This window comes from Podarcis filfolensis, assembly GCF_964270895.1.
Source record: "Podarcis filfolensis genome assembly, chromosome: 13".
Taxonomy (NCBI): Eukaryota; Metazoa; Chordata; class Lepidosauria; order Squamata; family Lacertidae; genus Podarcis; species Podarcis filfolensis.
The window spans coordinates 28,355,362-28,598,881 of NC_139615.1; the positions used below are offsets into that span (position 1 = coordinate 28,355,362).

Here is a 243,520-nt window from a genome sequence, read left to right on the forward strand (position 1 = left end):
CCTTTCATCTCCACCATGTGAGGTCTCCCGAGGAAAGGTCCTTCACAGTGGTGGCACCCTGGTTATGGTCAGACAGCCTTCCCCAACCTGGTGCCTTCCCAATATTGGGCTGCAACTCCCGCTGGCCCAGGCCATTGGCTAGACTAGCTAGACTGATGGAAGTTGTAGGTCAAAACAGCTGGTGGAGCCAAGGTTTGACAAGTCTGTGGTGCATGCTCCCCAAAGAGAGACATGCTAGGCATTACATTTGTAGTCTTTTTAGCACCCAGTGAATACCTTTCCCCCTTCCTCCACCTGCCCACACTTACAAATTTTGTGCAGGCAACTTTCCCACTTCAGCGAGAATTATATTCCTAGGTACCACCCATGTCAGTGAAATTGTGTATATTCGAAACACCATTGGAAAAGCCTGCAAACACCTGGTTCTGCCCTGTTCCATGATGTTTTGGGGTCACTTCTGTGTTTGGTGCGATGCACGTGTGTGCAATCACACACATATTGAGCATTCGTAAATGGGGGAGGGCGTTGCCTGTAATTTTGAATCCACTGATTTTTTTTGTGGGGGCTGTTCTGTACCTTAAAGCTTGCTTTATATTATCTGTGTATCTGTGATGGCCAACTTGGTGCCTTCCTGTTGTAGTTGGGACTACAACTCCCATGTTGGTCAGGGGCTGATGGGAATTGGAGTTCAGGAGCAACTGGAGGGCAGCGTATTGGTTACCCCTGCACTATAGAGTCTTATACTCTGCTGCTGGCGAAAGGTGTGTGCTGTTTTTATTCTGGGATTTGTAAGCCACCTATTTATAAGAGGGTGAGAGAAATGGCTCCAGGGTAAGAGACTGGAGCAGGAAAGGGAATCTAGGGAATTTTTAATCTTTGTTGGAAGCCGCCCAGAGTGGCTGGGGGAACCCAGCCAGGTGGGCGGGGTACAAATAATAAATTATTATATTATTATAGGGTGAGAGACTGATCAGCCTCGTTTCTCCCCTGGGTGTGGCACCGGAGGTATCATTTGAGGCAACCTGGGATGAGAGTTTGGGCAAGTGAGTATGGAGTATTGGTCACTGTGCCTGATGGGAGCAGGAGTCGCAGAGTAATATGTGCCTATTTTAAGAGCTGCTGGTCCTATGCATTTTATTTGTCTCCAGATTACAGTGGTACCTCAGGTTAAGTACTTAATTCATTCCAGAGGTCCGTACTTAACCTGAAACTGTTCTTAAACTGAAGCACCACTTTAGCTAATGGGGCCTCCAGCTGCTGCTGCGCCGCCGGAGCCCGATTTCTGTTCTCATCCTGAAGCAAAGTTCTTAACCTGAAGCACTATTTCTGGATTAGCGGAGTCTGTAACCTGAAGCGTATGTAACCTGAAGCGTATGTAACCTGAGGTACCACTGTATTGCACTCCTAGTCGGACACAGAACGTCCCTTGACTGCTGTCTCTTTTTCTTTTATCACTATGTGCCCTGGTGGGAGAGGGAAGAGGATTTAGGGATGCCTTAATTCCAGCTGTTACAGGCAGGAGAAGAGCTGAGGGGGGCAGGCAAAGAGAAGCGGTAGAAACTGGATGGGATGATGTCAGCTTCACCCATCCTTCTACCTCTTGCCATGGTCCAGGTTGCTCTGTCACCTAGCCTTTCTCTCACTGCAGTGCCCATAGCTCTCCTGACACACCTGGGATTCAGAAGGTGGCTTCTGCACAAATTGGGGGCCCACCACCCTCTCCTTTATTGTTGTTGTTAATTAAAACTTGCCAGTTGAAATCCTGCATGTTGAATTTCATCCCAGAAGTGAATTCTGAGCCAACGTAAGGAAGATGTCGGGAATACCTCTGGGGGGGGGTGTGCGTTAAGGGAGAGGAGCAATGCGATCTTTCCCCAGAGATACCAAACTTAAACTCTCTCACCTCATTTCAAGTCAGAGTTCAAACGCAAAAAAACAGCAACCTTTTTTAGAAAAAATAATCCATCTGCCAGACATTAAAAAAAAGAAAGGAGCTGAATCTGATTACTAAAAGCCCAGAGGGGGAGAACGGGCTGAATCCTTCCTTTAACAAGAAGTGCCGAGGGTGTGGTTGCACGGGGCTCTTGGTGGTTGTTTTTCTTGCATCTGTGTCCAATTGCTGCAAGACCTTCAGTCCCTGAACTGGATCCACGCTGGACCTTCAGCGCAATCATGCGGAGATCGGAGCATGATACACGAGGCCCCCCGACGGCTTGACCAGAGGTACGTTGATGGGAAGTTCTGACCCTGAAGGAACTTTTCTCGTCTTGGTATTCTTTTCTAGAACGCTGCCAACATGGTTGCATGCGGTGCTTTGCACAATAAACGAAAGGGGGGAATGGAAACGGTCCCGCTTCATGGAGCTTGCACTCCAATTTGGGCTGGGAGATAGATGAAAGGAAGAAGAAAGAATGGAGGAAAGGAAGAAAACGGATAGAGAGGACTCTTCCACAACTGGAATATTTTCTTATCAACCCACTGTACCAGACTAGTTGAAGGGATATTCATAGACATAGAATTATACCCTGTGGCAGTAAATTCCAAAAGTTAATTCCTGAACTTGCTAACAATACATTTCAGTGAATTGTCACCTGCCTTTTGGTAGTGTGAGATAGTCTCCCTCCCCACCCTCACAACCCACCCACTTCCATTATTCATTTATTTCTACACATAGCCTTCCTTTCCTCCAGAACTCAAGGTGGCAATCATGCCCCCCCATTTTATCCTTACAACAACCCTGTGAGGTAGGTTGGGCTGAGAGATGGTGACTGGTCCCAAGCTCACCCGGTGAGTGCTGATTTCAGCCCTGGTTACCCAGGTCCTAGTCCTGCGCTCCAACCACTGCACCAATATTACCTTCTTTGCATCATTTCACTGATGTAAACCTCTGCCTTCCTGTCTCACCCCAGTAATATTTCTCTGAATCCTAGATCTTAATTGGGAAAGTGCCTGCCCTTCCTAATAATTTCAACTGCCCCTTTAACAAAAATTTGGAGAATTGTTGTGTTTGCCCTGCATGAGAATATATCCTGGGTTGGTTCGCCGTAAGCTGTACCAGCTATTCTAATTCCCTGGGGGAATCTATCCCAAGGAAAAAAAACAGGTTTGCATGGATGTAGAAGGGTGGCTTTCAAGCTTCCTGCACCTGCTGCAGAGGAATCTGCATATTGCAACGATTCTGGATGCATGCAGGGGACAGACACAACATCAATTGGGATGAAGCGTAGGCCAGACTCGTTTGGTCTCCTCATTGTCTCACATGAAGCAAGCAACTGCCTCTAGAGCAAGCCCCACTTCTATGACTGTGAACTGGAGCCAGAGATGTGTTGGGGAAGAGTTGTAGCTCAGCCGTAGAGCGTCAACTTTGCATGCAGAGAGTCCCAGGTTTGATCCCTGGTGTCTCCAGGTAGGGCTCCAAGGGTCTCTTGACTGAAACAACAACAGCAAAAGACCCTGGAGACTTGCTACCAGTTTGTGTTGTCAGTACTAAGCTGAATGGACCAACTTAGAACAAGAGAGATTCCTATGTTCCTAAAGTAACCGCTTTTTCACGTTGAGGAGTTTCAGAGGAACTCTCAGGTTTCACCGGAATACAGTACGAAAGTCATTGCTGTGAGATCATATGTAGAACGAAACTTGGGAGGGAAAGCCCTAGGATTCTCAATCATCAATGGAGCCCTGCATAAAGTGATTCATAATTAAGCCCCTGTTTTGCCCAATGAAGAATGCGCTGAGCAACTCTGGAATTTGCAACAGTCCTAGAGGGCGAATCTAATAAAATAGGTGGAGCTGTGCATAGAACAAGATACAATGGAAAGATGTTGTACTGAAGATGCCGGAGCCGGAAAGGAAAAGGCGTAAAATGCAGAAAGTTCTACAGCTGGAGCTTTAATAGACAACCATCATCTCACGCTTCATCCGTTTCGCAGAACAGGATAGACAAAAGAGTATTTTCCCATGTGCACCTTGGTTGCTTGATGTCTGCAGCAGCAAGTGGGAACCCCATGGGTGAAAGGAGCCGTCCCAGAGGGAACTTCCATATTGCAGTGAATGCAGCATTTCTCACCCAAAGGGTGTTGTTAATAATAATAATAATAAATTTATTTATACCCTGCCCATCTGGCGGAGTTTCCCCAGCCACTCTGGGCGGCTTCCAACAAAAGATTAAAAATACATTAAAACAAAAGTCATAAAAAACTTCTCTAAACAGGGCTGCCTTCAGATGTATTCTAAACGCCAGGTAGTTTTTTATTTCTTTGACACCTGATGGGAGGGCGTTCCACAGGGCGGGCGCCACTACCAAGAAGGCCCTCTGCCTGTAATTTCGCTTCTCTCAGTGAGAGAAGGCCCTCAGGGCTGAACGATGGGGTGGAGATGCTCCTTCAGGTATACTGGACTGAGGCAGGTATTAATTAATTAAGGGGCAAGTAGTCCACGTTGCTGGGATTTTGTGTAGTGACTAAGCAACCAAGAGGTTTTTGGTTTTGTTTTTTCCAAACAGCCCCCCCTTCCTTAAATCTCTGTCATAAACTCCTTTTACAGGTAGGTAGCTGTGTTGGTCTGCCGTAGTCGAAACAAAATAATAATAAAAAATTCCTTCCAGTAGCACCTTAGGGACCAACTAAGTTTGTTATTGGCATGAGCTTTCATGTGCATGCACACTTCTTCAGATACACTGATAAACTCCTTTTGTTTGTAACATTATTTCTCAGCTGCTTTGCAGCCCTAAAAACCATCACACGCCCCTCCCAACTGTCTCATGTAAACACAGAAAAAAGTAGAACAAAAGCTACTTTAAAATGCAATAAAACTGACAACAGCATAAAACACCAGTTTGCCTTAGGCAACTTGTGCTCTTTCTTAGGCCCCCACTCCATGTGAAATAGGATGGTAAAGCTGACCAATATTGCAGGGTTTTTAAAAGAGAGTATATTATGGAAAGACAAATTGGACACGGACCTGTGTAAACCTCAGTATATTGGTAACTGTAACTGAATGATATACATGCACGGGTGAACCAGTTCCAGGTTCAACTTACCGTATTTTTTGCTCTATAAGACTCACTTTTTCCCTCCTAAAAAGTAAGGGAAAATGTGTGTGCGTCTTATGGAGCGAATGCAGGCTGCTCAGCTATCCCAGAAGCCAGAACAGCAAGAGGGATTGCTGCTTTCACTGCGTAGCAATCCTTCTTGCTCTTCTGGCTTCTGAGATTCAGATTTTTTTTGCTTTCCTCCTCCAAAAACTAGGTGCGTCTTGTGGTCTGGGGCGTCTTATAGAGCGAAAAATACGGTACGTGCTAAGTTAAAATACAGACGTATGTAGAACTAGCCGCCGTAGCTCAAGCTACCAGCTCGCGAAATACGAAGTTAATAGGGCTGCAGTGAACTCTGGTAAAGAAGCACTTAAAACAATTGCTTTCTAGTTTGAACTTAGAGATGTAGGAAGTTGCCTTATACCTTTGGTCCAGCTAGCTTAATATTACCTACACAAACAGGCAGCGGAAGGTTGGGGTTTCAGGCAAGGGACATTCCCGCCATACCTGCAGATTGAACGTGAGCCCTTCTGCATGCAAAGCAGGTGTTCTCCAACACAGCCCTTCCTGCTTGCTTAGAAAAAGCTGAATTGTGATTCTCCTTCAACGTGGCCCAGTTTTCCCACCACTGGTGAACAGGGGTGCTAGAAAAGGGGACAAACTGCCCCCGCAAGGCAACACAAGGTGGGACAGGATTCTTAATTAAGACCAGTCCAAGGGGGTGATCCTAACTGTCAGCTTCCTCCTCCTCTGTTTCAGTGTAGAATTCAGCAGGAGTGAAACTAGAATGAGTTTGCTCTGCCTGCTGTTAGCTTGGGCTCCACCTATTGCCCTAGCTACCCGTCTTCCAGTCCCAATGGGCAACTGGGCACCACTGCACTTAACTGCTTCTGCTCTTGATTTTGGCGTTCCCAAATAATGTTTATAGAAGTTGTGGCAATTAACACGGCGCTGTGGGTTAAACCACAGAGCCTAGGACTTGCCGATCAGAAGGTCGGCGGTTCGAATCCCCGCGACGGGGTGAGCTCCCGTTGCTCGGTCCCTGCTCCTGCCCACCTAGCAGTTCGAAAGTACGTCAAAGTGCAAGTAGATAAATAGGTACCGCTCCGGCGGGAAGGTAAACGGTGTTTCCGTGCGCTGCTCTGGTTTGCCAAAAGCGGCTTTGTCATGCTGGCCACATGACCCAGAAGCTGTACACCGGTTCCCTCGGCCAATAAAGCGAGATGAGCGCCGCAACCCCAGAGTCGGCCACGATTGGACCTAATGGTCAGGGGTCCCTTTACCTTTACCTCTTCCCAGGGAATTCTGGGAACTGTAGGTTTGTGTCATGGGCTGCCTGGACACAGAGGAATGGTGGAAGGAACCAGTTGGGGAACCACCAAGGGAAGAAGGCTCAGAGTCCAGGGAGCTGTGGTGGGACAATTATGAGGGGTCAGAGGGAGAAGAGAAGGAAGTGTCGGAAGCTGAGGAGGTGACCGGGCTTAATGAGAGGGGAGAGTTTGTGGCAGAAGAGTGGGATGAGGCAGACCAAGAGTCAGGCTGGTGAAAAACCTTGGGTGTCTCTCTCCTGCTGCGACAAGCTCCCCTTGACCCTTGACCCTTGTCTCCCAGAACCAGAAGAGGGTGAAGGAGAGGTTGGCTGCACGCAGGTCCATTCTCCAATTGCTTGGGGAAAGCCCTGGTGAGGAGGTGGGGACTGGCAGGTTTGGCAAGTGATTTTCGTAGAGGAAGACCACCAGGAATGAGCTGCTCTGCTTATTAGGCCTGACAACCAACCAACCCTCCAGAGAATGAGTCTCCCCCACCCAATAAAAGAGTAGAGTACTCCTTTGAACTGTGTGATTACTGATGCTCCTGTGACAAGGAGTCTCCGAACAAATCTCAGCACCTGGGGGGAAAGTCATGATTGCTTCAGGTGGTACAATGCTGCTCTGCTCTGCTCTGCTCTGCTCTACAGACGGGGCCAGTTAGAAAGCCCAGCAACCTCTAACAAATGACAGTGCCCCGAATTCTTTTGAGGAGGAGAATGTGCTTTGGAGATAAAAGTGTGTACATGGCTTAAGATGATGGCCCCAGTGACTCCTGCGTGCACCCTAGGGCGAAGAAAGTGTGTGTTTTCTTCAAAACTGCTGTTCTTCCTTGTATGCAAATTTATCAAATTTCGGTTAAATCTCACATTGACTAATCCATATGTTTTAAATGGGTATCTGGCAGTGGAGGGCTGGCGCCCATTGAGACTTGTAGGGCCAAGGGCATGGAGCCAGAGCCAAGGGGAGCCCACTAAGTATTCTGCCTCCAGTATTCTGTAATGGTGGGGCAGAGCCCCATTTGCCATATTGGACTGTAATGGTGGGGCAGGGCCCCATTTGCAATAGCTTTCCACTGACAGTGCTAAATTAAATTTATTACTACTACTACTACTACTACTGCTACTACTGGAAACCAGGCAGAGGGCCTTCTTGGTGGTGGCACCCACCCTATAGAGCGCCCTCCCATCAGATGTCAAAGAGATAAGTAACTATACAACCTTTAGAAGACACCTGAAGGCAGCCCTGTTTTAGGGAAGTTTAATTCTGTTTTTATATATGCTGGAAGCTGCCCAGAGTGGCTAGGACGACCCAGTCAGATGGGCAGGGTACAAATATATTATTATTGTTTTGGGTTTTTTTATTATAAACCATCATGCCAATATGAATTTCATTTAAAAAGCGTTTTTAAACCATTGGAGGCAACCAATAAATGCTGAAATGGTGCTTTGCTTCGAATTTGTGTGAGCTCCGCTCAGCCTAACTTATTTCACGGGGTTGTCGTGCGGGTAAAATGAGGAGCAGAAGAACTATGTGCGCCGCCTCGAGCCCCCTGGAGGAAAGGCGGCGTCCACATGCAATTGAATAAGCAAGTAAGCCTTCGGATTCGCTCCAAGGGGCGAATAATGCGCGGAGCGGCGGCGGCGGCCCTTCCGAGGTGGATCCCGCCCAGAGGAAACGCCGCTTGCTCCGCTTGCCTCCTAAGCCAGCCTGCAAAATCGGTTGCAGCTGCAGCAGCACCTCCTGTCGATTTCCGACTCCGGCTTGTGGCAGCGAACTTTGGACTCGCCCTCGCCCTGCCCCGCCGCGTCTCTTCCCGAGCGACCTTTGGCGCCGAATTGGAAGTTTCCAAACAAACCCGGCGCGGCGTCGTCGCAGCTGCTGTGGGGAGCGCAGAGGGGCCTGGGCGAGGGGGAAGGAGGGTGTTAGGACCCAGTGGGAGCGGACTTCGCCTTGCAGCGTGTGCAGACAGTCCATGCGCTGAGCGAGACGGAGGGGGAATCCTGCCCGCCACCAAAGGAGGGCTTCCCCCAGGACCTGAGGAGACCCGGCTCCCTCGGCAGCCCCCCTGGACCTGGACAAGGTAAAAAGAAAGCTCAGCTCTGTGCCTCTCGCTCCCCTCACATGCCAGCCCTCCCCGCTAAAAGAATATAACCCTCGCTGCATTAAAGGTACAAAGAGAATGCTTTGCCATTAAAAAAAAATGTTTTAAACCTTGCTTTCCCCCCCTTTTTTCCTGTTGTCTGATATTAGCTTCCACAGCCCCCCAGTCCGCAGATGCTGGCCATGCAGAGACCTCTTCCCACTTAAAAGTTGTGCACGGGAGGTAAGTAGCTGAATCTGTGACTGTTCCACTTTTGCACCAATTCCCTCTCCTCTTCCTCCTCCTCCTCCTCCCTCAGCGCTCGAAGTGCTCCCCTTTAAATTCAGCCATGGAATCCCCTTTCAGCAGGGAATCCAGATCATCCTTGGTTTAGTTGGGATAATGTTTTTGGGGTTTCCCCTCCTGGGAACTCAGGTGTGTTTGGTGTTGAGAACTTTGCTTAGCACCTATAGCTTGTCCTAGGGTTGGTGCTGAGAAAAACAAGTGACCAGGCTGGTGGCGTTATGGTGGAGAGTTGACCTTAGAACTGGGTTCAAATGCTGCTCGTCCATTCATGGTGCCTTGGGGTAGCTCATGGTCTCTTAACAGACTGGGGGTAGAAACCTCATGCGCACACTTGAGAGGTATAGCAAGATCGGTGTTCGAAACTCCCATTGTTCAGACGCATTTTGCGACGTGGAATTTCATTAGCGCAAGCAGTTTCTGAGCTTTGGGCGCAGTACTGCGCCTAAAATTTCAGATTAAAACTGCAGAATGGAAGGAAAGGAGGTCCTTTTTCTGCCTCCCCACTTCCAGCTACTCTGTGAAGACTGGAGAAGAGACCCTCTTAAGAATATTAGGGGGGTGGGCAGGGGAAGGACTAGACCGTGTGAAAAATGAACATATTTTAGCTGCAGTTCATTCGTTTTCAATAATGTAACCGGCTGTACTTTTGAATAAGTAAGGTATACTATTCATTGTATCAAATTGTAGATTTCAACGGGAGTCTCATAAAGTTCAACGAAAAAAGCAGAAGACCCAGTGGATCAGTTCATTCTCTAGTCAGTTCATTCATGAGGTCCATACATGTAAAAGTATCTATTCCACCTGTCTGTTAAAAGAGTAAAATAATCCACATGAAGGGTTATTACAGTTCCACAGAATCCTTTCGCAGAGTCTAAGACAAGGGTTTCCGGAATATTAGCCTTGTTTTGCCATCCTAGGCTTCATCAGTAGAACAGGCTCATATGTAATATTGCAACCACTACTATGCAATAAGATCCACTATCCTGTAATATTATGGACCTTATGCATGAACTGATCCACTGGGTCTTCTGCTTTTTCCGTTGAACTTTATGAGACTTCCGTTGAAATCTACAATTTGATACAATGAATAGTATACCTTATTTATTCAAAAGTACAACCGGTTACGTCTTGTGTGTTTATTGGGTATGTTTCACGTAACCATAGGTTTGTTGTTGTTGTTTTGGTTCATTCATTTTCAGCTTTGTATTCTTGCTATAAAAAGCGTGCCTAGACATTCTGTTGTTGCTTCCATAACCCAGGTTTAAGGTGCCATTTACCTCCAAGCTTTTATATATCAAGTTTCTAAACACTGGAAAAGAAGTCCATTTTTTAAAAAAAAACCATAAGAGTGGCTAGCCTGTAGCCTTCTAGGTGTTGCTGAACTACAGCTCCCGTGAGTCCTAGCTAGCATGGCCAGGGTTGATGGGAGTTGCAGTTCAACCGTGTCTGTAGGGTGACAGATTAGTTGCCCCATTTCAGATGGGGAGCTTGAGGCCAGTGTCCCACACGGCAAGTTAGTAGCTGTTGATCAAGCTCCCATGATCAACTCCTTAGCTGCTTAGGCCTCCCTCGGGCCCATAGCTGTCAACGTTTTCCTTTTTTTAAGGGAAATTCCCTTATTCCGAATAGGAATCCTTGCAAGAAAAGGGAAAAGTTGACAGCTATGCTCAGGCCCCATTTGCCCTATATGTTTTAAAACAGTATCATACCATTTTAAACAGTTGTGGATCTTCTCCCAGAGAACCTTAAGGGAGCTGAGAGTGGTCAGGAGACGCCTATTCCCCTCATGGAGCTACAGTTCCCAGAGTTCCCTGGGAAGAGGGATTGGCTACTAAAACCACTTTGGAAACTGTTGTTCTGTCAGGGGAATAACAGTCTCCTTTCATCCTTCAGGTAGCTTAACAAACTACAGTTCCCAATATTCTTTTTTTGGGGGGGTGGGGTGGGGGGCTGGAGAAGATCCATGACTGCTTAAAATTGTATCACGCTGCTTTAAATGTGTAGTACAGATGGGGGCCTGTGTATTTTTCTTGGCTGTGTTGAACAGATGTGTGGGTTCAAATCCATTTCTCATCATAGATTGCTGATGCCATTGGGCAGGTCCCCTCTGCTGCCCTCAGTCAGGGCCAGCCCTGCCATTAGACAGAATAAGGTAGCTGGCTCAGGTGGCAGACGTGGTGGGGGCAGAGAGCAGCATTGAGGGATTGTAGGAAAGCGCTGCTGTGCCGCACCCCGCTAAGCTAGCCTGCATCCCTTAGGGTGCTCCCCATCACCAGTGTTAGAAGATTCAGCTGCTAGTTGAGTTGGCTACTGTATATAGATATGTAGGGGGGAAGTGGTGCTGCCATCTTTACCTTTGCCTCAGGCAGCAAAATGGGTTGGCTCCAGTTACCTCATCTGCGAAATGCCCGATTAGTTATGCCCCAATCTTTGTAGGGATTTTGCAAGGCAACTCAAGATAGAGGTGCTTAAGCACATTGCACAATAAAAGTGATTTGTGTAAATGACTCAGCCTCGTGAGATGGGGAGGCGAGACACACAACGTCTGCAAGAAGTGCTGACTTATACAATGGCCTGGTTTGTGCTCAGTGTACTTCAATTTCCACCCACACATCCTGGCTTCATACTCTGCCCCCCACATACAACCCCCCCAAAACTTACGCCGTCTTATTTGTGATGTTTCCGAGACAAACTCACAAATTTGTACTAGGGTCTTCCGTCTTCCTAGCAGGAGAGGAAAATCAAAACAATCCCCAGGAGTCAATAAAGCTTATAGAGAATTATTGTTATTGTTATTGTTAATTCCACCCATCTGGGTTGCCCCAGACACACTGGGTGGCTTTCAGCAAAATAAAAGAACACCATAGGGGTTACTCTCTGGTAGTGCTGGTTGGGGTTGATGGAAATTGTATTCTAATGCATCTAGAAGGGACCAGGCTGCTATAGAAATGGCTAAATATTTTGGGACTTTTGGAGTTCTGGGGTTAGGGAGAGGCAACAGCAAATAATATAAAGGGAGAACAAGATGGAATATGAGGGAGAGAGAAAAAAGAAAGAAAGAAAGAGAGGCCTTGCGCTGGGTGCCTTCAGCAAGTAAAGTGAGATGGGTGGCTACAAGGGAGAAAGGGCCTTTTCCGTGGTGGCACCTCTTCTCTGGCTTTGAAAATATCACAGAAATGTAGTAATGTGAATCCTTCTTCAATTCAGATCTTGCATTCTCTAGGAAATGTCATCTGACATTTGCGGTTTATAACAGCTACTATAAACCAAAGTCCATGATTGTAATATTTTGTAGTTTGCTGTTATGTAAAATATCAAAACACAGAATGTTGGCTCCTGCCCACAGAGGCATATCTGGTGTCTTCTTTATGATCATTCTGGTGCCAGACTCCCCCCCCCTTTATTCTCCCAGGTCTTACTTAATCAAAGACAATGAACTATGATTTTACTGTTTTGAACCACTGTTTATGTGCTGTGTAGAATTTTCTTTGACCTTCTGGTTTTATTCTCTCTTCTGGATTTATTTATTTTTAAAAAATTCTGCGAGCAATTTTATGATATGGTTATTTTGCTATGTATTTCCATAGTATTTTATACTTCTAGGTTTGTGAGCTATACAGAAAGCAGTGTTATTGGGTAAGCGTATGCAAATTATAGTAAATGGATCAATTTTCTCTCCCTCGTAATTCAAGAATTCAAGGTCACCCAATGAAGCTGTTGTTTCTCCCCCAGGATTGCTAAAGTGAAGTTTTTCTTTCTGTAACTTATATTCTTATCAACAACTACCATGAGAGATGGTGAAGGCCCTGCTTAAGATACTCTTTCTAAAGGATAATTTAAAATTGTATCAGTGGCTATTTGCTATGGCAGCTAAATGGAGATTCCATGTTCAGGAACATCATGTCTCTGAAGCCAAGATGTTAAGGGCAGATAGTTTTTTGTGGGGAAGGAAGAAAGTCAGTAGCTGAGAATACATTACTGAAAAACTTCAGCTGTTTGGGGTGGGGGGTGTTGGTTGAATGGTGATGTTGAGAGTTGGCTCTTGGCTTCACCTATCTTCTCTTTCCATATTTTTTTTTGCAACGTCTGCTGAAGTCCATGTTATGATCTCTGCCTGTGTGATGTGTAGATAAACCTGAAATAGTGACATGAGCTTGTGGTTCTGATCAGAACATCTGGTGCATGTCTTTCCCCTAAATTGTTATGATCAAAAGCCTCCATCTTCTTCTTACCTCCTGCTTCTATCGTATTTGGTGTCTTGGTTGTGGGGATGGGGGAGATGGTAATGGCTTCTTAGAGAGGTGGGGAGAAACTACAAATCGGAGCGTCTCCAACTTCCACTCTTTAATCATAGGTCACTTCTAGGCAATCTGTTTATCGAGCAGTCAACCCGGTTCGTTTGCATAAAGTTTGCAGGAAGGCTAGACAACACTGGCTATTTATTGAACCTCCGGGGTGGTTAAGCAATTGTTATCTCACACTTTCCAGTGCAGTTTTCCCATCACTTGACATATTGCAGAAAAAGGAAGGTTAGAGATTTCTTTGCGGGGGAGTGAGAGTGGGCTTGTTGCGCAAGGATGCCAAATCAGTTTTAATTGCTCAACCCAGATTTGCTGGAATCCGACCCCCAAAGTAGTAGCAACCTGGAAGCGCACTGATTCACTTCTACATGAAAAATCACTGGATTTCTCATAGCTTTGCCTTGCCAAGCAAGGTGTGTCGGCCTTCGTCACTATGTGGTTTTGGGTGGCTGGTGAAGACATGTTTGCTGGAAAAGACTTTTCAATTATTATTTTGTGTGTGTGTGTGCTTGGTTGTGTTTGAATTATTAGTGTGGATGATTTTGAGGTGCTTCTTAATATATAACTGGGTGTCATTTGTAAATTGCTTCACATTTGAAAAATTGTCTTTGGTGCTTTGACTTGCCAGCCGTCTTGGAAAGGAGGCAGGATATAGGTTTTTTTATTTTTAAGTATTTGATGCTTGACTAATCACAGTTGTCTGTGTGTTTGTGAAGGGACTCTACAGAAAGCCAGAACTGCGAGTGGTGGCCTCTTTTGACCCTGTTTCTTCATTCTGCCAAATGACCTGTGGTTTCATCAGCTTACACAAACAGCAAGTCCACTTCCCAGCATCTCTGTATTGTGGTGGTTGCCGCTGTCAGGAGCTCATCCTACACTCGAGTAGGACCCTGGTAGAGACACATGCCTGACTGGCATGTTCTCTCCCCCCTGGTCGATTGTTCTGGAGCTTCAAAAGCTTTCTTCAGCCCGAACATCACAGCGACCGATGCCAACAGACATCGGCACACTTAGGGATCCACAGAGTCTTCGCAGCTTATGTGACAGACCTCAGCAACTCAGCATTTTGGCTAATCTACTTTATTTACGTATAAACACACACGGAGCACTGCAACATGGCTCCCTCTCTCTCTATCATCAGGCAGCAAAGAGAAAAAGAACAAAGGACAATAGTCCCACTTCACAGAACACAGTAACACAAACATTCTGTCTTTGTCACTTCCCACTTTGTGGAGTCAAAACATATACCGTCATGTGATGGACAACAATCCCATGACTGCAATCATGGAGCAGGAATTCTAACAGCCGCATGTGTGCATGAAGGGCCTTACCTGTGCGCCTCCCCCCTCCAGTCCCTCCACCTTTGCAAAGTGGACTAGCTACAGCCAGCTCCAAACTGTTGTTTTGTGGATAGGTGTTGCCCAGTGGCCTATGAAATCTATGGCATTCTCTGTGGCAGCCTCTTTAATTGTGGGACTTCCTCTCCACGTAAGTGTGTCTGGCACCTTCACTGTGCAGCTTTTGGCAAGTGCTGAAGATGCACCTCTTTTACCCTGGCTTTTTGACCCTTGAAGTGTATATTTTTGGAGCCCACCTTATTTATGTGATTGTAAAGTTTCTTTACACTGTTTTGAATATTGTGTTTAAATTGTTGTAACTTTCCTTTGGACTTTAGAGTGAAAGGCAGGTAAATAATGATGATGACGATGACAACAACAACACAAGGTCCAGTGGCTCGTGTAAATGGCTATTAATGGGCAAAAGCTAAGTCTGTGTGTGTTTGCAAGCTTTTCGTGCTACGTAGAATTCTCCCTTGACAGTGCGATGGTGTCTGTGTCCTGCCCCAGCGGGCTGGGAGGGTGCTCCTGTGCATTTATTTATCCCTCTGCTGACAGCGGCAGAAGCTTCCTCTCTTACTCCTCCTCCTCCTCCGTGTTGTCATCATCATCCTGCGAAGCCACAAGCTGCTAGCGGCAAATCTGGGTCATGAAGATGGGGGAAAGCAAAGAGGCCCGGCTGCTTTTGTCAGTGGAATATAGAGAAAACATAAGCGATAGGGATGGCTGAGAGTGGGGAGCCTGGAAGGGCAGCTGTTCTCATAGAGGCACCGGACCTGTGGCCGTCCACATGTTGTGGACTACAACTCCCATCATGCCTGACCGTTGGAGATTCTGAATAGGGCTGCCTTGAGCTGTAATTTAAACAAACCCCTGTGTTGCAAAATATGAGTCAGCAATATCAAAAGCAACACGATGGCCAGAAACAATTACAATATGAAAAACTTTATGGAATAATTCAAAACATCAAAACTAACAAACTGAAGTCTCTGAAAATCCTTAAATGAATCACGGTGCCAGACTTTACCCAGCGGAGAACAAGCTGTGAAGCTTTGTATAATCCGCAAATGTCCAGTTCTGATGCCCAACTCTGAAATCTGCTGAACAGTGTTTCCGGATAACAACTACTGTTTCGTTGACTTCTTCATCTGCCAATTAGTTCAACACTCGTAAGTAGAAAGGTATGTAATTTCTTCATTAACCAATCTTTTTTCGAATAGATATAATATACTTGAGAATGAAAAATACACTGGAACATCGCATGAGTGTTGAACTAATTGGCTGATGAAGAATTCAGAGAATTCAACTTTTATTGCATCCGTAACCACCTGTTGGAAGACTCAGAAAAGACAAAGGAAAGTACTTCTTTCCCCCCACTGTGCAAACTTAAAACCACGGCATTCGCTCCTACGGGACGATGTAAATTGGATGGGTTTAAAAGGGGATTGGAACGAGTTCCTGGATGGCAAGGCTCTCATTGGCTACTAGTGATGATGGCTTGGTCCTATCTCCACTTTCAGAGGCAGCATATCTCTGAATGCCAATTGCTAGGAAAGCGTTCTTGCAGTTAGGTTCTGCATGAGAGCCTCCCATAGGCATCTAGTGGGCCACTGTGAGAACAGGACGCTGGACTAGAGAGGCCTTTGGCCTGACTCCGCAGGGCTTTTTGTACATGTTTTATGTTATTTGGCAGCTCCCGCAGTCCCAGGGATCCACTGCACTTGCCAAATAAGGGGGTCTTTGACTGCCCCCCCAAACCTGCAGTCATTTGTGGGATTTATGGTAGGGGACATCTTCCTCTAAGACCTGAGTTCAAGAACCCCTTTGAAGCCTATTGATTTCCACCTTGGCCTACACCAAGAACATGCAGGGAGACAGCCACAGTGATTATTATTTTTTAACTCCAAACCATTGTCAACCATCCAAACACCTCTCCTTCGCATGTCAACGTGCACATTAATTTTACACCACCTTCCTTAAAACTCCAGTAGACAGGTATGCAAGCCAGTGCAAAGCATCCAGGTTAGGATAACTTGACCTCTTTTAGCAAGGCCTTAGACTGAGTGGCCACATTTCCTCCTCTTGCATTGCTGTTCTCTGCTGCTGTTTTGTTTGTTTTGGCTATTGCTTTGTTTTGTAGTTTCATTCTTTGATTTCAATATAATTTCAACTTGTTTTAATTGCGGGTTGAGTTGTTGTTTTTTTGTAACCTGTCCTGTTGACATTTTGGCAGAGGGTAGGCTTATGAAATGAATAAGTACCATATTTTTCTTTTCTTTTTTTCTGAGTGAATTTTTATTGTTATTGTGCTATTACAATTTGTTGGAAAAGAATATGTAAGGAAAACAATAAGTACCATATTTTTTGCTCTATAAGACGCACCAGACCATAAGACGCACCTAGTTTTTGAAGGAGGAAAACAATAAAAAAAATATTCTGAATCTCAGAAGCCAGAACAGCAAGAGGGATCGCTGTGCGGCAAAAGCAGCGATCCCTCTTGCTGTTCTGGCTTCTGGGACAGCTGCGCAGCCTGCATTCGCTCAATAAGACGCACACACATTTCCCCTTACTTTTTAGGAGGGAAAAAGTAAGTCTTATAGAGCAAAAAAATACGGTAAATAAATGACGTTGGCCTGATGCAGTTGGCCAGTTGTACATTGGCCTTGTGCTGCCATTGGGCACAGAATGCAGCCAGGGTTACCCTCAGAGTGTGTGTGTGTCTGTGTGTGTGTTTATTCTGCCCTAAGTGAATTAAAATCTACCCACCGCTTCCCCTGACATGTCCTGTCATATGTCTGGGGGCCCCTTGGGACTCCCCCCAGAACTCCCCTCTTGCTAGCCCTCCTTCCCACCTTTCCTGAGTGATTTTGCCTAGCTGGAATATGTCCTGGAACACTCAAAATGTATCTTGCTTGCCTGGACAGAGGGAAGTATGTGACTGCGTGCAGCAACTAGCCTACTGTTGTACAAGGGCAATCTGCCCACTTCTGCCTCTGTGCCATCCACCAGTGCTGAAAGCTGACCCAAAGCGAAAGCCCTCAGCGCTGCCGATAGGAAGTACACAGGTACCAGGCGCCATGTCAGCAGGTTCCCCAGACTCTGAGCTCTTCTGTATATTCCTGTTTCCATAGGACAGAGCCGGCATACTGAAGGCTTGTGGGCCATCCCCATCCCCCCTGCACCTGGTTCACCAGCAGCGGCCGACTCAGAGGTGGCCTCTCCCTCGTTGCCACTCCCAAGCATCACGGGTCCACTGCTGTTAAACACAAGGTGCTAGTTTCTGAGCTGGCAGAGTGGGCGTCCATCTTTCAGTCTTCCCAGCTCTGAAGAGGAAGACACCTCTGAGGGCTCTGGACTCTGCAGGAGCCCCAGGGATGTTCCTCCCTTCGGCATCAGGAAGACTGAAGGATGGCTGCATGCCAGCTCACAATCGGTATGTGTGTGTATAGCTATCTGGTTGCGTTGCATGGAGTGTGGGCTGTGCAGTTTCATGAGCATATTCCCCAGAAAGGCTTATAGGTCAGCATTCCCCACCTTGGTCCCCTCCAGGCTTTCTTTTGGACTATGGATCCCAGCAGCCTGAGCTGGCTGATGGGGATGGGAGTTGTAGTCCAAAAACATCTGAACTCTATATGTGAAAGTCTTGATGGAGCTTCTGCTGCTGGTTTTCAAAACCAAATGAATCTTTTTCTGTTGCGCTGCCCATCGCGAGAAAAGCAAGTCAATAAAGTATTAGCAATAGTTTCCGCCAGAAAGTAAGACAAAGTTGATTGTGAAAGAGAGTCTTCTATCTTGAAACCCTTCTCCAGTAACCTCCAGCTCTGCTTCAGTGCCCGCAGCCATGATGTGCCCTGAGTGGAATAAGCTGGGGTTCCTGTTGGGACCACACTCTGAAGATGTGTGCTCAAGATTTCATACGTTTCAGAACTGAATCGTGGTTCTGGCTGTAACCCTCAGCTTGAGCCTGCCTGACCAGGCTCTGTTGAAAAGGCGTTCTGTCCAAGGCGGCAAGGAAAATCCCAGCTGCGGTCCTTGCTCTTCCGTGACTTATTCAGGCATGAAACTCGCTAGGCGATGCCGTAGCATCGAAGGGGTGTGTACGGCTGCAGCGGGGGCTGATCCATTGAGGCAAAGGGGGCCCTGCCCTACCCACCTCACGCTTGATTCCTCCAAGCCCACCTATCTTCATACTTCCAGCGAGTCCAAAAGGTGGTCCTGGCTGCCAGCTTCCCCCCTCCTTAGTCTCGGTTTCGTTGCTGTGGAACTCAACAGGCAGGAAGATGAGGATGGGGACGTAAAGTAGAATTGTTTGTGTCTTGTTCTCATTAGCTCAGGCTCTGTGTTGTTATTGGCTCTGGCTCTCTGGCCTGCCTGTCTCCCTGCCTTCTGCCCCAACATCCCCAAACAGCAGCAACCACTGCTGATGATCAGATCTCAAAGAGTGGTCCAAAGCAGGGAGGGAAGTGGGGCTGAGCTAATGGGAGCTGTGTGGTGGCCCTTTTTTATTTTTGCAGCTCTCCTTTCCCCCTTCCATGACCCACTTTCCCCTCTTTTCTGTGCCTGAGAGTGTTTTGGAGGGGAAAGGGCTTGCAAAGTCTTGGCTCTTTCCACCCCCCCTCCTCCCTTGATGTGGGGCAATCCTCCTCTCGCCACTAGTGCTAAGTGGAGGCTGCGTAGAGGGTGTCCTCTTGGGTGCCAAACTCCCTTCCTTGGAAGGTCAAAGCTCTGCGTCTTCTTGTGATAGAAAGAAAGAATGTGAAGTGGGGAGGGGAGGGATGAGATGCCAGTTATCCTGTCCTCCCCCCCCCCATCCTGCTTGGCTGCCCGCTTCTGTGTCCCTGTGGTTTCAGCCGACCAATTGAATGTCTGTGTGAGCTAATCAGATTTGACAGCTGAGAAAATACTATGTTGGCTTTTAAGGCCAGAAATTGACAGAGAGAGTGGGGAACGGGCCGGGTGGGAGGCATGGTACGAAAGGAAATGTATGTTTTGTGTGCAGACCGATCTTAAAGGGGGGAGGCTTTCCCTGACTACTTGGTTATAGAATGCTATAGAGTCTACCTTTAAGTGCTGAAAATTCAAAGGAGAGGAAACTGGGTTTGGATACTTGCAAGGTGAGGCCCTGCGCTGTTTCTGAGCCCAGGCACCACTGCTTCCTGCAGCAGGGAGTTCCAGTAGTTTGCAAGAGAAGCATCCCTTCTTATGTGGAATGGGTGCTGGGCAGCTGGTGTAGGAAGGTGGGTCGGGCAATAAGTAGAGAGTTGAGGAACAAAGAGGCTGCCGTGGAAAGCACCTCTCCTCTCCTGCGTTCAGGTCACCTCCATACCATACATTTAAAGTTCATGGCTTCCCTCAAAGCATCCTGGGAACTGTAGTGGCAAAGAAACATAGCAATTTGCCTCTGAGGCTTTGCAAGAAACAGGCTTTCTCTTGATCATCAGTCTCTTTTATATCATTTAATTGGCCTTCACCCAGAGGTGGGAAGACTTCAGGCTTGTAGGGTCTACTATTTTTTTACTAGAGCACCAAGATCCACCAACTAGTGCATGTTGGAGAATAAATTCATTTAGAAACAACACATTCTGAGCCCATTGACTTGTTCTGAATATCGGGACGGAGTAGAGTGCTCAGTCTTTTCACGCCAAAGTCAACTCCTGGTTCCCCCTGCATACACACATGCACACATGCTTCATCCATTTCAGTGGTGTTATTTGGGAAATTTGACAAAACATTTTGCATTGGTTCTTCTGGAGCAGGAGCTCTCCTACTGCCTGCTAGAGATGATTTCCGAGGTGTCTTCTTTTGTTGCGCATAAATACACAGGTTATTTATTTCTCCTCCAAGACCCAGAGGAATATACCGTAGTTGTCTACTACCTCTGTTTGCTTGTGTAGCTGGAAGATTAATCAAATCATGGCTTAATTATTCCCGGGCCTTTCTAGTGAACTGACTGGGGAAGTAAGGTCTATCCATACGTTGGGCTTCAAAATTGTGAGACTTGTCAACCGAGGCTGTCTCTATTAAGCTAGAAATACGCAAAAGAGTTGTCTCTGAGCATATATAGAGTGTTCTTCTGTTGACTCGGAACATCAGCCACTTGGACATTGTGGGAAGCTAGAGTTGACTTGCTGATTTTAGGGAATTGAGCTTGATAGCGGGATTTAGCCCTGGCACATTCAACCTAGTAATAAAAGAACATAAAAACGAAAGGGCCGTACTGAGAGACAGCAATATCTGAAGGTGTGGGAGAAAGTGGGTTGATGTTGTGATAAAGCAGAGTTGCCACTGGGTGTCGCCATTACTCAGTATAAGAGAGAACTGTTTTGGGGTAGACACCCTGGGTGTGGACATGGGTGAGAGCGCAGAGTGTGCTGGACACATCAAGCACCTACCAACCAACCAACATGCGGTGCGATGTCCAATTCTTAAAGAGCACACCTCCTCACCCCCTCAGCTTTTCCCTCAAGCCCCCCAAGCTGGCATCTGATCTGGGGTACCATTGCTATGCATCTCGAGAGTGTTGTTTGGGGTTCCATGGCCTCCTCAGGTCACAGTGGACTGAAACCCAGGCCTGGCTCCCCTTGCTTCATGTACCAGGTCCACCCCGCCCCTTCCCGCTGGCAAACAGCTGATGTCTCCCTGACCTTTCGCCAACTTGGCAATGAGCAAAGGTTGTGGCTTGGAGCCTGATTGGAGCGGGGGCACTGGGGAGATTTCCTAGCCAAGGATTAACTAATGGCTGTCCAGGCGGAGGAGGGGGGAGCCCTTTTTTCAAATATGACAATCCGGTATAGTCCCTCTTTCCAGGAATGTGAGGCTTTCTCTTTTACCCATCAGAAGTCCCCCAAATTTCCTGGGTTTTCAGAATAGTTTGCCTTGAGTCACTTGCTCCCCACCCCACCAAAAAAAGCCAGCCCTTGCTCTAGCCCAATAGATCACATTTCCTTTCCAGGGGATTCGGGAAAAGCCCCCTCCGTTTATATTCCCCCAGGATCATGAAGTTCCAGATCTGTTTCTACAACTCCACGTCCTCGGGGGAAGCAGAAGTAATGCCCCCAGAATCCTCCGCTCTGTCCCCCTGGACAGGTATTTCCAAAGGTCCCAAAGGTGACTTTGCTCCCAGGGTCCTTTGCTCTTACCGATTCCACCTACTCCAGAGCACTCCCAAATCCCAGCTCCTGCATGCTTCGCTGTAACCCATTATTCCGCTTCTCTCCCAGAGCTGCCGGGAGAACCCAGGAGGAGTCCTGGCTGCTTCTTCCCTCCCCAGATGAGCTGCGCGCGTTCCCTCCACACCCTCCACGACTAAGCAGATAACACCCCCCCAGTGGCTATTTATAGTCTACGGTCCCTAGTGTGTGTGTGGTACGTGCTCGGCAGCATAAGAGGCTGCCACGGAGGGAGGGAAACGCGCGCCAGGTTCAGATCAGGATTCTGGCCTCTTCAGGGAGCATGGCTTGTGTGCCAGCTGCTTGGCACATCCTCCAATCCTCCATCTCGTTGCTATGGAGACTGGCTCTGCCCTGGGGAGTCCCCGGGCAGCGCAGTGCCTCTTGTGGGGTGAAAATAGAGGTGGGGGTGGAGAGACAGTGGACTGGAGTGGGGGGCGCCGAACACACACTTCCTTTCCTCCAAGACATCCTTAGTGAGACGATCTTCCTGAGGTGTGTTGACAGTGGGCACTAGTTAGGGCGAAGAAGGCCCTTCCTCACCACCCTCGGTCCGCCCCAGACGCCCTCTTCCTTCCTGACGTTCTTGCTTACATCTAGTCCAGGGGGTGGCACTGCCTGGCAGCTTTTAAGCATCAGGGTTGCCCTCTGTGAAACTCAGCAGGAAGGAATGGGATGGGGAAAAGAACTGGAATAAGTTGGCTATGGCTCCGGCCTACTTCTGGCCTCTCTACCTGCTTCCGTACAATTGGGCAACAGCCACCACTGTACCTTGCGGGTAGGTAGATAAATCTATAGATTCCATAGATAGCAGCCTTTTTCTTAGGAATAACAGCTTTACACTGAGTAGGCAGGGGTACCCAGGGCTGGCGAAGGGAGTCGAACCCGAAAGTGCAGCGGCAAGATGGGGAAACCATAGTTTCAGAACCAAAGCAGCTTTAACAGTGCTAGGAGAAAGGGAAGCAAACTGTTGCATTCTCTGGTGGTGGTGGCGGGGGAGAGATTAAAGAACATTTTTCCATCTCACTTCCTGCTTTTAGCCAACAGGTTTAAGGGGTGGGTGAGTGGGGAAACTCAGTGGCAGAGCGCATGGTTTCAATGCACAAGAATCCAGGTTTAGCCCCTGGCATCTCTCGTCAAACAAGGATCTCGGGTAGCAGGGATTTCTTAAAATCCCCTTTCGCTGAGACCACTGCAAAAAGTAGACGCCACTGGATTACGCGAACCAACGGTTTTTCTCGTTCCACTTGTTTCCAAATGCAATGTTGACCCAAAAGGACAGGTTTTCTGGTGTTGTCATAACCTGATAGTTCCAACTCACATGAAGCCATCCTAAAAACAACACTCCTTGAGAGTAGAGGGGGAATCTTGCTACAATTGCACACATTGGAAAGGCCCAGGTCACATTACCACAAGGTTTTGTACATGGATTCAGAAACATCAGCTGGTTCAGCATCTGGTGGTCAAACTTGGGGTGGTTAGATAGACTGAATATATTTTGCCACTACGTAATTACCCTAACTTAGCAACCAGCATGGTTATGGGTGCAAACTGGAAAATGGTAATCCAAAATGGAGTAGGACAAGGGTATCTGAAGGACCATCTTCTATCTTGGATCTGCCTGCCTGCTGGTCATTAGAGGCCCTGATGTAGATTGTGGAACACCTTCTCAAGAGACACTTGCTTGTGGCTTATTCTTTTCTCTTTTAGGTGCCAGATCAAATCTGTTTTATTCCCTCAAGCCTTTGATAGCCATTCTGGTATGTAGTGGTTAAGAATGCTGGACTACGACCTGGAAGATCAGGGTTCAAATCCTCCCTTAGCCATGAAGCTCACTGGGTGACCTTGGGCCAGTCACTTTTTCTCAGCCCAGCCCTACCTCACAGGGTTGTTGTGTGGATAAGATGAGGAAGGGAAGAACCATATATGCCACCTTGGGCTAATTGGAGGAAAGGTAGGGGTATGAATGGGATAATAAATAAATAAATGTAAATTTTGACATCATGCTTTTTTTACTCTGCTGCTAGACTTGCGTTCAACTTCAATTGTTCTTTTTCTTTCTTTCAAATATGTATTTGGGTTAGCTGTTGTTTATTTTGAACTGCCTTTTGGGGAGAACTAGTGGAAAGGTGAGGTGTAAATATTTTAAATAAATAAGTAATAACCAGGGCAGCTTATGTATAAGAAAATAAAATGGAGCCATGAATTAGTGCCATCCTCAGAGTTACTACTACTGCAGCCAAGCTTCTGACCCTGTGCGGCTCTACTTCACTTTGTTCGCATTTCCAGACTATATTGCGGGTGTGGAGAATACCAGGGCCGCATTCATTCCAGGGTAACTTTTCAGGGGCCACATGCCCAGTGCCAGAAGCAAAAATGGGTGGCACAACCAATGTTAATTCATTCACACACCCCTCTCTATCCTCCATCCCTGCAAGTGAGAAGTATTATCAGAATCCAAAGAAACAAAACTCTCAAGGGGGTTGCAAAGCAGGGCTGGTGAGAAATGTGGCCCAGGTAAAGAGGCCTAGAGAGCTGCACTTGGCCCTCACCCCACCCCAGTCCCTATGCCTTCCTACCATGCTGTCTTTACTGCTTTGCTTTCAGGCAGCCCCTCCGCCCTTTTTGCGCAATTGCTGTACCCCCAGAGCTTGCTGTATTCGGAAAGCATGTCTTTGTTTGTTATTGTGGAGTGCTCTTCAGTCTTGTTCTCCCGTCTTGCTTTTCCTTGCAGCTGCTGTGCCCCTTGAGGTGGATTGTTATTTTCTGTTTTAAAGAAAAGTGGGAAAGTGGCTCGGAAGTAGCGGTCTGTGTGCAAGGCGATCCTGAGGATCCATAGCAGAGGAGGGTGGGGTTTGGAGGTTTGTTTGTTTTTAATGCAGATTCTCAGTTCCATCTGACTTACCCGTTATTATTACAGCACACTGCTTCATGTCCACTTTCCCTCGCTCCATCTGCCTCTGTCCTCAATTCTCTGTTTGGTTCACCCAACTAATCTTCTTCCATGTTGGCCAAGGCTGACCGATCCATGTATTTGTTGCAAATTAGGAATGTCTTCACCCCCCAATATTTCCCAACACTGATTGCAACAACAACAACAACAACAACAAAATTCAAGTTCAGACCCCTCCAATTCTCCTGCCACCTTCCTATGTTTAGACAGGGCCTGAGGGGGCCTAGGAAATTCCTCCAAGTCTCTTTTCAGCCAGGCTCGCTCGCTCCAAAACCCATGCTCTTGGGAGATAGCAGGCTGTAAATTTAAAATTAATTAATGAAATGGGCCTAGGTGGGCCTAGGTACCTAGACCCTGCCCCTAGCCCTAGCCTCCTCTTCTGAACTTTAGATCCCGTTCTAGTTGATGATAACACTCTACAACCTTGCCTTGCAGTTATTACTGTGTCTACCCCGTTCTCCTCAGAGCTCCAGCAACGTTAGCATTTAGTTTTAATTTACCCAGTCCTTCCCCCCCACCCCCCTTTAAAATTTCCCCATTAGTATTTCATACAGACCCTCTCCCATCAGCATAGCTCACCAAAGCCCTCCAAATTGTAGTGGCGGTGGGGAGGGACCCAGAATATCTGCTACACGCGCAGCCCTAGTGTGTATATGGTGGAAGGGTGTGTGTTGTGTAGGGGGTTCTCTTTGTGGCCAAGCCTGGTGCAAGCTGGCTGACCGCAGGGGAATTCATCTTCCCGCCATCCCCTCGGCTCCCGTTTCTGCCGCAGTGCGTGAAAAATCGATGGCGCAAATTGATTCACTCCCGCCGGCGGCAAAGCCCTCCCACCCCACTCCCCCCTTCCCACGGGAACTGTTAATCAATTCCCTCACCAGAAGCTCATAAACAACTGTTCCCTGGAGGGGAAATATGTTGGGGGCTGGGGTTGCAGATGGAAGGGGGAGGAGGCTGTGGAGAAAAGACACCCTGCCTTGCCCCACAAATTTGTGTATGGATCAAGAGAGAAATGGGGGCTGGCTGGTTTGGTCTATGAGGCACAAGCCTAAGTGGGGGAGCGGTGCTTGGGCAATTGGGGTGTCATGTGTGTGTCCCTGTGGTGAAATTGATGGATATCTGGACCAATAGCCAAACCACAGTGATAGAGACGGAGAGGCCGCATTCACACCATATATTAAAAGCGCTATGAGACCACTCTAAACAGTCCCAAAGAATTCTGGGACCTGTAGTTCATTAAGGGTGTTGAGAGTTGTTAGGAGGTCCCTATTCTCCCTTCCCAGAGCTAAAATTTCCAGAGTTCCCTGTGAATGCCTCCCTTGTTCTCTTAGGATGGCAATGGCGCCCACCTGAGAGGTGGTGGAACTGAGTTCCAGTGAGTTCCAGCTGCAACCCCCCCCCCCGCTCAGCACCCTTGGCGAACTGCAACTCCCAGAATTCTTTGGGGGAAGGCCATGACTGTTTGGAATGGTATCATCACAGTGAATTGAATATATGTTATTGAAATGATCTTAAGAGACTTCAAACAGCTCAATTGTGGGACCGATTGATTCAAAGGATCATTAGAAAGGGTCCTCAGTGAGCAGCACATGTCAAATAGCAAGGAGTACTTTGTGTGGAAAAGCACTGGGAAAGACGAGAATGTTTGGCTGTTGTACTAAACCGAAGTCAGGGCTAGGAGTTCTGCTGTTCTGCTCCTGTCTTGTGATGTTTGCAAGGCACACTGTTGCCTCTAGCAAGGATTGAGGAGCCTACGAGCCTGAACTTCAGCCTGCCTCTTCTGGGCTGTTTGGTCCCCGATTAAGTGGGCAAGAATCAAGCGCAACCACAGAGAAGCTGCAAATGTGCTGTATTGTACACCGGACTGCCAATATTCCGTATTCTGGGTTTGATTTATGGCACAGTTGCCCCCAAATCTGAGTACCTCTGGGCTACATCATGCAGAACTGTGACTCCCTGCCCACTCCTGGGGCTTCAGCCTAGCAAAAACAACGCTATCTGTAGGGAGAGCCCTCTAGCTGTTGCTAGGCAACACTGAAGTTGTGCCTCTCCCTTCCCCTCTACAACTGGTTGGTAGACCCCCACGGTGATCATGGTCTTCTGTCCCCCTCTAATGGTGGCTACTCACCTGGACAGAGAAACATAGTTCTGCCTCTGTTTCACAGTAGTTTATAAACAGCAAGCTATGGTACCCTGTTTCCCTTGGAACGGCCCTCGCTGTGGCCCCACAAGACAGCTGTGGCCCACTGTCCTTCTGGGTTGCTAGGCCAGACACAGCAATGCTTTCCTTTCTACCTCTAACCGTGGCTTATCTCTGTCTCTCTCTCTTTCTCTGATCTCCCTACAGCCTCCACAAATCCCTTATCTGGACCCGGGCTCCCAACTCCAGCCGCCGCGATGGCATCTGCGTCACGCCAACCTGCGCCCAGCCTCATCGTGTTCCGTGTGAACGCAGAACGTGGCGAGGGTTGTTTCGGGTGGTGTGAAGAGCTCTGGCCCATCTGCCTCGTGGGGGAGGAATCCCCGCGTTCCCCCCCCCAACAAACCACCTCGCAGTTTCCAAGAGTGTCCCCTCATTTCTCTGCGCCTGTGCCAGCCTCTTCCTCTCCATCCTGTCCTCCCCTGCCCTCCCCTTACATAAGCTGCACGTGGCGATGTCACCGGCTTGGCCCAGATTTCTTCTGACAGCAAGCGTTTTCCACACGGCTGGGCTTGTGCTGCTGCTGGAGGAGCGGCGGTGGGGGATGGGGACCCCGAGTAACCCCCTTCAACAAAGGAGAATCTAGCTCCCACCCCTTGCCGTTCTCCAGTGAGGAGTCGATTCCTGGGGCTGCGGTGGTACTTGTATGTGTGCTAAAGCAATGTGTGCTTCTTTCCTTCCTGCGATATTGTGATATACAGTGGTACCTCTGGTTACGTACTTAATTCGTTCCGTTCTTAACCTGAAACTGTTCTTAACCTGAGGTACCACTTTAGCTAATGGGGCCTCCCGCTTCCGCCGCGCGATTTCTGTTCTCATTCTGAGGTAAAGTTCTTAACCCGAGGTATTATTTCTGGGTTAGCGGAGTCTGTAACCTGAAGCGTATGTAACCTGAAGCGTATGTAAGCCAAGGTACTACTGTACCCAGATTTGGGGTGTGGGGGTTCAGGGCAGGCCCATAGGATAGGAACAGGGAGCGTTTAGAAGGATGCGAGTGCTTTCAAACTACCGACTTCTCCTGCTGCCGCTGAGTCTGATGGGTGGCTGCTTTTGGAGCCATCACTCACGACTTCACAGGACGGTAGCAGGAGCAGGTCGGTATCCCTCCCCATATTGCTCCCAGCTGGGCCACGGGCCCCCATGCTGCAAAAGGGGCAGCGGGTGGGCGGGGAGGACTACTGAGGCTCCCCCCCCCCACACTTTTGTGTTCACTCCTTGTCCCTGCAAATCTATTCCAGCTGGTTGAATTGTGTTTGGACTCCAGATGGAACCAGGAGTTGCCAGTTGCTGGCGGAAGTCGGCAGGCTGTGTTCCCTGGCTGGCTGGCTGCAGGAGACTTGACAGATAACGTTCAGGGGCTGATGCAGTCCTGTACCCCCTCCAAGGAGCCTCCCCTGCTAGCTTTGGGTTGGTCTCAAGTTCCCATCAGGAAGCTAGAAGAGGATGAGCTGCTGCGGCCAATCAGATAATTTCAGCTCTCTAAGGGGGGATCACTACTATATTCTGGGCTAATTGTGTCAGCCCAGAATGTGATCCCAGCCCTTAATTTGAGAGGGAGCAGAGTCGGGGAACTTTTGTGAGTGTCAGGGGGTTACCCCCAGGGTATGAGGAATAATTGTAAGGGGAAAGAAGGGCCTCTGAGCATGTGGAGAGTGCAGTTAAGTATTCATAGCCTACTTGGTTGAGTTTAGGAGAAAGGGCCTTCAAGCAGGAGGGAATGACTTTCAGAGAGGCTTGGGCCCCAACAACCCTCTCTTTTCCCTGCCCAGGATTTGGGATTTTTTTCTTCTGCTGGTGGAAGAATTGTGTGTGAGTGAGAGAGAATGAGACAGACACTGATTGGGATCTATTAACTGTCTGCTTACAGTGATCCCCAAGCAAGTAACGTATAGTTTGGCGAGAGTCATCTCGGTCCAGTCGGAGAAAACTGGTTGCTGTGTTCAATCCTTTGTATTACAACTGATGTTTTCTGAGGAAAGACCTTTAAAAAAAACAAAACAAAACACACCCTAATTTAAACCCTTCACCTCCGCCTCTGTCCAATATCTCCTAGATCACAGGGATGTGCTTGCCCTGGGATTATTGCTGGCAGGGTTGGGAAGGGGCAGCAGCACACACATCTGGCAAACATTTGGACCATTCCTAGATGCTGAGCACATGGTGTTGATGGATGGATGGGCCTGGGGAGAGGGGGCTTGCACTGCAGAAGGGGATTTAGTGTATCTGTCTGTCTCTGCTTGTTCATTTGGGATCTCTTTCCCTGCTTCCTGGGAATAAGCCCCATTTCCCCTCCCCCCCAGCTGTTTCTCATCTTGGGAACCCAGTGCAAAAATATGGAGGGTGCAGTCTCTGAGGCAATGGGGTCTTTTCTGTATATTTGTTTCAGTCTCTTAAGATGTACTAAAGCACTCTGTCTTGGTAAGTAAGGCTTCTGGGCTCTTAGAAGGAAACAGAACTCTGTACCAATTTTCGCTACAAAGGGAGAAGACAGCGCTCTGCATTCCTTTACTCTTTCCACTGGCATCCGTCACAAAATGGAAGCTAAGTCTGTCACATACCTAAGATCATATTATTATGCAAATGTTAATTAGTTCGGAATAGCTAGCTCATTTTGACTCTCTGTTTGCAATCAGTATCAGAGTTGGGATGCACAAAAATCCACAATTAAGCCTTGTAAATAGCCACTTGCCTGGTCACCTATTGCCGAGTAAGGTTCTCATATAGCGATGCTACTCAGGACTGGTTACTTTTAGTGCTATCAAGTCGTTGCTCTGTACTTACATGTGGAATTGCAAGTGCGCTTCCATACCTAGGCGGTACATGGTATTTTTGTGTGAAAACTTGCCACTATGTTCCATCCAAACTAGCGAGTATGAGATACCTGTTTGTGGGGAGCAAGTAGCAATGCAATCATGTTAGTTTATCAGGCTGTCCGCTTTAAAATTTGCACTAAAATGCTATTAATTCAAGTGTGCTATTGCAAAAACACCTTAAGATATCTTTAATGTAGGTGAAAAAGCATTTTAGTGCAAATTAAGAGAGATTTAAAACACTACTTAAAAAGTACTTAACCGTTTCCTGAAGTGGCTATAGGCTTAATCACACAAAATGTCACTGCACACGTGAGAAAAGGTTTAAAGCAAAAACAAAAAATGGAGAGTAGCGCTTAGTTTATTTATATCTGCAGATGTCAGGCTACCATTCCATTCTTTTTTAAAGTGACTGGTACAGGTTGTAAAAAGTGTGAGTAAATGAAGAGTGAATATTCCAGAGTAAATGGCTAATGCAAAAGCACCCAAGGAGGTGACCTGGGCAGGGAATCTTTTCTAGAGTGGAAGAGATTTGGTTCCATTCTTCTTCCAGGCAAATCGTGTAGTAGGCAGACTGGCTGGTAAGGTTTGTGGGCTGGGCCAGTAAAGTTTATGGACTTATTTGCAAGTAAAGTCCATCTTGGGCTAGTAAAGTCCATGGCCTTATTTGCAGAACTGCCGTAAACATGCGCAACAGCAGGTCAGCCCTCTTACCTTGCTTCTTGACCACACTGACTGGGAGTAGGAGAGCAATTACAGGGTGGAAGAGGCAAGGGACATGCTAAGTGAGAGCTTCAGTATGAAGGCTTAGGAGGAGTGAGAGCCAGGATGGAAGTGCTTTTGCAGCAGAGGCCAGCGTAGTGTGTTAAAAGGCATGGTGCTGATGGGCATCAGCATTCGCCTTTCCAGAGGCTGATGGTGAGCCAAGAGTCCTCTTCTGCTCCAAGACGGCTCTTTTCCCTCTTGTGGGAGCATGAAGAAGAAGAAGACAAGCCGTTCTTACGGTGGTTGTTCTTCAAAAAAATACTTTTCATTCTTATTGTTTTCGGCAGGGGGTCGGGGTGGTAGTTACTTGAATATAAAACAAGGGCTTTCTGAAGGCAGGAATTCTTTGCGATCTGGATGGGGAGGGTGTGCGGTGGTGGGGGGACGGCGTCAGCGTGGGGGGGGGTGGGTGTGTTCCAGCAGGCTCTGCTCTCCAGCCAGCTGCCCTCTGCCTGGGCCCCTCTGCTGGCTTCAAAGGGTCCCGGAGGCCCCTTGCTTTGTAGGAAAAGATAAATCTGCCACTCTCCCCTGGCTTCGTTGGGGAAGGAACTTGAAGGCTGGGCTCCATCAAGACTGACAACCCAGCTTGTAGGGGTGGGGTGGGTTAGCAGGGTCTTTTAATTGGCTGAGGGAAGAGTGGCCCGTTCTGCTGGGATCCAGTTGCTTGTGGGGCGAGAAACGGATCACGAAACCAAGCAAGAGGGAAGAAGTTGAAGTGGGGTAGATCAGTATTGGGTGCAGTAAGTATGCACCAGGGAGGTTAAATTAACAATAGGGACACTATGCCTTCAGGGAGGAGTAGATTAAGAAATTGTACTCTACAGTCTTAATACTGGATACGATCCTAGAAGGATTTGGAGGGTTGCTAAGAGGATGATTAAAGTACATTTAAAAGGCTAGATTAAAATGGCCCATGCCCCTCTGTTAGATAAGCTGGTGCATCTGCCTCTGAGCGGTGAGAGAGCCATAATTTAAGAGCATGGCTATTGCAGTTGCCGCTGAAGCCATTTGAACCTGTTTGCTGCGATTTCCGGGTTTGGAGAGTTTTGTGCCAAATCTGAAATCTGTTCTAGGATGTGCAGACTTCAGAATTTCACCTGCAGAAAAGTGGAACTGCAGTCCTGATCTCATGCTTATAGAGATGAGTTTGCTCTCAAAGGGGAATCAGACATACTGAGACCCGTGTGGCTACATACCGTGTTTCCTTGTCTGTATGCTCCCTCCACCCTGCACCGCCACACACAAAAGTTTTTCCCCTGTTACACCACTGCTTCTTTACAATAATTAATTTCAGGTTCTGCAAGCATGGTGAGTTAGGTCATGTGAAAGCACACTTTGCATGGTTTGAGAGAAAGCACGTGTTGGTCTGATAAGCGCCTGGTCCCTTTGGAACTGGAGATCTGAACTACAACGCTCATCCTAGATTGCAAAAATAATATTCAGAATATATTAATGCTGTATCTTTAATAGCAAGAGGATGGGCAAGAGGTTTTTTTTTTTAAAAAAAGGTTGCCTTTGGGTTTTAACACGTGACCATTCCTTAGCAAATGACCCACCATTCCTTCCCTTCCCACTGCTCATTTTAAATATACTCTGATCAATATCTCGAAGGGGGAATAGATTTTGAGGAACTCACACTGAGTCAGGTGTCAGAGGGCCAAGTGAACAAGTAAGTGCTGCTTCTTAGCCATGTGCTGCTCAAGCCTTCCTAGTGTCCAGAGTTGTCACAATTTGCCATGGTGAACTTTGCTGGTCAACGAATACTGTCCAAGGTTCTTGCATGTCACCCCTTGAGCTGAATTTGGCCAGCTGTGTGCAGCAGCATGGAACCCTAGAGCAAAGTATGTGGAAAGGCAAGTCAGATAGTGTATTAGCTGCAACCAGAGGAAGGAAAAGCAGCCAACTGCAAGAATCATGGTGGTTGCGTAGCATTCTTCTTGTTCCTGCCTTCGTGGGGCACGAGAGGTAAAGGAGGGCACAGCTGTGTGCTCACCCAAGGGGAAGAGGAAAGAGTGGGGTTGCATGAACACATAGTTTGCTCTGAAGGGTCTTTGTAGAGTAAACAAGTGTTATAAAGGGGAATAGAGGGGTTCCCCCATTAGCTACCCAGCACTAACACGTAGCACAGAGGTTGGAGGGCCTAGCCCCCCACCCCATCTGTCTTGCCTTGAACACAGGGATAAATGGGTTGTCGCTGCCTCCTAGTTGGATCAAGACACACCTTGGCAAGGGTCTTGCGCCTTTCCTGGCAAAGATCTGTGCCTCCCTAGCGACTCCTGTTGTGTGCTCTGAAAAACCATTACGCTAGACCTGAATTCCTTCCCAGAACTGGGGAGGGGGAGCAGGGGGAAATAAAACCTAGGAATCCTAGCTCCCAGACCCCATCCCTGTAATGCAGGCAGACCCACTCCGGTTTGCTGGCCACAGGAGCCAAATGGATCTAGCAAAACGCTCCCCTCCCCAATCTTGGAAAAGCATTGCTGTTCCTCATCAAGATGCAAGATGTCCATTTCAGACCATCTCATCTCTGTTTCCTCTCTCTCCCCCTCTCCCCACCCTCCCCATCTTGACGCCCAGAAACTCCCGCCTGGGACTCCAGGCCATAAATCAGGCCTGGACTGAAGGGGGGGGGGAGAGACTTCCCCCTCCTGCTTCTCCTCCCCCTCAGATCCGTTTCCGGTCCCTTTCTGGCAATTAATATAAATGGACAGCAAGGAGCTTGGCAAAGGAAAATGCAGCCTTTGCCATAGTGTGTGTGTGTGCGTGTGTAACTGGAGTTTTGAGGGGGAGTTGCTCCTTGTGCAGACAGTTTTCTTCTGCTTCTGGCAAGGACAGCCAGACCCACCCCTTAGTGCAAGCTAAGTCTTGGCTTTGGGATAGCTTCAGAGCTAAAGACCCAACAAAATTGATTTCCCATACATACAGTTGTTGGTTTTTTTTTTAAAGGGAAAAACAATGCTTTTGGTTCTGATCCTGGGATTATTCCCATTTTGCGGGACCCTAATTAGGTTACCTTTAGGCCCCAAAAGGTTGGTATCTAAACTTTTTTTAAAATGAGGATATAATTTCGAGCTTAGTTGCGTCAGTGCTCATTCCTGGAACATTGTGCTGGAGGGGGGAAAAGAGAGACTACCTTTGAGAGCAAGTCTTATTTTCTGCCTGGTTCAAGAGATTCTGCTGTTCATTCTGCTCCTGTGTTTATCAGGCCCAACACTGGGTCATTAGGCAAAGCTAGACTCTACCCCAGTGGTAGGGATCCTCAGGCTCCCTCAGGGGCTGAATCCTGTACGGGGGGAACCACCTGAAATCCAGCGCTGATCATCCTCTGTCCCCATAAGCCTCTGTTCTGTGACACGCAACTGCTTTGCTCCCAGGCTCTGTCCCATGAGAGTCTGGCATCAGATGACCTGGCAATCTCAATAATGTAAGCATTTCCACAACTTTGAGAGCTAGGTACAGTTCTCTCCTATATCTGATAAAATTTCCTTTTTAGAGGAGTGGTGAGGAACCCTTTTTTGGCCATATCAGTGACTTGATACAGATGTCCATTGGGCAGCGTTCTGTGAGCTCAGGGAGTTTGGCTCCGTCTACTCATTGCAAATGACCGAACTGATCAATATAGTGCAGATAGATGTGGCAGAATTTCTTGCTCTCAAGTGGAAGCTGATTGGATGGAGTCAACACTAGAGCAATAAATGATGCGGATGCACCAAGCAACATCCTCTGTGTATCATGGAATCATAGAAATGTAGAGTTGGAAGGGACTACGAGGGCCATTTGGTCCAATGCAGGAATCTTTTGTCCAACGTGGGACTTGAACCCACAACTCTGGAATGAATGTTTCAGTTCACAGAAACTTGCAATTAATTGATTAATCAACTTGTGGCATATTGGCAGCTCCCTCACGGCACAGCAGCATCCCTTGACATACAGGTTAGGAATTTTGGGTAAGCAGAGATGGGCATCTCTGACACGTTTCTGGTAGATACCTAGGGACTTGCTGGTTGTTTGGGATTCTGTAAAAAAAAACCCCACACTACGCTGGGCTGAGTGGATTTTCATCTGCAAGACGCTTTTTCTTAAATGTGTGCATAATTCAGGATCATGTTAACACAAATTAATTATGTCTTAAAGTGTGAAGAGATTCTGAGTATGCACTCTTGCTTTGTAAATTAAAAACCAATCTTGGGGATTTTATTTTTTAAAAAACAAAGCATGTGGACAACCTAAGACTGAAGTCTGCTATCTCTAGTATAAGAGCCTTAACTTCTTGGGCTGCAGAGAACTGAATGCTTAATATAAACGGTTGGAGTTCTCTTAGAAAAAGACGCCACGTGGATTTTAAGCCTGGGCACCATGACCTCAACTGGACTTAATTGAATTCATTTTGATGTCCCTGCACGATTGCGAGCCTACAGCTGTTTCCCAGTGAACCGGGGATAGAGAACAGGTACCTGCTCTGCAGACATATGGCTTTAGTAGAGCTGGGCTTTTAGATTCATTGTTCCTTTAACAGAAACTCATTTCAAAGTTCAGCCTTCCCTTCAATTACTACCTTGGACAAAATAACCAATATAGTTGGATCTTTTATTTAAAATTTGTGTGCACTTTGTGGGGGTAATGTTTTGGTTATTTTTACTGCTGGATTTGATTTTTTCCATGCTTTTATTTTATTTTATATTATTATTATTATTATTATTATTATTATTATTATTACACTTATGCCCCACCTTTCCTCCAAAGGAATTCAAGGTGGCATACACAGTCACTCCTTTTTATCCTTTGAGTTAGGTTGGGCTGAGAGATTGTGACTGCCCCAAGGTCACCCAGAAAGCTTCATGGCTGAGTGGGGGATTTGAACCCTGGTCTCCCAGGCCCCAGTCCAACACCCTAACCACTTTTTTCTTTGGCAATTTGATTTTCTTCTTCTACAAATGCATTATCTGTGCTTCTCCCCAAACAGCTCATTCACATGCCATTCACAGGTACCTCGCTTTCCAGGATTGCATATAGTTCAGTTGGTAGAGCCTGAGACTCTTTAATCTCAGGGTTGTGGGTTCGAGTCCCATGTTGGACAAAAGATTCATGGGTTGGACTAGATGACCTTTGGAATCCCTTCCGACTCTATGGTTCCCTTTGCAGCCTAATCCAAAGCAAGGCTCTGCTGTGGAACCTTACAATTTTCCTTTTTAAAGAAAAGCCACCCTCAGGCTGCAATCCTATCCTCATGGAATAAGACCAGTTGAGCTCCATGGGGCTTCCTTTTCATGTAGGCATGTATAGGATTGTGCTGTCAGTATCAGAACATGCAGAAGCAGCGCAAAAAGTGCAGAGAGCATGTGTGCTTCCTTATTACCAGTGCCGCACAGGTGACTTACCTGCGGCACCTCCAGGCACTAAGGATGGCTGGAGCTGGTGGGAGTTTGGAGTCTGGCAACATCTGGAAGGGCACAGGTTAGCCACCTTTGCCAGAGGGCATATACCATGGTGGCTATTTCTCACTTTTATAGCTTGTTTAATGCAATAGAGCAGGGGTCAGCAAACTTTTTCAGCAGGGGGCAGGTCCACTGTCCCTCAGACCTTGTGGGGGGGCCGGACTATATTTTTTTTTGGGGGGGGGGGGGAGAATGAATTCCTATGCCCCACAAATAACCCAGAGATGCATTTTAAATAAAAGGACACATTCTACTCATGTAAAAACAGGCTGATTCCCGGACCATCCGCGGGCCGGATTTAGAAGGCGATTGGGCTGGATCTGGCCCCTGGGCCTTAGTTTGCCTACCCATGCAATAGAGCAACGTTTATTTAATTATTCTTAACATCCCTGGGTGGAAAAGTTGCTCCTTGTTTTACAGGGAGGGGAAATGGATGCTGAAAGAGGGATTTCCTCCAGTCTACACAGGGAGTCCACAGCAGAGATGGGACTCAGTCATAGTCCTTCCACATTCAAATCCATCACTCTTGCCGCCCCATCGTTCAATCACAGCTTGAGTTAAGGGAGACAGCCCAGGTCAGAGGGTGTCTCATACGCAGCCTCCATGCTGGTGATAATAACAGCACGTTTATCTTCCAAAAACGGTCTCATTCATCCTGCAAAGTAAGCCAGGGCTGTTGTAATTCCCACCCCACACCCCATGTTGGGACAGAAAAGCTGGGACAGAGGCGGGAGATGTGAATGGGGCAGTTATCTGGCTCACAGCTTAGCCTCTTAACAGCTGCCCGCCACCTTCCGTGGCACCCCGCTCTTTGGAAATGTTGCGCTTCCTTTCCAGAAGTTGCAACTTCTTCCTTCTGCGCGCTTTCCCTGGGAGTTAAAGGCGCAGTGCCCAGGGCTGCGCTGCGGCGATCCTCGAGAGATCCTATCCATATCTCCTCGCGAATCAGGGCAGCGATTCTGCAAATCCCCACCCACCCACGTTACATGAATTAGCAGACGTGGGCAAGGCTTGCACCGTGCGCCCCAGCTGTGGGCATTCATTGCAGCCTTCGGAAGCCAGTTCCGCGGAAGCCCGCGAGTGTTGCTTCCGAGTAAGCGCCGCCAGTCTCGGCTGAAAGTTCCGCTCCCCCCTCCCTCCCCGTCTCCCAACAAAGCCGGAGACACTTCAAAGGGTTACTTCTCCTGAACCGCCAAGGGCAGCTCTTCCACCCTACCCCGCCCCCCCTGCATTCTCCTCCCTCCCGTCTCCCGCAGCAGCGCCATTGGCTGGGAAAATGGAAATAGGCGTGGCCCGGGCCCCCTCGGTCTCCTCCCCCCTCGGTCTCCTATCCCCCTCCCCTCCCCGCCCCATCCCTCAGCCCCGCGCTCCAGTGTAAAGTTTCACCCAAGCACATGACTGGCTTTAATGGCTGCTGAGCGCCGGGGCGCGCGCCCTGGCCAGCACAACGTTCCATTGCCTCCTCCCCTTCCTCCTCCCCCCGCTGCTCCGTCCCAGTCCCCGCACGAGCAGGGCTAGCAAGCAGCTCGAGCAAGCAGTTCGGTGCGACTTTGCAAAGCTGGACGCGCAGGGTTGCCTGTCTTTCCTGGTCCTCGCGGGAAGGAAGGCTTCGCTTCTGAGTCTATCGCGCGCAAAAGGGGGGGTCGGTGGAGAGTTTCGTGCGCGTCCTAGAAGCCGAGAAGACGAGCGAGGGGAGAAAAAAAAGGGAGACCTGCTTCCAGGTAAGAGATCCAGCGTGAATACCCGCCTCCCTTTCTTTGGCAAACTTTGCTCGGGGTGTGTTTGGGAGACGGTGGGCGTAAAAAGGAGGCTTGCTTGCGTTTTCTTTTATGCGCGTTAAGTTGCGAGAGGGGGCAGGGAGTCTGTCCGTGTCTCTCTTTTCTTTCTTTCTTTCTTTTTGGGCTTGTTTGGTTCCTGCTAGATTCCGATCGAAGTCTAGGATTACACTGCAAAACCCCAGCCGCTTGCCTCCTCCTCCCTCCTCCTTTCCCAAAGTTGTGTTTTGATTCGGAGAGGATCGCCCGTCTTTCTCTCTTTCCCCGTCCCCTGGCACCCCCTCCCTCGCCAATGACATCTCTCATCCTCGCGTCACCCCTCTGAACTGCAGCCGTTGCGCTGAAATCGGATGCGCTCCCCAAAGTAATTTTTAAGGGGCACCCTCCTGGCGCAAGTTGCTAAATCCGGAATTGCTGCCTTAGTTTGGCGAGCAAAGCTGCGGGCCTGATATTTCGGGGTGCCGTTTTGAGGTGTGTGTGTTTGTGTGTGAATTCTTCAATTCCAGTTCCACACACACCCATCCTTCTCTCCATGAGGCTGCTTAATAAAACCAACTGTTGCTTCCAGTAGCTCTGGCCAGCTGTCACTGGGGCTGTCCGCTCCCCCCCCCCAACGCCACCGCCTGCGACAAGGGTGGAAGGGAAGAGGTTTCCCTCTGATCCTATAAAGCCCCACGTTCTTCTGGAAACGCACCCCTATCCCCCCACCCATTTTCTATTTCCGTCTCTCCTACTTTGACTTACTTTCTGGAAGAAACGTTTCATGTGTAAATGGGGGGGGGGGACGGACACCCCATGCTCTGGTCAAAGAGGCATCCCAGGGTTTAGGCTGATGGTTCTTCCTGACTTTCTCATCACTAAGTGCTTTTGCAGCATCTCCCATTTAAGGTTGCTTTTTTTCTTTTTTTAGAGGGGGGAAGAAATCTTTGGACGGGTTGCTGCACATTCATTTTTTAAAAAAATCTGTGAGCCGTGTGGATCTTTCTCTCTTTCCGGAGCTTGGGAGAAAAGGCTGATATGTGCTGTGTGCCACATGTGGGTGTGGTTGGTGCTTCTGGTGCCTTCAGAAGTCAGCTTTGCAGTTCGCTTTATATTATTAGTGGGTGGCGGGGGTTGGGGGTGGCAGCAAACCCAACCACCACTTCAGTTTCGCCGCCGCCCCCTTTTCTTTATTTCAAGATAACTGTCGGAAGAAATGCCACCTCCCTCGGCACGATGGCAGTCCCTGTCCTTTGCAGGGAATCTCGGTGTCCAAATAAAAGACAGCAGAGCTAGCGGCATCCGCCTTGCCAAGCTGCCAGCGGTTGGTCGACCCGTGGGTGGAAAAACAAGACCGTGGCTTAGCTTTCAAGAGGACGTTTCCAACTCGGTCTGTGTTTTTGCAAAGTCTGAGCCGTCTTGTGGGTGTGAAATTGGAGCCGTGGCTCTTGCATTTTTGTGCCCAAGTCTCCATAGCTTGGGAGATCCAGTCTTGCGGTGGTGTTGCTGCTGCTGCTTTGGGACTTGGTGGCCAGTTGGGGAGTAATTTTTGTGTGCATCTAGTGCCCGATGGGTGGCATTGTGCAGGTCTACAAAGAGCGCTTTTGCAAGGTGGCTTTTGCAAAGGGTGTGAAGAATAGCTTCCTTGGTGCCTGGGTGGTGCTTTGTTTTCTTGAGGTGCTCAGCGGTAGGGTGCGAGCCTGAGGCTGGTACCAGTTGGCTGCTTTTCTGTTTTAAAGAAATGAAAGAAACCAGACTCCGGTTGGGTGCTTAGCTGTCACGGAGGAAAAGGTAAACCCTTAAGAAGGGGGGAGCAGCCATCCATTGAGATGAATTATCAGCTGGCAGGACTTCAAAGTCGGGAGGAAAAAGAAAAGCATGCATAGTGTGTGGACATGCCTGTGCCTTTAAAAAATTATTATTTTTTCTGCCAGCCTTGGAACTTTGCTCAACTTGGTTGTCAACTATATAACACATCCTGGTCCCTTGAGAAGTCCAAGTTCTAATCGTGCTGCGTTTCCCTTTCAGCCCTGCGCACTCTTCATTGTTTTTTCTTTTGTTGCATATCTTAATAATGATAAAGCTTAGGACGTAGGCAGTGCTTTGGAACGTTCAAAGTGCTTCAAAGCCATTATCTCCGTGATCCTTGCAGCAGCCCTGTATAAAGTCAGTTTTGTACCTATGTGGCAGATGGGAGGCAGGAAGAACGGGAGCTTGCCTACCAAATTCTGTCTGGAGATCTGAACCAAAGGCACCTTGCATTCCTAACCACTTTCTGAAGAATCCTGAGGTGGAGGGGCTTGCTTTTTGGGGGGGGTGGTGGTTGGGAGCAGAGGGGACGGATCCAGTGGTTGAAGAATCAGTACTTCTATCAGGCATGCCAGCTTGCTCTGTCCAAGGTGGGAGATGGGTTTGGAGAGGATTTTCTCCCTTTTCCTTTCTTCCCTTTTTTTGCTTTTAACCCAGACATAGGCTAACTCTGGCCTTCCAGATGTTTGGGACTACAATTCTCATCAGCCCTAGCTAACAGGACCAGTGGTCAGGGATGATGAGAATTGTAGTCCCAAACAACTGGAGGGCTGGAGTTTGCCTATGCCAGTTTTAACCTCTCCCTCATATTGACATTCATTGGGTTGGGAATCACTGGGTCAGCTCCAGGGTTGATGTGTAAATGGTTTTTTTTTGCCCATTCTGAGGTGCATGTTGGGAATTCAGGGCCTCCCATTGTCTGCTGCCAACACCCAAACCCTATTGTTTGGGCCCGTGAGGTTTTTCCACACAAGCTCTGGATGCGAGTTCTGCTCCGTTGATGGCATTCCTTTCCACATGCTAAGTGGCACTCAAACTGCATCTTTAGGTCCCTCCAAATGTAGCTTTACACTACATTGTACAGACTACATTATAGAGAGCTGTTCTGCTAGTTCCATTCCTCCCCAATCCCATTCTTCTCTTAAAAAAAGAAGAAGAAAGCCTTCTTTTCTATTAGTTTTCAGATAGTTTGATAGGACCCAGAAGATTTTGAAACAATATGTTCTATATTTTTTTATCCCATGTGTGTAGAACAGAGTAAAGCAGTAATCTTCCAGGTTTCAGGGATCTCTTCTCCAGACAGCAATACATTTTGCTTTTTCGTGTTTCGTTCTTTAAATGAATATGGCTGAAGGGGTGTTCGAAATAAAACACGTCCCAATACAGTAGTGCACATTGCACAAAAACCTTCAGAGTCATATTTGGCACCCAATCTCCTAAGGAAGGGCCTGCATTTAGCTGTCTTGAATATGCGAGACCCCAGTGGGGAAGCAAGTGCCTTTCGAATCAGTGGGGCTTACTTCCTCATAATCCCTTCTGAGATTGCAAAAGAAACCAGCTCCTTGTGTGTTGTGCTGTGTGACCTTGCGGGATCATTTGAGTTAAATGCTCTCAGTTTATGCCAGCTATGCACTTGGTTCATACCATAAAGGCAAACAGAGAACATGAGGCCATCAAAACAGCCTTGTGGACTGGTATCAAAGGTCCGTCTAGTGAGTCAAGCACTCTTGTTTCCAATGGTGTGGCTAATAGCCAGATACTCCTCGAGGGAGCTCACGAGGAGGACAAGACTGAGATGGCCATCCCTGTTTGTTCCTGATGCCTTTTGATCAGAGAAATGGTGCTCCTAAAGTTGGATGTTCCATTTTCAGCTTTCACGGGAGGCATAGGAGTAGAGTGTGAAAATACAAGCCTGCCCAGGCTGCGCAGAAACACAAACCAAATTGGGAATGTCCTCTTGAAAAACAGAAGAAGCCACTGTCTTCCATGATTTTGTCTAATCCTCCTTTTTCTAAAGGGCGTGTTAGTTTGTGGCCTTTGTATGTTGAGGCAATAAAATCCATCAGCTAATTAATTATACGCTGTATGAAGAAACACTTCCTATTGCTTGTCTGACAAGTTTGATTGTGTGTAAAGGATATTATTGGGAAGAGAGGTCCACAACTTCTTTCCAGAAGACCCAATGCCAGAAGATCATATAGGCCTGCATATACGCCAAACATTTAAAGTACAGTGGTACCTCTCGTTACAAACTTAATTCATTCTGGAGGTCCGTTCTTAACCTGAAACCGCTCTTAATCTGAGGAATCACTTTAGCTAATGGGGCCTCCTGCTGCCGCTGCGCTGCTAGCGCACAATTTCTGTTCTCATCCTGAGGGAAAAGTTATTCACCCAAGGTACTACTTCTGGGTTAGCAGACTCTATAACCCGAAGTGTTTGTAACCTGAGGTGTTGTAACCTGAGGTACCACTGTACATTGCATCCCCGCAAAGAATCCTGGGAACTGTAGTTTACCCTTCACAGAGCTATGCTTCCCAACTTGTGGGGTTGTTTATGTGCCACCAGCTTCCTGGGTGCAGCATCTCTATCCCTGCTTCTCTTTTTCTAATTTTTATTCAAATAAATAGAAAAAACACCAGGCTAAAGATAATAATGAAGTCATAAAAGCAGGGAGAATAAAATTACAATATCATAATTTAATAATAATTGTACAAAGCTTGAAAAGGAATATGTGGCGTAAAATATATTCCGTGATGAAATGCAAGGTTCACATTTGTACCAAACATACCAAATAATAATGAATGTTGCCAAATAAATTCAAATTCAGTGAGATTTGTTATATAAATCACAAACGGCCCCCAAGCAAAAGCAAAGTCGGAGGGGTCTGCCATCCCCCCTGCTGGCACATGTTTTATTCGTCAGGATTTTTTCAGAAATGGCAATGAACATGACTTTTTTGAAACCATAGATCCATAGACTAACAAGATGTGTCCTCGCACCCTTGAGAGATCACTAGGCAAGCGGCAAACAACAGGTACAGAATTAATTATTGAGAAGTAAAGTCAGGATTGGCACTGTCAAAAATGGGTAAGAGGCACAACTTAGTGTCCAAGGTGACCTGCTTGTCAACAATAATCTCCGTTACAACCTGCTTGCAGAACTTGTGTACAAATTTACATCCCCACCACATATGCAAATATGTTCCTTGTGCTTTACAACCCTGCTAGCTTAAGGGGGGTGGGACCAGATCTTATAATATGAGCTAGTTGGAGCGGGGTTTAAAACCAGTCGTAGACGACCCCCTCTTCTGCTATTTCTCCATGAAGATTGCATTTGTTGGAATTATTTTTGGTGTGTGGGTGTTTAAACCCTGCCCTTACTCCATGAAGCTCAAGGTGATACTCTTATCTTTGTCACAAGGCAGGTTAGGGTGAGACGAGGTGGTTTCCCCCAGGACGGATGTTGTCATGGTATGGAGAGCTGAGTCTTTGATTTCCCATGTCTTGTTCTAAGTCCACCTATAGCCTGGTTGTATTTTGTGATCGCTGTGCTCTGCAGGTGAAGGGCCTCCTTGCGGGTGCCATCTTACCAGGATATCACCTATATCTGTTCCGCACAATATAGGAATCAGGGCTTCAGCGTTGTGGCACCTTCTCTTGGGAATTTGCTCCTGTTCAATATTAGATGAGTGCCATCTCTGTTGTCCTTTCGGCATCTTCTGAAACCCTTCCTCTCCCAACAAGGCTTTTAAGTAGAGATCTTTCCCAGTCTGCATCTGGATTGGAATGGTTTTTGTTTTATGTGTTTTGTTGGCTGTGTGGTTTCTTCCCTGGGCTCCTTTGGAAGGAAGGTCAGGATCTTCATTTAATAAACAATGGTAATAATGAGAATGATGGGTTGCATGGGCAAGTGTCTACAGATTCCCGTGTTAATGCCTTCATATGTGTTTTTGTCATGTGAGAGGTCTTTGTGACATTGTATTAAGTACTACTGGGTTATTATTTGATCCCGCTTGAACAGATGTTCCCGTGTGTGTGTGTGTGTGTAATATCATGATGTGGCTATTGCTGCATTTAAGAATTGAAAGGCAGTGTGGTGTAGTAGTTAGAGCATCTGGCTAGGACCTGGGAGACCAGGGTTCAAATCCCCATTTGGCCACTGGGTGACCTTGGGCCAGCCACTGCCTCTCAGCTGAACTTAAATCACAGGGCTGTTGTGTACACAATACCTTGAGCTCCTTGGAGAAAAGGTGAGATATAAATGTAATAATAAATCAATAGAAGCAAAACAAAATAACACCTGCTCATCTCCGCCTGCCAGTGCAGAACTCCATGTGTCCTGGGAGATGCTGTTTTGCATTCAGAAATCTGACTCTTTCTGGTGGTGCTGTCTGTCGGCCAGAATTCCTATACAGAGGGAATGGGACTGAACCCCTAAGTTCCTCACTGTTTGTAGTTTGTTCCAGAGGCAGCAGCCCTGTCTCTTAGGACCTTTACTACTCTGTTCCCTCCCATATGCAGATCTGAAAGGGGATACCCCATGAATGAGCAGGCAGTGTAAACAGTGAGGCAAGGAAAAGAGCTATGAGGTAGGACCCGTGAGAGGAATAAGCTATGTGTTGGGCTTCCCTGCCTTTAAATAGGGATTTGTGGTGAGGTTCCTCTGGGCGCGTCCATCTGCTTGGGTGTAGTGTAAGGGGAAATAATTCTTCTTTAGCTTTGGGAGGTTCTAGAACAGGGGTACAGAACCTGGTGATGTCCATATGTTGTTGGACTGCAGCTCCTGTCATATCTTGACCGTTGGACCTGCTGGCTGGGCCTGATGGGAACTGGAGTCCAGCAACATCTTCCCTATTCCTGGTTTAGGAGGCACTTTACTCCCATGCCAACCTGCCACTTTCATAAGATTATTTGCTGAAGCCCATCTCAAATTTGAGGTAAGAAACAACAAAGAACAATGAGGGCTTTTTGCGGCGGGGGGGGGGGGGAATGCCCACACCTCTGGAATGCACTTTTCTTAATGAGATTTGCCTAGCATGGCTATCTTTTAGACATCCCTTTTTATTTAAACAGGAATTTTAATATTTTCAGTCAGATTGCTACTAGTCTGTTTTTGGTTTTGTTTTAAAGGTTTGATTGGCTGTTTCTGCTTTGGTTAATGTGTTTTATTGTATTGCTTATTTTTTATGTTTTGTACACCACCCTGAAATCTGATACGGCAAAAGGTGCCATAAAAATAATATTAAAAAAAAATGGCAGAGGGGGGCTTTGCCAGTCTGAGCGGCACACTCAAAACAATGTCTGTGGCTTGGTTCTCGTTGAGACAGGAAACCCGTGTCTAGGAGGGTGGCCACTTAACGCTGCCTCAACAGAGAGGAAATGTGTCACACACACACAAAAAAGAGGACACAGATTTGCCTGGAGTTTGCATGTGCTAATGTGGGTGCAAATTTGTTTGTTCGTGTCATTATACCTTACCTTTTAATAAAAAATCAGCACTAAGGTGGTTCCGGCCCTTAAGTTTGCAGTCTAGTAAATCTAAGCTGTGAATCTAAATCAAATAATGTAGAGATAAGTACCACAATTTAAATACAGATGCAGCGCATCTCACCGCAGAAGCGAAGCCCGTGATGAGCTGATTCGGTCTACTCACTGGTTGCTGACTGTTGATGGGTAACTTCAAGTCCCCTCCTGCTCTCCCTTCTTCAGGCTATTTAACTTTGAAACGGACCTGGACCGGACAACCTTTCACATAGAGAACACATTTACACCAAAGGCCTTACCATGTGAAGAGTGGGCAACATGGCCACCTAGGCTGTTGTTCTTCATTCTGCAAGTGGAGGGGATCATGACACAGTATTCCTTCATGAGGAAGCCAGTGGTGGTTGGTGCCCATTGGGGCAGAATGCCCGGAGGCCAACAGTAGGGGGAGCCAGAGCCAATATCCAGCAGAGCCAGAGAACTCTAGTTTTGTCCCCTTACTCTTCCCTGCAGAGTTCTGCAAGGAAAACACGGAGATTGAGGAGAAGGAAGTAGACAAGCAGAAGTAAGCTGACCCAGGGGACTGGGTGAGGGCAGACTGAGGCTGGTGCGGCTGCCACCACTACTTCTCCTCCTCCTCTTCCTCCTTTTCCTCTTTCTCCTTCTATGGAAAAGAGCATCAATCAAATGAAGACATCTTTGAACTGAAACACATCATGACATCTGCTCCTTCAATGGCTGGGTGCAGTGTTAGAAACTCATAGAAGCTATTCTCCAAAGGGCACCTTAAACCTAGGCTGCTGTTGCCACAACAGAATGTCTGGGCCCTGTCCCCCCCCCATGATATTTATTATTAATTTCATTTCTATGCCGCTTTATATTTTAAAGAAATTCAAAGCGGTTTACAACACATTAAAACATCAAATTAAACAATCTAGAATAAAACAAGTTCAAGCTGTGAGGAAAATATTTCAGATCCTTCTCTAAGTGGCATTTTGCTTTCTCCATATTTATTTACCTACTTAATTTATATAGCTGCCCCATAGCAGAACTACTGTAGGAAGCCAGTGTGGTGTAGTGGTTAGAGTGTCCGACTTGGACCTGAGAGACCAGGGTTCAAATCCCCACGCAGTCATGAAGCTCACTGGGTAACTTTGGGCCAGCCACAGCCTCCTAATCTACCTCACGGTGTTGTTGTACTTTCTGGGAGAAAAAGGTGGGATAAAAATGCAATAAGTAAAGCTCTTCTGCTTAAGAAAGCTGGAGGGCCCAGCCATTTGCCAACCTGCCACCCACAGAACAGAGCTCCACGTTGTCGCAGTTGGACCCTGCCAGGTGCAAAACCACACCTGGCACCTGAGGAATTTATCCAACCATTCACAGCAATCCCCACCCCATAGCCAGTTCTGAATAATGAGGACCCACTGAAACGCTGTTCACATAATTATGTGGGTCGCTACTCGGGGGACAGGCCACATACTGTCTCCTTCCCATTAGCATTGAATTTGTGAGCCAGCTGCTGTGTGGCAACTTCCGCAATTTCTTGAAGCCCTGAAATCTGTGGCTGAGCTCATTGTGGTTGCCAGCTGAGTTCTGCAAGCTTCGGGTCACATGATGCATCACTCACCCAAGCGGAGAAACCCCCTGTGGGTGTGCAAAAATAAATAAATATATGTATGCACATATTAAAAGTGACCCCAGTTTTGTTTACATGGACCAAATTTGAGTTCCCTGAAGGATCCATCCCAATAGGGCAAGGTGACAGATTAGAACAGCCTTCCCCAGCCTGGTGCCCTCTGGCCATGCTGGTCCAAAACGTACAAAGAGCACCAGGTTGGGAAGGCGGGATTAGAGTATGGTCAAAGCATGATGGGCAGCCCCACGGTCCAATAAGGTTGTAATTTTTGATTCAAGCAATTTTCATCTTCGTTTGAACTACAAAGGAAGAAGAAGCCATAATTCATAGGGCATTTCTTTCAGCATGCCCTTTTGTGTTAAAAATATTAAGACAATACATCACACAAGTGTCTGTAATGTGGGCTCAGTTGCATAAGAGCAGCATTGAGCTCCCTTCATTTTTTTGTTTGTTTGTGAAAGGTACAGTGGAACAACATCTCTCCTTGACACAGTTTCCATTTTTTGTTCTAATTTAGCCTGTTTCAAAACAATTCCAGGCATGTGTCAACCAAGTTCTAAATGCAGATTTTAAAAAAAATATAAAAATAGCATTTTTCAAAGCCCTTTTATGTTCTTTGAAACCTGCCATTTTACAGACTGAGGGTGGAAAGAGTGGCATGACTTGCTTGAAACCCAAGAAAGAATATTTAGCAGAGGTGACCCCCTAGGGCAGTGATGGCCAAACTTGGCCCTCCAGCTGTTTTGGGAATATAACTCCCACGATCCCTGACCGCTGGTCCTGTTAGCTAGGGATGATGGGAGTTGTAGTCCCAAAACAGCTGGAGGGCCAAGTTTGGCCATCACTACCCTAGGCCTTCTAGATCCTGCAGCTCCAGGTATACTTTTGTGCATTTTTCGATCCATCCTGAGGGATTTGTTGGAATGAGGTCTCTTCTCTGGGCTGCTCCTGGAAGCCAGTTCTCTTGCTGTCTCCTCTGTTCTGCGGAGCATGGGTTGGTCCTTCTGAGCTTAACTTTCATCTGAGTTGCCCATTCTTCTGTTTGCTTAGATCAAGGGTTGCCAACCTTTTTGGACCACACACAGAGACATCCTGATGCTGTTTCTGTCGATAACAGCAACAGGGAGCATTCCTGCATACCAGGAAATATATACAAGGTGGACACGCCACGCTCATTCTCACTCTCATTTCATTTTGAAGTTACCTGCACATTTTGCCCCATAACTTTCTTTTCATGTGGACTAGAGACTTACTCCCCGCCCCCCAAAAAGAATGCTCAGAGTTTGGGCTGCTTACCAAGGAGCACCAGTGAAAACCTTCTTGGCTTTTAATGGTGGCTGGGGCCAATGGGAGATTGGGAGCCAACAACACCTGCAGTACCAGAGGCTTCCCATCCCTGCTTTTAAACTTGGAGGAGCAGAAAATTAATTCGTTTTGTTTGTATGCTGCTTTCCCAGAAATAAATATGCTCAAAGCGGCTTATGGCAAAGGAAACGGGAATGCATTTCGAAACCCAAGTGGTGCAAAAACAGTTTCGCAATAACAGCAAAATAATGCAATAACAAATATAATAGTATACCAAAAAACAACATTTCAGAATTATAAATATAGCAAGATAGCATAAACAGCATCTAGCACCCAATATCAAACACAACAGGGAAGTTTTACAGTTTCACCTTGGTCCTAGAAAAACCCCTGCCTTGATGTTGTTCACAGTTCCCTCTCCTGCAGCAGCAGCATCTTACAAGGCTTCCAAGGGAAACGTTCATAGAATTGTAGAGTTGGAAGGGACCCGAGGGTCATCTAGTCCAACCCCCTACAGTGCAGGAACCTTTGAGTCTCATGCTCTACCGACTGAGCTATGGCGGTAAGGGGGTGGGGGGGGAGGGAATAACCAGATTGGTCCAAGCCCCTTCAAAGACCCAGACAGGTCCCTGCCTTCCCATTTCGTGGCATTAGACTTCTGCAGCTGTGAATGGAGTCCAAAGTTCTGTGTGCTTTCAGATCAGTTGTATTCTGCTTTTACCCACTTCCCCCGTCTCTGGGATTTTAAAAATAGTAAGCCTAATGCCACACTTGCTTCCACTACATCAGGGATGGGGAGTGTGTCCCCCCCATGTTGTTTTGCTTCAACTCCCATCACCCCTGAGTCAGAGCCTTACAAACATCTGGAGGTTTGCAGTTTCTTCATCCCTAAGCTCACTTCTTTTGCAGAACTGGGGACTTCGGTGATTGCTTTTGAACTACAATAGCCACGGCAACAAGGAAAGCAATTGGTTACTTCCCTTTTTTAAAATAAAAAAAACCCACACCGAAACACATGCGCAAACGCACTCAAAACAGCTATTGCCTTTGCAGCTGTCTGTTGATAGGGTTACAGTGACAACAACGAAAAGGAACACTTGTTGGGTGCCCTTGGGGAGTGTGTGTGCACATGGGCCTTGGGCCTGAGCGGAAGAGAAGGGGCAGGATGACTTGGCGCTCCCTGCTGCATGTAAGCGGGTTGGTGTTTTGCACAATCTCCGGCGTTGTCAACTACCTAGCTGTGCAACGCACCCAGCACAACTCGTTGAGTTCTCAGTGGGTCAGTTGAGGCGACGATGGGCGATCCCCACCTTGTGGTTTTGTGGTCTGCCTTGAAACCATGAGACAGCGAAAGCGAGAATGGATTTGTGGGGAAAGCTTTTGCTGTTGGTTTTTTGCCTTCTTAAATACTGTTCCCGATAAAAGGCACCTAGCCACTGTGAATTTGGCTGGAAAGGGGATGAAAGCCCCTGGCTTGACTCAAGTGGGGTTATGGAGCTCTCTGAACCGGGGCAGTAGAATTCCTGGGTTCTCTTCCCTGTTTAGTTGTGCGGAGGCCACCCAGCTCTTCCATCAGTCTGGGGAAAGTGTCATTCCAAGTCCCTGGATCTGTAGGCAGGCAAGGAAAATGGCTGGCACTGGGAACTGGGACTGAAGGTCAGCGTCTGCGACTCTTTGCACAAGGGGCGAGCTAAGAATAGCGGAGCCCTGACGTCATGGTCTCTTTAGCGGAGGCCTTTCCCAGCCCTTGGCTGGGTACCTGCCTGGCACTTCCAGGCCTGATGGCAACAGGGAGTTGTGACTGTGGTGGTGTAGGAAGTGTTAACTGTTAATAGCTCTGGTCAGTCCTCTCCTTGGACGATCCAAGACAGGGAGAGCGTTAATGCTTTGTTTGGCTGTCTTAAGTGAAAGTGGTTTTGTGCCATTGTTTTAGCATGTGCCACTTTCCAGGAAAAAAGCCCGCACTGACTTTTAGCCGCCTCTGCCCATGGCCAAGCTGATTTTAAGTATGCCCTTGCCCCTTAATTTGACTTTCAAGCACACCACTGCGAGCTAGTGGAGATGTGCTGAAAACCAGACCCAGCCTGGATTCACCCTGCCAACAGCGCTGTCTCCAGCTTGGGGTGGGGTGTTTGGACAACATGGTCTAAAAAGCCCCTACATCTAATAGTGGAGTGGAAGAAATTGCAAGCCAAGAGAGCATCACAAGAGACCTTGGGGGATGCGTTTTAGTCTTCTGCAAGACTGGCAACAGTGTGAGCCTGGTCATGTTGCATTGTGCCCTGAGCAATCTGGTGCCATTGCAAAACTTCAGTAGCTAGCATATTTATTTAATAGATTTATATCCCACCTCTCCACGCAGTGACTGAGGAGGCCATTACCAGTGGCACAGGTCCTGGCTCAGTTGGAGGGAGTTGCTTTGGGTTGCCCTGGGCAAGATAAAGCAACTAACAAATTTAATTACCATATTTTTCCGTGTATAAGACTAGGGTTTTTTTTTTTTACCAAAAAATTAGGTTTAAAATAGGGGGCGTCTTATACATGGGGGCGTCTTATACATGGAAAAATATGGTAATTAATAATGCTTCTGTTCAGGCCAGTCCCCTTGCCAAGTGAGAACCAGGCAGGTGGACCATTTAACAAAGTTTCCTGGCAGATGACTAGATTTTCTGACCTCTGGTGCTGCTGGCGATAGCTGGCTAGGCTTAGGATGGGCTAATGATCTTATTGAGGCCGCTGTTCGTTGAAAATGAGCAAAAGAGTAGGGTTGTGTTTAAGAGGGCCAGATCCCACAGTTCTTAAAAGCCGTTTGTTTCCAGACTTATTTTTTTTTTTATAAGATATTTATTGAGATTTTACAAAAACATAAGTTTACAAAATAGAAAAAAGTCATATAGAAAGAAAAGGATAAAAAAAGAGAACATACAAAGATACATAAAAAAGAAAAAAGAAGAATAAAAATACAAAATACAAAAAACAAATAGATAAAAAAGAATTAAAAACAAATCCGTTTTTTGTAACTTTAAACTCATTAGCTTGTTTCCTTGGCCTCCTCACACCTCCCCTTTTTGTATTCCCATTTAAATAATCAAATCAGCAAATCCTTACCCTCTTTCGTTTATCTTAACTCTATATCTTAACATATTATAACTCTATATTTTCATCCATTATCAATTCATTTTTGCATATTCTTATTAACTTTGTTGCTAATGCCACTTATTTTCAATCCAACATCATTTTAACATTCATTAATTTTACAGTGTTTCTGCAGATAGTCTTTAAATTTCTTCCAGTCTTCTTCCACCAACTCTTCTCCCAGGTCTCGGATTCTGCCAGTCATTTCCGCCAATTCCATATAGTCCATGACCTTCATCTGCCACTGCTCTTCTCAAGTGTGGGCTGCCCAGTTCTAGGGGGAAAGATGACTTCTAGAACAGTTTTGGGGGTTCCAAGCTATGGTCTGTGAATTTCATTTGGGTAGTCCCCATGTGAGAAACACAGAATTTTGAATCCTATCAAATTCAAATGGTAATTCAGCAACATACTTGTGCATATTCAGCTCTAGGCGCTTGGTAATTTTTTATATTTTTTATTTTAAAAAGGTGAAAAGGGGGTGGGCATCTAGGAAAAAAAGACATCGGCAATCTCACCTGCCGTTGCACCCAATGCGTTTTGACAATACACGACTTTGGCTTCAGGTGAAATCCCTGCAACTTAATCCCCACCCCCAAGTTGCAAGCTTTCTGTATAAGAAGCAATAAAAAGGCAATTGGAACTCATGCTGTGCCTAGCACAGTGCATTACAATTGCTACAACAGGTGGTGGTGGGGAATGTAACATAGTCCTCCAAGAGACTCAGGAATGTTCATGTGGACAGTGGAAGGGAATGTTTGGGAACCCCCATCTGAAAATACAGAGCAAAGGGGAACTCTGGGAAATCCCCATATCAGCATCACCGGGTGTCAACACAAGGGTATTCTCCCGTGCCTAAACAAGTGGAGGAGTGAGATATTTGACCTTGAGAAACTCCGGCTAAAATACATAGCGTTGTTTGTATTGCTTTGTGTAAAGTAAACAACAGAAACGGAGGAGGAGGAGTAAAACCCTTGCTCTGCTCCTCAAAAATGATAATTCATTGGTGTGTGAACTGCCTAATTAGTTCTGATTAATTTTTTAACAATCACTGAGTACTCAGTGATTTCTTGATTAGAAATCTTGTTGTATTGTTATGCTCATGCTTTCCTTTCCCCCCCCTGCCTGTATTTTAAATTTCGTTTTCAAATATATTCCGTGTTAAAGGAAGGGAAAAAGCTCGTGAGTGAGCCAAATCATGTTGGTGTCTCTTGATCTAGGAAAGTAGCCAGATCAGCTTGCGTATTCTATCTGCTTTTCTCCTCCCCTGCCTTTTTTTTTTTAATAAAAAGAAAAGACAATGAGAAGGGGAAATATGCATGAGAGACTTTGTGCGCAGGTTTGCTGCTGTTTGCGAACGACTCTCTTCTCCTCCACCCCACCTCCAGTTTATTGGATTCTCAGGAAAGTGGCATCCCTGCCTGTTCCCTGGCATAGGAATTTCGCCTGGAGACTGATACACAAGTGTAATTTACTTCCCAGCTCCCACCCTGTCTTTTCCCCCTGGGACTTTCACAGCTAGGGCTGTGGCTGACACCTGTATGCAGCTCTATTGATCTCTCTCTAGGAATCGGTTGGAGAGGGAACTCAGGCAGGGTGGCGGCTTGACCTGATGGGGAAGCAGTTCTATCTATGTGAGGTGGAGTTGAGAGAGAGATGGAAGAACTCTGTCCTACCCTAACGGCTTGTCAAAACATTAACTTCTGCATGGACCGGGCCTCTTAAATTTGCACCTCTAAAAACTGCAGTCTTGTATCAATGTACAGTCGCACCTCGGAAGTCAAACAGCCTTGTTCTCGAACGTTTTGGCTCCCAAACGATTGAAACCCAGAAATGACTGCTCTGGTTTTCTAATGTTCTTTGGGAAGCCGAATGTCCGACGGGGCTTCTGCGGCTTCTGATTGGCTGCAGGAGCTTCCTGCGCTTTGGTTTTCAAACGTTTTGGAAGTAAAACGGACTTCCAGAACAGATTCCGTTCAACTTCCAAGGTACGACTGTATAGGCCAAGCTTAGGCAAACTCGGCCCTCCAGATGTTTTGAGACTACATTTCCCATCATCCCTGACCTCTGGTCCTGTTAGCTAGGGATGATGAGAGTTGTAGTCCCAAAACATCTGGAGGGCTGAGTTTGCCTATGCCTGGTATAGGCCTCCATTTTAATGAGCAGGAAGGACCTCACTGCAGGGATGTGGTCCTCCAGATGTTGCTGGACTTCTCCTCCCATCTGCCCCAGCCTGTGTGACCAGTGGCAATGGATGATGGGAGTTGTAGTCCAACAACATGGGAGCACTAGGTCCTCCCTACCCCTGCTTTCAAACAGTGTTGACTGCAGAGATGGGCTTTGCTTTGGGAGCAATGCCTGGCGAAACCTCAGAAGCTTTCCATTGATCAGAGGGTGGAGCTTCAACCTACCTTTCTCCTCTAGAGTAAGTGGAATAGCTTAAGCAAAAAGATGAATGGAGTGTGTGTGTGTGTGTGTGTGTGTGTGTGTGTATGTATGTGTATGTATGTATATATATGTGTGTGTGTGTGTGTGTGTGTGTGTGTGTGTGTATATATATATATATATATATATATATATATGGGGGGGGGAGAGAGAGAGATTCTGTGGAACACAGCAATAGCATGGAATGTTGCATTTAACACAAACTTCAATTTCCTGAGAATCTTAGATTTCATTTGTTTAAAAAAGAAAGCAAGTTCCTTGCTGTTACGGTTGCAAATATATACTTTTTGACATATAAGATTGCCAGGGTTTGTGTTTTAAGCATCTTGCATAGTATACTTCCCCTCCCTGTGATTAGGAAAATCAGAGTAAAGTCTTCAGAATAAAGAGATATGTTTCCTTAATCATGTATTCGGGTGAAGTGATCTGCTTGTCATAAATCCAGCATTCAAGCTGAGTTTTTTTTCTTTTTAGATGACTGAAAGCCGCTTAAACAGCGTGTCTAAAATGCCTGCAGCTTTAGACAAAAGATTTTGTTTATTCAGATATAATTTATTTTCTCTACAAAATCGGAATGTATCAACCTTAAATTTGTATTTGTTCCAATCTGTTTTAATTGTTGTTTTTCTATTTTTTGTGAAATTGAAAATTGAAAGAAAAACGTGTGCAATCGGAGCAAATGTACATGTTCACATATGCCACAGATTTTAGCTTTTCTTGGAACAATTTGGAATTGCGGTCTGTAAAATCTTAGAATAACACAGAGGATGCACAGCACTGAGTATGTCCTACCATCAGTGTTTGAAATTAGCCAGGCGCATTTTGCACCGGGCTTTTGACTACTAGTGACCAAGTGAACACGCCTGGGTGCCAGAATGGTGCCTGACAGCTCTGCCATCTGGAGGTGAATGCCTGGGAACCATAGGAATCTGGACTGTTTTCACACACTAATGCCCTATCCTGTAGAATTCTGCCAGTTATATTTTACCTGCACAATCAGAATGAATTACTGGAACCAAAATGCTTTTGCTGTGCAGCCTCAGCAGGAGCAGTCACCATTAAGAAAAAGAGGTCAGAATAGGCCAGTTTATATGTGGACGGTCCCTGGATCAAGCGACTTTTCTTCTTTGTTCTCAAAGCTCTTCACCCAGCTCAAGGTTACCATCTGAACCATACATACAGATGTTTAAACTGAGAATCAATCACAGCCGGTACATCGTTTGAAAAACAAGGCTTCCGAGCCTTCGTGCCCAAAAATGGCAACTTAAGACATTCCATTTGGGCAACTATAACTTTGGTTTAAGCAGCCATTTGGCACCTAGCTTCTGTATCTAAATTTCAAATGCAGCCTACCCGCTGTACACAATGTTGAAAAGTTGCCGGTCTCTGCCCAAGGAAGGAGCTAGTCTGCATTTAAGAAACAGTGTTCAGGGAATGTCATCTGGTAAAGTGGTACCTCTGGTTAAGAACTTAATTTGTTCCGGAGGTCCATTCTTAACCTGAAACTGTTCTTAACCTGAGGTACCACTTTAGCTAATGGGGCCTCCCGCTGTCGCCGTGCCACCGGAGCACGATTTCTGTTCTCATCCTGAGGTAAAGTTCTTAACCTGAGGTCCTACTTCCAGATTAGCGGAGTCTGTAACCGAAGCGTTTGTAACCCGAGGTACCACTGTACTAGGAGCTGGTGGAAATAAAGTCATAGCCAATGTAACAAAGTGAGGCTAGGTTGTGTGTGTATGTGTGCAAGTAGCTGTTGGAAGTCTGCTTGCACATGTATTTCACATGGTTATTCCAGGTGGCCTCTTTGCATTTTCAGCTTTTTATTTCTTTTCTAATGTAAGAAAACCAGAGACTCTTTTTCTTACGGTCATTTGTGCAGCAAATGTGCCGTAAGACACAAACACGCCTTCCTGTATTCTAGCCAATGAAAGCAAAGACACTGGGCAGATTTCCGAACACTCGGGTACTTTTAACAACAGTATTAAAATGTGTGCTTTATTGAGATAATTAACTTTTAAACACATGAGACTTATTTGCATTTACATTTTTCTGTTTCACATTAACTTCTGAGGGTCCCCGGCCTTCGGTATACGTTTGGTTTTAGTACCTCCACTAGTTTCTCCGAGTAGGCCGGGGTCTTTAGTAAGGACTGAGGTTATAGTGGTTTAATAATTAGTGAGGAGTGACATCAATGAGAATTGAATCCTGTTTGGCAGAAGCTGGACTCAGTGAGTGAGATCAGGTCACTAATAAGCCCTCACACTCAATCCCGATATTCCTATTTTTTAGTAATAATTTATTACGAGTCACTTTGTCCATATGTCTTAAAGCAGGTCTAAAAACCATATGAAAATGCATTTAAAAGTTATACAAAATGAACACCTAAGGCAAAGAGCTTTTTACACAGCAGGAAAAGCTTGCTGGAGAAAAAAAAAATTTTTTGCCTCCAATTGTTTCCAGAAAATACAGATACTTGGGTGCCTCTCTTATCTCAACAGGGATGCTGTTCCACAGAACAAGGACAGCCATAGTGAAAACCACCCTATGTCTGATATTTCTGGGACTTGAAGGAGAAACTCTCCAGAATTCAATGGTTGACAGGGTATGTAAGGGATAGGGTGATCTTACTGCATGATTGTGAAACATGGACCACTTATAAACACCATCTCCAACTCCTCGAATGATTCCATCAATGGTGTCTCTGAAAATTTTTACACATCACTTGGGAAGACAGGCAAACTAATGCCAGTGTACTGGAAAAAGCAAAGATCACCATTGTTGAAGCAATGATTCTTCAACATCAACTTTGTTGGACTGGTCATGTTGTGCGGATGCCTGATTCTCATCTTCCAAAGCAACTATTCTATTCCGAACTTAAAAATGGAAAGTGTAATGCTGGTGGTCAACAAAAGAGTTTGAAAGACTCTCTCAAGGCAAATCTAAACAATGTAGTATAAACACTGACAACTGGGAAACACTGGCCTGCGAGCGCTCCAGGTGGAGAACAGCCTTTACCATTTGGAGATGCTCAAACTCAGGACGCAAGGGACAAACGCGCTAAGAGGAAGGCACACTTGGAAAACCCTCACTGTGATCAACTCCCGCCCAGAAACCTATGTCCCCACTATGGAAGAATGTGTGGATCCAGAATTGGCCTCTACAGTCACTTACAGACCCACTGTTAAAAGTTGTGTTTATGGAAGACAATCTTACTCGGCTACGAGTGTTTGCCGAAGAAGAAGAAGAAGAAGAAGAAGAAGAAGAAGGTGATCTCTTAAGTAACCTGGTCCTGAGCTGTTTGGGGCCACATACACTAGTACCCAAACTTTGAACTTGCAGGTTGGCAGCCAGCTTCCCTTTTCTTGTTAGGTATTCACCTCCTCTTGTTGAGAAGCTGCCTACTGCAGCGGTTGGTAAATTGGGTGAGAAGGCAGTGATGTTAAAGTTTCTGTTCTCTCTCTGTTGCTCTCCTAGCCTGGCCCAGCCTGCCTTCCTATAGCTGTTCCTCTTTAGGTGGAATGAAACCACCATGTGGGTGACATCAGGAAATGTTGCGTCAAGGTTGACGGCTGATTCTCGTCACCCGATTCTTTCTTTCTTTTAAAAAGGGAACTTGGGTTTCCCTGGGAAAATTGTGTTACTGGGGTTGGTGTGTGTGAGAGACAGTGAGAGAGAGAGAGAGAGAGAGAGAGAGAGAGAGAGAGAGAGAGAGATTAAATCAGATATTTGTGAGACAAGTAGTGGGGACATTTCTGAGTATCATGCTTTGCCCTCGTAGCTGGCTGGTGAACATGAAAGGTAAATGTTACTTCGAAAATGCCATATTTAATTGAGTTAGGATTTTCTGGAGCCATTTCTTATGCGAGTACACATAAGAAAAGGTACAATGTACCTGTGGAACTCTTCGCTACTAGATGCTGTGATGGTCACTACCATTTTTTTTAAGGATCAGAAAAATACAGGGCTGGAAAATGTCACACAAGACCTTGGGCCAGTCACTGTTTCTCAGTTTAAGCTACATTTCAGGGGTATTGAGAGGATGAAATGAAGAGATGGAGAACCTTGTCCACTGTCTTAAGCTCCTTGGAGCAGTGGTTCTCAACCTGTGGGTCCCCAGATGTTGTTGGACTACAACTCCCATCATCCCTGAACTCTGGCCTTGCTAGCTAGGGGTGATGGGAGTTGTAGTCCAACAAAATCTGGGGACCCACAGGTTGCAAACCGTTGCGAGGGAAGGTGGGATATGAAATGTTGATAATAATATGGTGGTGGTGGTGAAATTGGGGCCTCTCAGAATCTCTTCCTGCTTCTCTGTGCACAGCCACTACCTAGAGGTTTGTTGCTGATTTCTAGGAATTTGAAATATTTTCTCACTGTTAAGAAATGTGTTTTTGTGGGAGAGTGAGAGAGCAACTTTAGCGGCTGCTACAACTAACCACGATCGCCAGAAGTTTTTCAGTGACAAAATGTTTGTAATTATTGCATGATGTGGGACTCTGCGAGGATAGTTCTTGCTGGAGCTCTTTGCTGCTTGTGGATTTCCGTGGCACTTCATTAACTGCTGTTGTAGGCGCAAAAGTCCGACCTGGGTGGATTCTTATCAGTCTAATTGTAGCCATTATTTCACTGTGTCCCTGGTAGACGTGTCATTGCCTTTCCTTCATGCTCTTAATGGCACATTAATTTTTTTACTTTTAGATTTGTACCCTGATTTGGCATAGCTCAGAGTGACTTTCTTTCTTTCTTTCTTTCTTTCTTTCTTTCCCTATTTAAAAAGACCATTATAAATGAAAGAAGCAGCAAAAATACAAGAGTCAAGCAATTTTTGGGGGAGCAGTTACAAAAAAAAGTTATACTCAGAGTAGACCCATCAAAAACAGTAGAACTACCGTATGTAAATCATGCCCACTAATTTCAGTAGCTCTGCTCTGAGTGTGAGTGACCCCATCTGTTCATCTAAAACAGGTGTGGGTAATTTTTGGCTCTCTAGATGTTAATGAACTACAGTTCCCATAATCCTTGGCCATTGGCCATGCTTGCTAGGGCTGGTGAAAGTTGCAATTCAGCAACATCTAGAAGACCAAAGTTTTCCCTCACAGGATCTAAAACAAAAGGCCATCCCCCCATCCTTTCTCTTTTGGATAAAAGTAGGACCAGAATGTTGGGAAAGTATGTTAAAGGGGAAGTATACCTTGATACATAAATTTTGGGTTGATGTTTACCTTTTAAAGTATTCCCTCTCTAATATCCCCTTCTCCCATAAGTAGTCATCTGTAGGTAAAAGGGTTCTACCTACTTACCGCTCTTGGCCTAAAATTATTATAATTGGTCTGATGGCTAAAGGGTGTTAAGAGGCCATTTGTCCTCATTCTGTGACTTTGCACATGCTTTTCCTCCTCCCCTCTAAAGAAGTCATAGCTTTGCAAGAGGGCCTTTGGACTGATTTCCTGTTATTCTAAAATGATGGTTTCTTGGGACTTCTTGCATATGGGTTGCTAGATTGCCACATGAGTGTCACAACCCAGCAAAACAAAAGGGATTTCAGCTCAAGGGTGGTGTAGAACTGAACAGTGGATTCTCATGACCAGAAGCACAATTTCTTGACTAGGTCCTGCTTTGGTGAGGAGGATCTCATGCAAACCATTGACGGATCCTGTCATTGTTGATGCCTGTTGAAGCAAGTGTCCTTTGGTTCAGGGCATTCTGGAGATAACGTTTTGGATATGACTGGTACTTAGATAAGGAACATCTTATTTCCCTGGGAATGATAGATCACTTGGTCTCTTGAGAACATAACAAGATTCCGCTGGATCAGGCCAATGGCTCATCTAACCCAGCATCCTCTTCTCACAGTGGCAGATCAGCAGTGTTTGAAATTAGCCAGGTGCCAGGCGCATTTTGCACCTGCCTCTCGACCACTTGCGACCAAGTGAAGATGCCTGGACACCAGGATGGTGCCTGACATCTGCACAATCTGGAGCTGCATGCCTGGGGATCATTGGATCTGGACTGCTTTCACACACTTAATATCCCACCCTGTAGATTTCTATCTGTTATATTTCATCAGCAAAATCAGAATGAATTTCAGGGACCAAAATGATTTTTCTGTGCAGCCTGAGCAGGAGCAATGAAGAACATTATAGTTAATTGTTGTAGCTTGTCTTCACTTACCCCAGCCCACTGCCCTGCTCACACCTGTGAAGAATATCCCCACATTATGAATGGTCCATGCCACCATTAAGAAAAAGTGGCAGGCACACGGGCCAATATATATGTGGACTGTCTCTGGATCAAGGGACTTTTCTTCTTTAAGTTCTCAGTGTTCTTAACTTGCCACAACTAGCCAGGTGTTTAACTGATAATCGTCCTGTGAATACTGCGGGTTGCTCATTTTCAGGTTACCGACCGTGCAAGTACTGGAACGGGTTACTTTCGTGTTTCGGTGCATGCGCAGAAGCACTAAATCGTGCTTTGCGCATGGGCCGAATCGCATCACGCGCGTGTGCAGATGCGGGGCTGCACTGCAGGTTGCGAACGTGCCTCCTGCACAGATCACGTTCGCAACCCGAGGTATGACTGTAATTATCCTGTGAACTGCCCTGAGACTTGTGGCTATGGGGCAGTATAGAAATTTAATTCATCATCATCATCACAGTCAGTCCATCATTTGAGTAATAAGACTTTAGAGCCGCCTTGCCCGAAAATGGCAACTAGACATTGTTTTGGCGACTGTAACCTTGGTTGAAGGAGCCATTTGGTGCCTAGCTTATATTATTTTGAATGTCCAACACTGGAAACCAGATGCCTATGGGGAGCCAGCATTCAGGACCCGAGCACTGGGGTTCAGAGCATCCTTCCCTCCAACAATGAATGTAGAATCTAGCCGTCATGGCTAGTAGCTTTCTCCTTCACGAACTTGCCTAATCTTTTAAAGCCTTGTGCTACTCCTGTGGGGCAACGGTTGCGTGCCAGCATGTGAGCATGGCAAGCTGGTTGGACAGATCTTTGCCCCCAAGCATGACAGGAGAAGGAGCATACAGGAGTCCAGACAGGTGCCCTCCTTGCTGTTCCTTCTTACCTAGGGGGATGTAGGTTCACTCTTGTAATACAGCTTGACATGGATATGGAGCTGAGCAGCTCTCTTTCCCCCTGCCCCCCCTTTCCCTCCCATCACTTGGCCATTGTGACCTTTAAATGGGAAGGAGTAAAACTCGGCTCCTCACGCACCTGGGGGAGGCCTGAGCCAATGTGGAATGTTGCACGAGTCATACCTGACTTGCACCTTGGTAGCAACCTGAAGGGATGGCAGAGAATCCAAAGGCCATCACGTCTAACCCCTCTTTCTAAGATCACATGTCGGCTCCCATCAGCGTTAAGACACACTGCCTGGGTCACGTTTTGTCACAAGCAAAGAGCTCTTGTCTGTGTGCAGGGATGTGCATGTGTGAACAGAGGGAGGAAACACAACAGATTGTATAGTTCCTGGCGGCTTGTGTGCAAGTGAGCTGAGCGACACCTAATCGGATAGGAAGTAACTAGGATAACAGAAATAGCCCCAACCCTTACTTGCCAGACCGAGACGATAAGATAAACAAACGGCGCTCAACTGTACTTATTGCTTTAACCTACAAAAAGAACCACCCCACCTTCAAGCCCGGGTGCCGATGGTGTAGGGTGTGTGAACCTTTGGGGAAAGGGATTTCTGTAGAAAAATGAATTGGCATTTGAGGCAACAATAATGGTTGTTTGGAATGCAAAACTCTCTGTGGACTCCCAGCCAGCACCGCTATTCTGGGGTTGGTAGCAGTTGTAAACCACTTTGGTACATTTTTGTGATGCTGTGGGGTGTTTGTTTGTGTGTGTGTGTGAAAACATCTGGAAGCCACCAGGTTGGGTGGGATTATTTTTTGCTAGATACATTATTTTGCTTTCTTAAGTTTCCTGCAGAAAGTTGTGGAAATCTTAAAAAGATTTTATTTGTGTTCTCTTTAAAAAAAATATGCTGCGTGTCTTGACTCTTAATATTGTTTTAAAATATCTGACTGCTTTCAAAAGAGGGGGAGTCAAAAGATGGCATTCACAGCTCCACCTAGGCAGACGTTTAAGCAGCGCTCTGTATTGGGGATTTCCCTCTTGTACTATTTACATTTTTCATGTTTCTGGAAGCTGAAGGTATTTCCAGCGAGTGTTAGCGAGCACAGAGGGACAACAGTTTGCTGTAATTAATCATAGCTAATTTCTAAATGCATTCTGGAAAGGGGGAGGGGTACCCTCCCTTCACCCCTGCCATAATTAAGGCCAGTTTGCACCATATGTCACCAGTAAGGAGACTTCCTCAGGTTAGCTGTTCTCTGTCCTTTGCGCAGGGAAATCTTCTCTGCTCAGTTTTGCTGTGATCAGAGAGAGAGAGGGAGAGTGTGTTGGCCTTTCCACAGTACCAGTGAAGCAATACTGGGGCTGGTGTCAGGGATGGGACCGGGAAGAAGTGTGTCTAATCCTTCCTGAAAACCTTCTCCCATGCCCCTAATTCTTTACTGGGTGCCTTCTCTAGGCATAACTTCAGAGCAAACGTTTCCAACATGCCCTTGCCTCCTAACCTCATCTACTTGGTTGCAAGCAGTGCTTTGTTAATCTCTCAATCTGGGGTAGTGGTGGGGAGAGAGAGATTTGCTCTGAGATAAAGTCTTTAAACCTAATGATAGTTAGGGCTGAAGGGTGGGGGTGGGGGGTTTCTTCACCCAGCTGTTTCTTCTTCTTCTTTTTCTTCTTCTCCTCTCCTTAAATGTTTTTGTCCTGCCACTGGCAACAAGCGATGTCTCTATGTCTCTTTGCTTTGCTCTGGTCGATCCAAATAGCACAACAAGAAGAGGTGTTGAACAAGCAAGGTTAGCCTTTGAAGGAATCAGGCAGGGGGTTGTGGGTAAGGATGTGCCAAGCTGGAACTGAGCACTGCAGCACAGTAGCTGCCTTACATTGGGGGTGCATGAGTTACAATATTCAACCTGCTGCCATTCCTGGAAAATACTCATTTTGTGTGTGGAGAAAACTGATCCTTTTCACAGAACACAACAGCTGGAGAGAGCCTTTGGTTATGGCAAAAGCATGTTTCCAGCCTTTAAGGGTGCCCAAGGATACTTGAAAAGCAGCGTTTGAAATTTGCCAGGCGATTTGTGCCCAGGTGCCACAATGGCCCCTGAAGTCTCGACTGTCTGGAGGTAGATGCCTGAGGAGCCTGTTTTCATACACCAACAACACATCCTGTAGAATTCTATCCCATTATATTTTATCTGCACCATTGGAATGAATTTCAGGAACCAAAAAGTTGTATTGAAAAATACAACTTTCAAGCCATCTGGCTCCCAAATGATAACTAGGCATTCTGTTTTGGCGACAGTAACCCTGGTTCAAGGATCCATTTGGTGCCTAGCTTATATATTTGAGTTTCTAACACTGCTTGAAAGTGTAGGGGGAGAATACCTAAGAATGCTAGGAAGTTTGATGGGGAGAGTGGGGTTTCCCAGTGGTCAGGGGGCAGAGTTGCATGTCGCATAGTTTTGTGCAGGTCCCCGTGGTTAGTGGAAGCAAGAATGCATTATGCAAAATAGGGGAACACATGCTAATTTCTCCATCAGTTGAGAATTTTGTACATCGGCTGCAAAATTCAGCTTCTGTGGAGCGGACTTTAGGCTGCCTTGGCACATAGCATGCCCAGCAGTAGCAGAGGAGGAACAAAGAGTTGCCCTTGGGCAACTTTCCCATGCAAGTTCCACATGTTGAAACAGCGATGGGGAACCACCAGGTATTGTTGGACCTTGGCTCCCATCACCCCTGATCACTGGCCAAGCCCCCTTCCCTCACATCACCATGATAATCAAAATGGTCATGCTCAGAAACTTCCCATTTTGATTATCCCTCTGCAACCCCACCTGCAACTTTCCTATAGCCTCATTCTGCTTTGGGTTGCTGACACACACAAAACGTCCCATTTTTATGCAGGGTTGGAATGGGGCTGCAAGCATCCAACAGCTCTGGATTCAGGATGGTGTGGGTATTTCCCCCGCATAGGGTGCCAAGTAGAGGGAACGCAAAACTGAGAAGATCCTTAATTGAGAAGATCATTTGGTGGTGCCAAATTTTGGCCTTGCTCAGACTGCCCCTTCTTTCCCCTTTTTATAGTGGTAGGATGAGGAACAGGAGGGACATGGGGTTGGCAGTCAATGACTTGTGCAAAACTTTCCTGTGAGTCGGAACTCTACTGAATATTACTAGTATCAGGAAGAAGAGGTGCAGTGAGCCTGGGGAAATTGGGTTTCCCCCTTCCCCCTCTGGTTTCTCCTGACCCCCTCCTCAAGTTACAGGTGTACATTTTCCAGTGAATCTGTGGCAGAGAATAGACATTAGAAGTATTTGTGAATTGCCTTTATTCCTGAAGGCTACATACTACAGACACACATTTTTACATATGTCTATACATATGCAAAGAGGAAAAGCACCAATTAAGCCACAACAATGCAATAGATCGATAAAAACACCATTTAAACCGTGACAGTGCAATAGGTCGATGAAAACACTAATGAAACCATAGCTATATATAAAAAAAGTTTCATGCAACTGCACTCTGTCTGAGAGTTGGGCAGGAGAGAGCATTTCGAAGGCGCGGTGTCTTTGCTTATCATCGGAGGATGGCATTTGTCTGCCGCCCTCTCCGCTGCGCGCGGCGGCGCGAGTGGGTTGGCGAGTGCGGAGCCGGGCTGCGCTGCCTTGCCCGGGGAAAGGGCACGGATTCGGAGCGGCGCGCCGGCCGCCGCCTTCCCAGGTGGCCCCGAGCGCTGGTATTTACGGACCTATCTCCCGCTGCCCGCCGCCGCCGCCGCTCGGCGTCTCTATTTATAACCGGGAAGCTGCTGCTGTTGCAATGTCGCTGGTCGGCTCCCAGGCAGATTGCGCCGCCGCGGAGCGCTCCTCTCTCCTCGAGCCTTCTGGCATCTTCCTCCCCAGCCCGTTACTACGGAGGGGGGATGGTTTTCTTCCCGCTCCCTCCCACGCCGAGCGAGCCAGAAAAATGTATATGATATTCCTACCCTTTTGCTTTCTCTCCGCCGCCTCCCCCCCCCCACAACCGACGAAGAACTGGCGGGGGAAGTGTCAGCGGCTCTGATTTAAAGAGGTGGCCGGGCGCCAGGACGCCTGGGTTCTCTTTCCCAGCTATAAGAAGGGGAATTGGGTTTTTAAGTGGGGCGGGGGGCAGTGAGCAGGGGAAGGGACTTGGCAGCCCGGACCCTCTGAATAGCTCCGGGTGTTTTTTTGAGCGGATGTTGGAGCAAAAACCATACATTTCAGGGTGTTTTCCTTCTCTCCAACGCCAAGTCTTTATCACACACATTTACCTCCATAAAAAGGTAAAGCAAAGGACCCCTGACAGTTAAGTCCAGTCGCAAACGATTCTGGGGTTGCATAGGAAGCTCCTATTACCCAATGCCAGTCTCCCCACTTCTAGTTTCTAAATGCAGTGTCTTAAAAAAAAATCTACTAGTATGTTGAAACCTCTTTCACACCCATTGTCCTTGAATGTTTTTCTTCTTCAAAAAAACCAAACCCCTTAAGATTTCATTGTTTGGTAGGTTTGGGGGCTAGCGGCAAACTTTCAGTGACTCATTGGTTCTCACTTGAAGACATGCTATAGGAACCTTCCCCCCGCCCCCATTTTATAGATGAAGGGATGGAGTCTGTTTAGAACTGACTATCCTAGTAAGCTTTGCATCTAAGGTTATCTGAATTTGTGACTCCGCATTCAAAAGCCCAAGACTTAATCCCTCTCCGAAGTATACGGACAGTAGGGTTGCCATATTTCATAAGGTGAAAATCCGGATACAAAAGATGTTGAGTTGCTTTTTTAAACAAAATCTAAAAGAAGAAGAAGACACCGCTATTTTTAAGGAAAATCTAGACTTCTCACATGGGTTGCCGTATGCCTGGATTCTCCTAGCCATTTCAGCGATTCCACCCAGACACTGCTTCCAACTGCTGTATTCCGACTATGTCCAGGAAATTCCGCACATATGGGAACCCTAAATATGCACTTTTCTATAGTAAACTGTGAAACATCCCTCTAAGAAACTGCAGGAGGCTGGTCTAGGATTTGGGGGTGGAGGGTCATCAGAGACCTAGTTTGAGTGAAGCAATTAACCCTTCCATCTGTTCCCTTCCTTGTAACTTTTGTGTCTTGAGCGGAAACTGTTTTTTTTTTTTTTTGGCAGGCCTTTCTCTGTAGCAACAAGGAGTAGAAGCATGGACATTTTAAAGTAGTAAATAAAGCTAAGCTTGTTCTCAGTAGCCCTGTGGTCTTTTGGCTTGCATGTTATAATTCTCAAATGATCTCATAGAACTGAGTTGCTCTTAGAAAATTTGTCAATTTGGGGTCAGTGTGTGTGTGTGTGTGTGTGTGTGTGTCCATGTCCGAGTCTCCAATCTTGTATATGCAGAGTTGAATTGATCCTGCTGCACCTTTCTATTCCCCTAGCTTACAGCCCTTGGCGTCAGAGTGTTTTCTCTGGGTGTGATCTTGAAGTAAATGAGAACTGAGTGAATAAAGTGTCCGCATTAACAAGATGTAGGCAGCACGGCTATCCCCAGAGAGGGAAGGAGTAATTACCTGTCCGTTCCTCCGCTGTGTTCCCCCCTCCCTATTCTCCTCTTTCCCCCTCCCCCCTCCCAACCGGCCACTGCGCACCCACACGGGCAGCAAACTGTAATCACTTTTATGGTGACAAATGTGGTTATTAAAGAAAATGGGTTAATCCGCCTCCCACCGTTGGAGGTGGCTTAGTGGGGATGGAGGAAGGGGGGGTGCTTTCTCCCAATATCAAAGGGGGCAAGCGGAGTGGATGGGGCAGGGGGATCAGTGAGTGGACAGCTTCATTAACCCCCTTGGTATGGCAGGCCAAGCAAAAGGGAGGAGGGGATTGGGTTAGTGCTTCAAAGAAGTTCACCTCTACGGTTTTCCCGCACGGTCCCTTTCTCTTCCCGTGCGATTGCACGCCTGTGTGGCCTAAGTTCTTGCCTGTCTCCTTTGCACATTCTTCAAGAGAAAGAAAAAAATCTTGCCGAAAGGAAGCTCTTTAGAAGGGGGTATTTGGGTGGAGGGCAACCCCCCCTCTCCTCCCAACACATTAACAAAGCCAGCCAGCTGGTTGGGCGATTGCACACAGGCTGTGTGTTTTGGAGGAAGGATGTATGAGTCGGCAAGGGACCTGATAGCCAGGCTTGGACGGAGGTTTCTGTGGTTTGAGGCCTAGGCCCTGCCCCGCTGCTGGATTAGGGGTGGAGGCCAGCCCTGCCTGTTGCGCAATTCAGCTTGGCCTCTTGTTGCAAAGCGCGTCTTTTCCTTCAACAGTTGTGCTGCGCACATCTGGAATTTCTAGCCCAGTGAAGACCAGCTCAGAGGCTTGTGGCCAGTGCCTGGTGATTTACCTTAAGGGGAGGGGGCTGAAGAGGATTTCCAGTGTTCAATGGGGGTGGGGTGTAGCTCTTTCGTCTCCTCCCGCCCTTCTCCTGACTATGAGAAGCAGAATAAATTATGCAAAATGCGAAAACATATGCAACATAGCTTTGCATAATTTATGGCTATGGCCAGATTTGGCTTTTCTTGGCTGTAGTGTCAGTACTTCATCTGGACGCTATCTGGGTCAGCTGCTTTGCTATTTAAAATGTGTTTTGTCCAGGGTTGTAAATAGCCACTCGCTGGGGTCCCTGTTCATGTGTTAGAACCATCCCAATTGTGTCAATTTTAAAATGTTGCTGCTTTTTAAAGTCACAGAGGACTAAAATAGGTGTGTGTGTGTTCAGGTGTTATAGTATACTTGCGCAGATTTGTTTGCAAGTCTACATCAAGAGTGTAGCTTTAAAAAAGCTAGGTCACCCGTTTTATTTACCCTGTCTGCACACATCTATCTTGTGTGTTACTTATATGGAAAGAATTCTCCATTCCTGAGGAACCCTTGTTACGAGATGGGACCAGCTTTTGTTATGGACTATTTGCAAAAGGGTCAGTTTTTGTGGCCATATAGAGTTCTGGTACCCAGACTGCAGTTCCTAAAAAATTAAACTGCCCCTGAAAATCCAAAAGTTGTCCACCCTTGCTTTTTATTTGTTGAACCACATCAGCCTTTGTCAACCTGGTACCCTCCAGATACAGTGGGACCTCCAGTGTTATGTGTAGCCAAGTGACATTCAGAGGGCATCAGTTTAGCAAAGTGCTATATATTGAATGTGTTAATCTCTCTCCTTTCCCCCACCCCAATCCCTGTGCATTTCTGACAGGGTTCCCTGCTCCTCAATGTCTGGTGAGGCTCAAAAAATATATACAAGCATTCTTGGGCATGTCTACACAACAGATATAAACTGGTTTAGCTTCCATGGCATCATTCTGAGAAGGGAACGGCTGCTCTGTTAAAAGGGAGAGGGGATGGCCCGAGATCTCTTTAACTCCTGGCACACTTCCAACATTACAGTCTCCAGGGCTCCCTCGGGAAAGCCAAGCCAGTTTGAAACTGGTTCAGGCTTGGAGTGCAGAAGTGCATGCCGAGTCTCTTAACACAGGGCTTATCCCTTGCAGAAGCTGCACAATATGCCATAAAGCTTGCTTTTTATGGGGTTCTTTTGGGGGGGGTATCAGGCTGCAGTAGGAGAGAGCAAGAAAGCGCAGCAGAACGCACCCCTCAGTGAAAGCTGCTTTCTCCTCACCAGCTGAAATTCCCTTATACAGTGGTACCTCGGGTTAAGAACTTAAATCGTTCTGGAGGTCTGTTCTTAACCTGAAGCTGTTCTTAAACTGAAGCACCACTTTAGCTAATGGGGCCTCCTGCTGCCGCTGCGCCACTGGTGTGCGATTTCTGTTCTCATCCTGAAGCAAAGTTCTTAACCCAAGGTAATATTTATGGGTTAGCAGAGTCTGTAACCTGAAGCGTATGTAACCTGAAGCGTATGTAGCCCAAGGTACCACTGTACTGCTCGGTTGTTGTTTTTTAAGATACAGTGGCACCTCGAGTTACAAACGCCTCAGGTTACAAACTCCGCTAACCTGGAAGAGTTACCTCGAGTTGAGAACTTTGCCCCAGGATGAGAACGGAAATCGTGTGCCGGCGGCGCTTTTTAACGAAAGCACGCCTCTAGTTAAGAACAGCTTCAGGTTAAGAACGGACCTCCGGAACGAATTAAGTTCATAACTAGAGGTACCACTGTATACGCTATTATGACCCCCACCCGTCCAAATAGCCATAGTCTTTTTCTTCCCCCCTCCTCCCAAAGGCATGGAAGGATGGGTGGGGCGCCGCCACCTGTCGCTTGGGCAGGATGGCGCGTCTGGGCCTCCTCTAGGGTAACCGGAGTGGCGCATTCTTAGCGGTAATTTTAGCTGCTTAGGCTGAGCTGCTTCAACAGGTGGAATTTCATTTTGTCGTTGAAAGGCCTGTTGTTGGGAAGAGGGAGTGTGTGTGTGTCTGCCTGTGCCTGCTTGCTTGTATCCTTGGGCGGGGGGGGGGGGCGGGAGAAGGAAGAAATAGATATGCATTTTATTCTGAACATTATGACCCCAGGGTAGGGGTGGGGAGCAGCAGGGTTGCCTCCGCTTCTGTGGCATGTTGGCACCCAACCATCTTCTCTCTCTCTCTCCTGAGTTTCCTAGAAATGCAACAGCTATGGTGTGAGTTGCAGGCTTTTCTATAAGCTGCATAATTTCAAACAAGACCCAAGAAGGGTTTGAATCATGCAGGGGAACATGTACATAATTTCTGTTTGGTTTTTAAATATATTTTGAAATGTATGCAAAAGCACCTTCACATGGGAAGGGCATTTTGCAGCAAGGTTTGCTTGCTTTTAATATAAAAACTGCAAATGCAGGTGGCATCTTGGGAAAGAGGCCTTTATCTCGCACCCGGGACAGAGTTTCTCTTCTTGGATGGGACCTGTTGTGAGTTGTGGGCATCCTTTGTAAAATAAAACTGGGCGTCTTTTCCTTCAGCGCTGTTTTATTCAAACGCAGATTTATGTCTTTCTAACCAATCAACCAAGGCTGCAACTCCTTAAGCAAGTTTGCCCAGTCTTACTGAACTGAGCGGGATTTCTGTGAGTAAACATGTAAGACTTGAGTTGTAACATTTTAACTTTTATTATTATTTTGTCAAAACATTTTTATAGTCTTACAACATTTCAGCAAGCAATAGTCCTTAGCTGCAGTGAAAGTGGGTACATTTTCCCTGTTGTATGTCACTTGCAAATACTATGACTGTTATACATACACACTGCTTTTTTTCTAAAAAAAAATATTTAGGGGTACTCTCATTTTCCTACTCATATTGAAATATTGCCCCTCAATGAGGCCAAACTTAGATTCACAAAATGTTTAGGAGTATGCATACCCCTGCGTCTCCCCAGAAAAAAAGCACTGCATACACACACACACACATTCTTCATTTATAACCTTAAACACATATTTTGAAAATTTCGGTTGTACCCGCAAACATCTTAATCACTTGCTTCAAAGTATTTATATCTCCCTTTCCCACTCCTTTGTCCCCAGTGCAGCTTATTCTGTAAAGCAGTTAACCAGCAATAATTAATTACGTAGTTAATTTAAAATGTTAAAAAAATTAAATAGTTATGAACAATATAAAGTTAATTAATTAATTTTATAATGAATGATTTTAGAGCGTTGTTTGTGTTGTACTTTTGTATTGTTTTATTGTTGTTAGCCGCCCTGAGCCCAGCTTCGGCTGGGGAGGGCGGGATATAAATAAAATTTATTATTATTATTATTATTATTATTAGCAGTATAAAACCCAATACTTAAAAATAACAATAACAAGAAAACTGCAACAAGAAGAAGCCAAATTATTTATCACATTTGGGAAAGTAAGATAATTTCCTAGGGAATTTGAGGATGACAAAGCAGAGCACCTGCCTCCATTCATTTTCTACCTTGTGCTTTTACCAGTCCATACATCCTCACTGCAACATTGCCTTTTAGTTGTGGCTCCCACCTGATTCCTTGTACATCCTTCTTACAGTGGGGCAAGGAGAAGACAGAGGCAGCAGGCACCCTGGTTTCTCCTTTTGGGGTGCTGCTTATCTTTGCAGAATCATAAGCCTACATGGCGCTTTACAGAGTCACTTAAACAATCATTTTCGAACAGGGCAGTTCCTGCTCCTTTTCTCTCCAGATCCGTGCCTGGAGGCTGAGTTTTAACATCTAACACTTCCCTGTAAAACTTGAATAATAAATTAGTAGCTTTGGTATCTACGAATGCCTAAAATCTGCAGGGGTGTGTCTTCCTTGCGCAGGGCCTATGGTTGTTTATCTGCATCAAATTCTGGCATGACTGAAGGGGGGGGAAAGAATAGGAAGGTGTTGCAATTAAAGGTACCTCAGTTGCTGAAGGTGAACCCATGTGACCTTTTTTGGGGGGACGGGAGAATTGGTTGTGGGGAGTGCGAAAGTAATGAAGGAATATGGAAGTCAAAGTGGACAAACTGATTCCTCCTATAGCTCTGTCTCTCTGGCCTAAAGAAAAGCAAGACAAGCCCTGTGTGGTGAGCAAAACAGAAAAGTAGTTCTGTAGTGCAGTTTTGAAAGAGGGAGGTGAGATAGTTCTGTGGCATCTTAAAGATCAGTACACTTATGGCATAAACCTTCAACTGTTATCCGCTGTCCACTTCATCAGTTGTATGAAGTGGTGAGCCTGAATTATAGGTGTACCGGTATTTACACATGGGTTTTTGTTTGTTTTTTTGCTGTGGGGTGGGATGGTTGTGAACAATACAGAAAGCGAAAAGTCCTGGCAGTGATAACTAGAGATTGAAAGTTAACATTTCATATAACTTATTTTACGCTTGTGTGTTACGGTTCACACAGGTATCTTAAAGCATTCCATCATTTTATGTGGGATCTTTTGATTAATTAATTTTTCTCTCCCCCCAAACGTCAAGTTTAGACACACAACACTTGTACAGACAGAGGCACACAACCACACACTTCCTTCTGTGGGCACAACCATCCTGGGTTACTTCATGCCTAGCTTAACATTTTTAATAAGGGATCTGCTTGGTATGCCTGCTGAATGGAGCGAGAGTAGGGGAGGCTTACAGACTTCGCTTTTTTACCCCACTGGGGAAACTGAATCAAGCGAGCTTTCTCACCCCTGTGTGTGTGTGTGTGTGTGTGTGTGTGTGTGTGTCTGTCTGTCTGTCTGTCTGTCTGTCTTCCAGGCAGACGCCAACTTCCTCAGCCCTCTTGAGGTACCCAGCAAAGCCAGGTTCCCCTTCTAATCCTTTTACCCTCCTGTGAGCCACTTGTGAGAGCCATGTGCAGAGGCCTCGCTGGGTGGGGGTGGGCAGAAAATCCGGAGTGATTCATGCCCTATTCTCTCTCTCTCTCTCTTTTGGTCACCTTCCCCCCCCTTCAGGAACATGACTATGACTCAAAGGTTGCCGCTCAAAATGCCACAGAACTGTGGGGCACATGCAATAGTGTCAACTCATTTTCCTGATCTACCGGCTCGTTTTTGCGTTTGGGCGTTGGTGTCCTCTACTCATAAACTCATGGCATTGTGGCCGTGCATCTTTTACCTCTTTCACATTTTGGGGTGTGTGTGTGTGAGCCACGGGTGTGTTTCATTCTTGGGGTCCTTGGATCTGTGGCTCTTCCTCTTCTCCCCTCCCCACACACTGGCGACGGTCGCGTGTGAGCCCAACCCCAAGAGCAAGAAGGAAAACCGCAAAACTGCGACCACACATCAGATTTTCATCATACTTCCTGCCTTGTCCCCAGTTCACACTTAACGGGGAAGTGAGCGGCCAGGAAAAGGGGGGGGGCGGGTATGGCGGCAAAGAGGATGGCACTGTCATAGCAACAAGTTTATAATAATTATTGCGGTGTTAGGCCTACCTTATCTTTTGCCAACTGAATACTCACTTGCCAAATGGCCGCTTCAGCTCCAACTTACATGGGTCCCAGGCTCACAGGCATTAGAGTCAGAACCCATTTATCCAGTGTAAAACAGAGGAAGTGGTGAGAGTGCTTTTGGAAGAGTGCAAAGTGCTTTACCACAGCAGCTGGATGCAGATGCGAAAGGCATGTTGGTTGGAAATCAACCTTAGTCAGGTTTTCAAGGTGTGAGAAAGTAATATCTCTTCCGCCCCACCGTTTACCAGAGTTTGAAGACTAACCCTTGATCTTAGTTTGCTGAAGTGGATTGAGGTTATCAACAACAACAACATTGTTATTTATACCCCACTCATTTGCTTGGGTTGCCCCAGCCACTCTGGGTGGCTTCCAGCACATATAGACACTGCTTTTTTCTGGGGGTACGCAGGGGTACGCATACCCCTAAACATTTTGTGAATCTAAGTTTGGCCTCATTGAGGGGCAATATTTCAATATGAGTAGGAAAATGAGAGTACCCTTAAACATTTTTTTAAGAAAAAAAGCACTGCATGTAGAACATAATAAAACATCAAACATTAAAAACATTCCTGTACAGAGCTGCCATCAGATATCTTCTAAAAGTTGTGTAGTTCTTTATCTCCTTGACATCTGATGGGAGGGTGTTCCACAGGGAGGGCGCCACTGCCGAGAAGGGACCATGGTGGTTGCTAAAGGGATAGACCCCAGGGCTCACGCTTGTCAGGCGTAAAAAGGCACTGTTATAACAGCCCTGCAGAATCCTGGGAACTGTAGTTTGTTAAGGGTGCTGGGAGCTGTAGCTCTGTGTGGTCAGCACCCATCACAAGCAATGGTTCCCAGGATTAGCGGCATAGCTGGCCGTTTGGGTGCCCGGGGTGGCGCCTGCGCCCAGGCCACCCAGGAGGGCAGGGTAAGCCACCCATTGGGCAGAGCACGCTGCATGGAGCTTCACTGCCACCTCCCCTCAGCTGTAGGGCGGCAGAGGGAGAAGTGGCAGACAGATACAAGCCCCATGCTGCTGTTTCTGGCAGCGCAGAGCCTGCAGATGCCCAAGCCACTGTGTCATTCCCAGAAGAGATGCATGGCTTGGGTGCACTGCAGGCCCCACATTAAGTGCCACCCTCCACAGTGTGGCGCCCAGCGCCACCCCACCCGCCTCTGCCCAGGATTTTCCGTGACTGTCAGAAAGGTGTAATCGTGCTTTAGATTTGTGGTGCAGATGTGACTCGAATCCCAGATGCATCAGGCCCCCAGAGTCCTGCAAAAGAAAGAGATGAGGAAGCAGCTGCTGTTGGTGGTAGTAGTGGCACAAAGCGAGGAGCTGATATTGTGAGGGAAACGGATTCTCTGTATGTCAGATGTGCTCTCGTAATCATTGCAGTTCATCCAGGGTTCTGATTGCTGGCATTGGCCAAAAAAGTTCTGGGGCTTGGCGCCTGTGCTGCTTAAGTACCAAAAATTGAGCCAAGTGGCTTCAGGTTGAGATTGATGGGCCTTGTGCGGCTCGAGGTTATATTTTTGCTCTGCGGCCCCAGACCCTATCTTCACCTGGGCTGGTTAATTCTGTCCTCCCACAGGCCATCTTATCAGCCTCTGATAAGCACAGAATCTGGTGGATGTCATCCTTGGAACCAACCTCTCTGCCGGGTTATGAGGAGAACTGAAACTGGGCAACGCTGGGAATCGAAATCAGCAACGGGGAAGTTGCGGGTGGGCACGCTCTGGTTGCAGGCCTGACAGGAAGTCCTTGGTTGGCGTCGTGTTTGGGGTGTGCCAGGGTGGGTGAGGGTGGCAGCTTGTTTGTCCGGCAGCTGCTTTCAGGGCTCACAGGCCTAGGGTATGTTCTGATGTCCCAGTGAGGGGGGCGGGTGTCTTAGAATTTACCCCTGCAGTTCTGAAGTGAACCTCTAACTTCCTGAGCACATGGTCTAGCTTTTACCCTAGTTATTACGAATGCTCCCAATATTTTTAGGCCAGATTTAAAAACAAAACCAAAAAAAATATCCACCTCTTCGCTTTTTAAAAGCCTTGCAGCTGAATTATAAACACACTCTTGGAAGTCAGTCCTCGCTTGAGCTACAATCTCTGTTCTTTTAGTTCTCTGCATGGTGATTAATATAAACTCACTGTCACCACCATTGTCCCTCTCAAAGCCTCCTCCCACCTTGCAGGCCTCTCCAGTCACATATTGTCTGCTTTCCTGCTCCTTGGAAGTGCCACTGTCCCTTGTCAGGCATAGAATCTGACTGTGGGCCAGGCAGCCAGACCAGCTGCACTCTATTTACTTGAGGTTTATACTCTTTTATAGGCGCCAACTCCTTGGGGCCAATGGGTCTTTGCCCCCCCCCCAAATATTTGAGGGTGATGCCCCCCGCCCCCAGTTGATGGGTATTGCATAATGAAGAAGGAGTCCTTTGGTATCCATGCAGCCTGAAAGTATCTAATAATTTCAAGTGTGCTGCTTTGAGTCTTTGTATGGTAGACATATAGTTATTGGGATCCCCCCCATAATAATAATAATATTGGCAATGTGCACCAAGTTACCTCATTTGGTGCCCATGTTCCAGTAGCCCCTGCAACATAGAAGGATTCACAGGTTCCCCCGCTGGTCTCCCCTTGAGGAAAAAAGATTTTTAAAATTGCTGGTTGTTGAAGTCACTCTTGAACATTTTGGAACAGAGATGAGTGCAATATGAAACCAATATTTGCCAGACTGGGAAGTAAATACCAACCATTTTGTCCTTGTGTTTTAATTCCCCTTGCTAGGCCAACACCTGGGAACAAAAACACTGATTTCTCCTTTTTTCCTCCCCTTCCCTTTTCTTCTTTCTTTTCTTCTTTCCTCTTTGGGCATACACAAACCCCACAAGTGAATTATTGCATCCTTCATGCTTGGCTGCAGCTCTGCTCCCATTCTAGTCTCTCATCCATTACCAGGGTGGCAAAAGACTTCCACAGATAGACCTAGGCATTAAGCAGTCAAGCTATTGCCAGTAAGGGGGGGGTGTATGTGTATATTTTTTTTTTCAAGCAATACTTGCGAAAGCACGAGATTTTCCACATGCAGATCTGTCAGCTCCCTGTAGATTTGCTGTCTGGAGGATAAAAGCAGGTGGGGGGGGGAACCCCCTAAAACAACGGTGTCAAATTGCTCGTCCCCACTGGGCTGCATCCGTAATTTTTCACCAAAATGTTGGTTCCACCTGAATTCAAGGCCGGCGTTTCTAAGTTCTAGTTTCTATCTGATTTCTGACCCTTTGGAAACCTGCCTGCTTTTACAAGCAGAGGTTGGATGGGCCTTCTGTCATGGGTGCTTTCGTTGAGATTCCTACGTTTCAGAGGGTTGAACTAGGTGGCCCTTGTTCTATGATTCTGCATATTTGGAACTTGACAAAAAAAGGGCACACACTTGGACCACAGGAGCAGTCATTCCCACTAGGAAAGACTGATATAACTTGGGGCATGAACAGCCCGAGAAACACACAAGGTATGAGAGAAGGTGATTCTGACCACAATTTAGGCAATAGCAAATGAGTCAGCCGCTCTGCCCTACTGAGGGCCTGAGCTTCCTGGCCACGAAGCTGCTTTCTGCCATATTTTTTTTTGTGGAGAGTGCCAACAGGTACCTGATAAAGCCTTCAAACTTTACATATGACTCCCCTCTCCCACCTCTAAAACCATAGCAGTATGTCTGCAAGGGAAGTTTCCAAAGACTACGTAGGTATGACTCACCTGGAAACCACACACACACAGCAATGGAGCATGGGCGAATGTCTGGTTCTGTGATTCCGTCCCCTTTCACTTGGTGATGGGCAAGTTGCTATTTCTTATGAGAGCAGAGGAAACCCGTGGGCAGTTTTCTGTAAAATTCTTAGAATCAGAAGGATGTGAGTCTTCAAATAGTGGCTGCTGTCTTGAAGGTAATACTACGCACTTACTTGCCTGTCTGTCTGCCCCTGCATACCCATGCCATTCATCATTTGTGGCATATGAATAGCCAGATAAAAAGGCAACCCACTCTCATCTCAGACCAGTTCACCAAAGCTTTCCTCACCAGCTTGTGCGGAGGAGACATTTCCTGCTCCTCGCAGGTGCGTATTAATTTAAAAGTCTGAGCCAAAGCATGGTAGAATGCCATGTAATGCAGATCCCAGCCTCATGGACTCATTCCTTCCCTGTGATGGCTCTGAGGTCTCTCTAGACTATTTTCTGACATTCTGCAAAGTCTTGTGCTTTGGGGAGGGAGGGAGAGAACAACTTCAATATTTTGCACACTAGTGTGAAACAAAAATGAGAGTCACTGCATTTGCCAAAATGATTCCAACTGCATTATCTGGAGTTCCTGGGTTGAGAGGGGTGGGTGTGGGTGTAAGTGTGTGTAAAAATGAAGAACTCCACTCCTCAGGAGTGTGAAAATCAAGGCACCCAGTAGCTCCTGGCACCTCAGAAAAATGAGCCCAACAGCTGGCATCTAGGTTGTGGGCAGAGGGCAGGAAGCAGGTTTTTCCTCCTCTTCGGAGGAACATAGAAAATGCTGTTAGCCCCTGCTGCATTCCTGCCCTAATCTGTAGACAAGGGCACCTGTATGCATTGTGGGTACATTGCCTCAACACCAAGCCACCACTTGTAGTTGGTTGCAACTGTGAAAACGTTGGGAGTTCCAGAGGGGTGCTAATATGATTTAATGTTTTCCCATTTTAGTCTGTTGCAGCAAAAACTGCAGAGTTTTGTGGCACCTTCAAGACAAATTTATTATGGGATAAGCTTCTGTGGACCAGAGTCTGCTTCATCAGATGAACGGAGTATTATTCTGGGATGGCAGGCAGATACACACATGATGCAGGGGGGAGGAAGAGAGAGGTTGGGGAAGTGGAATGTAGACAATCGTTGGCATCCGTCTGTCTTGGGGGACAACAGAGGAGTGCACCTTTGGGGCTGAGGTCAAACTGTTGGAAGGTTGCAATGCCTGCTGTGGCTGTAGAAACCGTTGCTGGAGAAACATGTTTTGTTGCAGCTGGGGCAGATGAAGGTGTCCCGTTGTGGTGTTGCAGATGCACCATGGTGTTTCTTTTCTCTGTGCAACGACTTAAATATATGTAAAATGATTACCACCCACAAGGCGGTGTTGATGGTAACGTAAACCCTCCTGGCATTGGTGAGAAATGGGGGCATTTATCTGGGGACCTGTGCCTTTGCCAGGGTCCTAGGACAACGTCTTCGTCCTCGCTCAAGAATTGTGAGGTGTGGATATTTATTTATCCAGAACATCTATAGACACATGCCACACGAACCTGCATGCGTTAAAGCATTCTTCGTGGCAGTTCTGACCACCCAGGCAGCCAGAAGTATGGCCACACTGTGCAACAATGGTGGAGAACCTGTGGCCCTCCAGCAGCTGTTGGGCTCCAGCTCTCACCATCCCTGCCCATGGTGCCATGCTGGCTGGGAGCTGCAGTCGCAACAGCTCCTCGAGAGCTAATGGCTGCCTGCCTCTGACCTGCAACCACATGGAAGCCAAAGGGAGCAGTGATGCTGGAGTAGCAATGTCAGGCTTACTGCTTGGGCAGAGGCCGCAGGCTGGTTGTCCATGCCATTTGATCTGGCACATGGAAAGGTTTTTTAATTAAGCGGCTACCAGCATGTGGAATGGGGCTGTGCATTTCCAGCTTCTCATAGGCATTGTGCCAACATCAACAACTTCATAGAGTTTCCCAGGAGCAGCAGTTTGGGAGTGGTGTATGTGTGCATGCAGTATTTTGAGAGGAATGGTAAAAATATCTTAGGACAATTCATGATTAGGGAAGAGGGGAATATGCCCCCTCCCCCAGTGGTTGCTTCTATGGCATTGTGCCCTGACGAAGCGTCTTCGCAATTACTTGGGCCCTGTTGGGGTGTCTCCTTTCTTCCAGATTGGCCTGCAATCCGCTTTCTAGTGCCAGGCGAAAGACAAACTGCAGCCAACTCTCCTGCTTGGCCAAAGGGAGGAAAAGCCTGTCTTGCAGCAGCCCTCCTGCCCCAGGCCAAAATGTAAACCTTTGACGCCCTGGGAAAGGGGAGAGTTACTCTTATGGAAACAGTTCTTGTCATTTCCAATGTGTGATCCAACCCCATCCCCCTTTAACTGGGAGTACAATCCTACACACCCCTTGGAACGTCTTCATTCACCTAATGAATGATTTTAATTTTTCCCCCACCAACTCTTCTGCAAAATGTTTAATTTCTCCCTTCCTTTTATAGACATAAAAGTGTAAGGCTGTTGTCATGCTGCAGTTTGTGTGGCTGCCAATAGGGGGCCGCACCAACTCCAGTGCAACAACAGAATGGCAGGCCGGTGAGCCAGCCAGCCAGCAAGCAAGCAAGCAAGCAAGCAAGCAGGGAGGGGGGTAGGCTGCCCAAGCAAGCTGCTCAGCAGAAGGGGAAGCACTTTGGAGGGGCTGTGGGAATAAGTGAAGGGGGTGGGTGAAGTGTAAAGGGAGTCAAGTTTAAACAGAGGAGGGGTTGGCAAAGGGGTAGATAGGTAGGTGTGGTTGGCAAATAGAGGCAGCAGAGGTGGCAACCCCTAGCTTACGATGGCATTGGGGCACTTACAAACGATCTCACTTTCAATACGGTCCGTGCCTGCGCATGTTTTGGGACCGGTGCGCTACTTCATTTTCAATCAGTGCATGTCCTGTAATTTCCTGCTGGAGCCTTGTAACTTTTTATACCACAGGTGTTTCGGTTTCTTTTTTCCCTCCCACTTTTATTGCGCTGTAACGCAAGAATGCCCCTCCAGACGGCAATAATGTAGTAATACTGAGAAAGCATCGTGGAAGAATTAAGAAAGTGGAACCCAGTCTTAATCCACCTGTAATGCACTCTTGCTGTGTCAGTGACATGTTGCAAAAGAAACTCAAATAAAAAACCCAGACACCCACCTTGGTGGGTGAATTTTGTTTTTTGTTTAGTTAATTTTTAATTGAAATTTTTCAACATAAGATACAGTTAAAGCTGAACTAATCTAAAGAGAGAGAAGAAACAAACCAAAAAAATTAAAAATAAGAAAGGAAGCAAAGAGAGAAAGACAGAGAGACTGTGTATATACAGTGGTACCTTGGATCTCGAACCTAATCTGTTCTGGGAGTCTGTTCGACTCCCGAAACAGTTTGAAAACCAAGGCGCGGCTTCCGATTGGCTGCAGGAGCTTCCGATTGGCTGCAGGAGACATTCAGCTTCTGAAAAACGTTTGCAAACCACAAACACTTCCAGGTGTTCGCACACACTTCTAGGTGTGCGGTGTTTGGGAGCCAATTTGTTCGGGAACCAAGCTGTTCAAGTACCATGGTACCACTGTAATGCCAAAATCTCTATCACAATTATATCTTAACCCTAATTCCACACACCGAAGAGTGAACCCTCCCAGCTTTCCCCCTCCCAACCCCCCTCCCTGAGGGAGCCCTTCTAGCCTGCTGCTCACGCAAGTCTCTCCATCCTTTGCCCTTCACCTGCCTGTGTGTATCTTCATTTATCCCCAAATATCAATCTTCAAAAGCCAAAACATACATGTAAATAGAGTTAACAGAGAGCTAGCGTTAAAAGTCACAGAAAAGGCAAGATTAGGAGAGAAACAGAATTAAAACGTCAGCCTTGCGATTCTCTGTCTGCCAATTACAATATGTACATAACAATTATTCAAAATATTTAAAGTACGCACTCCAGAAGGAGATTTTAGCTGGGTTAATAAATGTCCTTAGTGGGCAAATTTGTGTTGGGGTTGTACTTGGGACTGTGCAGACGGTGTGAGGTGTGGCTGCCTCTAGCAGAGCTCTTTTGGTACAGCAGAGTTGGGAACTAGGCACGCCCCAGATCCATGGGGCCACAATCTGTTGGGAACTTCTCCTGCATAAGCACCGTTGACATTAACGGGAGCCGTGCAAGATCTCCTGTTCGTTTCAGTGGATCCCGAGAAGGAGAACTTCCCAGCGGAAGCATGCTAAAAATGAATGGCAAGTATGCCCACTGGAAACGACGGGCGCTGTCGGAAGGCCCGTTGCAACAAACATGGCAACTGCAAATGCCCGTTGACATGATGGGTCTTGATTGAAATAAAGGCAAGCTTTAAATAAACCAAGGAATTGATTGCTTTCCTGGTGTGTTGTGCGTTGCCATTTCATATTTTCTGCCTCTGGCACCAGAATGTTGTGGTCCTGCCCCGATGGGGTGTGTATATAAATAACAAAATATTAAGTGTGCAGCAGCATGATAGAGTACGGCTAGGGCAGAGAGGACCCCCCCCTCTATTCAAAGTCTTCCATAGGAATCGGCTTCCTCCATCTGCTTCCTTGGGGAGGAGGGGAAGGTAGGAGACCTTTTATTTTGTTTTTCATTAATCAGCATTTCCCTTAGTGGTCTGCACTCCATTCTCTCTCTCCCCCCCCCTTTTCCCGGTGATTTATGGTTCGGCAGGGGCAGCAGGTAGCCAAACCTCCCGACCTCCAACTCATTTGTCTGGAGGGGCTGGGCCACCTGTCACCTCCTGTCAAGGGAGAGCAATAAATGGTCTCCCGTGGTAATTACCCACGGAGGGGAGGGGTGGAGATTGGGTGGTGGTGGTAGCCGGGGCTGGCTGGGCGGCAGAGACCAAGGAGGAACGGCACCCAAGCTTTGGGGTGCAGGAAGAGTCGTCTGTGTGTGGTGCCCGAGACCAGGGTGCGAAGATCTCTGCCCTCTTCTGGATTTCCCTCTCAGATTTGGCCAGAGCTGTGGTCCTGTTGCTCTTCTGCACCGCCTCCCCATTCCACCTGTCCCCCTTGGACGGGATGACAGAATGAAAGGGGTCTTATTTCTCCTGGTGTGTCTGTGAGGTGGCCTTGATTCTGCAGACGTTGTTGGAGGGGAAGTTCCTGCATGGGCAGGGTATAGGAGGGCAGGGTAATGTTTGCTCACCAAAAGCTCTCCTCTCAGTGCCAGTTTACAGCGCATTGTCTAACACTTATCTTTCTCAGTCTTATGGAATCCAGTGAGGATAGGCTGCTGCCATGTAAAGCCAATGGCAGCACGTATACAGTGGTACCTCGGGTTACAGACGCTTCAGGTTACAGACTCTGCTAACCCAGAAATAGTACCTCGAATTAAGAACTTTGCTTCAGGATGAGAACAGAAATCGTGCGGCGGCAGCGGGAGGCCCCATTAGCTAAAGTAGTAACTCAGGTTAAGAACAGTTTCAGATTAAGAATGGACCTCCAGAACGAATTAAGTTCTTAGCCCGAGGTACCACTGTATTGAGAGAGTGAGTGTGTGTGATCATTATTCTGGACCAAGACAGAGGAAAAGCACAGCAGAGCAGAGAGATACCAAAAAGGCAAATCTGATGTATCAACAAAAATAGCAGTGGGGCTTAAGTTAGACTTAAACACTCGGGCCCCTTAAATTTTATTTATTTTGCACTTAGTGGCATAAGGGGTGTGTGTATAGGAACATCAGAAGCTATCTTTTACTGAGTCACACCAGTCAATTGCTCAATATTGTCCACACTGACAGCCGTGTGTGTGTGTGTGATCCCAAATATTTCTACAAGTAAGGTAACATAGGGTCTATTTTATAGAATCATAGAGTTCGAAGAGGCTTTGTTATGGTTCGTGCCTCAAGTCCTTTCTATATATCTATATAAAGTTTTTAGAAACAAATTCACATGTGTTGGCTTAATTAAAACGCACGGATTAACTATGTTTGCCAGACAACATCTGAACCAATGTAGCATCTTAACAGCAGCTAATCATGAAGGCCATGGACTGCCTCCGTATTGGGGAAGACAGTTGGGAGGGCTACAGCACTCATGCCCGGCTTGGGGGCTGATGGGCAACTGTGGGGTCAGGATGCTGTCCAAGATGTGTCTTTGGATCGGATACCTTCTAAATCATGATGAATTGCAACTCCCATCAGTCCCAACCAGCATTACCAGTGGTTAGGCCGGGTAATGGGAGCTTTGGTCCAGCAGATATCTAGAGGGCTCCAGAATCTGATCTACAGGGAAATGCAATTCAAGATACTTAGAATTGGGTTGCCTTGCATTTATCTTTGAAGTAAAGCAAGAAGGTGATCTCTAGCTGGTGCAAAAAAAAGGGGGGTTCTGGGGGACCATTTCTGCATAATTGCCAGAGGTTCCCACCAGTGTGGCGCAATGTTGGACTAGGGCCTGGGAGAGCAGGGTTCAAATCCCCACACAGCCATGAAGCTGACCTTGGGCCAGTCACCATCTCTCAGCCTAGCCTACCTCACAAGGTTCTTGTGGAAGAAAAGGTAGTTTGTAAATGTAATAAATACGAACATACATGCAACGCCTGTGCCTTGCTCACTTTTCACCCTTCTGTGTTTACAGCTCTGGCTCTGACTTTGGAGTGATCCTGTTTGCCTTCCCCTACATGCCCGCTTTGGAGGGCCTGACTCAAGAGGGAACTGCAGGAAATCACCTTTGAATCCTCCGCGCTTGCTCCTTCTTGCCTGAGTGGTCAACCCGCGGACGGAACGTGCTGCGTGCCCCTGCCTGGCCCCTTGGAAAGGGGAGGCTGCATTGACGCCGAATTGAATCGTTGGCGGTCCTGGATGAATAAGGCTTCGATGGCGATTGCTCCCTACTCAGCCCCTATGTGAATCCCTTTGCCCGAGGATCAGGCCTGCAGAGTGTACCAGCCATGGCGAGCAACAGCAGTTCCTGCTCCACGCCGGGGAGCGGGCATCTCAACAGCTACCCGGTCCCACACTATGCATTCTTCTTTCCACACATGATCGGGGGCCTTTCGCCTCCAGGAGCTCTGCCAGGGATGCAACACCAGCTGCCGGTCAGCGGGTACAGCACGCCATCACCAGCCAGTAAGTACCCTACGGTCAAGAGTCAGGGGCTGGTGGGCGCAATATGTGCAATGTGAGAGAGAGGTGGATTCATTTGGCGCAAAGGCAACAGGTTTAGAGCAGTGGAGGCCAGTTTTGAAAGCTGCCACGCTGCATTTTGCAGAATGCACCTTTCTTTCCCTGTCTTAGTTTGGTGGGGGGGGGGGAAAGCTGGCTGTGTGAGTTTTCTAGGAGGGACAGCTTTAATTTTGGGGTGGGGGTGGCGAAGTAAGCTTATGCCACACTTGCGTCACCAACACGCGCACACATGGGCTGTGCATGCAGAAGGTTCCAGGTTCAATTCGCCAGCATCTCCAGGCAAGATTGACAGGTGTCAGGGTGATGTGAGAAGAGCTCTGCTGGACTCCCTGGCGCATTGCTGCCATTCAGAGTAGGGCAATACTAGCTTAGATGGGCAAATAGTCTGACCGATATAAAGCAGTGAAACTGCGCTCTCTGGCCTCCAGAGCACTTTTGCTACTTTTCTTTTTTTTAATTGTTCATGATTCTGGGGTGAGTGCAGTGTGGGGAAGACAACCAAGAGTAGATCTGTAGCTGAAGAAACGTGTGTTTCTTTAAAACTTTTAAAAAAAGAAGTGGATAGCCCACTTGGCATGTTAGGAGAGAGGCAAGATCAATTCCAGTATTCAACTTACCGGAATGTCGGTCTTCGCAAGGGGAGCCAGTGTGCTGCCCTCCAAATGTTGCGGACTACAACTCCCATCGTCCCTGATCATTGGCAATGCTGGCCAGGTTTGATGGAAGTTGTAGTTCTCTATAATTGGAAGGCTAGAAGTCTATAGTGCAGGTTACGAAACAGATTGCGTGCTGTGTCTTATCTTAAACACTTATTTTTACTCTTCGTAGAATGGTCTCTTCTTGGCCATTTCTTTTGGTTGGTTGTAGCGTTCTTCCCCTTCATCCAGAGACCCCGTGAAGCTGTGTCTTGAGGCTGCCAGGCCTCTACTAAATTTGGCATGAAAACATAACGCAAAGTTTTTGAAGCTTGGCGCACTTTCTAGCTTTTGACAAGAGAACGCTTAACATTTTGGAGTTCTAATCTCTCCCCCCCCGCCCCCCCCCCCCGCTTTAATGTTTACCTAAAAATTGAGATTATAACAGTTGAGCTGTTTCAACATTCGGAAATTAAATAACAGCAAACTTTGCCAACTTGTCTATAAAATCCACAGTCATGTGACTTGACACACGCCCAGGCTCTTCTAACACGTTCAGGAATTTTTTATTTTGACTGCGAAGCGTGTTTGATACTCCATTAAGTTTTGAAAACAAGGTTCTTTTGGGTTCTATCCAAGTTTTAGCACCGAGATACAATAATTGATGTATTATATGCATATGAATATTTGGGCAGGCCTCCCTGCTAAACATCTCGACACTCCCATGATTACATATCTATTTATTACATTTTGCACCCCACCTTTCATCCAAGGAATGCGAACTGATGTTGTGAACTGACAATAATCCTTCCAGGTAGGTTAGACTGAGAGTCAGTGACTTGCCAAGTGAGCTTCATAGCTGAGAGAGGATTTGACCTTGGGTTCCTCCACCTAAACCAGTGCTATAAGACACTGGTTCCCAACTGGTGGTCTGTGGATCCCGGGGGGGAGGGTCTCTGTAACCCACCCAGAGGGTTCTGTGGCACATACCCATCAACTGTATGGGACATCTCATTTTGGAGGCGCTCCAAAATGTGTAAGATCGTAGTGTCCAAAAACGTGGTTTTTGGGGTGCCGTGGTCTCTTGCAGGTCACATGACTTGCACGGGATGCTTGTCCAAAAGGACCCGTCATCAACTGTTGCACAACAACTAGACGCTTTCAAAATGGTTTCCCTCTGTACGTAAGTGAAAGAAAGCCAAATTTGAATTTGTTGTCGTCGTTCTCCACTCTTAGATACTGCTTTCTCCTGGGCTACATATGGAATCCCGAAAACCTGCTACCTTTTATATGGTTTTTCTTTTAAAAACAACAACAAATTCAAACTACTGCACAAAGATAATCCCAAGATCCATACCAAGACAAACTCCGTTCTGAGATCAGTAAATATTGTGCTTGGTAAGGAACCCCCCCCCCCCCAATATTACATGCAGACTTGGAAGCCCTGTTTCCCGACTCCTGGAAATCTTGCTCAAGGATGCATGCATCCTGTCTCCAGTGCATTAAATTTCAAGTGGCATTGTTTCTGTCTCCTATCTTCTGAAGCCCTTAAAACTTAACGCTGAATTTCTTGGGAGACGCTGGTTGCTCCTCTCAATACCAGGCCTCTCACCTGTGCAGTAAAATTATGGAATACACCTCAGAAAAGGGGTGCAGAGCAGGCTTGAGCTCTCCTAGATTGGCTTTGTGGGGTGATAGTGCTGTCAACCCCACCCCGGGACAACCAGGTGAAACGCGCTTGCTTTCTATGTCCTCGCAATTGACTGCACCATCTTGCTTGCTGTGTGTTAGACACAGTGCTCTGCTGCGGAAGGAGGAGTTGGGGTGATCTGAGCAAAAGTGTGGAGGGAGATGGAGATGGAAATGAGGTCGAGAGTGAAGTCTTGAACTTCAGATTCGTTTACCATTCTATAATATTAACAAACGGTGTCTTTTTCAATCTATTTTTTATATATATATATAAAAAAGATCCCTTTAAAATTTAGCTTTTCATTTAATGTTGGGTTGCCTAGCAGGTTCTGTGCTCTTGCGCCCAATTCAAGGCTGACAACTTAATCCTCAAATCGCTATCCTTGAACACGGAAAACTCAAGTCAGCCCTACAAAAAAGTTGGAACTGTGAAAATATTTCTGCTCTCTGCGTAATTGCTTCCTTCTGTCTGATTGCTGTTTTTCCTTGTCTTGTTTCCCACCCACCCCCCAACTTGTCCCTATAACCATCAGAACTAGAAACTTAGATCTCATGCAAGTGTCATGGGAATTATATATATTGTGTGCCCCTGAGCTCTACACCTGTTTTTCTTAACATGGCCGAACGCCCAGTAGACTAGCACCTCCCTCTCCCTCTCCCTCTCCAATCCAAATAGGAGGTAATAGATTTCTTTGGGGTCCTGCCATGAAGACTTGTGAATAACTGAGCTTTGAGGTATCCTTGCGCACCGCATGTGGGTTGAAAACTACTAACAAAACATCTCTTCCCTTCAGTATGATGGTGCACCCACTGAACCTCCCCACCCACCCCTTCCAGCCCTCCAGATTTTGGCACATGCTGCATCTCTCTCAATATAACTGGTGATGCAACTTGGGAGAAGCTGTAGAGCCGGAGGGCAAGGAACATCGTTTTGCAACTAGGCAGGAAATTAAAAAAAACAGGAGTTGAGTGAGCTGCTGCTTTGCCCGCAAATCAAGAGGCAATGAAGGAGCCCCCCCCCCCAGTCTTTGTATGCTTTGAGGCAGCTCCTGAGCTCTGCTCTTGACTCTTGTATCCCCTTCCATATTTTTTCTAACAAACGTTGTGTGGTTCAAAGAATGCAGTGGTTCCCTAGAATTCCTTTGATTGGGGAATCGCTACTCTTAGCATCTTGGATGAAGAAAATGCTTCTAATCCATTTTTGAAGAAGAAAAGTGTGATATTTAGCCAATAACTGAAGCCATTTTTGTTTGCATTTTGGAGGGGTGGGGTTTAGTGCTCCACAAGGTTCTCTGAAATTTTCTGTGATCCTTCCAAGTCCTTGGACCCATTTCCTTGTACATTTGTTGCTCCAAAACTCATTTTTAGCATTAGTAAACTAAAAAAAAATTACACAGCACGAGGCTTTACGTTGTTTCTTGTTCATCCTCATAGCAAACCTGTGAATGGGAGGAGACAGTGGCGGTTCCAATTTACAGATGGAGAAAGATTACGTGCCCAGTGCCACTCTACAGGTTTATAGGAGAGGCTGATGTTTGTGTCCCCAACAATCCATTTTTCAGTCTAAGGGTATATACAGAGAGGTTGTGAATATCTTAGCTACGAAACACTGCAGATTTTGCAGGAAGGAAAGCAGAATCTTGAAACCTGTAAACTTTATAGGTTTTTTTTTATTTGCTTACTTTAAATACTCTCCGCTACTCATTATGGGATGGAGCAAGGAACTATGTGGGATATTGAATTTCAAATTCCTGATGCATGGAAATCTTGCTCAGCCGTCCCCCCCCCAAAAAAAAAGTCTTACTAGGCATTACCTACACCTTTCCAAGCTTATCTTTGCTGTCTTAGGGACTAGAAACATCTATTTTTAAAAAGAAAAAGCTGTCATCATTAGGAGTGAAACTTCATGTTTTTGCAGACACTAGGCTTTAACCACAACTTTCTAAGGAGTATAAAGTTCAAGGCAAGCTTTGTATGGCTGATTTCCTCTGGAGGGGAGCCAGGATGTACTGTGAGCACGTTTGGTGTTCTTGTAAAAATGTTGATTGCAGGCTCCTAAGGAATCTTAAGGATGTACCCAATGCAGAATTGTTGCAAGCCAAGCATCCTACAACCTCAGAGCAAACTTCGCTTGTTTCTTTCAAGCTCTGCAAGCCAGTTGTCCTTATTTTTAAATACTACTATTTTAATCAATATTTTAAGTATGTATTTATTTAAAGCACTTTAAATACTGCCATTAAATTATAAATTTCCAGGGCGGTTTATCATAGATCTTCTAAGACACAATAGAACATCAATCAATATACCGTCCATCAACAGTAAAACAGTGTCAGCAAAATAAGAGATTCATCAGAGGTTGACAGCGGGGGGAGTGAAATGGTCTTTCCTGTATCTAGCTTGAGCTTTGTTTACATTGGCAGGAGTCTTCCCCAGCCCTAGCCAGAGGTGCTGCGGATTAAACCCTTGTATCTTTTGCAAGCAACTGCAAGCAACTGCAGTTGCTGCAACCTGCTGCCTTAAAGACATTAGAAACTAGAAGCCAGCTGAACGTTCCTAGGGGGACAGTTCAACAAGGGGTCCCACCGCAACTGCAAAATCCCTCTTCCCCCACTGCTCTCCACCTCAATTGAGACAGCAGAGGTACCTGGAGGAGCACCTCTCAGGAACAACTTGGTGTCTGCGCAGCTTATTCCATATGGCTAGACAGGACGTATTGCAAGGGTATTTTAGCATCCTTGTAGAAATTAGCCTCCTTGTTTGCTGACTCTAAGGCCAGCCAATATTCTGCCTGCAATATGGGAATGACGCTTCCCTTCCATTATAAGGTTGCACAAGGATTTACTGACTAACTAACGCAGTTGACGTGTTTTGAACATTTAAATTACTATATATAAATGGTAAGAATCCAGTTGTGGTGTTGCCGTGTGTTTGGAGCGTACTGTCTGCTTTGGAGACTGAGGCTTATATATATTGCAGTGATCCTGGGCATGTATAAGAAAACTCTGCATGTCTTCTGCATGCAAACCCACCCATCTTGTGCACACCCCTTTGTGGCATCCACAGTAGGGGGGTTAGGTAGGTTTTGCTCCTAACGCAGTTTTCACCCCAAAGCTCTGTGCTTTTACTCTTCCCCAGTGGGTCATTCATGTTTGTCGGAGGAAAAGATAAAAGGGTGCGCTTGGGGACATTGTGGGGGTGGGAGGTTACATATTCCTTGTGAACCCCACCAGGAAGAATAAAAGGAGAAATCCAGTGTTAATCATGCTTATTGTAGGGGCACATCAGCATCTCTATGCTGAATAGTACCATCCAACAGCTTTTGCCCCTGGAAATCTGCATTTCCCAGAGGAGCACAGGCCGGCTTCATTTTAGAGCTAGGAAGGGAAGTGTGTTTTGGCATATGTCTTGCTTACGGATTTTTTTTTTTTGGGGGGTCCTTTATTATCTGCGTCCATGGCAGCAAGTGGCACAGCATTAAAATTGCCAACACATTCGCAAAGCTAAGCAGGGTCCGGTATGGTTTCAGATTGGATGGGGAACATCGTGTTGAGATTCCTGCATTTCAGGGGGTGGGACTAGATGACCCTCTGGATCCCTTCCAACTCTACAGTTCTTTGACGAATCTCTTGCTAGTCGTCTATTTTCTCTCCCCTTCCTGTTGTTGTTGGGTTGGTGTTGGCGTTGTGTTTTGCTATGCCCTGTGGGGTGAGAGACCCAAATGGCATATCTCCCTGTTCTACAGAATGGGAAGCATGGAGGAGCCTGTATTTTGGATAACCTTGGAAGAATAGCTTGAATAGAATCCATCCCCCCTCCTCCTCCTTTTCTTCTTCTCCTCCTCATCCTCCTCCCCCTCCTCCCCCCACCTCCTTTTTAACATTTCTCTTTCATTCCCTCTTATTTTTCTCTATCTCCTCCCCTCTCCACTTTCCAGGCAAGAGAGCCCTTTTTATAAATAACTTGAATAACAGGAAACAAAGGTTTAAAAGGAATAAACAAACCTCTTGACATATGCTGAGGCCAAGGAGGCGCAGTTTGGGAGGGGGCTGTTTGGTGGGGGCTGCATAGTTCAAGTGAGAGCCTGTGTCGATCACTCACCTCTGTTGCCCTCTGTTTGAGGGTCAAGATCCTTTGGTTCTGTTTCAGCAATTTGCGTGTAGAGTTGGGAAGGCGAGTAGGATAAGGAGCTGGGCCTCCTAGGTTTCACTTCTCCTCATCCATGGGTGCTTTTTCTGTTTTTGATGTTGAATTTTAGTCTGTCCAGTTTGCGGATGGAGTAAGATTTCAGGTCTGCTTGGCGAGCTATGGGACCAAGAAAATTAGCGTGTTTGTGTTTTTGTGTATCTTTAAAAACTCAGCTTTCGTTTAAGTGTTTTGTTTCAAGCACAAGTGCAATTGAAAAATAAACAAAGGCACTGACAAAATAGCCTTGATGACAGTAATAGAGTTTAAAACGTTGAAACTAAAAGCAAAATAATCGTCAAGACAACATCCATGTCAAACCGTATACATTAAAGCAAACTGTAGACCCAGATTGATTTAGTTAACGGAACAGCACGCAGACGGACCGAGAAGGCCAAATCTCAAAATTGGTTAAAGTGCTTTATCAAAAAAACAAAAACAACCCCCCCCCCCCGCTAAATGCAGGTTGTTCTCTGTTTTCCAGGTTGCTACCTATAAAGACCTCTGGCATGGTCAATTAAGAAGTGAATTCACATTCCGTTTTTTAAGTGCATCCCTATGATATTTAAGCATGCACTTGAAAACGTAAAGTGTGACTGTCAAGTGTGGATAAATGTGGGTTTTCAAAACTTCATGTGTTATGTGCATTCTCTTCTTGAGGAAATGCAGCCAGCACTTATATCTGTTGACTGAATCTAGAATTTGGGTTTCTATTCATTCTGTGGGAAATGCTACGTTCTTCTAACCTCATCCACACGTCTGCTTGCCCTGCCTCTTTCCCTCAGGGAAACCCAGTGTTTACCACTGAATTGGATCAAATGTCAATCAGGTTTTCTCCAGGTTGATGTTTGCTCTGATTTAGCAAGAAGAAACGGGTTTTCCAGAGAGGGAGGGTGGCAGGGCAAAGGCAAAACCGCTCTGGTGGATGGCTAGAAGGCACGGGGCAAGCGGAAGGCTGCCCTGACCCTGCTTTCTAGGCACAGGAGAAGCGGAAAGAGCCCTTTCTTGGTCACAGCTGATACTTAAACCCGTTTGCTCTGGTATGAGGTATGGAAGCTAGTAGCTTCTCAGTTCTCTTGGCCGTCTGCTTCCCTCTAGCCCACCTTAGTTTGGACTTTATAGTAGAAGCTACAGACCTACCAAGCAGCTTCTAGGACTGTATCCCAGGGAGAGCCATGTTCAATGAATGAGGAGGCCCAGAGTGGGTGGGTGTGAAATATATTGGCTGATGTGGGTACCCCTAAGTTGGACTGCCTGGGACTTGCGCCATTGGATCTGGGACTCCTGCTGATTCCCAGGGGTTATTCCATCCTGTGTGCAGCAGGACGCCTTGAGAACATGAGCTTCTGCATGTTCTAGGGCTTGGCACTGAATTTTGATGTATCCTGGCTGTGGTTGGTTTTGAGAGGGTTTTTTTTACAAAGAGATAGTGCCTTAATCTGCATATTCTCATTAGAACACATTGCATAGATTTCATGTAGTGCTGGTTCTCAAGTACAATGTGCAACAGGCAAGGGCTCAGATTCTGGAGGACTGTTGAAGCAGCATTAGCCTCTAAGCACTAAATAGCCTCAGGAATTCAGTGCATAACTTTGGGGAAACAGTTCTTAAATTAAGTCCAGTGTGCTGCAGAAGGCCACGATTCACATGCTTCCTAGCTGCTCCCTTTCACCCCGCAAATGCCATTAGACTCCCCTCCTCCCAGCCTGGAATCTCAGGTCAGGGAATTCTCTCTGAATCCTGGCTCCCTGCCCTTCTCTCCACCTACTTGCCTGCTCTGTCTAGCACATTCTTAGCATTTGCTCAGTGGGGCAAAGTTCACCCACGTCAGCTTTCCCAGAGCTGACAAGACTGGTTCCTTTTGCCTCAAGGCTCCAGGTTGCCCTGGGATGGTGCCCACTTCTTCTGGGGCCCAAGATGTACTTGGGGATGTTTTCGCATGTGCAGTTTCACAACCGAAAGGTTGCACAAATAACATCTTCTACCCTGGAAATAGCAATGACTGGTTTAACTAGGTGACATGAAGACACTTTGCACATGCTCAGAGGCTTTGCTTTCCATCTCCATCCCACATCATCACTGAGATCCAGCTCCAAGGGCCTTCTGGCAATTCCCTCATTGCAAGTACAGTAGTACCTCCAGTTATGTAACCCTCTGATTAAGTAAACTTCAGGATGTGAAAGCGGCAAACCCGGAAGTATTTGACCGGGTTTCACTGCGCGTGCATGCGCAGAAGCGGTCCTCAGGTTGCGGAAACCTCGGGATCCAGCCGGACCTCCGGAACGGATTCCGTCTGCAGCCTGTGATACCACTGTAGTGAGGTTACAGGGAACGAGGCAGAGGGGCTTCCCGGTAGTGGCACCTACCCTGTGGAACGCCTTCTCATAAAATGTTGAGTTAAGTAGCTATACAACATTTAGAAGACAACTGAAGGCAGTCCTGTATAGGGAAGCTTTTAGTGTTTAATGCTTTATGATGTTTTTATATATGCTGGAAGCCATCCAGAATGGCTGAGGCAACCTAGTCAGATGGACAGGGTACAAATAATCAAACTGTTGTTGTTGTTTCAGAGCCTTGACGTTAAAAATTGGGTTGCAGGTGGTCTTTATAGCTGCTGCTGCTGCTGCTGCTGCTGCTGCTGCTGCTGCTGCTGCTGCTCCTCCTCCTCCTCCTCCTCCTCCTCCTCTTCTTCTTCTTCTTCTTCTTCTTCTTCTTCTTCTTCTTCTTCTTCTTCTTCTTCTTCTTCTTCTTCCTCCCTTCCCTTCCCTTCCCTTCCCTTCCCTTCCCTTCCCTTCCCTTCCCTTCCCTTCCCTTCCCTTCCCTTCCCTTCCTCCCTCCCTCCCTCCCTCCCTTCCTCCAACAGGTGTGCATTTGAGTTTTGAGGAGCCCTAAATTTCTATACCACTTCCCTCTAATCTCTGAGGGGAATGGTTAATATATGAGCTTTCTGTCCGGTCATTTTGGTCCTCTCATGTCTTCTTCCACAGACTCACTGGTGGAGTCATGAGGTGCTGTCAGTTCAAATCTCAATAGAAACCAGGGCTTCCTCCCAGAACCTCTTATGGATGCCGATGCCCACCTTTAAATGGATGAAGTAACCGTTTAGAAAGCAGGATAGGATGGGGTGCAGTAGAATGTCAGTTCAAAAAATGTCCCTTTCCTCACTTAGGTCATGTCCCCAGTAGTTGGGCACCTGAGCAGGGCCAACCCAAAATATTTTTCCACCTGAGGGTGAAGGACAAGATGTGTCCTCCTGCTCCCAACCCATGCACAGAAGCTGCCAATCTGGACCTTTCATGAGCAGTGGGGACTGGGCAGCATCTTCCAGGGAAATAGCTGGGGGAAGGGTTGAAGGGGACATGTGCCACTGCTCCCCCCCCCCACAAAAAAACCCCAGCATCTGTTGCTTGAGGTAGTTGCCCTGCTTCCTAATAGTAAGCAGGAAATCCTAGTGAGACCTAGGTAAAGGTAAAGGGACCCCTGACCATTAGGTCCAGTCATGATCGACTCTGGGGTTGCAGCGCTCATCTCACTTTATTGGCCGAGGGAGCCGACGTACAGCTTCCGGGTCATGTGGCCAGCATGACTAAGCTGCTTCTGGCGAACCAGAGCAGTGCACAGAAACGCCATTTACCTTCCCGCCAGAGCGGTACCTATTTATACTTGCACTTTGATGTGCTTTTGAACTGCTAGGTGGGCAGGAGCAGAGACTGAGCAACGGGAGCTCACCCCGTCACGGGGATTCAAACCGCCAACCTTCTGATCGGCAAGTCCTAGGCTCTGTGGTTTAACCCACAGCACCACCCTCGTCCCTTAAGGTGAGACCTACCCCCACCTGTTATCAGGCGCACCTAGGCCTCTCCTGCCTAATGGTGAGGGATGCAAATCCAAACACTGCTCATGCCACAATAAAGTATTTCGTTTGTTTACATCTCTTCCCATCCTGTTAATGTCCCCCCACCTCCAAATCACTCTTGGAATCTGGAATCGGCCTGTTTTACAAAACAGTCTGCACAGTCTTCACGTGCGCATGCGCGAACACACACACACACACAATTTTACACACAAAAATTGTGTAAACTCCCTTCCATCTAAGGGAGCTGCACGTTGGAAGTAGCTTTTCCTAACTTGTGTTTATGGCTTGCCATGGAAGAAGGTGGGGTTTTTTTGGTGGGGTGGAAGATAGTAGGGGAAAGTATATGTAATTTCAGTGCAACACCTGATGCAGGCCTTGCGCCTCCCCCCCTTTGCCCGTTCCAAACTGCCTTTATTTGATAATTGCAGTGTTTATGCCTCTGCCACATTAACAGCCCGGCTGGATCCAGTTAATACGGATGTAGTGAAGTAGGCCTTGTTTTAATTAACAGCGAATAAGGCACAATAGCAGGTAGGGGTGGTGGTTGCGGGGGTGGGGTGGGGGGGGAGAAGAAAAAGTCTGGTTTAGCTGGGTGTGGTCACTGGCAGCTAGCAAGCTGTGAGACAGTGGGGCATGGAGGAAGAGGTTTATCACTTCTGGTAAGCAGAGGAGGAAGTCCTTGCAGGACTCCAGCCAGGGCAAAGCAGTTGGCAACCTCACAACAAGCACAAGGGTGAAATGTGGTTGGGTAAGTGAAGCGGGACCTATTTTGCAGACTTGGTTTTGTGTAATTTCCATCATTGGCTGCATGAAAGAATGGAAGATAGAACTTACTGCGCCCTGCCCATTTTAGTAACCAAATTGCAGCAGCCCCCCCCCCCAAACTTCTGCCTCAGGACTGGCATTATGAGTGGCAGGATGTTCTGCCACTGGACTGGGCTCGCGTTATCCATTTAACATGGATAAGAAAATACGGCTTTCTCTCACCCACCCACCCTGTTTTGTCCAAAAGGCCAGCATCGCTAAAAATTGGCAAAGAAGCTCTGGGTTTAAAGGAGGAATTTCTAGTTTTGGGAGTAGTTCAGCAATGGACGAGGCTGATCCTTTCCCTCAGAAACAATAGGTTTTTCTTATAGGGCATTGGTTTTTAGGGGAAGGGGATGAGGCCCCTTTCTATCCCAGACTTCTGTTTGATTTCCTAGGTTCTGTCCTCTTACTTTGAGGCCTACCTGTACTGGGAGAGGTCTGATGGTTAGTGCAGGTTACAGGTAGGTAGCCGTGTTGGTCTTTCATAGTCGAAACAAAATAATAAAAATAAAAAAATTAAAAAATTCCTTCCAGTAGCACCTTAGAGACTAACTAAGTTCGTTATTGGTATGAGCTTTCGTGTGCATGCACACTTCTTCAGATAGGACAGTGCTGGGCATTTTCTGTATTGAGGTCCAGGAAAGCTGGACTTTCAGATTAGGGCGAGCGTGTGTGGAATAAATGGTTCCACACACGCTCACCCTAATCTGAAAGTCCAGCTTTCTTGGACCTCAACACAGAAAGTGCCCAGCACTTATAGGGTTTCGGGATGGAAGAGGATGGAGACTAGAGGCTGGTGCCTTTGAGAAGGGACAGTAGGATCCCAGAGCTTGTGCCTATAGGCCTCTGCCGGAATCTGGACCTGGTAGTATCTCTTTCTCTTAATAAACAACAACAGAAGGGAACCCTCTCTTGTTCTAACTGCTTTGGGTCCTGAAGCAGCACGTGTGTGCACAGAAATGCACCCCCCCCGCCGCTCTCATAAATTTCCACGTCTAGTTCCCCTCCCCCGCCCCCAAATTCCCTTACATACACTCCCTCTGCTTCTACCAAATTTGGCCTTTGATGCAAACTTCTGGGGTCATGGCTTGAACCATAGAGCTGATTAAAAGCACATGGGCTTTATGATGTCTCCTCTCCCACCTCACAAAAATTCCTCAGAGTGATTTCTTCCTCCTCCTCCACATTGTGATTAGCCCGATCCTGTTTTCACCAAAGCACCCCTTTCTTCCACCCGCCACCCCACCCCCCTGCCGCCGCCCATATTAAAGTCTCCTTCATGACCCAGAGCTATGCATTGGTTCTCTCCCTCTCCACCCCCCACCCCAACACTTCACCAGTGGGGGCCCTCCTTGCATTCTGTTACTTGATATATTTTTCCGCTGGGTCCTCTTCCCCCCTACCTACCCGCCCCCCCCCACTCCATGAGGGCAAAGAAAAACTTCCAAGCAGTATGGAGACACTGGCTAAATTCTAAGAAGGAGCACTGCACCTCCTGCCTGTTTTGAAAGCCTTGCACCCTTTCCCATGGCTATGCAGTGGGTGGGAGGGAGGCCCTCTGCCCATGCTCAAATTGCTTCAAATGTAAATTTGAACCCTGCCCCCAAATTCAGGCAAGCAAAAAGCCATTTTTCATAGGAAGGTGATTGGGCCTCCCTTCATTTCCTTATTAAATGAGTGGAAATAATGTCCAGGGTCGGGACCGTGATGAAGGTCCAGCAAAAACAAAAGAGAGACGCCAGAGAAACACACAACAGAAGAATTAAAGAAGATGGGAGGGGTGGGTGGAGAAGCTTTTTTAAAAAAAGCAATATAGAAATCTGGCATCTAGCAATCCAACCGAGTTTTGGACTGAAAGTCTTTGGGAATTAGCAAAACCCAGAAGAGATATAAGCAATATGTGGGCTTTTATTTTTATTTATTTATTTTTAGAAAAAGCTTATATAAGAGGCCCGTCATTCCACAGCATTTTAATATGTACAAGCAGTATGTGGGACATGACATGCTATCTGTGAGTGTATGTCAGTGGAATGGATTGCATGTAAAGGAAAATAAAGGTGGTTTCTCAGTTGCTTTAAAACAGGTGTTGTCAACCTTTCTGGAGTGTGTGGGGTATTAGGGGATGGGTATTACCTCTGGTGGGGGACACGCTGTCCTCCTTCTGGTCCTCACCCTGCACTTAGTTCTCATCTGTGACCCCTAGAAGATATCACCATACAACAGTGACCAGGTGAGGGTAGTAGACAATGGTTCTCAAACGCTTGGTGAATTGGGACTTGCCCCTTCATGCAAAGATAGGTTCCGACGGATTGAGCAGAGACAAGACCAATAGTGGGTCCAATGGTCAAGAAGGCTGTTTCTGTACATGCTGTAGAGGGAAGTGAGAGGCAGATGGGGCTTGTCCTCTTGGGGAGGGAGCCCATCTGGGAAACTCTCATCCTAAACCTCTGCTGTCTTGTGAGAAAGGCGTCGGGAGTAAACATCTCTGGGACGTCTTTGGGAGAACAAACCCTGCACAAATCAAGAGTGGAATCGCTTGTACGCCTCCTTCCTGCAACTCCTGCAGCCAAGCTGGTGCCAAACATACCACTCGGCTTTCCTTTTGGACATTTTCAAGGGAGAAAAAGGTAACCATCTTCACACACACCTGCCATGACGGATGCCAGAAGAAGACCTCAGAGGCAGTGTGATGCCCGTGGGCGCTCTTTTGACTCAGACCCCATTGTCACAAACTTAAGATGGGGTGGTAGATCTGTTCCTTAATTGTAACAGGCAGTAATTAATTGTGCAGTAGAATGTTCTCCATACAAAACCATTCCCTATGCCTATAAAAGTGAGCTGGAACCCTTTTCCTGACACCATAGTTTCCTATGCACAAGGTTTTGCTTCGTTTGTGTTTATATTTAGGAACATTCAACCATGCAAGCCTGCTTACCTGCAGTCTGCAATGCCACAGTCCAGAAATGGGGTTATTTTTGAGGGAGGTTCTGCCTCCCTCTATTTCCAGACAGGAGGGGTGGGCATAGAAAAGGCACTTTATTGTTTCTTCACGTGTTCTGGGCCAGCCCCCCCCCATGCTAAAAAAACAACCTTATACTGTCTGCATATTACCTCAGCTTTTGTTGGTGCGTGCTATGCAGCAGAATATATGTGTGCCATCATCAAATATGTAGGGAAATGCCACGATAAGGAGCCCCGGGGTCTGGTTTTTTGGCCCTGTAGCTTTCTACCACGAGACCTTTGCATAGAGAGGCATTTAAATCAAAGTTATTTAAATGGTCTGGTCAGGTTCTTTTTCTCTCTAAAGAACTGTAATGGGTTATTGTTGTTTTTTAATCTCATCCTTCCTCCAAGGAGCTCAGAAAGGTGGCATAGGTGGTTCTTGTCCCCTGCCTCATGTATCCTCACAACATCCCTGTGAGATTTAGAGAGGTTTGGGGAATTAGAGTACGTTAAACTGTGAGGTAAACTGAGAGAGACTAGCCCAAGGTCACCTCATGATCTTCTTGACTGAGTGGGGATTTGTGCCTGGTCTCCTCCAGCCTAGCCTGACATGTTTTTCTGGTGGGGTTCTTCACTTGGTGGGGTCTGTGCCACGATTGCTTGCTTGACAGCTGACATGGGGCTTTCTCCCTGAGACCCACTTTTTCATGTTGTGACTTAAGCGTTGCTACCACTTTGAGGATGGACCGGAAGCGAGCAAGGCCTGAATGCTCAGGGCCATTTCACACGTTATGGCAAATACTGTGCAGAGTGCACAGCACACATTTAACAGCAAGCCTCACCCTGTCCTGTTGTCTTTCAGGAATATGCATGTTTTCATATAACTATACTAGGAGTCGGCAACCCTTTTCAGCTGTGGGCCGGTCCACCGTCACTCAGACCATGTGGTGGGCCGGACTATATTTAGAAAAAATAATAATGAATGAATTCCTATGCCCCACAAATAACCCAGAGATGCATTTTAAGTAAAAGCACACATTCTACTCATGTAAAAACATGCTGCTTCCCGGACTGTCCGCGGGCCGAATTGAGAAAGCGATCCAGCCCCCGGGCCTTAGGTTGCCTACCCCTGAACTATACAAAGCTGCTGAATACTTCACCCCACAAACACCCTTTTTCTCTCTTCATACTCCACAAACATAGATATATGCTTAAAACAAATGCTAGCTGTCCATATAGAAACCATAACGTATGAAAAGGCTCTCAGTGTGCTGTGGAGATTTGATTGTGGGAAACCGAGGGTTAAAATTGAACTGGCTAGTTATACCTGTGGGTGAGGCCTGGCCACAGTTTTCTGTACTGTATCTGTAAAATGGGAATCGTCCCAGAATTCCTAACAGGAAAAGCAAGACGTTTCTGGCACCTTAAAGGCTGACTTAGCTATTGTGGCATGAATCAGATGCATTACACGACTGCTGTGAGATGAGCAAAAATAGATTTATTAAAGTATTTTGCACAGTTTAAAGGCTTCTAATAAGTGATACTGATGCATACAAATGACGGTGCATGTTTTGAATTCGGAGCTCAGTTTATTGCCTGCATCCTCCCCCCAAAGTTCTGAGGAAGTATTACAGTTTCTGTTTAAAAATAATATCGCTAAATTTCATGAGATATAGGCAGTAGCCTCACACCTGTGGAACTCTATTCCAGTTGAAATACACAAAGCCCCATTACCGCAGGCCTTTAACGGGACTCTAAAGACCCATTATTTACTTACCTTACTGCTTTCTCTTAAATGAGGATTTAAATTACATTGTTGTAGTGTATAATTATTTGTCTGCTTTTCTTATTTTCAGTGGGCTGAATGTTGTTGCTTTCTGCCCCCCCCCCCATTGTTTTCTTACGGTGTTATGTTTGTAAATGTTGTTATTGATTTTCTACTGGGGATTTATATGTTGGAAGATGTCTTTGGGTGGGGGGTGCTAGCCCTAAAAGGTGGTAAAAAAAATTTCTTCATCAAATCCCCATCCCATCTTTTCTCCTTTTTTTGCCCTGTGCTGGCAATTGAGATGGAGGAGGAAAATCCACACAGACTGTTTTCTCCCTTCCCATTGTTGCTTTCCTTATTTAAATTGAAAGATTAGTTTGGCGGGGTGTCCTGAGACGGGGGGGGGCGGTTAGGGGGAAAGAAGAAGAAATAATGCCACCGAGCCTTGTGTGTGTGAAGGAGGGGGAGACCCCCAAGACCTTAATTATGCCTTTAAATCAATGTGTAAAATAAATTTAGCCCAGAGCGAGTAACGCTGGGATGATAAAACTCTTTGATAAAAACTCCACGCTCTGCACAAATGACAGAGATGGACAAAATAGCACACGCTCACACCACCACCACCCCAAATAAATAAGTAAATAAAAATGCGGTGCTCTTTTGCCTTCACTGCTCCCCTCCCTCCCTCCACGATGCCCCAGGACTTTGGTGGTTATTAATGGTGTCTTTTGTTCAACCTATGGTGTTCCCCCCTCACTTAGCACCACTCCCCCCCCCACCCCCATTCCAGCGTCTGCTTGCCTCCGGGCCCCTGGAAGCTGCCCGATCGGTAAAAAGTGATAAATACAATAATCTTGTCTGCTTCTGATTAAATTTATTCCTGACAGCATCGTTTATCACGAGAGGCCGGGATAATCACAAACATGCTGCGAAGGGTCTGCAAAGTGTGTGTGTGTGTGTGTGTGTGTGTGTGTGTGTGTGTGTGTGTGTGTAGGGCAGGAGGATGGGGGGTTTTTTTTTGGCAGACTGGCTTTGCTGGGGGTGTGGTGGGGGTAGAGCAAATGAGAGTGGGAATTGGGGTGAGTAAGATCTGGCAGGGCATTCCGTGCCCTCCAGTGTAGTGGAGACGTGGGTGAAATTAAGAGTCAGTGGAGCAATTGCTGCCAAGGAGAAGAGAGTGAGGGATTTGGGTTGTTAGGTTCCTTAGCTATATGGCTGCCCCTTCCGGATGAGGCCTGGTTTGCAGCTCACATGTACAGTGGTACCTCGGGTTACAGATGCTTCAGATTACAGACTCCGCTAACCCAGAAATAGTACCTCAGGTTAAGAACTTTGCTTCAGGATGAGAACAGAAATCGCGTGGTGGCGGCGGCGCAGTGGCAGCAGCAGGTCCCATTAGCTGAAGTGGTACCTCAGGTTAAGAAGAGTTTCAGGTTAAGAACGGACCTCCGGAGCGAATTAAGTTCTTAACCCGAGGTACCACTGTATTTTCTGTGTGCATACCCGTGTTGGCGATGGAAAGGGGAACCCACATCTCCAAACACTCAGGAGCATGTGTCGATGACCTGGAGTTGTTCTGTGTCTCTGTGTTGTGTGTGTGTGTCCCTTCCCAACTGCTTGGCTATGCCCATTTCTTTGCTTCATGCAAACCCCCTTGTCTTGTCAAGTGTAAATTGGCCATTTGGAGACGGGGAAGAAAAAAGATCCCTCCCCTCTGCCATCCCAGCACTCTCACACAGCGAAAAGAAAAAAAGAAATCTCCTTTCTCCTCGCCCCCCTGCTGGTATCTGTGTGCCACAAACTGAGAGCAGATGTGCTGCTGCACAAAGGTGCCTGCAGAGCAAATAGCTCCAGGGCAAAAGAGAAATGACAGCGGCAGGCCTGCCCCTTTAAATGTGGGCCTGCCCCTTAAAGGTATAAAGCAATAGGGTGTGGGTGTGTATGTTGGGACGACAACAACGACAACGGGGCACCACTGGTGGGACACCACTGCTGTAACTAACCATAACTGCACCCGGTGTGCAGCATAAATTGCTCACTATTTGTATAAACTATAAACAAGCAAAAAAAAAAAAATTGCAATATACAGTCTTGTTTTTTTTATTTTATTGGCAATCATAAACATGCACGAACTCTTAAAATGCATATCGTGCACAATGGAAATCATAACTTTGGTTTTACGTCAATAGCAGCAATCTTCTGCTGGTGTTAAGACACCAGTGGGACACCCTAATATATATATATATATATATATAGAGAGAGAGAGAGAGAGAGAGAGAGAGAGAGAGAGAGAGAAGGCACTGAACTTGGCCCTCCTTGCAGCACCCTCCTCCCTTTTTATATTAGAGCCTGGCTGAAGAGCATCTAGAATGAGAGCCAGGAAGTTATGGACACAGAGTTAGCACACCCCTTTCTCTCTTTAAATCGGGGTATCCTCTTCCTACGTGATGGGGTAGACATGTGTTTAAATGAGATGGGTCTGCTGCCATAAGGTTTGGCAGACCCATCTCATTTAGTTTGGCCTCCAGCTAACCCAAGCAAGTGAGCCAAGCTGTGTTTGGTGGGCGAGGGAGTAAGATTTGCTCCCCTCCTTCAATATAACACTGAACTGGATCACTCAGGGATGCTGATTGTCAGTAGATTTCTTCACACAATGTTCCTGCGTTAGTTAGTTATCCAATGGCATACACTGATGGAAAGTCTGGGGATGATCTGCTAGCATGGATGGCCTTTGGGGTGGGGAAAAAAGGATTAGATGAATTCATGCGGAGATAGGAAGCTGTCTTATGCCAGGTTGGACTGTTTGCTCATCCAGGCCCATAATGTCTACTCTGACTGGTAGTGCCTCTCCAGGAGATCATGCAAAGGTCTTCTGCATCGCCTGTTACTTGAGTCTTTTGACCGAAAATGCTGGACACTCAACCTGGAGCCTTCTATATGCAGAAGGGCTGCTTTACCGCTGAATGGTGGTCCTTTGCCCTTGTCTTCTCAATGGCTAATGAGCATCATACATGGAAGGAGCCTCATAGGCAGTTACACCTCTCAAATACCAGGTGCTAGGACAAGCAAAAGGGACGTGGGTGGCGCTGTGGGTTAAACCACAGAGCCTAGGACTTGCCGATCAGAAGGTCGGCGATTCGAATCCCCGCGACGGGGTGAGCTCCCGTTGCTCGGTCCCTGCTCCTGCCAACCTAGCAGTTCAAAAGCACGTCAAAGTGCAAGTAGATAAATAGGTACTGCTCTGGCGGGAAGGTAAACGGCATTTCCATGCTCTGCTCTGGTTCACCAGAAGTGGCTTAGTCATGCTGGCCACATGACCCGGAAGCTGTACGCCGGCTCTCTCAGCCAATAAAGCGAGATGAGCGCCGCAACCCCAAAGTCAGCCACGACTGGACCTAATGCTCAGGGGTCCCTTTACCTTTACCTAGGACAAGCAACAAAGGAAGTTGCTTGTCATCATGCTTTTTCTGGGCTTTCCTAAGGCACCTGGCTGGCCACTGTGGGCAACAGAATGGTGGAATAGGTGGCCTAATGCAGCTGGCCAGCTTATGTTTGAGGGCAACCTCCTATCTCCCCCCAGACAACTGAATGCAAACAAACTGGGGGGGGGGGGGGTTGGCAAAACTCACAGGGGTCACTAGCCAATCAAACCTATGTGGAAGTGTCTGAGAATTGGTCAGACCCAAAGCCTGAGCAAAATCCCTTGGGGGAAAGATCCCCCCTCCTTCCCATAGCTAGCTAATTTGCTACATGCATGCCTAGTCCAGTTTTCCCCTCTTCCTCACTTGTCATCTCCCCTTTCTTTCCTTTCTCCTCTCTCATCTCAGTCCTTGTCGAAAGGAATTCTAAATCATCTGAAAACCTGAACCTTGGGGGCAGAATAAATTATGCAAAGCTAATCTATGAAGTAGCTGTCGTTTGGATAACGGCTGCGCATTGAATTGGGGTGTTCTGGGGGAGGGGGAAGCAGTTGCACAGTATCAAGGCGGGGCGAGGGGGGAGAAAGAGATTTCAAGTTTCTAGGTGCTGGCTTCAGTTTTCTAGGTGCCTAGGAGTTTTGCTGTTTGCTCTCTATAAAGAGTAATGGCGGAGGGGGTGGGGAGATTATCTTGGTTGATCAGAGTCGGAGGTCTGGAAAATGGCATGACCCATATCTCATATTTAATCAGAACTTTTCATCAAACCCTAAAAGTGAGTTAGCCAGCCTCATGGGTCTGCCTGGGTGTGAGAGGTGTGAAGAATTGGGGATGGGGGAACTAAAGTGAATTTTAGATGTCACATTACAAGATGGGGTGCAAGTGTAAACACACCACCTACCTCTTGGTTTCCACTTTATCACGTATCTCTCAGTATCTCCCAGTCTCTTCCTTCCGTGTTACTGCTGTTTCCCCCCCCCCCCCAAGAACATTTTGTAAAATTTGGAGCATTTGTAGCAGATGTGAGTTAGGAAATTGTGTGACTTAGTTGTTCTGACATCAGTATTGAATTGAGGGGGGAGTGTGTGTGTGCACACACACACACACACACACACATGTGTGCAGGATTCAGGATACAGTATTTTGTTTGGCAAGTTCACCCAATGCTTCAAGAGTAGGGGTGCTTGTAGGTGGAGGGGTGGAGGAGGAGATATTAATTTTCTCCTCTCACCTGCACTGCCGGTCCCTGGTTTGAATCCGGGTCTTTGCACAGTTGCTATTTCCATATTGTAAACAAGCGAGTGCATTTCAGTAATGCGTCATCTGGTCCAATCCCTGGGAACCTGGAAAGTCACATTTTCACCAACCCAGGGATTGTAGCCTTCTAGATATTTGCTGAACTACAACTCCCATCATCCCTGATCATTGGCCATGCTGGCTGGGGCTGAAAGGATTTGGAGTGGACAAGATTTGGAGGGCCCCAGTTTCCCCATCCCTGCTCTTACTCTATCTATTGGGAATTTGCACTGTGGACTCTTTCAGAGAGTACCCATGAGGAGACAGAAAAGGGCATTCTTTAGAGGTGGGGAGAGTGATACATAGTGGGGGAGTTAATTTATTTAAACTCATTACTCTGAAAGCTGTTCCTCCATCAAGGCGCAGTCTCACATGCCAATACAATATTCATGTGCCACTTAGGGAGTCCTGGATATTCAATGCTGGGTTTGTGAACAAGATCCTTTGGCTACGCTGGGGTGGGTGACAGTGGCTATAACCCAGCTGTATACCTTCTGAAGGGTTTGTGGGGGGTTTTTTAGGGGGGAGGGGGGGAGAGATTCCAATCAGCCTGGATAAATCTTTCACCGCATCGTCACCAGTGGTGACGGGTGAGCAAATGATCCCAGCTGTCTCCATGCTGACGGCAACCCTCTTCTCCGCCAGATTCGTTCATTAAGATCCTCAATTATCGATAGGAGCCTGGGATGGAGTGCCTGCCGCACCAACGCTGACATAACGGCCTTTTAATAATCCTCACGGATGCTTGAACTTCGATGGGGGGTTGGAACAGGCTGGATGCTTCCTCCATTTAAAAAAAAATCAAAATAAAAAAACATGGATCAATAAAATCCAGCTCTGGTGGAGTAACACAGTTTTGAAAATTGGGGCAGAGGGATTTTCCCCTCCCCTCCTCACACTCACACCTCGTTTTAACAGCCTCAATTGTATATGAACAAGAAGACCCTCATAGCGCTCTCTGCACACGCAAATGATAGGAAGGTTGGGAACACGGATTTTAAACTCTTGTGTCTTTTAAAATGTATTTATTTCTTAATTTATTTTAACGTGAAATAAACAGTATTGCACAAAGAAAAAGAGAACAACAAAAGACAGCACTGAGCCACAGGGGCAAATAGTCATATTTTGCAGCAGAAGAAAAGTTAGCTCAAGAGTTCCGGCCGGTGTCAGGCGATGTTATAAGTGATGCTCATTTGTGTACGAAATAAAATTAGAAGGCAGCAAAAAAATAAAAAAAATGGTGTATTTGTGCTTTTCACAAAGTATAACCTTTTCCTCAAATAGCATTATTCCAAACGTTCTTGTACTAAAACATAAGGTCCAAGTCCTGTAATGTTTTCTGTTTCGGTGTGATGGACAAGCATGCATGAAAAAAATTCCTAGGTCTTGCAATATAACCCTCTTATTACTGTGTCCAGAAACAGGAGAGCAAAAAGAGGAGACAATTGAATCAGCTTCTTAGTAATTGCAGCTATTACTTTGAAAAGCAAGGGGCCACAAGGTATCTCTACCTGTGGGCACTCCCACCAGAGGTGGATGTACTTGCTCTTAGAACCACAGTCTTACCAAGAGGTGGGAGGCATATTGGGTGTCACTCGTGGTTTTGCACCAGTGGGTCCTATGCTGCTGTGGTTTTCCTGGTATGGGCCAAGACAGATTTTATTGGCCAATCAGACCATATTATGTTCCAAACACCACCATGTACATTGTCACCTGTATCTCCTTCCCAAATAAATTTTAAGCCCAATGTAGATCCTGTGGTGTAGGTTAGCAGTTCTGTAAGCTGCAACTGAATCGTTACCATATCCCATATTAAGGATCAGGATCACAGATTTTGTAAGAGATGTAGTGGCCTGAGCACTAATAAAAGTGCAAACAGCCCATGCTCGGGCCTCTCAGGTCCAGCAGAAGCTGTTCCCGGGTAATAGGTATCTCATTTCTAAAGTCATACATGTGAAAATAGCCCCTATTTCTCCACATTAAAAGAACCTAGTATATGCAATGTCCTTTGCACCAGAATGGGGAGATTAGGGGTGAACATAATGGCTTCTTTCCACTTCTGAAAATTTCAGGAAGTAAAAGAACTATAACTATTCTGCAGCATCATCTTAGTTATATTTTTAAATATTTTTAAAAGGTAAGGCCCAAATGGAGTCATTTTTAAACATTTCATTTTCTAAACCTATTCATTTTTTTTTCCTTATTCTTCATCATTATTTAGCTCATTTGGAATTCCCCAGATTTTTCTCCAATACATCTTTAAAGCATAGTCGCTGTCTTTTACATTGAAAAGCACAATCACTTACTGTCTTTTTGCCACAATTTAGGAGTGATCTGAGGAAGGTGGATAGGGAGAACCTGAAGCAAGTCCAAAATTTGTGGGATAATTTTCATGTTCTTTTGCTTTTATTCAGTTAGTGATTGTGGGAGCTGATTATGGGAATATTAGTTACTGTTGAGAAAGAAATTATTATAGAATTAATAACTGTGTAGCATTGGTGGTTAGGAGCATGTGCTATGAGTTGGCCGGCCTCTCGATTCAACCTCCTCTTGTTTGCAGGATAGTTTTAGACAAGCCACTCTGCCAGTCCTGTTACCCCACATTACAGGTAACAATACCTGCCAACCTTTCTGGGCTATTGTAAGGATTACCGAGACAATATATGCAGAGCATTTAAGAAAAACACAGCAAGTCAATTGTAAGCATTATTAGAAAAGTCTTCCCCACTCCTTGGTCAAATGGGGGTGTTTATGGTTGGACTTGAGATAAGCAGCTCCCTGCTTTGGAGAACTTGACGTGTTGTTCTGGTTTTGTGTCGCTCAATCATGAGCTTCCCTCCTCCCTCCCCCCAAGCACTCCAGCTGTGGCCAGATGAGACTGCAGCTGCTTTTTTGATTCTGCTTGTCTTGGCAAGTGGTTTTGAAAAGCTCTCCCTCCACTTCCATTTATCTGGTGCATGGGGGGGAGGGGGGAGGGAGCAGTGAGGGGAAACAATTCTGTATTGTGAAACCAGGCATTGGCAGGAGGGGCATGTATAATTAATGTTTAAAACAAACAAACAAACAACCATTAAGCCGTAAAGTTATGCCTATTCCGCATCAAGGAGAGGTTGGATTCTGTGATCGGTATAAACCAGGCTTCTTCAACCTCGGCCCTCCAGATGTTTTTGGCCTGCAACTCCCATGATCCCTAGCTAGCAGGACTAGTGGTCAGAGATGATAGGAATTGTAGTCTCAAAACATCTGGAGGGCCGAGGTTGAGGAAGCCTGGTATAAACTTTTGCACGTTTGTATAAGACATCCTAGTTCCGCTAGTGATGGACAAGGGGCCGAGAGCTGTGTAGGTTACTGAAAGCCTGTCCCTGGTAAACCCAGTCATTCCCCCACCCACACGCCTAAGTAGGTTTCATTAGCTGTTCCTTATTCACTGTCAAGACTGTGATTTCAGAATCTTAAGGGCTAGAATCTGGCTTTGGGGAAGGGGAATCCCCTAAAAATCGAGGTTTCGAAGACACTGTGAGTTCTGCATCCGGCACTGAACACTGAGCTTCTGCAATGTAATAGTCCAGGGTTTCCCAAACTTGGGTCTCCAGCTGGTTTTGGACTACAGTTCCCATCATCCCTGACCACTGGTCCTGCTAGCCAGGGATGGTGGGAGTTGTAGTCCCAGCTGGAGACCCAAGTTTGGGAAACCTGGCTTATATAATACACATAGCTCTAATTATGAGAGAACAGCTAATCACAGTATATTGGAAAGATCCACTCTGAAAGAAGGCAATGAAACCATCTAAGAGAGACTAGTCACACACATGCCCAGTTCAGGTGACTTTTCATTACAGAAGGGACTACCAGCCCAAGAATCACCAAGAGAACAGAGAGTTTGAAGCCTGTGCAGCTATCTGCGTTCAACATTTCTGAACAAAAATAGGTGGGGCTTGAACTGTCCTGAGGTTGCTCACAAGTTGCTGTGCCAGCATATTGTTGCAAATATGGAACTGGAAATCAGAAGGTGTTTTTTTGTGGGTGGGAGGGGGGGCAATGCCTGTTGAAATCTAGTTGAACAGGATTTCCAGTGGTACAGCTTAGGTTCTCACCACCTCTAGGAGACGCAGAATGAATTTTGCAAAGCATTCGTGCGTATATGCAAATCTCCTTGCTTTTCGCAATTTATTTGGGTTGTAGAAGTAAACTACACAGCCCAGGGCTGCCACTTACATCCTGAGTGTCTCAAACCAAGCTTGATTTCCCATTCTCCCTATGCTTTTTTATCCCCCCCCCCAAACTTCATTTCAGAGATGTATTTCAGGGAGGCAGGGGGCTGAAGGGCTGATGAGATTGCTTCTCTTTGTCCTTTTGGCTGAGTGATGGAAATTGGATCTCTGCCATATCATTTCCTTGGCTTTCCCCTCCCTCTGCCCCCCACCCCCATTCCCTAGTTGTGCTGGGACTATGTTTCCAAAGAGATCCTGGGAGTGGCTCTACCTTTCTGTCACCTGGTGATGGTTGGGTGGGGAAGCCGCCTTCATCCACCCTCTCCTGCAATACTAATTCCCATTTTATTGGTATTGTAATGAGCTTTCCGCTAAAGACAATTGCACCGTTTGGATTTGGTAATCAGTTTTTCCGCCACCCGTCCCTTTGCAGTTATTGTTGTATTTTCTTTACTCCGTGCGAGGAACACGTTATTTCAGTTCCGCGATGAGCTTAATTTTCATTTCATTTTTTAATTGCTTATGAGATGCGGTCCTTCATTCCAAGAAAAAGAGATGCTGCAGGTCAGAGGTAGCCAGCGTGGTACCCTACAGATTCTCTGGACTACAGCTCCCCATCATCTCTGACCATTGGCCACGCTAGCTGTGGCTGGTGGGAGTTCTGGAGTCCCCCAGTGTCCTTGAGGCCTCCCCATTGCTACAGCTGCTGTAGTTCAAAAGGATACCACTGCCTGCTGATCTGAAAGTCCCTTTCCCTCATGCAAAATCCCTGAAGCACGATGTCTTTGGGCATATCTATACTAATACAAATTTATATCTTTTTTTCTATTTTAACTGGCATGGCTGCCCTAGGATCCTGGGATTTGTAGTTGGGCGTGGGTGCCGAAAATCCTAGTAGCGATAGCTGCTGCATGGCTTCCAGCAGTAACAGGAGGAGAAGTTATGCAGGGAGTGGGAATGGCCTGGATCACATTATCAAATCCTGGCTTAATAAGCCAGGATGTACATGAGCTCTGTGCACCCACACACTGCCTCTTTGCCCAAGCAGGCAAGCCAACCAGGAAAGCCACAGCTTATTCTTAATGTGCAAACTGGGAAACACTGGTTAGAATCATAGAATTGTAGAGTTGGACGGGACCCCAAGGGCCATCTAGTCCAACCCCCTGCAATGCAACACAAGGTTCCCCATCCAATTTGAAACCATACCGGACCCTCCTTAGCTTTGCAAATGTGCTAGCAGTTTTATTGCTGCACTACTAGGTATCCCATCCAAACAAAGGCTTCCAAAACAAGCCAGGATTTGTGAGCCCATTTTAAACGATCGCATCAGATTCCGTCTTGTTTGGAAGCCGTTGGCAATAGTTTCCTGGTGCCTACATAGTGCAAAAGGGATGCAGGTGGCGCTGTGGTCTAAACCACAGAGCCTAGGGCTTGCCAATCAGAAGGTTGGCGGTTCGAATCGCTGCAACGGGGTGAGCTTCCATTGTTCGATCCCAGCTCCTGCCCACCTAGCAGTTCGAAAGCATGTCAAGTGCAAATAGATAAATAGGTACCACTCCGGCGGGAAGGTAAATGGCGTTTCCGTGCGCTGCTCTGGTTCGCCAGAAGTGGCTTAGTCATGCTGGCCACATGACCCGGAAGCTGTACGCCAGCTCCCTCGGCCAATAAAGCGAGATGAGCGCCGCAACCCCAGGGTCGTCCGTGACTGGACCTAATGGTCAGGGGTACCTTTACCTTTACATAGTGCAAAACTGTGGTTAACTGCGACTTCGTATTGCCTTCCTCCGTTTTCACGATGGGAGGAGCAAAGGGGCTGTGCGAAGGTGCCTCTGTAGTGCCTCGGTGGATAATAATATTTATTATTTATAAAGTGCCTCAGAGACTAGGTGCTGTACAATAATTAAATGAGCAAAAAGCAAACCCTGCCTGCAGGCATACAGTCTGAGAAAGACAAGACTGTAATGGAGGGGGAAGGGAGACATAGGGAAGGGGAAAAGGAGGAGGAGGAGGAAAGAGTAGAGGTCACAGTCTCCAGGGAAGAGGTATGCTTTCAAACTCTTGTTTAAACAGTGGAAAGGAGGGAGAGGTGCAGATGTCGGGAGGCAAAAACTAGTTACTTTAACTGCATCCCATCGGGAAACCAAAGCCAATGAAGGGAATCTAATGCAGGAGGAGAAGTGGACTAAATAAGATATTGTGGCGGGGAAAATGCATTCTGGACCTGCTCACGGATCCTTTAAGCCACTCTTTCTTGCTGCGTTCAAAGGTTGAGCTCTGACATTGAAAACAAATGCTGGACCTGTGTCCTGTTCCAAATTAAGCCCGGAAGAAATGCTTTGAACAGATCAGGTTGGATAGAGCTTGTGAGTAGTTTAGTCCTTGCCCTCATTTGCTGAGCCAAACCATGACTTGGCACGAACAGGCAAAAGTATGGACTAACGTACTGGAAAGGAGATTGGGACTGCTTTGCTCCTCTCCAGCTGCCATGGTTTGGCTTAAGGTAAAGGTAAAGGGACCCGTGACCATTAGGTCCAGTCGTGACCGACTCTGGGGTTGCGGCGCTCATCTCGCTTTATTGGCTGAGGGAGCCGGCGTACAGCTTCCGGGTCATGTGGCCAGCATGACTAAGCCGCTTCTGGCGAACCAGAGCAGCACACGGAAACGCTGTTTACCTTCCCGCCGGAGTGGTACCTATTTATCTACTTGCACTTTGATGTGCTTTCGAATTTCTAGGTTGGCAGGAGCAGGGACCGAGCAACGGGAGCTCATCCTGTCACGGGGATTCGAACCACTGACCTTCTGATCGGCAAGTCCTAGGCTCTGTGGTTTAACCTACAGTGCCACCCACGTCCCTATGGTTTGGCTTAGATGTTGCCTAAACCCAGGTTTGCGGTTTTTCTCTCTCCGGATGAACCAATAACTGTAAACTGTAGGACAGACTTCGGTTACAGCTTTGTGTGGGGAGAGCTAAACCATAGGTTGAAGTTCAGACAACACACTAAGCCAAACCATGGATTAGCTCAGCACAGTGCAGCAGCAAAACAATGGGTAGAGAAATCAAGTGGCTGCAATCTCTTCCTGCATGTTGACTCATTCATACCAAGCCATGGTTCAGTAGGGTAACATTATGTACAAACCTGGCCAGTGGGACTTACTTTCTTTATGATGTGTAGAATGAATCTTTGTAAATGGGGTGGGTGGGCAGAGAAAATTTTTCATACTCAATGCCTCCCTTCCCTCAGTCTTAAGGCATCATGCTTAGAGTGTTTTCCATTTTATCATTGTAAGAACCCTGTGAGTTTGGCTTGGCCCCAAGACCAGCCAGTGAGCTAAATGGCTGAATGGGAATTTGATTTCAGTTTCCCCTGTTCAGACTCTACCACTTCATCTATTACTTGAAGGAATGGCCCTCTGTACATTCCCAGATTCTTAACTTTTTTTTTAAAAAAAAGTAATTTAATATATTCCATGTGCATCACGCTTGATGAAGATTGTTGTGTCTCTCAAACAAAAATGATGGAAACATGAAGATAGATCCCTATTTGCAAATTATGGACATTTCTGGGTTTCACACAGTTCAACTAAAGAATGAGCTACTTTTGCTTGTGGTATTAGGTTCAGAAAAAAACTATGATGATAGTCTTAAACAGCTGCAAGAGATATTGCCTTCACCATTTACCTGTAATTAATTGATCAAATAATTGCAAGTTATTTAATTGATTAAGCCTTTAATCACCAGGTCTATCACAACTACTGTGGGCTACTGCACATGTTATAAAATCCCTGCATGGAAGACATATCCACACAGTGGTAACTAGTGTGTATAGATCATTACATCAGAATACCTTGCAGAAGGGTGTTGACAAACATTGAGAAGCCTCAGTTGATTGTGGCTGCCCAGCACATGTAAACTTGAGTAGACAGTGCAATGGAAAAAAACCAAGTGTCAGACTGACCTCTAAGGGCATTTCTACATCACAGTTATAAACTGGTTTAGCAGTCATTCCCTCTCCCCGGAGGAACCTGGAAACTAGGGAGCTAGAGGTCACCAGCAGGCAAATAACTTTGTATGGTATCAATTCTTAGGGTTTAACATTTTTTAAAAAAAACTAAACAAAAACAAAGCGACGTTATGAACAATACTTTCCCAGGAATCTTTGGGAGAAGCCATGGCAATTAAAGTGATCTAAAACAGACATGCATTTGTAGGTTAGATATGTGCTTGGGTGTGAAGTATCTCTGGGTGGTGTGTGTTCGAGAGTTTGTGCATGGGACACACACATAAACACACACTAATCAGAAGGAAATGCAAGGACTTGCACTCCCTGATATCAGACCCATACCAGCTTGTGCCATGGACAGAAACCAGGAGCAAACCTTTACTGCTTTACACTTTAGGTGTCTCCAGGCAAGTCAAGCAGGTGATCCAAGTCAGACAATTGCAGGGAACACGCCCACCCCTTTCCTATCAGCAGCCATTCTCACACAGGATAAAAAAATTCTCACCCTTAAAGACTTTTTAGGACTATCCTATGATTGTACTGAGACGCAGGTGGCTCTGTGGGTTAAACCACAGAGCCTAGGGCTTGCCGATCAGAAGGTTGGCAATTCAAATCCCTGCGACGGGGTGAGCTCCCGTTGCTCGGTCCCTGCTCCTGCCAACCTAGCAGTTCGAAAGCACATCAAAGTGCAAGTAGAAAAACAGGTACCACTCCGGCGGGAAGGTAAATGGCGTTTCCGTGTGCTGGTCTGGTTCGCCAGAAGGGGCTTAGTCATTCTGGCCACATGACTCGGAAGCTGTATGCCGGCTCCCTTGGCCAATAAAGCGAGATGAACGCGGCAACCACAGAGTCTGTCACGACTGGACCTAATGGTCAGGGGTCCCTTTACCTTTTATGATTGTACTATGACACAGGAACAAGCAGCATTTTTAGTCTTTGTTTGTTGATTCCGCTCATGATTTGATTTTTTAAAAAATGTTGGGGGTATACGTGGGTATAAGACGAGCAAACATTTATTCAGGTAGGTAGCCGTGTTGGTCTGACACAGTCGAAATATATGAAAAGTATAGATCTGAAATATATCTGAAGAAGTGTGCATGACCACGAAAGCTTATACCAAGTACAAACTTATGGTAGTTGGTCTCTAAGGTGCTACTAAACATTTATTGTGCATGTGTTCGTCTCTTGTAGATTCCCCTAACGAAGACAAGACACTCGAAACACACAGAAAACGGCTTATTAAATAATTGCCACGACTGTGTCGGCTTCGCCCCCATGCATCTCTTGTGGGGTTTTTGGGTTGGGACAGTGGGTATGAGTGCGGTAGTTGGTGAGGAAGGGGTAGCAGTGTTACTATCCCAGAGAGAACAAGGCTTTGAGAGCAAAGTTGAGGTTATACTCTGACAGACACAGGGTCAAGGCTGTGTGTGTGTGTGTGTGTGTGTGTGTGTGCGCGCGCCTTTCTAATCTGGGGGATTTGAGGCTTAGATGGGAGACGTAAGGGCGGGTGCATGTGATGGAAGTATGAGGCTTTGAGGGGAAGATACCGTGCTGGTGAGACAGCGGTCTCTGGTGTCACCGTGACTCTTCTGTCTGTTTGGGCTGGGGGTGGGTGGGTGGGTGGCATGACCATCTAGGTCGATAGACTCTGCTGGGCGGGGGAACTTTTCAATTTGCAGGAACTTGGCGGAGAAAAACTCAGCCAGCAAATCCTCTCAGCCCTACTCTTTACCCCCTTGCCGTCCCGTCTCCCCCTCCACCCTCTGGGCCTGGAATTGAGTTAGTTCTCTGGTTCCATCCGCCCTTCCAGGTCAGCGACACTTAAAGCGTCGCCAGTTGAACATCTGACGTGATCCAAGCTGTCAGCTGCATTCAGGGGGCGTTATTAGTGAATCCCTTGTGCCGGACAGGCTGTGGGGGCTGTATGGGAATGTGCGGGGGCGGTGGAAAAGCAGGGAGGGGGTGCGTGCGCAGCAGACAGGCGGCAGTATGTATGTGTGGATGGGAAGGGCATTGGCAGCTGGCTCTATTTTTATCTCGCTTCCCCCTGGGCAACAGCCAGAAAAACTGGCCTGTTGGCAGCGTGTGAGTTTCCTAAATGCCCGCAACCTGAATCTCTCTTCTCCCCCCCCCCCCCACTTCTCCATGTGGGGTGGAGGGGTAAATGCAGACAGATCAGAGGGAGCATAAGACTCTCCCCCAGGGCAACGTATTCCTACTCCTCCATCGAGTTACTCAGCATCATTAATGCTGTGCCTGGGACTGGGGGGAATAAGAACATAAGAAGTGACCGAAAGGTTCATTTGGTCTAGCATTCTTCTGAAAACCAGCCTGCTAGCTGCCTCGGGGAAGCTCCTAAGAGGGGTTTGAAAGCAGCAGCCGTCCCCTGCTTGTCTGGTATTCAGACGTATGCTTTCTCTGAACAGGGAGGGCCTATATTGCAGTTAAGAGCTATTTATATACTTGTTCTCTGTGAATTTGTCTAGTCTTGAGGGGGGGGGAGGTGGCTAAGCCATGTAAGCTAGCTGTCATCTTGTGTTAAGGAATTCCACAAGTGATCCATGCTTCATCCAGAGAGCTTATAACCTACGCCAGGGGTGAGGAAACCTCAGGGCAAGGGCCAAATGTGGCTTTGCAGGCCTTTGGGGTTCTTCTCCCCAAGTCACACGCCTTACGTTGCATCCTCCTCAAGTGTTTTTGTGTGTGGCTGAAATGTCTCCTTGAACTCTCAGAATGCCTGGGTAGAGAGGGGTGTGTGAATGTGTGCAGAAACGAGCCTACTGTACAGCAGCCGGCATATGGCCCCTGGATTGATTGGCATATGGCCCCTGGAAAGTTGTCCAGAAGGAAATACGGTCCTCGGTTCCCTATCCCTGATCTGTGTTAAAAGAGGCAAGAGATGGGAGGAAAGAGCAAAAATGTCAGTCATTCTAAATTCTTACCCTGCATGTACATGTTAAGTCATACTAGTTGTAATTCCTGGGTTCAGGGGGTTGGACTAGATGACCCTTAGGGGGGTACCCTTCCCACCCTAGAATTCTGTGATTCTATATCAAGTCACTCTGATTTTTCTGCCTGCTCCCTCTTGCCCCGGCCCTGCCCAGTTCACAATTTGCACCTCCTCACACTTTTGTGAGTTTCCAATTGCTGAGGGAAGGGACTTGGAAGCTCAGTTTTGCACTTCCCACAATTGGGAAGTTACCGGATGGACTGGATTTGAGAGAGAGACGTTGCTGCAACTTGTTACTTTTAAGGGATGAGCCTTAGCAAAGCCTGGACAAGGGTCTAGGTTGCGTGGCCAGGGACGTGGACGAAGATTTGAAGTCCCACCCCCAGCGTAAATCACTCTGGATATATTGGGAGAGTTGCTTTTTCCACCAGCCTGAAGAAGGTGATTTGTTTGGGGGGGGGGCTTAGAGGAATGTCGACACAACAGCCACCCAATGGGGAGGAAGGGAGAGCGTGGCGCAGCTCTGGCATGGGAAAGTAGGTCAAGAGCTTATCAGGCTGCGGTAGAGTCGGTGGAAAACAGCGGCTTGGAATGTGAGGAGGTGGGGAGATTTCGGAGGGCAAAAATATGACAAGGGATCTTGGGAGGGAGGTTTGCCTCTCAACCCCACCCTCCCCAGAACTTTAAAGCACGGCACTATAAATCCCTCTAAATGCAGGAGAACGTGGCTTAGATTTGAGGTTATCTAACGTAACTTGATTTGAAATATTTAAATTTCAGTGAGAACGGCGATGTGTTGTTGTCTTTAGAGGGTCTGTGTATTCATAGCAACTAGAGTGTCCATCCCAAGGCTATGCAAGGAAGCACTTGCTACCCGTTTTATGGAAGAAGGCATGCAGTCCCCCTTCCTTGCTGTCGGGGAGGCCTGCGCTGCTCCTCGGTTCACTGGATATCCAGAAATCGAGGCCTACCCATCCTTTGCAGTCATTCCCTGCCTTTTTTTGTGGGCTAGGGGCTGCACGGTTTAGGCCAGGGACACTTTTTCCGCCAGAGAGCAGCATTCCTTTCTAAGCAACCTTCAGGGGGCCACATGTGAGTCGTGGGCGGGGCCAGAGGCCAAAGCGGCAGATGGGGTTGGCACCTTTTGTACTGTGGGCAAGTTTCTAAGGCTCACCCACAAGTCCCCCCTCCCATTTCTAAGGCTCACCCACAAGTTTCCTCTCCCATTTCTAAGGCTCACCCACCAGTCTCCTCTCCCATACAGTCCCCATCTCCGCAAGCAACAACGGCATTGTCTGCTTTATAGTTCTTGAGCTTTTATGGGGGGGGGACAGTCTCCCCTCTCTTCTTATTACTCACTTTTTATTGTTTTTAATTTCTCTCCCTTTATTTTTTTTCGAAAACAAAAGCCCCATCCACTGAAAGGCCCCCCTGGCAACTGGCTGGATGAACCTGCTGAAGACCTGGCATTAGTTTCTTAGGCGCTTCGAAAGTAAAGTTGGTGAAGACGAGAGAAAAGGCCTTTTCAAGCCTCTCAACTAAACTGTGGACTGGTTTCACTTCTTTGCAGCAGCCTCCGTTTCCCCTTAGTGGAAAGTAATGGCGGCAAAACGATGGCCAGGTTCTCAACGCAGTTACTGCTGCCACCAGTTGCTATGAATGTCTGTGTGTGGCTTAGGCGGGAAAGAAAGCCTCGTTGAAAATACAGTGGTACCTTGGTTCCCGAACGGCTTAGTTGTCGAACAAATCGGCTCCCAAAAGCCACAAACCCGGAAGTAAATGTTCCGGTTTGTGAATGTTTTTCGGAAGCTGAACATCCAACACGGCTTCCGATTGAGTGCAGGGAGCTCCTGCAGCCAGTCGGAAGCCGCGTCTTCATTTTCGAATGGTTTCGGGAGTCGAACGGACTCCAGGTATGTATTAAGTTCGAGAACCGAGGTACCACTTGTACTCCTAATGGTGAGCCCTGCCCCTGAGAAGCTGTTAGAGAATTTATCCTCTCCTTGGATAAATTTAGGGGAATGGTTTCCTTCACCAACTTCTCTGCCAAGAAATAAAGAGTGGAGAATTTCAGGAGACCACTGGTCACCCTGAGAGAGAGCTCTGCTGCTCTACATTTTATACCATTTATTTGTTAGTTTACAGTTCTAAACCATCTTGGGTGCCTTGGCAGAAAGGTGGCATGCAATGAATAACCCCCCACCCCCCGAAATGTTCACACAGCTCTAATCACCTTCTAGTTCTGGTGTTTGAATTCAGGATTTCTTGATCCTTTGCTCTATCACACTAACTGCATCTAACCTCATTCTGGGTGCAGGGCAGAAAATCAAAGGGTACCTTTCCCCATTTCCAGCAGTAAAAATATAATGCTTTTTAAATAGCTGACAAATCTGTCGCCTTTTTGTCAGCGTCTCAGGCAAACCTGGTTGCATGCTGGACTAAGTGGATCTTTTGGTCTAATCCAGAAGGCTCGTTCTGCATTCTTAAGATCCGCCTCTTGAGGCAAGACATCTGGCCCCGCTTAACGGTAGAGCCGGCCCTGGGTGTGTCAAGCCCCAAATCCTTCCCATTTCTGCTAAGTGAGTAGGCACCATGCCTTTCTCCATCAACTGGATTACATGTAGTTCTTTCCCCACCTTCCCCCCTCCAAGCCAGCCAGCCTGCCTCCCTCTTCTGTTCCCTGCCACGGCTGTTTTCTTGCCACAGCAGAAGGGGTCCAGCCAAGCGTGGCCGATAAAATATTCATTTCTCTCACTCTCTTACATGGCTTAGAGAGTGCCGTGAACTGAGCGTCCATTATTCAGGACCTCCCATGCATTGCATGATTGTTGCTGGGCAAAGAGAAATGAAAAGGGGGTAGGGGGGGAAATGTTTGCCTCTTAATTAAGGATGGAATTGGGCGAGAGATGCACGGGGAGCATTTGTGGAACCATCTTGTAGGGGGAGCAAAGGAGGCATTTCTAGAGCCACACTGGCTTCTGGGTGCAGAACCAAAGTGTACCTAGAATTCCCTTCACACACTCTTGTTCAAAGCACCGGTGGAGGAGCTGGAACTAGTGGTTAGATGCAAGGCTGTAGCTGGCCGTATGCTGACAAAATCCGGTTTTGTGTTGCTCTTATTGCAAAGTCCCTGACCATCTTCTCCTTCCCACATTAAAGGTGCAAGGGTTAAACACCAGGGAGTTTGACACTTGACAATCATAGAATTGCAGAGTTAGAAGGGACCCTGAGGATCATCTAGTCCAACCCCCTGCAATGCAGAAATATGCAGCTGCCCCACACAGGAATCGAACCTGCAACCATGGCATTATCAGCACCATGCTCTGAGCTATCCAGCTGACGACTTCAGACTTATCCTTTTCTTCTAAAAAGGGAAAACCTTAACGTTCCTTCATACTTAGGAGTGTGTCATCTTACGGGATATATGTGTCTAAGACAGTGATGGCCAAACTTGGCCCTCCAGCTGTTTTTGGACTACAACTCCCATCATCCCCAGCTAACAGGACCAGCGGGCAGGGATGATGGGAATTGTAGTCCAAAAACAGCTGGAGGGCCAAATTTGGCCATCACTGGTCTAAGAGAAAGGAGAGGACCACATTCCAGCAGATTTTTATAAAACCAATATTTCTGGCTACATCCCTGCTTAAAAAGGGGGAAAGTGGAGGTCCCAGAATCTTAAGTTCTCCTATTGACAGTGATGTCTGATTCTAGAAAGGAGGGAGAGGGATGGGAGAATATAACAGCCCTGCTGGATCAGATAAATGCCCAGCTAGTCCAGTGTTCTGTTCTCATAGCGATCAACCGGATCCTTCTGTGAAACCCACAGCACAACAGCACTCTTCTGCTCACGAACCCCAGCAGCTGGTTTTCAAGAACCATACAGCATCGTACTCCACTTCTGCCGGAACAGACTGTGGGGAAAGATGGTGAGAACATAAACTTTGTCTCGTGGTTCTGTTACCTGTGTACGGGCACATGCACACCATTACCATAGAGATGTGCGTTTACTGGTGGTTTAAATTGTGGGGCAGGCTAGCCAGCTGCTGCTTGCTACCTCAAAGGATTAGTACATGTTCTGCATATTGGTTTTATGGTGGCAGCTAGAAGCATTCCCAGCTGCACTCTGACCCACCTGACCCACCAGAACTCCAGCTCAGACCCTGCCTTTGGCTTCTGAGATTCTCTCCAGGTGATGCTGAACCACTTCCTCCCTTCTCTTTGAGTATTAGAACGGCCTCCCTCAATTTGCTACCCTCTGGATGTTTGGGACTGCAAGTACCCAGCCTGTATCAAAGCATTTGGAGGACACCATAAGAAGATAAGGGACACGGGTGGCGCTGTGGGTTAAACCACAGAGCCTAGGACTTGCCGATCAGAAGGTTGGCGGTTCAAATCCCTGCGACGGGGTGAACTCCCATTGCTCAGTCCCTGCTCCTGCCAACCTAGCAGTTCGAAAGCATGTCAAGTGCAAGTAGATAAATAGGTACCGCTCCGGCGGGAAGGTAAACGGCGTTTCCGTGCGCTGCTCTGGCTTGCCAGAAGCAGCTTAGTCATGCTGGCCACATGACCCTGAAGCTGTACGCTGGCTCCTTCGGCCAATAAAGCGAGATGAGCGCCACAACCCCAGAGTCAGCCACGACTGGACCTAATGGTCAGGGGTCCCTTTACCTTTACCTTTATAAGAAGATAAGAAGAGGCTGCTGGATCAGGCCAGTGGCCCATCTAGTCCAGGATCCTGTTCTCACTGTGGCCAGCTTAGGTGCCTGTGGGAAAGCCGTAAGCAGGATCCGAGCACAAGAGCACGCTCCGCTTCTGGCTTTCAGCTGCTGCTGGTATTCAGAAGCAATGCTGCTACCATCCAATGGAAGTACACCATAGCCTTCATCACGGCTGGTAGCCCTTGATTTACACCAAGGCTATATAGCTGCTTCTTTTTAAAAAGAAAAGAAAAGCAAGAAACAGAAAACACGGGAATGAAAGCTGAGATTCTCAGTGTGCTGGCTTTTGCACACAAATTCCATGCAATGGTAGAATCACAGCATACGTAACCCTGGGCATTTGTTCGGCTCCTTACATCTTTTCCCTCCAAAACAGAAGACTAGGAAGAAAAGAAGGCAAATAAAACATTTCTAGCAGTCTGCTCTCCTTTTGTGCCCACCCACCCCATCAACACTCCCCCCCCTTTTCCTTGGGGGTCATTTGCAGCACAGTCCATTAACGCTTTCTGTCCGCACCCCTGATTTCTTTTTTGCTGTCAACACCCTCCATTCTCCTCATTTCACACTTACAGCATTTGCAAAATCCCCTGGAAGCTGCAGTGGTGCTAGCCGCTATCTCCCCAAGCCAACAATAGAAGGAAGAAGCAGGAGTGAAAGTGTAGCGGACTCTAAGGTTGCTATTCGGCTAAACCCAACAGAGCTTGACTAGTTTTGCAGGCATTCTGTATGTGCTCTTAGATCTTTTGTGGCTCTCCAGATGTAGTGATTCTTCACCAGTGCAACCCTTTGCCACTCTCGAGCTCCTCCCAGCTGTCCCAGGTCCTTCTCCATTTCTGTGGAGTGGCATAGATCGGGCTTTTAGGGTTCCAGGCCCCTGACAATTACCTTTATACTTTCTTGGAGGGAAGAGAAGACTCTTGGTTGCACACATGACTCAAACTGGTCATCACAACCAAACCCTCTCTGGGAATCCTGGCAGCCAGTTATGTGAACATGATTGACTGTGGCAGACCTCAGTGGTCTCAGAAACATGACATTTATTCTTATTTTTAAAAAAACCAAATCGTTTAGTCCTCTTACATGAAACAATGTTTGCATAATGTTGGAGATGCTCAGGTGCTCCCCTTTCTATCTCACTTACCTAGGATGTGTCGCAATGGGGTTGTGTTTACAAGTCCTGCATGGAACACAGCCAGGGGTGAGGATCATTATCTTGAAATCCGCGAGATTTGCCGGCTCTTAAAAATTCTATATACCCTGCTCCTTTCGAAATCCAAGGCAACTAAGCTCATACATAATAATAATAAAAAAGCTAGCAATAACAAACCTTATTAGCAGTAAGTAAAAACATATTCTTAACTTGTCAAATTGCAGCCTCGAACCATGAAGTCTTAAAGCCAGTCAGCCAAGTAACAATGACAACAAATACTTTTTAGCTCGGATCCTTTTAAAAAGCTTCCAAGGTTCTGACTCCAGTGAGCCTCCCTAGGTAAACTATTCCAGTATAGCTGAAGGGGTTCATGACTCAGGAGAATGGCCATTTTGAAAGCGGGGTGATTCATTTCTTGGAAAGCGGCTGTTTTAATCCAAATGATTCAGTGGCAGCGTGTTTTCCTTGTTCTGTGAAGCGATGCAGGCTTAAAGGTGAGCATCATCCATTGACAATGGCAACCTTTGCCATGGAAGAATATGGTGTCCACGCTCGTCTTGCACAGGGGCGGGAGAGATAAATGACGCACAACATTGCAGGCACTTTAAAAGTTGACGCTTCTCAGAGAGAATTAACATTTGCACTTGCAGTGATGCGATGTCAGCGTAGGCACCGAAAGTTAGAAAAGCCATTTATTTGTCTTTTGTGTGTGTCCTTGTACAAAAGTGGCCTTAGTTTTGTATATTCCTATGCCTTGGATTTCTGCCATCTGAAATAGGGGCTTATTCTTAAAGACCCTCTGATTAGCTAATTTGCTTGCGAATTGGTACTGAAGTATATAGACTTAAAAAAAAAACTCTGGAGGGAAAACACATACATACCCAGCCATTCTGCCTTAATATTGCAAAACCACATTCCACATTTTTTTCCTTAACTTTCCCCTAGAGCGGGTGCAAATCGGTGGTAGGTTTCCCTCTGCTCTTGATTTCCACCCTTTTCTCCTCTGCCACCCCCCCCTTCACCTGCTTTTCTCCCTTTTGACGCAGAGTTAAAGATTAATTATAGCTGGTCTTCCCCAGCTGGGTTGCTGAGCGGATGGGAAATACCCATTAATAGAAGGATAGCTTTTTATCATTCTGTCAGCGGCTGGTGGTACAGGACGACCTCGCGATTCTCAGCTTGGAATTCATTCGCCTTTTAAAAAGGGGGCTTGCCAAATTGGATAAATGAGTTTCTCTCTTTTTTGTGTGTGGGGTGGGGTGGAATAAGGGGGAGGGAGAGAGGGGAGGCTGACGGAAGCGGCAGGAGGGGAGAGTCCCTGGAACAAAAGCCAAAATATTTCATCAGACCATTCTGGGTTTTCTTCTTCTAAAAAAAATGCATACGGAAAAGAAAGAGGAGGAGATGAATTGTACATGACAATAGCCCCCACAATGCATTGCTTGAAGGGGTACCACCATGTATTTGCTGACCAGGTCCTACTTTTAGTTAAATATTTATCCCAGGCAGGGTGTGTAGCAAGGATGGATCTATCCGGATGAGGAACATTTCCTTTAGATCTGCACAAAGAGAATCGCTGTCCTTTATTTTCCCTCTTGGTGTATGAAATCATTGGAACGGCCTCTTATCGGGGGTGAATTGTGGTGACTGAAGCCTTTGGTTTTGCGAAGTTAGCTGTTTTCGTTGTGATAAATGCCGACTGGAGTTTTCTTTTGCTCTCCTTGGAGCGGTGTGAATATTCCTTGGGGGAAAGTGTCTTGAATCCTTGGTGTCAACACCACTCTTTTGGGCTGGATGGAGGTTCAGGTCCTGAAATACAGGACATCTCAAGGCCCTCTGAGGGCTTTATTGAGACATTTGTGTTGGTGGTACGATGTTTAGAACAATTAAAAAACACACCAGAGTGTCTTTATAAAAACAGGAAACTGTGTGTTTTATACAGAATCTGATGGTGCATCCATCTGGTTCAGTATTGTCTACATGGACTGGCTGTGGTTCTCCAGGGTTTCAGGCAGGTGTCGTTCTTAGTCCCACTTGGAAATGCCAGCAATTGAACCTTAGACCTCATGCATGCATGCAAAGCAGATGCTCTAGCACTGAGCTGCAACCCTTCCCTGAATCTGGACAAACGTCCAAACCCAGTGGAAGTAGCCAAGTAGCAATTGCAATTCCCATCCGCCCTCTGTTTTAGGTATTTCTGCATTCTTAAGTAGAGCCTGCTCCATATTCTCCCTGAGCATTAACTTAGTGCAGCCACAAGTGTCTGTTTCAGTTCCTCCATGTGTAAAATGGGAATGGTGATCCTACCTATGACTCAAGAGATCCGATGCACTTTGTAAACGCTTGGGTAGGAGTTGTGCAGCTTGTTCATCTGCTTTCATGTATCTGTCCTGATAGTATGGGCTAATCTCTGGTTGAGAGGGAGTGCAGGGTATCTGTAGCCCACCAGAACTGAAGGAACGGGTGGACAGAAAAGCAGTTTTTGCTTTTTAAAGTTCTATATATACAATCAATCGGGAATACAGTGGTACCTCGGGTTACAGATGCTTCAGGTTACAGACTCCGCTAACCCAGAAATAGTACCTCGGGTTAAGAAATTTGCTTCAGGATGAGAACAGAAATCGCGCGGCGGCAGCCGGAGGCCCCGTTAGCTAAAGTGGTACCTCAGGTTAAGAACAGTTTCAGGGTAAGAACGGACCTCTGTACTGTGTGTCAGTGGGCACAAAGGTTAATGGATAACATGCACATCGAGTGCAAATGAGTTGTATCCTGCCCCTTTTCCAGGCCCATTGCTTGCTCCAGATGTGTAAAAAAATGGAGTTTTGACACAAGGGTCCGAAATTTGCCCACCGTCATTTGGGGAAGTGAGACGCAGCAGAGAATTTTTTTCTATACTGCTCATCTCTCCCAACAGATGTTATTGTTCAAGAGAGAGTTTCTTAGGCAATTTGGGGAAACATTTTCATGAGATGGAGGGAAAGAGGCCATCTCCAAAGGGATTTTAAATTGGAGGCATCTAAATCAAACACATACCTTAGAGATGCACTGGGGTGAGGGGAGGCGGAGAGACATTGATTCTAAAGAGATTTGGCATCTTTTTTTTAAAAAAATGTTGACGGATTCCCAAGCTGGGTTCACACGCTTGATGACTAACAGCTGAATGTGTGAACGGACCCGGCTGAAAAACGTTGTGTTTGGAGATGGTATGGAACTTCTTTCTGTACAAACTTCTTTCTGGTGCGTATTAGGCGTGTGTCAGAAGACATGCATGTGCAGGTCATTGCTTGATGTCGACAGCCACCAAGCAACGAATGCATGTGTATGAGCCAGCTTGTAGATTTCAGCGTCTCCAAAGCTTTGCAGGCCATGGTGATGGCACCTTAACTACCACTCAAAGGCCCTTCATTCAGCATGGAACCCTCACCTGGCCAGCTGATCTCTAGAAAACAAATTTTGCCTATCTGTTGTTGGCTCCTGTTGCCACTGTCTTTCCTCCCAACATGCGAGCTTTAGGACACAGAGCACCGACAACAGATTGAGATCTTTGGCTCTGAACTGGCAATACGAGCTTAGCTTGTATGATTGCCAGGCACTTATATGAAAGAGAGAGAGATCTCCCTGCCCGCCTCTCTCTCTCTCTCTCTCTCTCTCTCTCTCTCTCTCTCTCTCTCTCTCATGCTCTTCTTCCTCCTCCCACCCCACACTGCTGCTCCAGCTCCAACCGCCTCCACCCAGCCATTCTCTCCTTTCATGCTTTTTTATTTTTTGTATATATATATATTTTGCTGCAACGACCTTGGTTGACTAAAAGCCCAGAGCGAATTGGAGCGAAGCTTCCCCTCCTGCGTTTCACACATCCGGGGTCAGGATTTTGACTTTGCCCTAGTTTTAAATCTTAAATGGAAAGCTCGAAATACTTTTATCTTTGGTGTGTGTGGGGGGGGGGGTTGTTGGAGGCTTGCGGGTGTGTGTGTGTTGTGTTTTTTTGCAGCAAAGAGAGGAGGAGAGTGGTGGGACTGAACAGATCCCCTCCCTTGCCTCCCCTCTTCAGGTTCCCAAGCTTTATAGGTTGGGGGGGAGGAAGCATACAAATTCCTCCAGACGCTTTATATGGATTCCAGAGTGATTAAATGACAACATGAAAAGGGGGTTCTGAGCAGATGTAGGGCAGCTGAGATCCTGGGAACTGAACTCCTGCAGCTCGGCTTAGCTGAGCATTACAGGGTTTTGTGGTAATCTAGTTGATGGGAGATTAGTGAAACTGAAGGGATTCCCCAGTTCCCCCAGTTGCAAACCAGTAGCCAGGCACTCATGAATTTTCTGATTTCATTTTGGGTCGGGGAGCTGGTTAGAATAATTTTTAGTCCCAGAAGGGATGGGTATAGTATTTGGGTAAGATGCTCGGGAGAGATACACATGACCCAGTGCTTTAAAAGTCTTGCAATAGCCATTCCTCTATAATGTGCCTATTATACCCTCATTGTTCTCTGGAGAGCGAGAGTGCCCCTGAGCATGCACAGTGGGCACCTTCTCTGACTTAAAGACACGACCACCTTTCTGGGGAATGAAAGGTGCGAGCCTCCCAACCCTGAGTCTTCTGTTAGCACAATCTGTTGAGAAATACACCCATCTTTTGCTATTACGTAAATGTCCTAGTTAGAGGCCTCAGACCTGAACAGCACCACCAATGGTCCAGTACACCCAGTTAAAAGCAATGCCCATTGCATGACTTCCTCGATCCTGCTTAGCCAACCCAATCAAAGTCTCTTAGCTGCTGAGAGTGTTTTCTCTACGGATGGATTCAGATGACTGGAATTCACGCAATAGCCCTTTAAGAAAGAGGTTACCTTCCACGCTTGTATCTCCATGGAAGACTTGCCAGCAGTAACCTGTGACCATGCATAAAGCCTTCCATTAGGAAGCATCAGATGGCCCTCTGCATACACTGAAACCATATAATAGGATGGGGCAAGCCCTTGCTGACATGCGCACCAGACATGTGCCCTGCTGTCTGCACATTTCGGCAGCTGTGTGAAGGGTCTGTATGCACATAACGACACACACCTGTAGGCAGTGCTGTTTTTTTCTAGAAAAAGAGGTGCTGGAAGGAACCCACCATGAATGTCTCCCTTGTACTATTAGAATGGCAATGGCGCCCATCCGAGAGGTGCCGGAACTGAGATCCGGCTGAAAAAAAGACCCCTACATGTATTATCTCCTTCTCACTGGCCCTGCCACACCCTCATGTGCTCTCTCAACCTATGAGGGGTGGCAGTGTCTCCTCTTGCCCCCCTTTCCCCCCACAGTGGCTCATAAATGCCCCAATGGCTGGGTCAGGGATTCTAGAGCTTGATGCTGGCCTAATGGGGGACTCTGTGTCAAGCACCAAAGAGAATACAGAGGTGTGCAACACCTGCCTCTGTGCTAGACAGGTAATTTGAGGCTTCTGGATCTGCAGAGTCTGATGTAAACACTAGAAGACAGAGCTTCCTCTCTTGCTTGGTCAACAGAACAGTACCTTCTGTGTGATGTACTTCAGACTCCCAACAACCGTATCTGGATTTCAGGTATAGCCATAGCCTAGACCAGGTGAGCACTAATAGTGGATTTACCTGCATGGCTGGAGGCTACAGTCTCTTACCTCCCCTATAGGAAGCTGTTAAATTGCTCCTGATTTCCTTAATCCTCCCTCATGATGTGGGCTTGGGGCACAGAGAATATAATCTCTGCTCTCGGATCTTAAGGGCTGAAGTTGGTACCCTGCTGAAATGTCAGTGTGCGGCAGGCCCTTTTATTTTAACTTATCCGTTTCCTGGCGTTTATTAGCTGACTGTAAAAACAATTACAATAATCTTTTGTCACACCTGGCGTTGGCTAAGCATGGGTTTGTTTTATCCATTGTGAGTAGGAGACTTTGGTTCTCCTCTAAAAAATTAGCTTCAGGAGGCAGCTTTGAAATTGGCAAGATCAAAAAGTGGTCCAGAGCACAGTACTCTCTTCATGCTTAGCCACCCACGCACCCACCCATTTTCATCCTTATATTGTTTTCCTCAATAATAGGGGGCTCAGTTTATTTTTCACTCCCTATGATGTGACCTATAAAGATGCTTTTAGAGGGATTAGTGTTATGAGACCCCCAGAGAGTAGTTTTTTTGTTTTTTATTTAAAAAAGAAAAAGGAGTCTGAGGCTATTTGAATGTATTAGACAAGGTGTTTTTTGAGGGAATGGCGAAGCCCTGACTGATGTGTGTTGTGCTCTCTGCTTTAAATAAACAAGTAGGAATTCTGCACCAAGAATTCAGTTCTGTGATCTCTACATCCTATTGCTAACCATGAATGACTGTTTTTGGAAAGCTTTTTTTTTTTTTTAATAAATGCATGCAACCCTTTCTTTTGACTCAGAGCAGATCTGACTCCCAAGTTTGATGGAGACCCTTAGCAAGATATCCTCTGGCAGGTGCCCCCAGGCGAATGAGCAGTGATGGCCACCCTCCCTTTCTCTCAGGTAGCATGGAGCCCTCTCCCCCATGCTACCATAGCAAGAGGGCAAATGGTGGTGGTCGTGATTGCTGCTCCTGGTCAGCAACTGTTGAAGCTGTGTGTGACTGCCCCATGTGGTGGATCATGGAACTCTTAGAGGCTGCCTGCTGGCCTGCTGCACACCCAGGCTGGCCATTGGATCTTATTGGGCAGAAAGGCTTCCCGTTTCCATTGAGCTTTGCTTGAGCAACATAGTCTTCCTGAGCCTCTGGGACGTTGCTGTATCTCATTGGTCCTGATTCTTGGTTTTGTCCTCTAGTACCAACTGTGTTACTATGTCATCCAACTCTGGCATGATTTGGACTCCTCACGTGGTGAACACAACACAAGAGTTAGGATTTCGTCCCCACCCCACCTTGCAAAAAAAGAAATTCTTCTTCTTGCATTTCCTGCAACCATAAAGTTGATACTAAGACCCACATTGGCTCGGAGATACACATAATCTGAAAATGCCTGTCTCCCACGTTTTTCTACTTGGTGTTAAAAATATTCACACATCCTCACAAATAGCATGAGAGAGGCTCAAAGGTGCCACTCACTGTCATGCGCTAAAATGCCCTTGAAGTACCTTTCCTTAGATTAATGTGAGCCCTTGTGTGGAAGCAGTCCCGCTGTCCCTTCTCATTTGGGAAACTTTTGCAATAGTTGTCCAACTCCATCATCATAATTTTTCATAATTTCTATAACCCTTTCCATATATAATTCTTATTTTTGTATTCACCCTGTGCAGTAGGTTAGGCTAAGGGTTCGTTGCTTGTCCATAGGGCTACCCTATGTGTCTTATAATTAAGGTGGGGTTTGAGGTGGGCTTTTCAAGGTCCTAAACCCAGGGCTTCTGTCTCCTACTCAACCAGCCCCCTCAACACACCTTCTTGAGCAGTGAGTTGGAACTAGCCATTTGTGGGACATGTCTGTCTAGAAGACACAGCTACAGCAGTGTCACAACCACCTTGCTGACCTGGGTTATATAGATGTTGTGGTGCTGATGCGACCACATTGTGCCACTTTCCCCAACCTGAGTGTGGCCTGCTGTACCTGTGTAGCAAAGTGATGCAGTAGAGGGAACTACACCACTTTGGCTTGCAGGCGAAGGCTAAAGTGCCATATGATAATTAACTCCCCGCAAGTAGAAAGCTAACACGCCAGGGAGAGTGTTTCTAGCCTAGCCTACTTCCTGCTTTGCTAATTTCACGCTTGCAAGGCTCTGCCAAGTTCAGCTTCCAGTGACTGTGCATGCTCAAGCTTCATGCACAGAAGGAATGATTTTTTTTATAAGACTGTTCAAAATCCCATCCCACCCCCCACCCCGTAGTTGGGCAGGTGGTATGAGACCGCTGGATTGGACAGGTCAGGTATAAAGGCTTTCTGCCCTTGCTTTGCCAATAGATTAGTACCTTTTGCCTGCTGTGGTTCAGATTCCTAGCTTTTGTTCGAGGAACTGACCTTGGTCCCAAGGCGAAAGTCCACATCCTCCATCATCCCTAGCTAACAGGACCAGTGGGATGATGGGAATTGTAGTCCCAAAACATCTGGAGGGCTGAGTTTGGGGGTGCCTGCTCCAGGTCATTAACCCATTTCCTAAATACAGTAGACTGGATTCATAGCAAGTTAGCCATGTTCTACTTCCATTGAAATTGCCAAGGCTTAGGTCAGTCATGACTCTTGTTCCATGAATTTCAGTGACTGACTTGCACTTGTTCCAACCCAGTACAGTGGTACCTTGGTTCTCAAACGCCTTGGTTCTCAAACGCTTTGGTTCTCAAACTCCGAAAACCCAGAAGTAAGTGATGTGGTTTTCGAATGTTTTTTGGAAGCTGAACATCCAATGAGGCTGTCAGCTATTGTTTCCGGGGCACCTGCACCAATCAGAAGCTGTGCCTTGGCTTTTGAACGTTTCAGAAGTCAAATGGACTTCCGGAACTGATTAAGTTTGGCGCTTTTGTTTTTGCTATTTGTTTTGTGTTTTTGTTTTTGAGGCTTTTTTAATTAATTAGTTTTTGTGACTGTGTGGAACCTTGTTCAGCTACTGATGGATTGATTGATTGATTGTGTGACTGCAGAAATGGATAAAAGCCCCCCATCCAAACAATGACTATCGTCAGTGCAGGTAAGAAAAAAATAATAATTTTAATCATCTACAATACTGTCTTATTTATTTTATAGTACAGTACATTGATTATTGCTTTCATTTTATGGATTAATGGTTTTGTTAGTAAAATTCTTGTTAAATTGCTGTTTTAGGGATTGTTTTTAAAAGTCTGGAATGGATTAATTCGTTTTGCATTACTTTCTATGGGAAAGCACACCTTGGTTCTGGAACCCTTTGGTTTTGGAACGGACTTCTGGAACGGATTAAGTTTGAGAACCAAGGTACCACTGTATTCCCTGTCTCCTGCCCCCTCAGTTAACCAGAGGCAATTGCTACTCAGCTCAGGCAACCAAGTACACCCCTTGTTGCACTCCTGCATTAGCTGTCCTGATGACAACTGCAGAAGGGATAGTAATTAGAAGAGAATGCTCTCTACGTGTTTTCGCTTGTGTGTACCGTACCTCCTCGTTTGTCCTCATGCCTGTTTAAAACGAGGGCAGCCAAGACTAGACACAGTTCAAGATTGAAGCCAAGTCAAGCACCACTCTCCATCCTCTCCTCATTGCTGGTTGGTGTTATGATTACTTAATGCATCTACCAGTGCGTCCCTGGATGCATGCAGGGGGGGGGGCACAAATTCATATGTCTTCACAGTCTCACACATAGGGGAGGATGCAATTTGCGTGCAAGCTGTCTTTGTCTTGCTGGCTCTTGGAGGTGGTGCTGGATGGAAGCACTGGGCTGGGGGTGGAGGAACCAGTAGCCGAAATGGTCTTCCAAGCGAGGCACTTGGTATTCGCCCTTCCTGGGAAGATGGCTGCGTTGGAAGCCGTAGTTAAGACCCTGAATTCCTACTCATTTCAGTGGGGAAATTTAAGCGTGAGCATAGTTCTCTTCCATTGTAAACAAAGGGTCTTAAAAGTGCTTAACTTTGGCTGGACTTTGCCCATCGTTTTAACAGCAGAGCCAGCAGTTAGTAGGTTTCTCAGCATTGCTCGTTTTATTTATTTTCTCTCCTATTTATCTCTTGTCTCATCTTTTCTCATTGTTCCTTCTCCTTTCATATAATCAGCGCGCACACACACACACACACACACACACACCTCTCTTCATTTTGGTATATTCTATTATTTCTCCTCTTCTCACATCTACTTTGCTGTTGTTTTGGCTCTTCTCCTCTTCCTCTTCCTTTCTCTTTTTTTATTTATGTACCCCCCCTCTTTCTCATACATATCTCTGTGTTGTCCTTTTCTCATGCGTATCTTCGCTCTCCTCCCATATTTAATCTCTCTCTCTCTCTGACTTGTGATCTTTCCCCCCTCTTTCTTATGCTCTTTTTCTTTCTTTGTCTTTTCCCTCCCTTTCTCTTTCATCGCAGTCTCTTACTAAATGAGTCAAAACAGACATTTGTCATGTTCCCTACAGGAAGTACTGGGGGCTTTTGTTCGAAAAGCTGCTGGCTAAGCAGAGCCTCTGACTTTCTATTATTATTTAAACAGGCCCCACTGAGCTTTTTTCTCTGGAGCGCATGGAGCGCACACATGCACATGCAAACCGCCAATTCCTGGCAGGGTGGGAGGCGGGTTTGAAAACTCAATCTCTGAAAATAAGATTTCAGTCCCCATCAAATTGCGCATCAGACTCTACACATTTCGAAGGACCAGAGAAGAGCACATATTAAATAGGCATTATTCATTTATCCTTTAAAAATCTGCACTCTTGGTGCCCGTATAGAATTGTAGAGTTAGCAAGGACCACGAGGGTCATCTAGCCCAATCTCCTGCAATGTAGGAATCTTTTGCTCCATGTGGGGCTAGAACCCACAGCCCTGAGATTAAGTGTCATATGCTGTACCAGCTGAGCTCATTATTGACCTTAGGCTGCATCTACACATTCCTGGTGGGGTATTTCCATTGAGGCTATTTAAGGGCAGCACTCTTGATGTTGCACCGTTCACACATGCTGTAAGTACAGGAATACACACACACACACACACAGAGAGAGAGAGAGAGAGAGAGAGAGAGAGAGAGAGAGAGAGAGAGAGAGAGATTGCATTTAGTTAAGTCTTGTAAGGGTAAGAGTTCTCCCTGTCCTCTGATTTTTAGAGGTTTACGAGCCAGGATGGGCCTTACTCTGCGTTCCCATGATGCACGATTAAAGTGAGCAGGTGCATATTCCACTTGAAGTAGAACCCCATGTTAATCATATGTGTGTGTGTGTGTAAAAGCCAATTATTCCATGGCTCAATAGAATTTGTGATGGAAATGAACAAATTGAAGTATTTTAATTGTCTACATTAAGAGTTTAAACTAATGACTTTTTTATGACAGCTAAGAACCTTTTTTAATATACTAGTATAATAGATTTCTAAATCATATTGTAGAATTGCGTATATTATCATTAATTTGATTAATGTAATCAACCTTATTAGTCCCTCCCCCCTTTCCCCACTCTCTTTCTCTCATTTTTTCGGTACTGGATTTAAACAGATATTGTGAGCTCCAATTCTGCTTTTTTTTTTTTCTTTAGAATGTTTTTCCCCCACTGTAATTTTAAATATAAAAGGGAAGGTTCTTTTGGTGAGGGGGGTGGGGATACCCCCCACACCTTGTATGCCTGCTGTTCCTTCACCTTACCTTGTGGGGTGGGGTGCTGTTGTTAAAGCATTTATTAAGCAGAAATATCCCACCATCGCCCCCCCCTGCAGTGAACATGGCCTCGGTCCCTCACCTGAAATTAATGTGCTGATTTGGAAATCCAAGGTCCAGTGGAACCCTTCAGACTCCTTTGACTAGAGATGCATTTGGGGCTCAAAATGCAGGCTTATTTCACTGTTTCCAGTGCTAAGAAAAAAAGTGGATAAGGAGCCCTTTCAAAACATCCAGGGGGCAAGGGGGGGGGGAGAGGGTTTTGAATGTATTTTATAGTGGGTGGGGGTTGATCCCTGACCTTATCACCTTTTTAAGGGTCTTTTTTGAGAAGGGATGACAGGGCTTTCAAAGGCTTGAATTGCTCCCTATTTATTTACCTGTTACTGTTTTACCAGAATGGCATTGTCCTGTCAGAGACAGAAAATAGCACCAAAGTGCCCTCTTCCCAGGCATTTTCTTAACAGTGCTTACCATAAACAGCAGCAACCCCCCCCAAAACCCGGGTTGTATATCTCATGCAAGCACTTCTCTCTTGAAAGAAGATTGGGGGTTGGGGGGAGGGGAATGTGTTGGAAGGGGGGAGATCTCAAGCCTTGAAGGTTTGATTAGAAAGAGTTTGGGGGGGGTTGTGTTTGTGTGTGGGTATGTGCTTGCCGCACATTTGTAGGGCTGTTTATAAGTGCTTCCACATTGCATCAAGTAGCTTTTGACAGAAAGCCCTGGGGAGTCTCCTTATCAGTGATGAGGAATGGCTGTTATTTTCTAGCTGTGTTTTTGTTGTTGTTTAAACATCCAACTTGGGTTTCTTTTGAATTTGAAAGTGATAAGAAAGTGTGATCCTCTTCTATCCAGCCTGCCTCTTGATGCGAATCCCAGAGTTCTTGACAGGATGGCTTAACAGCTGCCCATCATCCTATATAAACCCAATGCTTAATTTCTAGGGGAAATGTATGCTTTTATCCTTGAAAGCCATTCTCAAATTTAGCCATCCCTCTGTTTCCCTGATTCATGGGCGTTCTCTTGTTATTGTTGAGGAAGGTGTACTCTGCGTGTGCTGAGTGGCGTTTTCATCTATTCTATTCTCCTATGAGCCTGGGTTTCACCTTGGCATTTAAAGCAGGGCTGAGCCTTGTTGAGCATGGCACATACATATCAAGGCCTGCATATAGCACTACCCAGAGATACACAGTCAAACATTTGTGGAACGTTTTAGATATATACATGAACCCAAATGGCAGGGACTAAGTCACATGCTGAGAACCTGAATGGGCTACCATAATGGTGGACCATTCAGGGTACCATCATGTGACTTAGTCCCTGTCATGTGATTTGGGGAAGGACTGTTTAGTGGGAGAGCGTCTGCTTTGCATTGAGAAGGTACCAGATTCAGTCCCCAGCATCTCCCAAGTAAGGCTGGGAGAGAACTGTCTGGAATCCTGGAGTCTGTGCAGACAATTGTGAGCCAGATGGACTAATAGTCTGACTTGGTATAAGGCAGCGTCCTCTGTCCCTCTGAGTCTGCAAGCATTTTTAAAATATATATATATATTAGCATATTTTTATTTATATGGAAATTTATACCCTGACCTTCTGGTGCTTACCCACGGCAGCTGACAACAATTAAGGCCAACCGTAAAATATAATAAAATTAAAATGATCAGTGTTTCCCAAACTTGGCTCCCCAGCTGTTTCTGAACTACAGTTCCCATCATCCTTGACCACTGGTCCTGCTAACTAGGGTTGATGGGAGTTGTAGTTCAACAGCCATTGGGAGACCCAGTTTGGGAACCACTGGGTTAGATGATCCTCATGGTCCCATTCAAATTTGCAATTCTATTACTCTGTAAAAGCAAAACTACAATAGAATAAAAAGAGACAAATGTAGATCTTGTTCTGTTCCCTCCATATGCATGGAAATCTAGAGTGAAGGAGATGAATTCCTGAACACATCTTTAAATATGTGCAAGGCAATGCAGGAATCTGTGTGGAAAACATTGGGCTATAATTGGATATGTGATGTTTGGTGGCCTAGATATATATATATACCTCTGAAAACTTTCTATGGGAGGAAAAACTTTCTATGGGAGGATGATGTCGCTTTAGCTTTTGTTCAGGGCCTGATGATAACATTTAGCATTGGAAAGGAGTTGCTCATATTGGCTAAGAAAACCTGATGGGGAGGGGAAAGTTGTCCAAAACACAGGGCTTGGCTCACTTCCTCAAGGCACCTGGGACTATTTTGCTTTCTGTGTTTGCTTGAGCGTTCCACACCTCTTCCTGTGTCATCTGAATTATGTGCCTGATTTGTGAAAGATCCTGTCTTGCAAGCAGTAAGCAAAGGAAATTTGTGTTTCACGGTATTTGGGCCATTTCTGAACAGGTGAATATTTGTGTAGAAGCTGAGGAGTAAAGTACTGGGCGGGTAGAAAATGTAATATATACAGAGCAAAAGTGTTGCACTAATTTAACTCCAGAAGGCTTTCACCTCCTGCTCAGACCACTCTTGTTTGTACAATTCATCTGTGACCCTGGAATGCAAACTTGATCTGCATTCTTCTTTTTCTAGAGAAGACTAGATCAGTGCCTAGTTCTGTGGACAAATCTTCTCTCAAAATCCATGCCAATCATACACAGGGCTGCAAAAACCCTTTGCTGTGAATATCTGAATTCTAAGACAACCTGTCTAAATTGCTCGTATTAAGCACGTTATTATTTTAATTTCTTACTTTGAATAATTTATTTTCCTTAAGCTAGTCGTGGGTGGGAGCAAGGAGCATGCAGGATATCTATCTATCTATCTATCTATCTATCATCTATCTATCTATCTATTGTGTCTGTCCCCTGTAAAGAGGGGCAGGCTGTGGCTCAGGGATAGAGCACTGGTAAAGCTGAAAAATGCCATGGAGAGCCTCTGCTGGTGTAGAAAATGGAATCATGGATTTGTAGAGTTGGAAGGTACCACAAGGGTCATCTAGTCAACCCCTCCTGCAATGCAGGAATATTTTGCCCAATGGGGGGCTCAAACCCACAGCCCTAAGATTACAATTCTCATGCTCTACCAATTGAGCTATTCCATGGTGAGCTAGAGGCAACAGTGATGTGACTTGGCATCATGCAGCTTCCTATGTCCCTGAGCTAAGCCACTGTTTTCATCTTTCCCTTTGGGGAAGATTTTGGGACTGTCTCAAATGTATTTATTTAAGTTCACACACCCTAGAGAATTTTTGACACACGCCCCTCTCCACCCAGTTCCTAGAACAAGGGTCGCCAACTTCTTTGCCCCACTGGGCATATTTGCATGGGTACCATCCTACCCCCCAGCTGCTGAAACCAAGCACACACCTTACACTTTTTCTATGGACTACAGAAGGATGCTTCTTCCAAGCCAGTTTTGCTAGGGAGGTGGGGACCCTGTGGGCTCCAGGGAAGGCCTTGTGGGAGCAAGCCTTCCCTGGAAGTGAAACATCTCAGATCAGAGAAGGGAAACACTCAGGCCTTCAGTGTGCATGCACATAAATGCATGTGCACGAACACTACGGCATCTCTAGAACACAGCATGCTGTCATTTCGCATGCTGCTTCTTTTGGAAGAGTGTGCAGCAAGCAGATGATAACATTATGGGGACAGTTGCGCTTTTCTGGAACAACACACGACCGGATCCAAGCTGTCAGTAGGGAAAATTCTTTCTTGGTTGCCCAAACACCAGATTACTGCGAACTGCTTCCCCTCTTGGTAACTGCCTATCAAGATCCCAAAGGTTGCTCGGTTCGTCTGAGCTGTAGCAGTTCTATTTGGGGCACATGCAGATCTGTGAGATTAAACATTTCTAGGAAGCTTTCAAGTTTTAGTTTCGTTTCAGTGGAAAAAAGTCGGTTCATCAGTTCCCCAGCCTGGTGTCAGAAACCTAGCTATTAAGAAATAATTGAATAGCATACAGCAGGCAGAGGAGGACTTTTGGAAATATGTAATGGTTGTGTGTAGATCTGGCAGCATTCACTGGTGTGAGAATAGGTGTTCGCATGAATGCGCATGCATTAGTGAAATGTTGCAGGTTTTCTGTGCTCACATGTGTTCTTGAACGTGATGTTGCTCTGTGGAGAGCAAACATTTTGCTGTCCTCTGCCCGCAAAGTCGCAAACATGTTTATACAACTCCAAAGCTGCAAGGAGTAGAAACTTGCTACTTCTTTTAAATGAGAAATGTGATTTTCCATAGGGGCTGCTAGAATCTATGCTAGAGGCCACATTCTGCATCCCTGCTCTCTCATGCAGACTTAAAAATTCCTTTTCACTCTTTCGCTTACCTTTCATTCTGGGAGTTCTCGTTTTTGAAGTCTTGCACATTCTAAAATCAGAAGCCAGTGCCAATGAAACAGGTGAACTGATGTCGCATAGTGGTCAGAAGCATGCACTGTGAGCTGGAAATTCCCCCGTTTTAATCTCTGCTCAACTCTAAATCCACTAGGTGTCCTTAGGCAAAAGCAGACTACTATTCTGTACTGTGGGGATAAACATTCTGGCCTAGGTTACAGAATGGTTGTTAGCGAGACACTGTATGTAAATAGTTTGGAGCACATAAAAACAATTACATAAATCCTTTTTGCAAGTGTATTCCCCGTCCCCCTTCTCCTCAAACACCAGCCTGGCAAAGAGACCCGTGTGACTTAAAAGCTTGCTGCTTCATTTCAACCCCTAGCTGGCCTACCTAAAGGCAATTGCTGTCCTCCCTTATTTTGCATTTCCCACTTTGCAGGGCTCAGAGTGGCCACCGAGGCGAGGCGGCTTTCTATCCTGTTTCATTATTCAAAACATTTTCAGCATCAACATTTCCGCAGCACCTCCTAGTTTCTCCAGCGCCTAGTTAGCTGGCAGGTGCTCTGAGGCCAGGTGGGATTTGAACTCGCAGCCTTTGGCAGGTCTGGTGTGTGTGTTTCTGTGTGTGTACGTCTTTTATTCCTTTTATTTCTCCCTGCCTTTCTAATGGGTATGTAAGCAGGCTTTTCTTCCCCTGTCTCTCCGGGCTGGCCCCTTCTCCACAGCCCCCTGGAAAACCGGGCATCTCCGCCTGCGTTGTTGCTGGTGGGTCTGGCTTTTGGCTGTGCGGTGTGGCGGCGGCGGCGGCATGCCGGTGGCAGCCCTTGGCAGGAGGAGAAGAGGAGGAGGAGGAGGAGGAGGGGAGCGCCCCCGTGATGTCACTGGGAAGGAGAAGGCCTGCGAGTGGGTCATTTGGAGGTGAAGCTTTTTTGCAAGGAGAGTTCAGGCGGAGTTCAGCTGCATAACATTACGCAAATGAGGGGCGGCTGGAGGAGCAGCAGAAACCTCCCTTTCGCAGAGGGGTGATGCAGGCAGAAGGGGCCGCCCTGGCCGCTGCCGAGCCACAGCAACCGGGAAAGAGGGGGCTCTCCTCCGGCTTGCCCTCCACTCCAGGGATGGAGAAGGCACACGAGGAGGATGCCGTGGCCGCCGCGCCTTTGTAGCTGGAGACAGCTGCCGGAGAGGCATTTTTCTATGCCTGTCATTTCCCACCCGCTTCCATCCCTCCTCCTCCTCCTCCCCCTTCTCCTCCTCCTCCCCCCCTTCCTTGATTTCATTCATTCATTTTTCTCTCTCCTCCTCCCCTCCCCCTCCTCCCCCAGCCTGCGCTTTTCCGCAGTTAACTGGGGCTGCGCAAGACACAGACCGCGGCAGGTAAGGAAAGAGTTAAGCCAGCTGAGAGGCGACTTTTCGTGTCAGGGAAGATTGTGCGCTGCCTTTAATCTATCAGTCCTGTACATCACTCACACCACGCGACGTGCGCACACGCACACGGCGCCGCTCTCTCTCTTTCTCTTTCTTTCTCTCTCTCTCTTTTTCCCGGGGAGAGAAGAGACCGAGCAAGCAGCTGGAGAAAAATCTTCTTCCATCCAAGGAGACTCGAGGGTTCCAGGCCTCTGGCATCTCCCCAGGCACTGAGAACCTGGCAACACATTTGTACAATTCAGTTCTTCTTATTTTTCTTCCCCCTCCACCCTCTTTCCGTGGAGGGGGGGCGGGAGGACAGAGGTGGAATTTTAATATATGTATATATATAAAACCCATGAGCACAGTTTCTGTGCATTGTGTTCAGTCCTCTTGCCAGACAGGAAAAGCTATTGAATCCTAAGCAGGAAGTCTTACTTATTTTTATTTTATTTTACTTGGGTGGTTGTTTTTTTAGTGCGTGAGTGTGTAACTTTTTCTACCCTTTTTCTGGAAGGAGTTGCTGCAAAAGAATAACCCCCCCTCCTTTTCTCCTCTTTCCTCTGGTTAGTTCTGGAGAAGGAGAGGGGGAGAGAGAGAGAGAGAGAGAGAGAGAGAGAACCATGGAACTGAACAGGAGGAGGATTTGTGACCAAAATGCTCTCTAAGACCAGGGAACCGACTTCTTCAAAGAATACTGCTTTTGGAAAGGCTTGGATTTTATTGTTGTCTTTTTTTGAAAGTAAGAATTCCATTTTTTCTTTTCTGTTTTTTTGGATTTATAAATATGTTTCGGTCTTGAAACGGGAGAAGCATTTCAGACTGGATTGGCCGGCTTGTTTCCCAAGGGATATGCTTGGAATAGAAGATTGAAGACTTGAATATTATCTTTTGGTGTGAGTGTGTATGCGTGTGTGTTCTTTTTTTTTTTAAAAAAAAAACTTTAAGCAAAAACACTGGTGGCCAACTCAGCCTGTTTGGCGGATTCCCCAGCTGCTTTTGGATTCCCTAAATACCTCCCCACTAGGGATCGAGAGAGAGAAAGGGAGAGAGAGAGATCAGAAAACAACCAGACAAACCTCCCCTCATCCCTCTGGATTCATCATCATCACCACTGTAGGATTTTGCTCTTTGGTCTTTCGTAAACCAAACTTTTCCTCTTGCTTCCCTCCTTCCCGTTCCCCCACCAGCCCCCAACCCTCTTACCCTCTTCTTCCGCCTGGAGAAGATGTACGAAAGTGTGGATGTAGCTGGTTTAAACAGCAGTCCTAACCCCTTCTTCATGATGGATTTTTACAACCAGAACCGTGCGTGCTTGATCCAGGACAAAGGACCCGGGAATCCCAGCAACCCTTACAGCACCCCTGTCCGAAACCAGCATTGGAACAGTTCCAACCACTGTACGTATTACGAGATCTCTCCAGGGCCTGAACCAGCTGGGGTGACAAACCGCCCCCCCCCCGTCCATTGCCCTTCTCCCCCCTGTTGGCCAGCTTTTGATCTTATTAAGAAAGATCAGAAGCTGTACCGCGAGTGGTAGTGGGTAGCTGGGTAACATGGACTCTGTGTCACCTTTGAAATTTGAAAGCCTTGGTTTGTTTGTGGACTGTGTCAACCCCCACCCTGTTGTGATAGAGGATGGGGGGGGGGGCTTTAGGATCAAAAGCTGGGACTGCAGTGTGCGTCTAATGTGTATGTGCTGCTGTGCTGCTGCTTTACATTGCATGTTGATATCTTTTTTTTAATATGTGTTTTTTGAGGGAGCCGGGTTCTTCTAAGACGTGGGGCTTCCCCCATCCACGTACTCCCTTGAATGCTTTCAGGTTTTCGCCTTTGGGCTTCCGCTTAATCTGTGGGTGTTGGTAAATATAGCTAATTCTACGTTGGCTGGTTGATTGTGTGCGCCGGTTCTGTGCAAAGGAAAGGAAAGCCGTCATTGCCCATAAGAAAAATTCCCACACACACAGTGAGAGTTTTGCCTTTGGGCAAGGGGACTCCCCCCACCACTTTTTCTTATTTTTTTAAAAAAGAGTGCTGGTGTGTTTCACCCCACCAAGCGTTTGTTGGGGGCTCCTCCCTTACTTTCGGGAAACTCTCGATCACCCAGATCGGAAATATTGTCATCCGCGTTCGGAACAAGGCAAAAACTTCTAATTTGTCTCTGCTCCACATAAACATTTTCGCTTGCTTTCTTCCCTCTCTCTCTCTCTCTTGCTTCTCTCCCCCCCCCCCCCCATATTCCCCAGCGGTGGATAACACAGTCCCATGGCCTATTTAATTTCTTCTATCTGTTGTTAAGCCACTGTTTCTAGGTAACAGTTGGGAATCGCATTTGGATGGGGAGGGGTGTTTTTGTTTTTGTGATTTTGTTTCTGTAAATTTGAGCCGGTTTCTGAAGTGGAAGGAAACACAGCAGAGGTTTGCTGTGTCAAGTAATCCCCCCCTTCTCCTCCCTCCCCTCCACACCCCACCCCTCCAGCTGGGTGTTCAGTTCCCAGCTCCTGATAAGGTCTCTGACAAAATCCAATTAACTAAATAGTACACCAAGCCTTTTTAATCTTTCTATATATACATATGCGAACGGCCTCTCTCTGTTGGGTGAGTGAGTGGGTGGGTGAGCGAACAGAGGGGGGGGGGAGAGAGAATGGTGGCACGGAAAATAGACTGAATTTTGGGTGTGGATCCTTCAGGACCTTTTGCAAAGTGATGCCTTAAAAAAAAAGTGTTGCATCTTCACATCCCCCCAGAATGGACAAGCCTTACTGTAACCACAGTTCATTTTCTGCAAAAATTCTCAATTCCCTGTGTCCTCTCCCCCCCTCCCCAAATCCCTTTCTTGTCCAAGTAAACCTTATTGTTCTTCCTAAACCTCTCCCTAATTGCTATCCCAGGCCCTTCCTGGAGTGTGTGGGTTTCTAATCTGTCTGTGATTTGGATTTGAGTTATGTGCGTTCCCTTCCTCCCTTCCAATTTCTCTCCCTTTAGTTATTTCCCAGAGAATTATGTGTAGGATAGGGTAGGGTTGCTTTTGAAACTGTTGTTTCTGTTGCAAAGGATTGTGGGGAGGGGGCTGGGTCATTGTGCACTCCCATCAGGGAAACGGTGCAGAGGGTGAAATTTGCAGTGATTATTATTATTATTTTAACCCCAAACTGCATACTACTTAGATATACTGTCCTGTCGGTTTGAAACCCAAACTTCAGAGATGGCTGCCTGGGTCTGAAAAGACAAACGTCTCAAACTTTCTCCTAGAGAGCCACCCCGCAAAAACACCATGACTTTCATGACTCCCCTCACTTTTTGCAAAAATTGTGACTTTGATTTAACCCTTAACTCACTTTTAACTTGTCTTCTGCTCTCTTACCTGGAGAGGAGTTAGAGCAAAGAATTGCTAGGATCTTAGGTGGGCATTATTAATAGGGTGGGGGCCAGGCTCACTCTAGTTGCCTTCATCTCTTGCAAACTGGGCAGAGACGAGAATTTGCTCCTCCTCAAAAGTGTGGTGTGGTGTGCACATAAACAACAGGTATGAATAATAAGAGCTTTGGGCATTTACGTACATTCTTTTGGGATCAGTGATTGCAATCAGCAGGAAAGGTAAAGGTTTTACTGGCCTGTGCCAAATCATGCTAAAGGGGGGGGGGGAGGTTCCATTTCTTAATGCTTCCTTGGGAGGGAAGAGGGATTCCACTGGTTGTCCTCTAATGGAGAGCATTCAGGTATGCACCTCCTCTGCTTGCGGTGGAACAGTCCCAAGGGAACACGGGCTGCTTGATTCTGCTGACTTTTCCAACCAGCTCCCAGTAATTCATACACAGCAACCCTGAAATGCAGGCCAACATTATTACTCCCATTTTACAGATGCAAGGCCTAAAACTAAGAGATAGACGCTTGCCACCCATGAGTTCAGGGCTTAGGTGAGATTTGAACTAGGGACATCCCCAGCAACTGATGTGGGACACTGTAGTGTAAAATAATAATAATTCTATTATTTATACCTTGCCCATCTCACTGGGTTCCTCCAGCTACTTTGGGCAGCTTCCAACCCAATAAAAACACAGCAAACACCAGACATAACAAACTTCCTGATACAGGGATGTCTTCAGAAAGTTGTGTAGGTTATATATTCCCTTAACATCTGATGGGAGGGCATTCCACAGGGCGGGTGCCACTACCAAGAAGGCCCCTCTGCCTGGTTCCCTGTAACTTCACTTCTCACAGTGAGAGAACCGCCCACATGAATGCTGTGACATTGTTTTGCATTTATACTTCTGTTCTTGCAAACGTAGATCAAGGCAAAACAAGAATGAGCCTCTTAATCTCAGAGTTGTGGGCTCGAGCCCTATGTTGGGCAAAAGATTCCTGTGTTGCAGGAGGTTGGAGTAGATGACCCTTGTAGTCCCTTCCAACTCTACAGCTCTTTGATTCTATGAATGGGTACAATGTGGTTAGCAAATCCTACAAGGCCCAATGGAAACAGGAAAGAACTACGCTGGTTTGATCTGTTGGTGGCTGAGTTAATATCTCTAAGAAAGGAATCTCCTGAGCGAAATCCAAAGATTTCCATTGCCCCTTCTCAGCACAGTTAGCCAAAGCAAGTCTGTATGTACCTAGCCTGTATGTTGCGTGCCATATGAATATTGACTCTGCTCAAAACATTTATTGCCAGGTCTCTTCCCCACGGAAATATTCCGTGCAGCGACATCACAAAGCTTCTTGCCAACTCTGGTGAAAGACACGCAGAGCTCCCAGGGCAGCTCTGCACTTTCCTGGGGGCTGCTGGCTTGCAGATGTGGCCCATGTCTGGGTAGATGCACGCAGCAAAGAAATTACCAGTTTCTGCATAGGGTGCTGTCACAGGGAAGATTGTCTTTTTGTGTTATGCTGTGGGGGTGTAGAGAGCGATCATCGTTTGAACCTGCCCTGAGATATTGGATGAATATTGGATAAGGATGAATACTCCAGTAGCTAACTGTGTGCAGTATTTTTAGTTTGCATGGTCTTTATGCTGCTGCTGCCGCCGTCGCCATGGACAAATGGTAGTTAGGGAATTGCTCCTTCCAGCAAGAGGACGTGGTTTGGAGCCCACTTCTAGCGTGACTTAGTGGCCTGTGGACAGAATTATGGGATTGGGAGGTTAGGGTTCACATCTCTGCACAGCTGCAGGCCCAGGTCACTGTCCCTCTTCCTCCTAGGCTATCCTATTTATCTCTGTTTGTGTGTTTGCGCCATGAGCTGTGTTTGTATTGAATCACTGAGGCGGAGATGTGATTGTGTTTGAGTGTGTTAGATAACACAGACTCATAACAAGGTTGATATGAGGATAAAACGGAATAATCCCCCGTGAGCCACCCAGAAGACCTTGGTGGAAGGGCAGGGTACGAATGCAGATAATAAATAACATTTGCAGCCATCCTCCCCTTTCATCACGTAGGAAAGCCTCTGTTCCTGTTTTATGCATATTTTGTAATTTCTTTATTGAAAAATAAAAAGTACATAAGGGCAAGTGCGCAGAGTAAGATAAGACTTCTTTTTGTGTGCGTGTGTGTCTTACCTTACTCTGTTCCTGTTTTATAAATGAAGAACTGGGGCACAGCTAAGGATCAGCTTCACTATAATGCAGGGACGAGGAATCTGTTCTTGGCATCTGCCTGTCTTGAGAGACAGTGGAGTGCCTCCTCTCTGGGGCACAAGCCCTCCAGATATTGTGGGTCTCCAACCCTAACAACTCCAGCCAGTATGGCCAATAATCGGGGCTCATGGGAGCAACATGTCCAGCAACATGTGGAAGGATACAGGTGAGCCTTTGGCCAAGGTGGAGCCTGAGCTCAGTTTCCTCCGTGAACCAAGCCCATCCGACTAACCACTGTCTCATGCTTACACTGAGAGATCAGTCCATGCGCTGTTTCCTGCCCCACTGCAAAGTTGAGAAGATAGGGTTTTAATCTAGGAAGTGGCTTCTCTCTGCTCCTACGTCCGCATGTTTCGTGTTGAGAACCCTTGCACTGTAGTTGCCATGTCTTTAAGGGCAGTTCCATGCTTGAAAAGGCCCATCCTTCCAATTCCAGGTGGGTGCCACACCATAGAAGAAACTGAGGCCCTCCATGGCTCCGTTCTGCGCTTCCAAGTCCCTTTTATTTCAGCCACCATTTTCAAAACTTCGATGTGGATAGGCTCGCCTGGAGCCGAGAGCAAACTGGAGCAAATGTGCATGCGTGCACACCAAGAGAATAACAGGAGCGCACACACAAAGAAACCCAAGGAGCAGGAAAACACACACACACGCGCGCGCGCACACACACACACACACACACACACAATGAGGAATGTGCAAACAGAGGAACATATGTCTGGATAAGAACATATAGCTGAAAAGCCACACCCTCGAGCAGCTTGCAAAGCAGCTAAGCGGAGAATGGCAGCCACAATAAAATGCAGAATCCAACACGCTCAAACATAGTCACATTTCTGCCGTGATGATTCAACACAAAGTAAATACATGGCTAATGTTGCATCTCCACACACACACACACACAGACGAAAGCTCTACACTGCTGTATCCCTTTCCTTTGAACACAGAGGGCACAGGACAAGAGAAAATGCAGATGCACAGAATAGTTCTGTGTGTGTGTGTGTGTGTGTGGTGATGGAGGGGGGAAGAGAGGCAGGAAAGAGGAATTTAAGGGCCAATATCCGGCTGCTGCTTACCATCAATGTCTGAAATTCCTAGCTGGCTTTTCTCTCCCCTCCCGCCCCCCACCTTTTTCTCAAAAGACTCTCCCTCCCTCCCTCTGTCTCCACCCACCCAACTCCTGTTGTTCTCCAAAGGGACTTGGCCACATCCATCACACAGCCTGGTCTACCTGTATTTCAAGCAAACCTGACATCCACTGGGATCCTGCAGCTCAGTAGCTTCCTGGGGTGTTCCCTGTGAACAATATTTTGCCTTCAATCCACATAGGGGCTCATTAAAGCTTTTAGGAGCTACTTTGTGAGTAGCTGCTCTTCCCCCCACCCCATACCTTGGGGAACCCCCCTCCCCTTCAGTGCATCCACCTTTCCTTTTGTTGGGGAGTTCTCTTTCCTCCCCACATTTCTTCAGATTCTGGTTTGTTTCCTGGGTCGTTAAGTCTCTTCTCTCCGCTGCTTACCTTCTCCTGGCGGACCAGGAGGGTTTACCCCCTCTTGGGGATAATTTGCTTTGCTGTTTCCATGCCCTGGCACCCCCGCCTGCTGTTTGTTTTGGAATGGGGGGAAAAACCCACATACAATGAAAACAGCTTTCAGAATCTCCGATATTATAAGGTGTTTGTGTCCGAATAGGTTCTAGGGGTGCTTATGTAGAATGTCAGGCTTGTCAGGGTGTGTTGTGTTGATACCTTCATCCCCAGCCCTCCCTCCAAAACCCAGCTGGCTGCTTCCTTTTGGGAATCTGCATGCTTGGCTTTCATCCTTTTTCTTTTCTGGTCCCTGCCTTCTGGAGGGGGGGCAGGGAGGAGGATGGGATCGTCAGCAGGGGAGAGCTGCAGAACCGGAAGTCAGGGATGTCTGCAAAGGGGTTATTTATAGCTGAGGCTGGCTTTCCTGGAGCTTTGAGTGGCGCAGAAGGGAAATCTCTGGCAATTCCGTATGGCTCGCAAGGGAAATCCTTTTGGCGTAGATTTAAATGGGAGAGGGTGTTCTGCATCACCAAAAGAGGCGGCGGGCTCCTTCGGAAGCCTTGCGGACTTGTTTTCCAGGCTGGCCCTGGTTTTCCTTTTCTTTTCTCTCCACCCCCCCTTTTTTTGTTTGTTTGCAAGAGGGCACCTTGTGTTTAAAAGCACGTCCACCAAGGGCTAGAAAATATGCCAGATTTTTAAAGAGACAGCACCCATTTTCCCCTGTGTACAGGCAGCTTAAGACTCCAGGGTTTTTACCAGACCAGTTCATCACCCCAACATTTGAATAGGAAAGACATTTATTTATGCAGTTCCACATAACTTTATAGACCACACCAACACATACACCATAGCCCCACAGGTACAGATGAGTTCAGATGAGGCCATGGTCCAAGGAGACCAGAATTCCGCAACTCAAATAAGCTTTGTGCTTTAAGCAGATTCGGCATAATGCATTATGTTTACAGAGATGAAATTGTGAGGCATGAACCAATCATCAATAGGGCTGGAAGGCATGGAGATATAGGGCTGTTGTAATGTCAGTAATAGGGCAAAGGAAGTGCACAGGTAACCAAAGCATAAATTCTTGGATAGCTTAGTTGGTTAGAGTGTGGTGCTGATAACGCCAAGGTTGCAGGTTCGATCCCTGTATGGGACAGCTACATATTCCTGCATTGCAGGGGGTTGGACTAGATGATTCACAGGGTCCCTTTCAACTCTGATTCTATGATTCTTTCAGCCCCTGTGTTCTGAAATTTTACTGCACATCTCCAAGCTTATTTCCAAAGTCATGAGGACTAGAATTTAGTTGTGTTAAATCTGGTCCCATATCTCAGGTTCTATAATTTATGCGGTTTTTTTTGAGTAAGTCCATGTCTTCGATGGTGAAATAAAACACATTGACTACAGCTACAGTTCAGATTCTGAAGATATGGGTTCAAATCCTTTCTCAGATACATTCCTGCGCTCTTGCTAGTAACTTTGTCTGTAAGGAGCGAGTCAGATAATCATCTTTTCCCAAAGGGCGTTAATTTTTGCGGTTACTGAGGGGTTGGGACTAAATGGAATTAGTTTGTCTGTCTAACAAGCAATTGATTCTCCAGCCAGCGCTTACTGGGTGAGCTGTGACAATATGACCAGGAGTCTTGAACTGAAATCATAGCTGAGCTATGAAACCAAAGGGAGAGCGATGACATATCATCAGTGGTAGAATTGGGCAGAGTCAAACAACTATGGAGTTTCAAGGGAAGATTATGGAGTTCTGGCAAAATGTTTCATTTGCATTCCTCATAAGGTATAATTATCTCAGCCTCAGTTCCTTCAGCCATAAAAAATGGGCACATTAAATAACCACTTCATAGGATAGTTGTGAGAGATGGACTAAGATAAAAACTGCAAATGGAAATTGTAATAGGAGTAAGCCCTGTTCCTTTTAGCAGAATTGACTTATGCATAATGACTTAATAATAATAATAATACAGTGGATCCTCTAGTTACGTACCGCTCTGGATATGTAACTTTCAGGTTATGAACGTGGCAAACCCAGAAGTGTATACTTCCGGGTTTCGCTGCGCACGCATCCGCAGAATCGCTCTATTGGGCCGCGTGTGTGTGCAGAAGCAGCATCTCTGCCGACGGACTTTTTGGGTTGCAAAATTTAATTCGTATCCGGAAGATCCACTGTAATGGTAGTAAAAATATAATAATAATAATTTATTTAATTCTTTTTATCACCTGTTTTTTTAGAAACAGCACAATATAAGCCACAATAATACAAAATTAAAGATCAACTACCAAGGAAATAAATAGCCTTAAAAAAAGAAAGAAATGTCTGCAGGATAGTGTGGCTATTACAATGCAGGGATCAAAGACTGACCCAGTTCACATGTCACAGTAAACCATAGTTAATGGTTTGCTGTGAGTGTAGTGATTGCTCCCACTCCTTTCCTGATGGAAGTGGGATCAACAAACCACAATTCCTGGCTTATTGTTCTGTCCAAACCAGATATGGTTGCCTTTTGACTGTAGGTTTGAACATGTGGCAATTGTTTTCAAAGCCAATCTAGCTCAGCTAATTGATTTTTATCAGTGTGGGAAACTTCCAAAGCATATTTGAGAGGGCGCCATGTAAGTTGAGCATTTCTGAGAAAAATTAAAACATGTTTACTATTATAGATTTTTTTTTTAAAAGCTGTCCAACACAGATATAAAAGAAGAAGAAGAAATATAGTTGGGCAAATAAATTTTACATCAAGTTGTAGAATGTTATTATAATTTATTCTATTGAGGATATAGATGAACTCTTGAGTAAAACGGAATTGCCAGAAATATGAGAAGATGATAAACAAGAACTGGATCTTCCAGTTTCTGAACAAGAAGCAATTGAAGCTGTTAAGATTTTGAAAATTAATAAGGCACCAGATCTTGCGTCACTTCAGAATAACGCAGAAAGATTTATAATATATTAGCCTGCCAATTAACTGATGTTTTCCCAGAATATACTACAAAGGACAGGATATTGAACACATGGTAGAGTTTGTGTTTTTCTTAATTCTGGGGGAAAACCTTAATCAGATGAGTCACGTCAACTTACATCCTTGCTCAATATCATACAGTGGTTTAGTGGTACGTTTTGAAGTGCAGGAGCTTATCATGTCAACTCCCATAGCTACACCCCTAAGGAGAGTCCAATTATTCAGCCTCGGGAGAGTTGGGTGATCTCAGGACACTCACTGTCTGAGCCTCACATACCTAACAATGGGATCATATGCAAGGCCAGACCCGTCCTCCAATTCCCCAAGCTTACAGCACTGTCAAATACTGCTCCAGTAGATGATGTCATTGCTCCTCATGTGAAAAAAAACAACTGGAGTTGTGCTCCTCCTCATTCCTGCTCCACTACACCACTGTTGATTTTATAAAATGTTGATGTCCATGTTAAAACTGCTCAGTGGAATTATATCTTAAGTATGGACATAGAAACCAATCAGGCTTTTTGAAGGGGAGGAAACTAACCCATAGCAAAAGGTTTTGAACATTATTATTTACAGATGGCAATAATAATAAAGCTGTGTTACGTTTTACTGGTGCTGAGAAAAGGCCTTGGATAAGGTGGAATGGACATTTTTATCGAGGGCCTTGATCTTAGTCGGCATCAGACCATATACAAGTAAAGGAATCCATCTGATTTGCAAGGTACCCAGTGCAAAAGTTATACCATCAGATAAAATCACATTACCATACGGGACTAAGGAGGCCCTTCCATAGTCTTCACTCTTGTAATAGAGGGGGCTCCCTGGTGCAGCTTTTAGCAGGAAAGTTGGGTTGCAAGTCAACCAAAGACAGGCTAAAATAACATAGTTTGCATAAATGGTTTGTGCTAGGAATAGCCTGTCCTCCAGTCATGGCAGATTGCCAGAAAGCTTGGCCATGTGGTCAGGGATGATGGGAGTTGTAGTCCAGTATAGCTGGAAAGTACCACATAGGCTACCCCTGTTGTTTATGTAAAAAGAAAGGCAAGATTCCCTTCCACGTCTAGTGGTTTTCACATGGTCTGGCAGTTCCCATACAGTGGTACCTCTGGTTACGAACTTAATTTGTTCCAGAGGTCCGTTCTTAACCTGAAACCATTCTTAACCTGAGGTACTACTTTAGCTAATGGGGCCTCCCGCCACCAGCACATGATTTCTGTTCTCATCCTGGGGCAAAGTTCTTAACCTGAGGTACTACTTCCAGGTTAGCGGAGTCTGTAACCCGAAGTGTTTGTAACCCGAGGTACCACTGAACTGACAATCATTTATCGCGGTCCAGAGTTGCAGGAGAGTGCTGGATTTCATCTCACTGCACCAGAATGCTCCCAAGAATATGGGCTCTGGCAATTTGTGCTCTTGTCCCAGAATTCTCTGCCATGATAGGAATTCCTCTGCAGGCAAATCCACGTGGAAAGGTCCCGGTTGGGCTGAGAGTAGAAAGTTTGTAAATCGCAGGAAGTCCTCCCTAGCAGCATCCTATCCCTCAAGGCCATCTTCTGTAACCTAAAACAAATCCTCACTTTGATAACGAACAAAGCTCATTGTCTCTGGAGTTAATTTTTTGCTCTTATCCTCCTGTGGTTTGACTAGATCAGTGGCCAAGGTGGTTTGTTTTAATAACTTGAGAAAGTTTTGGGGGTGAGAACGTGAGCTTCGGTTAGTGCTCCCAACCCCTTCCGCCTCCACGAAATGTTTTAACTACCATACTTGAGGACTGGTGTGGGAAGCAAAAGGGAATTCTCCCCAGCAGCTTTGAAGTAATTAAGGACTTTGGGGTGGGTGGGGTGATCTTTTAGCTGTTTTCTTGCAAAGGGAGGGTCTGTGAGAAATGGTCGGTAGGGGTGTGATAGATTATGGGGTTTTTAAATCAAAGTTAGGAGGGCTTCTGCAGAGGTGGGGGTGGCAAGAAGGCTGGGCAAACTTGGGTGCCCTCCAGGTGTGGGGTGGCCGTTGTCCCCTGCAGTTGAACCCAGATTTTCAGCTTTCCATTGCTAAGTGAAGTCAAATTTAAAATGCACATTTAAAACAACATATTACTCTCATGTTTCTGTGATAAAGTGGCCTGCTCCTACATTTCAGTGTTTTACTTCACTTCTCATGCCACAAAAAAATCAGATTTTTTTTAAAAAAATCCTGTGGTCACCAGTGCTGGCAGGTAGGACTGGAAGGGTGCAGTTGACTAGAGTGTAGAAGAAGAAGAAGAAGAAGAAGAAGAAGAAGAAGAAGAAGAAGAGTAGTAGTTTGGATTTGATATCCCGCCTTTCACTCCCTTTAAGGAGTCTCAAAGCGGCTAACATTCTCCTTTCCCTTCCTCCCCCACAACAAACACTCTGTGAGGTTAGTGGGACTGAGAGACTTCAGAGAAGTGTGACTAGCCCAAGGTCACCAGCAGCTGCATGTGGAGGAGCGGAGACGCGAACCCGGTTCCCCAGATTACGAGACTACCGCTCTTAACCACTGCACCACACTGGCTTTGTAACAAAACAAAACCTTGTTCTAACTATTAAACAGGTAATGCTTGGCCTTGAGTTGTACCACTTCAGGCTGCAGGTATGGGAGCTCCCATTCCCTAGTAGTGTTCCGTGAAAAAGATTCCCCGCATGTAGAAAAGTAGTCTGTCAGGCTTGGCCAAAATCCTTCTGACTGAAATCCTGGCACTATTCAGGCATTTGCATGAGTGCACGTGGACTAAAGGTACCCAATACGCCTGTGTGTGTCTGCTTCAGAGTTTCCCCGCATTGAGGGGGAAGATCTGAAGGGCACATACTAAGCAAAATGCACTTCAAATCTCCTTTCGGATCTTCACTCTCAAAGCAGGAAAGTCTGACGCAGAGCCAGCGTTCATGGGGATGTTGTGGTGTGGGTGGGCACCCCACACATATTCACCCCAGATGCCACCAGATGCCATCTTGAAATGATTCAGATGACACAAATTTATCACCACAGTAAGAACTAAAGGCTGAGAGTCAAATCCCCCCCCCCCCCCATTTTGGGTCATGGCTCCGCTAGGCCTTTGGGAAGTAAACACTAGCTCACAAGGTTCATGTGAAGATGAAAAGAAACAACACACATGTTGCTCTGAGAGGAAGTCTTTTGGTAGGAGGCTGGTATGCAAAACGCGGCCAGGTTGCAAAGGAAGAGCCTTCTGGGTCTGTCTAGCTTGCCTGCGAAATCTGGAGAACTTCTTACATCTGAAACACCCCTGACTGTTCCTTCCCGTGGCAAGTGTTTTGCTCCAGCACTGGATTACTTTTATATATTTTTCACTTCACAGTTTAGCCTTAAGTCTGTTCCACCTTGCCCCATGTAATTTAAACCTATGGCTGCTTGGTCAAATGCCAGTGTGAAAGCTGGATGGTTGTTCCATCCTCTCTATTGAAATCTAGAGCTGTTGTGGCTGCTTGTATGTGTGTTAGGTTTGGGGGGGGGCAGAGGCTACTCTACAATTATGTATGAACATGTAGGGGGACCTTCTGGTGGTTCAAACACTTTGAGAATTGAAGTTACAGGGAACCAGGCAGAAGAGGGCCTTCTCAGTAGTGGCACCCTCCCTGTGGAAGACATCTGAAGGCAGCCCTGTATAGGAAAGTTATTAATGTTTGTTTTATTATGTTTTTGTATATGCTGGAAGCTGCCCAAAGTGGCTGGGGGGGGGTAACCCAGTTAGATGGGCGGGGTACAAATACTAACACTATCATCATCATTATCATCATCATCTAGCTGTAGAAACTATTTTAACTTCAAGAGCAACAAGCAGCAGTCTCTAGTTTGAATGTAATAGGAAGCCAAGGCTTTTTCATCTCACTCATAGAATAGATTCGTAGATTAACAGAAGTTGGAAGGGACCCCGAAGGCCATCTGTCTATTCCACCTCCCAGCAACCCAGGACTCTTTTGCCCAACATGGGACTGGAACCCACAACACTGAGATTAATAGTTTCATGCTCTACCAAGTGAGCTAGCCTCCCTTAACAAGGGGGGAAACAAAGTGCGAGTGATTGGACAGCATTTGACTTATTGCCATGTGCAAATGTAGCAATTGCCTGTGTATTTGCGCATACACACACACACACACACAATATTTTTGAATGCCCACAATCCACAGGTTCAGTTCTGCATGTCGACAGCGTACCACCCAGTGCAATATGCTTCTCTGGGGTGAGCACCTTGACAGCTGTCTGCACTGAAATGTAAAAGTGAGGACTGTTCCGTTTTTCAAATGCTTTTAGGTGGATGGATGGTGACCAGGCGAAAAGTCCCCGCACCGTTTCATTACGAGGAAATTAAAAGCGCTATTTGTAAGGGAGCAAATTCTCTCTTTGGGACCTGTGGGCTGGCTATTAAAGAAAGGCAGCTTGTTTGCATGTTGGATGGCTCTGTGGGGAAGTGTGAGGAGGCGCTTCACCAAATTGATGGGATGTAATAAGGTTGCTGGTGTCTGCCCTCCACACCCCCTTAGGTCTGTGGTGGGAAATCTGGTGTGATGAAGCTTCATCAGTTTGGAAGCTGTTGGACAGCTGATTTAGAGCTTAGAGAGTAAGCAGTTCTAGAGGTATCCCCAAATCCTATCATCTTGTGAGTGTGCGTGTGTTGGGGAGGGTGGAGAGTTAATCACTTTTGCATTGGTCATACAGTAGCATAGTGGAACCCTCCTCTCTCTCTTTCATTTACTGTCTCCCCCAGGGCGGAGGAAGGGGGTGCAGTGGGTGTGGGCTGCCCCGGGTGTCACCACTGAGGGGGGTGACAAAATGCTGGGTGGCACTCACCACGGGGCCTGCAGCACACCAGTGCCACTCGCCTCTCCTGGGAGATAGGCAGACTCCAGATGCCCTGCGGTGTGCCCCGCCCCTATGGGTGGCTTGTCCCCGCCCCTGGGCGCGCCGCCCCAGGCACCCGAGCCGCTTCCTCCACCGCTGGTCTCCCCAATCCACACTCCCCTGTTCAGGTTTGTACCGGTTGCCCTGGTTTGTTTGTTTTTTTTAAAACATTTTCAGCCCAGTTATAGCCATGCTTATGCAGAAGAAAGCAAAACTTATTTCAGTTAGGAATGACTCCCAAGTTTAGGATTTGAGGCATTAGACTGCTATCCTCTCTTGGTGGAAGTGTTCATTTTTAGATATCCCATGTTTCTAGCGCAGTATGTTTGCCAGAAAATTTTGAATTGGAATGATTGGCATGGGGCAGTTTGCATCAGAAAAACGGGGGGGGGGGGGGGAATTCTGATGCCCTAGACTGAGATACCTAATTCAGCATGTCTGCTTTACTTGTATTTAGTAAACAAAGCTTAACAGTTTTGAAACTGCCAAACTTGCCTAATATTGCATTAGCAAGTGGCATCTGTTCGCTGTTACTAATGAGCTTATGAAACAGGGGAGGAAATTCCATCCCACATTGGTGCATCTCTGGTTTGTTTGGGAATCTTTTGTGTAATTTATTGGTTTAAGAAAAGGACATATGTCGCTGACTGAGCTTCTTACAAAATAGCAGTGTGTGCAATGAAATAACTGTTTCTTGAAATAATCAAGTAGTGCTATTCCTCTGTTTTAAGAACACTATTAAATGAAATGAGGTCCGTTTTAAATAAGGCTTCCCAATTTGGCTGTCCACCCAAATGGAAAATAAAAACCCTGGCAGCAGAAAGGTGTTCCATAGTTATGGAGCACCTGCCAAAGGTTTCGCCACATTCACACCATAGGTTTAAAGAAAAAAAATCCACTGTAAACAGTCATGCCTTCCTTGAAAGAATTCTGGGAGCTGTCATTTGTTAAGGGTGCGGAGACCCCCATTCCCCTCACAGAGCTACAATTGCTAGAATGGATCAACAGACAGTCCCTCCTCACAGCTCTTTGAGGGGAATGGGGTCTTCCACTTAATAAACAATAGCTGCCAGAATTCTTTGAGGAAACCCACAGCTGTTTACAGTGGTATCGTAGTGCTTTAAGTGCATGGTGTGGGTGTCGCCTTTCTAGTGTGGGGCATGCGCAGCTCTCCCCATATCATGGGCAGACGGTTAAATTGTGTCCTGGAAGTTCTTGAAAGCCGCTATGACTCTAGACCAGGGGTTTTCAGTAATGGCGACAAGCTTGCCCACCACTGCCTATCTTTCCCTGCTAGACTGGGTGTGCTCAGTCTAGCACATACACTATTTGTACAGGGCAGTGGTGAAGCTTAATAGGCTTGGCCAATGCATGGGCTCAAGAACACTAGCCATAATGCTCTACAACTTGCATGTGCGCACATGCTCTTTGGCAGATAAGTTGGTGTTGACAAGGTGCTCTGAAGCACTACTGAAAAGCAGTGATCTAGAGCAGTCTTCTCCATCCGTTGGCTAATCTGGCTGGGGACTCAAGATGGAAGAACTCTGCTCTAGAGCACCAGCTTAATCATCTTTCACCTTCACCTTAGATCACTTTCTCACTCTCCCATCCCAACCCACGTTCCAGGTTTATTGAGAGAATGGAGCAGTGGGGTGACCGGTCCTTTGGGGGAAATGGCCTCAGCTTAGTGTTGGAGCACGGCCTTTGCATCGATAAAGGCCCCAGGTTTGAGCCCCTGCATCTCCAGATAGGACAGACTCCTGTCTGCAACCCTGGAAACTGGTCTGAGTTGCCTATATACTGACCCAAGGTAGACCAGTGGTCTGACTCTATATAAGCCAACTTCTTATGTCCCTATGAAAATGCTCAAAATGAGGATTTTGAGCTGCAGTTCAGGCATGCTCATTAAGCAAGAATACAAACAAACAAGACAAATTATTTTTTATTATAAATACAACTGGTGTCGGGGGTGAGTTGCAGAGACATTGGTGATGATCCTTTACCACAGGGTAGATCCATTGATTTTTCAAAAGAGAGCATATGCTGTTGTTTTGTTTTGATTCTTGTTTTATTTTTTTTTTTTAAATAATATTTATTGAAGTTTCCAAAATACAGAAAGAGAAGAAAAGAAATTATGAAGATACATTCAGAACCTTATTTTCAAACATCCACTTTCTGGGACTCCCCCCTTCCCCCACCCCTACCGTATTCCCCTTTCATATTGTTGTTTCCACAAGTTCTATTTCTGATTTAAAGCACAATTTATATACCCCATTGTTCAAATTTAAATTTATACAAACCTTATGCAACACCCTTGATAAAAAAAAAAAGCAAAAGATCTCTCCCCATAGCCCACCCCCTTTTCTTTCCACAATGTCCCCCTTTTTTCCCATTAAAGTAAAAGCACACAGAATAAAAGTATAAAAAAATAAAAAATATATTAGAAAAAAGAAAACCAATTCAGAAAATAGTTGCAAGCCTTTGGATTCTAATTCTCCCTCCCCTTCCCCGGTTTAATTTCCCTTATCCTCCAATCTATGTTTCCAGCCTGGAAATCTTAAGTCCATCAATCCCATTTTTCCCCCAACTCCTTGCAGAATTATTTCCCATTTTTAGGATTACTTTTTTTTAAAAATTAATTCCTAAATCTTTAAAAATGTCAAATTATAAAATTCCCCCCATTGTTCTTTCAAGGTTATAGTCCAGCTTCCTCTTGTTCCGCTGCTAAAACTTTCTTATTCAGAAGTTTAGTAACTCTACATGGGTTGTTGTTATTCAGGAACAAAAACTTGCGTTCAGTCCCTTCCTTCTTCAGTAAGGTATTCTGTTGTCTCCTTTTAGTCTAAACACCCTGTAGACGAGATTCAGTTTCAGTTTTGCAGCTTTCCCAGGAGATAACCAGTTCTGTGAAATTCCGAAGTGTTGTATTTTTCCCGGCTTACGCCCATCTTTGTAATGTCCCGAAGCTCCTCTAGGGGGGTTGTTGTAACTTTGTTTCCAAAAATCCGATTGTTCTCCGTATTTTCGCCATTTTGTATTCAAGTCTTAACAAATTATATCAAGTTGTAACAAATTTGACCAGCAAGGTCCTTGTAATAAAATCCTCTTTAAAATTCCGACTTTGACAGCTACTTTGACAGCTGTCAAAATCACCGGCTCTTTTCACCAGGCTCACTCCTCAATCGCCCCGGTTCCCAGGGAGGGGGGTGCATTTTCCTTCTCCTTCAATTCTTCCTCCAGCACAATTCTTGTACTTTCCCATCATGGAATTCTTGATTTTAGCAAAGATACCGTTCTTTTTGGGCCTTGGCTTCCCAATCCTTGTTTTAAAATGTCTACAATAGGGAGGGGGACTGACTTCCTTTTTAGATCCCCCCCCGCTCGTCTCAAATCCCAAAAATTTTTCTTCTTTTAAACCCGATTTCCAATTTACTCACGGGTTGTTGTTAAAAGTCCAAATTCTCAATGGAAGAAGTCAGCGCTCTCCGCCGGATGGCATGCGGCTTCGCTCGGCAGGGATGGCAGAGGACTCAAAGCACCACGCTTCTCCCCGGCACCCGATCCGTAGCCTTTAAAAAGGCTCCTTCACGAGTCGGGAGGGCGCTAGCGGTGCTAGCCGAGTCTCCAAGTCCACGGCCCCCGTGGCCGTGGTTTCTAAGGGTCCCCGCATCGCCGGTGCGGTAAAACCCAGCCCCTGCCGAGCCGGCTCCCTCCGGAGCTCGGAGGGAGTCCGCCATTCGGCGATGGCGCCAACCCGGAAGTCCCTGTTTTGATTCTTGTTTTATGGCATCGCGTGTCTTGTGTCTAAATGATTTTTTAAAAAAGTAAATTAAAAGAGAGGGTGGGTTGGCTGGAAGGCCCAGCTATAGACTTAGATGTTATCCCTGCCAAAGCTGCAAGGGCCATCTGTACTTGCTCAGAGGCACTTGCTCCCAAGAATTCGAAGACCAAGCACTGAAAATAAATTCCAGGGCTGAGCCTTCTGCTGAAGACTCAAGCCCTAGCCAGGGCAGTACTTGATCCTGTGAAGAGTGGCTTATAAAGGCATGGAGTCCAAAGACCTTTCCTCTGCTTGTGTTATCTGCTAGCTGCTGTTTGTCGAAGAGAGCACTCTGTCTCTTTCCAGCCAGCGCAGGAATTCAAAGCATGCAGGGGCCCTTCGCTGCCGGAGATCTTATCTTCAGGAAGCTGCACACAGTCGTTGCCACGCCCTGAGATGTAGCTGACAGGAGCCCGAAAGGAGGAGAGAGAGAGAGAGAGAGAGAGAGGGAGAGGGAGGGAGAGAGAGAGAGCGCTGGGAGCCCTGCCTTCCTAGAGACTGATCCAAAACACAAGGGCTTGGGTCATCTGCCTCTGGCTTTCCTTTCCTGACTCTCTTCTCCCTACTGCATTCTTTGGAAAGGAATTTTAGTGTCGTTCCCAGGGGGAATGGGACACACAGAGCTGTCTTCCAAGTCCCACCTTTTGCTGCTGTGTTTCAGTCACAGCTCTTTAAACACAGAATGGAAGTCACAGTGTTCTGTTTTTAATTGGATGGCTTTTAATATATCCATCGCTTCTTGTTGTTTCTTGGTTTTACGAACTATTGCGAGGACTTCCGTTGAATAGCAAGATACAAATTCTCCTCGTAAGCATGTACAGTGGTACCTCAGGTTAAGAACTTAATTCGTTCTGGAGGTCCTCTTAACCTGAGGTGCCACTTTAGCTAATGGGGCCTCCCGCTGGCACCGCACGATTTCTGTTCTCATCCTGAAGCAAAGTTCTTAACCCGAGGTACTATTTCTGGGTTAGTAGAGTCTGTAACCTGAAGCGTCTGTAACCCAAGGTGCCACTGTAAACAGGGCCCTGTCTTACAGAATTGTTGGGAGAGGAAATGTGGGGGGGGGGATGGAGATACCTTGATTCCTTTTGGAAACTGAAAGTGTTTATCAATCTATGATTAGCAGAGGTTCATGGCAGGGGTGCCGACTTGAACAAAATACTGGGGGCCCCAGGTAAGCCCTGCCCCGCATAATTGATCACAAGACAATTATTTGAATGGCAATGCTCATCACATTTTATTTGGGGGGGGGGAGGCAAAAGGACAAAACTCTTAATATAATCTGCCCTGAAAAGTGGCCGATAAATACTTCTAAATAGGTAAATATTAAAAAGAGTAACAGTAAAGAAGTTGGTGCCATAGAGCATAGCCAGAGTGCTTACACAGTCAGCTCTATCGCAGTCAAAATCCAATGAAGCATTTACTAGTCTCAGTTCCAGCCCCAAGACCTTCTATATCTTGGAGATATTTCTCTTCTCTCCCCCCCCCTTTAAAAATGTGGGTCGCTTTCTTGTCCCCCTTCCTTTCTGTATCCTGCTATTTGTTCTTTATCTTTTTGGGGGGTTGTGGTGGGGGTTGTTCTTTGAGATCATAAGCCTGTGGGCAGGACTTTCTTGTTCAGTACAGCACTTAATTTATAGGTGCTTAATTAATAATGACTATCATTTAAAGTAAAGCACCGGGTCTAAGCAAGCCAGTTTTGCTTTCTCTCTGGCTCAGCTCCAAGCCTGCCACTGGGTTATGGATTAAGTGCGGGGACGGCAAGTTGAGACGGGCTGTGCAGGGACTGCTGTGCCGAGAGAGGCATCTGTTGACCCAGCTGGGAGATGCGGAGTTCCGGCAGGGACAAGGTTCCTATTTATTCAGTGGCATCCTGCTGGCTCAGAGGTGGGGTTGTGTGTGTGTGTGTGTGTGTGTGTGTGTGAGAGAGAGAGAGAGAGAGAGAGAGAGAGAGTGTGTGCCGGTCAGCAGGAGCCCCCCCCCCTTCCAGTGGGGATGTCTGGGGTGTGTCTGACCGGGTTTCCTGTGCAAAGGGCTCAAGGAAAGCAAAGCCATGTGGATTCCAGGCTGCTGAGTGAGGTGGCCATTCCCCTTGGAAGAAGGAAGGGAAGGTTCCCTTAGAAGCTGCACCAGAAACAGATTTGCAGCTGAGCTTATTATTTGTTGGGAGGAAAGAGCGGAGGTCCAGTGGGTTGAAGCAGAGAATGTGGAGAATCCTCCAAGACAAATGATTTCTACATAATGCACAATTTTACTTAACTTGTTGCATTTATAGACTGCCCTTTTCCCAAGTGCTTTGGATTGGGAACCCTTTTCGTCTCAGGGTTCCTGACCACAGGAAGCTTCCCAAGTGCGTTTGTTTTGCTGGTTGGTTGGTTTCTTTAGCAAAACTATTTCTCTACAGCCCTTCCTGTAAACATCTTAAGGCGATGTACAAAAATGCGTTAAACTTGCTTATAGAAGAAACAAAACAGTGTGGCCAACATGAGGTTGAAATAGACATATTAAGTTATTATGGCCAATACTCTGTTATCAATGGACTCTGCTTCGAACCCCCCTTCAGCTCTTCATTGTAAACATGTGCAAATCTGAATTCCCACTGATGTCAGTGTCCCCCACCCAAATTTTGATGGCCCCTCCAGATTGGTGGGGGTTCCTGCTACACAATAATGATTCATTACTGGTGGATTTATACAGGACTGTCCACAACCTTTCCACTTTATTGGTTGTTCTGCATTTTGTTACTGCACAATTGCCATCTGGAGGGGGCACCCTTAATGCTACAGTCAACAAAAGTGAGACCCTGCCCTCAAGAACATTTATGGTATGAAAAATACCTTTGATAGAAAGGTATGGGACATGTACTGATTGGAAACAAAGCAGTATGACTTCCCCCAAACTTTTAGCAGGCACAAACGATACTGAAAGCAGGATTGCATATAACTACCCTGATACCATCATGAGCACAAATAATCACAAATGAAAATTGGACATCTGTAGGCCCTGAAACCCTTGCATTTTTCAGGCAAACACCTGCACGGAACTTTGGGGGCAATCATGAGCCATCATGGTAAAATGGATAAGTGGTTGGTGCTAAATGAATACTTGATGTTTATTATTACTGTTGTTATTTTTAAGGTTCGCTCGGATGTATTCTTCCCTCCCCCCCCCCCCAAATGGGTGCTCAGCTGAATTGGAACCAGCAGCTATGTCACGTGCACAACTGTAGATGGAACATAGCAGGATGAACATCTAGGAAAAGTGCCATATCCCCTATAGTGTGGGAAGTCGATTGCAGTTTTGCTTGCGGTGGGAGAGCAATGATTGATTAGCGCCAGGAGCCACCCGTCTGGAAGCAGCTCTTGTCCACATTCCGCAGCGCACCATACTTGGCCTGCAAATGAGTGGCGTTTCGCAAAACCTCTTTGTTTTGCTCTGTTTGGCAGGAGAGGCTGTCCCAGCACCCCTCTCCTACCTGCCAGCAGCCACACTTAAGTATACAACCAAAATGCTCGTTCCATTTTTTTATTTTTTGAAATGTGTGTGTGTTGGGGAAAGGAGGGAAAGAAGGTCCTTCCTCCTCCTCACCCCACCTCCAGCGACATGCCACTGCGCATCAGAATCTTGTCAAATCCATACTTTGCCGGTGCTTGCTCTCTGCCAAGGAAGTTCTTAAATTATATAAAAGAGGCGATAAATTATTGACACCTCTCTCTCCGTCACTTTAATGGATCCGCTTCCTCAAATGGGAGCTGTGATTTATTCAGTGTACAGGGCTGGAGGAGGGGGAGGGTGTTCAAAGCGAGCCTCTACTACATGCCCAGCTTTGCTGAGCATTGAAAATGGCTCATCCCAACCCCCATCCAGGGAGCACAGCTCCCATCCAAATGGTTTGTGTACCTGATAGACAGTGGAGGCCTCCCCCTGGTAATTTGGCCAGATGGCTGTGCTATGGGCAGGTTATAGCATTCAGGAGGGGGTGGGTGAAACTCTCTCTTGTCCAGTTTTCTCCTTGGAGAACCCCCTAATGAAGTTTCCAAATGAAGAACCCCGGTGTTCTCTGGGACACAGCTGGAAAACTGCCGTTTTGGGATGTGAGGATGCAAACCGATATTTTCAACCCCAAAGGCCTGCGAGTTTTGGAGTTGACTCCTAAGGGTTTCAGGAAGGATCTTTCCCAGCCCCCTTACCTGACAGACAGGAGAGGTAGCTGGAGGTGTGTTGTGTTGAAATGGCAACCTTGGTTGTTCAGAGGGTGCCTTGTGCTCCTTTTCTATTTCTCTGCAGGTGTGTTCGCATGCTTGTACAGTGGTACCTCAGGTTAAGAACTTAATTCATTCTGGAGGTCTGTTCTTAACCTGAAACTGTTCTTAACCTGAGGTACCACTTTAGCTAATGGGGCCTCCCGCTGCCGCCGTGCGATTTCTGTTCTCATCCTGAAGCAAAGTTCTTAACCCGAGGTACTATTTATGGGTTAGCGGAGTCTGTAACCTGAAGCGTCTGTAACCCGAGATACCATTGTATTTGCTTTGGTAACATTTGCAGGGGAGAATCTATGGGTGGGAAGGGAAGGTGCTTTATTTTTCCTGTGTCTTATCAATCATCCTTTGCACATGCCCCCCCCCCAAGATATTCATTACTTAACTGCTTAATTTCAGAGCTACTTCTGGCATGTGGGGTACATTTGCAGGGAAGAGCAAGCAGACAAGGAGAGGATTATTTTTTCCCTTGGTTTTATGTGGTTCATATCCTGCCCTTTGGAGAGATCTTTCCTCTTCACATGCCTATTTCTCCCTAGTATTTTGAATCTTTGGGGTAGTTTGCGTTTATCTTTGGGGATCATTTTTACATGTTAACATTAAGAATATCAGGTTACCACCCAACAGTTGCTAAGGAGAGGCGTATCTGAGCCTTGGACCATGTGAAGCAATGACTAAGAGGAGAAGAGGAAGAGATCTTTATTGAATAACCGCAGCCACCTCCCATAACTTTTCACAGTATCCCTTATGTTAAAAAGGAATCAGTGGCTGAATGGCCAGCAGTCATAGGAAAACCTGTCGCCTCACACGTGTGAAAGAGAATCCTGGGTATTAGGGGAATGTGTGTCTTGTAGTAGGGCTCTAATTGAAAGATTAATCCACAAAAGCTTCTGTTGATTGATTGGTAGGGGGCCAGTTTTGATCTATGAAAGCAAATTTTAATGGGGCTGTGAATAAAGGGCACCCTTTAGATGCTGTTTTGGGTCTGCTGTGTGCCTGTAATAGGGAACGGAGAAATATTAAAGGCAGCTCTCCCTTGTGTAACAGTGGGTGGCCACTTCTGTTGAATCGCAAGCTCTCCCACACTCCCTCCAGTATCTTACAAAGGAACCTCCATTGATGCTTTTTTTTGGTCCTATGCAACTGCACTTAATTAATGGATCTAATCGATTCATTTATAAAGTGGCACATTATTAATCAGCTAAAGTAATTCCTTGTCATCGGTTGACAGCCTCTTCTCTGATATTTCAGAAAACTTTCGGCACGCCCTTGGAGAAGCAGATTTGTTTCTCCCAACCGCAATTGTATCGTGAGCTCCTATTTTCCTCTGCCAAACGTTGAAGTGTGTGCAAATACAACACTTGAGGAGCACTGGCAGAGCAGAGGCCTCGGGCCTTTGAGGAAAGAAAGCGTCGCGACCCTATTGAACGCCTTGGGAAAACAGTCCTAAAAACCAACAAGTATATGCTAAGTCTACGAGCGAGAGCTTTGCCCTGTAAAAACACTTAGTTGCCTTGACTTTTTCTTTTAAAAAAAGCTCCTCCCATGTCCCACCAATTTTTATATTTCATTCCTCAGTGTGAGGTGGTGGCCAAACAACCATGGGGAAGAATCCCTGTTGGCTCACTTTGTCAAACAAAGGTGTGCTCTATAAACACAAAGGTAAAATGCCCTATTTGAGGCCTCCCAGGATCCTTTGTGGAGAGAGTGTGAGAGGCGGAGGGGGGCGGGGGGGAGAGTCACCTCCTCCCTGGTTTCGGCCTGAGCTTTGCCCTCCCGAAATCAAGGGAAGTAGAGACTTGGGAGCAAGGGGTGGACATCTGACTTCAGAGCAGGTATGCAAGAAAACAAAAGGCAGAGCTGGGAAACTCTATTTCTGTTATTCCCTAACATACAGCATTTCTCATTTAAGCTCCTGGAAGAACAAATGCCTTTAGAAACTTAGGAACCTACCGAGTCAGGTGATTTCAGGCAGGCAACTTTTCCAGCCCTGTCTTTTGCAAGGAAAGCATGTTCTGTACGTCTGGGTTAAAACACTTCTTCTAAGCTAACATTTTCACCTGGGGATGCTTGGTACCAGTGCTGTAACTAATCGTTTCTAGGGCAGGTCCACATCACAACTTTAAAGCACATCAAACACACCTTGACTTCCCTTCTCTCTCTCCGCCCCAGCCCCGAAATCTGGGAGCTCAAGTTTCCTCCTAACAGAGCTACAATTCACAGTAACCTGAACAAATTATAGTTCCCAGGATTCTTTGGGAGAAGTCATGTGCTTTAAAGGTGCATTGCATGTCGTGGCACCTGGACTAGTTAAGAATAGATTTGCCCAGTGCTCTTGAGCAGGAACAAAAACTTGCCAGCCCTTGCTGTCCAGTGTTAGTGTAATTTCTTTCCCCATACCAGAGTTATTCAGTGGTGGAATGCAATGAACTAGGTAAGGCTGCTGACCTAGGGCCAGTAAGGAGCTATATGACAGGGCCACTCTGGTCTGGTTTGCCAATAACACTTAAGTCTTGGTTTGTTTAACAAATCGCAGGTGAACCTGGACGTGCAAACAAATGGTGGCTTGTTTCCCCAAAGTTTAATTTGTTTTCCATCTTCTCTTGCCTCCTTCCTTTGCAGTTTGATGAGCGTCTGGGGTGGGGTGGCCAAACAAACCGTAACTAAGGAAGGGTGCTGGGTTCATAAGTAACGCCAAGCCATAGGTTCATAAGCCGAGGTTCATAAACCAACAGCAAACCATGGCTTCATACTGTGGTTTGTCGACAGCAAGCAAGCCATAGTTACGTGCAAACCTTTCCCAACAGCTTGATGTTAAGCCATAGTTTTCGTCTACCACCTAGAACACATGCTTATTCCCATGGTGAAAAAGAAAGGATTATACAGTTCACTAGTTTACTCATACGTTTTATTTATTCTATTTCTCAGTTGGTAGATCCTTAATCTCAGGGGCGTGGGTTTGAGCCCCACATCAGGCAAAAAGATTCCTGCATTGCAAGGGGTTGGACTAGATGACCCTCATGGTCCCTTCCAACTCTGCAATTCTGTGATTCCTTCAAGGAGCTTAAAAGTGCCATGCATAATTCTCCCCAATGAGCTTCATGGATAAGTGGGCATATGAGCCCAGGTCTCCCCAGTCCTAGTCCGACACTCTTGGCAATTACAGAATGCTCTCGGTATATTACATGTTTTGCAGCCCTGCCTAGATTGTACCTGGGGCAGGTGCCCTTAAAGTCTCCCCTTCATCGCATTATTGCTCTTTCTCAGCCGGTGGATTTTGCTTCATGACAACAAGGATCTATGACATCTTTTATTCGTCAGGCTTTTTAGTGTCCCCACACCCCATATAAAAGCACATTGAAAACGAAGCTGTTAAAAAAGTAATAATCAGCCGCATAGGTTTACCCGTGGCCAACGAAAGCTGATTCAAGCAGGGAAAGATTTTAAAGGTTTCCAGAGGGGCAACTGCAATTTTATCTTGCAGCAAAAGCAAACCAAGAGCTTCAGGGGGCTGCAAAACGTATAATGGCATAAGCTTTCATCATATGAGGTGTGCCTGAATCCATGACATTATACAAATGGTGGTCTTTAAGGTGCCACAAGACTATGATTGTTCTTAAAAGGGGTTTGGGAGTCAGTGTTTCTCCATAGGGTGACCAGGTTACAGAGTTGTAGGGCAGAGGTGGGGGCGATTGAGGATCTCTTTCCGTATGCCCTTTTTGTCCGAATATGCTGTGAAAATGTATTAATTCAGAGGATGTTCTCAGCAGATCTGAGAGGCACATATTGAGTTAGGAAATGCTGTCATATTATTGCCTTGACTTCTCTTCAACGTGCCACCATCGAAGTTGAAGCTTGCATAGAACTCGGCTCATTTTCTTGTTCACTTCTGTTTATTGCACAAGGAGGAATCCAGGTGAGCTGGTTTTAATCTTGGAGGGCTGTTGTGATGTGACTTTAAAAAACAACAACCCCAAAACTTTATTGCAAGTATAACAGAAGGAAAAAAGAAAGAAGCAACGTCAGCTCACATAAACAGTAAAGAAAAACCCATCAATCCTAATTTGAAGATGTATATTAATATAGGCAGTCGGTATGTCCAAATGGATATCCAAACAAGATTGATTACAATATATTTGTAGAAAGGGCAGTAATGGATGGGGGTTTGCTTATCCTTCCAGCCTTGCAATACAAGTCTTTCTGCACACATAAGGGCTCTCAAGATTAACTTTAGTTGTTTGCCCCCACATTAGAGGAATATAATTTAAATGTTTGTGAACATCAGCAAACACCAAGGATTTTTCCATAGCAAAAATAACGTGAACAGCAGTTTCTGACTCAGAAGAAGACACTTCAGGTCCTGCCTACATCATATGCCTCGGAAGAGGCATGATCACCATTACACCACCAGCATCTGTCTGAACCAGCCAGTTTCTTCCTGTGAGTCCCCCGAATTTAGGGTTCCTCCACACTTCTGCTTGTGCCGTGGCCGAGAAAGTATGTGTCTGAGTAGTTTTCTGCTTGATCCACACTTTCTAAGCATGGATCCATGCAGTTTTCCCCTCGCCCCCACTGCTTTCCGAGGGAGGACCCACTCTTTAGCAACAGATCGGAACCAACGCCAATCCAGGGGAAAAACCCGAATTGCTGTTTGCTCCAATTGAGCGCTAAAGCTGGGAGAAGAGGGAGTGTGCGCAAGCCCATTGTGTGTGAAGGATTTTGCCTTAAAAGAGAGGGACTTGACTGGCAAGTGTGTAGGCATTTGTGTTTTCTATCTACGCAGTTGACACTTTGCTCAGTCTGTTATAGCAAGGCATGCAGGTAAATATCGAGATGCACAGGCTGCGTTTTGGTTGGGGGAGCGAGTATTGGAGGTTGAGAAGGAAAGGGACATGCCGCTTGCGCTCATGGTTCGTATTTGCTTAGAGGAAAGGGGATGGTTGAGTCTCCATTGATCCCACCTGACATCCATTGCTCCCCTACTTAAATATCTGGCTTCCGTAAACATGTGTCAGTCTTTTAAGGTGCCACCATTTTTGTTACAACAAGCTAGTTGTACCACTACCCCTCTGGAACGCTTTGTCCAGATTTGGGGTGTGTAAAAGAAGATGCGCTTTGTGGATTTGCTTGGGGGGGGCAGCCTTGTGTAGGAATTTCCTTGATTGTGCCAGCTTGAGTCAGCTGTGTATGTGTGTGTGTGTTAGTCTGTGGGTATCAAGCTGGAGAGAGGGATTTTTTTTATGTTCTGTATTTTTATTTATCCATGTGGGCATTATTCTTTATTAAATTTGTATACCACCCTATGCCCAGCGATGTTGGGGCAGTTCACAACATAAAACACAGAATACATTCAAAAAATAAAAACAAAGACAGCCCAATAACCTTTCCACACTACATTTTAAAAGGGCATCAGGTCGTAGATTTGTGGAGTGTGCATGTGCGTGTGCACATATGTATTGGATGGTCGAGCATCGTTCCAAGTCAGTTTCCCCCAAATGTATCAGCAGATGGATCAGAGAAACACACCATAAAACAAACTTTATATGCAAGCGAACCTACAGTTATCGAAGAATTACATTCCACAGTGCTGGTAACAGAGTAGGCATGTTATTTTGTTAATGTTTTTGTGGAATATGTGTTTTTCTGTGACATGCTTACCTGTCTGGTGGGGCTAAGGCTGCAGTCCTAAGCACAGATGGTAGGAAATCAGGTACCATGAGCTCTGGAGTGCCGACTCCCAAATACTCAGAAGAACATAGGAAGCTGCCTTATACAGTGGTACCTCTGGTTGCAAACGGGATCTGTTCCAGAGGCCCGTTCGCAACGTGAAAAGCTGAAGCGCCGTATCTGCACAGGTGCGTGGTGCAATTTGGCACTTGTGCGCATGCGCGAAGCTACTGGGCATGCACAAGCAGCGAAACCCAGAAGTAACCCTTTCCGGTACTTCCAGGTCGCCGCGGGACGCAACCTGAAAAAAGGTAACGTGAAGCAAACGTAACATGAGGTATGGCTGTACTGAATCAGACCACTGATCCATGCCAGAGGCTCGGCAGGGAATTTTTCCTAGTCCTATGCTGGGGATTGAACCAGGCACCTTCTGCATTCAAAGAATTACACTCAACAGTGCTGGTTACGGCCCTTCCCCAAATCATGCTCAGGATTAGGCTGTAAATATAAATTGGGTTAGGATATGGCATACTGTACCATGAGACAGATTATATCATGTCCACACTGTGTATATGAAATAGGCAGGTGTGTGTCAATAAGGCGCATGATCCTGAATGTTGGATACATTTGTAGTGTGCACATGCGATAGAGGAGTCATCTGCCTTTGTTTTTGTCCAACTATATACACTTGCTTCTAGTCTTCATGTGAGATTACAAACAAACCGCCATTTAAGCCAAGAACCATGAAAAACCTGAAATTCAAAACATGCTCCAGTTCTGACCAATTCCCCTTAAACAACTGTTTTAGATATTTACTTATATTGGATAATCTGACAATGACCAGTGTTTCACCAGCCCCTATTCTAATGAAGTATTTTACTGTTTTTCCAATATTTTGTAATTGGGGATTTAGAGAGTGGAAGAGAAAATTAAGTCTCAAACGTGATACATTATGTTTTTTTCTGAAAGCAGATAAAAAACTAGTATTACCAAACAAACCAATAGAGCATTTTGGGAACATTAACAGGCTTTTGAACACCATTGGCAAAACCCATGCCTCGCAAATGGAAGGTGTCGGGTTTATTCCCTGGCATCTCCCTGAAAGAATCAGGAAGGAGGAAAGAGACAGTGCTGGGTTAGAGAGACAACTAGTCTGACCTGGAACAAAGCACACAGGTGTTAGATTTTCTGAGGGGTGTTTTAATGGAGATATCTTAGTACATTCTTGTGATAAACTGTCTTGAGCTTGGTCTAAAAAGGTGGGGAATTAAAATATTTAAGAGTACAACCACTGTGAAATTATCATGTGGGAGTCCTGTTGAAATTTAACAAGGGATGCATTAGAGAAGGTTTTGCTGGAATGTGACATAAGTAAAAACGCTGGGCTGCACTCCGTCCATCACAGGCACCTTCCCAGTGCAAGGAAGGGATGGATCAGAGGTGGCCACAGCAGAGCCTAATTTTTCCCTCCTTGGTATCTGCATGTGGGCAGTCAGCATGCCAGGTCAATTCTGGAAAGGGGGCACTTTCTGCTCCATCAAGAAACATGAGCTCCGACATGGGAGGTGTGCCCAAGCCTCTCATTCCCACGCAATCTTTGTTTGCACAGTGGGTGGAAGAGCGAAACAGAGCTCTGGTATGCTCTTTGTGGATTCTTCCATGTTCAAGTACTGTGCTCCTGGTGGACTAAATCACTGAACCAGGTAGAGGGCCTTCTCAGTAGTGGTACCCGCCCTGTGGAACACCCTCATATCAGATGTCAAACTGGTAAATAACTATATGACCTTTAGAAGGCAGCCCTGTACAGGGAAGTTTTTAATGGCTGACGTTTTATTGGATATTATTATGTTTGTTTGTAGCCCACCCATCTTACTGGGTTGCCTCAGCCACTCTAGGCGGCTTCCAACATATATAAAAATGTAATAAAACATTAAACCAGGCATCCCCAAACTCGGCCCTCCAGCTGTTTTGGGACTACAACTCCCATCATCCCTGACCACTGGTCCTGTAAGCTAGGGATGATGGGAGTTGCAGTCCCAAAACAGCTGGAGGGCAGAGTTTGGGGGTGCCTGCATTAAACCTTCAAAAGCTTCCCTATACAGGGCTGCCTCTAGATACCTTGTAAAGGTTATATAGTTACTCATCTACTTGACATCTGATGGGAGGGCGTTCCACAGAGTGGGTGCCACTACCAAAAAGGCCCTCTGCCTGGTTGCCTGTATTTTGTTGGGAGCCGCCCAGAGTGGCTGGGGCATCCCACTCAGATGGGGTAGCATATCAATAATAAAATTATCATCATCATTAATATTACTGCATCAGATTCATTCTGTTAAAAATCTTGCAGAATCCTACCACTCTCCTATTGCACATGAAACCAAATGCAACTTTTCTTCAAAAAGAATTGTACAGTCATACCTCGGGTTACAGACGCTTCAGGTTGCGTTTTTTCGGGTTGCGGACCGCCAAAACCCAGAAGTACCGGAACCGGTTATTTCTGGGTTTCGGCGGTCACGCATGCGCAGAAGCACTAAATCGCGCTTTGCACATGCACAGATGCACCGAATTGCAACCTGCGAGTGTGCAGACGCACCGCCGCGGGTTGCGAACATGCATCCCGCACGGATCACGTTCTCAACCCGAGTGTCCACTGTACTGGATATTTCTGTAGTGAAAGTGCGTTGTAATATTATTTTGCGTGTGTATGTATATGCTGGAGCAGATTGGGGTGTGTGTTTGTTCTCTTTTTCTGTGAGGTGTGTGCTACAAAGCCATATGCGTATGTGGTTCAGATCTGTACCAGAGTATGGGTGAGACTAGTCGTTCCTGCATTATCGGGCCTTTCTGGCCCAGGGAGATAATAGGTCCTGCCAGATCCGCACCCCCCCCGCACTCCCCTTGACTCCTCTGCCATGACCCACCCCCCTCCTCTGGCGTGTCCATTGTCGAGTGCCATGGCCCTCTCTGGCCCCACAATGGCTGCCTTTGTGCGGCTGGTAGCTTGCCTCTTTTGTCAAGTGCCCTTTTTAATGCCTCGCTTCCCCTCCTCTTGGCCTCCAGGCAGCTCTGCTGATTACCTCCACCTCCCTCATCACAGTCTAGTCCCGGCTGTTTCAGGGGAGATCACGTCCCCACCGTCCGTCCGTCTGGGGAGAGGGAGGAATGTCCCTCCATTACGTTCCAGAGTTGTCCTCCTTTACACAGTGCATAATTAACTGGCAGAATGATGTGGTGTCCACTGGCTTGAAGTGGCTTTTTCCGAGAGGATTAGAGAGCGAGAGACATTCATGGAGGGTACAGATCTATCACGGGCTGCTGCAGTCAGGGTTCTGCTCCGGGAGAAACTTTCTGAGTTAACTGTTCTTCATCTGCCCCAGCTTCTCCTTCCCTACGTTTTGTGTCTTGGCCTGGCTTACAAATACAAACTCTGCATTGAGGAAATGGGAAAAGCAGCTGCAGCTAAACTGCAGTTCTTTGTTTCCCGGAAGACCTATAATATAGTCAGGACGGATCCAGGAAGCTGTGTGTTGTCTCATTTGAATGCTGGTTCAGCTGGATTTTTGAAACCACAGCTGATGGGGAGCTGATCTTTTTACGCTTCCAATGGAGGGTGGCCAGGTGAAAATGGAGTAGGAGTCCTGCACCTTTTGCGGTTGTGTCAGCCCATTGTCCTGCCCCCAAAGTCACATCTAAGGCACGTTTATTTTGTGAGGGGTGGGTGGGGAGAGCATTGTCTCTATCTGTTGGGACATTCTGGAAGCCCAGCCTAAGTTTTTACAGTGGTGCGGAATATCTAAGCTTTTAAAAAATTCAAAAGCCATTTTGGACCGTGTTCTCCCAAGGGAGTTGTGGGCATTGCTTAATTTAGAGCAGAGCTGCTCTAAAAGGAAGTCCTGGCCCTTAACTCTTTAAGGAAATGGGATCAGACTTCAGAGGTGAGGAGAGGGCATTTCATACATGCACAGAAGCAGTCTTTTATTAGCTCGTACCTAAAAAAAGGGGGCCAGGGACTAGGATGGGAGCAGGTACTGCTAAATAAATATGGCTGAACGAAGAGGGGTGGGGCTGTGCGGGTTCAAGATAAATAGGGCCTGCAAGAAATTGCTTCCACTTGCCCCACGGCCCCCGCCCACTGCAGTATGCTGGAAAAGATGGGGGGAACCTTTCTGACCCTAAAATAGTGGCTCTGCACACATGGTAACAGCTCTCTCTTTTTTTGCAGTGTGGCCTGGGGAATTGTGACAGGTTTTCTTGCAAACATTTCCCCCCTGCAAAAAGAAAATATTCTGCTGGCTAAATTGGGAGGGGTTGCTGGGGGCTGTGACAGGGGAAGGGGGGCAGCAGTGCTCCCCGTCTTTTGAGAGAGATTCCAGAAGCCCTGACCTCCCCTCCGCACCTGCAGTTTTCACCAAAGAATACGACCTCTGTTTGCTGCCTTTGGGTGGGAGGTGGGCACCCTTGGCTCTGGCCCAGCAAGGGCATGTCGGAGAGCAGTTAATTTGCGCCTCCGTGGGCATAATTGGGTGACCCGACAGCCGTCCTGTTGGCAAGGGGAACAGTCATCTCGTTGTTCTAGCTACTGGCTTTCCCTTTTGTCTTTGCCCCAGGCGATGGGGGGCTGGGAACAATCCATTGTGAACTGTACATTCCCTGTTCTGGTGTCTCGGCCTGCTTTGCAGGAGGTGTCCCACCCCCCTCACAAACCCTTATGGCAACTGCCCCATTTTGACGAATAAGGGATTTAGGACAAGCCGGGTGACTGGGGGCAAAATATCTTGACAGTGAAGGACGTCAAAACTTTCTACGAAAGCCTGAAATGAACTGAAAGTTTATAGTAGGCCGTGAGATGATGGTCAGCTTGCATAGCAAAAGGGAGTTGCTAGGAATGAGAGTGTCTCTTCCATGAAACTCTTGCGGGACTTGGGACCATTCTGTAGAACAGGAGAGTGCTGAGGTAAAAGCATATTATTTATTTGCATTTATTTCCCACCTTTTCCTCCAAGGTGGCTTACATGGGTCGTTGTCGTTCCTCATTTAATCCCCACAACCACCCTGTGAGGTAGGTTAGGCTGACAGGCAGTGACTGGGCCAAGGTCACTGACTGTCACTCATGGCTGAGTGGGGATGTGAACCCCACTCTCCCAGGCTCTGGTCCAACACACTAACCACTATACCACACTGTCTTTTATACAGAGGCGAATAATCATGCATTCCTGTAGAAGGGACATGACAGCTTGCAGGGTTTTTTTTATTGTTTTGAATAAATATATATTATCCCATTTTTTTAAAAAAAGCTGCAGGAAAAAACAAAACTTGGCAGTGTTTAAAAGTGTTTCACGACTATCTTAGTAGCACCGGCGCAGGATGTGTGGCAGAACTGCAGATGTTGTAAAGCAAGGGTGGGGAAGCTTATTCAAGGCAACAGATGTGACTCCTCTATCTTTGTACAGGAGGCTACATTCCTGTCAGGCAATGTATTATCACAGGTCAAGGAGATGTTTCAGCACAGTAAAGGGGGTGGCCTGGGGAGACTCCCAAGGACGGAATGGAGAGGCAAAGAGGGCCTCTTTCAGACCCCTGCTTTGAAGAAGTGTAGCTTGTTTCCAAGGCAATGTCTAAAATCCCTGGTAGAGGACAAGGATCCTGAGATCACATTAAGGGTAGCCAAATTCTGTGCGATTGCCATAAAACTTAGGGAACAAGCTGTGCTACCATAATGATTAAGGTTTTAAATGAAAATTTTAGGTTATATGTTAGTGACTAAGTTTTAATTTATATATTTTTAAACTGTTGCTATATCTGTATTGTCCCTGTTATACCTAATAGCAAATTCAAATGTATCCCTAACGTGTTTTATGACTTCCTTGATATTGTATGTGGGCTGGAACTGGTCTGTGACCAAAATAATAAAATTCGTTCGTTCTGGTTCATGGGGTCACGGAGAGTCGAACACGACTAAGACGACTAAACAACAACAAAAGCTTTTAAAATTACATGTATATATATATGTTCAAGTAGGGGACATTCCTGGCGATTTCAGATAGTAGCCTTCCAGACCCTGGATGCACCTTTTAACCCCATGTGTGCATCTGGGAGCCCACTTCTTAATTTGTCATAGTGTGTGCTGGTGGTGGTGTTGCTGTTGCGGCCAGGCCCAGTTGTGGGTCTTAACCCACCAGTTGAGGGCCAGTGGTTTAGGATGCAAAAAGCAGCACGGGGACCTCTAAATGTCGTTGGGACTCCAACTCCTATCAACCCCACCACCATCATTGGCCATCCTGGGAGTTGGAGTCCATATTGGCTGCATAAGAGACCACCGAGGGCAGGCCGTGCTTAAACTTGTTTAAATGTAGAAGCGTTGTGCGCTGGGAGACATCAGTAGGTGTCATGGCCGAACAGGAAATTGGAGGCAAGCAGGGCGCCACCACTGACTTTTCTAAGCAGAACAAAGAGGTCTAATAATGCTAAAGGTCGGAAATGGTTGATGTCTGAATAGGGCTATACGGAATAAATCTGAACCGTTGCCATCCTTGAATCATAAGAGTTGGGTCATCTAGTCCAACCCCCTGCAATGCAGGAAGGTGCCTTACGGGGGATCGAACCTGCAACCTTGGCATTATCAGCACCACACTGAGCTATCTTAAGTCCTGACAGTGAATACCTCTGAATGCAGTCACTGTGTGTTTCCTTCAGGTTTCCTGGTTTGTTCTCCAGGTTTAAGAAAGCTGGGTAGCTGGAATTTTGTGTGTGTGTGTGAGAGAGAAAAAATTAATAGGACTCTCGGAGCTTAAATGTTCCCCTTCCACTGTATCTTCCTAGACTCAACTATATTTTTCCATAGCCAGAAACGTGGCATAGCCATGCTCCAAAATGTTCTGCTTTTCCCTTCTTCTTAAGACTCCATTGCCCTCCGAAAAGAGCCCTCCCTCTCCTCGCAACAAACCAGCTCCCTTTCCCAATGTCAGAAGCAGGCCCCAAACCCCTGCTTCCAACTGAATGCTAATTTATATCTTCAGGCATATTCATGTGGTAAATATCTTTTCCTGGACTGTACCACTTCAGACTGAAGATGAGGTAATTGCATCCTAAAGAAAACAAACAAAACTAGAAACCTTACATGTACAAAATAAGCATGAAAGGGGAAGTAAGTATGTTTCAGCTTGCCCTGCTCCCTGATGCGCTGCCTTTCTTTGTGCAGGTAGTGAGCATTCTAATATACCCCACACACTCTCACACTTCCACCTGAAGTTGTACAGTCCAGGAAAAGCTTGATGATTTGATTCTGCTAAATGTATTACTTGGCCCTCGTTAGAATCCCGTCTTGGCTTCCTGCCTGGTTCCTTGTTTTACTCGTGAGCCCAACCCAACAGACTCTTTGCAGATTTGAGGAAACAACCCAGGAGTCCAGGTTACACTAGCTATAATGACAATTGTGATAAATGAGCAATTTTGAGTCAGGGCTTCGTCTCAGACCTGTTTTCTGTTCAGCAGTGGAACAAATGAAATAACAAAGGGTGTTTCTGAGCATCTGTAGAGAAGAGTGCCCCTCTCTCATCACTGGCTTAAACACAACCAGTCCCCTATGTATCTGGGATTATGAATACAGTCTTACCTCAGGTTACAGACGCTTCGGGTTGCGCAATTTCAGGTGGCACACCGCGCCGAACCCGGAAGTACCGGAACGGGTTACTTTTGGGTTTCGGCACATGCGCAGAAGTGTTAAACCGTGCTTTGCGCATGCGCAGAAGCGCCGAATTGCGACCCACATTTGCGCAGACGCATCGCTGCGGGTTGCAAACGTGCTTCCTGCACAGATCACGTTCGCAACCTGAGCGTCCACTGTAAAGGGCTTCCAGGAGAGACAGTCTCTCCCTTTTGCAATTCAGCACTGGCTCCAACCTGCTGGGCTCTCAGCCTTTCTCAGAATTAGGAATAGAATCCAGCATATTAGTTGCTCAGATAGCCATGTGCCTCTGTGTCTCCCCTGTGGTTGGCTTTGGGCCACACCAGGGTGTGTGTGTGTGTGCGCACGCGCATGTTGGGGTAGGGATGGGAGGGGGAATTGGCCTTGTGAGACCTTGCATTTGGGGCCATCAGGGTGAGGACGTCATGAGCCGTGAGTTGGTGCAAAGTCCTCAGGGTGCATTCCCCAGCTGTGAGCCTCTTCCTGCGCAGAGGCCCCACTCAAACGAAACCCCTTTCATGTCTAATCTCCTGGCATGCGCCAGCCCTTTTGTTTGGCAGGCCACATCCTGGCTCTATTCCATGCAAGGTTTGTGTGTGTGTGTGTGTGTGTGTGTGTGTGTGGCTTTTTATTTTTTTAAAAAAGTGGTTAAGAAGGGGGGAGCTAATCAAACCCATCCTTGGGGGACTGGCCTGGAGGCCTTTCCCATCTGAAGGCCTGCTCACCCTGCGCAGGGCCAGGCCTTTTAATATCCTGTCTGACTGGTTTACTCCGGACTCCGGCTTGAAGAAAAACATCGGCAGACATCCTACAGGAAAGGGGCTGTGGGTGTGCAGCCAAGCGCCTTAACCTTTTCATGCCTGGGGGAGCGGAAAACGCATCGCACATGTGCAGGCTGTGTTTCTTTTCATTGCTACCCTTGTTTTGCGACTGTGCCCATGCAGGTCCGCACATTTGCACGGCACAGCTTCTCGTCTGTTTTTATTGACAGGCTGCTCAGACCCATCTTCTCTTTTGACAACTGTGGCAAAAAAAAAAGAAAAGAAAAAAACCCAGCATTTGGTTCCCAGTCTTCCCTCCACTCTACTCTTCTCTAGATCATAGCCCCTTCTCCCCTCTGGAGAAGGACGGCTGGTCTTGACCCCATGTCTTGCACATGCCACCACACCCCCTCTGGTGAGCTGTCTTGAATCCAGGAGTCGTGGGAACCAAAACATTTGAACAAGTTTGTGCCAGGGTGGAGGTGAGATCAGTAAACGTGTGTGTGTGTGTGTGTGTGTGTGTGCACACACACACACACACACACACACACACACACACACACACAAACAGAGAGCATTTCATGGGACTGGAGCCTAGAAGCTTGGAGGGAGGTTTCCCTCTTGAATCCACCTCTCTGCTAGGTCAGAGTTTCCTTAAAAGATTCCATGTGGCTCCATTTTGTGGCACACAAGTTGAACAGATCGGATGGGGGTGCATCTCGGGGCCTGCCGTCATGTTACACTGGATTACAGTTAGTTTTTATGCTGCTTTCCAGCCAGGACAGCCCCAAGGCTGCACATGCAAGTTAAAAGCGCAAAATAAAACAATAAAACACCAATTAACAAACAAGACTTATCGAGAGAGGGGGGGAAAACAATAGTAAGTCCTGATAGCATCTTAGAGAAACAGAAGCAGGATGAAATCAGGGGCCTCGCGCAATGAACACAAGTTGTCCTCGTAAAACTCCAGATGGTAAGATGGCCTTCAACATCCATTGGGAGGAGTGGAGGGAAGAGTCTGTAAACAGACCTTCCAAGGGAAGGAGGTTCCACAGCCTAGGAGCCACCATGGAGAAGGCTCATCGTCCTTTGTACAATGGCAGGACATGGAGCAAAAAACCCTGCAAATATCTCAATGGTCTAGCAACCTCCTTTGGAAACAAGAAGTCCTTCTGATACCATAGATGCAAGTTGCTTTGGAATTTAAAACAAACTGGAGCCAGAGTAGTTCAAAAAATAGAAAAGCAATGGCTTCCACGTGGTGGACCCCAGGAAAAAGCACTCGGCACCAGTTGTAGTTTCCAGACATACTTCCATGTAGAGCTTACTAGTCTAACCTTAGATGTGACCAAAGCATGAGTGATAGTGGCTGTCTTTTTCAGGAAGGGCTGTGATGTTGGTTTGTTTTGGGGTTGTTTTTTTAATTGAGGCATTTTTATCCCACCTTCACTCCCATAAACTTAGGGCATGTTTACATTAGACTGGGAGAGAAGGCAGGGCGGGGGGTGGGAGAGAGAGAGAATCTGACTGTCCTGTCACTCAGGAAGCTTCATGACTAAGTAAGGTTTGAGTCCCGGGTCCAGTGCTCTAACTACTACCAGGGGTCAGCAAACTTTTTCAGCAGGGGGCCGGTCCACTGTCCCTCAGACCTTGTGGGGGGCCGGACTATAATTTGGAAAAAAAAAATGAACAAATTCCTGTGCTCCACAAATAACCCAGAGATGCATTTTAAATAAAAAGACACATTCTACTCATGTAAAAACACACTGATTCCCGGACCGTCCGTGGGCCGGATTAGAAGGCAATTGGGCTGGATCCGGCCCCCAGGCCTTAGTTTGCCTACCCATGCACTACACCAGCCTGGCCCACCTGCCCGAGCTGTGCAAAAGTACTTCCGGCTACAGCCACCACTTGAGCATCCAGTAGCACAGGATAATCCCAAAACCATGTGCCAGACTCTTGAGAAGGAGGATCATCCCATCCGGAACAGGATAAATACCCATCCTTAGATCAGCTTCCCTGCTGGCCAGCAGCACCTCTGTCTCGCCACCTCCTGTCCCCAGCTTCCTTTAGGCACCTTTTTCATTTTGCCTGCTGAAGGATCTGTGTAACTCCAGAGCTTGCGTGCTTTTTATGCCAACAGATTTTTGATTCAGTGAAATTAAGCTCACCTTGTTCTGCTGTTTTTTGGCAGGAGGGAGCTCCCTCCTTAACTAATCCTGCAAGTTGGCCCCTCAGAATCTTGGCTTCCCATCCCATTTGCTGTAACCCATCTCAGACCCCTGCTTCCTTCTCTCAGATGGGAATAATATCCAGGCTTTTAGCTGCATCCTGTTACAACCAGCCTAGACCTGCTTCCTTCTGCATCGGTGGCTAGAAGTCCAGATTCCCAGGCTTTTCTTCCTCTAGGGATCATCCGTAGGATATATTGCATTTTAAATGTCTTCTAAAAACCCTTTTCTACCTTCCGTCACACTTCTGCACCATTTCTAACCAGCACCGAAGGTCTTGTTTGTCGCAACTGCGTTATCTCTCCCCACCCACAGAGAAATGTGACATACTTTATAGGGGATTCCCTGCCTCATATCACAGACACAAGATTGCACTCTTGTAGTCAGTGTTAATTAACTTGGAGCAACCACGCAACAACTATTCACACCCCTTTTGCCCTAGAAGAACCCCGGTTATTTTGCTAAACTCCGTTGATAAGCAGATATGCACTCTGTGAAAGCACAGAGCCACTTTGGTCTGTACAGTAACACTGTGTGTGTGTGTGTGTGTGTGTGTGTGTGTGTGTGTGTGTGTGTGTTTCTGGCATTAAATTGCAGGCTTTGTTGTTGTTGTTTTTAAGACAAGTGTCCAGATTGTTTTATCGTCCTTCCCGAAAGCAAACCCCTTCCCTTCCGGATCCAGGAATCCAGCAGCGTCAAGTCACTACTGCGCTGCCTCCCTTTCCCCCTCCCCACCACCCCGCCCTGTTCTGTTGAGCTGCTGTGCCAAGCATGTAAAGCTCCTGGGATTGGCTGTGTCTGGCTCAATCCCACATCTTATTTCTCTGGCCTGAAAATGTCAAATCGCATATCGCTGCGGTGCCATCCCACCCTTGCAGAGAGCTTGCTGGAGGCGGCTTCCGAAGCTTCCAGGCCTTCGGGCATCCCTGTTTGGGGTTACTCTTCCCTACTGGGCTGTCCTGTTCCCACTTCTCAGTGTTTCTCTGGGAGGGTATCTTACGTAAAGGCTTTGCGGTTTCAGAATCTGCCTGCTAAAATATGAGCAGCTGAGCAGCATCCCTCCAGGACAGAGCGCTGGGGCAGCTCAGGCTCCAATCCTGCTGTTGAAACCACAGAATGGTTTTCCCAGGAGGCCAGCTGACATTTGTACAGTGGTACCTCAGGTTAAGAACTTTATTCATTCCGGAGGTCTGTTCTTAACCTGAAACTGTTCTTAACCTGAAGCATCACTTTAGCTAATGGGGCCTCCCACTGCCACCGTGCCGCCACAGCACGATTTCTGTTCTCATCCTGAAGCGAAGTTCTTAACCTGAGGTACTATTTCTGGGTTAGCGAAGTCTGTAACCTGAAGCGTCTGTAACCTGAAGCGTATGTAACCCGAGGCACCACTGTACTGGGATTTGCCTCTGATTAGCAGCCATTGCATGATCTGCGGGGGGCCCACTCCACCCCAGATTTCTAAGTTCAGTCAAGACAAAACCCCAAATTCAGTGCAAAGGATACGAATTGATGACCAAACAGCAATTGTTTTAGAATGTAATCTTCTTCACATCCTGCATTAGTATCCCTGCAGAGAATTTGGAAGGTTTTTTTCCCCCTTTTTCTTTAGGGCAGTTAATAGTAGGCAGAACCAAGTAAGGTATTTTTGTGCGCAAATGTCTCAAGAGCACATGCCCATGCTCCTTCCTTGTCTTGCGTCTATTTCCCATCACGGATCAAATGTGTGAATGGACCATGTCACAGATCAAACACCATGGTTACAGTTTTCATTTCTCCTCACATCACCTTACATGCAATGTTTTTTCTGTTGAAACGGTTCACACATTCAGCTCCAGCCAAGCATTCAGTCCTCAAACATAGGGAAGAGAAGTGATGTATGAACACAAGGCCCATAAGTGGCATTATGAAAGTGAATTGGTCGGGTGATTTCATCATGTAGGTTTCAGGCAGACTCCCCACCCCTCACCCCAAATGCAGCCTCTTCTGTTTGCATATTTAGGCCCTGAGAAGCTCACCTGATTTCTCTTTCTCTTTTTTTTTGCAGCCATTGAAACGCAGAGTACCAGCTCGGAAGAGATTGTGCCCAGCCCCCCTTCACCGCCCCCACTGCCCCGAATCTACAAGCCCTGCTTTGTGTGCCAGGATAAGTCTTCTGGCTATCACTATGGGGTCAGCGCCTGTGAAGGATGCAAGGTGAGAACGGAAAGGGCAGCTGGGAAAGGAGGAGACCTACTCTGCAGGGGAAAGACATGGGGGGGTGGGATGCCAATTGGTTGGGTGTGCGAGTTGCAGTACATTTTTTTAGCTGCCGAGACAGACCACAGGCAATTACAAAAGAGGAGCCATGAACATGGAACTCTTGAGAGAGGTACTGCAATGTAGTGGGGACGATAAAAAGTGAAGCACACCACGCCTTCACTCCTTCTGGCTGGCATGTTTTCCCCCGCACACAGGCCTTGTTGCTAGGCCCCATTGAAAGTCACACAAACACCCTGTTTCCCTGTTGCTACCACCTGCTCCCCAGCTATTAGGGCCGGTACTGCGATGCCATGTCCCAAAATAATCTGAGGCCACTAAGTTTTGATTTTGCCCCTATCCCATGGGTATAGGGGGACAGAGCAGTGTTCACGCAGAGCTTAGAAGCCAATCTCTCAACTCTTCCATGCTAGGAGGTATTATTATCACTATCGTTGTCATTGCTAATATTATTATTGTTAGAATTTATTACCCGCTCCTCAACCTAAGGTCCCAGGGTGGCTTACAATTTTAAAAGCCTCATTGATATTAAAGCACAATATTACAAATAGTGCAAGACAACTTAAAATTACAAAAAACAACAAGCTGAGTCCTGAAAATAATACAGAAGTATCAAGAGGCATGTCTTCAGCAGTGGAGATTTCTGGGCACCAGGTTGACAACCACAGTTTAAAAACCTCTGCCTTATTCCATAGCTAAGGCCATTTCCACTGTGTGCGTTTTTCCTTCTTGCAGACTGAGACAAGCAAATTGTTGTAAGACCAACAGTCCAGCAATGTAGTTGAGGTTATAGGATTGTAGTGTTGGAAGGGATCCCCAGGGTCATCTAGTCGGGATTCAGGCCTCATCATGGGACTGAAACTGCCTTGGTCGCACTGGTTGATGATCTCCGGGGGGCTAGGGACAAAGGTGAGAGCTGTTTCCTAGTTCTGCTGGATCTCTCAGCGGCGTTTGATACCATCAACCATAACATCCTTCTGGACCGTCTTGAGGGGCTGGGAGCTGGGGGCACTGTCATACAGTGGTTCCGCTCCTTCCTCTTGGGCCGTGTTCAGAAAGTGGTGGGGGGGGGGATGAGTGTTCAGACCCCTGGGCTCTCACTGGTGGGGTGCCTCAGGGTTCTGTCCTCTCCCCCATGCTTTTCAACATTTACATGCAGCCGCTGGGAGAGATCATCAGGAGGTTTGGGCTGGGCGTTCATCAGTATGCGGATGATACCCAGCTCTACCTCTCTTTTAAATCAGAACCAGTGAAGGCAGTGAAGGTCCTGTGTGAGTGTCTGGAGGCGGTTGGAGGATGGATGGCGGCTAACAGATTGAGGTTGAATCCTGACAAGACAGAAGTACTGTTTTTGGGGGACAGGAGGCGGGCAGGTGTGGAGGATTCCCTGGTCCTGAATGGGGTAACTGTGCCCCTGAAGGACCAGGTGCGCAGCCTGGGAGTCATTTTGCACTCACAGCTGTCCATGGAGGCACAGGTAAAATCTGTGTCCAGGGCAGCTGTTTACCAGCTCCATCTGGTACGTAGGCTGAGACCCTATCTGCCTGCGGACTGTCTCGCCAGAGTGGTGTATGCTCTGGTTATCTCCCGCTTGGACTACTGCAATGCGCTCTACGTGGGGCTACCTTTGAAGGTGACTCGGAAACTACAACTAATCCAGAATGCGGTAGCTAGACTGGTGACTGGGGGCGGCCGCCGAGACCATATAACACCGGTCTTGAAAGACCTACATTGGCTCCCAGTACGTTTCCGAGCACAATTCAAAGTGTTGGTGCTGACCTTTAAAGCCCTAAACGGCCTTGGTCCAGTATACCTGAAGGAGCGTCTCCACCCCCATCGTTCTGCCCGGACGCTGAGGTCCAGCGCCGAGGGCCTTCTGGCGGTTCCCTCACTGCGAGAAGCAAAGCTACAGGGAACCAGGCAGAGGGCCTTCTCGGTAGTGGCGCCCGCCCTGTGGAACGCCCTTCCAGCAGATGTCAAAGCGATAAACAACTACCTGACATTCAGAAGACATCTTAAGGCAGCCCTGTTCAGGGAAGTTTTTAACGTGTGATATTTTATTGTATTTTTGGTTTCTATGGAAGCCGCCCAGAGTGGCTGGGGAGGCCCAGCCAGATGGGCGGGGTATAAATAATAAATTATTATTATTATTATTATTATTATTATTATTATTATATAGTCCAACCCCCCCGGCAAATAGATAATTCCGTCGTTGTGCCTGTAGGGTTGCCATATTTTGAAGAGCAAAAAATAAAAATAAAAATAGAGGACACACTTGTCGACTTCTACTTTTAACGATGGAATCCTAGGATGACTTTCAGTTTACAAACCCATGAAAAAGAGGACATGTCCTGGAAAAAGGACCCTAATCATCGATAGTTCTGGTTCTTCTTGAAAGATGAGGATAGCTGGCGTGTATGTTTTAGTGTATTCACAAGAGTTGTGTTCACTCTTCTTTTTCAAAATTCCTGTTTATTCCTCTGTCTTTCTGCTAAGAGGATGAGCTCCAGTTGCTCTACCTGTGCACACACACACACATGCCCTCACTTGCACCGGGCTTGGCAGTGTGACCCTGTAGGACTGGCAGAGATCAGCCTGAGCGGGCAGGCGCTGTGCTATGTGCTCAGTCCCCAGCAGCAAATCCCTTCCCTCTGGCTCATTAACACGAGGCCCTTTGTGCCTCTGGTAGCCTGGAAGAAAGGCCTTTCTCCTTCCCCGCCAGGAGTCTCCTAATCTCATTAGAGGGACGTGGCAATGTTGTCTTCGCTCCCCTCTGCCATTGAGTAGCCGGGCCTCTGCCATGGCCACCCCCAAAGCAATGGGCCTCAACTTCTGACTGCGTGCCTGTCCCAGTTGCTTGCAGGGTCGGCCCTTTTTGGGGGGGGGGGTTAGCACTTAAGAGAGCTGCTGACATTTGGTTCTCTTGAGAATATGCAACATCGGGCTGTTTATATTCTGAACGCCAGTGTAGTTTCAGAGAGGAGGCGGCAATCCTGAGAGTCTCGGGTTTCTAGCCCTCATGTGTAGAACAGTGTTTGCCCTTCCCTCTTACTCTTCCATCATTACTAAAGGCCTACATTCTCTGAAGCCCCAACTTATTGTTACATCAAATATATTCAATTTGCTTAGTTCTGAGAGTGTAAATCAGGCTTCCTGGATTTTTTTGAGGTGGGGGCAGCAGTAGTGCAAGGGTAGGCAAAGCCTTTTTTTGTAAGGCCCATCCCTGTGGATGTAGTTGCATATAATAGACACCAGAAGGCTTAGTTTGGTCAGAATCAAGTATACACTTCCAGAGTAAGTGCTGAATACATTACTTCTGGTAAATGAGCCACCATTAGCCTCTAGTCTAGAGGAACGTGAAAATATGTGTCCTGGGCTTTTTAGACTTGTCAACCCATGTGCTATCAGAAACCAAAGGGGCACATTGGTTGCCAGATGTGAAATATATTGGCATTATCTTCAGCTCTCCTACCCCTCTACTGTGCCCTGGGCAGCGCTTAACATTTTGACAGCAGAAAAGGAAGAGCCTCTGGGGCCCTCTAGAGGATGTTGGGACTGCAAGTCCCATCAGCCCCAGCCAGTGGTCAAGGATGATGGGAGTTGTAGTCAGTGGCATCTGAGGGGGCAGGGCTGCAGGTTTCCAAACCCTGCTGTAGTACTTTTTTTTATCATGCGCATTGTTTATTTATTTATTTACTCACTTGAAAGGATTTATACTCTGCTCTTAAGCCAGGACAGCTTGCTCCCAGAGCGTCCTTACAAATCAATAAGAATAACACAGCCCCTTCCTTCAGGCTTATGATATAAAAAGACAGGACATAGAAGCAGGGGGTGGGGTGGGGAAGGACACACACACACACACACCCCATCCGGTCTCACACGGCAGCTACATTGGCAGAGCCCACTCCAGTTGGGGGGCTGAAAGTGAGGGAAGGAAGGGTCTGTCTTGGTCTCATGCCTTGCTTTACCCCTCTTCTCTCCCCCCCCCCTTTACAGGGCTTTTTCCGCCGCAGCATCCAGAAGAACATGGTGTACACCTGTCACCGCGACAAGAACTGCATCATCAACAAAGTGACGCGGAACCGCTGTCAATACTGCCGCCTGCAGAAGTGCTTCGAAGTTGGCATGTCCAAGGAGTGTAAGTGGGGGAGGAAGGGAAGCTGTTATGCATCCTCTTAAAGCAGTGGTGGCCAAACTTGGCCTGCCAGCTGTTTTTAGACTACAATTCCCATCATCCCTGACCACTGGTCCTGTTAGCTAGGGATGATGGGAGCTGTAGTCCAAAGACAGCTGGAGGGCCAGGTTTGCCCACCACTGTCTTAAAGTAACAGGTCCTCACCCCCACCCCGAATGCCTTTCCACATTCGAAACTCACAGGGGCCGTTGAGCAAAGTCAATGATCCTGATTCGAATCTCCACAAAGGCTGTTGGCCACCCTTGTAGGCCAATCCACAAGCTGTGTCTCCCTTAAGAACAGCAGAGCATTTTCAAATCGTAATTCAAACCAGAGTGCTGCAGAGAGTCCCCTGTGAGGTTGAAAGGTGAGGGCTAAAGTAGTCCTGGAAATACTTTGGAGGAAGAAGAGGAAAGAGAAGACCTGATATGGAACAGAGAATGTAACAGGGGCCATCGGCATATTCACTTGCAGCGGGAGAGCAAAAAGAAAAGAAAAGAAAGGTAAGGGAGATTAGAGAGCCAAGAGAAGTTCATTTTCAAAAGTCAGATTTCTAGTCCTCAGGATTATGGAGGTACGTTTCAAAGTTTGTGGTTGTGTTGGCGAAAACTTCTAGGGGTTAGCAAAGAGATGGTTGTACCCAATGCTAGTTGTACTCAGAGAAGACTCAATCGAAATCGGTGACTCCAAGTTAGTCATGTCCCTTAACTTTAAGGGGCCTGTTCTGAGCAGAGTTTGCTTTGGCTGCAACCCAGAATGTCTGGGCCGTGCATGATCGCTAGGCCTTCCTTGAGGTTTCAAGGCATGGTTATGGCTTCCCTGCCAATGCACTCTCTACTTCCCACTCGGCTGTATCCTTCCTCCCGCACAACATCTCTTGTGGGAATAATAATAATGCAGTGTTTGCATTTTTAAAATAAATCAATCATCAAATTGACCAGTGCAAATATAGGATGTTGCAGTTGTGTGGATACGTAGGACATAATGTCCAGTTTCACATATTTTGGGGGGAAAGGGGAAGGGTTCCCCGTTCTTGCTGGTTCTTGGAGGGGGGGAAGCTTACCTCTCCTGCCCAACATGACTGTCCTTGCCCTCCTCCAGCCTCCCCCAAAACAGCTGCCATTGAGATGGAGGGATTTTTCCAGCTTTCACCCCAAAGAGATGGTGCGTGGAGCTCGCCCCTCTGCTTTGTGCTAATTTTGAGGGTGTTTCCCCGGCAACCGGTGATTGATGATGTCAGAGATAAATGACGCAGACAGGGCCCTCCTGGCGTCTGCAGTGCCTAGTTGTCATGGCTCCCGACTGTAATGGGGGCGGGGGCGGAGGGAACCCCACTTCGCCATGACAACTCCAAGGGTGAGATTAATAAACCCTTGGGCTGGGGAAATAGCAGATTGATCCAGTCGAAAGGGAGGGCTGGATGGGTGGGGAATCGGTGGTTGATCTGGGACATTGGCGGTCCTGCCCTCCCCAACCCCTTTTGCCTTTTAGGTGAGAAACAGGATAATGAAGAAATAGGGCAATCAGGAAGGGGTGGGGTGGGGCAGGCATTATTCTGGCCTAGTCCCGGCCTTGCTCTCCACCCATTTTTGCTGAGTAGCAATATATAATCCTGGAGTCCCTTTTTAATGACCACAGTCCATCTGTCGGCCCTGAAGATGTTCTAAGGGAGAGAAAGATGACTTTGCTGACCAAATAATAGCTAGCGGGAGGACGACTCTCGTTGAATTCAGGTACAGAGCTAAGGCAGGGCAGGAACCAATGTCTTCCTGAGATGTAGAGCCACTCTTTTTTCCAGGGAGGAAGGGAATTCAAGTACAAACCAAACTGAAATGTTTGTTAGGGAGCGGGCGCAGAAAATGAGGAATGCGGGGGCACCTTTCCCAAATCTGCTTTTAAGATGTGCCAACAACACACACACACACACACACACACACACACACACACACACACACACACTTCTCCTTGTGCCAGCTGCTTTTTCTCCCCCCAGCCCCTATGTGATGATGGATGCAGTATTTCCCCCCCGCCCCAACTGCTTGTCTGGACTGCGCTTTATTGAATTTGCCAAGCAGACATGACTGATTTCCGAATTATCCCCCTCCCTCCCGCCCCCACCTCCTCCCTCAGGCAGGGCGGTGAAATGTACCAGCCCACTGTGAGCGAAAGACTCATCTGGCGTTGCCACCACCTCACGATTTGTATTTATTTTATTAATATATAGATATAAGTGTGTGTATGTTTTTAAGGAAATATTAAACCCCAAAAGGGTACACACCAACCATGCATTCCCACATGACTTCCTCCAGGAATTATCCTACTTTGGAGTCCTGTGCAAGGATATAATACCACAAGAGAGACCAAAAAAAAAAAAAAAAAAATACACAAAGCTTTGTGCTTGCCTCGATAAATCCCTTCCACGCAGAGGCAACGCCACAAATCTGATGCATGTGGCCACGTCTTGTTTAGCAGCCCCTGGGTCTTAGTTCTGTAATTTGCGAACAGTTTTTTGTTCTATGTAGGTTAATTAAATTAGTTAAGAGGCTCTGGTTTGACTTTCTTTTGTCTGCTTGAATTTCTAGCCCCTTCTCATGTTTAGGGTTCCTGGCAGGTTAGAGAGAGAGAGAGAGCTGCTCACGGGAAGACATGTAGGAAACAACCCATTTCAGATACCTTGGCACAACATAACAAACGTTTAGAGCTCCGCTCCCTTTGCTAGCTTTCTCTCCCGCCCCCCAATGTGCCAATAAACAGCTTGTGCAGAGAAGGTTGTGAACACTTCCTTAAGAGATTTGGGCGTTGGCAAGTTTCCAGTGGAAGAGAATTCCACGCTTAGTTTGCTGAGTGGATGGTCCTCATGAGGACGAAGCCCCTGGTAGGTCTTTGGGATCACTAATGTAGGGGAGGAAGACATTTCAGGAACTAATGGCTGAAAGTGGAGCAGGTCAAACAAGGCACAGGTTAGGATGGCAGCTAGCTTAGGTCTGGAGGGTTGCCTGTTCTCCCTTCCCTTGATGGGGTTGCACTCCCCCTGAAGGAAAATGCTTGCAATCTCATGTTTGCCTGGACCCTTCTTTTCTGATGGGTAGATAGATTTTTGTGTGCGCATGCGTACACATGTGCAGGGCCTTCTCAGTGGTGATTCTCAAGCTCTGGAATATGTGCCTCCAGAGCAGGCACCTCAAACTGTTTCAGCTGCTGGTTAAAGTTTCATGAAGAAGGCTCTTTCTTAATGGTGGCTGGTCATTTTTATACCGACACACTAAGCACGTCTCTCTCTCTCTTTTCACTTTGTTCTTTGATTACTATTTCTAAGCATCTATGTGATTTTTTTGGAAATGACTTTTAAAAACTGATGATTGAATGTGATCTCAGGTGCTGCTTTTTTTGGCACCAAGGGGGAAAAGGTATAGAAGTGTTGAACTAAACAAACAGACTGAGATTGGAAGTAAGAATATAATGGTTAAATATTTCTGGGAGCAAAGAAAACCGCACTTAGCTGGATAAATGCATAGTTTCTGTTGCTTCGGCTGCCAGTCATTGAGCTCTGGAAAGGACACACATGCATGTGGGTATGTGGGCCCACACACATGCTCCTTTGCACATATTGCATGCACACACATCCGTCATGAGGCCAGGTTGTGTTTTCCTAGCTTCCCAGGGGCATGAAAAGCTACCACATAGTGAACAAGCTTCCTTGTGGCATGTTGTGGCACCAAGTAAATGATTTGGTGAATGAATACATTCTGTTTGCATTCCAGGATTGACTAAGGTAGGATTGGGAATGGATCCAGTTTACTATAGGGGCAGGTAGGGGAGGTGTCTCCCTCCTCTCCTGCAACATCTAGTTGCCAACCAGTGTTAGAAACTCAGCTATATAAGCTAGGTGCCGAATGCCTCTTTAAACCAGGGTTACAGTCACCAAAATGGAATGTCCAGACAGCTCAAAAGTCGTATTTTTCAATACAACTTTTTGGTTCCTGAAATCCCATTCTGATTGTGCAGATAAAAGATCATGGGTAGAATTCTACAGGATGTGTTCAGCTAATGTGTTAAAACAGTCAAGATCCAAGGATCCCCAGGCATGGACCTCCAGATGGTGGAGGCGTCAGGCACCCTCCTGGCAGCCAGGCACCTTCACTTGGTCGCAACGAGTGGCCGATGGCCAGGTGCCAAATGCACCTGGCAAATTCCGAACGCTGTTGTGATCACTTTCTTGAGACTTCAGGAGCTATTCGATCTGCGGGCCCGCTTTCAGTTTGCACTCTCGCTCTCCAGTGTAACACACAGTGGCCTGGATTGGGAAGGCTGATCTGTCCGTGGAGCTAGGGCAGGGTGGACAGCCAGTAGAAGGATGCTGAGAGACGACAATCAGCCGAGGCGTTTTTGTTGTATTTGTGTGGCTTTGTTTCTTGGATGCCTCCCTTGCGGAGGTGGTGGGAGCACCCTTCATTTGTAGAAGGCCCCGGGTTCAATGGCCATCTGTCTTAGATGCTTTAGTTGAGATTCCTGCATTGCCATGGGTTGGGGGTCACTTCCAACTCTTTGATTCAATCCCTGGCACCCACAGGTAGGGCTGGGAATACCCCCTGCCTGCCTTAAATACTTGAGGTTGTGTTGACAGTAACTGAGCTCAATGGACCAGTGGTGTGACTCAGTATCGGGCATCTCCTTTGGTTTCCATTTAAGTGCATTTATTTTTATTTTTCCATTTATCGTTGTTGTTGTTGTTGTTATATAATGAATCACAAATAATGGCCATGGCCAAAGATGAGGAAGGGTGGGTTGGTTCTCCCTTTAGGGCTCTTCTTGATTTCTCACTCTCTCGGAAAGCGCCGGTCCTCACTTTTGCGATCCTCTCTTCTTTGCTTGCCTTCCTCTCCAGCCGTCCGGAACGACAGGAACAAGAAGAAGAAAGACGCCGCCAAGCAGGAATGTTCGGAGAGCTACATCATCACGCCTGAGGTGGAGGACCTCATAGAGAAAGTGCGCAAAGCCCACCAGGAGACCTTCCCTGCCCTCTGCCAGCTGGGCAAGTACACCACGGTGAGTGGCAGCCCGAGGGAGGCAGTGGGAGGGAAGGAGTGAGCTGGACGTGTTGATTGGTGCAGTTGGCGGGAAGGCGGGATCCACAGGCAGTCAGCTGGTATGGGGTGGGGAACCCCAGCTGGGGCTATAAGAGTTCTGCGCTTAGAATTGTAGCGTTGGAAAGGGTCTCATGTAGTCCAACCCCCTGCAGGATGGACCTGCCCAGTGTGGAGCTCAAACCCATGATCCTGAGATTAAGAGTCTCGTGCTCTACTGAGTGAGCTGGACAACTCCCTGAAATTCCGCTACAAAAACAAAAACTCTGCAACCTTGATCAGTTTTGCTAGTTGAGCACCATGGTCCTTGCTGGTTTGCTTTTCCATTGCTTTCCCTCTGAAACTGCCTTTTGCAGAGTCCAGACTAATTGTCCGTTCATTCCACATGGAGCAGCTCTTCAGAATCTGAGGCAGAAAAAAGGTCTTTCCACATCACTTCCTTTCCTTTAACCAGGGATGGAATCTGAGATATTTGCAATGGCCCATTCTGTCTTCTGCTAGCTGGACTATGCAGCCCCACTCTCCTTGCTTCTGAGCTTCCCCTGGGCCCTTGCCACATTACTTAGGCTCCTCTATCCAGCCACAAGGGCAAGGAACCTGCTTGTGTTGTTTTATAAATACATCCCGTCTTTTAGTTACAGTGCCTACGCAAGGCAGCTTCCAGCACTGCTCAGGTGAAAGCTGAGTCTCTCAAGAGGAGCTGCTTAGTTAGGCCAGCAGTTCAGAAAGATGGCGAGACACAAGTCCCAGCCCGATATGTGCAGATGTGGCACTCATGAAATGTTCGTTCTCATTTTTAACAGCTGTCCGTAGTTGGAAGATGTTACTTTTAAAGATAGTCCCCAAAATGACAGAGAAACACAAAAATATAATAAATTCTTCTCCTCACCTGTGCCTGGATTTTATGTTTTCATGCATTGTTGTCACTGTTTAGAGGTGTTTATTCTGTATATGTTACATTGGAATACTACTTGTTTCTTAAAATAAAAAGGTTTTTAAAGAAAAAAAATGTAAAACGTGATCAAGTCATGTACTTCACGGGAAGGCAAGGTGGCCAGACAGTGTAGCCAGAGAATCTATTTCTTCTTAATCTTCCAATTCAATTGGGGCGGGGGTGGGCTGGAATCCACACACCCCCTTTTTTGTCCCCACCTCTAATGCATTCAGCTCTCCCTCTTTTCCTCTCCGTCTTTTCATGCTGACTTTCTGGTCTCTTCTCCTCCCTGCTCCACAGAACAACAGTTCGGATCAGCGGGTCTCTCTCGACATCGACCTGTGGGACAAGTTCAGTGAGTTGTCCACAAAGTGTATCATCAAGACAGTCGAATTTGCCAAGCAGTTGCCAGGCTTCACCACACTCACCATCGCTGACCAGATCACGCTCCTGAAAGCCGCCTGTCTAGACATCCTGGTGAGTCCCACCCCTCCTTCCAACAGGGGCAAGTCATTGGAATCCTTGAACCTATAGGGCAGACATCTTCAGCCTCCTCAGAACCAAAGACCATGCGTTGGGGAACCCTTTTCTTTTTATCATTATGGTGGCCATGCTGCCATTGCTATCCACCCTAGATCATTCCATGGTCCAGTAGTGAATCCCCAACACATTAGTGCAATGTCTCCCAAAGTTGGGTCTTCAACTGTTGCTGGACCACAACTCCCATCACCCCTAGCTTAGCAGGACCAGTGGTCAGGGATGATGGGAATTGTAGTCCAAAAACAGCTAGAGACCCAAGTTAGGGAAACCCTGGACTAGTCGAAGCATCTATGCTATAGGGGGTAGAGGAGCCTGAGTACATGAGAATTGTGGAGTTGGAAGGGCTTTCAAGGGTCATTTAGTTCAACTGCTGCAATGTAGGAATCACAGCTGAAGAATCCTTGGCAGGTAAGCTATCCAGCCACTGCTTCAAAACCCCTCTGTAAGGAGAGTCCACAATCCATTCCACTCTTGGAACAGCTCTCACCAGCAAAAAGGTTTTTCCTAAAGTATAGCCAGAACCTCCTTTCTTGTACAGTCGTACCTTGGATCCTGAACAACTTGGTGAACAAAACTCAGATGTTTTGGCTCCCAAACACCACAAACCCGGAAGTGAGTGTTCCGGTTTGCGAACATTCTTTGGAACCTGAACGTTTGATGGGGCTTCCGTGGCTTCTGATTGGCTGCAGGAGTTTCCTGCAGCCAATCAGAAGCTGCACTTTGGTTTCTGAACATTCTGAAAGTCAAACGGACTTCTGGAACGGATTCCATTTGACTTCTGAGATATGATTGTACAGTGGTACCTTGGGTTAAGAACTTAATTTGTTCTGGAGGTCCAATCTTAACCTGAAACTGTTCTTAACTTGAGGTACCACTTTAGCTAATGGGGCCTCCCACTGCTGCCGCCACGCAATTTCTGTTCTCATCCTGAAGCAAAGTTCTTAACCCAAGGTACTACTTCCGGGTTAGCGGAGTCTGTAACCTGAAGCGTCTGTAACCCGAGGTACCACTGTAGTTTGAATTGATTGGTTTGGTTCCTCCTACCCTCTGAAGCAGCAGAAAACAAGCTTGCTCCATACTCTGGTTCTCATCTCTTAAAAAAAGCACACAAATGAACCCGTATCCACCACCTCATAGTAACCAATTACAGTGGTACCTCGGGTTACATACGCTTCAGGTTACATACGCTTCAGGTTACAGACTCCACTAACCCAGAAATAGTGCTTCAGGTTAAGAACTTTGCTTCAGGATGAGAACAGAAATCGTGCTCCAGCGGCGCGGCAGCAGCAGGAGGCCCCATTAACTAAAGTGGTGCTTCAGGATAAGAACGGACCTCTGGAACGAATTAAGTACGTAACCAGAGGTACCACTGTAATAGCATTGGGGAATGTGGAAGGCTTTGGGAGCCTCTGTGTGATGCATGCCCCTCTCCCGCATGCTCCTTCCTAGATCCTACGGATATGCACGCGCTACACCCCAGAGCAGGACACCATGACGTTCTCGGACGGCCTGACGCTCAACCGCACTCAGATGCACAACGCAGGCTTTGGGCCCCTCACAGACCTGGTCTTCGCCTTCGCCAACCAGCTGCTGCCACTCGAGATGGATGACGCCGAAACAGGGCTCCTCAGCGCTATCTGCCTCATATGCGGGGGTAAGCACCATTACTGGGACTGAGAGCAGGACCGATGTCCTCCATTCTCAGGGTTTGGTCAGTGGATGCATATAGTCATAATCATAGCTCTGCACTGTGTATGTAGAAGAAGAAGAAGAATTTGGATTTGATATCCCACTTTATCACTACCCTAAGGAGTCTCAAAGCGGCTAACATTCTCCTTTCCCTTCCTCCCCCACAACAAACACTCTGTGAGGTGAGTGGGGCTGAGAGACTTCAGAGAAGTGTGACTGGCCCAAGGTCACCCAGCAGCTGCATGTGGAGGAGCAGGGAATCGAACCCGGTTCCCCAGATTACGAGACTACCGCTCTTAACCACTACACCACACTGGCTCTCTCTGTATGTGTGTGTATTGTCCCTCAGACCCTGATAATCAGACAAAACTAAAGTTTTGCAAAACCACAGCTTCTTCACCTGGGCCCCTCCAGAGTTCCCTCAGAAGACACATGGATTGTTAAACCACTCATGAGATTTGTAGCTTTACGGGGGAAATAATGGTCTCAGCAGCCGTAACAAACTACATTTCCTTAAAGTGGCATGATGTTGCTTTAAACATTGAGTGCTGATGGGGCCTTGGGGAGGGAACAGGCCAGATTCTCCTAGAATGCAGATTTTAGGATTCTCCTTGCACTCAGAAGTGTTAAGTCCAGTTCCCCAGTGTTGGTTTCTTAAGTTGGTTTTTGTTGTTTCCCTTGGGCGAGTGTTCCCAGAAGTGAATATTTGTAGTGATGGAAGCAGTCCAAAACTGTTTGCTTGAAATGAGAATCGCTTAAGGAAGACCTAATAAAAAAGCCAGTTTATAACGGCCATTGGAATCCTGTAGCAAACATTTCCCTGAACCATTCCATCTAAATTTCTGTGGCTTTATCTCCCATCTTCCTTTAAAGCAAAACAAAGTAACTCCTTGGTACATAGACCAAACGTGTCAAGAGTTTGGTCTCGTTCTCTCCCGGATAAGCTATTTATTCATGTGCAGGGATTTTTGTTGAATTTTATTTTGACAAGAGAACACTCAAGTATGTAACTCCCTCATCATATTGCAGCCTGAAGTAGGGTTAAAAGACCAGGAAATCATTTGCCATTTGCAGCCCCTGAATGTTAAAGCTCTTAAACTTGAGACTCAGCCACGGGGCTTTGAGTCTCCCAAGGCAAAATTATATTCACATGAACAAGGATGGTTGTACGCCTGCCCTCCTCCACAGGGGGTCTATGAGTGATGTTATATTTATTTTAGAGCAAAGTATTTGGGTGCAACCCCCCCCCAAAAAAAAAGAACTCTAGAAACGCAGTCGGTCGGAACCATTGTTACTTTCTGAAGATGCTGAGAATTGAGACCCCCTGTGCCTTTGCACCAAAATACTGTTTCCAAGGTTCCTCTGAAGCAAGGGGAGGGGAAAGGGCCATAACAGGATCACTTGTTGCAGTGAGGTAGTTCTTGAGCCTTTCTTCACCCGATATTGTTCCTTTAGAAACATTTTTGTTGACTACGATCTGTGAATTATCGCAAACCCTTGCACGTCTTATATTTTGCCAGGGCTTTTTCAATAGGGGACATCCCTGTCCAACAGCACCATCTGGTGGCAGGAAGTTATTTTGGTGGGAGGCATGAAACTTTTTACTTACTTTTTTGAAAGCTTTTGATGAACGAGAGAAGATTTTTGCAAGGTTCAGCAGTGGGGAGGAGAGATGGTGTTGCCTTCATGCGCTATGAGGTTCAGAATATTTTCAAACACCAATGCTAATGACTGAAAGGTTAGAGGAAGCTTGTTCCCCACATTGGTGACAATGTTGTCATGGAACCCACATGCACCGACTTTTACTGTGTAGGGAAGAGTGCGAAAACCACATGCGCAGTTGCAATCTGTAGCTTTTAAGCATGCGCCAGTTGCACACCATGGCAATCTTGCTGTGTGCAGGCACTGGAAAGTCACAACTTTCGCTGGCAGATGCGCCTTTTGCAAAACAGAACTATGGTGCGATCATCACATGCAGCAAGCAACATGTGTGGTGGTTTTTTTGTGGGTGGTTTTTTTAGAAGTGATTTGGGTGTAGGAAACCCCACTGTGGCCCTCAAGTGTGAGATGTAACCCATACCCTAAGGCAAATTCATTTGTGGAGCCTGGGGCGTAGAACAAGAGAAGGACATTGAAAACAAAGGAAAACCGTGGTCTCAAAACGCAGCAGCATGTGTGAATTCTGTATTTGCATGATTCCATCCGCTAGAAATTTTCTAGGCTTGTCTGGAATGCAGTGGTTCCCACCTGCTCACAAATGGTCTCGTGATCATGGGGTGTGTGCTTCTTTTCCACAGGTGTGAAAGAAGAAACTGCAGCTGTGTAACTTCTGCCTGCTGTGCATCTTTTAAAAATGCAAAGCAATTGGGAGGGGGAGGGAATAATACCTCTCATAGTCTCAGAAGTGATTTTGGCCATGGGTGTGGGTGTGTATCCATGTATTGTGATGCATGCATCAATAAATACAACACAAATTCCCTGTTAGGTTCATAGACAATGGCTCTTACTAGGCACATTTTTCTCTTATTTTTTGTATTCTGAGTGTTGTGCAGATGTATTTTTTGCCTGTTGTTTTTCTAAATGCCTGCCCTGCCCTCCCCTCCCTCTGCCCAGATCGGCAAGACCTGGAGCAGCCGGACCGTGTGGACAAGTTGCAGGAGCCACTGCTGGAAGCCCTGAAAATCTACGTGAGGAAGAGGAGGCCTAGCAAGCCCCACATGTTCCCCAAGATGCTGATGAAGATCACGGACCTGAGAAGCATCAGCGCAAAGGGTGAGGGCGGGGCTCCGGGTTCTGCACAGGGAGTCTCTCTCTTCATTTTGAGATGCGCACTGGAGACTTGAAACGTGCCTAAAATGCCTAAAAACTCCCAAGCGTGAATGCAGCAGACAGGTATTCCAAAGCATCTGCTTGAGATTCCTTGCAGCTCCCTGACAGAGTGTGTGACCCGGGGGCAAAGCTTGGATTTGTTGCCAAGGATCATCCCATTATTGGGCTGCCCAGTGCAGGGCAAGGAGGGGAGGCTCAGCAAAGAGGTGGTGTGAGCTATGTTCTCCACCCACCCAGTCATGGACTGGCTGCTGGATACAGAGGAGGAGAGGGGAGGTACCAGCTGGGGAACCCCTAAGGTGAATCCCCAGCGCCAGGGGATTGGTGGTGGGATGACTGTGAGTAGCCAGAGGGAGAAGAGGGGTCAGACTGGGAGGAGGAGATGTTGGAAGCAGAAGAGGCAACAGGGTTTTGTGAGCAGGAAGAGACTGTGGCAGAGAGCTGGTTGGAGTCAGGTTGCTGAAGAAGCCCCTCCTGCAGGTACCCAGCTCCCCTTCTCCCAAACCATAAAGGTATGAAGAGAGCAGAGCAAAGACAGGCAAGGCGTCAGAATCTCAGATTGCTTGGGAAGGACGGGGGGGGGGGGGAGTCTTAGAGAGCTGTGGGAAGGCAGGCAACTTCAGTCCTCGCAACTGCCTCCCTGGGGCAAGGCCTACACAGAAGAGTTTCTATGCTCACTGGGCCTAGTCTGCTAAGCTGCTCTTTGAATAAAGAGTTAACTTCGCTGGCGCCTTGTGAGTTATTACTGACTTGGCACCTACCTCTGGCATTAAGTCGCCTGTCTGCCTCGCTCCCCCCTGCAGGTGCTGAAAGAGTGATCACGCTGAAGATGGAGATCCCTGGATCGATGCCGCCGCTGATCCAGGAGATGCTGGAGAACTCGGAAGGCATGGACACTTTGGGGGCCTCGGCGGGAGCCCCGTCGCGCATAGGAAGCCTCGCCCCCCCTCCGGGAAGCTGCAGCCCCAGCCTCTCCCCCAGTTCCAACAGAAGCAGTCCTGCCACACATTCGCCGTGACCGCAGCGGCCACCGGGACAAGCTGCTTGACCCCCACCCTCCCGGCTGCCTGCTGCACACTTTGGTCTTTTGCTCCTTGGGGCCTGCCTGGACAAACGTCTGAGGAGCAGGATTGGGGCAAGGGGGGGGGGAGCCATGGGACAGCAGGCCGCTGCAAGTGGTCTCTCCTCCCTCCCCCTCCACAGCACTGCGTGGGCTGCAGTTGGGCCCGAGGGGGGTGGGCTTACATGTACTGTTCCATGCCAGCACGCTACCCTTCGTTCAACGGTTCCAGCAAAACAGGGTTCCACTTTTGCAATGAAGACCCGCCCCCCTATTTGCGGGACATCCCCCCCCCCCTTGGAGAGGCACAGATCATCTGATCCAGGAAGATCTGGACTCTGCGGATAAAGATCAACGAGCCAATCTGAAGGACAGAAGCTCAAAATCTAGGAGCGAGACTTTACATACATATATATATCTATATATATATATATATTAAAAGAAAACCCAACTGATTACAGAAAAATTCACCTCCTATGTGGCACGCATCCCCTCCCCCCTCGACACACACACTCTCACCCTTCTCGTGCACACATTATACACCTTCACTAAGGAGTTGCCTGCTTCTTGTTGCAGTGAAAATGAAGTGGTGTTTTTTCTTTTCTTCCCGGTTGAGTTTGCATTTCAGATGTTTCAGGGGAAAGGGTGTAATGTTTTCTTGTTTTCTGTTTCCTGTTTTTTTATTTTATTGCTCCGTTTCCATCCTCGACTTGACCACCCAAAGTTAACCTTTCTCTCTTTACCCTGCCTTTCCCCACTCCTTGTCCACCCCACCCCCCACATGCCTAAAAAAAAAAACCGACACCAGCAAATAATTAAAAAAGAAAGAGAGAGAGAAGTAAAATTAGTTCTTCAGGGTTTTTCTTCTACACATAGAAAGGAGGAGGGAGAGAAGGATTCATTCATTTAAGAAAGAAGAAATATTATATATATAAAAATATATAAATATATATATAAATACATTTTAAAAGAAAACTTTGTAAAAGTTTGGAATTTGGAGGATTTCTAGGAGGAGGGTGTGGCAAAGAGAAAATCAGGGTGGTGGGACACAGATTCTCCTACTGGCTGGGTCACAATTTTCTTTTAAAATGCTAACCCGTCTTATCTAGCCACAGTTGAGCACTTTTAAAATCAGTGTGAGATAAAAGGTACTTAACTTTGGCTGGGTTTGTGTTGTTTGGCTATGGGCTTCTTCTATCAATGGACAGAATGTGTCTTCAAGAAGGCACTGAAAAGGTTTCTGGAGGGAGAACAAGACTGGGTTATGAATGCTGTGATAGAAGTTCTTTTGAGCAAAAGCCCTTGGGTGTCAAAAAACCCCAAACCCAGCATTGTGCACTGTTTCACGTTTTCACTAACCGAAAAGAACCACCTCAACAATAATCACCCCTTAAATATTAAGACTCCCTTTTATAAGAATGGTCACAAAGCGTTTTGTGAGGGGAAATATCTCTCAGTTCCTTGGGCTCTTTTCACTTTGTTCTTTCTTTTTTTTGCCTGCGCCGCCCCCCTTTTTTTTAAGGGCAGGAGGGATAAAAGCCAGTCGGGATTTTTAAAGAGCCAATTCTAGAGCCTTACACAATCCCAGTGAAAAGTGCGGGTCCTTTTCCCTCTACTTTTAAACCTGCTTTACCCTTGTGCTGTATCACAAACCACTTGCCATCACATCTGCGTAAAGGCAGGGTGGATGTTGGGCTGCTTTTCAAGAAGAGCAGCACTAATTCTGCCCTGCTAGGCCCAGGGTTAGCTCCCATTGGACTCAGTGGGATTTACTTTTAGTAGACACAGCATTGTACTGTAAGGCTGTTGTTCTAGATACCTGGAATCGAGCCCCATTGGGCTCAGTCACACTTATTTCTGAGTAGATGTGTATAGGACAGCTATCTAAAAGAACAGATGACCTGCTGCTTAGAATTAAGTCCTACTGGGTTGAGCTGGACTTGAACCCAGGTCACCGGGTACAGAATGGCAGCCCTCAGACCTTTGGGGTTTGTAGAACTAGTTCCAAGCTGCTTTGGATCCTGGCCAAGAAGTTTAAGACGAACGGCAAGGAAAACTCCCAATTTATCTATAGATTCAAAACACAAATCGCCACCACACTTAAGAGGAAAGAAAAATGTGACTGGCTCCATGTACTGGGGTAAGGATGAGGGATTTGGATGCGGGATCAGAGAAGGGCCCACACACAAAATTATTATTGATTTTTGTGTCTTTGAATCTACAAACATAAACAAAATTGGGGTGAAGGTTGAAGCAAGAAAACACACACCCCAGTGCTCCTTCCTCAGTTCAAAGGACATGTGCTGCACACCTCTCAGATATGTATATAAAGCTGTTATTTAAGATAAAAAAAAGATACCTGTGAGCTTCAATCCTCCCAAAATTTCTGCATTTGGTTGGGGGGCAGTGGTAAGTGTGAGAAAGAAACCGAATTATTTTGCTTATTTATTTAAACAGATAGCTGTTTTCTGAAAGTCAATTAAGTAATGCTCAGCCAATGCTTAAATGGCCTTTTTTATAATAAAAAAGTGGGGGTTAGCTAAGGCTGTCAAATTAATCCATACACTGAACCAGTGTATATCTGAATGACAGCTGCCAGGGACAATTAACGGGGGGGTATGGGGTGTGGAAAGCTTCAGGCCTTGCTTACGAACTTTCAGAAGAATCTGTAAAAACAGAACACTGGACTAAACTTGATGTGAGCCCACAACACAATTTTTGCATCCACCAAAAGCCTTGTTCTAGCCCTGGTACGGCCACATCTGGAATGCTGTGTGCGGTTCAGCTCAATTCAGGAAAGATGTTGGCAAGACGGGAAAGGAGAAAATATATAGATGACGACAACAACAACAAATTAAGTGTGCTAGGGAAGCTGAACCCCTCCAGGTTGTTGTTAGACATCTGCTCCCATCTAACAAATACCGAGGGCGCACGAGACCCCCCCCCCAGAAAGAAAAATTGTATGTTGCCAAACGGAAGTTACTATTATGTAGACTTTGCAGTCTCAAGAAAACACGCCTCTAGTCTGTGTATGTGGAGGGAAAGGTGCTGTTGGAAGAAACACCCTGACAACACGATATCGCTGCTGAAACAGACAGACAGGTGTGAGTGCCTGTGGAATTTTAAGGGAGTGGCTTATATTCGGGTATTGTCTTTTTTTCCTCTCCCCCCGCCCTTGAATTTTAAAAGGTGCGGCTTATATTCGGGCCAATACGGTATAAATATCTTTGCTCCAGTACAACTCGAGTTCTGTGTCCCAGCCCCCTGGGAATTGCATTAGGTCCGCTTGAGAACGCTGACATCCCACTCTGCTTTACACACATCCAGCCCCAAATACTAGACACCGGGTCACTGCCAGCTGAGTTTTTAATTGAGCGTTCATCCCAAGTTGTTTGCACAAAGCTTGCAAGGAGGTTAGCTAACTAGTTAACCAGCATGCAGATCACTTTGCAGGGAGGTTAGCCAATGCATCAAGCAATTGTTGCTTTCCAGTGCATCTCCTCAAGGGAAGCAGATTTCGCTGCAGGAGAGCACCAAATCATGCGTAAGTAGGTGCACAACACAACCTGAATCTGCCGGTATGTGATTGAATCCCACCCCAAAATAGGTAATGGCCCGAAAGCATCCTGGCTAGGCTCCTGCTGAGAGTAAGTGCTTCTTGACACAACTCCTCACTGTGCATTACAAACTGACTGACTGCCACCCTGGGATCCTACAGAAGCTTTCCTCTGCAATGGCACCTATTTGCCTAAAGCGAATTCTGCCCCCAAGTGGAGCATTGAGCAAAGAAGGAAGAGCAGAGCAGTGATGGCTCGAGGCGTGTGGACCTTTAAGAGCAACAGGTGGCTTGACAGGTGAGGAAGGAGGCGGCCGATCGAGGCAGAGGAGCCTAAACAAAAGGGCTGGATGGGACGAATCCAGTTAGAATGAGGCAAAAAGGAAAAGTGGGATGAGTAAGGGTGGAGCGTGGCTGATTATGCATTGCCAAGAAAGGAGGACACAAATTTGCATTAAATGATCTGTGAGTATTGTTATGTACAGATGTAATTTTTTGTAATAATTACTGTAAATAAGTCAGGGGTGGTAGAGCTGTGGCACTAGATCAGGCATGTCCAAAGTCTGTTTCGGGGGCCTAATCCGGCCTGCCCGTTGATTTAATCCGGCCCCTGTGGCAGTATATGTCCTGGGGTAAAATCCTAAAAGAATTGGGGATTAAATCCTTAAAAAAGCTAAACAACTTTGAGGTAAACATCAATTCTAAGAAAGCTCAACAACTTTGGGGTAAAATTGTAAAAAAAGCTAAACAAATAAAGCTCAACAACTTTGGTCGGCCCTCACACATGTTCACTTCATCAAACCTGGCCCTCTCTGAAAAAAGTTTGGGCACCCCGCTAGGTGCTGCTGGTCTCCAGCTTCCATCAGCCTTGGCCAGCACAGACCACAATCGAGGATGAGGGTGGTTATCATGCGGCAACGGCATACAGAAGGCTACAGCTTCCTCACCCTTGGAAAGGCAGTCCGATACAACTCTTGCCATCACCGGGAAGACTGCAATCAGGTGTCCTGTTTGCCAGCTCAGTCTGCTGCCCAGGTACAAGTTGGTACAGCCCCTGCTCTCCCTTCTTAAGAGTTCTTTGCCCTTTGAAATAGAGGACTTCTTCAAACAGATTTGCAAAGTAGGATACTCTGCCACTTCAGAGGTCTTCACCACTGGAGAGGAATGAAAAGCCTGTGGGGTGGAGGTTGTCTAGAAAGAGGGGACAGGATGAGGATTGTGTTCACCTTGGAAAAGGTGAGGTGGTTCATGAAGTTATAGAGGACCAGAGCTGACACTGTTCACCCCGGCTAATAGGATCTGGCTGTAAGGACGCTGAGCAGATTGATCCCATTAGTAAGGAGAAGAGATCAAGAAGCCCTTCACAGCCTCGCCAGAAGGCAGCAGAAGAGCAGAAGAGCTCAGGGGCACTTTAAAGGACAAACACATTAACTTATGACCTGGATTTTCATAAACATCCTGAAAGGTGCAAAGCAATCTGCAAAAGTGGTGACTGGGATGAGATTTGAATCAAGGGCTTCCTCGGGATCAGCTACACTAGCTGGGAGTTGCAGGCCACAACATCTGGAAGACTAAATGATTGTGTTATAAACTTATGAATCCACTTTATTTTCAGTCAGTCTGTACTGGTCTAGCAATGCACAGCAAGCTCTTATATTGTCTACCCTGTCCACCCTGACTGACAGCAGCTTTCCAATTTTTGGGAGGTGGGGGGCAGCATTCCCAGCCCTACCTAGAGATCCTGGGGATTGGATCCAGGATCTTCTGCCTGCAAAGCGGATGCTCTATCACTAAACTACAGCCCTCCCCACAGTTGAAAGTGCAGAGTCTTTTGACATTCTGCTACCACAATTCGTTTTTGGAGATGCTTACTTGCGCCACTAAGCTTCCTTCTTGTTGGTCTTTCACACACTACTCGTTGGAAGTTAGTTGTGTGTTGTTGTTTTTTGAAGCAGACACGTGAAGTGCATTTAAGATACACTGCCATTTGTGTGCATGCAATCACCCCTTACCAAGTAGTAGGAAAGGCTTTCTTTGAGGCAGAAACTTTCAGTTCTGGCCACCAGGTGTCAGCAGAGGGCCAGCTGCAAACCATGCATTTGCAATGAGGGTAATAAAAGAGGGGTAATCACCACATTTCCTATGAGGGAAGGGGAAAGTGTCAGTTGGGGTCGAAGGGACAAGATGCTCAGAGGCAATGAGGCTGAAAGAAGGATGAGGAGTAGGCAATAGACTGAGAAACAGATACCAGAAGGTAGTGCAAGTAAAAAACAAGACAGGACAACGAGGCAGGGAACTGGGATGACATGGTCCGATCAAAGGATGATGGCAGCATCAATTAAGAAACCTCAACATACACTTACAGCTCTTCTTATAGTCTTACGTTCAGAGCAATCAGGGATATGTGTTTAAGTAAATGGGATTGAGAGGTAAAAAGACAGGTCCTGGGACAGACCACTGAGGGAGCACGTAGGCCGAAAAGGAAAGAAGATTGGTCTCACACAAATCCATAAAGAAACTTATCACATCTCGGGTTGCAAAATCACCCCTAATTTCATCTGCAAATCACATTTTCTCTTGGGGTGTGTGCATGCTATACCACTAAAGCACATTCAAAATGCATCCCCCCTCCAGCCTTAAGGAATTATGGGCCCTGTTAGGGGTTTTCTGAGAATGGTAATGGGGGGGGGGGTAAACTACAATGCCCAGAAATTGTGAGGGAAAGAATGTGCTTCAAATGTGCCTTGAAGGTATAGTCAGTGGTTTAGTGGTCTGGGGTTGTGGGTAGGTCGAAGATGCCTTGCTCCTTCCACAGAAAGGTCCTTATCTTCCACATCCTAGAACTGCCCAATCAGTGCAAAAGGAAAGCTTTTTAGCCACTGCGGCCTCTAAAGCGAGGCATTTAGCAAAACTGAAAACACACAGTGTTTCTGTTTTAAAAAAACACACCAAAAAAACGGGGGGCAAGTTCTGTTAAGTACAATGGAACTTCATGATAAACACTACACAAGATTGCGACTAAACATCAGGAGAAACTGTCTGATTGTAAGAGTTGTTTGACAGTGGAAAGAACTGTTTTGGGAGGAGGTGGACTCTCCTTCCTTGGAGATTTTTAAGCAGAGACCAAATGGTCATCTGTCATGGATGCTTTAGTTGAGATTCTTGCATTGCAGGGGGTTGGACTAGATGACCCTCGGGGTCCCTTCCAACTCTACAATTCCACGATTCTATGAACCACGAAAGATGCAGTCCAGATCATTTGCCCGACTATGTGCATGGAAAATAGATCTAGCTGAAAGGCACACACGGATACAGATAGCTGCAATACATCCCTGGTTATTATTACTGTATTATAAGATTACCATATTATCTTATAGGATTGTATAATTTGAGAAGGGACGTGGCAGTGAGGGGCCGTGGCGATGACTTTCACGAAGGTACCCTGAGCTTCTGAATTTGCCAATAGACCCCTGTGTCTACACAAAGCCTCGAGGGCAAGAAAGAAGGGGTTAATCGGGAGAGGTGGAAGGAGAATGGGAAGAGGCTCCACATCCCTCCCTGTTTTTGTTTTTCTTTCTCTCCTCTTTTTTCCAGCCACCTCTGTGGCCAGGGTCCCATCCCATCCGCAGCAGGAAGCAGGTGATAATGAGTATTCTTGGCCCCAGGCCACCAGCCTCTCCCCCCACACACTAGAGGGGATGCCACTGCAAGCCCCTGGGCAGATCCCATCTGAGCAGAGCCCAAAGTGTAAGGAGAGAGAGAAAGAAGAGGAATTATTTCTTACTAGAGAAACTAAGCTGCTCCCTTTGCCGCTTGAGAGCCACCCAACCTCTTGGTCTGCAATCTCTCCAACTCATCCTTTTGCCTGTTGAAACAGTGAAACAAGCTACAAGATCCAAGGTTTATAATCCAAGAGACTATGTCAACTTTGCAACCATTTGCAACGCATCCCGTTAATGGGTAGAAACAATCCACTTAACAGTGATAGGTGCCATATGACGTCATCCTGCAACTATAAAGGGACGCGGGTGGTGCTGTGGTCTAAACCACTGAGCCTCTTGTGCTTGCCGATCGGAAGGTTCGCGGTTCAAATCCCCAAGACAATGGTGAGCTCCCGCTGCTCTGTCCCAGCCACTGCCAACCTAGCAGTTCAAAAACACGCCAGTGCAAGTAGATAAATAGGTACTGCTGTGGCGGGAAGGTAAACGGTGTTTCCGTGCGCTCTGGTTTCCGTCATGGTGTTCCATTGCGCCAGAAGCGGTTTAGCCATGCTGGCCACACGACCCTGAAAGCTGTCTGTGGACAAACACCAGCTCCCTTGACCTGAAAGCAAGATGAGTGCTGTACCCCATAGTCACCTTTGAGTGGACTTAACCGTCCAGGGGTCCTTTACTTTTACCTAGCTATCCTGCAACAGACAGCTCTTTCCCCTCATCAGTCAGCCAGGGCTCATATTTGCAAGGGCTCATACATCCCAAGAGCAGGCCATAAGACACTGCAGCCTCTGAGCAAGTTCAGCATGGCTCTCCATAGGGCTTTCTCCTCAGGTGCCGTCGCTGCCTCCTCTTCGACACCTGATGAAAACATTTCTGTTTCAGTTGAGCCCATCCAGACACGCCATTTGATTACATCTGGTCTTAAATTTGCTTTGAGCATTTTAACGTTTTCAGCTGTGTGGGTTTTTTTCAGTTTTAAAATGTTTTAAATCCTTTTTTGTTTTATTTTTAACTGCAGTTTTGGTCATATAAGTGTTTGCCGCCCTGGGCTTGTTTGGGAGGGAGGGATATCTGTTTTATTAATGCATTTCTAAGAAGCATCCTGATAAGGTTAAGCCCCCTCTACATGATCCTCATCTAGGAACTAGTGAATCTTTATCATTCTGGTTTCTCTCCGTTTCTTTATTTTCCCAATTTTGTGCCCACTTCTCTACATTTCCTCACAGGTTTGCATTTTTTAAACCTGTTGCATTTCCTCACAGGTTGCATTTCAAACTTCTCCTGATGTGCACAATATACACATTATTGCAAAGTAATCCCCACTAATACAGTGTTGTTGTGTGTGTTATTTTCACAGTTATATGCATTTTAAAGCACAGTTTACCCTAGTATATGCAGTTTTGCACACCTTACCTGGCTAGAGTAAAAATCCACAGAAATGTTTCCTTCACAAGATTCAGGTCTAAATATGAACTGAGTTGAAATTTTTCTCTCTTCCTTCACTCATCCACATGATTTTGTGGGGTGTTTTTTTTTGTTTGTTTTTTAAAGAGGCAGTGGGTTCCTCGCCCAAAGGACAGCAGCAAACTAAGCTCTAAGACAAGCTTGATGCCTTCATACACCTGAGAGTTTAAAGGCTTCAGGAAAGGTTCCTGGGGTGCTCAGAGATCCCGAGTTCCTAGAGACTGCACAGGCTGAGGCTTGGGTCTCAGGCAGAGGAAACTATATTGAATCTCCAGTGGTGGAGTTACTGTTATAAGGGGGGAATTCTCTATTTCAAAAACAATTGGACAGGGAAATATGGTCCCAAGAGAGGAGGAGGAGGAGGAGAAACATTTGCCATGGGAAATGTTAAAAATAGTCTGGATAAAAATCTTTCCGGGCAGGGAGAGGGTTTTGATACAACACACCCAAGGGTTTTGGCTCCAGGGACATCTCCCTGTCTGGTGGGAGCCATACTTAATTCTGGTAATGTTAACACTTTATGTGAAAGCCTGCTAGCAGGATATAAATATCCATTTGACACTATATTTTGCAGGGCAGCAGGGCAGAACCTTTTCAGCCAAGGGCCGTGTTCTCTTCTGGGCAGCTTTCTTGGTGACACATGTCAATGGTGGGCGGGGCCAGAGGCAAGGGTGGGCGGAGCAATGAATGTAAATTTTACCTTTGTAAAGCTGTATAGCTTCTGTACACCATGCCTCTCTATCCCCTGCCCAGGCAGGTAAGAGGCATTAACAGAGATCAAGGGCACATTCCAGCCAGGCAAAAAACACACACCCAAGGAGGGTGTGAATCAGGGCCAATGAGGGATGTGGCTGGGGAGGAGGTGTGGCCTGGGAAGAAACTCAAGGGCCAGGTGGAGAGACTTGGAGGGCCTGAGGTTCCCCACCCCCAGTTTTAGACCACAGTTTTCTATCTTTCTGATGTCTGGTTCTGTTGGGATAGCTCATTCTGCGTGGGCAAATGGGATGGAAAGTTATTTAATGCTAAAGACACTGGCTAGCTCCTGGAAGACGGAAGCACAACCTATGCAGGTATGGTTCTTAGCCACATGACTGTCCCACCTTTCGCTCTGACACAGCAAAGGACCCACCACCTAACGACTGCCTCTTTCCTGGAAGGCATAACATCCCTACCCTATGTGAGCGACCGTAAAAATGCCAGCTATCCCACCTCTTGCTTCAGCAGAATGCCCTGGGGACAGTCTCCTGAATGGATCAATTCTTCCTACGAAGAGATTTACAGACCCTCCTGGCCTCAAGAGCTGCATCCCAGCCAAATCAATGTACCTGGCATTCATCTAATTGTTTTCAACTAACTAAAACAGAGTTCTTTTCTCTCTTTCAGAACACACAGTGGCTCAATGGTTTTCTTAACAAGAAAAAGGAATCCCCTTTTATTGCAATCTCCCCGCCAACGATCGGTCCAAGCCCAACAGCATCCCCAATTGCATCTGACATCACACTTCTGTATAGTCAGGTTTGCTGCCAAATCTTTGGCCCATTCAAGCAGGAGTTGCTCATCTAGACAAGAGTTTTGTTCATTGTCGGAAAAGTCATTGTCTCCCCACTTCTACTCCTTCTGATACGTGTAGCTTCCTGACTCATTTCTTAGGGGTTTCAAGCCTATGCATCCTTTGGAAAACACTATAAATGAAAGATGCCAGCCCAGCCCACCCCAATTCCCCGAAACATACATGAAAGCAAAGCACGAATCCCCAAGGATTGCAGCAGGTCTCCTTTACAAGCTAGAACAGATGATCTGATATCAGGTCTGTGCTATTAATTTGGGCCAGGCTGCAAACACAGTTCACGGGTGCGATTATTCCAGCCGGAGGAGTCCAGCTCATCCAGGGAACAACCACCGAGGCAGAGGAGAGAGGGAGCTCCCTGGCCTCACACGGTCAAGTCAGCTCTGGCAGAAGAAGAGCGAGAGGACCGGCTGCTCTTCGTGGAACTCTTATGGTGGAAGTGAGCCTTGGGCTCATAGTGATTGGGAATCCCACCATGAGAAGGCATCCCATTGGCGCCTCCTTCTGCCGGGGCCAGGAAGTGCTGCGATTTCTTCTCTTGCTTCTGATTGGACCAGTTGTCCTGCTGTTCGTAAGAGGCAGTGGTGGGTGGGGCAATCGTGCGGCGCCTCCTGCAGCGGTTCTTGAACAAGAGGTGGGCCAGCTCCACCAAGCTGAGCAAGGCTGAAACCAGCCCCACCATGAAGTAGAACTGGATGAAGATGGTCTTCTCGGTTGGCCGAGAGACAAAGCAGTCGATGAGGTGAGGGCACAGGTGATGCTTGCAGATGTACTGATACCCCACCTGGAAGCCGTATAACATCCACTGTCCGACCAGGAAGCCCATCTCGGCCAAGATCCTCACCACCACATTGACAATGTAGAAGGTCTTGATGTTTTGGCTGCGCTGGCTGGGCTGGGGCCCAAATTTTGTGGGCGCCTTTCCCCCTGCCCGGCTGGCTTCCTCCTCTCTTGTTTCCATCTCCTTCTGGTTGATCTTCGTGGTCTGGTGCATGGAGTAGATGACAAAGAGGACCGCCGGGGCGGAGAGCACCACAATGTGGAAGACCCAGAAGCGGTAGTGGGAGATGGGGAAGGCCAAGTCGTAGCAGATCTGCTTGCAGCCAACCTGCCGCGTGTTGCACTCAAACTCCTCCTGCTCGTCGTCGAAGACGTCGCTGCCCACCGTGGCCAGGATCAGGATGCGGAAGATGAGCATCACCACCAGCCAGAAGCGGCCCACCATGGGAGAGTGCTCCTGCACCGCGTCCAGAAGGGAGCTCAGGAACCCCCACTCACCCATGGCTGCTGCAGCAGGGAGGGGAGGAAGGGAAATAAATCGAGAGGTCAGCTTCACTGGAGATCCTTCCCAGGACTGGCGATCTTGCTAAGGGTTGACACATGCAGCTACTCCATGAGTCTGGGGAGGTGACGAAAGCGTTCACTTTTAAAGGCCAGCCACTAAGTGGGGGAAGATTGGGAAGCCTGGCTGACAATGGGCAGCTGCTGGAACAAGGTAGGGAAAGAACAAGGTTGGGGAAGAACCTGGAAGGCTGGTCCATAGCTCAGTGGTAGAACATCTGCTTTGCATGCAAAAGGTTGCAGGTTCATCCCCCAAGATCTCTGTATAATATAAGGCTGTCCCCTCTGTCTGAAACCTGTTTGCAGTCAACGAAACAGTACTAAGCTAGACAGGCCAATGATTGGAAGCTTTGATCATCTAGTAAAACCCTCTGCAATGCAGAAATAACAACTAAAGAATCCCTGAGAGATAGCCATTCAACCTCTCTTTTAAAAAACTCCAAATCATTGGTCCATCTGGCTCAGGACTGTTGACGCTGACTGCAAACAGGTCTCTAGGGTTTAAGATAGGGGATCAAACCTGCAACCTTGGTGTTATCAGTACCACACTGCAACTGACTGAGCTATCCAGAGCACCTGCTTGGCATGCAGAAAGCCCCGTGCACAATCCCGAACATATCCAGACTGGACCACTGTCTGAAATCCTGGAGAGCTGCTGCCAGTCTGTGCAGACCAAAGCTGTGGTCCTCCGGGTGTTGGCGGACTACAACTTCCATCACCCCTGACTGCTGGCCATGATCTCTGGGACCGATGGGAGTTCGAGTCCAACAATTACCATGGTGGATGGAGCAGTGGTTTGACTCAGCACAAGGCTGTCCCCATGGTGACTTTTCTTCCTATGGCGCACTGAGCCGCAATCGGCAAGTGCAGAGCATCTATACTGGAGAGGTCCCCCTGCCCCCATGTATCAAAGCAAGGCTATTTTAATTCTGTGAAAGGGGTATGACCTTGGCAACACTGAGAGAGCTTGGGGGGTTGCTGGTGGATGTTTTATGTCTGTTGCCAAGTTATCTGGAGAGGGGAGAAGATAAAACCAGACAGCTCAAACTGGTCCAGGCCAGCTGGAGTGTGCAGACTTCTAGGGCGACAGATTGGTATACCAGCCGGGGAAGGTCCTTTCCGCTGGGGATTGGGCAGAAAGACACAGCCCTTAAAGAAAATGAATACACTACCTTGCAATATTTGTCAAATGCCTAATAACTTAAGGACCCTTAACTTCAGAACTAAACCCTTGCACCTGGGATGACTTGCTTTTAGAACCATGTAAAAATTCCACCGCTCTTGGAAGATTGTGTTTCTGCGTGAGTATGCCACCTGTTTGGAATGAGCCATACAGGGAACAGTAACTCATTCAGAGATAAAACAGGCAGCCTCCTCTGAAAGCGGGTGACTCTGCTATGTCTCTGCATAGCACATGATCTGTTGTAGGGAAGCAGGGAAATTATCCACTAACAAACAAACACCAGAGATGCAACAGTGATCTTGGCACACCCTTTGGGAACTGCTGATACAGGACTAAGTACAGTACAGCATCTATTTTATTAATTAATCTGTTTTGGAAATAGGGGAAATGCCATAGTTGCATGGATGGGGGAAGTGTGTATGTGAGCGAGCGAGTGAGCGAGCGAGTGTGTGTGTGTGTGTGTGTGTGTGTGTGTGTGTGCGCGTGCGTGCATGTGTGTGTGTAGGGGAAGAGAAAGTTGCCACTTTCTGGTTGCACTGCTGGTTTTTTAATAGCTATTTGACACGCAGAAACTCAACAGATCTATGCTCTTCCCCAGCACTGAGATGCAACGATCAAGAAAGCTCCGTGTGTTGAATTGTCAGCTGTTGTCTTGTTTTTAAAGGGAGAGGGAAGGTGAACATTCTCTTGCAAATTTCTTTCCCCTTCCTTGATAGAAATAAGAAATGCATTCTAGATTCCTACCACCTTCCTTCTCTTGATTCCCCCCCCCCCAAACACCCCATAATACTTTACAGAACCAAGGCTGCAACTTTACTAATTTAAAATCAGTACTAGTCAATTAAAAATCCTTGTTGCAGATTAAAACCCACCACTGACACTAATACTTAGTGGCGCAGGCTGCACAAACTGTTCCCCTTCCCAGTGCCAATTTTACATCATTCTCCCCCACTACTACAACAACAAACAACCCAATACTTTATAAAGATGGCTCCAATACCTATATTCAAATCCCTATTTAGCCACGAAACTCACTGAGGGACCTTGGACCAAGTAACTATGTCTGAGTCTAGCCTATAGAACTCTAGAGTTGCAAGGGATCACGGGGGGGGGGGGTGTCATCTCATCCAACCCCTCCAATGCAAGAATTTTTTGCCCAAGCTGGGTCTTGAACTCACAACCCTGAGATTAAGATGCTCTTGCGCAGGAGTAGGCAACCTAAGGCCCAGGGGCCGGATGCGGTCAGCTGTTTTTACATGAGTAGAATGTGTTTTATTTAAAATGCATCTCTGGGTTATTTGTGGGGCATAGGAATTCATGCATTTTTTAATTTTTATTTTCAAAATATAGTCTGGCCCACCACATGGTCTGAGGGACGATGGACCAGCCCACGGCTGAAAAAGGTTGCTGACCCCTGCTCTAGCGACGGAGCTATCATTGGGATCCTTGTTGCAAAGATAAACTAGGTCATAAACCGGGAAGGGGAAGAACCATGGAGGTGGGATAGTAAAATCAGGCAGGCAGGCAGGTACCAACTAGAGTTTCCCTTCTTGCAATCAAAATCACTGACCGCAAAAAGAGGATGGCAGTCAGCCAAAATCAGTGCACATATATATATTTTTTAAACCCTGATCTTAAGCATCTCACCCTACTAAAACTTTAAAGACCTGTTGCTCTTTGTTACTCTAATACAGGCATAGGCAAACTCGGCCCTCCAGATGTTTTGAGACTGCAATTCCCATCATCCCTGACCACTGGTCCTGTTAGCTAGGGATGATGGGAGCTGTGGTCCCCAAACATCTGGAGGGCCGAGTTTGCCTATGCCTGCTCTAATAGGAGATGTTCCACATCCAAGATTCTTAAACGGATGAAGGTATGCTGTATTAAAGGCACACACCATTCCTTCTTTTGTTCATTAAATTGCATATTATTGCATACTATGAAGGATGCCCTTCTGTAGGGCTAGAAAAGGGCAGTTTATTCTGACTTTAACTACCGATTCATTAAGGCTGCAATCACACCTGTACATGGAAGTACATTTCATCAAATCCACACTATTATTTCACTAAGGAGACAAGTGTCAGTTTGCCCTGTAAGGCAAATGATTAGTCAGCTAGCAGTTGACTGCTTATGCAGACGCAAGTCTCCCTTAGTTCTGCAGGACTCACTGTCAGCTGACTGTGTATAGGATGGCAGCTTTAAAATCTTAGGATAGCTGGCAGGCCTAGTGGATATATCATGACACAGCTAAGCTACATTTAGATCAAAGCATGCATTACACATTCATGTAAAGTCACAAGCTGCCTTATCTTCTTAAGCAAAAACACTCTTATTAGAAATTCTGGAATAATTAAATATTTACTGATTTTTATATTAAAATAAAAAAAACAGAAAGGCAAATAATGGAGGCCTCTTATGGACTATTTGAAAAAAATACTTTAGTCAAATGAAATCGCGGGCAGGGTTCAAGATAAAAGCAGCGTTAGAAAAAATTATAAAATAACAGAAACTTTTTTTGTGATAGGTAGAGATATAATGCAGTAGAAAAGATCTGAGTAAAAACGCCGTGGAGTTGGGAAGTCAGCTTATGAAACAATGTAATAATTCCATGAGATTGTGAAAATGTTGGAAAATGTAATAAAAAATTATACAGCAAAAAACAACAACAGAAAAGCTACGGCGTTTTGTTTTTGTTTATTAGGGGTTTCCATCAGAAACCTCATTTAATGAAGTGCGTAAACTTATATGAAGGTGGTGATCATTATACACATTGATTCTTACTCATTTGCACAGCACATATTTTCCTATTTAGCTAGCCCCCTTCCCCATGCAGCGCTCAGTCTCCTAGAGGCTAACATCCCCACAGGGTTCCAGTCTCTCCAGCCCCAGATGTTCCCTTCCTCTGGATAGTTCCCCGGTCCCTTATTTGTCTACCCCGCCAATGCCAGAGGCTGCAGAACAGGGCAAGGGAAGCTCCCCTGAGGCCACGGAATAAACAATTGCCTGAAATCCATTGTGTCGGCAGCAGAATGGGATTGGAAGCTAGCAAACTGCCTTACAGCCAAGTCCACCTGATTCAGTTCTGCCCACACTGACCAGCAGCTGCTCTCCAAGGTTCCAGGCAGGACTCTCTCGCAGCCCTTCCTGGAAATGCAGGGATTGACCTTCTTGGAACCTTCTACCTGCAAGGCATGTGTTCCGTCCCTGAGCTATGGCCCTTCCCCCCAGGTCTCCTTTGCTTTCCCTATCTGTGCCTCCGATAATCTCCGTCAGGGAGAAAGATGCAGAAGGGGCCACAGGCCTAGTAACAGGGCGGCCCTCAACACCTGTGTGCCCAGGTGAGCGCATGGAGGGTCACAGTCCAGGTGGAGAGATGCTCCTTGCCCCAAGGCAGTGCAGACTCTCCATCGCAGCTCCCCTCTCTTCTTCCAAGCATAGGCATAATTTAACATGCATTTTCTCCTCCTCCTTTGTTTCTTATCTTACTCTGTGCACCTGTAACTATGTACTTTTTATTTTTCAATGAAGACTATTAAAAGAAAAAATAAATAAACACCATGCAAAGCCACCCCTGACTTTTAGGTAGGTGCATTTTCAACAGGTTGTCCCTCCTGCCGGCCGTCTACCTCATATTTTGGGTCCCCACTCCTCCTGCCGGGCCCAGAGACATCACCTCCTCCTGCCACCTGTAATGGCGCCTACCTCTCCTCCTGCTCTTCTAAGGCAGCTTAGCTGGCATCCCCTCGCTCTGCTCTCCTCCCTGGACTGGGCTGGCTTCAGCTCTGCCTAGGAGAGGGGCACAGGGACAGAGGGAGGGAGAGGCAGGGCTTCCCCCTGTAGCTCAGCCGGGAAGCTTTTAAAGCGACAGGCCTGTCCTGCCTACTTCTGTGCCAGGATCCCCCTCCCAGGGCTCAGGGGAGAGAGAGAGAGGCCTACCCAATCCCACTGGCTCTCTGAGGAGAAGCTGGGGCAAAGGCAGTGGTTCAGGCGTAAGGGACAAGGGGGAGGCCTGCAGTCATTTGACACACCGTTTTTTAAAAAGCACACACAAAGGTTTCAAATTTATCAATATAATAATCCCAATTTACAGTTCAACTGAACAGCTAAATGGTCCAGGTCAAAGCTACGGGGTACCAGGCAGAGGACCTTCTTGGCAGTGGCACCCGCCCTGTGGAACGCCCTCCTGTCAGAAGTCAAAGAAATAGACAACAACCTGACTTTTAGAATACATCTGAAGGCAGCCCTGTATAGGGAAGCCTTTAATGTTTGATGCTTTGCTGTAGTTTTATAAATTGTTGGAAGCCGCCCAAAGTAGCTGAGGCAACCCAGTTTGTGTTTCTATACAGTATTGTGATTTTATGCTGCGAACCATCATGAGACCTGCGGGTATAGGACAGTATATAAAATTAACAACAACAACACACGGAGCACGTTCTCAACTTCCAGTTCTGTACGTTGCTTTCAGAGCTCAGACAGACTCATCCACTAGGCTTTTTTTTTGGGGGGGGGTAGTAACAGCCTTTAAATAGAACAGCACACGAGAGTATAAAGTGTTGGCTGAGTCTGTGCAGAGTCCCCCATCTCCATCCCCACCCCAGTGGAAAATCTGACAGCTCTTTTGACACTTGACTGCTTTCCAATAAACACTTTGGTCTAACTGATACGGGGCCCTGGAATGTCATTTTGATGTTTGGCGCTGGGCGGAGGGCAAGGGGGCCACACCAACTGGCCTTGTCAGAAAGCATCAACACTCTAAAGCCATACACTTTAAAATGGTGAAATATCCATGTAAGCCGAAGAGAAATCAAAGTATATCTACAGTAAAAGTGCAGGCCCTGCCTCTTTCCCCAAAGGCACCCACACAAGAGAAGAGCAAGAGCTTTTCCTTCCCCTATTCCCAATGGAGACATATTCCAGGCCCATTATTCCTGGACTATGTGCTGTGAACGATGTATATTAATATTTGCGTGTGAAGGGAGGCTCCTTGCTGTGTCTCTGCATACTTCCTTGCTCTGCCCTTGTTCCCTCCAACTTGCTTCCACAGAAGGTGGGTAGTAACCCATACAGTGGTACCTCAGGTTACAGACTCTGCTAACCCAGAAATAGTACCTCGGGTTAAGAACTTTACCTCAGGATGAGAACAGAAATCACACGGCAGCAGCGGGAGGCCCCATTAGCTAAAGTGGTACCTCAGGTTAAGAACAATTTCAGGTTAAGAACAGACCTCTAGAACGAATTAAGTTCTTAACCCGAGGTACCACTGTACTTTTCTTCTAGAAAAAAAAAGGTGCCGGTACTGCGTACCCTTGAGTAGGGGAAAAAAAAAAGCACTGGTAGTAACTGTGCCGATTTGTAGCGTTGGGTACAATCAATCAGTCCCAGCGCAGACTGTAGAGCTTTGTACCATCAAGAATTGCCTGCTGTGTCCCTGCTCTGAGCTAGCTTGCTTCTATTCAGGAGACACGCTTACATGTGCAATTTATACATGGGCAGGAGAGGGGCAGAAAGACTGTCCTGCAAACAGGTAACCCTCTTTCATGAGAGGTATGAGAGACTTGCAGCTCAGTGGCGGAGCGTTTGTTTTTGCATCTACAAGATCGCAGCTTCAGTTGCCAGAACCTCCAGAAAGGACTAGGCGAGATTGTTGTGAAGTTCTGGAGTGTCATGGATAGACAGGTGTAGACAAGAGGAACAAATGGCCTGACTCAGTGTAAGTCAACATCTAACGTTCCCCTCAAAGGATTAATTTTTTGAGAGTGAAAAATGTGAAGCGTGTCTATCAGACATTTGGGAAGCAACTGCTTAAAGTAGATGCAAATGGCAAGGCTATCGCTTGACAGTGGAGCATGGAATTCACCTACAGATAATAGTTCTGGAGCGGCAGGTTTTGTGTATCCCACACCATTTCCTCTGCACTGTGATCTTTCCCACCAATGAAGACCTTATTCAAAGCACTCCTCTTTCTCTTTCTATTCTAGGACCTCTAGGAAGATGCCATACTTAATAATAAAATCACTGCAGATAAGAGTAAGGAAATGTGCACTTCAAATACATTTTACTGTTTCAGCCAGCCACACAGAGAGGGAAAATTTGGAGAACTATTGTTTGGTTTAATTTTAACCGCCCACCACAGTAGATCAAATAAAAGCAAGTTTGTTCACATGGCTATTCAACTTGTTTGTTGGTATTACAAAAATAAAAGTGTCCAATTATTTCTAAATACATTGCTTTTCCTTGAGACACCCTGTGATTTTTGCATTTGTCACTAATATCTGGCATGCCTATTAAAAGTTAGAGAACTATCATCTCTAGAGTCGAATCGTACAGTAACGTTTCCATTTTATATCTCTTTTTCCAGTATTTGTTGGCTCACGAGCAACTCTACCAGAGACAGTAAAAAAAACACCACTTTTTATGGCCTGACATTTCCAGCAGTTTGAACAAAACACTTTTATTTATGTTACACTTATCAGTAGTGGACTAACACAGCACCTGATAAACCATTTTGACACATTTTCTCTTAATTTCCATGCATGAAGAAAGAGTATGGCTGATCTTTCAAAGATGTTTCCATACAGACTTGGAGAGGTATATTCACTTCCACGCCTAGAGTCCACTTTCATTACTGTATATCTTTCATTTTGCCAGTTCACCCTCCTACTCGCAGGATTTTATTGTCAAAATCTGATATTCCAGAACTAGCATGACTCTCAAACCGTGTTGCATGGAACCAGAAAAAAACAACATACAAGTACAGTATTCCTTCCTTGACACATTCCCTTTTCCACTCTCGAGAACTGGAGCCAAGTGCTTTGCCAAACAAAGGCAAAGGGGTTCTTTGTTAAGGACTGAAACACTAATAAATGGAAAAAAGCCTGGAATTTATTCAGCAGCAGACTTCTCATATACAAGGATAGAGAACCACTCCTTTACACAAGAGTAAACACAATAGAATAGACCAGTGGATCCCAATGGGCAGTGCTTTTTTTCCTTGGGGTACACAGTTCTTCCCCCCTCCCCAAAATGTTAAAAAGTGTGGCACTTACTGCAACACCTTCATGGTGAATACTGACACCTTCTTTCTATAAAAAAGCACTGTCAATTGGTGGCACCATTCACATAATAAAAACTACCAGATACCAAAGGTTTCAAAAGTAGGGGGTCCATGGTTTGGCTTTTGAAAAACAGGGGGTTTGCAGTACTTAGCCAACTGGGAAGCACTGGAATAAAGCAGGACACAGGAATAGGACAGACTTTCATACCAGGCCCTCCTTTTTACACAAGGATACCAGGCAAACAATCCCTTCTTTAAACAAGGACAGAACATACCTGGCAAGAGCCTCTTCTTCCAGCTGCTGGGACCCCCAGGGATGTAGTAGCACCTCAGTCAACCTCATTCTGGCCAGGCTATGCAGCACCTACATCAGTTTAGGCCTGCATCAAAACTCCCCCATCTCTTGCTTAAGCCCTAGGGCTTTTGTCTGCCCCAGTCATGAGGATTAATTGATGAGCTCCCTTCACCTGGCTTGATTGTTAAACTCCCTTCACCTGGCATTTGGCCAAAAGTAATTAGCCTACAGCAGTGCTATGTCTGCACAAGGAGCACCCCTGCAAGCAATCTGAGTCATTACTACTGGGCTTAGGAGAGTGGGGAAGTCCTGCTTCCAGTGATATGGAGGGTTAATTGTGCAAGGCCACCGACACCTCCTCGGATTAACAATTCATCTTCCTCATTCTCAGGACACCAAGCAAAAGCCAGAAAAGTTTTGTCCTCCTACCTGCAATGTTCTGTTCCTAGTCGGGAGCAAGGCAGCCTCAGTTACTGGGAATCCCCTTTCTTGGACAACAGGACAAAGGAACAGTGTCACTTCCCCCCAGGGAGGGGTTTCCTCATTGAAGCCTCTTTGCGGCAAGCGGAACATTCAATAGTCTAGATTGGAGTCACCCATAAGGGGCAGTGAGAGCTCAGAGGCTAAGTGGGTGCCAGGAGGAAATATTGAGAGTATTGTGCCCATGGGCAGCATGCTGGCAATTCTTGCTCTATACCACATCATTTTCCCATTAGAAAAACAGGAGTAAAATAACTGGATAAGGATATTATTAATAAGCTCAGCTCAGGCCTTCCCTGCCACTGATACAAGCCAGGTTCGAGACAAGCTACCAATAAGTAGCTTATTGCAAACCACCGTCCTAAGGAATGTTACCTTAGAAAGCTGAAGTGGCAGTTTTCCAGAAAGAGATGCTCAGGCATCTGTTTCCCTTGATGTGCTGTCATGAATCAATATTGGCTGCAATAAGCTACATTGCAAAAATCCAAGACAAGACTTGACTTCCTTGGAGATTTCTAACTCAAGAGAAGACACATTTGAGGTCCTGAAACTCTGGCACAATTAGGGTAACATTTGAGGGCTCTCCTGACAAGGCTTTCAAAAATGTCCCGGGTCTGGAGCAAAGGATGACAAGGTTTCTACAACAAAAAGATTTTTTTGGAATGCAGGAAGTGCCAGAATGTAGCACAGCCTAATTTCTATTGAAAACACAATGCACCTTAAGTACCAAAGGGAGAATGTTCAGCTTTAATATGGATCTAGGTAAATACCATCAGAAGTGACTGCCTCGTGTTTAATAATGTGCATTAAGGCCCTGACCCAAATGGGCAAAATTAGAACACAGGGCACTTTTGCATACATGAATCTTTTGTACTGGGGAAATATAGTCGCTGGCCTGAGGTTTCTGCATCCCTGCTTGGACTGGGGATAATGGGAGTTGTAGTCCAACAATTCTAGAGTCATGGGATCCCATCTCTGGCTTAGTGTTACAAGAACATGCTACGGTGAACTTGCGCACTCCACCTCCCCACAATGTATTTTTCTTTAGCACAAAAACAAACAAACATGGTGATTCAGAAGTAGCAGAATTTCTAAGTGACAACTTCCAATGGAAAAAAAATGTTTATTAAGATGAAAATGATAGTGAACAGGGTCAAATATTTACAGGGACAGACATAATGTTAAAACATCAAAAGGCAGACACCCCATTTTTGAACAAGGTGCTTTCAGTTCACAATAGCTCGTCGTCCGATTCCTCAAGGTACTGGACAACTTTCCTGGCTCGACCCAACCTTTCACGTGCGACAGTTGGAAAAGGTGAGTCCTCACCCGAGCTTAATTCAAGGGAAAATGACTCATCAACATTCTTGGATTTCTGCAAAGGAAAAAAAAGTGGGCCTGGTTAGCTCTCATAGGTATTATGTGGGCTCAGGAATGGCCACAACTAGCCCCTCCTTATGGAACATGGATGCATTAATGCATCAGTTGTGGGGAACAAAAACTTTTAGTGCTCTACAAGCACTCTGAGGGATAGACTAATATTCCTGGTTTATGTAGGAGAAACCACTTCAGCCACAGGCCCTAGGGCACGTCATTCCACAGCACACCCGAAATAAAACACTACATATTTTATTAAGGGCGTGGTTTCCTTGCAGAGCAGAGCACTGCAGGCTTGCCCCATGTTAACTTATTTAGGGCACTCATAACCAGTCACCAACATTTACTGATGCACTTTTAGCTAGGACTTCAAGGTGAACAAGATGGTGCGAGGCCCATGTATGGTTGATAAAAATGTTTAGAATTTGTTATAGGTTATGGAGAACACCCGTATCTGCCCATATGCCAAAATCGACCTCAGTGGCGCCCTAAAACTATGGCACTTCCACCCCCCCCTTTGCTCTTTCAATTCTGGCATTTAGGTATGCCTTAAAGACATTCTCCTATACTTAACTGGCAACAAAAAAGATGGAGAGTAATTTTAGAGAACAAAAATGGGGGCAAACAAACCTTAATTGCTGTAGTTTTTTTAAGAGCTGGGCCAAAGTCAGAATCAGAGTCGTCAGAGCTAGAAACCTTCCTTTTGGCAGGTTTCTTCATCCTGGGAGGTGCACACTTCTGGGAGGCTGCTTCATCTGTGCTGGACTCCGAACTCTTTGCTGTTGCCTTCCTGGGTTTTGCGGTTGCCTTCTTCTTAGAGAAAGCATCCATAATAGAAGGCTGATTGCCTAAGAGCAAAAGAATCAGTGAAATCTCTGTTTCTTTCCCACAAAAACCTGGATCTACCACAATGTTTTCAAGCCATTGCTTCAGAAACTCATTCCGGTAACTGTTAAGGCAGTGTTAATTGCCAACAAAGGGCTAAACTACACTTGATAAAACTGAAGTATAGCCACCATTTTCAAATGTCAGTTGAGGCTGAAACAACTATGTGCTTCAACAACAGGAAAGAAACATGGCTATTTAATTGTGTGAGCAACTCCACAACGGAGCAGGCTCTACTAAAAAACCTACGGAATCTTGGCTTGTTCACATTTCGGCTTATTAAGACATGTTCAGCCCAAAATGGTCACTAACTCTGCAAGAAAAAAAATGATGTGTTAACTTCCAGGGGCAGAAGAAATGTTCAACAGAGGTTTGATGGATTTCAGAATAATATCCCTTTTCAAGGTAACAGTTACTACTTCATTTATTTCATGAGAATTAACCATAGGTAAAGGTAGGTAAAGGTACCCTTGACCATTAGGTCCAGTCGCGGACGACTCTGGAGTTGAGCACTTATCTTGCTTTACTGGCCAAGGGAGCCGGCGTTTGTCCACAGACAGCTTCTGGGTCATCTGGCCAGCATGACTAAACTGCTTCTGGCGAACCAGAGCAGTGCACAGAAACACCGTTTACCTTCCCACCAGAGCGGTACCTATTTATCTACTTGCACTTTGACGTGCTTTCGAACTGCTAGGTGGGCAGGAGAACTAACTACAGAACTAGAGTAATCGATTTGACTTTCTCTTTTCCAGACCCTTAATTTCTAAGCTTATCAGTGAAACCGTGAACCTCCATCATGCAGTTTCTGCTTCCACCTATGTAGAAGCCAGTGTGGTATAGTGGTTAAGAGCGGTAGTCTCGTAATCTGGTGAACCGGGTTTGATTCCCCGCTCCTCCACATGCAGCTGCTGGGTGACCTTGGGCCAGTCACACTTCTTTGAAGTCTCTCAGCCCCACTCACCTCACAGAGTGTTTGTTGTGGGGGAGGAAGGGAAAGGAGAATGTTAGCCGCTTTGAGACTCCTGAAGGGGAGTGAAAGGCGGGATATCAAATCCAAACTCTTCTTCTTCTTCTAGTGTAAAGCCAGAACCAAAGACCTTTTGGGGCACTTATAGCAATGCCACTGAATACTCACCTTTTAACATACAGACATCAGTAGTAATCTTACCTTCAGCTACCTTTGCTGTTTTCTTGGCTGGAGCTCTCTTTTTGGGAGCAGGCTTGGCTGGCACATCAAGGGTAGCAGGCAGAGAAGAGGCTGCTGCAACTGGTTTGCCTGCATCATAGTCCTCAACGTGAACTTGAATAAAGAAAAGTCCCCACTAAGCTAACATGCCTTAACATCATGAATTCTATACTGAAAAATTCAGTATAGAATTTTTTTTGCACAGAGAACAAACCAAGCCACTTTTAAAAGATTGCAAACATCCACAGGCAAGGATATGAATCTCTTTAGCTCTGAAACAGGGAAGGGGAAAGACAATGCAAACATTGTAACATGCTCCCAATGCCAGGCCTGCACAGCATAAGACCCATGGACTGACTGACTGCAGTCCTCTTGCTATCTCTGCACCTCCCTAAGGGAATTCCAATTACAGCCACACTGTTGGATACAAATATTGTAGTCCACGGCAATGCACCAATATAAAAATCTCATGCAAATATTATGATGGAAGCAGAGAAAAAAGTATCTGCCAGCTAGAAGTATTGCAGTTAAAAGCAGGTGCACTATAGAAAATGGCAGTTAAAATGGTAACAAAAATGGCCCCTCTGCAGAAATATGGTCCTCTTGAGTTAATAAAAATGTAAAAGTAGCCCTCAGAGTGATTTAAGATGAACATGTAGATGAACATATTCACTGCTTCTTTACAAGGGAGTAAGCCAGAGCTTTCCAAACTTTTCATGTTGGTGATACACTTTCTAGACATGCCTCATTTCGTGACACAGCAATTCAGTCTTACTAGCAAACTAGAGGTTATTAAACCCCTTTCAAGCCCCAGGACAAGCGTGTGACACACCTACACACTGCAGCCAACATACTAACGTGTCGTGATAAACAGTTTGGAAAGCTCTGGAGTAAGCAAAACTACCAAATGTTCCAAAACAAAGGTAACAAGATATACCTCAAGGCTTCAAAATCCTTTTGTTTACAGAACTTGCAAAGAAAAGAGACCATGCAGGGAAATATCAGCAGAAACATAAATATGAAAGTATTAGGCAGTTCTTTTGTATGCAGATGGGATTCCCTTCTCATTTTTTAAGCCCTTGCAATCTGTCATATTACAATAATGACCGCTGCTCTTAACCTTGGACTGCAGTGATTTTGGCAGCTTTATGCACTACAAAATCCCATTAAAACTAAAAATAAAAAGTATGCTTTTTTCAAATTCTGGTGATTCCGCACTTTTATTCCATACAATTTGAGGCTTTAAAAAAATCTTGCAGGAATTGGCCAGCAGATGCTTCTTGCATGAAGTGAGAAACAGTGAACCATGGGTAGTCAAAGTAAGGCCCGGGGGCTGGATCTAGCTCAATCGCCTTCTAAATCCAGCCCGCAGACAGTCCGGGAATCAGCATGTTTTTACATGAGTAGAATGTGTCCTTATATTTTAAATGCATCTCTGGGTTATTTGTGGGGCATAGGAATTCGTTCACCCCCCCCAAAAAAATATAATCAAGCCCCCGACAAGGTCTGAGGGACAGTGGACCGGCCCCCTGCTGAAAAAGTTTGCTGACCCCTGCAGTAAACTATCTACTTTCAGCTGGGGGTGGAGATACAAAAATGAGAAAGTCACTTAACGGCAGTCCCATATTGCTGGTAGTCATGGTAACACCGATTTAATCACATGCAGCTATGGTATGATCTTGTTACTTTTACGCACCAGAACATTAATTTTTTAATAAAAAGCGATGCCTGGCTGCGTTAACAATAGATGTTAAACTTGAGTGGTACTTACTGGAGATGGTGCTCTGTACCCCTTGTGGTTTGATGGCTTCTTTGCCGTTACGTCCCTTGGCTTTCCTAGAACACATAATACATACTATGGAGCAAATTCTCCCCATTTCCATGTGTTTGCTCCCTATGGTATAGAAATAGACTATATAGGACTGAATGGACAAATAGCATGGACTGTGTTCTTGGTTTTGAAGTGACAACAAACCCTACAAACCAGACACCTCTCGCTTTTTCATTTCTTTTGTTTGCTTCACCCCATTATGAAGAGCTTTGTGGTAACATGAGGTTAGTGCAAGTAGATTGCCACCCTTTTTGCATATTTTTAATTATAACCTAACAAGATGGGAAGCGGGTGGTGCTGTGGTCTAAACCACTGAGCCTAGGGCTTGCCAATTGGAAGGTTGGTGGTTCGAATCCCCGCGACAGGGTGAGCTCCCATTTCTCAGTCCCTGCTCCTGCCCACCTAGCAGTTCGAAAGCACGTCAAAGTGCAAGTAGAGAAATAGGTACCGCTCCGGTGGGAAGGTAAACGGCGTTTCCGGCGCTGCTCTGGTTTCGTCATGCTTAGTCATGCTGGCCACACGTCCTGGAAAAACGTCGGCTCCCTCGGCCAGTAAAGTGCAACCCCAGAGTCGTCTGCGACTGAACTGTCAGGGGTCCTTTACCTTTAACAAGAATTACATTTTGTGTGTACTTCACTCACATGGAAATAGTATTCTGTTCATCAGATGCAGCATTCTCAACCAATTCTTGGATGTCACCACCAGTGTCACTGAGGTTTGAATCTGACACAGACTTTGCTTTTGCTGAAAGAAATGGAAGAAAATTAGGCTGCAACCTTACACATGCCAGCTCAGTACATGCTGCGGAGTTTGGCGGGACTTACTACTAGATAAATGTGTGTAGGACTGTAGCCTTAGAAAATGCTGTCAAGTAGAATCAACAGTCTTAATCGCTTTTCCAAAGCTCCAAACTTTCCTTTTTTAAAAAAATAAAATTAAACCAAGGATATTTAACAAAGGCAATTTAATTATAGCAAGAGTACAGCAGCAAGCAAAAGTTCCCACATCATTTTTAACCATAAACCTACCTTTTGCTGGGCAGCTTGACATGTTTTCAGGTGACAGCACAACCTCCATATCACCACCACCACCACTGTTGTCTGATTCCGAGTCAGACCAAGAGTTTTTCTTTGTTTCTTTTACTAGCTTGAATGGCAGTGTGGATTGTTTCTTGGTACCTTAAGTTAAACAGATTGGCTAAATTTTAAGACAATGCATGCTCTGTCCAAAAGAAAAAAGTATTGAGCACTTAAAGACGATGCATCTACACCTATGCACATTATTTTTTGCTAAATACAAATATCCAAACAATCTTTAAAACCTAAATGAAGCTTAATCTACTAAAGAAAAGCTACCAAAGAAAATGAATGACACTTGTGAGCAGGTGTTACCTGGTTCTGTTTTAAATTTCTTTGCCAATCTTTGTTTAAGAGTCAATGGTTCCTTATCGCATGCTGGTGCATCTTCTTCTTGAATCCCATTAGGCTCAGTTGTTTCACTCTACAGGTAAGCAAAGGGGGAAACTGGTCACTATACATACAATGGATGACAGGACAAAAGTATCAAAGAAAGTGGGAATATATACATATGCATAATACACTTTAATAGCGTGCGCACGCACACATACCCCTTAACAGAGGCTAATATTCTCTGTTACCTTGATTTTCCTTTTTACTTTCTTCTCTGCACCTGCTTTCATCTCCTCAGTCACACGGGGGATGACCCTCCGGCCATGTGGAGAGGGCATAATCTCTTGCAGCTGCTGCTTCTGTACTTTCAGCCTTCCTCCTTTCCCTTTGGTGGCCTTGCCTGCAGCCCCAGCCATCTCATCCTGTTTTTCCTTGTTTTCTTGCTCCTAGAGGGGGTAGGTAGGTAGAAAGAAAGTGGGCTAAAGAACCAGAAGCAAGAATGGGCAGCATGGGGATTTTAAATCTTGGTGTAACCAAAGCCCAGTCCACCCCCAAAGGAAGCAAGCAATCAAGCAAGCAAAATGCTCATATCAGCATAGGCCAGAGGGCAACTGCCACTGGGGCAGCCCTTGGCCACCGTCAGCCTCAGCAGCATTCTTACTTGTGGGGTTTCAGATTCTTTGAGATGACAGAACTCTGCTGAACGCTCACATTCTTCCCACCCTTAAGAGAGATTACTGCTATGATGGATCAAAATAGGCTGCAAACTGAATAACTGGCCAGCTACTCTTCCCCCAGAGTTACTTACTTCAAGAGCTTCAACAAAGGCAGCAAGATCTTCTCTCCATAAGTCATTAGGAGCCTTTCGTTTCAGGTTTTCCAGCTCCATTTCCTAATAAGAACCAGCAAGGAGGAAAATATTTAGGAGAAACAGCTGAATGTGTGTTTGAGTCTTCAACAATGTCATCTCTCAAGCTTCTCCGTAACAGCTCTTTCACCTACTTTGTCACCCCTTTGCTTGCAGAGCTCATCCTTCTTTTCCTTCGTCAGGTACCAGAGAGGCATGTTCAGAAGGTAGTTAAAATCTGGTCCAGAGGCTGCAGCAGATGCAGTTTCCTTATCACTGTCTCCCTCTTCTTCATCAATCTCTTCATTGCCCTAGAATGGAGAAAGTTGATTTGTTTGCTGAGGCTGCTCACTATCCATGGCAATGCACCTCTTGCCCAACACTTTATTTTGGACTGAGGAAAGCAGCAGTCATTGCCTGCTCTCTGAAGGGGATATGGAACTCAATAGCACTCCCCACCCCCCGGCAAAGATAGAATTACCTGCCACTACACCAGCCATGTCTACTGCAATAGGGCTGTCTTTCTGCCTTAAAAAGGCCACTCATTCTTAAGACAGTGTGAAATTCAGGATTAAGATTTATTTGGGATATTTGTAAAACACTCAGGGCAATACACAACAGGGGAAAAACATAACACATAAATAAAAACCAAAAACATTAACAGGTTTCAAAATTCCAAATATTGCCTTTTATGATTCAATATTGTAAATTTGGGATTTTTACTGTAATCTGCCCTGTGATCTTTGGCTGAAGAGCGGCACAGAAATTTATCGCATTATTTTCGTGCTGCAGCACCTGCCATGGCAGTAGGGTTAGTGGAATCCCCTTCAAAGGACATAGAATCTGGAGAACAGCTAAATTAAAAGGAAGAGATTGAAGATACACTACCTTCTGTTGAGACTCTTTCCATTTCTTTACTGGATCAGAATCATAACCCCTCTGGATAAGGACCTGTATCAATTCTTTCTTGGGTTTATTCTCTAAAAAAAACACCACACACACATTTTCAGGTCACCACATGGAATGAATGAAACCAGTTGAACAAGCAACCAAAAATCAATGGGTATATCAATTTAGCAATCTGGGCTCTCTGTTAGGAAGGAGCAAGGTCAATTTGCATACCATGTAGAGAAAATCAAAATCAAATTGACTTAACTTCATTCTCCTGTCCCATTTTCAACTGCCTTATTCTCAAGGCATAGTTCATGTTTTATCACTTCAGGATTAATTTGGTTTTATTTCTTTTTTTGGGGGGAGGGGGGTCCACAAATAAACATTAGTATACGGTTTATTTCAAGGTGCATCTTTAGAAAATGAAGCTTGCCTCTCTATCTGAAGCAGGTTTGAATTCTGGAAGGAGAGCCTTTTCCTCCAGTGAAAATGAATTTGAGTTTGCCTGCCCCAGCCTCAGAAGTGGAACCAGCTGCCCTACCATCTTCAAGATAAGAAACTGCTCATGGTAAGCTCTGGCAATACCTACTTACCAATCACTATTTTGCCTTCTATTTTTTCGAGGATAAAGCGAGCCTGGTTGTTCAGTTTTGCAGATTCTGCACTCAACATCCCAACAAGCCAGTCTTTCCTTAAGCCGTAATAGCGCAGCCTGAGCTCATAGAATTCCCGCAGAATATCCTCTGCAGTCTCATATTTCTTCAGGCACCCAACGTGGTCAAAGAGTACCTGGAGCAAATAGCAAAAACCCAGAAGTCTGTAACCTGCAAACCTATATGTATCATGGCTCAGAAGGCTGCATGGAGCCCCTTTGATACTTGCGCTTCCCTACCCACTTATCACATACCATGTTGTTGCAGGAAAGAGAAGTCTGAAGTTTGAAGACCTTGTGTAGACCAGCAGCCTCTGCCTCCACCAGATTCTTCTCACTCATTTTTACGATGAATTTGACTGTGGTATCAGTGTGATACTCTTTGTAGTCTGTTATTAGGGGAGGAGTCTTCTCTGTGCCATTCAGCATAGGCTCCAGAACCTGTTCTTTATACACCTAAGGGTGGGGAAAGCAAGCAAGAGGTCGGTACTTCGTTTGTACCTTTCCCCCACCTCATCAGGAAAGCTCTAGGAGCATAGTAGAAAATTAAACATCTCACCTGGGTCCATGTCCGAACAGGAAGTTCAGAAATTTCAATGGTGGTCGAATCAAGAATAGACACCTCCCCGTTGACAAGGTACTGGTTTTGTCCCAGCGCATCTATTGTCCCCTTGAAATTTTTGTAACTTGGAAGCTTTAAAAAAAGAGAGGGAATTGTAACAGAGTAAGCCAAACAGCACTCAATTTTGCAGTTTGTACAGTGTGCTCTGACTCCAATTCAGCAAGACCAGCTCAACTCCTTTGCAAATTTGGCCAGACAAGAGCAGTGTTGTAGGAAAAGAAGACAAGAGCAGAATTGCTGCTGGAGGGTTGTACTTGTACAGTGGACACTGGGGCTTGGTTTGTGAAAGCGTCAAACCCGGAAGTATTTTTCCAGGTTTCGCCGCTCGCACATGTGCAGAAGTGGTCCTCCAGTTGCGAATTCCTTGGGATGCAGCCACTTCCGGAACGGATCCTGTTTGCAACTGGAGGTACCACTGTATTGGGAGAAAAGAGCAGGCAATGAAGAACAAGAGGGATGTCTTCAGAATGCAAAGGTTACTCATCATTTTATAATGTTCAAGACTGTGTCACTAAAACTTTCATCAAAAGGAGTAAACATTCACTGTCAACTTGCAAGGGCTGAAATCTCATGGCCCACAAATTGAGGTGCTGGAGTATCATGCTAGAAAGCAACAATCTGCCCTTGCCCCACACATGCCAATTAGCATTTCTCTTATGATCAGTCCTATTTCACTTAGCCATCAATACATTTGCATTACCATTGGAAGTGGTTCGTCTCCATCTAGCATGCGCCGAATGTTATTCACCACTTCTCGGACATCATAGTTGGGAATCTTGCATGACCAGCCAGTTCCAATGCCCTCAGCACCATTGATTAGCACCATGGGAATGATTGGAATGTACCATTCCGGCTCAACCCGTTGGTTGTCATCATACAGAAATTTCAGCACACTGTCATCCGCTGGTGGGAAAGCCAAACGTGCCAACGAGCTAGAAAATAAAGTGGCTTGTGCTTAAAACAGTTCTGAGATAGGAATCCTGGAAACAGGAAAAGTGCCAGGTTGGGAAGGATAGAGGACCATCTTGCTAAACCTCCTGCTGTAGGGCATGCTACATCAAGATTATCATAGTGATTAGATTTAGGAACATGTTAAAACCACCATTATATCTTTCAAAATAACCCAGCCAAAGCCAAGAAAGCAGACGTTGGACAGTGAGTTGCTAACCTGAGCATTGTGAAGATGTATCGAGGGCTGGCAGAGTCTTTCCCACCATGCAGCCTGGTGCCAAACTGGCCAATGGGCTGAAGCAGATTGAGGTTGTTGCTGCCCACGAAATTCTGAGCCAAATTGATGATGGTCATCATCAGTGAGTTCTGAAACCAAAACATAACAAACTGAAGCTGAAAGCATCTCCTTTTAAAAGAGGGACAAGGCCACCATCCTGGGACTGAAGAAATAGTGCTGCAAAGGCAAGATTACACTGGCCACAAGCATTGGCCGGAAGAACAGAAACTGACAGACGCTTTAAGCATTTGTGCGTGCTGCTCAGAACATTTGGGACAGAGCAGGGTTGACATTTAATAACATCAATATCATTATAACTATAAAGCAACAACAAATACAAGTTTGATTATGTAAACACTGTTTGAGCAGTAGTACTGCCTCCTTGGCAGCTCATGGCCATTACTTGCCCAATCACCACCCGCATTTTAACTACCTCTCCATGGTGGTAAGAGGACATCTCAGCTATTGATCCAGCCAACTGGGCAACCTTCACTTCCCGCTTGTCATTTCGTTTGAAGCATGTGAACAGAACTTTCCTCTGACCTGGTTTCAGTCCTGAAAAGAACAAGCAGGTTGCTTCAAGTCAAGCAATAGGCTTCTTTCCTTCGATAACCAGCACCTCTCAGTTAAGGCAAGGATGCCAGTTCAGCACTCAACAGATTCCCTGGAAACTTTGATAGTTTGGTGCCTATAGACAAATGCTGCTCCCACATTTTAGTGGTTATTGATATATATTTTTTAAATTTTTTTTATTCCTATGATGTATTTTGTTTTTTTACTGTATAGGCTGCTTGGATAAATTAGTAGAAAAGTAGGATAAAAAACCCCAAACTCCCTCCAATGCTGCATCACTTTGAATACTTAGGTGCAAACAGAAGTGCAGTAAGCTATTTTTGTTCTCTTACCACTGGTTTTCTATACACCCACCCACCCACCTTATATCACAGCAAATAATTAAAGTAGTTTACATTTTCAAATACTGTACTCTGAATTCTGCTTCAAGCAGAAGTGTTCAAAATAAAATTATTATACTTTTACACCTGCTGTTATTATAATGTCCCCACCTGCTCAACCTGCCCTTGTTGCCTGGGTCTGCTAATAAAATAATGACAGCTATGTTTATAAGGGGAACTATGTTTGAAATAATAGGAAACTTGATCTAGATTATGAAGAAGTATAACAGATAACTTACCATCAACCAGTGATGGGATGGATCGCTCATTGTCAGAATTTGAGAAGAGGACAAGTTCTTTGTTGATAAAATCATTGTAGGTCAGGTAATTTGTACTTTTGCCATATAAGTAAACCTACGAGTAACAAAGCAAGATTAAGTTATCAAACCTTCAAAACTGCTGCCTCTACTATAGCAGCCTTCAAGTGTCTTCCCCATCATAGCACAAAGGAAACAATATACTCAGATGCAAACATATATAGGTACTGAGAACTGCTAGCAAAGGGCAGATCCAGAAATGCAGTCATCATTTGAGCTCATCACTGCTGACTCCCAAGTGAAAATTTTACTGCCTGCATTGAGGTCTTATGTTTAATATGACACCCGCTGTGAAAAGCTTGGTCTGTGTTTAGCCCTGGCAACTGGGTATTTGTTGTTGTACAGTGATGAACATGCATGCAACAAACTCTGAGCTCAAGAGGGCACAGGAAGAAATTGCAGGAAACTTCAATTGTTATATGCTAGTGACACTTTAGCCCTTCCTCCTTTACTTCCATTCTAATCCATTACCACACCATAAAACAAGCTTCTTCCTCCTTACCCTTTCACAGAGGGGCAAAACAACACATGGTGTTAAATGTGACAGTTTTTAAAGCAAAAACACAGATGGATCTGATCAGGGCTATGGTGACATAATTTAACCCTCTGTCCCTTTAACCAGCTGCAATCTTAAGGAAAATCACCCCCCAACTGTTATTTGCGTTTAGAAGCAAACTTTCATTAGCTCCAAAGCAGTGAAAAGAAAGGTGACTGCTCTATTGTCCTGCATTTTACCCACAGTGCATTAACCCCCTGGGCCAACTACTGAAATAATGCTTGACTGTCAAAAACCTTAGTCTTTTAAGAAGGTGCCTTATGTCTGGTCTGTTCCTTCTAACTAGCAGCAGCTCTCCAGGGATCCAGGCAGAAATCTCTCTCAAGCTTCCTGCAACCTGCCAATGCTAGGGATTCATCCTGGACCTTCTGCGTGTGAAGCATGTGTTTTGCCATTGAACTAGTCCTTCCCCAAACCATGTAGTGAGAATCCCATGCTGCTCTAATGGCAACTCACGTCTGGAAGGCCATGAAGCTTCCTCTGCCTTCGATCTTGCATGAAGTTTGTCAGCCACTCCTTTCGGTCATCAACCTTTTTTTTGCTAAAGGCCTAGGACAGTAACAAAATGATTAACTCAGACTAGTCTGGGATGGAGAGTGAGAAAAATATTGTCACTTACTAAAGCCGTTTAAATTCTTCTCAGTTTCCACTAAATTACCCACAGGCTTCGGTTGCCAGTCTAGAACTCTCTCTCAGAGCTGGACAGTACCAAAGTCCACTAAGAGAAGTTAGTAAAGTCAAACAATGACTGGATCCAGCTTAAATCAAGAGACATACAAGATCAGGAATATGGACAAATACAGTCAGACACCCCGGAAGGCCGTTGAGTTAGAGGGCTTATCTACATTGCAGCCAACCATAATGCAAATATGTACAGCTTTGGTAATTGATGGGGTTTCCCCTCACTTCACTGTCAATTTAACTGCCATAAAATCTTGAAGTCGCTCCCCTGCCCCCCAAATGCTGGGCTATTACATGACAGAAAGACATTCTCCAAACTTTGATAAGTCAAACACCACCAAGCTTTGCTGGTGTTTAATGATGGGAAATGGCCAGATTCAGCTACCAGAAGTTTCTGAACGTTTGTTTCCAGGCTATCTAAAGTGTAGTGCTCTTGTTTATTCTAATTGACTCTGGAAGCTTCTCTGCATGATGCAAGCTGGAAGCTTCTTGTTGACATGCAAGTTTCTATTCTGCCTAGAAACAAGCAGAAGGCTCCTGATGTTTGGGATATTCCTTCAGAGAAGCTGAACAGCTGGTTTAAACTCGTTCTGTTTGTTATTCACTCAAGGTCATGCTGACTAGAGTAATAGGCCAGAAGGAGCCTGGGTTTCACCCTTTCTCTTTCCTTCTCGTGTGGTGTTCTTTACATAGCATACTTACATGTCAAGCTTTTAGTCTTATTATAAGTTATTGTAAGTTTAAGTTAAACCTGCTGCAACTTATCTTATGGATAGTGCTAATCCAGATGTATATGATTTGTGACCATTATGCACATTTGCCTTCAGTAGCAGGAAAGCTCTGATGGATGAAATATTAATTGCCTCTGGTCTTTTTTCTTCTTCTTTTTGAAATCCTGGAATGTGTCTAAGTCTTTTTTACTCTAACTATATGTTAGAATCTGCTCTGGATCAATATTGAGCAGAATTCTTGACAAATTTGTCCAGGGACATATATGGATATATCAGATAGTTCCAACTTTAAAAAAGAGAAAGGCTTATTTCTGGTAGGATCACTCAACATTTTAAAAGCAGATAATGATTATTGCCTAACTATTTTGCAGGTGTAATCCCCAAGCAATAGAGGATAGGAGCAATTTTGTTACCAGAGTAATCGCAGCATCATCTTCAGGGCCACAATACTTGAAAGGTATTCGGTGCCTTGTCATCTCTGCAAAGTACTCTTTCGCTTCTTTTGCTGTGCTGGTACCCAGACCTAGAGAGATTAAGGACAGATAACACCACTAAGATCCTCAAATAAAACCTAGGCAACTTAAGACATTCTCCACTGCGTGTACAAGTCTCTCTCTATATATCTTGAAGAAATGCACATTTACATAAATCTGGGGTGGCTAACCTTTTGCACATATTGTTGGATTCCAAACTCACACCATCCTGATCATTGCAATGCTGGTTTGGGTTGATGGAAAACCAACATCATTTGGAGGATGACAGGTTAGTCACCCCTGAGATAAAAAACCAAACCAAAGGCTGCAGAGTTAGTATCCCATAGCTATTAGGTGCCATGCTATGCTGTTTATTTTCTTTGTATCATCTACAACTGCAGTCCAGGTCCAATATTAAAAAGTGCATCAACCCAATATGGAACACTACAAAGAGGAAGAAGACAGCTGTTTTGAAAGAATTGCAGCAGGGAAGGTGGTTTAAGTACAACAGCGGGATTCCTTTTTCAGGTTATGTCTAATGTAAGCTTATGATAGCTCTCTCTAGCAGACACAAAAATGTTAGGTAAGTACCTTATTTGTTGAAACTTTGGCAATCAAAATGCCAGTCCATACAATATATAAAAATATATTAGGTTTCTGGTAGACTCCTGCCTCCAGGATAAGGGAGTTCCAAACAGAACACCAACTGTTTATGTTACTACAGGTGGAGACTATTTTGGATGAATCCAATTGTTGCATGACCAGCAATGTGCGGATCCTTTTGGACAAAATGGAAGTCGAAATGGGGCAGGCTTATGTGTGCTTGGCTGACATGTGGGGGAACCCCCTCGCAAAATGGTCACTGCCTGTATAGCAAAGGTATTGTCAAGTGTACTTTCAGCTGACCTTGGGGTTGCTTAGGGTAAGTTAAGTGCTCCAAGATATCCCTTTCACATTCTCCGTCTTTTCTACATAGAAACTGGAAATGTGGTTATAGATAAAGCCCTTCAACTGCTTTTTCTGCCAGAGTTTACATGGAATATTTCATGTTTCCTCGGAGGCTGTTTACTAGTCTTAACTATCTAGCAGACACCCAACACTTCTCATATGATTCAAGTTAGCTGTGTTAAAAATAGTTTTAACCAAACCTTTGTAGTACTTGATCTTCCAGTTTTTGTAGTTAGGAGTGCTGGCTTTCCATTCTTCATATTCAGGAATGCTATAGAAAGAAATCTCCTCTTTGTTTTTGGAAACCTAGTTTGAAGTAAAAAGTAACAATGGGAAAACATTTTACGACCTAAAGTTCTAAATAGTGGAATTTAGGGGAAATATTCTCAACTGGCTCAAGTGGTCACTCAGGAAGGGCGGTGGAGGGAGAGCAAGCTTACCTTTACAATGGGAGTAATGAACTCTTCTAGGAAACGGTGTCTCAGAAGAGATGGCCAGTTATGGTGTATGAAGTTAATAAGCAAGCCTTTGATGTGAGAACCATCTTGATCCTAAAGCGTTTCAGAAGACAAATTTTAGCCACTGGCAATGTGAAAGTAGAACTCAAGAGCATGCAGCACCCATCTTTTCAGTGACCAATGCTAGCCAACAACTCATTACGATTACCAGTATGATCAAACACTTGGCCTTGGACTAGGTTCTAACTCACTATGGTTTAGTCAAGGGACCTTCTTACATATTCAGTTGGATCTGTACATGGAAAGGATTAAATAAAGGATAGCAGGTCCAACGTAGCAAAAGGTGGGCTACATGATGGAACAACTCCATTGATAGGTGTTTAAAACATTCCCTTAAAGGGCCCACCTCCAGTCTTTCTTCAGGTTTCTTTTAAAGGTGCTCCATCAGACATTTGGGGTGTAACTAGAAGTGTGCATTTATTGTTGCTTCATTTTTTAATTTTCATAATAAAATTAACAATTAAAATTTGTTTTATTCAGAAATTTTGAGTTATAAAGCAATACAGAAGTGTGGTAACTAAAGATAAGTACTGTTCCATGCTGATAGTTTTCACCTGTGGTTCTTAGAAGCTGAGTGCAGGGTAGGGACCAAAGGTGGACAAAACTACCCCAGGAGGAGCACGACATGTCCCCCACCAGTGGTACTACCCCTCCACTAACACTTCATATACCCCCAACCCTTACAGTTTAACTATTTTATCAGCCATGCATGCAAACAAAATATTTGTTTCACGGTACTGTTACTGTCGGCAGGAGATATGCTTGCCCATGAGAAAAAGACTGACCTGATCTGTCATAATCATTATTCTCCCATAACGCAGAGTCTTTAGCGATTCTTCATCATCATAGCTCTTCTTATATTGCAGGCCAACTATCTTGATAATGTTGTTGATTTCAGCATTCTCCATTATCTGAAAAGGATCAGTTTTTCTCTTTAGGATTCAGTGTAAAAAAAAATAAAATAAATGGCACTCATCTCGCTTTACAGGCCAAAGGAGCCGTCGTTTGTCTGCAGACAGTTTTTCCAGGTCATGTGGCCAGCATAACTAAGCCACTTGTGGCGTAACGAGCAGCGCACGGAAACACTGTTTACCAGAGCAGCGCAAGGAAACACTGTTTACCTTCCTGCCAGAGCGGTACCTATTTATCTACTAGCACTTTTTGGCGTGCTTTCGAACTGCTATGTTGGCAGGAGCCAGGACCGAGCAACGGGAGCTCACCCCGTTGCGGGGATTCGAACCGCCAACCTTCCAATCGGCAAGCCCAAGAGGCTCAGTGGTTTAGACCACAGCGCCACCCATGTCCCTAAGATTCAGTGTACGAACTATCAACTTATGGATCCTGCCCATTTAGACAGATATTGGTACCTTGCTTTTAAACTCGGCTCAACCCCTTTTTGTCTAGAAGACTGATCTACAACGGGCAAGTTGGGATCCACTAGTGGGTTGCAATAGGAGCACCACCACCAGGCAAATATATGGTAAAATATTTATTTAAAAAATGGGCCCCCAAATGTATGTTTAGTTTAAAAGTGGGCCCTGAGTCTGAAATGGTTGGAGAAACCTGGTCTAGACTGCCATAGGTTACTAGGCTCAAAGTGCTTAACTCATTTTAAAAGCACTTTAACCAAGCAGATTTTGCACCTCACAATCCAGTGAGTATCCACTGAGCAGAGCACAAGTTGTCCTTGTCAACAGCTTCCATTGTGACAAGGTTTGGAAATGCAATCTCTTTCCTGTTACAATTTAGAAAACATTTGACAGCTTTTACATACAATACCTAAAGCAAATCAAGGCCAAGTAGGATTCATGATGGAGTTTGGAAAGTATTGCCAACTAACCTGTTTGTGGGAGGCTTCCCGAACATTCAGCAGCTTTCCACGCAGAGGAAACACTCCAAATTTGTCCCTGCCCACAACTCCAAGACCAGAAACAGCTAGAGTTTTAGCTGAATCACCTTCTGTCAGAATAAGGGTACAGCTGGTAGAATTCTTGCTCCCTGGAATGAGAATTGAGCACCTTAATCCAGACAACTCCATTTACCTACATGCTCATGCTGTTTAATCAGGACTGGCTGTCAAGTTTCTGATTGCAAGAGTAGATCTGTCTCATGTTTCAGTCAGGCACAATTAGCAAAAGCATAGAATATTGGGCAAGACAACAGACAGTAGCTTTACCCATGATGAAAGAAAGCTCTATATGCACAGAAGAAAGGATATGGCTCTTTTCCAAACTGCAGCTTATGTGGAAGCAAAGCTGTCAGTCCTTTCTCTCTCTAAGTCCTTAATCATCAATCAGGCCAGTTGCCACCACTGGTCAGGAATCTGGGTTCCTGTACAGAAGGGTATTTAACTTCTTAAAAGTATCAAAAGGCTTTTATGCTTGTAACCATACTGCGATACATACCAGCATCATTGGCATCATCTAGTTTAGGTATCCCTTTAATTCTGCTGTATTTTACAGAAGAACATTTCTTGTTCAGCTGAGCCTGGGCTTTAAATCTGACCCAGTTCAAAATGTTATCCACTATGCCACAACTGCTTACCTAGAAAGAAAGAAAAAGCTGTCTGTAGAAGCAAATATGATGCAGAACATAAGGCTGAAGTCTTTTTTGCTTCTCAGTTTGTTTTGCACCCAATTCCAGCTCAAGACATCTCCAAAACAATTAAACAGATGACAACACAATGCACCCTACAGCACTTACCCCCTTGATAAACTTTTCACTCAACTTGCATGTTGAGCCAAAGCTCTTTGCTTGAAGGGTCATGTTCTCCTTTGTTTGGGAGTCAAAAGTTGGATTTTCAATCAAGCAGTTTACAAAGACCCACATGTGATTCTTCACCTAGAATTAAAGGAGGTGTTATAAACTACTAATGTTTAGTTTACTGGACAACCTCATCTCTCAAACTTCCCCAGCTGCAAATGTGATATGTACCCATGTTGTTAATTAAGTTGACTAACTTGGCATTTAGTAGAATCTATTCCCAGGTTATGGAAATTGTTTTCCAAAAGAAAGATAATCAAGTTTATTTAAAAAGTGATGATGGGGAGGGGTGTGTGAAGCAAGATGCCTTCAAACAAGATGGGAGAACATGACAGAAATAACTAGCATGTAGGAAGCAGCATTTTTACCAAGTTGAGCTTCTCAGGCACAGGTAACAAAAGTTGTATCAGGTAAGTTTTATAACAATTTTCCACTTTCTATATAACAATTAAAGGTACAAGAGGACCATCTACCTTAGCATCTAGTCATGCTTTTATTTAAGGAATTTTTCTGTTAAAACTATTGTCTAATCTGCAACTAGAATTGTAGGGTGCTGTAAGACAGCAAAGAGGCAAGCTTTCAAAATGAGGTCTAAGAAGCCTACACTTAAACAGGGAAATCTGAGATTTATACCTGGAAAGGCTTCACTGATACTCCAAGTTTGTTCCTTTTCTTTACCATGTCAATGAGTTTGGTGGTAAGCTGGTCAGCAACATAGTCTACATGTCTACCACCCTATAACAAAAAGAAAATCCAAGAATTAATAAAAGTTTCAAGGAGAGCCTACCACAACATATCATGCATTTGGGGAGTCTTAAAGTGTGTGCCTTGGCAAGCAGAATTTGTATTCAGCACCTTTGAAATTAGAGCTCCTGGATGGAGCCAATTCCTGCTGATCAGCCTGACTTGAGTTCAAGCTGGACTGCAGAAGAAGGAAATGATTGGAACATACTCCAAATCCTTTCCTTTGAAGGTCACTCATCTGACTTCATGGATATGCAACAGTCACGTGACTGACAAGCGGACAGCCTCATTAACTTGTCAAAATGGCCTATGGGGGAAGCTCAGGATCTGGTCCACAGGTTCTCCACCCTTGCTATATCTAGTAATTAATTAGATAGAAATAGATTGGCTGAGGAATAAAAGCTCCAAACTAGCTTCAAGAATGGATCTGGCCTGTAAGCTAATGGCCCCAATAATATTATGTATTTACTGTATTATGTAATACAGTAAAAACATTTACAATGCTTCTATAATAAATCAAGGAGACTTGTTAGGTTTAAGGTCTCATTTCCAAATCCAATAGCTACCATATTAGATTCTCTCCTCTCTTAAACGGATGATTTGTTTTCCTATAATTTAGCAATACCGTAACTGTTTCGCCATAAACAGGACAGATTAAACATATTCAGACTACAGAGCTGTAGCTGGTTACCTTTGTTGTAGCAATGCTATTGACGAAGCTGACTTGCTGGAAGCCCTTTTCACTCATTGTTACACAGACTTCCCACCGATCATTCACTTCTTCATAGACTACTTTCAGTAGATTGCCAGTTTCATCCACCTTGTCCTTTATATACAGATCTACATAACTGCGGAATCCGTTGATCTGTAAATGAGATAGGTATGTTGCAATATTTGCAGAAAGCTTTTACCTCATTTGTTAACATGTTAGGTGAAGATGGGTATAGCTATCCAATTAACTCTAAAACATTTTAAGACTGTTTTCCCCAAATCCCAATCCAACACCTCATTGCCAAAAAGGGGAAGAAAAACAGTGAAAGTCATTCACTCACGAGTAGATTCTTTCCATTCAAGAAAACTTTGACACCTTTACTTGATCCTGCAATATCATAAGCTCTCCGAGACATTAGAGCCACAATATCTTTGTCCAGTGTGGTCATTTTAAATTTTGACAGATCGGGCTGGAAGGTGATGCATGTGAAGTCCTCACCATCAAAGTGCTTCAATTTCATCTCTCCAGCCTTAGACATATTATTAGACCAAGTCTGAGGAAGAAAACAGTTTACAATTTTATGTACAGAAACAACTAGATGAATTTCTTTAGCTACAGCTGATAGTTCCTAATCAAAGAACAGCATATAATTTTTATGTGGGCTCTACTTTTAGCTTAGTCACTTTTGCAATTTTCAGTTAGGTACTGAAGATGTACAAGCACAACAGTTAAAAATGCAGACCAGCTGATGCCTGAACCTTTACAATACAGCGGTACCTCGGGTTAAGTACTTAATTCGTTCCAGAGGTCCATTCTTAACCTGAAACTGTTCTTAACCTGAAGCACCACTTTAGCTAATGGGGCCTCCTGCTGCTGCACCGCCGGAGCCCAATTTCTGTTCTCATCCTGAAGCAAAGTTCTTAATCCGAGGTACTATTTCTGGGTTAGAGTCTGTAAGCTGAAGCGTATGTAGCCCAAGGTACCACTGTATGTGGAGTAAATTTAGAAGTTGGTTTAATGTGCACATGCGCATATGTCCATGTATGTACCCAAATAACATTTGGGCTCAGGATCTTAAAAGCACACAATACCTATCCTTACAAGGTTCCATGTACCTGCTTAAAATGCTTCTTATATTCTCTGCATGCAGTTTCCACAGTAAATTTGCTACTGAAGATGTTGCAGAGTTTTGCTCCATAACCATTTCGGCCACCTAAAACAATGTATAAAACAAATCAAGTTACTTGCACACCATGAAGCTTTGCAGAGTTTAGGAGGTATACAGCCCAATCCTAGGCATGTTTACTCAGAAATAAGTCCCAATGAGGGCACTAGAAGCTTACTCCCCAGCAGGTATACACAAGGCTGCTATCTTAAAGATTTGCTTGTTGTTTCAAGTGGGATTAAAACTCAGCATTCAAACCTTAAACGGAGTGTTCCCATCTTCCAACAAGAAAGCCCACATATGTGGCCCATTTCTATATCCTTCCCTGTAATATCAGTATTGTTCTATGCCGCTAAGGGTTGGTACCATGAGGCACTTTGAAACTTCAGTTCCCTCATCTATACCTCAACTCTTGCCTTTAGCTCAGCAGTAGGAAGTTAGCATAACTTGTCCAGTATACTAATTTCAGGAAACCGGGGAACTATAAAACATGGGTTACATATTTTTAAATAATGCATATTAAATCAACTCTTCTTTACCCTTCAACCACTCTTCTGCATATAATGAAAGAGACAAAGCTGTAGTGAAGAGACAGGTTTTTCAAAAGGGCTAGTCCCTTAAGACACAATTTCCCAGCTGGTTAATATTTTCTATTAAGGTTTTCCTCTACCTGTGACTTTCTTCTCATCATCATCGTAATTGCTGGAGGTTAAAAGCTGTCCAAAAATAAGAGCCGGCACATAGACTTTCTCTACTTTGTGCTCTACAACAGGAATCCCTTTTCCGTTGTTCCACACAGAGATTGTGTTATTCTCTCTAGAAAAAGAAACCAAACTCTTTATGAATCAGGAACACAAAAAACCTCCCTGTTAATGGAATTAGCTCCCTATTCTACACAAGTGTTAGTAAGCAATGACCGCCTGCCCACTCCTCCAGAAATTTCTCATCTCTAAAGACCCCGAACAAGAGTCTTATTCACCTTATGATTTTCAGCTGCAAACCCACTATTGGGTTTGTTTACAAATACAGAATTCAAAACTAAGCCCACCATAAAAAAACTGACATGAAAGTCATATTTATATACAAATTCTGCAAAAATGAGCAACAGACAACAGACGGCAATCTAAGCCTGCAATTCTTAAAATAGTTTACTAGAAAGGATTTGAATAGGACTTACGGGTCAATCATAACTTTGATACATGACATTTTCTTATCTCTCTGCTTATTATCAGCAGCATTGACTGGAAAAAAAAATGAAAACACGAACAAAGCTTGTTAGTAAAAAATGAAGTACTTAATGATATTTCTTAGCTTGGCATTAAGAACCAGTCCCAGTAATCACAAGTTAACTGCATTTGTGGTTGTGCCATTCACTACAGTACTGCAATTCCCATTTTATGGCTATGGTAGCAACTTGCTAAAGCACTGAGCTTGTGGGTAAGCCAGAAAATTCCCCAAGCCAACTTAACATCAATTGCAATTCCTCTGTAATTCAATCCACTGGGACTAAAAGATGTTGCTCTCACCATACCTAGGATTTCGTCAAATATTTTATAAAGGCCAGGTACGAAGGTAACATCCCTGCAGTTCAGTCCAACATCTTCATCAAACACCCACATTTGCTGAAAAGATAATTAAGAATAAGAAGATATTCAGTAAAAAGCAGACACTTTTACTCTGCTCATTCAGTGAGCACAAGGTCAGCATTGTCCAGTGATTCCCATAAGCCATGTGGCCTGATTGGAAGTGTCCTAAGATGCCATGACCTTGGAATAGTTGTGGAAAAATCACCCTCTCAACTCCCCAAATTAGAACAGTCTAAGCTCTGCTTTGTGATACTAGAACTTTATTTGCAATTAGCAATACAAAGGAATCAGAAAAGCTCCCTCTTATTCAATCCCTACTTAAACTCCCCAAACAAAAAGCTTTTTACCTGAGTCACTTGTTCCACAGAGCCAATGTAGGTATCAGGCCGAAGCAATATATGCTCCAGCTGGCTTTTCTTCTGGTATATTCTTTCAACAGATAGCCTCTTTTTTGAATCTCCATCCGTGATCTTACCCACTTTAGGGTTTGCATCTACTGGCTGAATGGAAGCAAAATGAAAACATCGTAAGTCACTGCATAAATGAGCTAACTTTGTGGGTTTCTGTAATAACAACAATGCTAGGATGGAAATAAAAACACACAAGACATGAATTTACCACCAAGCTAGTTTTGAAAGAAGGAATACAGACAGATATTGTAGGCATCTGTCTCAAGAGACAATGGACTGCACATTTGGGGGGGGGGGTGAAGTCAAGCTGCTGAGTTAGAAGCACTGAAGTGACCTCCGCAGGGAGCAAATCTGGTCAGTGTTTATGGAGGTCCTGGGCTGCCCAGATTACCATCACCATTTTATTTGTATGCCGCCTTTCCACAGTTAAAACAATGCTCGAGGCGGATTACAATATGAAAAGATTTACATAATTTCAAATAAAGCAAAGTAGTCATAAAAATAAATAAAACACATTAAAAACTACATAACCAAACTGAACAATTTCCACATAAAAATATGACTAGACCCCTCTTGGTCTTGCTGATGTGGTCCAAAGGAAAACAGAGCAATACCTTTGACACCTGCTTGGCTGCAGGAGTTGCTGGAAGGAGGCAGACAAGGCCCCATCCAGATTCCTTGGGGACTTGTGCAGGGTTTACTCCTTAGCCTTTTTGTCTCCCAAAAATATCCCGCAAGGCACCAGAGGTTTAGGATCAGTTTTCCTTCTCCTAGAGGGACTTCATTCCCACGCTGAGAAGCCCCATCTACCCCTCACTTCCTTCTACAGCACATGCAGAAACCACCTTCCTCCTGAGCCTGTCTACATGCAGGGGAAGTCCCCCTCACCTAGTTTAGCCAGCCCACCAAAGGTACAAGCCCTCTGCTAACATCCCATACACCTGAAACTGAGATGAGAAAGGGGGTAAAAGATTGTGCTCGCCTTTTAAAGACAAAAGCCTGAGATTCAAGTCATCTATCTCTTAACATCAGACTGTTCAGACAAAGTAGTTGTCGCCATGTCATGCCTGTGACATTTGGCTTGGCCACTCTTAAAAAGATGAAGCTAGAATAGATGGATCTCTGATGTAATCCAGCAGAGCCATTAATAGTTTTACGTTTTGGGATACTAATCCCCACATTCAAACGACTTTATATTTTCTCTGTCTAGGAAGAAAACCTATTACGTCCAGCATCAGCAATATACTGAAGCTACAAAAGCACCCACAATCAAACGTTGTTGTGAATTTGGGTAGGAATTTGCCCCCCTAGATCCACAAAAAAATATTGAAAAGCTCCATGAACCTCAATGAATTGAGGTTCTGCACCCCCTTCCCATGAGAAGCCTGTCCCCATCGTAATGTCTCTGTAGGATAGACCTCCAAACCAGTACGTATTTTTTGAGGGGTTTTTTTTTTTGAGAGATAAGAAGGAACCGCGGGTCATGATGGGATTGTTGTAACACATATTAAGCTAAAATAAACAATTTTTTTAAAAAAACAGGAAACAAGGGAATTGGAGGCATCTATGCGGACGCTGGGTTTTTTTTTTAAGACAGATAAGTAGTAAGATGGCTGGGATTAAGAATGAATTAGAAGGGCCCAACGCTCGAGGTTAAAGGCCGCCACTAATTAAGGCCCGTTTAATTTCAATGGCGCTGTCGTGAAAGAAAACCCCTCAGTCGATACTGAGTTACGTGGGGCTGGGAAGACGGTAAGAGGGCGGGTGTGTGAAACAAAGGTGGTGGTGGGGTTTGGGGGGGGGAGACTCACCTTGAGCGGGGAAAAGGAGTCTTCTAAGTCCATGGTGGACCCGGTCGGAGCGAGGGGTGTCGAGGAAACAACAGACCTAGCGGGGATTGTGGGGGTGGGAAGCGGCCGTTGAGAGGGGAGCAGCGGCCGAGTCCCTCAGACTGGCAGTCACCGAGCGCTGTGAACAGAGGCAACCACCTTCCCTCAGCCAAGCGGCTGCGAATGAGGCCGGACAAAGGCGACAGGAAACGCTTCACAGAGAGAGAGAGAGAGCGCGCGCTTTCGAAAAGCGTCGCCTCAGCCCGCTCAAACGGCCGCGACCAATCCCCGCCGGCCTGCTTTACCTGCCGGGCCAATCGCCGTTCGGCACAGGGAAATACGGATTAAGGAGGCGGGGAAGGAGAGTTCGCGCAGCCAATCGGAACGAAAGTCTGAGCGTTCGAACAAACGACCAAAAAAAGAAGCCGAAAAACAGCACTCCGCTCTTCAAAAGCACAAACTGTTATCTCCCAGATTTAAAAGCGAGGGCGGGCGCACCGCTCAGTTCCACCAACAGACGTGAGGAATGGCGTTGATGGGCGTGGTGCTGGGCCAATGAACCCGACGCCAGCGCGATGGATTGAATTGCACATTGTGTTTTGTAGGCGCTTGTTAAAAGTTATCGTTCTTCTTCGTTAATCGTTTGTTAGATGTTTGCTGGCACTCAACATGTAACAGTGCAATGATTTTTCCCGTTTTCTCCCTCATGCATTTAAGTCAGTGTGGCGTAGAACTTCTAATAGAACCTGACCTGGGCCACAGTTACCTGAGGCGAGCCACAAAATGGCGCCCCCCCACCGCAAGGGAAGAAGGGGGGAAGGCGGAAAATGGAGGGAGGAGACGAGCAGTGCCTCCTATTGACCAAAAGGGAACTGTAGAGGCGCATGGAAGGGGAGCAAATCTGGCCTTCAATGAGTATGCCACAGCAGCAGTGGGTGATGCATTTCTTGGAGCCTGGCTCTGGTGCCCCTGTGGATCCTGCTGTCTGAGGCGGTCACCTCACCTTGCCTCATGGGTGGGTCGGCCCTGGCCCCTGTTATTGCCTTTCAGCCTAACTTGCTGAATACCATACATATAATCTTAAGGCAAATCATTCCCACCATCATCGTGACTTATGTCATGATGGACGTTTTCATGCCGTTCTGAAGTCATTTACTGTTTTCCCCAGCTCTTTATTCACAGTAAAGTTTAAAGCAGCCTCATTGTTAAACTTGGTAGGAAACTAAAGGTGCACCCCAAAATTTGCTTTGTATGATTTGTCTTGGTGACTGGGAAGCTGCCCTGTTGACTTCAACGGAGGAATCCTCTCCATTCAAAACCCCTGTAGTTTTCGTTTTGGAAACGCTCATTAATGTGTGGTGACCACAAAATGAGTAACTCCGGGTATGCTAAGCTTTGGGTCATCACAAATGATACACACATGCATATCTCCAGGAAAGCATCCTCTAAGTTGCCTTCAACCTGTTCAAATTCAGAACCCCCCTTCAAGCCAAACATGCATTTGGGGACCCATTTCTTATGGCTTGTTTTGGCCATATATTTGCATGATGGTAACACTGCTGTTATGACCCACCTTAGATCAGGCCATAACCTAATAGTGGGTCCTCCTGACCCACCAGTTCAAGACCACTGCTCTAGGAGATTTGTGTCTTGCCCAATGTTTCCTTCCTTTTGGTGTAAGACACTGGACTTGTCCACACTTTGCTTGTCTCATGCCTAGAAAACACGAGACCAAATGGTTTTCTGTTTGCCCCACCACTTCCCCTGGGAAAACTCACTCTTTATAGCTGAATCAGAGGATACATTAATGTACGAAAAGCCC

General features: G+C 46.2%; 3 protein-coding genes and 1 long non-coding RNA gene across 8 annotated transcripts; 1 reads left to right on the forward strand and 3 right to left on the reverse strand.

Annotated features, from left to right (window-relative positions):
- The first annotated feature begins 8,262 nt into the window (after nucleotides 1-8,262).
- On the forward strand, nucleotides 8,263-196,572 carry RARA (retinoic acid receptor alpha). Of its 4 annotated transcripts, XM_083583147.1 has the most exons (10): nucleotides 8,263-8,422; nucleotides 8,593-8,665; nucleotides 82,572-83,062; nucleotides 179,207-179,355; nucleotides 183,415-183,556; nucleotides 188,478-188,638; nucleotides 189,911-190,087; nucleotides 191,600-191,804; nucleotides 194,453-194,611; nucleotides 195,472-196,572. In XM_083583147.1, the coding sequence occupies exons 3-10, from the start codon at nucleotides 82,885-82,887 to the stop codon at nucleotides 195,684-195,686; spliced, it is 1,386 nt and encodes a 461-aa protein (XP_083439273.1). In that variant the 5' UTR covers nucleotides 8,263-8,422; nucleotides 8,593-8,665; nucleotides 82,572-82,884; the 3' UTR covers nucleotides 195,687-196,572. The 4 variants fall into 4 exon arrangements, with proteins under 4 accessions (XP_083439273.1, XP_083439272.1, XP_083439271.1 ...); XM_083583146.1 differs by lacking the exons at nucleotides 8,263-8,422; nucleotides 8,593-8,665 and adding an exon at nucleotides 37,172-37,416; XM_083583145.1 differs by lacking the exons at nucleotides 8,263-8,422; nucleotides 8,593-8,665; nucleotides 82,572-83,062 and adding exons at nucleotides 137,208-137,708; nucleotides 139,042-139,138.
- On the reverse strand, nucleotides 196,573-198,280 carry LOC310748216. The gene is made up of 2 exons (XR_014541211.1): nucleotides 197,827-198,280; nucleotides 196,573-197,796 (listed from the first exon to the last, which is right to left on the reverse strand). It is a non-coding gene; the product is annotated as an uncharacterized lncRNA (long non-coding RNA).
- A 5,770-nt stretch (nucleotides 198,281-204,050) lies between these two features.
- GJD3 (gap junction protein delta 3) lies at nucleotides 204,051-212,398 on the reverse strand. Of its 2 annotated transcripts, none has more exons than XM_083581940.1 (2): nucleotides 212,258-212,398; nucleotides 204,051-207,318 (listed from the first exon to the last, which is right to left on the reverse strand). In XM_083581940.1, exon 2 carries the CDS (start codon nucleotides 207,311-207,313, stop codon nucleotides 206,396-206,398), a length of 918 nt encoding a protein of 305 aa, XP_083438066.1. In that variant the 5' UTR covers nucleotides 207,314-207,318; nucleotides 212,258-212,398; the 3' UTR covers nucleotides 204,051-206,395. The 2 variants fall into 2 exon arrangements, with proteins under 2 accessions (XP_083438066.1, XP_083438067.1); XM_083581941.1 differs by having other exon boundaries at nucleotides 205,868-207,315; nucleotides 212,258-212,389.
- A 5,089-nt stretch (nucleotides 212,399-217,487) lies between these two features.
- TOP2A (DNA topoisomerase II alpha) lies at nucleotides 217,488-242,837 on the reverse strand. Its single transcript, XM_083582410.1, has 35 exons — nucleotides 241,681-242,837; nucleotides 239,807-239,959; nucleotides 239,405-239,495; nucleotides 239,051-239,114; nucleotides 238,544-238,689; nucleotides 237,824-237,921; nucleotides 237,049-237,261; nucleotides 236,688-236,861; nucleotides 235,886-235,987; nucleotides 235,193-235,330; nucleotides 234,895-235,033; nucleotides 234,330-234,487; nucleotides 233,275-233,400; nucleotides 232,412-232,522; nucleotides 232,172-232,277; nucleotides 230,964-231,073; nucleotides 229,595-229,687; nucleotides 228,505-228,619; nucleotides 227,746-227,867; nucleotides 227,253-227,401; nucleotides 226,785-227,016; nucleotides 226,022-226,156; nucleotides 225,718-225,918; nucleotides 225,404-225,599; nucleotides 224,808-224,899; nucleotides 224,075-224,230; nucleotides 223,881-223,964; nucleotides 223,321-223,518; nucleotides 223,055-223,163; nucleotides 222,692-222,841; nucleotides 222,305-222,407; nucleotides 221,604-221,668; nucleotides 219,815-219,946; nucleotides 218,392-218,609; nucleotides 217,488-217,759 (listed from the first exon to the last, which is right to left on the reverse strand). The coding sequence occupies exons 1-35, from the start codon at nucleotides 241,711-241,713 to the stop codon at nucleotides 217,616-217,618; spliced, it is 4,656 nt and encodes a 1,551-aa protein (XP_083438536.1). The 5' UTR covers nucleotides 241,714-242,837; the 3' UTR covers nucleotides 217,488-217,615.
- Between the last annotated feature and the right edge of the window lie 683 nt (nucleotides 242,838-243,520).

Excerpts from the sequence above, each read along its gene's own strand:
- RARA (XM_083583145.1), top strand. The coding sequence starts at position 137,472 with ATGCCGTGGCCGCCGCGCCTTTGTAGCTGGAGACAGCTGCCGGAGAGG. Across the intron at positions 137,709-139,041 it reads CAAGACACAGACCGCGGCAG|AACCGTGCGTGCTTGATCCA; the intron begins GTAAGGAAAGAG and ends TTTTACAACCAG. Across the intron at positions 183,557-188,477 it reads AGTTGGCATGTCCAAGGAGT|CCGTCCGGAACGACAGGAAC; the intron begins GTAAGTGGGGGA and ends CTTCCTCTCCAG.
- GJD3 (XM_083581940.1), bottom strand. The coding sequence starts at position 207,313 with ATGGGTGAGTGGGGGTTCCTGAGCTCCCTTCTGGACGCGGTGCAGGAG.
- TOP2A (XM_083582410.1), bottom strand. The coding sequence starts at position 241,713 with ATGGACTTAGAAGACTCCTTTTCCCCGCTCAAG. Across the intron at positions 234,488-234,894 it reads AGATGATGCCAATGATGCTG|GGAGCAAGAATTCTACCAGC; the intron begins GTATGTATCGCA and ends TTCTCATTCCAG. Across the intron at positions 229,688-230,963 it reads ATGATGCTGCGATTACTCTG|GCCTTTAGCAAAAAAAAGGT; the intron begins GTAACAAAATTG and ends TTACTGTCCTAG.